Genomic DNA, 288,358 nt, shown 5'->3' with positions numbered 1-288,358 from the left:
CTTTCCATTCCTGGGATACGGCAGGGGACCAGGGGGGTATATACATACATAATGAGTGAGATGTGCACCATCTGGGGGATGGTCATGCTGGAGACTCAGACTTGTGGGGGGAGAGGGAAAAGGGCATTTATTGAAACCTTAAAATCTGTACCCCCATCATATGCCGAAATAAAAAAAAAAAAAAAAAGACCTACCTGAGAGGGATAAAACTCAATGTAGATTTAAGCTAATGACACAATAATTAGCTTTAAGTCACTTTCCAAATTCTATTATGCCTCAGCTGGGGAATTTCCAGTGTGGTAAAATGTCCCCTCCTTCCCCAGGTGTGGCAGTTTCTTCAGATAGGATTAAGCATCGGGCAATAACAAAACAGAGTGCCTGCCCTTCTTCCCAGTTGGAGCAATTACTCAAGGCAGCACCAAAGCAGGGCACCATAGTCTGTAGAGGAGCTGGAGATTCTAGCTATCTATCTAACACATAGTCCCACAAAATGAAAAATCACTTCATGTCCCTTTGCACTTCAAATGTCTCACCAGATATTGATTGAGCTTAAAAATATTGTATAAAATTATCATATATATATGCTTTAAATATAAACAGAAGTATTTTCATAACAATTTTAGCATATAATGATTTCTGCAGGAAAGTGACTACTGTATAAATGGCAGAAAAAAAATTGTACTTTGTATATGTAAAATTTTACAAGTGAATGTACATTATTTTTATCAGCACATGGAACATTCTACAAGATTGATCATATTTAGGCCACAAAGCATGTCTCAACAAATTAAAAACAGGTGTGAATCAAGATGGCGGATGAGAAACACTGCCAGACAGAGTGTCTGCAGAAAAGACAGATTCTAGCAGAAATTAGAAAAAAGAAGAAAGAAGACGAGCATACAGCGGACGAAGGCCGGAAGGAGGGATACCTGAGACCTCGGGAGACTCCACGGGAGGAGGCTGCGGAGAAGAACTGGAAGCTGAGAGTGCTGGGGCAGCCAGGAGACCAGCGGCAAGGGTAGGTGGGTTGGCCATTTCCCCTCCCCTGCATTTGGGACTGGAGGTGGGCTCCCCAGTGGGTGGAAAGACCTGCAGACCCAGCCCAGAGACGGCCGCCACCAGATAGTGGTGAGCCTGTAGCGGACTCGGCACCAGGCTCCCAACTCCCTCCGGGCACCTCCGTGTGCATAGACCTGAGCCGGATGGCAGGCGCCATATTGCCTCCTCTTCCTCTCTGCCGACCCTACCCGCAGCTGCCCAGAGAGACAATATAGCCACCAGCCAGAGGCACCTCCAGGGAAAGGGACCTTCCCATTTGGGACCCTACAGCTGACTCAGGGGAACTCAGACTGTCAGCTCCCTACCTGCCAGCCCTCCCAGGTTCTGTTGGTACGGTGTTCCCAGGAGAATGGTGCAGACTCAGAGGCTGAGAGACATAGACCCAGCTTGGGCTCCCTGTGGGTGAATTGGACTGGAACTCCTCTACCTGGTGGGGATACAGTTTGAACTCTGGGACCCAGAGGTCAGACCTGCAGACCAGATCCCGGGCACCGAGGTCTAGCAATGCCTGGGGCACAGAAGGGATATACGTGAACAGCCTACTGAGGTGTGTGTGCCTTCAGGGGAAGATCAGCGTCCTAGAAGGCAACCCTCCTCCATAAAGGAGGCTGTACACACAGCCCAGGTGGTGTTTCTGCGCAGGGAACCTCCCCGCTGGCATCACAGTCTGGGGAAGCTTGGTGGCATGTGGTCTGGCCTGCTGGCAGAGGCCAAGGAGTAGCTGCAGAGTTGGGAAGGGTGGAAAGAAGCGAGGCCCGCTCCAGACTGCAGGTCTCAGACAGCCCCACCCCCATACACAGACTTTCTGGCTGAGCAGGACCATTCCAGACCCTTGCTGACAGCTTTTCCTAGAAGCAGAGAACAGAACTTTGAGCCCTGCTAACAACAGTGGTGGTGCCTGAGGGCAGGCTTACCCAACCCAGCTCCGCCCAGAACAAGAGCTGATAACAGGACATAAATCAACAGCATACTTGTTCTTCCAAGCAAGCGCAACCTACTCACAGGGAGGGCATCCTGCACAGCCTTTTCATGGCACCCACTGACTCATTATACAGGGAGTGGTCGAAAATCACCCACAGACACCACCTAACTGCTCAGAAACTAAACAAGGTGTGTGAATACGGAAACAAAAACCTATAGGAAAGAAACAACAACTGATCGACATGGGAAGAAATCAGCGAAGGAACTCAAGAAATATGAAGAATCAAACGGAAAACACACCCCCAAAGAGGAGCACCGGCCCCTAGAAATGGACACCAACCAAAATCAGGCAACCAAAATGAAAGAAGAGGAATTTCCTATGTGGATCATAAGAACACTCACCGACCTGCAACAACAACTTAATAACCAACACATAGACACCACAAAAAGAGTCCAGGACCTAGAAGAAAAGTTCACTAAAGAAATGGACACAATGAAGAAAAGTTTAACCGAACTCCTGGAAATGAAGAATCAATACAGGGAACTACAAAACAAGTGGAAAGTCTCAAGAACAGGGTAGATCAAACAGAAGAAAGAATCTCAGAGATTGAAGATAACATCCTAAAACTAAACAAAACCGTCACAGAGATAGAGCAGAGAAACAAGAGAAAAGAGCAAAGCCTACAAGAGATGTGGGATTATGTGAAGAAAGCTAACGTGAGGGTCATAGGGCTTACAGAAGGGGAAGAAGACAACACTCAAGGGTTGGACAAGCTATTTGAAGATATAAGAGAGGAAAATTTCCCAGTCCTTGCTCAAAATCTCGATATACAAGTTCAAGAAGCTCAGAGGACCCCTGGGAGATTCAATGAAAACAGGAAGATGTCACGACATGCAGTCATCAGACTGACCAAAATATCAACTAAAGAGGCCCTTCTAAGAGCTGTAAGATGAAAGAAGCAAGTGACATCCAAGGGAAAGCCAATTCAAATAACATCAGACTTCTCTAATGAGACTTTACAAGTAAGGAGAGACTGGGGCCCCATTCTCACTCTCCTGAAACAAAACAATGGCCAGCCTAGAATCTTATTCCCTGCAAAACTAAGCTTCATATATGAAGGAGAAATAAAGACATTCTCAGACAAGCAAAGGCTCAGAGTATTCAACAAGACAAGACCAGCCCTGAAACTAGTACTCAAAATAGTGTTACGCACGGAACACCATAATAAAAACTCACAAATATAAAAACAACCAAAACCCAAAGACTAAGGCCAGAAGATAAATGGCTCAAGAGACAAATCAAAGCAACAACATCCAACCCAACAGAATGAACAGTAAGTAATCTACCTTACCTATCAGTTCTCTCAATAAATGTGAATGGCTTAAACTCTCCACTCAAGAGACATAGGCTGGCTGAATGGATAAGAAAATACATGCCAAGTATATGCTGTCTTCAGGAAACACATCTAACCTGCAAGGATGCATATAGACTAAAAGTAAAAGGGTGGAGATCAGTATTCCAGGCAAGTGGAAGCCAAAAGAAGGCTGTAGTGGCAGTTCTAATTTCAGACGATTTAGTTTTTAAACCAACAAAAGTAGTGAAAGACAAAGAGGGTCATTATATAATGGTGAAGGGCACACTTCAACAAGAAGAGATAACAATTTTAAATATATATGCACCCAACTTAGGTGCACCCAGTTTCATAAGGCAAACCTTACTGGATCTAAGCAAATGTATTAATAGCAACTCCATAATCACCGGAGATTTCAACAGCCCACTGACAGCACAAGACAGATCCTCCAAACAGAAAATTAATAAAGAAATAATTGACTTAAACAAAACCCTGGAAAAATTGGGTCTGATTGACATCTACAGGACATTCTACCCCAAATCAACTGAATATACGTTCTTCTCATCAGCTCACGGGACATCCTGTAAGATTGACCATATCCTAGGACACAAAGTAAATCTCAAGAAATTTAAAAAAATAAAAATTATATCATGTACCTCTCAGATCACAGTGGAATAAAACTAGAAATCAACCCTAACATAAACTCACATTTCTACATAAAAACGTGGATATTAAACAACCTCCTACTAAATGATTACTTCGTAAATGAAGAAATCAAGATGGAAATAAAAAAATTCAATGAAGAAAATGACAATGGAGAGACAAGTTATCAACACCTCTGGGACACAGCTAAAGCAGTTATGAGAGGAAAGTTTATCTCCATAAATGCCTATAATCAAAAGACGAAAAGATCTCAAATAGACAATCTAACGAAACAACTCAAAGAGCTGGAAAAAGAAGAACAGACCAGCCCCAAAGCCAGCAGAAGAAGGGAAATCAACAAGATCAAATGAGAACTAAATGAAATTGAAAACAGGGAAGCTATTCAGGAGATTAATAAAACAAAAAGTTGGTTCTTTGAAAAAATAAACAAAATTGACACACTATTGGCTAAGCTAACAAAAAGAAGAAAAGAGAAATCTCTAATAAGCTCCATCAGGAATAAAAGAGGAGATATCACAACTGATCCCAAAGAGATACAAGATATAATTTATGAATACTACAAAAATCTTTATGCACACAAACTGGAAAATATGAAGGAAAAGGACAAATTTCTAGAAACACACAGCCTCCCTATGCTCGACCAGGAAGAAATAGATTCCCTGAACAGACCAATCTCAACAGCTGAAATAGAAACATCAATTAAAAATCTCCCTAAAAAGAAAAGTCCTTGTCCAGATGGTTTCACACCCGAATTTTACCACTCTTACAAAGAAGAACTAGTACCTATCTAACAGAAACTATTCCACAACATCGAGAAGAACGGAAACCTCCCCGACACCTTTTATGAAGCGAATATTACTCTGATACCAAAACCAGGAAAGGATCCAACAAAAAAAGAAAACTACAGACCACTATCACTAATGAATATAGATGCAAAAATTTTCAACAAAATCTTAACTAACTGAATCCAGACGCTTATCAAAAAATAATCCATCACGACCAAGTGGGCTTCATCCCAGGGATGCAGGGATGGTTCAACATACGTAAATCTATAAATGCAATTCACCACATAAACAGAAGCAAAAACAAAGACCACAGGATTCTTTCAATTGAAGCAGAAAAAGCTTTTGACAAAATTCAACACCCTTTCATGATACGAACACTTAAGAAAATAGGCATAGAAGGGACATACCTAAAAATATACAAGCCATATATGACAGACCCATAGCCAGCATCATACTGAATGGGGAAAAATTGAAATCATTCCCAGATAGAAGTGGAACCAGACAAGGCTGCCGACTTTCTCCACTTCTGTTCAACATAGTGCTGGAAGTCTTGGCTACAGCAATCCGAGAGGAAAATGGAATCAAAGGTATCTAAATAGGGGCAGAAGAGATCAAACTTTCACTGTTTGCTGATCATATGATATTATATCTAGAAAACCCCAAAGATTCAACCAAGAAACTCCTGGAACTGATCAATGAATTTAGTAAAGTCTCAGGATACAAAATCAATACACAGAAATCAGAGGCATTCATATACACCAACAACAATCTAATTGAGAACCAAATCAAAGACTCAATTCCCTTCACAATAGCAACAAAGAAATTAAAGTATCTAGGAATATACTTAACCAAGGATGTAAAAGACCTCTACAGGGAGAACTATGAAACACTGAGGAAGGAAATAGCAGAGGATGTAAACAGATGGAAATCCATACTATGCTCATGGATCGGCAGACTCAACATCATCAAAATGTCTATACTACCCAAACTGATCTACAGATTCAATGCAATACCTATTAAAATCCCATCAGCATTCTTCACAGATATAGAAAAAATAATCTTACGCTTCGTATGGAACCAAAGAAGACCCCGAATATCAAAAGCAATTCTAGGCAACAAAAACAAAATGGGAGGCATTAATATGCCAAATATCAAACTATACTACAAAGCTGTAGTAATTAAATCAATATGATATTGTCACGAAAATAGGAATATTGACCAGTGGAACAGATGTGAGAATCCTGATATAAAACAATCCTCATGTAGCTATCTAATTTGACAAAGCAGACAAAAACATACGCTGGGGAAAAGAATCCTTTTCAATAAATGGTGCTGGGAAAACTGGATAGCCACCTGTAGAAGGGTAAAACAGGACCCTCTTTCACCTCTCACAAAAATCAACTCACGCTGGATAACAGACTTAAACCTAAGGTATGAAACTATTAGAATTCTAGAGGAAAAAGTTGGAAACACTCTCCTAGACATTGGTCTGGGCAAAGAGTTTATAAAGAAGTCTCCAAAGGCAATCAGAGCTGCAACAAAAATAAATAAATGGGACATGATCAAACTACAAAGCTTCTGCACAGCCAAAGGAACAGTCATGAAAGTAAACAGACAACCTAAGAATGGGAGAGAATTTTTGCATCCTATGCATCTGATAAGGGACTGATATCTAGAATATATTTAGAACTCACGAATATTAGGAAGAAAAAATCAAATAACCCTATTTAAAAGTGGGCAAAGGACTTGAACAGAAACTTTTTCTACAAAAAAGACACTTGCACTCGAATGTTTATAGCAGCACAATTCATAATTGCAAGGCTGTGAAACAGCCCAAGTGTCCATCAATCCAAGAATGGATTAATAAAATGTGGTATATGTATACCATGGAGTACTATTCAGCTCTAAGAAACAATGGTGACATAGCACATCTTATATTTTCCTGGTTAGAGCTGGAACCCATACTATTAATGAAGTTTCCCAAGAATGGAAAAAGAAGCACCACGTATACTCACCAGCAAATTGGTATTAACTGAACAGCAACTAAGTGGTCACATAGGTACTACAGTAATAGGGTATTGGGCAGATGGGAGGGGGATGAGGGGTGGGTATATACATATATAATGAGTGAGATGTGCACCATCTGGGGGATGGTCATGCTGGAGACTCAGACTTGTGTGGGCAGGGGGGGAAATGGGCATTTATTGAAACCTTAAAATCTGTATCCCCATAATATGCTGAAATAAAAAATAATTTTAAAAAAAAGAATGCAATACCATTTACAAGAGCTACAAAACATACGAAATAGCTAGGAACCGATCTAACCAAAGTTATAAAGATCTAGAGTTATAAAGTTCTTTGATATAACTTTAGTTATAAAGTTATAAAGTTATTTAACCAAAGTTATAAAGATCTAGAGTTTATAAAGTTATAAAAATAGGATTGCCATATGATTCAATAATTTCACTACTGCCATAATTTCAGGACTGCCATATGATTCAATAATTTCCAAAAGAAAGGAAATAAATATATTGAAGAGAAAAAAAAAGCAAATTAAAAACAAAATAGAAATCATACCATGTACCTCCTCCGACTACAGTGGAATAAAACTAGAAATTAACTCCAAGAGAAACAATTCTACATGAAGTGAGGGAAATTAAAGAACCTGCTGCTGAACAATTATTGGTCAATAATGAAATTAAGATGTAAATCAAAAGATTGCTCAAACTGAACAACAAAGGGACATAGGCTATCAAATCTATGGGATTCAATAAAAGCAGTACTACAGGGAAAAATCCACAAACTTAAAGTGCCTACATCAAAAAGACAAAAATATCACACATCAACAATCTAATGACATGTCTTCTACAAAAGGAAGAGCAATCCAAACCCAAAGCCAGCAGAAGAAAAGAATTGACTAAGGTCAGAACAGAACTAAGTGAAATGGAAAACAAAGAAAAAAATACAAAATATCAATGAAACAAAAAGGTGGTTCTTTGAAAAGATAAACAAAATTGATTTAACTTTTGCTAAATTAACAAGGAATAGAAAAGACAGGACCCAGATAAGCTCAATCAGAAATGAAAAGGAGATATTATAACTGATACAACAAAAATACAAAATATCATGAGTGAATACTGTGAAAATATCTATGCATATAAACTCAAAAATCTAGAGAAAATGGACAAATTTCTGGAAACACACAACTTCTCAACACTCAATTAGGAAGAAATTGAACTCCTGAACAGACTAATAATGTACAGTGACATTGAAGCAGAAATAGAAAAGCTTCCAACAAAAACAACAAAAAGCCCCAGACCAGATGGATACAGAGCCAAATTTTATCAGACTTACAAGGAAGAGCTGCTACCCACACTGCAGAAATTATTCCATAATACTGAGATGGAGGGAATCCTCCCCAACTCAGTATATAAAGCTAGTATCACCTTGACACCAAAGCCATGAAAGGACACAACAAAAAAGAAAACTGCAGACCAATATCCCTTATGAATATACATGCAAAAATCCTCAAAAAATTACTAGCAATTACAATTCAACAGCACATCAAACAAATAATCCACCAAGACCAAGTGGGCTTCATCTCAGGAATGCAAGGATAGATCAAAATATGTAAACGAGTAAGATGTGCAACATTTGGGGGATGGACACACTTGAAGCTCTTACTCAAGGGGGGAAGGGGGCATGGGCAATATATGTAACCTTAACACTTGTACTCCCATAATACACTAAAATAAAAAATATGTAAATCTACAAATGTGCTTCACCACATAATCAGAAGCAAAAACAAAGATGATATGATTATCTCAATAGATGTAGAAAAAACATTTGACAAAATAAATCACTATTTCATGATAAAAAAAAGAAACCCTCAACAAACTGGGTATAGAAAAAATACATCTCAGAATCATAAAAGCCATATATGACAAACCCACAGCCAACATCATAGTGAATAGGGGAATGTTGAAAGCATTTCCATTAAGAACTGGAACAAGACAAGGTTGCCCACTGTCCCCACTTCTATTCAACATAGTGTTGAAAGTCCTAGCCTGAAAGTCAGGCAAGAGAAAGAAATAAAGGTTATCCAAATAGGGATTGAGTAGGTCAAACTATTTCTCTCACTGACAATATGATCTTATGTCTATAAAACTCCAGAGACTGCACCAAGAGACTCTAGAAACTGATTAATAAATTCAGCAAAGTATCAGGTTACAAGATCAGTGTACACAAATTAGTAGCATTCTTATACACAAATAATAGTCAAGCTGAGAATCAAAGCAAAGACTCAATATCATCATTCACAAAAACCACAAAGAAATAAGAATACACTTAGCCAAGGAATACACTTAGCCAAGGAGGTGAACAATCTCTACAAAGAGACCTATGAAACACTGATGAAAGATATCACAGATGACACAAACAAATGCAAAAACATATTATGCTCATGGATCAGTAGAATTAACCTTATTAAAGTATACAGGGACACTCTTACACTGCTGGTGGGACTGAAAATTAGTGCAACCTCTGTGAAAAGAATTTGGAGATACCTCAAAGAGCTAAAAATAGAAATACCATTCCATCAAGCAATAGCACCATTAGACATCTACCCAAAAGAACAAAAGACATTATATAATAAAGACATCTGCATCTGAGTGTTTATGGCAGCACAATTCACTATTGCAAGGATGTGAAAACAAGTGTCTGTCAATTCATGAGAGGATTATTAAAATTTGGTATATGTATACAATGGAATATTACCCAATTATAGGACACAGGACAGTGATCTAGCACCTCTTATATTTTCCTGGATAGAGCTTGAGTCCATTCTCCGAAATGAAGTATCACACGAACAGAAGAATAGGTTCCACATGTACTCACCATCAAATTGGCACTAACTGAACAACACTATGGTTCTCACACAGTAGTAATATTCTTCAGGGATTAGGGGGTTGGGGGTGGGTAAACTCACAATTAATGGATGCTGTGAGCATTGTAGGAGGGAAAAGGCACACCTCAAATCATGGTTTGAGTGTAGCAAAGTCATAACATGTAACCAAAATGTGTGTACCCCCATAATATCCTGAAATAAATAAATAAGTGTCCATACTATGCAAAGTGATTTACAAATTCAATACAAACATCAAAATACCAATGTCATATTTTACAGATCTAGAAGAAATAATTCTACACGTCATGTAGAACCAGAAAAGAGTCCAAATAGCCAAAGCAGTCTTAAGCAAAAAGAACAAATCTGAAGTTATTACATTACCAGACTTTATACTACAAGACTACAATAACCAACCAGAATGATATTGGTACAAAAATAATGACAAAAGTCAATGGAAGAGAACAGAGAACATTGCTAGAAGGAAATGTTGGAAAAATTCTTCTAGACATGGCCTAGGCCAGAAGTCCTCAAACTTTTTAAACGGGGGACCAGTTCACTGTCCCTCAGACCATTGGAGAGTGCGCACTGTGGGCCTGGGATGAGTCGGCTGCTAAGCAGGACAGGCAGCTGCAGCAAAAATATCCGGAGGGCTGGATAAATGTGCTAGGCGGCCCGGATGTGTCCCACGGACCATAGTTTGAGGATGTCTGGCTAGGCAAACAATTTATGAAGAAGACCCCAGTGGCAATCACAGCAACAACAAAAATAAATGAAAGGGGCTTGACTAAATTTAAAAACTTATGCACAGCAAAGCAAATAATCAACAGAGCAAATACACAACTTACAGAATGGGAGAAAATATTCACAAGCTGTACATTCAATAAAGGGCTAATAACCTCAACCAATCAGCAAGATAAAAATCAAACAACCCGGCCGGGCGTGGTGGCTCATGCCTGTAATCCTAGCTCTCTGGGAGGCTGAGGCGGGCGGATTGCTCGAGGTCAGGAGTTCAAAACCACCCTGAGCAAGAGTGAGACCCCGTCTCGACTATAAATAGAAAGAAATTAATTGACCAACTAATATATATAAAGAAAAAATTAGCTGGGCATGGTGGTGCATGCCTGTAGTCCCAGCTACTAGGGAGGCTGAGGCAAGAGGATTGCTTGAGCCCAGGAGATTAAGGTTGCTGTGAGCTAGGCTGACGCCACGGCACTCACTCTAGTCTGGGTGACTCTGTGTCAAAAAAAAAAAAAAAAAAAAAAAAGAAAAGAAAAAAAAAACCAAAAAACAACCCCATTAAAAAGTGGGCAAAAGATATGAAAAGAAGCTTTTCAGAAGAAGATAGACAAATGGCCAATAAAGACATGAAAAATGCTCAATGTCACTAATAATCAGAAAAATGCAAATTAAAACCACAATGAGATATTACTTTGCCCCTGTTAGAAGAGCTGTTATTAAAAAGTTCAAAAACATTTATTGTTTGGAGATTTTTTGATAAAGGCCATTCTCACTGGGGTTAAGTGATATCTCATTGTGGTTTTGATTTGCATTTCCCTGATGATTAGAGATGTTGAGCATTTCTTCATATGTTTGTTGGCCATTCTCTTATATTTTCCTGGTTAGAGCTGGAACCCATACTACTAAGTGAAGTATCCCAAGAATGGAAAAACAAGCACCAGATATATTCTCCAGCAAACTGGTATTAACTGAGTAGCACCTAAGTAGACACATAGGTGCTACAGTAATAGGGTATTGGGCAGGTGGGAGGGGGGAGGGGGGCGGGTATATACATACATAGTGAGTGAGATGTGCACCATCTGGGGGATGGTCATGATGGAGACTCAGACTTTTGGGGGGAGGGGGGGAATGGGCATTTATTGAAACCTTAAAATCTGTACCCCCATAATATGCCAAAATAAAAAAAAAAATAAAAATAAAAATAAAAAAATAAAAAATAAAAGTCTGAAAGAATGAAAAAAAAAAAAAAAGTTCAAAAACAATAGATGTTGGCATGGATGGAGAGAAAAGGAACACTTATATACACTGTTGTTTGGCCTACAAATTAGTACAGCCTCTACAGAGAACAGTAAGGAGATTCTTCAAAGAATTAAAAGTAGACCTACCATTTGATCCAGCAATCCCACTACTGGGAATTTGCCCAAAGGAAAATAAGTCATTTTAACAAAAAGACACATGTATTCGAATGTTTATTGCAGGAAAATTCACAATTACAAATATGTTGAATCAACCGAAGTGCCCATCAATTCATGAGCAGATTAACAAAATGTGACACACACACACACACACACACACACACACACACACACACACACACTATGGAACAGTACTTATCCATGAAGAAGGATGAATTAATGCCTTTTGCCACAATTTGGATGGAAGTGGAGATCATTATCCTAAGTGAAATACCTAAAGAATGGAAAGACAAACACTACATGTGTTCATTCTTAAATTGGAGTTAATCAGTGAGCACACATGTGCACAGAAGGAAGTAAAATTCAGTTTAAATCAAGCATGGTGGAGGAGGAGGATGGGATGGGCAAAAACCTACTTAATGGGTGCATTGAACACTATCTGGGTGGGGGACACACTTGTAACCTTGACTCAAGCATAACATAAGCGATCCATGTAACCAAAAACATTTATACTTCTGTAATATTTTTGAAATAAAAATAAAAAACGAATCAAGAAAAAAAAGTTTATCAAGACTTGTTAAGTATTTTGGAAAAGTGTATTACTGATGGCAATACAGCTTGTGATGTTTGAGTTGCCAATATAACAAACCTTTAACAGTCTGTGCTTGAGGCTGTCAAATTTATGTCAATTCAATTATGTCAATTCTGACTACTTTATTATGTGCTCTAGTAATGCACAAGCATTTCCTTATGGAAAAAACATTATCTTTGTTGTAAATGATTCTCTATTCTCCTTTATATTATACTTAGGTTATTATAATAATACCCTTTTGTATTATGTGTAGGTTTTACTATCTATGCATTCCATTTCAGGATAGTAAAGGGGGTTATAAAATATTTCTCATTTAAAAAAGCATGAAATATGTTAGGGCTTAGAACCTGTAGCCTAAGCCACTCATGGAAGAACTATTGTCTTTTGCCAGAAATTGATATAGGAGTAGCATATAACTTTATTTATTTATTTATTTAGCTAATAAAATGTAAATGGAAATCTGCTGGAGGAATTTTCTCCCTTTTAAAAGAGAGAGGTATTATACATAAGAAGAGAAATCTTTAAAAAAATATTGTAAAACATACACAAAATAAATTTTTATCATTTGTGAGTGTTCAGTTCAGTAGCATTAAGTACATTCAAATCATTGTGCAACCATCACCACTATCCATCTCCAGAACCTTTTCATCATCCCCAACCAAAACTCTGTACTCATTAAACAAAAAGTCCCCATTCCACCCTCATCCACACCCTGGAAACCAATATCCTACTTTCTGTCTGTACGAATATGAGTACTTGAGGTAACCTCATATAAATTGAATAGTACAATATTTTAATTTTGTACCTGCCTTATTTCACTTAGCATAATGTCTTCAAGGTTCATCCATATTGTGGCATGTATCATAATTTCATTCCTTTTTAAGGCTAAATAATATTTCCTTTGATGTATATAGTATATTGTGTTTATTCATTCATCTATTGATGGACATGTGGTTTGTTGCATTGCTTCCACCTTTTGACTATTGTGAATATTGCTGGTATTTTGAACACTGATATAAAAATACCTGTTCAAGTTCCTGCTTTCAATTCTTTTGGGCATATATGACTAAGCAGAATTGCTGTATTGTATAGTAATTTTATGTTTAATTATTTCAGGAACTGCCATAGTGATTTTCACAGAGGCTATACTACCTTATATTCCCATCAGCAATGTATAAGAGTTCTAATTTTTCCAACAATTGTTATTTTCTGGAATGTTTTGGTTAGTTTTTCTTTGTAGTAATAGCCATCCTAATGGGTGTGAAGCATTAATAGTATCTCTTAGTGGGTTTGATTTGCCTTTCCCTAGTGATAGGTGATGTTGAGCATCTTTGCAGGTGCTTATTGGCCATTTGTATATCTTCTTTAGATAAGTCTATCTAAAGTATTTTTCCCTGTTTGACTTAGGATGTGTATTAGATTATTGTTTACTTTCAGGAGGTCTTACATGTTTTTTCTATTAATTCCTTATCAGATATATGGTTTGCAAATATCTTCTCCTATTCTGTGTTTTTTTCACTCTGTTGATTGTGTCCTTTGATGCACAAAACACTTTAATTTTTATAGCATCTAATTTACCTTTTTTTTCTTTTGTTGCCTGTGCTTTTGGTGTCATATCCAAGAAATAATTGGATTTGGAGCCAATGGTACAAATCTTTTCCCCTATGTTTTCTTTCAAAAGTTTGATAGTTTTAGCTCTTACATTAAGGTCTTTGATTCATTTTGAGCTAATTTTTGTATCTAGTATAAGGTAAGGGTTCAGCTTCATTCTTTTGAAAGTAGACATCATTTTCTTAGCACCACTTATCGAAAAGACTATATTTCTCCATTGAATGGTCTTGGCACCCTTTTCAAAAATCATTTGACCAGAGGGACTTCAAGATGGCTGATTAGAAGCATCTGGCACTCCTTTCCTACACACAAAAAAGAACCAAAATAATGAGTAAATTATCATAGTTTGAATAGATCATCTAGGAAATAACAGCAAAATTCAACAGAAAAATGGTAAGAAACACTGAAGGCAAGGAAGGAGAAGGAAGTACCTGTTTAGCAAGGATTGGCTGAGAGCCCAGAGAGATTCCCCAATGTGGAGAAAGTGTAAATGAGAGAACCCCAACAGTTCACATTCCTATCACAAATTCCTTTAATCCTAGCCATAGGAGAGTATCTCAGGCCTCGTTGTACCAGAGATTAACATAGAGAGCTGCCTGGAGACCACGATTAAGGCATCGCTACAGAGAGGAGGTTCACACTGGGTCCCACATACACCCTGAGTCCTAAGCAGTTACAGCATGACATCATTTTCAACCCAACCAGATTGCATGCTACCTGAGGCCAAACATCCCCTACATCTCCACATACCTGGAGGCCCATTGACATCCCCCATCCCAACCACAACCACAGCAGACTGCTGCCACCAGGACTGAAATACAAACCACTAGCAATGATACCCTTCCCCTACAGCAGCAGAGTCATCACTGCCAATTTTCATGCACCCTGAAGTCAGGCTCCCTCCCACCACAGCTCTTTCTGGTTGCTGTTATCCAGGCCAAAGCACAAATCAATGGCAGTGACCCTTCCCCCCATAGCATTGGGGCTGCCACTGTGCATTTATGAGTGTCCTGAAAAAGGTTTCCCCACCCACAGTCTCCACATGGGGCCAAGTTTTTACTCCCATCTGCCTGCCTATGGCTGCAGCCACTGAAAGCAACCCTTCCCTTCCCACAGAAGGACCACAGCACAGCTTCTGTTGCCTCCATTGAAGCACTCTGCCAGGGGCCTAGAAATCACCTTGCCCCTACACACAACAACCAGTGACCATAAGTACCACCAGGGGGCCTGAAAATAGGCTCACTCAGTCTACCTCTGAAACCCCCCTGGCACCCAAGCATGTTGTTCAGAGGATGGGGAATGGCCCTGCCCCATCCATCACCATTGACTCTTGAACACTCTAGGGGCCTAAGGATGGGCATACCCAGCCTACCACTACCACTAGAGCTGGCACCCACCTGCATGCACCACCTGCAGCCCATCACAGCTACCAACAACACCAGCACAAACCACTTGGGAACCAGAGGGTTGTCTATACCCTGCAAATATCATCATCCACATCGTGCTCAATGCCCATGGGGTGAATGACTCACCCAACTGCCCTGCCTACTGCTTCCACTTCCAGTTACTTATCTGGCTGGAGGCCCAAGAATTGGCCTACCTGGCTGTGATAAAACCAGTGCCAACATACTCTGACCAGGGGCTCAAAGACAGGCATGCTTGGCCTGCCCCTATCTATACTGGGGCCCAAGAACAGGACTATCAGGCATCCCTGTACCCATAAAAACTTCACCACAACCTTCACTAACAACTGCACCCTGAGCCACTGAGGAAATCACAGACACACTGACTCTGTTTAGAGCCAAATAAATTATATAGAGACAATACTACTGCATGCAACCAGAATCAAATCCAAAGTGTCCTACCCAACCAACATTATAGATACATCTTCAGGAAAAATCCTCCCTGTGAAATCAAATCCAAACAATTAGAAGAAGCAGCTGTTATACCAGATGTGCAGATATCAATGTAAGGGCACAAGAAAAATGAAAAAGCAAGAAAATATGACCACTCCAAAGGAACACAATAATTCCTCAGCAACAGATTCTAATAAAAAAAGAAATTTATAGGCCAGACACAGTGGCTTACTCCTGTAATCCTAGCACTCTGGGAGGCTGAGGCAGGAGGATTGCTTGAGGTCAGGAGTTCAAGACCAGCCTGAGGAAGAGAGAGACTCTGTCTCTACTAAAAATAAAAACATTAGCCAGGCATTGTGGTGTGCACCTGTAATCCCAGCTACTTGTGAGGCTAAGGCAGAAGGATTGCTTGAGCCCAAGAGTTTGAGGTTGCTGTGAACTAGGCTGATGCCATGGCACTCTACTCAGGGTAATGGAGTGAAACTGTGTCTTGAAACAAAAGAAATAAACTTATAAACCCCCCTCCCAAAATGAAAATATTTATATTAAAGAAGCTCAATGAGATATAAGAGAACAGAGATTAACAATACAAAGAAATCAGAAAAAAAAACTAAGTGCATGAAAGAAAAATTTATAAACTATATAGATATAATAAACAGAAACAAACAAAAATCCTGAAACTAGAGAATTCAATGAAGGAAATAAAAAATACATTTGGGAATTTCAACAATAGACTACATTAAGCAGACAACAGAATTTCAGAATATGAAGACAAGTCTTTTGAAATAACTCAGTCAGACAAAAATAAAGAAAAAAGAGTTTAAAAGAACAAAGCCTATGTGACATATAGAACACCATGTATATTTGAAAGACATCAATTTTTCAAATAATCAAATTTTGGTGTCCCAGAAGGTGAAGAGAAAACAAAAGGAATAGATGAGCTATTTAATAAAATAATAGCTGGAAACTTCCCAAGTCTAACAAGAGATTTAGACATCCACATACAGGAATCTCAAATATTGCCAAATATATACAATGCAAAAATATCTCCTGCATGGCACATAATAGTCAAATTGTCAAAGTCATGGACAAAAAATTCTAAAAACAACAAGAGAAAGACATCTACTCATTATAAAGGAACCCCCATCAGACTAAAGCTTCTCAGCAGAAACCTTACTGTGCAGGAAATAATGGGATAACACAGTGAAACAACTGAAAGAGAAAAAAAATTCAGCCAAGAACACTATGGTCAGCAAAGTTATCCTTCATAAATGAAATCAATAAGGTCAAAGGTATATCTGTATTCCCATGTTTATTGCAGCACTATTCACAATAGCAAAGATATGGGATCAAACCAAGTGTCCATCAACAGAAAAATAGATAAAAAAGTTTGGTATATAATAGTATAAAATGTGGTATATATAATGGACTACTACTTGGCTGTGAGAAAGAATGAAATCATGTCATTGCAGCAACATGGATGGAACTGGAGGTCAAATAAGCCAGGCACAGAAATACAAATGTTACATGTTCTCATATGTGGGAGCCAAAAAAGTTGATCTCATGGAGGTAGGAAACAGAATTATAGTTACCAAGAGGCTGGGGAGGGTGTACGGAGGCAGTGATGAGGAGTAATTGGTTAATGTGTACAAATACACAGTTAAATAGAAGGAATAATTTCCAATGTTCAATAGCAGAGTAAGTAAGGTGACCTTAGTTAGCAACAATGTATTGTATATTTCAAAATAGCTAGAAGAGAGGACTTGAAATGTTTCTAACACATAGAAATTATAAATACTCGAGGGGATGAATGCCCTAAATACCCTGAATTGATCATTACATATTCTATGCATGTAACAAAACACTACATTTATTCCATAAAAATGTATGAATATTATACATTAATAAAAAATAATAAAGATCTCAAGTTAACAACCTAACTTTACACATCAAGAAACTAGGCAAATAAAAGCAAACTAAACCTCAAATTAGCAGAAGAGGTGAAATAAAGATTAGAGTAGAGATAAATGTTATAGACACAATAGAAAAACAATAGTAAAAAAAATCAACAAAGTTCATTTGATTTTTTAAAAAGATAAACAGCATTGATAGGCCCTTAATGATAATAAGTAAGAAAAAGAAAAGAAGATTCAAATAATATCAGAAATAGAAAGGGGACATTACAACTGATGCTATAGAAATCGAAAAGATTATAAAACTATGAACAATTACATGCCAACAAATCGTATAACCTAGAAGACATGGATAAATTCATAGAAACACACAATGTACCAATACTGAATCATGAAGAAATTAAAAATATGAATAAAATAAGTAAGGAGATAGGATCAGTAATCACAAACCTCCCAAAACAGAAAAGCCCAGAACCAAATGAATTCACTGGAAAATTCTACCAAAAATTTAAAGAAGAAATAAAAGTGATCTTCCTGAAACTCTTCCCAAGAAAACTGAAGAGAAGCAAACACTTCTAAGCTCATTCTATAAAGCTGTGATCAGCTTGATATCAAAGCCTTACAATGACAATATAACAAAAAGAAAATTGAAAACCAATATCTCCTATGAATGTTGTTGCAAAAATTCTCAACAAAATACTAACAAACCAAATTCAACTGAACATTAAAAGGATTATAAAGGATTATATACCACCACTAAGTTAGATTTATTCCTGGAATGCAAGGATAGTTCAATACCTAAAAATTACAAAAATCAATAAATGTAATACAGCACATTAACTAAGTGTGAGACAAAAAACACATGATCATCTCAATGGATACAGAAAAAGCAGTTCACAAGATTTAACACACTGTCATGATAAAAAAAAAAATCCACAAACTAGGAATACAAGGAAGCTACTTCAACTTAATAAAGACCATTTATGAAAAGCCCACAATTAACTTGAAACACAATGGTGAAGGACCAAAAGCATTTCCTCTAAGATCAGAAGCAAAACAAAGATGCCCACTCTCACCACTTTTATTCAACACAGTATTAGAAGCAGAGCATTAGGTAAGAAAAAGAAATAAAAGGCATTTATTATAGAATGAAAAAGAATGAAATACTGAAGGATAAACCTAACCAAGAAGGTGAAAGACTTGTACATCAAAAGCTACAAAACATTGCTGAAAAACAAAAAACTAAAAAAAAAAACACACAAACAAATAAAAAAACTCACATGTTCATGGATTGGAAGACTTAATATTGTAAAGATGTCCATAGTACTTAAAGTAATCTACAGATTCAGTAATATCCCTATAAAAATCCCAACAGCACTTTTTTTTTACAGAAATAGAAAAAAATCATTCTAAAATTCATGCAAAATCTTAAGTCCTCATATAGCCAAAACAATTTTAAAAATGTAGAACAAATTTGGAGGACTCACACTTCTTGATTTCAAAACATATTAAAAAGCTATAGTAACTTAAATAGTGTGGTCCTAGCATAAGAGAGACAAATAGAATAATGAAGTGAAATAGAGAGGCCAGAAATAAACCATTATGTATATAATCAAATGATATTCAAGAAAAATATCGAGATGACTGAATGAGGAAGGTACAGTCTCTTCAACACATACTGTTGGAAAAATTAGATATCCATGTGCAAAATAATGAAGTTAGGTCCTTATCCCTCACCATATGTAAAAATTAACTCAAAATACATTAAAGCCCTAAACATATGACTTAAAACTATAAAAGTTCTATACTAAAACATAGGGGTAAATCTTCATGACATTTAGCATGACAGTGACTTCTTGATATGACACCACATGCACAGACAATAAAAGCCAAAATAAACATGAAACTTAAAAACTTTTGTGCACCAAAGCACACAACCAACTCAGTGTAAAGGCAATCTATGGAATGAGATAAAATATTTGCTTATCATATATCTTATAAGGAATTAACATATAGAATATATAAAGAATTCCTACCACTTTACAAAAAATCACATAACTCAATTAAGAAAATGGACAAAGGACTTGAATAAACATTTCTCCAAAGATGATATACAAATGGACAACAAGCATATAAAAAGATTCTCAATACCACCCATCATCAGAGAAATGGAAATCAAAACCAGTGAGATACAACTTTATACATATTAGGATGGCTACTATATATGAAAAAAAAATAACAAGTTTGGAGAAGATGTAGAGAAATTGGAATCCTTGTGCACTGCTGGTGGAATTGTAAAATGGTGCAACCACTATAGTAATCAGTATGAAGTTTCCTCAAAAAATAAAAAATAGAACTACCATAGGATCCAGCAATCCCACTTCTGGGTATATATCCTAGAGAATTGAAAGCAGGGTCTCGAAGAGATACTTGCAGAATCATTCATAACAGCATTATTAACAATAGTTAAGAGGTGGAAGCAGCCCAAATGTCCATCCAAGGATGAATAGATAAACAAAATGTGGTTATATATACACAATGGAATATTATCCAGCCTTAAAAAGGAAGGAAATCCTGTCACATACTAAAACATGGATGAAACTTGAGATTATTCTAAGTGAAATAAGGCAGTCATAATCATAAGTACTGTATGATTCCACTTATATGAGATATCTCAAGTAGTCAAATTTATAGAAACAAAAAGTAGGATAGTGGTTAACAGAGTCTGGAGAGAGGTGGAAAGAGAGAGTTGTTTACTTTGCACATAGTTTCAGATTAGCAAGATGTAAAAGTTCTAGAGATCTACTTCACAACAATATGAATATACATAATACTGAACTGTACACTTAAAATGTTTAAGATGATAAATTTTATGTTATGTGGTTTTTACCACAATAAAACCATGAAAATAATATCATTGGGAATTCAATAAGATGGTAAAAATTACACTCTTAAAAATTCTTCTTAGCAGGACTACAATTTACCTTAGATTGTGGAGTTAGGGAGGTGATCACCAAGGGAATGCTTGAGAAACAGTTGGTAATTGCTAAACTGCCTTCAGAGGTGATATTTTCAGATAACTGCAGGTCTTTTGTTATTCAGAATAGGGGATTCAAGTTTTAGAATAGAACAGAATTGCTTAGAACAAATGTGAATTTCTTGGAATACATGTGGAGAAGCTGCATTCTGCTACCAATGATCCTTCCATTCTCGTTTTCTGCCCTTCTTCTAGGCAGTTTGCAGCCTTTTGGAAAAAATACTGAAAAGTACTTAAAACAATGTTTCCTAAAAGAATAATCCCCGATGCAATTTATAGCAAAATTTCTGGGAGCATTCTGCAAAAGAATATAGACTTCTGGGCACTCCTCCCTCAGTGCCCACTGTTACTGCTTTAACTCATCATCTCTCATCTGGTCTATTTCAATATTCTCCTCCATATTTCCCCCCTCCAATTTATTCCCCTTAGTGCTTTCAATAATCTATTTAAAATAGAAAAATGTGCTGGGCGCGGTGGCTCACGCCTGGAATCCTAGCACTCAGGGAGGCCAAAGAGGGCGGATCATTTGAGCTCTGGTGGTTCCAGACCACCAAGGAAGACCTTGCTGGTCTTACTCTTACCAGCAAAAGTAAAACCCCCATCTCTACTAAAAACAAACAAAAAAATAGAAAGAAATTAGCGGACAACTAAAAAATATATAGAGAGAATATATTATCCGGGCATGGTGGCGCATGCCTGTAGTCCTAGCTATTCAGGAGGCTGAAGCAGCAGGATTGCTTGAGCTCAGGAATCTGAGGTTGCTGTGAGCTAGGCTGATGCCATGGCACTCTAGCCAGGGCAACAGAGTGAGAGTCTGTCTCAAAAATAAAATAAAATGAATAAAATAAAATGAAATAAAATAAAATAAAATAAATAGAAAAGTGATCGTTCTAGTCCTCATGTTAAAAATTTTTAATGGTATTCCCTGATCCTGAAGATAAATTCTAAATTCCTTAAAGTAGTTTAACAGACACTTCATGATCTGCTCTTGCTTATTTCTCCAAAATCATCCCCCACCAATCTCCGTTTTTCACACTGTAGTCTACCTATTTTAAACCGTTTTCATAACTCAACGTGCCTATTCCATCCTCTATGGGTTTATATATGTTGCTGCCTTATGATTCTCTTCTTCACCATGGCTGCCTATAATACAATCCCATCATTTTGTGTACCTTTTCTCACTCATAGACCCTCCTCTCCACTCCCCAAGCACACAAAAAAATTCAAAATTTATCCTCTTTTAATAACTTTGGCCAAATTCATTTATAGTGAGGTATAAATAACTATAGTGGCTTAACATTTCATTCATGTGGGATTAAATGGCCAATATTGGCTTAAAGTTTCTGCAAATGCTTATGATTTTAAAGAGGTCCAAAGTTTTAATTTAAAAAAAAAAACCCAAGTTTAAGCAGAAGGCTGTTTTCAGAGGGCGCGTGAGTATTGTCAAGTGAATGAACATTCTTTTAGGTGGAGGGCTTTCCCTCCAACTTCAAATTGCAGCCTTAATATGTGGGCATTCTCACCCCAAGGACTCAGTTACAATTTCTCTCTTTCCATGTCAACCAAATTCTTGAGACAGTTCCTGTATTTACTGACTGACAATAATGGAAAATGTGTCCTGGAACTTTCCCATAACTTCATCTGCAATAAAATAAGCCTCAGTTTCATTTACATTTTCTTCTTTATCAGATTGCTATATCTTGTACATCTGTACAATCTTTTAGCTTACTTGAATTTGATTTTTAAAACTTGGTAACAAGTCTAGAGTTCTTTTTTCACTTTTATAGTTTCTTAGAGCAAGATTTCTAAATTCTCTGAGAAACATGATTTTTCTCATTATTGGGGAAAACAAGTAAAAAATAACTTAGTGCAAGAAAATTAATAATTTTTATATATTATTTTTATTCTTTTTAAACAGTTGGAAAGATTCAGTGACACTTCCTCTTAAAAATTTATTTTAATCTTCACACAGTAGCCCTAATGGGCATCATTAACAACACAGGATGCTATTATATGGTTTGGCAGCTAACTAACTGTTACAAATGATTTGGAATATGGCATGGTAACCATATATCATGGATTTTTTGTTTAGTCCCGACTTCAAATATTTTGTCCTATTGTCAGAAATCCCTGATGATTCTTAATTTTAAAAATGGTCATCGTCCATTACATGCCACCATTCTTTCTTAGTAGGAGAGAATTCTAAAATTTATGCCAGGTTTTTCTGGTTAATATTCACTTCAAATTATGCTGTGGATCTTGACATAAGTCTGAATTGAAAGATTCAAATTGTATACCAGATATATGTTTATCAAATTTCATATATGAAATTTCTCAGAGACCATCAATCCCTACCTAGCATACATAAACAGCTTGTTTCCAAGTAGAAAGTTCAATGTCAAGTTTAAAAAAAAACACAAAAAAACAAGCAGGTGTTGCAGACTTGTGCCCATAACTATTAAAATGCCTCTGTAAGATAAATCAATATTATTATAATAATTGCAAAAGAAATAACTATATCTCCAGAACACAAAAAACAACTGTAGTATAAGAATTCAAATTTTAAGTTTCTGTCACTTCATTTCAGATTCTGGTATTACAGATATTTTATGATATAAGTTTCACAATAAAATGCTCATCATCTTGATCCAGGGTTTTCACACTAATCTAAACAGAAAGAAATGACATTCAGCGTTGAATATCCCTCTAGGAATTCATTAAAAAATAATATTTAGCTTGTTGCCTTTTTCCTGGCTTTCATCTGATACTGGCATTTTCCTAAAAGTTTTTGTTTCCTCTTTTAGGTATTTAGCTACAATTTCAAGTTACTGTAGCAGGCACATTTCTTAATCACAGAGGCCCAGCCACCTTCAAAATTTTCTTCCCTATCTGGCTTCACAATAGCTGTAAGATTTACCTTCACTGACAGCTATTCAAGAACAAAATCTCAGATTCAGCCTTATTTCCTAACAATCCTTCATATTTCACATTGATCCGTTGACAAAAACACTATCATTTTTTCCTGTTTATTACATGATTTCTTTCTTCCTTTACACTTCCATAGCCAAATGCTTTATCTAGACTCTTATAATCTCCTGACTAGACTACCATAATCTTCTGTTCACTGGCTTTTTTGAATCTTCCCAAATGCTGTGGCCAAAATTTTAATGCTAAGAAGCCATTTTGAAAACATTACTCACCTTTTAAGCCTCCTGTCACTCTCTTATCACATTTCACAATAGTCTAAATTCTTCATGATTGGATTTCAGAACTTTCATCAATTTTTCATATTCTACTCTTACCCCTTAATACCTTGAATTCTCTGGCTCCCTAAATTCTAGTCAGACATAGCTACACAATTCATCTTCCTTCAACTCTTCTATTAGTTTCTTTTTCTAGTCTCACTTCCCTTCTACCTCCAGTTCAAGCTTAAGCTCTCTGAATTCTCACTAACACTGAGGAAGTAAGTGACTTTTATGTTTCTTGGATTCTAGTCAGCTATTCCAATTCCAGCAAAATAGCCCTTTAGATTTAATTCTCTGAGGCTTCCAAGCTTTTACTCACTTATTACCTTACAGAGGTCTCAGTTCACTCATTTCTCATTTTAAATTTCTCATATTTTCTCAACTTTCCAATTTCTTTGGACACCCAGTTCTCATTCTTAACTACATCAATCAGGGTTTTCTCTTATTTTCTGACTCATTCCTTCTCACAAATCTTAGCATAACTATATATTTTATCTTCCCAGATAATCTCCTGCTTGCAACAAATTTACATTTACTAACAGGCTCTATTTATAATTATAATTCCTATCTCCAGCCTGAAAGCAATTTGCTTAAGTACGCATACAGTGTGGAAAATGTTATTTTCCACAGCAATATCTATCATTGCTCTGTTGAGCTCTGAATATTCACTCAGGATCTTTTCTGTCATCTGTATTCCAAATTACATCTCTCAAATGTTTAGTTCAAATTCTACTTCCAGGAAACCTTCCCCACTGAAATGAAATGTTGAATGAGACCCCAGAACAGCCTTAAGTAATCAACAACTTTTGTCCCTCTATTTAAAAACAAACACCAAAACCCTATAAATATCAAAGGATTAATAACAATGTATAATTTTATCTCTGACTATATACTTTAGAAGACAATTTCTCTCTGTTATTCAGTTTTGTCTTAATTTCACAAAAGACTGCTGTTACTCCAGATGGCTTATGACAAAATAGTCACAAAGCAAAGTATTAATACCTTGTATATTCTCAGACTTTAAAATTCACAATAATCTTGAGGTCTCATAACCTTAGTGGGTTTTGGAAATGCAATTTAAGACATTGAGTAAAATTTAGTGATAGTGTCTCTCTCTCTCTCTCTCTCTCTCTCCCTCTCTCTCTCTCTCTCTCTCTCCTTAATTCGACTTTATTTTTTTTTTTCAGCTTAAACAACAGAAATTTATTGTCTCATAGATCTTGAGATTAGAAATTTAAAAGCAAAGTTTGGTAGGTTGGTTCCTTCTGAGGGCTTTGAGGGAAGGATCTGTCCTATTCTCCTTGCCTTGTTTTGTCTCTTTCCATGTCTATGTCCAAATTTCCTCTTCTTATATGGACATCAGTCATTTTTTTTAAATTTTTTATTTTTTCATATTATGGGGGTACAAATATTATTAGGGTTACATATATTGCCCCTGCCATTCCTCCCCACGCCCCCCCCCTTTACCAAAACATCCAGCATGTCCTACTGTCAGGTGGTGCTCATCGCACCTATTTTGTAAGTGTAAATTCTTCCCCTCCTTCCCCCTCCCATTTGCCCACCACCTGATAAAAGTTTGTGTGGTGAGCATAGTGGGGGGGAGAGGGAATACATCTAAACCGTCCAAGGGAAAGGCTAAGATATACAATGTAACCCAAAGGTCAAAAAAAGGGAAAAAACAAACAAATAAACAAACTTCGACTTTATTTTACAATGAACTTGCACCTGGTGGACCTGTTGATGCAGTTCAGCTGTTCAAGAACACAAGCTTAATGAAGCAAAATCTCAAGGTTTGCTTCCTGAATAAATTTCATTCTTTTCAATAGTTGCATTTTCAATGAGATTTCATTTTCAGTGTGGAAATATCTATTTTAAACTTACTCTACAAGTCAATGAAAGGATGGTAGAAAAAAATGTAATTGATTATTAAAAGTCCCTCTTGACCAGTTAAGGCCATCATACTTTTATATAGAAAAATGATATACATTACTATTAAATACATGACAGCTTTAAAAAAAATAATATCTTAACATGAGCTACTAAAATAGCATGACCTAGAAGATGCAGAGGACACAAGAATAAATAACATGTAAAAGTGATTATAATAATATCTACCTCATAAAAAGCAGTTGACAAATAATAAAACAAACTCCCACTGCGAAGGAGCTAATAATCATAATCTAGCTTCAAAGAAAAAAAAAAAGAAACAGGATGATAATCAAGATACACACAGTGTTAAAAGAGTACTGAAGACTGAATTTATACCTGAATGAGGGATGATAACTACTAAGTGGAATAAACATTTTGGAGGGCCTATAATGTACCATGTATATGCTTAGTGTTTATTTCATTCACTCTTCAAAACAACTCTCTAAACTTCTTTTGATTATCCCCCATTTACAGATTGAAGAAAGTAAAACCCAACTAAGACCCTAACTAAATAGAAGTTGTATACGTGTTTCTCAGATCAAGAAAGAGAACCATATGAGCAAATACATAGATCTAAGAAAGTTCTCTAAATGTTAAGGAAATAGGAGATGGGGAGAGAAAGAGAGAGCAACGATGACAATGGAAGAAGAGACTGAAAGAAAATGAAGCTGAAAAAGTGAGTTGGAAACAAATTATGAAGATCCTTGCAGGTTATATGGCTATATTCAGCATCTTAAGCTTTATTTTGTGAGCAAATAAGAATAATAACATCGGATTGTATTTCAGAAATTCATGGTGGCATTATGTAGCATGGACTGAAGTAGGAAGAGATTATAAGTAGGGAGATCTATTGTGGAGATACTGCATAATCCTAGTTATGAGATAATAAAAGTTTAAATTAGAAAAATATAATCTAAAATGGACAGTTTAAGAAGGATCAAAAAGATGGCTTGGAGGTAGAATGCACAGATCTGTAGACATAATTTAAAGACAGACTCAAACACAACCATTATAAATGTTTAGGGGTTGAACTATACACTTACTCATTTCAACAATGTGTTCACTTGGATATTATGTGTTAACATGCTTAAAAATCATTAGTAGATTTACAAACAGAATGGAGAAAATAGACCAGCCTGAGCAAGAGCAAGATACCATCTCTGCTAAAAATAGAAAGAAATTAGATGGACCACTAAAAATATATAGAAAAAGTTAGCTGAGCATGGTGCCGCATGCCTACAGTCCCAGCTACTCGGGAGGCTGAGGCAGAAGGATAGCTTGAGCCCAAGAATTTGAGGTTGCTGTGAGCTAGGCTGATGCCATGGGCTCTAGCCTGGGCAACAGAGTGAGACTCTGTGTCAAAAAAAAAAAAAAAGGAAAATAAGTGTTGGTAAGGATATGGAAAAATTGGAACACTTATGTATTGCTGATAGGAATGTAAAATGATGCAGCTGCTGTGGAAGATAATTTGGTGGCTCTTCAAGAAGTTAAACACAGAAGTATTACCACATGATCCAGCAATTCCACTTCTAGGTATATATCCCAAATAACTGAAAGCAGGGACTTAGGTACTGGCACACCAATGTTCATAGCAGCACTATTCACAATAGCCAAAGGTAGAAAATGAACCAAATGTCCATCAACAGTTGAATAAACAATTTCAAAAATACACACAATGGAATATTATTCAGCCTTAAAGAAATGAAATTTTGATACATGCTACAACATAAATGAATCTTGAAAGCATTATGTTAAATAAGTCAGATACATCAGACAACGATTAGATTTTCCTATAGGAATTCCACTTATATGAGGTACCTAGAATAGGCAAATTTACAGAGATAGACAGTAGAATAGTAGTTAACAGGTGGTGGAGGTGGAGAGGAATGGGGCATTATTGTTCAGTAGAGTACAGAGCTACTGTTTAGGATGATGAAAAAGTTCTGGAAATTGAGAGTGGTTATGGTTGTATCATATTGTGAATGTACTTAGTGCCATTGAATTGAATACTTAAAATGGTTAAAATGGTAAATTTTATCTTATGTAATTTACCATAATTTTGAAAAAAGATTAATTCTACAAATCAATAAAGTTTGATTAGAGGTGTTCATAGATTATTAAAGGAATTATTTTTCTCCACCTAGAAGTGGAAGTTATAAAACTATAAGCTGCTATATGACTACAATTCATGTCAGGAAAAGTTTTTCTCTTTTGTTGTGATTATTGTTCATTTGAATTTGTTTCAATAAATATTTATGTGGTATCTATTATGGCAGACCAATAAATAGTAGATAACATAGTATATTTGAAAAGATCTGTCATGAATGGATTATAGAATAATAAAGATTGGCTATAGGGCAAAAAAAAATGATAAAAGGAGAAGAGAAAGAGGATCAAAGGTTTTTCTACTACTTCAAACTTTAGATATTAAAAAGTTCCAAACTTCTGATTCTTAAATCTTTTTTTAACCTTTCAATACTTCTCAAAGAAACTTTCTATCCTATTATAATATATATTGTTTCATGTTGTCTAGGTTTACATTTGCAATAATGAAATTGAAATCCCTATATTATTTCAGATGATTCGAGAATAACAAGGCTTTCCCTTGAATTCAGTTTCACACATTTTCTGGTAGATTTTTTTAGAGTGATTCTAGTAAATAAGTAAAGATTACTAGATAGTTTGTATTTACCCTAATAATAGATGCACACAGCAGTTTTTCTGGCTTTGAGATATACACAGCTCACTTTAAAAGAAAATTAGTTTGTTACCATAGCAACATGCTCCCATCTTGAAATGTTACATTGGTTTTTATATAAATGGTCAGTATTCTAAGTGATATTATTAATACTATAAGTGCTTTAAATATGGGAATATGTCTTGAAATTAAAGACAGTTTCAGTGTCTTTTGTTAAACTACATTTAAAGACAGATTCAAGACCGTACACGGTGAATCATGCCTGTAATCCTGGCATGTTGGGAGACCAAGGTGGGAGGATCACTTGAGGCCAAGAGTTCAAGATTAACCTGAACAACAGAGTGAGACTTTGTCTTGACAAAAAATAGAAAAATTAGGCAGGCATGGTGGCATGTGCCTATAGTTCCGCCTACTTGGGGAAGGAAGATCACTTGAGCCCAGAAATTTGAGATTACATTTAGCCATGATGATGCCATGCACTCTAGCCTGGGCAACAAGCAAAACCCTGTCAATAAGTAAATAAATGAATAAATAAATAAATAAAAAGGCAGACTCAAATGTCTTGTGTTAAAAACAAATTGCAGGTTTTAAAAAAACATTATTAACAAAAAATAACATTTTTATCATTTTCTTGGCTATGAAATTAAAATCAGTGAGCATATCCACTCAACAAAGTCTTCATAGAATATTTACCAGGTGATTTACATTAATAATACTGTTGGAGGTATGACTATAATGATGATAGTAAGTTTGATTTTTTTAAGCATTCCAGAATGTATATATCTTACTGAGTGTTATCTTGTACACAATAGTTGTATATTAGTTTATGGTCATTAAATAATCTTATTTCTTTTTTTTGTTGATACATGGTCTCACTCTATTGCTTGGAATAGAATACAGTGGCATCATCATAGCTCGCTGCAACCTCAAACGTCTGGCCTTAAGTGATCATCCCACCTCAACCTCCCAAAGTGCTAGGATTGCAGGTGTGAGCCACCATGCTTGGCCTTAAGTAATTAAAAAAAATGGGGCTATGGAAAAGAGAATTATGGATTAGAATTCTCATCTCCATTTCAGGCATCTTAAATCTACCATTCGATAATAATGGCAATAATAAAACATTGGAGAATGCATTATATCAATGTTCTCTTATGTCAAATTTTAGTAAATAGGAAAATCTGAGTACAATGAAGGTGATATCTGAAAGATTCAACAAATAATCATAGATTATTGCAAAAGAATATACAGAAGTAGTTAGTTATTATTAATAGTATGTCTTGGGGTGGAGCAAGATGGTGGATGAGAAACACTGCCAGAGTGTCTCTGCAGAAAAGACAGATTCTAGCAGAAATTAGAAAAAAGAAGCAAGAAGACGAGCATACAGTGGATGAGGGCCAGAAGGAGGGGTACCTGAGACCCCGGGAGACTCCACGGGAGGAGACAGCGGAGGAGAACTGGAGGTTGAGACCACCAGAGTGGATTTGCTGTTTCCCCTCCCCTGCATTTGGGACTGCTGGTGGGCTCCCCAGCGGGTGGAGAGACCTGTGGACACCAGTCCAGAGACGGCCGCCGCCAGCCAGCGGTGAGCCTGTAGCAGACGTGGCACTAGGTTCCCAACTTCCTCTGGGCACCTCCCTGTGCACAGACCCTAGCCGCGCGGCAGGCGCCATATTACCTCCTCGTACCCTGAACCAACCCTACCCGCGGCTACCCAGAGAGACAATACAGCCACCAGCCGGAAGCACCTCCAAGGAAAGGGACCTTCCCTTTTGGGACCCTACAGCTGACTCAGGGGAACTCAGACTGTGAGCTCCCTACCCACCAGCTCTCCCAGGTGCTGCTGGCACGGTGTTCCCAGGAGAACGGTGCCGACTCAGAGGCTGAGAGACATAGACCCAGCTTGGGCTCCCTGTGGGTGAACTGGGACCGGAACTCCTCTCCCTGGTGGGGATACAGTTTGAACTCTGGGACCCAGAGGTCGGACCTGCAGACCAGATCCCCTGAACCGAAGGCTAGCATTCCCCGGGGCACAGAAGGGTTATATGTGAACAGCCTACTGAGGAGTGTATGCCTCCAGGGGCGGATCAGCCTCCTAGAGGGTAACCCTCCTCCCAGGAGGAGGCCGTGCACCCAACCCAGGTGGCGTTCCTTTGCAGGGAACCTCCCTGCCGGCATCATAGTCCGGGGAGGCCTGGTGGCTTGGGGTCTGGCCTGCTGGCAGAAACCCTGGAGTAGCTGCGGAGTTGGGGAGGGTGGAAAGAAGCGAGGCCCACTCCTGACTGCAGGTCTCAGACAGCCCCACCACCACAAGCAGACTTTCTGACTGAGTGGGACCAATCCAGCCCCGCCCTGACAGCTGTTCCTGCAAGCAGAGAACAGAACTTTGACCCCTACTAACTGCCTGAGGGCAGGCTTACCGAACCCAGCTACACCCAGAACAAGAGCTGATAACAGGACACAAAATCAACAGCATAGCCTGTTCCTCCAAGCAAACGCCACCTACTGACAGGGACGGCATCTTGAACAGCCTTTCCACAGCACCCACTGACTCAATATACAGGGAGTGGTCCAATCTCACCCACAGACACCACCTAACGTCTAAGAAACTAAACAAGGTGTTGTTTAGTTTAGAAGAGGAATTTCGTATGTGGATCATAAGAACACTCACCGAGCTGCACCATCAATTCAATAAGCAACACAAAGAAAACACAAAAAGCCTCCAGGATATGGAAAAAGAAATAGACACAATGAAGAAAATTTTAACTGAATACCTGGAAATGAAGAATCAATTTAAGGAACTACAAAATATAGTGGAAAGTCTCAAGAACAGGGTAGATCAAACAAAAGAAAGAATCTCAGAGCTTGAAGATAACACCCTCCAATTAAATAAATCAGTCACAGAAATAGAGCAGAGAAACAAGAGAAAAGAGCAAAGCCTACAAGAGCTGTGGGATTATGTGAAGAAACCTAATGTGAGGGTCATAGGCTTACCAGAAGGGGAAGAAGACAACACTCAAGGGTTGGACAAGCTATTTGAAGATATAATAGAGGAAAATTTCCCAGGCCTTGCTCAAAATCTTGATATACAAGTTCAAGAAGCTCAGAGGACCCCTGGGAGATTGAATGCAAACAAGAAGATGTCACGACATGCAGTCATCAGACTGACCAAAGTATCAACTAAAGAGGCCCTTCTAAGAGCTGTAAGAAGAAAGAAGCAAGTAACATACATGGGAAAGCCAATTCAAATAACATCAGACTTCTCTAATGAGACTTTACAAGCAAGGAGAGACTGGGGCCCCATTCTCACTCTTTTGAAACAAAACAATGGCCAGCCTAGAATATTATTCCCTACAAAACTAAGCTTCGTATATGAAGGAGAAATAAAAACATTCTCAGACAAGCAAAGGCTCAGAGAATTCACCAAGACAAGACCAGCCCTACAAGAAGTACTTAAAACAGCATTATGCACGGAAAATCATAATAATAACCCACGAATATAGAAACAACCAAAACCCAAAGATATTAAAGGCCAGATATTACAATGGCTCAAGACAGAAATCATAGCAACAACATCCAACCCAACAGAATGAACAGTAATCTACCTAACCTATCAGTTCTCTCAATAAATGTGAATGGATTAACTCTCCAGTCAAGAGACATAGGCTGGCTGAATGGATAAGAAAATACAGGCCAAGTATATGCTGTCTTTGGGAAACACATCTAACCTGCAAGGATGCATATAGACTAAAAGTAAAAGGGTGGAGATCAGTATTCCAGGCAAGTGGAAGCCAAAAGAAGGCTGTAGTGGCAGTTCTAATTTCAGACGATTTAGTTTTTAAACCAACAAAAGTAGTGAAAGACAAAGAGGGTCATTATATAATGGTGAAGGGCACACTTCAACAAGAAGAGATAACAATTTTAAATATATATGCACCCAACATAGGTGCACCCAGTTTCATAAGGCAAACCTTACTGGATCTAAGCAAATGTATTAATAGCAACTCCATAATCACCGGAGATTTCAACAGCCCACTGACAGCACAAGACAGATCCTCCAAACAGAAAATTAATAAAGAAATAATTGACTTAAACAAAACCCTGGAAAAATTGGGTCTGATTGACATCTACAGGACATTCTACCCCAAATCAACTGAATATACGTTCTTCTCATCAACTCACGGGACATTCTCTAAGATTGACCATATCCTAGGACACAAAGTAAATCTCAAGAAATTTAAAAAAATAGAAATCATACCATGTACCTCTCAGATCACAGTGGAATAAAACTAGAAATCAACACTAACATAAACTCACATTTCTACATAAAAACGTGGATATTAAACAAACTCCTACTAAATGATTACTTCGTAAATGAAGAAATAAAGATGGAAATAACAAAATTCAATGAAGAAAACGACAATGGAGAGATAAGTTATCAACACCTCTGGGACACAGCTAAAGCAGTTATGAGAGGAAAGTTTATCTCCATAAATGCCTATAATCAAAAGATGAAAAGATCACAAATAGACAATCTAACGAAACAACTCAAAGAGCTGGAAAAAGAAGAACAGACCAGCCCCAAAGCCAGCAGAAGAAGGGAAATCAACAAGATCAAATCAGAACTAAACGAAATTGAAAACAGGGAAGATATTCAGGAGATTAATAAAACAAAAAGTTGGTTCTTTGAAAAAATAAACAAAATTGACACACCATTGGCTAAGCTAACAAAAAGAAGAAAAGAGAAATCTCTAATAAGCTCCATCAGGAATAAAAAAGGAGATATCACAATTCATACCAAAGAGATACAAGATATAATTTATGAATACTACAAAAATCTTTATGCACACAAACTGGAAAATGTGAAGGAAAAGGACAAATTTCTAGAAACACACAGCCTCCCTAGGCTCGACCAGGAAGAAATAGATTCCCTGAACAGACCAATCTCAACAGCTGAAATAGAAACAGCAATTAAAAATCTCCCTAAAAAGAAAAGTCCCGGTCCAGATGGCTTCACACCTGAATTTTACCATACTTACAAAGAAGAACTAATACCTATCTTGCAAAAACTATTCCACAACATTGGGAAGAACGGAAACCTCCCCGACACCTTTTATGAAGCGAATATTACTCTGATACCAAAACCAGGAAAGGATGCAACAAAAAAAGAAAACTACAGACCAATATCCCTAATGAATATAGATGCAAAAATTTTCAACAAAATCTTAGCTAACCTAATCCAGACACTTATCAAAAAAATAATCCACCACGACCAAGTGGGCTTCATCCCAGTGATGCAGGGATGGTTCAACATATGTAAATCTATATTTCAATTCACCACATAAACAGAAGCAAAAACAAAGACCACATGATTCTTTCAATAGATGCAGAAAAAGCTTTTGACAAAATTCAACACCCTTTCATGATACGAACACTTAAGAAAATAGGCATAGAAGGGACATACCTAAAAATGATACAAGCCATATATGACAGATCCATAGCCAACATCATAATGAATGGGGAAAAATTGAAATCATTCCCACTTAAAACTGGCACCAGACAAGGCTTCCCAGTATCTCCACTTCTGTTCAACATAGTGCTGGAAGTCTTGGTTACAGCAAGCAGGCAGGAAAATGGAATCAAAGGTATCCAAATAGGGGCAGAAGAGATCAAACTTTCACTGTTTGCTGATGATATGATATTGTATCTAGAAAACCCCAAAGATTCAACGAAGAAACTCATGGAACTGATCAATAAATTTAGTAAAGTCTCAGGATACAAAATCAATACACAGAAATCAGAGGCATTCATATACGCCAACAACAATCTAATTGAGAACCAAATCAAAGACTCAATTCCCTTCACAATAGCAACAAAGAAATTAAAGTACCTAGGAATATACTTAACCAAGGACATAAAAGACCTCTACAGGGAGAACTATGAAACACTGAGGAAGGAAATAGCAGAGGATGTAAACAGATGGAAATCCATACCATGCTCATGGATCGGTAGACTCAATATCATCGAAATGTCTATACTACCCAAACTGATCTACAGATTCAATGCAATACCTATTAAAATCCCATCAGCATTCGTCACAGATATAGAAAAAATAATTTTACGCTTCGTATGGAACCAAAGAAGATCCCGAATATCAAGAGCAATTCTAGGCAACAAAAACAAAATGGGAGGCATTAATATGCCAGATATCAAACTATACTACAAGGCTGTAGTAATTAAATCAATATGGTATTGGCACAAAAATAGGAATATTGACCAGTGGAACAGATGCGAGAATCCTGATATAAAACCATCCTCATATAGCCATCTAATCTTTCACAAAGCAGACAAACATATATGCTGGGGAAAAGAATCCCTTTTCAATAAATGGTGCTGGGAAAACTGGATAGCCACCTGTAGAAGGCTAAAACAGGACCCACACCTTTCACCTCTCAGAAAAATCAACTCACGCTGGATAACAGACTTAAACATAAGGTATGAAACTATTAGAACTCTAGAGGAAAAAGTTGGAAACACTCTCCTAGACATCGGCCTGGGCAAAGAGTTTATGAAGAAGTCCCCAAAGGCAATCACAGCAGCAACAAAAATAAATAAATGGGACATGATCAAACTACAAAGCTTCTGCACAGCCAAAGAAATAGTCATGAAAGTAAACAGACAACCTTCAGAATGAGCGGAAATTTTTGCATCCTCTGCATCCAATAAGGGACTGATAACTAGAATATACTTAGAACTCACGAAAATCAGGAAGAAAAAATCAAATAACCCCATTAAAAAGTGGGCAAAGGACTTGAACAGAAACTTTTATAAAGAAGACAGAAAAATGGCCAACAAACATATGAAGAAATGCTCAACATCTCTAATCATCAGGGAAATGCAAATCCAAACCTCAATGAGTTATCACTTAACCCCAGTGAGAATGGCCTTTATCAAAAAGTCTCCAAACAATAAATGCTGGCATGGTTGTGGAGAGAGAGGAACACTCCTACACTGCTGGTGGGACTGCAAACTAGTTCAACCTTTGTGGAAAGCAATATGGAGATATCTTAAAGCGATACAAGTGATTGTGCCATTTGATCCAGCAATCCCATTGCTGGGCATCTACCCAAAAGATCCAATGACACTCTACAAAAAAGACACCTGCACTCGAATGTTTATAGCAGCACAATTCATAATTGCAAGGCTGTGGAAACAGCCCAAGTGTCCATCAATCCAAGAATTGATTAATAAAATGTGGTATATGTATACCATGGAGTACTATTCAGCTCTAAGAAACAATGGTGACATAGCACATCTTATATTTTTCTGGTTAGAGCTGGAACCCATACTATTAAGTGAAGTTTCCCAAGAATGGAAAAACAAGCACCACATATACTCACCAGCAAATTGGTATTAACTGAACAGTAACTAAGTGGTCACATAGGTACTACAGTAATAGGATATTGGGCAGATGGGAGGGGTGAGGGGGGCAGGTATATACATACATAATGGGTGAGATGTGCACCATCTGGGGGATGGTCATGATGGAGACTCAGACTTGTGGTGGGGGAAATGGGCATTTATTGAAACCTTAAAATCTGTACCCCCATAATATGCCGAAATAAAAAAAAATAGTATGTCTTAAGGTGATTAATTAGAATTATTCACAATTGACAAAAGCTGGAGGAAACCCAGTGTCCCTCAACAGATGAATGGACAAACAAAATGTTGTATTTACATGCAATGAAATATTATTCATCCTTAAAAAGGAAGGAAATTCTGACACATGCTACAACATGGATGAAATTTCAGGACATTACACTAAGTGAAGCAAACTAGTCACAAAAAGACAAATACTGTACAATTCGATTTATATGAAGTACCTAAATTAGTCAAATTCATAGAGATGGAAAATAGAATGGTTATTGTCAGGGATTGGAGGAGGGAGAAATGGGGAGTTATGGCTCAATGAGGACAGAATTTCAGTTTTTCAAGATGAAAAATATTCTGGAGATAGATTATTGCACAACAATGTGAATGTACTTAATACCACTGACGTTCACTTAAAAATTATAAACATGGTAAATTTTATATTATTTTTATTTTACCACAATTAAAAACATTTTAAATTGATAAGTTAGAGTTTTCTTCTCATATGTTGGTAATATGGCCATTTTTCTAATTATTTCAATCAGGTGCATTTATATGTGGCTATTAGTGTGTATGTATTTCGTGGGGGAATAGAGTTTAAAAGATGCCAGAATAAGGCATCAAATGTTGACTAAACACCTGTTGGATGGCAGGTTGCATGAGATGCCGTCAGAGACTATGCTGTATTCATAATTATATCACCAGTGCCTAGCACATTGCATGGTACACATATGGCCCTTAAAACGGAGGAAACAATGTATAAATGACTGAATGATCAGAGATGAAGTAAACATAGTCCCTGTCTTAAAGGATATCACAATTTAGTGCAGTGGAGGGATAAATTATTACAATGCAATGTGAAGTCTTATAATAGATATTTGAACAAAACTCTATGGAAAAATAGAGTAAAGAATAATTAAATTGGCTCAGGAGAATCTGAGAAAGTCTTGGAGAGGAGAAATTTGTATGATTTCTGAAGTGTGAATGGGTATTTGCCAATCAGAGAAGTGAGAAAATGGAAGATAGTCCAAAGAAATTAAAAAATGTGCTTGAGCCTGGATTTTCACAAAAAAAAAAAAAAAAAAAAACAGAGCCTGAGACAGAGGCCTATTTTTTGGTTGTTTGGGAAATGATCCCAGGGACTTGGAATGGGGGCCAAAGGGATAAAACAGGGAAAAAGGAAGAGCTAATAAAAGGATATAAGGACCATAACTGTCTGTAACTGAATGCTTGATTCCACAAGACTTCTGAGGAGCCTTATCAAATAAGTCTTTTAGAACTTCCTATCCAATAGACAAAAGGAAGCATCCATCCATTGGTTTCTGTCTCCCATTGGTCAAGAGTGGCCCCATGGTTATTAGCTCTCCCACACTCTGTATTACACATCTATGGGTACCAAGCAGATCCCCATGACCATGTCACACCTGTCAAAAAAGCATTTGGATAGGAAATGAGAATTACATGACATGGGTCAAGGTGCACACTATCAGGATGCACCTACATAAAGCTGGTTGGAACTTGACTGGAATTTATCACTGCATCCGAGGGTAAAGAAGAGATTGAGAGGATTTGAAGGGGCAGACAAGAGGTATCCAAAACAACATATAAATGTGGTAATAAATGTTGAATTTGGAAAATAATGAGTAATTCCTCTTAGGTGGAGATGAGAGTTCCAGGTATTGGCAGGAGATGAAGTTAAAAAGATAGCTAGAATCAAATTATGAAGGACTTTGTGAGATGTGATAAGGTGTTTGAATCTTATTCTGTAGTACAGTTGTCAAGAACCAGATTCCTGTCTTTGCACATTCAGAAACTTGGCTTGATCTTTTGACACAGTTAATTAGAGTCAGGGCATCTGATGCACCCTAGTCAAATCAAAGGAGGCTGCTTCATAGACCAGAATGTTCATTTGCTCATTTATAATGAGAAAATACCTCTGAAGAAGACAAAGGTAATTGAATCTCCTTTTGGAAAAGAGTTCATCAGAAACTACATGACTCTCAAAAGTTTGCTTGGTGTTTACAAAGTCAGAGTGAAGGATGAAGGATGCTAACAGCTAGTGTCATCAAGTTATAATGGCCTGATGAACTCATGTCTATTTCTTTTTTATTTCAAAGTATTCCAGGGGTACAAATATTTTTAGTTACATGGATCACTTTTATAATGTTTGAGTCATAGTTATAGCTGTGTGCATCACCTGTATGGTATTCATTATACCGGTTAAGTGCATTATCACCCATTCCACTCCTCCCTGATTCCCTGCTTGATTTCCATTGAGTTTTACTTCCCTCTATGCACATGTGTGCTCATCGGTTAGCTCCAGTTTCACAGTGAGTGCATGTGGTGTTTGTTTTTCCATTCTTGTAATAATTCACTTAGAAGAATGGTCTCCAGTTACATCCAAATTATTGAAAAAGGCATTGCCTCATCTTGCTTCATGGCTGAGTAGTATTCCATACCACATTTTGTTAATCCACTCACGAATTGATGAGTACTTGGCTTGATTCCACATCTTTGTAATTATGAATTATGATGCAATAAACATTCTGGTGCAGGTGTCTTTCTGATAAAATGATTTATTTTCCTTAGGTAAATGCCCAATAATGGGATTGCTTAATCAAATGGCAAGTCTACCTTTAGTTCTTTGAGGTATCTCCATACCGTTTTCCATAGAGATTGTACTAATTTGAAGTCTCCCCAAAAGTGTATAAGCATTCATTTCTGCATCCATGCCAGCATCTATTATTTTTGCACTTTTAATAAAAGCTATTCTAACTGGGGTAAGCTGATATCTCATTGTGGTTTTAATTTACATTTCCCTGATGATGAGTAACATTGAACATTTTTTATTATGTTTATTAGATATTTGTCTATCTTCTTTTGAAAAGCTTCTGTTCATGTTTTTGGCTCACTTTTTGATGGGATTGTTTGATGTTTTTCTTGCTGATTTGCTTGAACTCTTTGCACATATTGGTTATTAAGCCTTTCTTCGATGTATAGATTGTATTTTCTACCCTTCTTTAGGTTGCCTATTTGCACTGTTGATTATTTTGTTGGCTGTATGGAAGCATTTTTAATTTAATCAAGTCCAATTTATTTATTTTTCTTGATGCTGTTATAAACATTGGGGTCTTCTTCATAATTTATTTGCTTAGGCCGATAACTAGAAGAGTTTTTCTAACATTTTCTTCTAGTATTCTTATTTTTTCATGCATCACATTTAAGTATTTTGTCCATCTTGAATTACTCTCTGTGAATGATGAGAGATATGGATCTTGTTTCATTCTTCTACATGTGGCTATTCAATTTTCCCCACACTATTTAATAGGGATTCTTTTCTTCAGTGTATATTGTTATAGGCTTTGTCAAAGATCAGTTGGCTGAATGTGGATAGTTTTATATCTGAGTTTTCTGTTCTGTTTCTTTGATCTATGTCTGTATTTTGTGCCAATATCATGCTGTTTTGTTTACTATAGCCTTGTATTAATAGTATAGTTGGAAGTTTAGAAATGTGATGCTTCCACATCTGCTCCTTTTGCTTAAGATTTATTTGGTTATTTGGCTTTTTCTGGTTCCAAATGAAATGTAGAATTATTTTTCTAAATCTGTGAAATATGATGTTGGTATTTTGATGCAGATTACATTGAATCTGCAAATCCTTTTCGGTAGCATGGACATTTTAATAAAGTTGATTCTAAAGATCCATAAGCAATATATGTTTTTCCATTCAATTGTATCATCTGCAATTTCTTTCCTCTGTGTTTTGTAGTCCTCTTTGTAGAGATTTTTCACCACCTTTATTGAATATATTCCTATTCATTTTATTTTCTTTGTAGCTATTTTGAATGTTATTGAGTCTTTGATTTGACTCTCAGCTTTACTGTTATTGATATATAGAAATGCTACTGATTTGTGTATATTGATTTTGTACTCTGAGACTTTGCTTACTTTATTTAGCAATTGCAAACATCTCTTGGTGGAATCTTTGGGGTTTTCTAGATATAAGATCATATTGTCAGCAAAAATCAATAGTTAGACCTCCTCTTTCATGATTTGTATACATTTATTTATTTATCTTTCTCTAGCTTGGTTACTCTAGCTAGGACTTCCAGCACTCCGTTAAATAGAGGTGGTGACAATGAGAATCCTTGTCTTCTTCCAGTTCTTAGTGGAAATGCTTCTTCTTTTCCCCATTCAGTATGATGTTATCTGTGGGTTTGTCATGGAATGCTTTTATAATCTTGAGATATTTCCTCTATGCCTAGTTTGTTGATGGTTTTTATCATGAAAGGGTGCTCAATTTTGTCAAATTCTTTTTCTGCATGTATTGAGATAATCATCTGATCTTGGTGTTTGTTTCTGTTTATGTGGTAAATAACATTTATCAATTTACTTATGTTGAACAAGTCTTGCATCCCTGGGATGAAACTCACTTGGTCATGGTGGGTTATTTTTTGATGTGCTTCTGAGTTCTGCTTGCTAGTATTTTATTGAATATTTTTGCATCTATATTCACAAGGGATATTGGTCTGTAGTTTTCTGTTTCTGTGGTGTCCTTTCCTATCTTTGGTATCAAATTGATACTGGCTTCATAGAATGAGTTGGAGAGGATTTCATTCTTCTTGACATTATGGAATAGCTTCTGCAGTATAGATACTGACTCTTCTTTCTTGATCTGATAGGATTCAGCTGTGAATCCAGCTAGTCTGGGGCCTTTTTAGTTGGAAGATTATTTATTGTTGCTTCATTATTATGGCTCATTATTGGTTGGTTCAGGAGTTCTATGTCTTCCTGATTGAGTCCTGGGAGGTTGTGTGATGCCAGGAATTTGTTAATTTCCTCTATGTTTTTGAGTTTATGTTCATAGAGATTTTCATAGAATTTACAGATGATATTTTATATTTCTTTGGTATCAGTTATAATATCTCCTTTTTCATTTCTGATTGAGCTTATTAGAGTCCTTGTTCTTCTGTTCCTAGTTAATCTAGCAAGAGGTCTATATACTTTTTTATCTTTTCAAAGAAACAACTTTTTGTTTCATTGATCTTCTGCATTTTTGTGTGTGTTTGGTTTCATTTAGTTATGCTCTGAGGCTTTGGATTTGGTTTGCTCTTCCTTTTCCAGTTCTTTGAGAGGTGCCAATATTGTTAATTTTTAATCTTTCTTTTTGTTGTAGGCAAAGCTATGAGTTTTCCCACTAGAAGTGCTTTTGCTGAGTGTCACAGATGTTGATAGCTTGTGTCCCCTTTGTCATTCATTTCAAGGAATCTTTTTATTTCCATCTTAATTTCATCATTGATCCAACAATCGTTCAGTAGGATTTTGTTTAATTTCCATGATTTTGTGTAAAATTGGTTGTTTCTCTTGTGTTGACTTCCAGTTTTATTCCACTGTGGTCTGAGAAGACATATGGTATGATTTATCTTTTTTTGAATTTGGTGAGTCATGATTGATTTGTGGCCTAAAATGTGATCAATCTAGGAGAATGTTCCTTATGAGAAGAATGTATAATCAGTAGTATTTGGGTAAAATCTTCTATAAATGTCTGTTAGGCCCATTTTCTGTAGAGTCCCATTCAAATACACTGTCTTTTTGTTTATTTTATGCATGAATGATCTGTCCAAGGTTTTGACATCCCTGGCAATATGATGCTGCTGTTCATCTCTTTGCTTAGATCTAGTAGGGTTTGCATTGTGAATATGAGTGCTCCTGTGTTAGGTGCATACATATTTAGGACTGTTATACCTTGTTTTTAAATTACTTGCTTTACCATTATATAATGACCATCTTTGTCTTTTTTTACTATTGTTGATTTAAAGTCAATTTTATCAGATAAAAAATGGCTATTTCTGCTTTCTTTTGGTTGCCATTTGAATGAAATATATTTTTTCCTTCCCTTTACTTTGAATCAGTAAGTGTCCTTGTGGGTTAGATGTGTTTCCTGGAGACAGCAGATATTTGGCTTCATATTTTTGTCTATTCAACCAGCCTATGTCTCTTGAGTTGGTAATTCAAACCCTTCACATTGATTGAAAGAATTGATATGTCAGATGTTCTTCTGTTCATCCAGTTGGATAGTACCTTGTTGCTTTGTTTTACCTCTTATACTATTGTTTTATATGACCTCTGAGCTTTAGCTTTTGGGTGGTTTTATACTGATGGGTGACCATTGTGCTGATCCATGTACAATGCAGTTCTGGGTACTTTTTGCAGAGCAGGTCTGGTCTTAACAAATCCCTACAGTATTTGCTTCTCTTGAAAAGTCTTCATTTCTCCTTCATTTATCAAATTCAGTTTTGCAGGATATAAAATTCTAGGGTGGCAGTTGTTTTGTTTAAGAAGACTGAAGATGGTGACCCAATTCATTCTGGCTTGTATGGTCTCCGTTGAGAAATCTGCTGTTAGCCTGATGGGTTTTCCTTTGTAAGTTACTTGATGGTTTCTCTTTATGGCTCACAGGAGAGTTCCTCCTTCATGTTGAGTTTGGCCAGTCTGATATCTTGGTGATTGCCTCTTTGCAATGAGTTTCCCAGGAGTTTGTTGAGCTTCTTGTGTCTGGATGTGTAAATTTCTATCAAGATCAGGGAAGTTTTCCTCGATTATTCCCTCAAATAGTTTTTCCAGCCCTCATGTATTTTCTTTTTTTTTTTTTTTTTTTTTTGAGACAGAGTCTCGCTTTCTTGCCTAGGTTAGAGTGAGTGCCATGGCGTCAGCCTAGCTCACAGCAACCTCAAACTCCTGGGCTTAAGCAATCCTACTGCCTCAGCCTCCCGAGTTGCTGGGACTACAGGCACGAGCCACCATGCCCGGCTAATTTTTTATATATATAAGTTGGCCAATTAATTTCTTTCTATTTTTTATAGTAGAGACGAGGTCTCACTCAGGCTGGTTTTGAACTCCTGACCTTGAGCAATCCGCCCGCCTCGGCCTCCCAGAGTGCTAGGATTACAAGCGTGAGCCACCGCGCCCGGCCTATTTTCTTTTTTTCACCCTCATGGATGCCTGTGATTCTTATATTTGGTCATTTTACATAAGTTAATAATTCTAGCAGGCTTTGTTCATTTCTCTTAATTCTCTGTTTAATATTTTTGACTGACTGTGTTAATTCAAAAGAGTTGTCTTCAAGCTCTAATATTCTTTCTTCAGCCTGATCTAGTCTATTCTTATCACTTTCCACTTTGCTTTGTATTTCCTTAAATGAATTTTTCAGTTCCATAAGTTCTATTTGGATTTTCTTTAATATGTTGATCTCTTTAGTGAATATTTCATTCATTTCCTGAACTGTATTTATGGTTTGAGTTGGTTTGCCATTTTCTTTTGAATTTTGTTGAGCTTCCTTACAATACATACTTGGAATTTTTTTATCATTTCAATGTTTCATTTTGGTTGGTATCCATGGCTATAGAGCTGTTGTTCCCTTTAGGGGGTGTCTTTTTGCTCTGATTTTTCATACTTCTGGAGTTCTTCAGTGATTCCCTCTCATCTGGAGCAGCTGTTGCTTCTTATTTTGTGATTTTCTTTTGTTTATATGCCCCTTCCTACTCACTCATATGGTTGTATCTGTAGATATGTTGAGTAAGAGCCTTTGGATTTATTTGTGTGTGCTTTTATGTTTATCTATGTTTTGGATAGATGCATTGGTTTTAAGTATCCTTAGTGTGGTGGTTTTCTCAGTTGCTAGTTGTTTGTAGGCTGTAGCAGTGGTGAGCTATGTGTGTAGTCAGATTCCCTGTCTCACTTTGATGAGAGAGGATGAAGGTCTTTGAAATCTTTTCTCTTTCCACAGCTTTGTGGACTTCTAGCCATGTGAATTGTATTGGCATGCCCAGTTTAATTTCTGAAAATTAGGTGGTGCTTGTGGTTGAGACTCAATCTCATCCTTTGTGATTGAGTCAGTAAATGCTCTGTAAAGGCTATGCAAATTGACCTTCCTGTCAGCAGGTGATGCTTTCCAGAAGGAACAAGCTGCATTGTTTTTGAGACCTGTAACTGGCTTTAGCCCCTCATGTGGAGCACTTGAATGCCCCAGCTGGAGGGTGGGGCCCTGGATCTACCAAGTGAGTCCTTATTCTCTGCAACAGTGGAGGTGGGTGGGACAGTGATGCTTTGCAGGACTGGGCTGATTGGGCTTGCTCTCAGTCTCCACAAGAGCTGGTAAGGTAGGTAGCTGTTTCTGTAGGGTTCAAATGTTTGCTCTCAGCTTATAGCGAGAGCCACTAGGGTAGGTCTGAAGTGCCCCCACCAAACCCAAAAGTCTGCTTGTGAAGACAGAACCACCTGAGACTCACACTCTGGCTGTCTGGCTCTCAAACTTCCACCCAACCTGCATGTCTGACCCACTAGTGTGCATCTCAATGAAACACTGATGGGTAGGGAGTTCACCAATTGAGCACCCCAGGTCCACTATAAGTCTTCAAGGGAAAGAGGCATGGGCCCCACTCTCTGTGGAGGCCTCTGCATGGAGAATGTGACTCCTGGAAAGAGGCACCCATTTAACAAATTTTGGGATCAAACTTTTCTCCCAGATGGAATGGGGGGGAGGGGCTGCAGCTCCTTGTCAGCATGTGTATCACCTGAATATACCACACCTGGTTGCTACGGCTTCTGGGGATGGGCTCTTCATCACTGGACAATGCACTCTAATCCAACAGGGTGGTTTTCCTAAGGGAACGGGGATGGATGCTTTCCCAACTCATCACATCATTGGAACCTTGAAGTATTCTCCCATGATCTCTGTCCCTGTGGGCTCCCTTGCCACCTGAGTCCAGCTCCTGGACCTCCCCCCTGTTTCCACAGTAACCCACTCAAGTCATGGGATCTGGCCTGCTTGTCTGAGCCACTATTATGTGACTCCGTAAAGTACTAGCCAGCAGAGAACTTCCAAATTGGGCAGCCTGGGTCCACAGCAGGCCCCCAAAGGGAAAGGGATGGGACCCACTCTCTGTAGTGGGCTCAATCCACAGCACACACCCACTGGATAGAGGCAGTGTCTCATCATATTTTCAGCTCTAACTTCTTTCCCAGTTGGAATGGGGGGGGCTCCAATTCCTGGTCTGCTTAAGTGCTTGAATGTGCCACACCTCTTTGCTATGGCTCCTTGTGGTGGGTCTTCCTCACTGAAGGATCTACCCTAATCCAACAGGGTGGTTTTCCTGCAGGGGCATGTGTGCTCTCCCAGTCCGCAGTGTCTCAGAATTCCATGATTTTCTCCCATCAGTTCTGTCCATCTAGGCGTCCTTGCCACCTGAGTCCAGTTTGCAGAGATCCCCCCTGTGTCCCCAATAACTCACTCTAGTCTGGTAGTCATGCAGTCTGCTCAAATTTTCTGACCTGCTTGTGTGAAACTCTGGGAAATAATGGCAGGCAGGGAGCTCCTACAATGAGTACCCTGGTTCCACTACAAGCCCCTAAGTAGAAAGGTGTGGGAGCCACTCTCTGTGAGAACTTCAGCCTGCAGCATGTGCCTCCTGGGGAGAAGCATCAGTTCAACAAATTCTCAGCTCACACTGCACTCCCAGTTGTAGTAGTTGGAGGAAGAATAGGGAATGAAGCATCTGAATGGAAGAAAGCCAGCTCCCCAGCCTCTTGTGACACTCTCCTTGGAGGGGAGCCCCACATGGAATGGTCAAGCTCTGGGATCACATAAGTTCTCCCCACTGTTCTGTGTTGCCACCATGCCTGGGCTCATGGGGCTGGAAGAGCCTCCAAGAAACTTATAAGCACACTGGTAACCAAAGGCTCCTGGAAGCCCAGTCTCTCTGAGTTTAATCCTCTTTCCTTCATCTTCATCATTCTCTGCTTCACAATTTTCCTCTGTGAGTTCCCCAGTAAAATCCAGCCAACATCTCTATCTATGATCTACACCTCTTCTCTCCTCTCCTTTATCTGAAATCCAATCTTTCCTCAAGGATAGTCCAGCAAGCAGTGTCTGTACTTGGCCATCCTGCTGACACATCCCTATGTCTATTTTTGACACACTGTGTCAGCTTCTGAGGACACTCTATTTTCTACAAAGATAAACACTTATCTTCTAGATAAAGGCTCCTCTTTCTCTAGAATCTATGCAGACCACCACCTTTCTTTGAAAACATCCTTTTTTAAAACTGTCTGGTAAAAAAAATAATTTCAAAATTACATCACAGTTTTGAGAATGTTTTTGATTGAGCTTGAGTATTTCCCAAGTCTCCACAGAGACACACTTACATATCATCTGTCAGTACTTCTTCAGATGACTCTGTGATATTTTAATTCTATTTTTTTAGGTTATATCTCGGGGGGGCAGCTTTATCTTCCCTTTAACCTAAAATTCTTCTCCTTTACTGAAGTCCCTTTTATACAGACTACAATATATATTAATAATGCATATGTGTGTGTGTGTTGTGTATATAGTAAATAGCATAAATTTATAAAACTACGTACTGCTCTCACTGCCATAGTTATGAAGAACTGATTCAAACTGATGGTGTAAATTACTTTATGACATTCACTTACTGACTAAACTGCTTTCAGATTAAGCAACCAACTATAATTTTTTAATTCTAAGAATAAGAGACCATTTATAATCTTTTATAAAGTCAGGCATCTTAAATCATGAAGATGAATTAACTAATATTGGTCACATTATTCACTGCATATAATCTCCCACTGACTTGATAATGTACTTTCAACAAAGCTTTTTTGTGGTTATCAATTTATATAACAAATCAGTTGCAACACATCCTTTCCTTTTTAACAAATATCCAAGTTATTTTGCAGTGCCAATATTGCTTTCATTCATATAAATACTATGTTGTCACATCCTGACATTATTTTAACACTATTGAAAAATATTTAAAGTTGGTGCAATGTTGGCATAGTATACAGTTATGATACTTGTATTTTACTGTAGCAATTATAAAAGTAATTATAACTTGTGAAGAAGAGCTCAATGCTAATTAAACTGTATAAAAGCTGCTGAGATAAATTGGTTCTTCATAGAATAGGCATATTCAGTCCACAGGAGATTTTAATAGAAGAAACAAAATCAGACTGATAATTATTTTCATTTTAAATTGTAAGAAAAGGAATAAAATTCTGCATGTAATTCAAATGGATAAAACAATCTTCTGAATTTTCTAATTTTAGACTTTTCAACCTAAAATTGGAGGAGAGCAGATGGTACTACATGAGCCTGACTAAAATGTTCTAAACCTGATCAGCTCCAAGCTATGTCTGGATATTGCAAGGCATCTGGGTAGAATCTAAAAAAACTCAAGCATCCAGATATTTGGCTAACCAATATCAGATTTCTAGATGTTTAGGAATATCTAGATTTTTAAATGATTTTTTTCCAGTTTTCATTTCAATTTTGGGTGTTACACAGACTATTAGTCTTTTATGAATACAGAAAGAATTAATATACTTAGAGATAAATTTTAATACAAACTGTAGGCATTATTTCTACACTAAGTGGAAAAAAACTGCTGGAGACTAAGCATGAATAACTGGAAAATTACGTAAGGTGTAACCAATCACAAATTGAACAATTAAACAAGCAAACAAACCCCTAGCCATATCATAACCAAAGCATAAGCAGCTTGGCAAATACCTGTTATAGAAACAACGCAAATTGAGTTGTATTGCTCCACAACATAGTAACTCATTTATATTGATGACATCAGTATTATATGATGGCTAAGAACAGAGATTTTCAAATCAGAAAGACCTGGATTTGAATACTAGCTCTGCCATCTTTATTAGCCTGAATTTCTTCATCAGTAAATAGGGATAAAAATAGATCTTGCCTCATAGACCAATGTAAATATTTAATGAGATAGTTCATTTAAAACTCTTGGTCTAGTGTTTGGCATATGGTAAGCACTTGATATATGGCAGGTTTAAAAGGTGATATAAGCTTCTTTTTGTAAAATCTTGACATAATAGAAAGCTAGTATGACTATTCTTACACATGGATTATTCTATACCGTTATTTGTAATAAACTTATTGTCCTACAAATGAGTTATATACTGTATGTAAATATACTTTTGATAAATTAGAAACATTGTCATTTTTATTTCAAACAAAAACTTTTGCACCATTCTCAATAAAATATAACTAATATAATATAACTATACTAAGACAGTGAGATTTTACTATATCCTAAAATTTTAAAAAATAAGATATTATTTCCAGGCTTGTCCCAGGGGCACTCACTAGTCAGGTGAGGCTGAAAATATGGTGGATTAGGGTGACCTCCTGGCTCTCTGCTCTCAGGCTGAGAAGTGAAGAAAGCAGACAACCACACGAGAGTGAACTGCACTTCCACAGGATCAGCTTTGCAAGCCTGCAGAGAAGCATTGGGAAATGAAAAAAAAAGCAGTGGGGAAAATCAAAGGTGAATCAAATAATCTTCTGCAAAACCCAGAGAGTCAGAAATATACAATAGGGAGGGAGTCTGTCCGCCACGCAGATCAGTCGGCTGGCCAAGCTGAGGAATTGGTTCCATCTTGTGCAGGGAAACGATCCCTTCCCCACCGATCATCACACCCACACAGGCAGGGAAGTGCCTGAAGTTGGTGGGAAGTGATAGCACAGGCAGGGCTGTGTGGAGTAGAGACTGGAGCAGGGAACATTTTGAATGCTCCTGAGTTCTCTGCCCAGTCAGTTTCGGGTGGAGGAGAATCTGAACCTAGCCGACGCTTCCCGTTCTGCAGGAGTGAGTGCAGAGTCTGTCATCTCACTTCAGGATGCTTCTAGGACCAGGACGGAGGGTGTATACCTTAAGGAGGCTCTGCCCTTGGATTTTGCTGAGGTTTTGCCTGGTGCTGGGTAGACAGAGAGCGCAGATCTTTACACCTAAACCATTGTCTCTCAACGAGTTGGGGAAGCAGTGGGCTCAGCGGTGGTTTTCAAGACAGCCCACCAAACACAGCCCAGCTTTCCGCCCTGCAGGCACCTTCTGCACTGGTGCTGGGAGGGTGGGCAGCCATCACTCCATAGCGTGGAAACGCTGTGGAGAGTTGCTCTGGAAGCGGTCTCAGACCTCCACCCTGCCCTAACCTGGCTGAACAGGTTGGGCTTTTGGAAGAGGGAAATAAGGAGAGAAATCCATCTGTTGCTCCAACCCCACCCCAGGTCTTTCCAATCTGGCCGCTTGGGCTCAGACTCTGCGTTTAAAGGGGCAGAAAGGGGAGAGTGGGGATTTGTGTGGCTGTCTCGCCAGATTGAACTTGGACGGTTTTCCACTGCACCTAGCCACCTGTGCTCTGTGCCCAGAGAGCAGAGCCCATCTTGGCAAGGCAAAGTTGAAAAGGAGGCTGCTTTTCCAGATGGGACCTGGGCAGACGTTCCCACCCACACCTTCCTGCGACTTGAGCCTGGGTGCTTCTAGCCAAACTTTCTGACTCCGCCCCAGGTTGGAGTTGAGAAAGAGGCTGTTCAACCCAAAACCAATGTCCCAGGACTGTTACCTCTGCTTCATTTCCACCTTCCCACTGGTGGTTGAAAGGCAGTTCTAGCAGCCTATAAAGATAGCCTTTCAAGCTGATACCTGTCTTCACCCCTTTACTGTGGCCTGATAGCCAGTGCCTCCATCCAAAGGGGAAGTCCCATTCTTGGGATTTGTGGAGGGATAGGGGAATCCACTGTCTGGGCTGAGATCTGCCCGGGTTGAAGACAACCCTGGGCAGTGACCAGGCCACTGGGGTTTCCTGCAGAAGGAATTCACCCCACCCCTGAAGGGGCCAAGTGGCATGGCAGCTCTCTTTCTGGTCTGGGAACTTCAGTGGCTTTGGGCAGGGTTTCTTCAACAGCCCTGAGATTTAGACCACAAACGATCTTGATAAACCCCATCCCTGGAGGGGTAGGGGAATGAGAGTAACCACTTTTTGGTCAGGTAGCCATAGGAAGTGCCCTTTCCTCATGCCGGTGGGTTATCTTCCCCTCTGACAGGGCAGACTCCACCCTTCAGGAGGGGAAAAATGAGAAAAGATGTTTCTCAATCTGGGACTTGCGGCAGTCTCACCCATTGCCTCCACCCGAGCCCAACAAATCATACTCAGCCCTGGAAGGTTGGGAGAAAGGAGAACAGTCACTTTCTCTGTATGACTAGCTTGAATATGTGGGTCCTTGGAATTAAGCCAAAGGGGGCAGAATGATGTCTACATACAGCTGGTTGGTTTTGATCATCTGATAAGTTCAGAACACAAGGGTTTGTCTTGGGCACCCAGATTGTTGCCAACTTACAGGCCTGTGGTTTGGGAAAGAAAATCTTGACCATAGTCCTTAGCATTTGCACCAATTGACTCTGCCCACCAGGAGCTCCTCCAAAAGTATGACAAAAGATCTCTGAATAACATATTAACAGTTACCTTGTAACTACAGATAAAACAACCTCTGAAATATTCTCTCCTAGGCTCACTGATACCTGATGCTCCTCTCACCCCTCCTAAAGTAGTAACAGGATTCTAGGAACCCTGGGGAGTAGCCAGGACATTCCCTAAATACTGAGATACCTGTATATCCTATTTGGAGGCTTAGAGCACAATACAAAAGACTTGGAATACCTTGATAACTGACTCCTTCTCACAAACCACAGGTAACAAAAGAGAGAGTAAACTCAGAGCCTAACATAGTGCCTCCCACTTCAACCTAGTGGTTGATAGCAGACTCGTTCTCACAAGAGTGGTCTATTCACTGGGTGTCTAAGCAAGGGGGCCAAACCCACTAAACTCTGTGGACAGAAGGTCAAGATAATCCAACAGGCTCATACTCCTCTAAGACGATACAGGACCAGAGCACATATCCCCAGCTCTGCCAAAGATCGTTCCTTTGGAATCCCAGAATTTAGCTCATAATCCAGTCCCAGCACTACAGTCCTCGACAAAACATCAAGATGAGAAAGAACCAATAAAACATCATAGCAAACATGAAGGATCAGAGAGAAAAGTCACCTCCAAAAGAAAATACTCGATCTCCACCAACTGACACCAACTTACATGATATGATTAAACTGACAGAGGAAGAATTCCGAATACAGATTCTGAGAAAACTCAATGGAATTGAAGACAAAATAGACTCCCAACATTGAGAAACCACAAGAACAATTCTGGAAATGAACGAAAAAATTCTCCAAAGACATTGGAATAATACAGAAAAAAAAAACCCAGAAATGCTGGCAATGAAGGAAAGATTCAAGGAACTCCATAATGCAGTGGAAACCCTCAAGGACAGGATGGATAATGAAAAGGAAAGAATATCAGAGCTTGAATATTATGCCTATGTGCCAAACAAATCAGAGGAAGAAAGGGAACACAGAAACAAGAGACTACACCAAAGCTTACAAGAAGTGTAGGATTATGTAAAAAAGGTGAATCTCAAATTGATTGGGATCCCAGAAGGGAGGAACATTCACAAGGGCTGGAAAATTTATTTTATGGAATACTGGAGAAAAATATGCTGGGCCTGGCCAGAAATCTTGATATCCAGATACAAGAAGCACATGGAACTCCTATGAGACTGAACATGAAAAGTCAATCACCTCATCACATGGTTATTAGGCTGACCAAAGAAAACGTGAAAGAAGCAATCCTTCATGCACTGAGACAAAAACAACAAATAACCTATAAATGAAAGCCTATCAGATTAACAGCAAACTTCTCATCTGAAACCTTACAAGCCAGGAGGGATTGTGTGCCTATCCTTAATCTCCTAAAACAGAATAAAGCCCAATCTAGAATTCTTTATCTGGAAAAATTAAGTTTCATCTATGAGGGAGAAATAAAGTACTTCTCAGAAAAGCAATTACTGAAGGAATTTGCAAAGACCAGACCAGCCCTACAGGAAGTTCTGAGACCTGCCTTTCACACTGAACAGGGCAATAGACACTCCTCAAAGTAAAATCTTTAAAGAGTTAAAGGATATAACTTGAAATGCATGATGCTTCCAGGGGTAAGACAAAGCAACAGGAATTAACCCAAAAATATGAATGGAAATCTTCCTCGAATTTCAATCTTTTCAATAAATGTAAATGGCTTAAACTGTCTTCTGAAGAGTCATAGACTGAAAGAGTGGATAAAAAAATCCATAAGCCTAGTATCTCCTCTCTATAGGAATCACATCTAACCCACAAAGATGCCTTCTTGCTGAAGGTCAAGGGATGGAAAACTCTCAGCCAGGCAAATGGAAGTCAAAAGAAAGCAGGCTTAGCTATACTATTTGCAGATAACATAAGCTTTAAAATTGCAATATTAAAAAAGGATAAAGATGGTCACGTTATAATGGTGAAAGGGAAGATCCAACAAGAAGATTTAACAATTTTTAATATTAAATAAAGCAATAAATTAAATAAAGCAAACCTTGTCTGATCTAAATAGCATGTTAAATAATAATGCCATAGTAGCAGGGGATTTAAACACTCCACTGAATGAACTGGATAGATCCCCCAAACAGAAAATAAGGAAAGAAATAATGGGCTTAAACAAATCTCTTGAACAAAAAGTTCCAACAGACCTCTACAGAATTTTCCACCCAAATAAATTTTAATTTACATTCTTCTCAGCAGCTGATGGATCCTTCTCCAAAATTGATCATATACTAGGCCTCAAATCAGATCCCAACAAATTCAAAAACATAGAAATTATACCATGTGTCTTCTCTTATCATAGTGGTATAAAGTTAGAGTTCAATTCTTATAGAATCACTCAACACTTCACAAAGTAATGGAAACTAAACAATCTATTATTGAAGAATTATTGGGTCAAGGAGGAAATTCAGAGGGAATCCAAGAGTTTCTTTGAAAAAAATTATAATGGAGACACATGTTACCAAAATCTGTGGGATACAGCAAAAGCATACCTGAGAGGAAAACTAATAGCAATAAATGTTTACATCCAAAAACAGAAAGCTTTGATACTGACAACCTAATGAGTAAACTCAAGGAATTGGAAAAAGAAGAGCAAATCAATTCCAATCCTAGTAAAAGAAAAGAAATAACTAAGATCAAAGCAGAACTAAATGAAATTGAAAACAAAAGAATGATATGGAAGACCAATAAAACCATAAGCTGTTTTTTCAAAAAGATAAACAAAATTGATATCCCTCTTGCTAGATTGACAAGAAATCAAAGGGAAAGGACTCTAATAAACTAAAAAAAAAAAGCAGAGGTCATAATAGATACCACAGAAATATGAAACATTATGTTTGACTACTATAAAAATCTATATGCCAAAAAACTATATAATGAGGAGGAAATGGACAAATTCCTGGAAACATACAACCTCCCTAAGTTCACCCAGGAGGTAACAGGTTTTCTGAACAGACCAATCTCAAGCTCAGAAGTTGGAGCAGTAATTAATAACCTCCCCAAATGGAAAAGTCCAGGACCAGATGGCTACATTTCAGAGTTTTATCAAACTTACAAAGATGAACTCATACTACAGAAATTATTCCACAACATTGAGAAGGATGGTATCCTTCTTAACTCATTCTAGAAGACAATATCACCTTGATACCAAAGCCAGGAAATGATGCAAAAAAAAAGAAAATTACACACTAATATCCCTCATGAATATAGATGCAAAAATCCTCAACAAAATTGTAGCAAATAGAATTCAGCAGCACATCAAAAAAATAATTCACCATGATGAGGTGGGCTTTATTACAGGGATGCAAGGCTGATTCAACATACGCAAGTCTATAAATGAAATTCACCTCATAAATTAAAACAAGAACAATGACCATATGATTCTCTCAATAGATGCAGAAAAAGCATTTGACAAAGTCCAACACAACTTTATGATAAAAACTCATAACAAAATAGGCATAGGGGGGCGGAGCAAGATGGCGGACGAATAACACCACCAGACAGAGTGTTTCTGCAGAAAAGATAGATTCTAGCAGAAATTAGAAGAAAGAAGCAAGAAGACGAGCATACAGCGGACAAGGGCCGGAAGGAGGGGTACCTGAGACCCTGGTAGACTCCACGGGACGAGGCTGCGGAGGAGAACTGGAGGCTGAGATCACCGGAGCAGCCCGGAGACCAGCAGCAAGAGTAGGTGATTTGCTGTTTCCCCTCCCCTGCATTCGGGACTGCTGGTGGGCTCCCCAGTGGGTGGAGAGACCTGCGGACACCAGCCCAGAGAACGCCGCCACCTGCCAACGGTGAGCCTATAGCAGACATGGCACCAGGTTCCCAACTTCCTCCAGGCACCTCCCTGTGCACAGACCCGAGCCGCGCGGCAGGCGCCATATTACCTCCTCCTCCCCTCCGCCCACCCTACCCGTGGCTGCCCAGAGAGACAATACAGCCACCAGGCGGAGGCACCTCCAGGGAATGGGACCTTCCCGTTTGGGACCCTACACCTGACTCAGGGAAACTCAGACTGTGAGCTCCCTACCCGCTCGCCCTCCCAGGTGCTGCTGGCACAGTGTTCCCAGGAGAACGGTGCCGACTCAGAGGCTGAGAGACATAGACCCATGTTGGGCTCCCTGTGGGTGAATTGAGACTGGAACTCCTCTCCCTGGTGGGGATACAGTTTGAACTCTGGGACCCAGAGGTCGGAGCTGCAGACCAGATCCCCTGCACCGATGACTAGCATTGCCCGGGGCACAGAAGGGTTATACGTGAACAGCCTATGGAGGTGTGTGTGGAACCAGGGGCAGATCGGCGTCCTAGAGGGCAACTCTCCTCCCAGGAGGAGGCCGTGCGCCCAACCCAGGTGGTGTTCCTGTGCAGGGAACCTCCCTGCCGGTATCACAGTCCAGGGAGGCCTGGTGGCTTGTGGTCTGGCCTGCTGGCAGAGGCCCAGGAGTAGCTGCGGAGTTGCGGAGGGTGGAAAGAAGCAAGGCCAGCTCCAGACTGCGGGTCTCAGACAGCCCCACCCCCACACCCAGACTTTCTGGCTGAGCGGGACCATTCCAGCCCCACCCTGACAGCTTTACTGGAAGCAGAGAACAGAACTTTGACCTCTGCTAACGGCCTGAGGGCAGGCTTACCCAACGCAGCTCCGCCCAGAACAAGAGCTGTTAACAAGACACAAAATCAACAGTATAGCCTGATCCCCCAAGCAAACGCCACCTACTGACAGGGACGGGATCTTGCACAGCCTTTCCACGGCACCCACTGACTCAATATACAGGGAGTGGTCCAATTTCACCCACAGACACCACCTAATGCCTCAGAAACTAAACAAGGTGTGTGAATACCCAAACAATAACCTAAAGAAAGAAACAACAACTGATCGACATGGGAAGAAATCAGCAAAAGAACTCAGGAAATATGAAGAATCAAACGGAAAACACGCCCCCAAAGAGGAGCACCAGCCCCCTAGAAAAGGACACCGACCAAAATCAGGCAACCAATATGACAGAAGAGGAATTTCGTATGTGGATCATAAGAACACTCACCCAGCTGCAACAACAACTCAATAACCAACACCAAGAAACCACAAAAAGTCTCCAGGATATGGGAAAAGAAATAGACACATTGAAGAAAAGTGTAACCGAACTCCTGGAAATGAAGAATCAATTCAAGGAACTACAAAATACAGTGGAAATTCTCAAGAACAGGGTAGATCAAACAGAAGAAAGAATCTCAGAGCTTGAAGATAACACCCTCCAATTAAATAAGTCAGTCACAGAGATAGAGCAGAGAAACAAGAGAAAAGAGCAAAGCCTACAAGAGCTGTGGGATTATGTGAAGAAACCTAATGTGAGGGTCATAGGGTTACAAGAAGGGGAAGAAGACAACACTCAAGGGTTGGACAAGCTGTTTGAAGATATAATAGAGGAAAATTTCCCAGGCCTTGCTCAAAATCTTGATATACAAGTTCAAGAAGCTCAGAGGACCCCTGGGAGATTGAATGCAAACAGGAAGACGTCACGACATGCAGTCATCAGACTGACCAAAGTATCACCTAAATAGGCCCTTCTAAGAGCTGTAAGACAAAAGAAGCAAGTAACATACAAGGGAAAGCCAATTCAAATAACATCAGACTTCTCTAATGAGACTTTACAAGCAAGGAGAGACTGGGGGCCCATTCTCACCCTTTTGAAACAAAACAATGCCAAGCCTAGAATATTATTCCCTGGAAAACTAAGCTTCGTATATGAAAGAGAAATAAAAACATTCTCAGACAAGAAAAGGCTAAGAGAATTCACCAAGACAAGACCAGCCCTACAAGAAGTACTTAAAACAGCGTTATGCACGGAACATCATAATAATAACACACGAGTATAAAAACTACCAAAATCCAAACATATTAAAGGCCAGATATTACAATGGCTCAAGACAGAAATCATAGCAACAACATCCAACCCAACAGAATGAACAGTAATCTACCTTACCTATCAGTTCTCTCAATAAATGTGAATGGCTTAAACTCTCCACTCAAGAGACATAGGCTGGCTGAATGGATAAGAAAATACAGGCCAAGTATATGCTGTCTTCAGGAAACACATCTAACCTGCAAGGATGCATATAGACTAAAAATAAAAGGGTGGAGATCAATATTCCAAGCAAACGGAAGCCAAAAGAAGGCTTGTGTGGCAGTTCTAATTTCAGACGATTTGGTTTTTAAAACAACAAAAGTAGTTAAAGACAAAGAAGGTCATTATATAATGGTGAAGGGCACAGTCCAACAAGAAGAGATAACAATTTTAAATATATGTGCACCCAACATAGGTGCACCCAGATTCATAAAGCAAACCTTACTGGAGCTAAGCAAATGGATTAATAGCAACTCCATAATCGCCGGAGATTTCAACACCCCACTGACGGCACGAGACAGATCCTCCAAACAGAAAATTAATAAAGAAATAACGGACTTAAACAAAACTCTAGAACAATTGGGTCTGACAGACATCTACAGAACATTCTACCCAAAATCCACTGAATATACGTTCTTCTCATCAGCTCACGGGACATTCTCTAAGATTGACCATATCCTAGGACACAAAGAAAATCTCAAGAAATTTAAAAAAATAGTAATCATACCATGTACCGTCTCAGATCACAGTGGAATAAAACTAGAAATCAACCCTAACAGAAACTCACATTTCTACACAAAAACGTGGAAATTAAACAACCTCCTACTAAATGATTACTTCATAAATGAAGAAATCAAGACGGAAATAAAAAAATTCTATGAAGAAAACGACAATGGAGAGACAAGTTATCAACTCCTCTGGGACACAGCTAAAGCAGTTCTGAGAGGAAAGTTTATCTCCATAAATGCCTATAACCAAAAGACAAGAAGATCACAAATAGACAATCTAATGAAACGACTCAAAGAGCTGGAAAAAGAAGAACAGACCAACCCCAAACCCAGCAGAAGAAGTGAAATCAACAAGATCAAATCAGAACTAAATGAAATTGAAAACAGGGAAGCTATTCAGGAGATTAATAAAACAAAAAGGTGGCTCTGTGAAAAAATAAACAAAATTGACACACCATTGGCTAAGCTAACGAAAAGCAGAAAAGAGAAATCTCTAATAAGCTCCATCAGGAATAAAAAAGGAGATATCACAACTGATCCCAAAGAGATACAAGATACAATTTATGAATACTACAAAAATCTTTATGCACACAAACTAGAAAATGTGGAGGAAAAGGACAAATATCTAGAAACACACAGCCTCCCTAGGCTCAACCAGGAAGAAATAGATTCCCTGAACAGACCAATCTCAACAGCTGAAATAGAAACAGCAATTAAAAATCTCCCTAAAAAGAAAAGTCCGAGCCGGGCGCGGTGGCTCACGCCTGTAATCCTAGCACTCTGGGAGGCTGAGGCGGGCGTATTTCTCGAGGTCAGGAGTTCAAAACCAGCCTGAGCAAGAGCGAGACCCCATCTCTACTATAAATAGAAAGAAATTAATTGGCCAACTAATATATATATATATAATTAGCCGGGCATGGTGGCGCATGCCTGTAGTCCCAGCTACTCAGGAGGCTGAGGCAGGAGGACTGCTTGAGCCCAGGAGTTTGAGGTTGCTGTGAGCTAGGCTGATGCCAAGGCACTCACTCCAGCCTGGGCAACAAGCGAGACTCTGTCTCAAAAAAAAAAAAAAATTAAAAAAAATAAAAAAAAAAAAAGAAAAGTCCCAGTCCAGATGGCTTCACACCTGAATTTTACCATACTTACAAAGAAGAACTAGTACCTATCTTGCAGAAACTAGTCCACAACATCGAGAAGAACGGAAACCTCCCCGACACCTTTTATGAAGCGAATATTACTCTGATACCAAAACCAGGAAAGGATCCAACAAAAAAAGAAAACTACAGACCAATATCCCTAATGAATATAGATGCAAAAATTTTCAACAAAATCTTAGCTAACCGAATCCAAACATTTATCAAAAAAATAATCCAACACGACCAAGTGGGCTTCATCTCAGGGATGCAGGAATGGTTCAACATACGTAAATCTATAAATGCAATTCACCACATAAACAGAAGCAAAAACAAAGACCACATGATTCTCTCAATAGATGCCGAAAAAGCTTTTGACAAAATTCAACACCCTTTCATGATACGAACACTTAAGAAAATAGGCATAGAAGGGACATACCTAAAAATGATACAAGCCATATATGACAGACCCATAGCCAACATCATACTGAATGGGGAAAAATTGAAATCATTCCCACTTAGAACTGGAACCAGACAAGGCTGCCCACTATCTCCACTTCTGTTCAACATAGTGCTGGAAGTCTTGGCTACAGCAATCAGACAGGAAAATGGAATCAAAGGTATCCAAATAGGGGCAGAAGAGATCAAACTTTCACTGTTTGCTGATGATATGATATTATATCTAGAAAACCCGAAGGATTCAACCAAGAAACTCCTGGAACTGATCAATGAATTTAGTAAAGTCTCAGGATACAAAATCAATACACAGAAATCAGAGGCATTCATATACGCCAACAACAATCTAATTGAGAACCAAATCAAAGACTCAATTCCCTTCACAATAGCAATAAAGAAATTAAAGTACCTAGGAATATACTTAACCAAGGATGTGAAAGACCTCTACAGGGAGAACTATGAAACACTGAGGAAGGAAATAGCAGAGAATGTAAACAGATGGAAATCCATACCATGCTCGTGGATCGGTAGACTCAATATCATCAAAATGTCTATACTACCCAAACTGATCTACAGATTCAATGCAATACCTATTAAAATCCCATCAGCATTCTTCACAGATATAGAAAAAATAATTTTACGCTTCGTATGGAACCAAAGAAGATCCCGAATATCAAGAGCAATTCTAGGCAACAAAAACAAAATGGGAGGCATTAATATGCCAGATATCAAACTATACTACAAGGCTGTAGTAATTAAAACAATATGGTATTGGCAAAAATATAGGAATATTGACCAGTGGAACAGATGTGAGAATCCTGATAGAAAACCATCCTCATATAGCCATCTAATCTTTGACAAAGCAGACAAAAACATACGCTGGGGAAAAGAATCCCTCTTCAATAGATGGTGCTGGGAAAACTGGATAGCCACCTGTAGAAGGCTAAAACAGGACCCACACCTTTCACCTCTCACAAAAACCAACTCACGCTGGATAACAGACTTAAACCTAAGGTATGAAACTATTAGAACTCTAGAGGAAAAAGTTGGAAACACTCTCCTAGACATTGGCCTGGGCAAAGAGTTTATGAAGAAGTCCCCAAAGGCAATCACAGCAGCAACAAAAATAAATAAATGGGACATGATCAAACTACAAAGCTTCTTCACAGCCAAAGAAATAGTCATGAAAGTAAACAGACAACCTACAGAACGGGAGAAAATTTTTGCATCCTATGCATCCGATAAGGGACTGATAACTAGAATATACTTAGAACTCACGAAAATTAGGAAGAAAAAATCAAATAACCCCATTAAAAAGTGGGCAAAGGACTTGAACAGAAACTTTTCTAAAGAAGACAGAAGAATGGCCAACAAACATATGAAGAAATGCTCAACATCTCTAATCATCAGGGAAATGCAGATCAAAACCACAATGAGATATCACTTAACCCCAGTGAGAATGGCCTTTATCAAAAAATCTCCAAACAGGCCGGGCGCTGTGGCTCACGCCTGTAATCCTAGCTCTTGGGAGGCGAGGCGGGCGGATTGCTCAAGGTCAGGAGTTCAAAACCAGCCTGAGCAAGAGCGAGACCCCGTCTCTACTATAAATAGAAAGAAATTAATTGGCCAACTGATATATATATAAAAAAAAATTAGCCGGGCATGGTGGCGCATTACTGTAGTCCCAGCTACCCGGGAGGCTGAGGCAGAAGGATCACTCGAGCCCAGGAGTTTGAGGTTGCTGTGAGCCAGGCTGACGCCACGGCACTCACTCTAGCCTGGGCAACAAAGTGAGACTCTGTCTCAAAAAAAAAAAAAAATCTCCAAACAATAAATGCTGGCGTGGTTGTGGAGAGAGAGGAACAGTCCTACACTGCTGGTGGGACTGCAAACTACTTCAACCTCTGTGGAAAGCAATATGGAGATACCTTAAAGTGATACAAGTGAATCTACCATTTGATCCAGCAATCCCATTGCTGGGCATCTACCCAAATGATCCAGTGACACTCTACAAAAAAGACACCTGAACTCGAATGTTTATAGCAGCACAATTCATAATTGCAAGGCTGTGGAAACAGTCCAAGTGCCCATCAATCCAAGAATGGATTAATAAAATGTGGTATATGTATACCATGGAGTACTATTCAGCTCTAAGAAACAATGGTGATATAGCACATCTTATATTTTCCTGGTTAGAGCTGGAACCCATACTACTAAGTGAAGTATCCCAAGAATGGACAAACAAGCACTAGATATATTCTCCAGCAAACTGGTATTAACTGAGTAGCACCTAAGTGGACACATAAGTACTACAGTAATAGGGTATTGGGCAGGTGGGAGGGGGGAGGGGGGCGGGTATATACATACATAATGAGTGAGATGTGCACCATCTAGGGGATGGTCATGATGGAGACTCAGGCTTTTGGGGGGAGGGGGGGAAATGGGCATTTATTGAAACCTTAAAATCTGTACCCCCATAATATGCTGAAATAAAAAAAAAGTAAAAAAAAAATAGGCATAGGAAGCTCATAACTTAAAATTATCAAGTCCATTTATGACAAACCCATGGCCAATATCATACTGAATAGGGAAAAATTGAAACCATTCCCACTTTGAACCAGAACTAGACAAGGATGCCCACTATCTCCTCTTCTATTCAATATAGTGCTCAAAGTCCTAGCTATAGCAATCAGGCAAGAGAGGGGTATTAAGGGTATCCAAGTGGGGGCAGATGAGATCAAAATCTCACTCTTTACCGATCATATGATATTATATTTAGAAAACCACATGAATTCGTCCAAGAGACTCTTAGATTTGATAAATGAATTTGGTAAATTTCAGGTTACAAAATCAATATGCACAAATCAGATGTATTCATATACACCAAGAACCATCAAGCCAAAGTTCAAATAAAAAACGCAATACCTTTTACTATAGCCCCAAATTTAATTTAATATCTAGGAATATATTTAACGAAAGATACAAAAGACTTATACAAGGAGAACTATGAAACGCTAATAGAAGAAATTGTAGAAGATTTAAACAGATTGAAAAATCTACCTTGTTCATGGATTGGTAGAATCAATATCATTAAAATGTCAATATTACCTAAAGTGATCTACAGAATAAATGCAATCCCCATCAAAGTACCACCATTGTTCTTTACAGATCCAGAAAAAAATAATTCTTCACTTTGTATGGAACCAAAATATATCCAAAGCAATCTTAAGTAAAAAGAACAAACTGGGAGGCATCAGTCTTCCTGACTTCAAGCTGTACTATAAAGCAATAATAATTAAATCAGCAAGTTACTGGCACAAGAACAGAAGCATCGATCTTTGGAATAGGACTGAGATTCCAGATATGAAACCATCTGCATATGGTATACTAATCTTTGAAAAGGAGATGAAAAAATACATTGTGGAAAAGAATCTCTCTCAATAAATGGTGCTGGGAAAACTATATAGCTACATGCAGAAGAATGAATCAGGATCCCTACCTCTCACCAATCACAAAAATTCACTCAAGATGGATAACAGACTTAAACCTATTATATGAAACATTAAGACTCCTAGAAGAAGATGTTGGGAAAACCCTTTCAGACATTGGTCTAGGCAAAGAATTCTTGAAGAAGACCCCCAAAGTAATCACTACAGCAACAAATATAAACCGATGGGATATGATCAAATTAAAAAGCTTCTGCACAGCCAAGGAAACTATCACTGGAACAAATAGACGACCTATGGAATGGGAGAAAGTATTTGCTCTCTGGACTTCTGATAACAATCCAATAACAAGAATCTATCTAGGACTCAAAAGAATTAACAAGAAAAAATCAAACAACCCCATCAATAAGTGGGCAATGGAAATGAACAGAAAATTTTCCAAGGAAGACAAAATAATGGCCAGCAAACATATCTAAAAATGCTCAAAATCTCTAATCATTAGATAAATGCAAATCAAAACCACAATGAGATATCACCTAATCCCAGTGAGATTGGCCTGTATCAAAAAATCCCAAAACAACAAATGCTGGCAAGGATGTGGAGAGACAGGAACACTCTTACATTGCTGGTGGGACTGCAAATTAGTGCAACCTTTGTAGAAAAAAAATTTAGAGACACCTCAAAGAGCTAAAAATAGAAATACCATTTGATCCAGTAATAATAGCATTATAAGGGATCTACCCAAAAGAGCATAAGACATTCTATTATAAAGATATCTGCACCCGAATGTTTATGGCAGCACAATTCACTATTGCAAGGTCATGGAAACAACTCAAGTGCCCATCATGTTTACAATGGAATATTACTCAATTCTAAGAAATGACAGCAATCTAGCACTGCTTATATTATCCTTGATTAAGCTTAATTAAGCCCATTATCTAAGGTGGGGTGACACAAGATCAGACAAATGGGCTTCACATGCACTAGCCATCAAATTGGTATTGACTGATTAACACTATGGTACTAAAATGGTGGTGGTGGTCACCAGAGATTCAGAGGTTGAGAGGGTAGACCCACATCTGAGGATTGTGGTGAGCATTGTGGAATGGAAGGGCATACCTCTAACCCTTGCTAGGGAGAGGCAAAGATATAAAATGCAACCAAAATGTTCATATTTATTATTTTCTTGAAATAAAATTTTAAAAAGCAAGGTATCATTTCCCATTTAAAAGATCATTTTGAAAAAAAAAATGTTTTTGAAGGTAGCCTCCCACTCTTGGATAATTACAAAATTTTATATATTAGATCATAACAGCTTGGCTTTGCAATGTCACTAATTAAATGCTTACTATATAGTAGAGAGAATAAAAGGAAAATTACAGTGATAGAATAAGCTCTTGTTTACTCAAATCAAGTAAGTAGCAGGCTCAATTAAAGAGAAAGTGCCCTCACTCCATTTAAGGTACTAGTTACATTTTAAAGAAAGAGAGAGTGAGATAACCAGTAAACAAGGTCATACCAGAGCTATACTTATTTGAAAAAATCTATTTTCTAAGAAATGTCATTTTGGCCAATAGAGTGACACATTCCAAATTTCTTTACTTTGGATGTAATGAGGTCTGGTGTTCATGTGTTTATTTTAAAGCACTACAAGTACTCATTAACTCACCACGAGTTTTCCCTCAACTCCCAATTTTGGTCTTTTAGTTTTAAAAGGGAGGTCTAGTAAAAAGTGGTGCTACTGCATCTTGGCTGCAACTGGAAGTCTCAACATTTAATTTTAATAATCTATCCGGATTATATGGGAATACAAAAATAAAACTTATTCAGCTAATTACTTAAAATATGCTTATTTCCAACCATTCTGTATATACTAGAGTTTACTATGTTGAATTAGTGTTAGTAAAACATTTTCAAATTGCTAGTCTTCTTATTTTAAGATGATAGAATTAAAAAAAAAAAAACTACTATGAGGTGGGGCATGGTAGCTCATGTACATATTCCCAGCACTTTAGGAAGTGGAGACTGGAGGATCACTTGCAGCCAGGAGTTCAAGACCAGCCTGGGAAACATAGCAAGAAAAATAAGAAAAATCAGCCAGATATAGTAGTGTGCACCTATAGTCCCAACTACTAGGGAGGCTGAGGCAGGAGGATCACTTGAGCCCAGGAATTCAAGGTTACAGTGAGCTATAATTGCACCATAGCCAGTGAAACAGAGTAAGATTGTGTCACAAACAAACAAACAAACAAACTACTCTGATAGGCAGGCTGTAAGAAGGCCCTAAATGATTCTTAACTCCTGGTATACATGTCTTTCTGTGTATTGTCCTCCGTTTGAGTGTGGGCTGGACTTACCGACTTGCTCGTAATAAACAGGATACAACAAAAGTGATGGAATGTTACTTAATGAAATTAGGTTACAAACATACTGTGGCTTCCATCTTGTACACCCTCTTTTTTATCTTGTTTACCTGCTCCAAAGAAAGCCAACTGTCATATTGTGAACAGGCCTATGTTGAGGTCCACATGGCAATAAGCTGATATCTCTAGCCAACAGCCAGTGAGAATCTGATGTTTGCCAAGAGCCATGTGAAGGAGATTAGAATCAAATCCTCCCCCCAGTTAAGCCTTAAGATGATGACAGCCCCAGCCAACATTTTGAATGCCACCTTGTGAAAATCTCTAAGCCAGAGGCACCCAGCTAAGCTGTGCTCAGATTGAGACCCACAGAAACTGTAAGACAAATGTTTGTTGTTTAAGCCTCTGAGTTTATAGACGGTAATGTATTACACAGCAATAGATAACTAATACAGCTACTGAAATCAGTAATAAACCAATTTCATAGATCCCATGGGGTCCAGATTTTATTTCATTTGTCCATTCACTTCCATATTTTACATATTTGTTTTTATTAGATACAATAAAAACATTTTAACTGTATTTATATTTTAGGTTTCCAGCACTGATTTCTGATATGGTGGATGCACATTTTAGAATAGCCATGAATAGTATATTTTTCATGGATAACTAAGTCATACATACTTTGTTTTATTGGTCACTATAAAATTTATAAAACATTGAAAATCTCCTTAGGTCTTCAAGGGTGCTGGGGTAGAATGAAGAAAAAGAATAGGTGATTACACAAGATGGCCTTTAACCACTTTGGTATGAACATCAACTATAGTTGATAGCCACAGATGAATGCGCACAGCTGAGCATTGACAACCATGATATGAAGGTACACAGTTGACCGTTGACTTTAGCTGACAGCCTTCATATGATTTTTCTAATTTTTCATTTACAAAATAAAATTTGGAACATTTAAAAACAATGTAATGAAAACATATATATGTATATGCTACCTATTCTGATTTACAAGTAAAGCTGCCTGTAAAGTAAAACAAGCTTTCAGTGCGTTAAAGCTTTCCTCATCACACAAGAGCAAAATGGATTCATCATCAATGCACAGCAGAAACTATCATGCGGACTATGAGTGCCAGCTGTGGGCAAGGTTTCACGGCCGGTGAGCGCCATACTGAAGTGGTTAAGGTCCCTTCCATTGTTGAAATTCTAGATGTCTATGAAAAGCAGAATTTTTTATCATGTTTTTCTGTTCCTTTTCCTCTTCTCTTTCTCTTGGTTTCTGCTTATGAACAATGTATATACTCAATATGAATGAAAATGGAGTTATACTACTCCTTTTTTGAGGTAAAAATCTAGAAGCATCTGTGCTCAGGTAGTCTCCCAAGTGCACAGCTGTCACCTCTCAGTGCCTAATGTGGTAACTGCTAGAGCAACTTGGAAAAGTGCCAACTCCTACTGAGAGGTTGTGTACTTCTGTTGGGAAAAAGCCCAGTTGGAGTGGAGAATCTCATGGAGTATATTATAGAAAAAGAATTTGCCTCCCTTTGGCAGTTATGGTCAGTACATCGTTGCCAGCTTTGCATTTAGGAGGGGGTGATCAGGGAGCAGCCCGGAGACCAGTGGCAAGGGTAGGTGGATTCGCTGCTTCCCCTCCCCTGCATTCGGGACTGCTGGTGGGCTCCCCAGCGGGTGGAGAGACCTGCGGACACCAGCCCAGAGATCGCCGCTGCCTGCCAATGGTGAGCCTGTAGCAGACGTGGCACCAGGTTCCCAACTTCCTCCAGGCACCTCCGTGTGCACGGACCCGAGCCGCGCGGCAGCCGCCATATTGCCTCCTCCTCCCCTCCGCCGACCCTACCCGTGGCTGCCCAGAGAGACAATACATCCACCAGCCAGAGGCACCTCCAGGGAACGGGACCTTCCCGTTTGGGACCCCGCCCGCCCTCCCAGGTGCTGCTGGTACCGTGTTCCCAGGAAAACGGTGCCAACTCAGAGGCTGAGAGACATAGACCCAGCTTGGGCTCCCTGTGGGTGAATTAGGACCGGAAATCCTCTCCCTGGTGGGGATACAGTTTGAACTCTGGGACCCAGAGGTCGGACCTGCAGACCAGATCCCCTGCACCAAGGGCTAGCATTGCCCGGGGCACAGAAGGGTTATATGTGAACAGCCTACTAATGTCTGTGTGCCTCCAGGGGCGGATCGGCGTACTAGAGGGCAACCCTCCTCCCAGGAGGAGGCCGAGCGCCCAACCCAGGTGGCGTTCCTGTGCAGGGAACCTCCCCGCCGGCATCACAGTCTGGGGAGGCCTGGTGGCTTGTGGTCTGGCCTGCTGGCAGAGGCCCAGGAGTAGCTGCGGAGTTGGGGAGGGTGGAAAGAAGCGAGGCCTGCTGCAGACTGCGGGTCTCAGACAGCCCCACCACCACACCCAGACTTTCTGGCTGAGAGGGACCATTCCAGCCCCGCCCTGACAGCTTTCCCTGGAAGCAGAACACAGAACTTTGACCCCTGCTAACGGCCTGAGGGCAGGCTTACCCAACGCAGCTCCGCCCAGAACAAGAGCTGATAACAGGACTCAAAATCAACACCATAGCCTGTTCCTCCAAACAAACGCCACCTACTGACAGGGACGGCATCTTGCACAGCCTTTCCACGGCACCCACTGACTCAATATACAGGGAGTGGTCCAATTTCACACACAGGCACCACCTAACGCCTCAGAAACTAAACAAGGTGTGTGAATACCCAAACAATAACCTAAGGAAAGAAACAACAACTGATCGACATGGGAAGAAATCAGCGAAAGAACTCAGGAAATATGAAGAACCAAAAGGAAAACACACCCCTAAAGAGGAGCACCAGCCCCCTAGAAACGGACACCGACCAAAATCAGGCAACCAATATGACAGAAGAGGAATTTCGTATGTGGAACATAAGAACACTCACCCAGCTGCAACAACAACTCAATAACCAACACCAAGAAACCACAAAAAGTCTCCAGGATATGAGAAAAGAAATAGACACATTGAAAAAAAGTGTAACCGAACTCCTGGAAATGAAGAATCAATTCAAGGAACTACAAAATACAGTGGAAAGTCTCAAGAACAGGGTAGATGAAACAGAAGAAAGAATCTCAGAGCTTGAAGATAACACCCTCCAATTAAATATATCAGTCACAGAAATAGAGCAGAGAAACAAGAGAAAAGAGCAAAGCCTACAAGAGCTGTGGGATTATGTGAAGAAACCTAATGTGAGGGTCATAGGGTTACAAGAAGGGGAAGAAGACAACACTCAAGGGTTGGACAAGCTGTTTGAAGATATAATAGAGGAAAATTTCCCAGGTCTTGCTCAAAATCTTGATATACAAGTTCAAGAAGCTCAGAGGACCCCTGGGAGATTCAACGCAAACAGGAAGACGTCACGACATGCAGTCATCAGACTGACTAAAGTATCAACTGAAGAGGCCCTTCTAAGAGCTGTAAGACAAAAGAAGCAAGTAACATACAAGGGAAAGCCAATTCGAATAACATCAGACTTCTCTAATGAGACTTTACAAGCAAGGAGGGACTGGGGCCCCATTCTCACTCTTTTGAAACAAAACAATGCCCAGCCTAGAATATTATTCCCTGCAACACTAAGCTTCGTATATGAAGGAGAAATAAAAACATTCTCAGACAAGCAAAGGCTCAGAGAATTCACCAAGACAAGACCAGCCCTACAAGAAGTACTTAAAACAGCGTTATGCACTGATCATCATAATAATAACCCACGAATATAAAAACAACCAAAACCCAAAGATATCAAAGGCCAGATATTACAATGGCTCAAGACAGAAATCATAGCAACAACATCCAACCAAACAGAATGATCAGTAATCTATCTTACCTATCAGTTCTCTCAATAAATGTGAATAGCTTAAACTCTCCACTCAAGAGACATAGGCTGGCTGAATGGATAAGAAAATACAGGCCAAGTATATGCTGTCTTCAGGAAACACATCTAACCTGCAAGGATGCATATAGACTAAAAATAAAAGGGTGGAGATCAATATTCCAAGCAAATAGAAGCCAAAAGAAGGCTGGTGTGGCAGTTCAAATTTCAGATGATTTAGTTTTTAAACCAACAAAAGTAGTAAAAGACAAAGAGGGTCATTATATAATGGTGAAGGGCACAGTCCAACAAGCAGAGATAACAATTTTAAATATATATGCACCCAACTTAGGTGCACCCAGATTCATAAAGCAAACCTTACTGGAGCTAAGCAAATGGATTAATAGCAACTCCATAATCGCCGGAGATTTCAACACCCCACTGACGGCACGAGACAGATCCTCCAAACAGAAAATTAATAAAGAAATAACGGACTTAAACAAAACTCTAGAACAATTGGGTCTGACAGACATCTACAGAACATTCTACCCAAAATCCACTGAATATACGTTCTTCTCATCAGCTCACGGGACATTCTCTAAGATTGACCATATCCTAGGACACAAAGAAAATCTCAAGAAATTTAAAAAAATAGAAATCATACCATGTACCGTCTCAGATCACAGTGGAATAAAACTAGAAATCAACCCTAACAGAAACTCACATTTCTACACAAAAACATGGAAATTAAACAACCTCCTACTAAATGATTACTTCGTATATGAAGAAATCAAGACGGAAATAAAAAAGTTCTATGAAGAAAACGACAATGGAGAGACAAGTTATCAACTCCTCTGGGACACAGCTAAAGCAGTTCTGAGAGGAATGTTTATCTCCATAAATGCCTATAAACAAAAGACAAGAAGATCACAAATAGACAATCTAATGAAACGACTCAAAGAGCTGGAAAAAGAAGAACAGACCAACCCCAAACCCAGCAGAAGAAGTGAAATCAACAAGATCAAATCAGAACTAAATGAAATTGAAAACAGGGAAGCTATTCAGGAGATTAATAAAACAAAAAGGTGGCTCTGTGAAAAAATAAACAAAATTGACACACCATTGGCTAAGCTAACAAAAAGAAGAAAAGAGAAATCTCTAATAAGCTCCATCAGGAATAAAAAAGGAGATATCACAACTGATCCCAAAGAGATACAAGATACAATTTATGAATACTACAAAAATCTTTATCACACAAACTTGAAAATGTGGAGGAAATGGACAAATTTCTAGAAACACACAGCCTCCCTAGGCTCAACCAGGAAGAAATAGATTCCCTGAACAGACCAATCTCAACAGCTGAAATAGAAACAGCAATTAAAAATCTCCCTGAAAAGAAAAGTCCCGGTCCAGATGGCTTCACACCTGAATTTTACCATACTTACAAAGAAGAACTAGTACCTATCTTGCAGAAACTATTCGACAACATCGAGAAGAACGGAAACCTCCCCGACACCTTTTATGAAGCGAATATTACTCTGATACCAAAACCAGGAAAGGATGCAACAAAAAAAGAAAACTACCGACCAATATCCCTAATGAATATAGATGCAAAAATGTTCAACAAAATCTTAGCTAACCGAATCCAGACACTTATCAAAAAAATAATCCACCACAACCAAGTGGGCTTCATCTCAGGGATGCAGGGATGGTTCAACATATGTAAATCTATAAATGCAATTCACCACATAAACAGAAGCAAAAACAAAGACCACATGATTCTTTCAATAGATGCAGAAAAAGCTTTTGACAAAATTCAACACCCTTTCATGATACAAACACTTAAGAAAATAGGCATAGAAGGGACATACCTAAAAATGATACAAGCCATATATGACAGACCCATAGCCAACATCATACTGAATGGGGAAAAATTGAAATCATTCCCACTTAGCTAGAACCAGACAAGGGTGCCCACTATCTCAACTTCTGTTCAACATAGTGCTGGAAGTCTTGGCTACAGAAATCAGACAGGAAAATGGAATTAAAGGTATCCAAATAGGGGCAGAGGAGATCAAACTTTCACTGTTTGCTGATGATATGATATTGTATCTAGAAAACCCCAAAGATTCAACCAAGAAACTCCTGGAACTGATCAATGAATTTAGTAATGTCTCAGGATACAAAATCAATACACAGAAATCAGAGGCATTCATATACGCCAACAACAATCTAATTGAGAACCAAATCAAAGACTCAATTCCCTTCACAATAGCAATAAAGAAATTAAAGTACCTAGGAATATACTTAACCAAGGATGTAAAAGACCTCTACAAGGAGAACTATGAAACACTGAGGAAGGAAATAGCAGAGAATGTAAACAGATGGAAATCCATACCATGCTCGTGGATCGGCACACTCAATATCATCAAAATGTCGATACTACCCAAACTGATCTACAGATTCAATGCAATACCTATTAAAATCCCATCAGCATTCTTCACAGATATAGAAAAAATAATTTTACGCTTCGTATGGAACCAAAGAAGACCCCGAATATCAAGAGCAATTCTATGCAACAAAAACAAAATGGGAGGCATTAATATGCCAGATATCAAACTATACTACAAAGCTGTAGTAATTAAAACAATATGGTATTGGCACAAAAATAGGAATATTGACCAGTAGAATAGATGTGAGAATCCTGATATAAAACCATCCTCATATAGCCATGTCATCTTTGACAAAGCAGACAAAAACATACGCTGGGTAAAAGAATCCCTCTTCAATAAATGGTGCTGGGAAAACTGGATAGCCACCTGTAGAAGGCTAAAACAGGACCCACACCTTTCACCTCTCACAAAAACCAACTCACGCTGGATAACAGACTTAAACCTAAGGTATGAAACTATTAGAACTCTAGAGGAAAAAGTTGGAAACACTCTCCTAGACATTGGCCTGGGCAAAGAGTTTATGAAGAAGTCCCCAAAGGCAATCACAGCAGCAACAAAAATAAATAAATGGGACATGATCAAACTACAAAGCTTCTTCACAGCCAAAGAAATAGTCATGAAAGTAAACAGACAACCTACAGAACGGGAGAAAATTTTTGCATCCTATGCATCCGATAAGGGACTGATAACTAGAATATACTTAGAACTCACGAAAATTAGGAAGAAAAAATCAAATAACCCCATTAAAAAGTGGGCAAAGGACTTGAACAGAAATTTTTCTAAAGAAGACAGAAGAATGGCCAACAAACATATGAAGAATTGCTCAACATCTCTAATCATCAGGGAAATGCAAATCAAAACCACAATGAGATATCACTTAACCCCAGTGAGAATGGCTTTTATCAAAAAATCTCCAAACAATAAATGCTGGCGTGGTTGCGGAGAGAGAGGAACAGTCCTACACTTCTGGTGGGACTGCAAACTACTTCAACCTCTGTGGAAAGCAATATGGAGATACCTTAAAGCGATACAAGTGAATCTACTGTTTGATCCAGCAATCCCATTGCTGGGCATCTACTCAAATGATCCAGTGACACTCTACAAAAAAGACACCTGCACTCGAATGTTTATAGCAGCACAATTCATAATTGCAAGGCTGTGGAAACAGCCCAAGTGCCCATCAATCCAAGAATGGATTAATAAAATGTGGTATATGTATACCATGGAGTACTATTCAGCTCTAAGAAACAATGGTGATATAGACATCTTATATTTTCCTGGTTAGAGCTGGAACCCATATTACTAAGTGAAGTATGAAGTATCCCAAGAATGGAAAAACAAGCACCAGATATATTCTCCAGCAAACTGGTATTAACTGAGTAGCACCTAAGTGGACACATAGGTGCTACAGTAATAGGGTATTGGGCAGGCGGGAGGGGGGAGGGGGGCGGGTATATACATACATAATGAGTGAGATGTGCACCATCTGGGGGATGGTCATGATGGAGACTCAGACTTTTGGGGGGAGGGGGGGAAATGGGTATTTATTGAAACCTTAAAATCTGTACCCCCATAATATGCCAAAATAAATAAAAAACTTGAAAAAAAATATGTAAGTCAATGAACAAATATAAAAAAAAAAATGAGGGGGTGATCAGGGTAAATATTTTTCTATAATAAAGATACCTTGCATTTGTTTAGTGTTTTTTGCTTTGTGGTTGGTCAGGAAAAAAAGGTAAAATAAAAAGATCAGATCAATTGCCCTGGATACACAGCTATAGTCTAATTTGTAGACATGAGCCAAGCCTAGAACTTGTCTCTAGATTCCTGGTCCAGTGACCTGTACTTATTGTGAGGCTCTTTATGTTTTACAAATAGTATTATTTCCCTGGAAGGGATAATAAGTCCATGAAACAAATTGCTAATATGAAAACAATCTTGAATTTAACAGCTGGATCAGTTTGCCATAGTCCTTATTTAAAAGAAAATTCAATTCCACTGTATACAAGATGGTAGTCAACTTAAATAGTCATAACTTAAGGATGAAACACCAATTGTTTTGCTAAGTTTAATAAATGATGTACAAGCGTCTGAAAGAAAAATAAGTAAGGCTCTTTTTAAAAGCTATTAGTGATATAATTGACCAAAATCCTTTTCTAATATTCTGAGAATATTAGGATTCTGATATCTTGGTTATCTTCCCAAAGTAATATCATGACACCACAATTTTAAGGATAACCTTTGATTCAATGATATTGTGAAATACTAACTACAAAAATCTACAGTCTGAAATACCTTAGAACATTAAAGTAATAAGGTTTTGAGACCATTTTTTAATGGCCACATGCATTCTCTCACACATATGATTTTAATTCAAGAAACAAAACACAGACTGTAAAAGTTGTAAATATTATCATTAAGTTAGCAACATTTCAGGAATAAAGGAGCCTTAGAAGTATCAAATGTTAACCTTAACCTCATGCCAAATTCACTTCCTGTCATTGCCCATTGATGGAGATGGTTCATCTATCTTTAAAAATAGGTACTATATCATTTACTATTAAATATTAGATTTAAAATTCTCAATACTAGCAATTGATGCAGATAAAAAATAAAATACTCAATGTCAGTTATACTTAAACATTTCCTGGGTGAATGATTATTTTAAAATGGCATCTAAATACCAGATGTTATCTAATAGAACCCATAGATAAAAACTCCAAAGATAGTTCAACTTATCTTACAAGTTGCTACTTAAGTTGAAAAAGTTGAATGTTGAGATACCAAGGATTTGCATCAGTGTCCATTAGGGTTAGAGTGGGAAACAGAGTAACAGTAGGCGATTGGATTTGTAGAAGTAATCAGTTCCTTAAGAAGATTAGAGAACTAGAGAATGGCAGGATATATAAGAATAAAGAGATTAAATGCAATAGTGAATTTTTAAAAATTGAATAAAATCCATGGCCATTTTAAATGCAAAAAAAACTTTTTTGGTTTAAAATAATTCCTATGTATGAATTCAAGTTTTAGTACTTCTGTGAAATAATAGATGCTACAACAAAATATATAATATAGACGTAAAATTTTTGTCTTTAAAATATTCATGACACATCTGTGTGATATGCAGAATGAAAATTTAACTCTATGTGTTTTTGAAAGCTTCATTTTATAAATGATGTACACACCATCTAGTAGATCAACAGGATTCTGAACATCTAACACCAATTAATGGCTGGCTGCCATAGCACAGATATGAGAAATGGGATGAGTACATGGCGTAACAGATGGCATTATTCCATACAGATGGTGTTTTTTGCTATATTAAAAAATTTTAAAACTCAAAAAATATATTTATAATTTATAGTGCCAGTATCCTATAAAATTATGACATAGATAAAATATACACTAATACAAAATTTGGAGACAAAGAGGAGTGTCTCCTTAACTATTTTTTGATAGCTGCTAGGCAAAAAAGCAATTTTTGGTTATGGAGCACCATCTAGTGGAAATGTGAGAAAAGTCCTTAAGCAAGAACAGAAAAATAAAAATCAAATTAAAAACAAGTATTTCTAATTTTAGCTCTTTGAGATATCTCCAAATTCTTTTTCACAAAGGTTACACTAATTTGCAGTCCCACCAACAGTGTAAGAGTGTTCCTGTCTCTCTACATCCTTGCCAGCATTTGTTGTTTGGGGATTTTTTGATACAGGCCAATCTCACTGGGGTTAGGTGATATCTCATTGTGATTTTGATTTGTGTTTCTCTAATGATTAGAGATGTTGAGTATTTTTCATAGCATTATTAGATATCTACCCAAAAGAGCATAAGATATTCTATTATAAAGACATCTGCACCCGAATGTTTATGGCAGCACAATTCACTATTGCAAGCACGTGGAAACAACCCAAGTGCCCATCAATTCATGAGTGGATTATTAAAATTTGGTATATGTTTACAATGCAATATTACTCAATTCTAAGAAACTACAGCAAGCTAGCACTGCTTATATTATCCTGGATTAAGCTTAAGCCCATTATCCAAAGTGAGGTGACACAAGATCAGAAAAATGGGCTCCACATGCACTTGCCGTAAAATTGGTACTGTCTAACACTATGGTGCTCAAATGGTGGTGGTGTTCACCAGGGATTTGGGAGTTGAGGGGGTAGACCCACATCTTAGAGATGTGGTGAGCATTGTGGAGGAAGAACATACTTCTAACCCTTGCTAGTGAGAGGCAAAGATAGAAAATGCAATCAAAATGTTTGTACTTTCATATTATCTTTAAATAAAATAAAAATGAAAAAAAGAAACATGTTTCAGGAATCATTGCCTTTAACTCCTTAAAATAACACCAACACCTGATTAAAGTAAAATAAACCCAAGAAGATAGCTTGAGCCCATTGTGTCACTTCTTTTGTTTTGTTATGATACTTTATTAGTGCTTGCAACCATCACCCAGGCTAAATTTGATACATTCTCGTAGAGGAATGACGAACACGGCCCTTCCACTGGTATGAAATTTAAATGCAGCTTCTTAATAAACAAATGAAGCCATTTATCTGAGCTGCCTTCCCACCTTTAGATTCTGATAAGCCTAATTTTAATAGAACTGCTAGGATATAATTTAGAGGCTCTTTACTTATATTTTAGAGTATATGTTTGGCTGCCACTCTGCAATTAAAGTTTCTTAAAGAGCAGGGTCTCTGTCTTATTCATATGTGAATCCTCTAACTCCAGGCCCAGCTCAATGCTTTCTTAACCTTATAAGTTTGCTGACTAAATAGTGCCTGTGAATAAAAAATAAGAAGGAAGAGAGTATCTACTTCATAGAAGATTAATTTCACTAATGTAAAACAGTTCCAGTTAATTAAATTTCTTAGAAATATTTTAATAAATTATTCCTTGTTAATCTAAAAAAACAAACAAACAAGTAAAAACTACTAAGGGAACCAAAAACTTTAGTATTACATATAATTTTGAAGTTCTGCCATAACCTAAATGCAATTATTTTTTACTTAAAAAGTGAAGTTAATAGTGTCATGTATGATGATTTATTTATGATTTCTATTTCTTTCTGAGGAGTTTCATACAACACAGATCTTTTTAGAATGTCAGAACTGAAAAGGCCCTTAGAAATCAAGTAGACCAGTCCTACCCTTTATAGGTGAGAAACACAAGGACTAGAGTAGAGAAATAATTTTCTCAGGTCTTAGTTACATTGATGATAGAACCAGAACTAAAATCTCTGGAATCTTTCCGATTCCCCAAATAGTAGTTTCCCATTCTAGCAAACTATCATTTAAACTGTAACATGCTAAGGAAACAGACATAACTTTTGACTAGACTAAAGATCAACAAGACTACTGAAACTTCCATAATCCTACTGAAATGTTTACCACAAAGTAACTATATCTTCATCCTTCTAATACATTTTTAAAACACATTTATTTGTATATAATGAAAACCAATCTTTTTTTGCCTTCAGTAACTGATGAGATTTTGGTATGTTATATCATTAAACAACATAAAAAGTGAGATGGTGAGGCATAAAATGGATGAATAATTATTTCTCTGAAGTAAGAATGAGAATTTTTTTATACATCAGCCTCTGCTAGTATTAATAATAAAATTTACCCTATAACTCATTCCTACTGGAGAATTATTGAGATGAAAGAAAGGTCAGTGTGATTAATAGAATGTATACTGTTTTTGTTGTCAAAGACCTAGATTTGAAACCCATTTACACCACAAATTGCATAAATTTTTACAACTAATTAAGTGTCCTAAACCTCAGGTTCTTTATATGCAAATATAATACCAACTTCTCAAGGTTATTATAGGAATTAAAGTGAGATACTACATGCAGAACACAGCACAAGGTTTGGCTGATACATAATAGTTTTTAATTGAAAGAGAAGTAAGGCCAAGAATGAGTAAATTTCACATTAATTTCTAAAATATGAAGAGTTCTTAAGTATAATGTTCCCTTCAGAAAAAGTGACTGTGTCTTCAGTGGGGGATCCTCAGACCTCCATTAAAATGCAAATGTGGGGGTCATATTTTGAATATTGGAGTAGAGGCCATTAGGGTTATTTTTAACATAAAATTTTGTACCATGAATCTCAGAAGAGGGTTACAGTAGCTCTCAATCAGGGTAATTTTCTCCCCAGAGGGCATTTGGTAATGTTTGAAGACATTTTTGGTTATCCCAACTTGGATGGGGTGTTCTATAGCTATTTAGTCAGAAGAGGCCAGGGATGCTGCTAAACATCTTACAGTGCACAGGATAGCCCCTACCCAACATAAACATACATAACAAAGAATTATGTACCCCAAAATATTCATAGTGACAAGGTTGAGAAACCCTGGATTAATGTATGGGAGTTAAAGTTTACCAGAAATTAAGGATGAATATATGTTTAATTGATAAATGTTCAAAGTATTTGCTGTGGTAAGCACTTAAAAAAATAAAAAGGATTCATCTGTGAAGTATTAAAAATCAGAATATATTATGCCCTAGATAAATGTCCCATGTACTAGACAATGTATGCACACCACCTAGGAATATTTGTGAGAACCCTATTGGCCTAAGCCTTTCTACTCTTAATCTTGAAATTTTTAGTTCTAGCTTTTCTAAATTTAAAAAGATTTATAATAAAACGTTAGATCACAGCCACTGAACTCAAGGAACTTATAGTTTACTGAAAAGGTAAAATAAGCATTCAAGAAACTCTATTATATTATAAATTCCATGAGAGGATGAGTCTGATCTACCTTATTCATCTCTGTATCTCTTATGCTCAGCACAGCAGCCAAAAATAGAAAGTAGTCAATAAATGTTTTTAATATGTGAATAAAACATTGAACAAGGTTCAATATTAAAATCAAATCAGAACTAAGTGAAATTGACAATAGGGAAACTATACAGAAGGTTAATAAAACAAAGAGTTGGTTCTTTGACAAAATAAACAAAATTGACACACCGTTGACTACACTAATGAAAAGCAGAAAACAAAAATCTCTAATAAGCTCCATCACGAACAATAAAGGAGAAATTACAACTGATGCCATGGAGATACAAGATATAACTTATGAATACTACAAAAACCTTTATGCACACAAACTGGAAAAGGTGGAGGAAATGGACAAATTCTTAGAAAAAAACAGCCTCCCTAAGCTCAACCGGGAAGAAATAGAATTCCTGAATAGACCAATATAAGTACCGAAATTGAAACAGCAATAAAAAACCTTCCTAAAAAGAAAAGTCCTGGAACAGATGGTTTCACACCCAAAATTTAGCACACATACAAAGAAGATCTGGTGCCTATCCCTCAGAAATTATTCCACAACATCGAGAAGGATACAATCCTCCCTAACACATTTTCTGAACCCACTATAACCCTGATACCAAAACCAAAAAATAACGCAACAACAACAAAAAGAAAACTACAGACCAATATTCCTTATGAATATACATGCAAAAATTCTCAACAAAATTCTAGCTAATCGAATCCAGGTGTTCATCAAGAAAATAATCCATCACAACCTAGTGAGCTTCATCCCAGGGATGCAGGGATGGTTTAATATGCATAAATCTATAAATGTAATTCACCAAATACACAGAAGCAAAAACAAACCATCTGATCCTCTCAATAAATGCAGAAAAAACATTTGACAAAATTCAATACCCTTTTATGATAAGAACGCTTAACAAAATAGGCATAGATGGGGATTACCTAAAATTGATACAAGACATATATGACAAACCCACAGCTAACATTATACTGACTGGGGAAAAATTGAAAGCATTCCCACTTAGAACTGGAACAAGGCAAGGTTGCCCACTATCTCCACTTCTATTCAACACAGTACTAGAAGTCCTTGCTATGACAATCAGACAAGAGAGCAGAATTAAGGGCATCCAAATGGGAGCAGAAGAGACCAAATTCTGACTCTTTGCTGATGATATGATATTATGCCTAGAAAACCCCAAGGATTCAACCAAGAGATTCCCTGAATTGATAAAGGAATTCAGTAAAGTCTCAGGATACAAATCAATACACACAAATCAGAGGCATTCATATATGCCAACAACAGTCAAAGTGAGAACCAAATCAAAGACTCAATTCCCTATTGTTCCCAATAGCAACAAAGAAAATGAAGTACCTAGGAATACATTTAAATAAGGTGGTAAAAGATCTCTATGGTGAGAACTATGAAACACTGAAGAAGGAAATAGCAGAGGATGTAAACAGGTGGAAGACCATACCATGCTTGTGGGTCAGCAGAACATTGTTAAAATGTCTATACCACCCAAAGTGACCTACAGAGTCAATGCAATCCCTATTAAAATGCCATCATCATTTTTCACAGACATAGAAAAAATAATTTTATGCTTCGTATGGAACCAGAGATGACCCCATTTAACAAAAGCAATTCTAGGCAATAAAAACAAAATGGGAGGTATCAATTTACCAGACTTCAAACTATACTGCAAGGCTATAGTCATTAAAACAGCTTGTGACTGGCACAAGAACAGGGACATTGATCAGTGGAAGAGATAACCCAGTTATAAAACCATCCCCATATAGCCATCTAATCTTTGACGAAGCAGACAAAAACATACATTGGGGAAAAGAATCCTTATTCAATAAATGGTGCTGGGAAAACTGGATAGCCACAGGGAGAAGACTGAAACAGGACCCACACCATTCACCTCTCACAAAAACAAACTCATGCTGAATAACAGACTTGAACCTTAGGTGTGAAACTATTAGAATTCTAGAGGAAAACATTTGAAATACTGTTCTAGACATTGGCCTAGGCAAAGAATTTATGAAGTAGACCCCAAAGACAATCACAGCAGCAACAAAAATAAATAAAGGATACCTGATCAATTTAAAAAGCTTCTGCACAGCCAAAGAAACTGTCAAGGGAGCAAACAGACAGCCCACAGAATGGGAGAAAATTTTTCCAAGCTGCACATCTGATAAAGGGCTAATAACTAGAATCTATTGAGAACTCAGGAAAATCATCAATGAAAAATCAAACAACCCTATCAAAAAGTGGGCAAAGGACATGAACAGAAACTTTCCAAAAGAAAACAGAATAATGGCCAACAACCTTATTTAAAAAATGCTCAACATCTCTAATCATCAGGGAAATGCAAATCAAAACCACAATGAGATATCACTTATCTCTAGTGAGAATGGCCTTTATTAACAAGTGCCAAAACAATTAATGTTGGCATGGATGTGGAGAAATAGGAACACTCCTACACTGCTGGTGGGACTGAAAACTAGTTCAACCTCTGTGGAAAGCAATATGGAGATACCTTAAAGCGATACAAGTAGATCTACCATTTGAATGAACAATCTCATTAGTGAGCATCTACCCAAAAGAACAAAAGTCACTGTATGAAAAAGACATCTGCACTTGAATGTTTATAGCAGCACAATTCACAATTGGAAAGATGTGGCAATAACTGAAGTGCCCATCAATACAGGAGTGGATTAATAAAATGTGGTATATGTATACCATGGAATACTATTCAGCTATAAGAAACAATGCTGAAATAGCACCTCTTGTATATTCCTGGATAGAGCTAGAACCCATTCTATTAAGTGAAATATCCCCAAAATGGAAAAATAAGCACCACATGTACTCACTGGCAAATTGGTGTTAACCGATCAACACCTAAGTGCACATATAGGAATAACATTTATCATGTGTCAGGCAGGTGGGTTGAGGGGATGGATATATACATACATAATGAGTGTGATGTGCACCAAATGGAGGATGGACACGCTTGAAGCTTTGACTTGAGGGGGGAAGGAGGCAAGGGCAATATACGTAACCTTAACATTTGTACCCTTGTAATATGTTGAAAAAAACTAAATCAATTAAAAGAATAAAAAAGAGTAATGGCCAAGTGAAATAAATTACTAATCATATGGGATTGGGAGAAAGTGAAAATGAGTATAATTACAGTATTGAAAATAAGTCAGGAAAGTTTCCTTTAAAGAGATATATTTGAAATAAAATACAAAATTGAGTTGCTAGAGAAGATTAGGGCTGATGTTCCAGAGTACAAGCAATATAATCAAAAGGCAAAAGAATAGCAATGATCATTATGGTAGAAAAATGAGAATAAAAACATTTGATTTGTCAATTCCAGGAGTCTCTTGGTTGAATCCTTCGGGTTTTCTGGATATAATATTATATCATCAGCAAAGAGTGAGAGTTTGATCTCTTCTGCCCCCATTTGGATGCCCTTAAATCCCCTCTCTTGTCTAATTGTTCTAGCAAGGACTTCCAGCACCATGTTGAATAGAAGTGGAAATAGTGGGCAACCTTGTCTGGTTCCAGTTCTAGGTGGGAATTCTTTCAATTTTTCCCCATTCAGTATGAAGTTGGCTTCATATGAAGTTGGCTGTGTGTTTGTCTATATGGATTGAATAATTTTTTAGGTTAGCCCCATCTATGCCTATTTTTAAGTGTTCTTATCATAAAAGGGTTTTGAATTTTTTCAAATGCTTTTTATGCATCTATTAAGAGGATCATATGGTCTTTGTTTTTGCTTTTTTTTATGTGGTGAATACACTTATAGATTTGTGTATGCTGAACCATCCCTGCATCTCTGGGATGAAGTTCATTGGGCTGTGATGGATTATTTTTTTGATAAGAACCTGAATTCAGTTTGCTAGGGGTTTTTTTGAGAATTTTTGCACCTATATTCATAAGGGATATTGATCTGTAGTTTTCTTTTATTTTGTTGCATCCTTTCCTGGTTTGTTATCAGGGTTATGTTGGCTTCATAAAATGTATTGGGGAGGATTCCATCCTTCTGGATGTTGTGGAATAGTTTCTGCAGGATAGGCACCAGTTCTTCTTTGTAAGTCTGGTAAAATTCAGATGTGAAACCATCTGGTCCAGGACTTTTCTTTTTAGGAAGGTTTTTTATTGCTATTTTAATTTCAGTACTTGATATTGGTCTTTTCAGAAATTCTGTTTCTTCCTGGTTGAGCTCAGGGAGGCTGTGTATTTCTAAAAATTTGTCCATTTCCTCCAGATTTTCAAGTTTAAATGTATAAAGGTTGATATAGAGGCACAGATAAACAAAAGTTTAAAAGTTGGAAAGAGGAATTCTAACGAATAGAAAGATATTGAAATGCATTTTTTCCTCACTTGCACATAGTGAGTTTGAGTTTGGCAGAACATCAAAGAAGAAATGTCTAAGTAGTAGACAATTTGAAGATCTGATTCCTGCTTGACCTCTCCCCTTAAACTCTATAGTCTGGCTAATTCATCGGGAACTCCATGGTCTGAACTAATTCAAGTTTCCCCCAAAACATCATGTTCTCTATGACACCTAGGCCTTTTCACATATTTTTCCCTTTGCCTGGAACTATTTTTTCAACCTAGTTCTGCCATTCAATCCCCCTTCCCCTGGTTAAGTCCCACTCTTCCTGTCTCTGTTTACATACCACAATCCCTGGGAAATCCTCCCTGATCTCCTCCAACTTTAGGTTAGATATCCTTTTTTGATGTTCCCATAATACCTTCTACTTCAACTTTAGCACTTGTCAAAAGTTATAATAATGTTCTGTTTATTTATCAGTGTTCACGACTAATCTATAAGCTTTTCATGTGCAGGAAATGTGCATTGCTCACCTTTATATTTCAAATATCCACCACATTGTCTGGCACATAGTAGGTGCTCAGTAAGCATGTGTTGGACATAAGAAAGAATAATATAGAATTAAGAGATTAGGAGAGATGATTGGACTATAAACATAGTTTGGAAGTCATTAGATCAGAGATGGTAGCTAAAGCCAAGAGACGATTAGTTATCTAGAAAGAGAAATAAACAAAAAATAGCCAAGGGCTAAATATTTAGACATTGGGAGTAACAGTTAAGAAACATGAGGGGAAATTAGAGTTCATAAAGAAAACAGAAGGAACAGATGGAGATTCAGGAGGATAAATGGAATAGTATAGTATCATAGAAGTCCTAAGTATTAATAGTAGTTTCATAAAATTTCTGCCACAAGCAGCAAAAACACAGAGTGGAGAAATGTGGCTGGATTTCACAATTTTTTCACTAGCAGTAGGAGACTGATTGCAAGGAATTAAGGAGTAAATTAAGCTGAAAATAGAGACTTCTGTATCATTCTAGGACCAATTAGGAGAGAGAGAGACCACACAGTATTTTAAATAGGGAAAGTTAAAGATAAAGAATGTTCTCTATAACAGCATATGGAAATAATGAGGAATTGGCTAATAAGAAGTAAGAATACCTTTAAAAATATAGGGATAGCAGGAATAAAGAGCAGCTATTACCCCTAGGGCTGAGAGAGAACACTCAAGGAAGAGTACCCCCACCCCACCCAGCCCAGGGCTAAGATCCAGATCTTGTTGGAATGGATACTACAGTGAAAGAGAAGACAGTGTGGTGTCATAATTGTAGAATTTGCTGGAAATTTGTACTCCAGGGCTTACCAGAAAATTACCCTCTAGGATGCCTAGGAAAGCTGATCATGCTGATGTGTCTCACTTGGAGGCACTCTGCTAGAATAATGCCTGAGAGTAAAGACGTGTCAACGGATACTGCAGGAGGTGAGCACTAGAGAAGTCAGAGGTGAGCACTAGAGAATCCATCTATGCTTCAGGAGCTAGGCACTTGGGAGGATACATGTACTATAGAAGCCAAATATTGGAGAAGCTACCCATGTTGCAGAAGCTGGGCAATGGGGAAGCCACAGACACTTCAGGAGTCAGCAGGTAAAATCTCCAGTGAGGAAGACTGTAGAGAAACTGGTCTTTTCATGCCAGAGCCAGATTTTGTTGGATTCATAAACAGGTTTTGAGATAAAGCAGAATATGCCTACAAAGAATCAGAGACTCCAAAAAGCACCCTACAAAGAAGAAAATGAGAAAATGTAGGAAAATTGAGAGCAAAGTGGAGTAGGAATCTGTTGAGCATGTATTAGTATCTTGAAGAAGGTAAAAGAAGTAAGAGACTTGCATCTTCTTTGAATGACTAATAAAAATGGAAATAGAGAAAGTAAGGGGATGGAAATAAAAATGATAGTCACAGAATTTTAGAGCTAGAAGTCATACACTCATTGTATAACTAATTTTTTAAAAGACCTAAATAAGTTATATGATATTTTTCAGGGTTAAACAGTTAATGAAGGAGCCAAAATTAGAATAAAATTTTTCTCACCCCCACACTATTATTCTTTTTACTGCACCATGCCGGAAAGAGCTATTTTAAGAGAAGTAAAACTATTAGTGAGCCCATCAAAATTTCAAAGGAAACCCATAAAATGCATTTTGATGTTGTTAGCTCAGGTGGAAGGTATGCTTACCCTAAAATTCACACCAGATACTCTTGTAGGGAGATTTTAGTTTGTGATGCACTTTGAAAAAAGAATAGATATTTTGGGACTAGGTAATAACTTTAGCTATACCATTTAAAAATGTAAAACAGTAAACTGAATTAGCAATATGGACTTTGATGCATTTGGGAAAGAGGAATTATGGCATATATTACCTGATTAATCAGACTTTTCTAAAACTTACTGTAGAAATTTTTTCATACATTTGAAAGTACAGAATGCCAAAATCAACAATATTTCTTTGAAGACTAAAAATCTACTATAGGCCCTTAGGTTTATCACTATATTTAGTGAGATCTCATTCTATAGACTCACACCATGTATAGAGACTGGACTAGATTGACCCTAGGGTATTCCTTAAAATTTAAAACAAAATGCTCCTTTAACTTTTTTTTTTACTAAAGTAGAATGGTATATAAATAATTAACCAAGTCATTATTATCCAGGTTATCAATTAATTGGCTACTAATGTAATATTATCAAGACAGGTTCTGTTTGTATTTATAGACAATATCAGTTAACAGTTAAGTAAGGGAACAATTTTAAAATTTAACCTTAAGGGAGAAATCCTTAAATTGTAACTATTAAATTTTTGAATGGTGCTAAATAATTTGTCCCCTAGGGGGGAAAAAAACTAGTCAAAATTCAAAAAGAAAATCACTACTCCCGAGATGAAAAATAGGCAGTCACAGGCCTGTGGTAGGGCTTTTTGTTTGTTTTGCTTTATTTTGCTTTGCTTTGCTCATGTATTTTAAAACAACTAGAACTAAATGGAAACATTTAAAACTTGAGAAATTTATTATGAAATTCTGGATGTATGGCTTCTCAGAAAAATAGATCTGGCCACACTGGCTCTACATTCCCACTTTACAACAATCAGCATGCACTGAGTTGTGGCTGCTGCCTTTAGATGGACTACGAACTCTAGCTCATCACAGTCCTGATCACATGCTTTAGAGTTAGAAGCCTCCATGTTTTATATAATCATTTCAGTTTAAACCCTTACAACAAACCGATTTTACTTAGCAGTAGAGATGCAAAAATCCTAATTCAAAGTATATTAAAATAATAATGTATCATCTACAAATATGGTTTAATCCAAGAATGGAAGGATTGTTTTATATTAGGAAATTTGTTAATATATCAAATCTATATTATTCATACAGTATCATGCTCTAAAATGATTTTAATGTGGCTTAAAACAGTACATAAAATAGAATTGATAGGGTAAATGAAGAATAAATACAGAAAAAAGAAAAACAAGAAATATAAAATGGTGCTAATAGGTACCAAAAAGGTATTTGATTTTTTTAAAAAAAATGTCATTTCTGGAGGCTGTTGGTACATTACCATCAATCTTGACACCACCAATGCCATCACCCAGAATTTTGCCAGCAGCAATGTTCCTGTTATATGACACAAGATGGTAAGAGGGAGACCAAAGTTATCAAGGAAATAGTTTAAGATCTTGAAGTAAGAGCACCCAGAGTTGGTGGCCCTGGAAGGTTTGGTTGACCTTCCGGAGTGCACAGGAATAGCCTCTAACAACTCCAGTGACTCCTCTAGCTCCTCCAGGTCCAGTTTGTTTGACTCAGATTCAGAGTGTCTGGGTCTGAAGATGATGTGACAGTGCACCACAGGAAGAAGATGAGGACATGTATCATGGTGAGAAATGGAGACATCACCTCCCAAGATGCCTGTCTGAGCAAAGAGCATAGCTCTACCATGTGATCAAGCATGGCTGTTGTCTGTGCAGAAGGACCTGACTGCAGCAAGGGACAGAGCCAGGGAAGGGCAGCCTGTTGGATTCTACAGACAAGAGAAAGGCTGACAAAAGCCAGAGAATGAGGAGGCTCTTGGAATCTGAATCCATTCCCTTAGCATTTGCTCCAGTAGATTTTTTTCTCTGCTACAGATACAAATTAACATGGCTTATTTTATGCATAAATATAAAAGTATGTGAATAATACCAAGAAAACCTTTCACATTATTTAATACAAATTAAATCTATTTAAAAACAAATAAATTTTAAATTTAATTTTTTAAAATACTTAGAAAACTAGGAACAAGTATGCTTTTTTTTCTTCTGACAAAGATCAATGTTAAATCAATAGTCAATATTAAACTGAATACTAAACTATCTCCACTAAAACAATGAATTTTTAAAAGTTATAATATTTGTAAATGTTATAACCATTCTTCTTAAGCATAGTTTGTAAAGTTCTGACCAATGTGATAAGACATGAATTAGAAATAAGCATAAAATTAGAGAGATTAAATTACTATTAATAGATGACTTAACTTTCTACTTACAAAATCTATTAATTGCAAAATTACTAGAATAGTAATAATAATGGATAACACATTTTCAGTGCTTATCATGTGCCAGGTACTGTCCTAAGAATGTTACACCTCATCTCATTTAGTCTTCAAAATAATCCTGTAGGTAGATACCATTATTATCCCCAATGAACGGAGGAAGGAATTGAGGATCAGAGATTAAATAACTTGCTTCTGGATCACATACATGTCTAAGCCTAGATTCAAACAGTTTGATTCAAGATAATTTGACTCTACTGCAAGTTCTCTTCTATGGCCACAGAATTAATAAATAAGTTAGAATTAAAGGAATATTTAGATAGTGCAAACTAGGTGGTCTTCAAATCTGTATGTAGCTTCAACACTGGTGGAAACAGACTAGAGGAATCCCCTCTGTAGCCTCAGAACATTCCAACCTCCTCCCCAGCCGCAGCCTTTGGGATCTCTTCTCTGCTATCTCCTGCTTCTGGAGCAGCTAACACCATTTCTTATGGTCAACTCTGTGTCACTGACCAATACTGACTTCCTAGATCCTCCAAAATTATTCTGTCAAAGTGCTGAGGTCGAAGCTGCAGTTATCTCTCTAGTCAACCTGCATAGGGTTTACTACACTTATCTCCCTATGGGCTTCTATTTTGACTGAAATATGTGACACAGAAGGGCATGGGCCACTTCTTCTGCAAGTTGGTGGAGAAGCATGAGAGCTCTGAGCATCTCTTGAAGATGCAAAACCAGCACTGTGGCCAAATCCTCTTCCAGGACATACAGAAGCCATCCCAAGATGAATGGTGTTGCTAAGGAGGCTGCCATGGCCCTGGAAAAGAACTTGAACCAGCCCCTGCTGAATCTAGGTTCTTGAGCAGCACAGATTCCCATTTCTGTGGGTTTCTTAAACAAAAACAAAACAAAACACTTCCTAGTAGTAGGTGAAACTCATCAAGAAGATGGACAACCACCTAACCAACCTATATAGCTATATATGCAGGCTGGCAGGCCCCAGTCCTGGTAGTTGAGAAGCTCTCAGTGACAACTAGAATCCTCCCAAGCCCAGTGGCCTATGAGGCCTTTCCTTCTCCCCGCAACCCTCCTGAACTCGGGCTTCTGCCAGAGCCCCTTCCTCCGGCACAAAACAGCTTTTAAGCCACTCTAGAGCTTTCGCTCAGTCCATTCACCAAGTGGAAACAATAAAGCTTCTTTTTTACCAAAAATAAATAAATATTGGCAGACAGAAAAGGAACTGGATGAAAGATATATATTTTAAATAGCTTTCCTAATGCCCAACAATAAACAATTAATATAAAGTGGCAGAAGAGGAAGACCTCTTTCACCACAAGAAAATTAAATACTTCATCAAGGGAGCCCTGATAATTATCAGCTTTGTGGCCTTGCACAAGCCATTTAATCTCTTGGACTCTTCATTTCCTTTTCTCTAAAATGGGGATGATAAATGCCTATAATTCAGGGTTATTATGAGGACTACAAACAATACATGCAAGGGTCTAGACCAATGCTTACCATATAATAGGTACAATACAAAATCTGTCTATCTGGATTCCAGAGGAATTAAGATTATGGAGCATATAGTAATTTTAACAAGGAATATGTAGAATCTTTATAAAGAAACTTTACTGAGAGATATGAATGTGTAATTGAGTGAATCAAGAAACATAACATACCTAGCAAAACAATTGCAGTCAATACCCCAATGTAAAATTTGGGAGTGAAGAAGGAAAATGTGAAAAAAAAAATTGAAGTTTCTTTCATAAATAAGGAGATAGTAACTGAACAATGGAAAACAGAAAAAAAAATAATGTGTGTGTAAGCTATTCTCATCAGATATTAAAATGTAATGGAAACAACACCAGTTAATTTAACATGATATTGGCACAGATCAATGGAACAAAACAGTGAAGAAATAGGCCTTAGTATAACACTTTAATAGATGGCAAAGGCAGTATAATGTAACAATTGTGAAAGTCAAGGTATTTAATAAATAATGCTGGAACAATTGGTTAGCTATTTTGTAAACAGTCTTCTCACACCATATAAAATAAATTACTGCTGGAAACAGTTAAATATTTAAATGCAAAAATATCAAATTATAAAAAAATATTAGGAAAGATAAGTTGATTATGCAATAAATCTCATGATAAAGGATTATTTTCTAACTGTAGGAACAAAAGGAAATAAATCATAAAAGAAAAAAATGGATAAGATTGAGTTTTAAACTGTCCACCATTAAAAACAGCATGAATCAAATTTAAAAAGCAAGAACAAAAGTGAGAAAAAATACTTGCAATAAATATGACAGAAAGGTGATCATAGTCTTAATATATAAATAGTTCATACAAATTGCTAAGAAAAATATGAAAGCTCCAGTGGATAAATGGACAAAGAATATAGGCAATTCAGACATTTCACAGAAGATGAAACATAAATATTAATAGCTAGATAAACAAGTAACAGATATCTAATTTTATCAAACCAAAGAATTTAAACTAAAAATAAACAGTAATGATTTCAACTAACTGATTAGCATGCTTTCTCTCTCTCTCTCTCTCTCTCTCTCTCTCTCTATATATATATATATATATATGTATATATATATATATATATATATATGTATACACACACACACACACACATGAAAGTTTGATAATACAGGTACTTTCACACACTGCTGGAAAGAATATTAAAATGAGTCGGTGCCAGGCGTAGTGACGTGCTCCTATAGACCCAGCTACTATGGAGGCTAAGGCAAAAAGATCACTTGAACCCAGGAGTTCAAGGTTGTAGTGTATTATGAGAGCACCTGTGACTAGCTACTACAGTCAAGCCTGGAAAAAATAGTGAGAGCCCCACCTCTTAAAAAAATTAGTGGGAGTATAAATTAGTATATTTCTGAAAAGTAATTTGGCATTATTTGGGGGAAGCATTTAAAAATGTTCATATTCTTTTACCCAGTCATTTCATTTTTATGAATCTATCCTAAGGACCTATTCTAAAATATAGACAAAGATTAATGAACATATATGTTTAATGGTGCTTTAGTCATGATAATAAAGAAGAGGGGAGTAACCAAATATATAATATTAAGTTAAAGTAATTATATGTCTAAACAATGTAATTCTATACAGCTATTAAAATGTTCAATGAATACTTTTTAATGACATGAGAAAACATTTACAGTATAATGTTAAATGAAAAAAAAAAGCAGGCATCAGACACCTGTGAAAACAAATATGGCAAAATGTCAGATTGGAAAGAAATATGACAAGATATGAGGAGTGGTTGATTCTGAGTCATGGAACTTTTCTGTGATCCAAATACTTTTGAAATATTTATTTTCATATTAAAAGAGAAAACATGCTTACTGTCAAAAAATATTTTAAACAGTTCAGAAAATAAAATTGAAAAGGAAAAGTTTCCCTTCCTCCAGCCTTACTACTTCTCAGAGGTTCTTACTATAAGGCTTCCTATATATGCTCCCAAGCATTTTAAATATATTTATAAAATATATTATTTTATAATAATAAAAATTAAAACAAAGGAGTAATTATGCAAATATATGTCCCTAAAATTGAGGATAAAAAAGATCATCACCTCACCATAAATTTATATTGAAAACTATGAAACTTTTATTTATATTTTCAAGGAAACTTGTAACTATAATACTATTTCCATGAAATATTTTGGTATACCTTTGAGCTATTCTAGATTATTAGAATATTATCATTTATAACAGATTAGCATTGGTCATCACTGTTCCAAAGTTTATAATCTATTTCTTATTGCCTCAGGGTACAGTATTTAATTATTTTTAGAGCAAGACCTATAAAACCAGTTATTACTGACAAAAGTGAAGATGTATTGAATTAACTTTGCCTAGACAAGAAACCTGATTTGTCTAGCTTCTGCCAAAATTAATAATTATATCTGTGATTTTTAAGCACTTAAGAATTTTGAACTCATTTTCTTCATCTGTAAAATGTGAGGGGTTTGGATTAGATTATTTCTAATGTGACTTCTAGGTTTACATTTCTTTGATTTTATTAATCAAAAGATAGCAACAATTTATGTGTGTTTTTCATGAACATAGAAACTTAGTGCATTAAAAGAATATAATTTTGTTTAAATTATTCAATTGCACGTACTTAATTTTAATTAATTATTTTAATTATTTGTTGCTTATCTACTCTGTGCTTCCTCTAGCCTTATTCCTTTCTTTAAGTTGGGACCCAAAGCAACAATAGTGAAGAGGGGTCTAAGTGAGAAATTAAAGGTAGAGTGCAGAGGAAATATGTGTCAATGTGAACATGTGTATACTTGACTTGGATGACTATGACTCAAAGTCATAAAATCCAATGTAAATAATTTCTATATTACATTCCATTTTTGTTTTTCTGAATCTTGGATCTTCCCTAGTACTTTTGATTTCTGAGAGATATCTTTCATTGACAACAAAGGGGAATTGATTTTGTCATTTTGTTGATTTTTAAAGTGATTTTAAAGGCTGAGCCTGGCTTAGTGTACAGTAATTAACTTGGAAATGGAGGTCTTCTCTTTAAGACTGATTTACAAAATTGCCCACTTGGTCACAGTAAATTTACTATTACTTCCCAAGTTTAAACTTGCATTTTCATAATCACTATTATTGAAGTCTAAATGAGTGCGATGCGCACCACCTGGAGGATGGACACACTTGAAGCTCTGACATGGCTGGGTGGGGGGGAGGGATGGCAAGGGCAATATATGTGTAACCTTAACAATATTTGTAGCCCCATAATATGATGAAATAAAAAGGAAAAAAAATATCAATCAACTATTTTCAAATCGAACGACAATTTATCTTTTTTTTTTGCAAGCATGAAGTTGAGGTTTATTGAGAATAGAAAGATAGGATTATAGAGCAAGAACCAGATATAGGCTTATAGAGCATGATACATATGCCACAGATGATGATGGAACCCATTGTCACAGCAAAGGGAAAGCAAAAGGAAGGGCATATAAAAGGCTGAATGTCAATTTAATATTACCTTTTATGATCATCTTCCTAATTCTAAAACCTCAATTATATATTCATTCATTTATAAGTTCATTCTCTTATTCTAGAAAATATAGATAATATTACTGTTACCAAAAGTTTGGTACTTGTTCCCAAAGACAAATCAGTGAGAATGAAAAATGAGGACAAATAGTTTGAGGAAAAGAGACATTTAGCTACAAAAAGCAATGTGCTGGTTTTCCCTTTTTATTATGAAATTAATATTCAGTTATATAAAGAGGACTCTGAGAAGAGATGCAAAAATTGAAATGTAGAAATTTGATTTGTAAAAATCATCAGAATTAGACAGACACATCTTCTTCCCATAGAGGTGTCTTCAGTGAGGCCACAGGCAGGGCAAGCCCCTCCTAACATTATCAATTTGCAAGCAGCATCCCTCAGGACTTAAGTCTGGCCTCTCCCAGGCTGTAGGGAGAGTATAATTGCATTGAAACAGGAGAACTCAGCTTTCCAGGGTCAGAGTCACCTCAGGGTGGGCTGGGGTGAGGGTAGATATCAAAGCAGGTTTTTAGGGATGGCAGGGCAGAGATTGGTACACCCTGGGGCAGCTGCAGGTCCTCAATCGAGCAGAGAAATAATAGTTTACCATTTTTTTAAAAGCTATCCACTTACTTAAAACACTTCCATCTAGTTCCCAGGAAAGCACAAAGAGGGCTTATAAATTGCTTCTACTTGATACATGGCATTGTTGATGCTCTCAAGAGTTAAAAGGAATGTAGTCAATATCGTCCCATATCCTGAGGAGATGCATAATAAAAAGGGGAGATGAGGCACAGATAAATGTGATCCACTCTTAAATAATGGACTACTTTAGATGGGTAAAGTAACAAATGAGAAATGTTCAGATGAAGGCAGCATCTTCAGATGGCTGCCTTTGTCATTCCTTATTTTGGTTTTCATTTATTCTTCCCTTTTTGTTTTTTAAAATATTTTGTTTTCCTCTTTGAAATTCTGAAGATATATGGAGCTTCCAGTGAACTGAGGGCTGTAGGTTATTTACAATTTTGTGTGTCCCTTTCTTGCCTCAGCAGTCTTCACTCTACTTGACTGTCATACTTAAGAAATAGCAGCATTTCCAGAACCTAATACATTTTAGTAATATCTGAGGAGCCACTAGATACCAGATACTCTGAGAAGTACATAGAATTTAGTCAAAAAATCCAATCTCTTCATCAGCAAGCTGGCATTCCAGGATATAGTGCTCCTGTAAAAAATATGATGTCCAAAAATAAGCTCTAAATTGTTTACATGCCATTACCTTTTGAAGTAGCAATGGAAGGCAAATAAGAAAGCATGAAGAGTATAGGCCCATATGAAAAATATAATATTGTAAATCCTTCCAACTTCACTATCTTCTAGTGGACGGGTGAAGACAAGTGGTGTGTATAATATTACTTTTATCTATTTATTTAAAAATGTCATGTTTAGAGAAGGTAAATAGGACAGCATACTTCACTGAGTATTCCAGTTTGACACCGATTGGTTTTTATCATTGTAAAGTGATGAAGTTAGACACAGGCTCTTAGTATATCAGTCTTCTGTTGTACAAAAGGAATTAAGTAAAATGTAAATCTGGCAAAATCAAATGAGGAAAAAATCTGAGTGAAATTAACTCCAATTATATATATCACTGAGGGATGATCACTTGGAGGATTAGGTTTAAGAAACTCACTATGCCTTACTTCTGCAGGGAGAGGAAAGGTCCACTTCCTATTTAGATTTGCCCTAGTTGTCTGAGGGGTTCTGATGGAACTGGAATCTCTGTCTCACTCATTGAATAAACAGAGGAATATAAACATGAATAAGATGAGTCCCCTAATCTCAAAAACATAAAGGCTTGAAATAGCCTAAGCAAAGAGAATGAGTTTGTAAGTAAATGACAAAGCATACAGATTTCTCACAGACATTTGCCATGATTGCAGCCTCCAAAAATACCCTGGAGGCTTTGGGTGGAAGCAGAACCACTTAGGGAACATAACCTAGCTATGGATCACCTTCCTACACTGGTGCTACTTTGTGCCCACCAGGCAGTTGAGTGTCTTCAATCTTTTAATTTGTTATGGTGGTGGTAATGCTAATGCCTATAAAGCAGTCGATTGGCTTTAAAGGATTCTGCCTCATTTAATATTAGGTTTTATAATTAGAACTGTAGGTAGTAAGTGCTACAGGGTAACAAAATGCAATGACTCTGGAAAAAGAAGAGGTATACTACAGAAAGTAGTTAAAATGTTATTTTTAAGAATAATTTCAACTTGGAACACTTGCTTATAACTCATTATAGCAATAAAAGACTGAAATAGAATCTTTACTCAGTATGGCCAATTAACAAAGATGCCCCTGAAAGAAACCATTTTCCTTTGGGAAGAGAAGAGTTATAAGGATTATATTGTCTTAGCATTATGTATTCTATGATTAGGAATGTCTGCTCAAATATGTTTGTAGTGTTGGAACAAACTAGAAAATAACTACAAGAAAATGGAAATAACAGGGTAATATTAATCCCTCTTAATTATTAAGCTTAATTTTACCATTATATTAAATAGGGTGTGATTAATTTCCCAAGTTATTGTGTTAAAACTAGTAAACTATTCTTCCCTTCCAAAGATGTTGCCATATCCTGTTTCCCTTATTAACCACTTCCCTCCACATACTGCAGAAAATATGTTCCTTATATAAATATTTTAGACTGGGCATGGTGGCTCACGCCTGTAATCCTAACACTTTGGGAGGCTGAGGACTGAGGATTGCTTGAGGCCAGCAGTTCGAGACCAGCCTGAGCAAGAGCAAGACTCCATTTCTACAAAATATAGAAAAATCAGCCAGGCATTGTGGCATGTGCCTGTAGTTCCAGCTACTTAAGAGGCTGAGGTAGGAGAATGGCTCAAATCCAGGAGTTTGAGATTCTGGTGAGCTATACTGACACCACTGTACTCTAGCCTGGGTGACAGAGTGAGAACCAGTCTCAAAAAACAAACAAACAAATAAATATTTAGCTATTTATTTTTCATTTATATTGAGATATAATTCAATACCATATACTTCACTTATCTGAAATATACAATTCAATGACTTTTAGCGCATTCACAGAGTTATGCAACCATAACCACAAGTTTATTTATTTTTTATATTTTTATTTTTTTTTTATTTCAGCATATTATGGGGGTACAGATTTTAAGGTTTCAATAAATGCCCATTTCCCCCCTCCCCCCACAAGTCTGAGTCTCAACCATGTCCATCCCCCAGATGGTGCACATCTCAATCATTATATATGTATATACCCACCCCTCACCCCTCCCACCTGCCCAATACCCTATTACTGTAGTACCTATGTGAACACTTACGTGCTGTTCAGTTAATACCAATATACTGGTGAGTATATGTGGTGCTTGTTTTTCCATTCTTGGGATACTTCACTTAGTAGTATGGGTTCCAGCTCTAACCAGGAAAATATAAGATGTGCTATGTCACCATTGTTTCTTAGAGCTGAATAGTACTCCATGGTATACATATACCATATTTTATTAATCCATTCTTGGATTGATGGGCACTTGGGCTGTTTCCACAGCCTTGCAATTATGAATTGTGCTGCTATAAACATTCGAGTGCAGGTGTCTTTTTTGTAGAGTGTCATTGGATCATTTGGGTAGATGCCCAGCAATGGGATTGCTGGATCAAATGGTAGATTCACTTGTATCGCTTTAAGGTATCTCCATAGTGCTTTCCACAGAGGTTGAACTAGTTTGCAGTCCCACCAGCAGTGTAGGAGTGTTCCTCTCTCTCCGCATCCACGCCAGCATTTATTGTTCAGAGACTTTTTGATAAAGGCCATTCTCACTGGAGTTAAGTGATATCTCAATGTGGTTTTGATTTCCATTTCCCTGATGATTAGAGATGTTGAGCATTTTTTCATATGTTTCTTGGCCATTTTTCTGTCTTCTTTAGAAAAGTTTCTGTTCAAGTCCTTTGCCCACTTTTTAATAGGGTTATTTGATTTTTTCTTGCTGAGTTTCATGAGTTCTAAGTATATTCTAGTTATCAGTCCCTTATCGGATGCATAGGATGCAAAAATTTTCTCCTATTCTGTAGGTTGTCTGTTTACTTTCATGACTATTTCTTTGGCTGTGCAGAAGCTTTGTAGTTTGATCATGTCCCATTTATTTATTTTTGTTACTGCTGTGATTGCCCCTGGGGACTTCTTCATAAACTCTTTGCCTAGGCCAATGTCTAAGAGAGTGTTTCCAACTTTTTCCTCTAGAATTCTAATCGTTTCATACCTTAGGTTTAAGTCTGTTATCCAGCGTGAGTTGATATTTCTGAGAGGTGAAAGGTGTGGGTCCTGTTTTAGCCTTCTACAGGTGGCTATCCAGTTTGCCCAGCACCATTGATTTAAAAGGGATTCTTTTCCCCAGCGTATGTTTTTGTCTGCTTTGTGAAAGATTAGATGGCTATATGAGGATGGTTTTATATCAGGATTCTCACATCTGTTCCACTGGTCAATATTCCTATTTTTGTGCCAATACCATATTGATTTAATTACGACAGCTTTGTAGTATAGTTTGATATCTGCATTTTAATGCCTCCCATTTTGTTTTTGTTGCCTAAAATTGCTCTTGATATTTGGGGTCTTCTTTGGTTCCATACGAAGCGTAAAAGTATTTTTTCTATATCTGTGAAGAATACTGATGGGATTTTAATAGGTATTGCATTGAATCTGTAGATCAGTTTGGGTAGTATAGACATTTTGATGATATTGAGTCTGCCGATCCACGACCATGGTATGGATTTCCATCTGTTTACATCCTCTGCTATTTCCTTCCTCAGTGTTTCATAGTTCTCCCTGTAGAGGTCTTTTACATCCTTGGTTAAGTATATTCCTAGATACTTTAATTTCTTTGTTGCTACTTTGAAGGGAATTGAGTCTTTGATTTGGTTCTCAATTAGATTGTTGGCGTATATGAATGCCTCTGATTTCTGTGTATTGATTTTGTATCCTGAGACATTACTAAATTCATTGATCAGTTCCAGGAGTTTCTTGGTTGAATCTTTGGGGTTTTCTAGATACAATATCATATCATCAGCAAACAATGAAAGTTTGATCTCCTCTGCCCCTATTTGGATACCTTTAATTCCATTTTCCTGTCTGATTGCTGTAGCCAAGACTTCCAGCACTATGTTGAGCAGAAGTGGAGATAGTGGGCACCCTTGTCTGGTTCTAGTTCTAAGTGGGAATGATTTCAATTTTTCCCCATTCAGTATGATGTTGGCTATGAGTCTGTCATATATGGCTTGTATCATTTTTAGGTATGTCCCTTCTATGCCTATTTTCTTAAGTGTTCGTATCATGAAAGGGTGTTGAATTTTGTCAAAAGCTTTTTCTGCATCTATTGAAAGAATCATGTGGTCTTTGTTTTTGCTTCTGTTTATGTGGTGAATTGCATTTATAGATTTATGTATGTTGAACCATCCCTGCATCCCTGGGATGAAGCCCACTTGGTCGTGATGGATTATTTTTTTGATAAGCGTCTGGATTCGCTTAGCTAAGATTTTGTTGAAAATTTTTGCATCTATATTTATTAGTGATAGTGGTCTGTAGTTTTCTTTTTTTGTTGCATCCTTTCCTGGTTTTGGTATCAGAGTAATATTCGCTTCATAAAAGGTGTCGGGGAGGTTTCTGTTCTACTCGAGGTTGTAGAATAGTTTCTGCAAGATAGGTATTAGTTCGTCTTTGTAAGTGTGGTAAAATTTGGGTGTGAAGCCATCGGGACCGGGACTTTTCTTTTTAGGGAGATTTTTAATTGCTGTTTCTATTTCAGCTGTTGAGATTGGTCTGTTCAGGGTGTCTATTTCTTCCTGGTTGAGCCTAGGAAAGTTGTGTGTTTCTAGAAATTTGTCCATTTCCTCCACATTTTCCAGTTTGTGTGCATAAAGATTTTTGTAGTATTTATAAATTATATCTTGAATCTCTTTGGGATCAGTTGTGATATTTCCTTTTTTGTTCCTGATGGAGCTTATTAGAGATTTCTCTTTTCTGCTTTTCATTAGCTTAGCCAATGGTGTGTCAATTTTGTTTATTTTTTCAAAGAACCAACATTTGTTTTATTAATCTCCTGAATAGCTTCCCTGTTTTCAATTTCGTTTAGTTCTGATTTGATTTTGTTGATTTCACTTCTTCTGCTGGCTTTGGGGTGGTCTGTTCTTCTTTTTCCAGCTCTTTGAGTGTTTTCGTTAAATTGTCTATTTGTGATCTTTTTGTCTTTTGGTTATAGGCATTTATTGAGATAAACTTTCAGAACTGCTTTAGCTGTGTCTCAGAGGTGTTGATAACTTGTCTCTCCATTGTCGTTTTCTTCATAGAATTTTTTTATTTCCATCTTGATTTCTTCATTTATGAAGTAATCCTTTAGTAGGAGGTTGTTTAATTTCCACAGTTTTGTGTAGAAATGTGAGTTTCTGTTAGGGTTGATTTCTAGTTTTATTCCATTGTGATCTGAGAAGGTACATGATATGATTTTTATTTTTTTAAATTTCTTGAGGTTTACTTTTTGTCCTAGGATATGGTCAATCTTAGAGAATGTCCCGTGAGATGATGAGAAGAGCGTATATTCAGTGGATTTGGGTAGAATGTCCCGTAGATGTCAGTCAGACCCAATTGCTCCAGGGTTTTGTTTAAGTCCATTATTTCTTTATTAATTTTCTGTTTGGAAGATCTGTCTTGGGCCATCAGTGGGGTTTTGAAATCTCTGGTGATTATGGAGTTGCTATTAATCCATTTGCTTAGATCCAATAAGGTTTGCTTTATGAAACTGGGTGCACCTAAGTTGGGTGCATATATATTTAAAGTTGTTATCTCTTCTTGTTGAAGTGTCCCCTTCACCATTATATAATGACCCTCTTTGTCTTTCACTACTTTTGTTGGTTCAAAAACTAAATCATCTGAAATTAGAACTGCCGCGGGAGCCTTCTTTTGGCTTCCACTTGCCTGGAATACTGATCTCCACCCTTTTACTTTTAGTCTATATGCCTCCTTGCAGGTTAGATGTGTTTCCTGAAGACAGCATATACTTGGCCTGTATTTTCTTATCCATTCAGCCAGCCTATGTCTCTTGAGTGGAGAGTTTAAGCCATTCACATTTATTGAGAGAACTGATAGGTAAGGTAGATTACTGATCATTCTGTTGGGTTGGAAGTTGTTGCTTTGATTTCTCTCTTGAGCCATTTTATTATCTGGCCTTTAATCTTTGGGTTTTGGTTGCTTTTATATTCGTGAGTTTTTATTATGGTGTTCGGTGGATAACACTGTTTTCAATACTTCTTGTAGGGCTGGTCTTGTCTTGGTGAATTCTCTGAGACTTTGCTTGTCTGAGAATGTCTTTATTTCTCCTTCATATACGAAGCTTAGTTTTGCAGGGAATAAGATTCTAGGCTGGGCATTGTTTTGTTTCAGAAGAGTGAGAATGGGGCTCCAGTCTCTCCTTGCTTGTAAAGTCTCATTAGAGAAGTCTGGTTTTATTAGAATTGGCTTTCCCTTGTATGTTACTTACTTCTTTCATCTTACAGCTCTTAGAAGGGCCTCTTTGGTTGATATTTTGGTCAGTCTGATCACTGCATGTCGTGACGTCTTCCTGTTTGCATTGAATCTCCCAGGGGTCCTCTGAACTTCTTGAACTTGTATATCGAGATTTTGAGCAAGGCCTGGGAAATTTTCCTCTATTATATCTTCAAATAGCTTGTCCAGCCCGTTAGTGTTGTCTTCTTCCCCTCTGGTAACCCTATGACCCTCATGTAAGGTTTCTTCACGTAATCCCACATCTCTTGTAGGCTTTGCTCTTTTCTCTTGTTTCTCTGCTCTATCTCTGTGACAGTTTTATTTAGTTGGAAGATGTTATCTTCAATCTCTGAGATTCTTTCTTCTGTTTGATCTACCCATTTCTTGAGGCTTTCCACTGTATTTTGTAGTTCTCTGAATTGGCTCTTCATTTCCAGGAGTTCGGTTAAACTTTTCTTCATTGTGTCTATTTCTTTAGTGAACTTTTGTTCTAGGTCCTGGAGGCTTTTTGTGGTGTTTTTGTGTTGGTTATTGAGTTTTGGTGCAGTTTGGTGAGTGTTCTTATGATCCACATATGAAATTCCCCTTCTGTCATTTTGGTTGCCTGATTTGGGTTGGTGTCCGTTTCTAGGGGGCTGGTGCTTCTCTTTGGGGTGTGTTTTCGTTTGGTTCTTCATATTTCCTGAGTTCCTTCGCTGATTTCTTCCCATGTCGATCAGTTGTTGTTTCTTTCCTTTAGGTTTTTGTTTGGGTATTCACGCACCTTGTTTAGTTTCTGAGCGGTTAGGTGATGTCTGTGGGTGAGATTCGACCACTCCCTGTATAATGAGTCAGTGGGTGCCGTGGAAAGGCTGTGCAGGATGCTGCCCCTGTCAGTAGGTGTCGCTTGCTTGGAGGAACAGGCTATGCTGTTGATTTTGTGTCCTGTTATCAGCTCTTGTTCTGGGCGGAGCTGGGTTGGGTAAGCCTTCCCTCAGGCACCACCAATGCCTTTAGCAGGGGTCAAAGTTCTTTTCTCTGCTTCCAGGAAAAGCTGTATGGGCGGTGCTGGAATGGTCCCTCTCAGCCAAAAAGTCTGCCTGTGGGGGTGGGGCTGTCTGAGACTGGCAGTCTGGAGCGGGCCTCGCTTCTTTCCACCCTCCCCAACTCCCCAGCTACTCCTTGGCCTCTGCCAGCAGTCCAGACCACATGCCACCAGGCCTCCCCAGACTGTGATGCCGGCGGGGAGGTTCCCTGCGCAGGAACGCCACCTGGGCTGGGCGTACGGCCTCCGTTTGGGAGGAGGGTTGCCCTCTAGGATGCTGATCTGCCCCTGAAGGCACACACACCTCAGTAGGCTGTTTACATATATCCGTTCTGTGCCCCAGGCAATGCTAGACCTTGGTCCAAGGGATCTGGTCTGTAGGTCGGACCTCTGGGTCCCAGAATTCAAACTGTATCCCCACCAGGGAGAGGAGTTCTGGTCCCAATTCACCCACAGGGAGCCCAAGCTGGGTCTATGTCTCTCAGCCTCTGAGTCTGCACGGTTCTCCTGGGAACACCGTGCCAGCAGCACCTGGGAGGGCTGGCGAGTAGGGAGCTCACAGTCTGAGTTCCCCTTAGTCAGCTGTAGAGTCCCCAAAGGGAAGGTCCCGTTCCCTGTAGGTGCCTCTGGCTGGTGGCTATATTGTCTCTCTGGGCAGCGGCGGGTAGGGTCGGCGGAGGGGAGGAGGGGGCAATATGGCGCCTGTCGGGCGGCTTGGGTCTGTGCACACGGAGGTGCCGGGAGTGAGTTGGGAGCTTGGTGCCATGTCTGCTACAGGCTCACCGCTAGCTGGCGGTGTCCGTCTCTGGGCTGGAGTCTGCAGGTCTCTCCACCTGCTTGGGAGCCCACCAGCAGTCTCAAATGCAGGGGAGGGGAAAAAGCAAATACACCTATCCTTGCCGCTGGTCTCTGGGCTGCTCCGGCGGTCTCAGCCTCTAGTTCTCCTCCACAGTCTCCTCCTGTGGAGTCTCCCGGCATCTCAGGTACCCCTCCTCCGTCCCTCGTCCACTGTATGCTTGTCTTCTTGCTTCTTTTTTCTAATTTCTGCTAGAATCAGTCTTTTCTGCAGAGACACTCTGTCTGGCAGTGTTTCTCATCCGCCATCTTGATCCACAATTTTATTTTTAATATATTTTTAAATTGACATATAAAACTGTATGTATTTATAGTGTAAAACATGATGTTTTGAAGTATATATACACTGTAGAATGGTTACATTTAGCTAATTAGAAAATGTATTACCTCATATAGTTATCATTTTTGTGGTGAGAACTCTTAGTCCACTCTCTTTGCATTTTTTAAAAAATATAGTATACGATCATTAACTATAGTTACTACATTGTACAATAGATCTCGTAAACTTATTCCTCCTATATGACTATAATTATGTATCTTTTTATCAGCTTCTTCCCAACTCCTCTCCCTACTAGCCACCCCAGCCATGGGAACTACCTTTCTACTCACTAGTCCCATAAGGAGTATTTCTAGATTGCATATATGAGTGAGATCATGTTGTATTTGTCTTTCTATGCCTGGTGTATTTCACTTAACATAATGTCTTCCATGCTCATTTATGTTTTCACAAATTACAAGACTTTATTCTTTTTATGGCTAAATAATATTCCATTTCCTTGATGATTAGTGATATTGAGCATTTTTTTCACATACCTGTTGGGCATTTTTATGTCTTCTTTTGAGAAATGTCTATTCAGGTCTTTTGTTTATTTTATTATTTTCTTTTCTTACTAGCTTATTAGTTGTTTTTTTTTTTTTTTCTGTAGAGATAGTGTCCCACTGTTTCTTGAGTGGGCCTCAAGTGATCCTCCTTCCTCAGCCTCCCAAAGTGCTAGGATTACAGATGTGAGCCATCACACCTAACCTTTTTTGTTTATTTTTAAATCAGGTTATTTGTTCTCTTGCTATTGAGTTGAGTTGACTTATATATTTTGAATATTAACCCTTCTCAGATATATAGTTTACACATATTTTCTCCCATTTTGTAAGTTGTCTCTTCACTCTGTTGTTTCCTTTGCTGTGCAGAAACCTTTAAGTTTGATGTAATCTCATTTATCTATCTTTGCTTTTGTTGCCTGTGCTTTTGAGGTCCTATAAAAAAATCATTCTCTAGACCTATGTCATGGAGCTTTTCCCCTTTGTTTAATTCTAATTGTTTCATAGTTTTAGGCAGTAATTTTGGGTCTTACATTTAAGTGTTTAATCCATTTTGAGGTATTTTTGTATATGGTGAGAGATAAGGGTCTAATTTCATTCTTTTGCATGTGTATATACAGTTTTCCCATCACCAATTATTAAAGAAAATGTACTTTCTCCAATTTGTGTTCCTGGAACATTTGTCAAAAATCAGTTGGATATAAATGCATGTGTTCATTTCTGTAAAACATGCCATAAATCAGCCTGGTATGGTGGTTCATGACTGTAATCCTAGTGCTTAGGGAGGTCAAGGCAGGAGGATTGTTTGAGGCCATGAGTTTGAGACCAGCCTGAGCAAGAGTAAGACTCCATCTCTACAAAAACTAGAAAAATTAGCTGGGTGTAGTGGGACATGCCTGTAGTCCCAGCTACTCAGGAGGCTGTGGCAGGAGGATTGCTTGAGCCCAGGAGTTTGAGGTTTCAGTGAGCTATGATGACACCATTTCACTCTAGCCCAGATGATAGAGACCCTGTGTCAAAAAACAACAACAAAAACAAAAAAATAAAAACAAAAACAAAAGATTGTGATGAATACTTGATAGAGATTGCATTAAATCTGTAGATCATTTTGGGTAGTATGGAAATTTTAACAATATTAATTCTTCCAATTCATGAACATCGGATATCTTTCTATTTCTATCTTCTTCACTCACTTTCATCCATGCTTTATAGGTTTCAGTGTAGAGATATTTTACTTTCTTTGTTAAATGTATTCCTAAGTATTTTTCTGTGGCTACTATAAATGAGATTGTTTTCTTGATTTCTTTTTCAGGTAGTTCACTGGCTTTTATTTCTTTCTCTTGCTAATTGCTTTGGCTAGGATTTCCGGAACTATGTTTAAATATGTAGACAAAGTGGGTAACCTTGTCTTATTTCAAATCTCAGAAAAAAAACTTTCAACTTTGTTCATTCAGTATGATGCTATCTGTGGATTTTTCATATATGGCCTTTATTTTGTTGAGGTCTATACCTTCCATACCTAATTTGTTGAGAATTTTTATAATGAAGGGTTGTTCAATTTTGTCAAATGTTTTTTCTGCATCTATTGTAATGATCATATAGTTTTTGTCCTTCATTTTGTTAATGTCATGTATCATGCTTATTGATTTGCATATATGAAACCATCCTTCCATCCCTGGGATGAATCACACTTAATCATGGTGAATGATATTTTAATATGTTGTTGACTTTGGTTTGCTAATATTTTGTTGAGAGTTGTTGCATTCATGTTCATCAAGGATATTGGCCTGTAGCTAGCTTGCTTGCTTTCTTTTCTTTCTTTCTTTACTTCCTTCCTTCCTTCCCTTTTTCTTCCTTCCCTTTTTCTCTTTCTTTCTCTTTCTCTTCTCTCTTTCTTTCTTCTTTCTTTCTTTCTTTCTTTCTTTCTTTCTTTCTTTCTTTCTTTCTTTCTTTCTTTCTTTTTCTTTCTCTCTCTCTCTTTCTCTCTCTCTCCTTCCTTCCTTCCTTCCTTCCTTCCTTCCTTCCTTCCTTCCTTCCTTCCTTCCTTCCTTCCTTCCTTCCTTCCTTCCTTCCTTCCTTCCTTCCTTCTTTCCTTCCTTCCTTTCCTCCCTCCTTCTGTTTGTTCATTCGTTCTTTCCTATTTTTTTTTTGTCTCATTTTGGTATTAGGTTAATGCTGGCCTCATAGAATTAGTTTGGAAATATTCTCTACTCTTCAATTTTTTTGGAAGAGTTTGAGAGAAATTGGTATTAGTTCTTTTAATCTTTGGTAGAATTCAGCATTGAAGCCATGGGATCTGGGCCTTTTTTTGATGGCAGACTTTTTAATACTGATTCAATCTCCTTACTCTTAATTAGTCAGTTCAGATTTTCTATTTCTTCATAATTCAATCTTGATAGTGTACATGTCCAGGAACTTATCCATTTCTTCTAGATTATCCAATTTGTTGGTATGTAATTATTCATAATAGTCTCTTATGATCCTTTGTATTTCTGTCGCATCAGCTGTAATGTCTTATTTTTCATCTCTGATTATATTTATTTGAAACTTCTCTTTGTTCTTAATCTTGTTAAAAGTTTGTCTATTTTGTTTATCTTTCCAAAAAAATCAACTTTTCATTTTATTGATCTTTTTGCATTATTTTTCTAGTCTTTATTTTATTTATTTCTGCTGTGATCTTTATTATTTCCCTTTTCTACTAATTTTAATTTTAATTTGGTCTTGTTTATCTAGTTCCTTGTGGTTCAATGTTAGATTTTTTATTTGAGATATTTCTTCTTTTTTGATGTGCTTATTGCTATAAACTTCCTGTTTAGAACTGCTTGCTGTATCTCGTAGGTTTTGATACATTTGTTTCCATTTTCATTTGTCTGAAACATTTTTTTAAATTTCTCTTTTAACTTCTTCATTGACCCATTGGTTATTCAGAAGTATGTTGTTTAATTTACATATATTTGTATATTTTTTGGAAGTTTCTGCTGTTATTGAATCTAGTTTATATCATTGTGGTTAAAAAAAAGATACATGATATAATTTAGTTTTGCTTCAATTTGTTAAGACTTGTTTTGTGGCTTAATATATGATCTATCCTAGAGGATGTTACATGTGCAGGTGTGAAGAATGTGCATTCTACAGTTGTTGGATGGACTGTTCTGTAAATGTCTGTTAGGTCCATTTAGTTTAGGGTGCAGTTTAAATTCAATGTTTCTTTGTTGATTTTGTGTCTAGATGATCTATCCATCAATAAAATTAAGGTGTTGAAGTCCTCTAATATCATTGTATTGCAGTCTATTTCTCTATTCAGATCTATTATTATTTGTATATATATATATTTCAATATTGGGTGCATATATAACTTGCTAGTTATATTCTCTTGCTAAGTTGACCCCTTATCAGTATACAATGATGTTCTTTGTCTCTTTTTACAGCTGTAGTTGGCTGGGAGTGATATGGGCTGGACCTTGAGTCTATCTCACAGGGACTAAGGCTTTTCTTCTGGAGTTAGGGGCCATGGGAGTCTGCCCAGTGCTGAGTATTACTGTGGCAGACCCAATATTGGGTTCATGGCAAAGTCTTACACTTAATTCCCTCTCTTTTCCCCAAAAAGATTATATCTGTCTCCATTTTGTGCGGCCTAGTGTTGCAGAAGGGGGTGTAATGAAGGTAATGTAAAATTGTCTTTACAACTCTCTTAAATAAGTCTTTTTTTATTATGCTATAACCAGGTAATATTATCTTTCACCTGGTTCCCTTAGCTTTTGTGAAGGTATTTTAATGTATGGATACTTGTTCAAATTGATGTTTCTGTGGAGGAAAAATTGCTGGAGAGTCCTATCCTACCATCTTGCTCTATCCTTTTCATATCTTACCGCAATCAATTTTAGAACATTTCATTACTCCCCACCCTAAAAAATACCCCAAATCCATTGGTAGTCACTCCCCATTTACCTCCAATTTTCCCACTCCTAGGCAACCAATTATCTACTGTCTATTAATATTTCAAAAATTGTTCTACTCTGAATACGTAATATGTGGTGTTTTGTGAATAGATTTTTGCACTTATTATAATGTTTTCAAAAAGCTCATCCATGTTTATACCATATATCAGCACTTCTTCCCTTTTAATTGTGGAATAATATTTCATTGTGGGGTATACCACATTTTGTTTATCCATTCATCAGTTGATGAACATTTAGGTTATTTCTATTTTTTGGCTATTATGAATGCTGTTGTGAATATTCATGTTCAATTTTTTGGGTGGACATATGTTTTTAATTCTCTTGAGTGTATATCTAGGAATGGAATTGTTGGGTAACTCTATGTTTAGATTGAGGAACTGACAAATAGTTTTCTAAAGCAGTATATGAGGGTTCCAATTTCTCCACACCCTCACCAACACCCATTATTATCTGTCTATTTGATTAACAGCCATCCTAGTGGATATGAAGTAGTTTTGATTTGCATTTCCCTTTTGGCTAAAGATGTTAAGGATTTTTTCATGCAATGATTCAAAATCCTTTGCCTATTTTCCAACTGGGTTATTTGCCTTTTATTTTTCAGTTCTGAGAGTTATTTATACAGTTAAGTCCTTATATCAGATATATGATTTGACAATATTTTTCCCATTATGTAGGTTTTCTTTCTTTTTTGATAGTGTCTTTTGATGCACAAAAGTTTTTGATTTTAAGTCCAATTTATATATTTTTTCTTTTGTAACTTGAGCTTTTAGTATCATATCTAAGAAACCATTGCCAGATTACAAATCATGAAGATTTATGCCTATACTTTCTTCTAGTGATTTCATAGTTTTGTTTTACATTTATGTCTTTGATCCCATTTGAGTTCATTTTTCATATGGTGTGGAGCTCCAAATTCATACTTTTTTTAATGGATATACAGTTGTCCCAGCATCATCTGTGGAAGAGACTATTCCTTCTTCCATTGCATTCTTTTGGCATCTATGTAAAAATCAATTGATTGGAAATGTGAGGGTATACTTCTACACTCTCAATTATTTTCTATTGATCTATGACTATTAGTATGAAAGTGCCATGATGTCTTAATTACTGTAACTTTGTAATAAGTTTTGAAATTGAGAAATTCGTCCTCCAAATTTGTTCTTTTTCAAGTATGCTGTGGCTATTCTGGTCCCTTTAGTTTCCATATGAATTTTAGTGTCAGTTTGTCATTTGTGGGGGGAAAAGGACAACTGGAGTTTTTATAAAGATTATATTAAATTTGTAGACCAATTTGGAAAATATTTCAATCTTAACAATAGTGAGTCTTCTGATACATAAACATGGGATGCTTTTCCATTTACCTAGGTCATCTTTAATTACTTTCAACAATGTTTTATAGTTTTAGTGTATATATCTTGAATGTCCATGGTTAAATTTATTCCCAACTATTTGATATTATTTGGTGCTATTGTAAATGGAATTTTCTTAATTTTATTTTCAGATTGTGCATTGAAAGTATATAGAAATACAATTGATTTTTGTACATTGATCTTTTATCCTGCAGTTTTACAGAACTCATTTATTAGTTCTAACAGCTTTTTAATGGATCCTTTAGGATTTTCTATACATAAGATCATGCCATCCGTAGAAAGTAAAACCCTTTCTTTTCCAAACAGGGTGACTTTTCTTTCTTTCATTCTTTTTCTTTTTTGCAAAATTGCTGTTGCTATAAACTGCAGTAAAAATGAAAAAAGAAACATCCTTTTGTGTCTGATTTGTATGATCAGTTAAGGCTAAGATAGGCCTTTCCCTCATTATGTTAGCTGTGAGATATTTTATAGATGCCCTTTATCAAGTTGAAGAAGTTTCCTTTTATTTTTAGATTGTTGAATGTTATTTTTTTTAATTATGAAAGAGTGTTGGATTTTGTCAGATGCCTTCTCTGCAACTATTAAGATGGTCATGTGGTTTTGTCTTATATTTTGTTGATACATGCATTACATTCATTGGTTTTCACATGTTAAACTTACCTTGCATTCCTGGCATAAACCCCATTTGGTAATGGTTTATAATCCTTTTTATATGTTTGGGTTTAGATTACTAGTATTTTGTTGAAGATTTTTTGCATCTATATTCATAAAAGATACCATCTATCATTATCTTTTCTTGTGATGTTTTTGTCTTCTCTTGATATCAGGGTAATACTGGCTTCATAAAATGAGTTAGACAATGTTCCCTCCTCTTCCATGTTTTGGAAGAGTTTGTAAACAACTGCCATTAACTTTTCTTTATATGTGTGCTAGAATTCACCAGTGAAGTCATATAGTTCAAGGTTTTATTTTTTAGAAGTATTTTTGATTAACACAACCTCTTTAATTGTTATAAATTTATTCAGAATTTTTATTTTTTCCTTGAGTCGGTTTTGGTAGACTGTATATTTCTAGAATTTTTTCCATTTCATTTAGGTTATCAAATTTGTTGGCATAAAATTGTTCTTTATATTATCTTATAACTCTTTTTGTTTCTGTGAGCTTGGAAGTATGTCTCTTCTTTTATCTCTAATTTTAGTGATTTGAATCTTCTCACTTTTTTTCCTTGGTCACCCTTCATTATCATTCATCTCAAATTATTTTCTAATTTCCCTTTTGATTTTTTCTTTGATTCTGGTTATTTAGGAGTACACTACTTAATTTCTATATATTTGTGAGTTTCTCAATTTGCTTTCTGTTATTGATTTCTAATTTCATTTCATCATGGACCAAGAAAATACTTGTGTTATTTCTTTTTAAAATTATGATTATTATTATTAGTAGTATTTCTTAGAGGCAGGGACTTGCTATGTTGCTCAGGCTGAACTCTAACTCCTGAGCTCAAGTGATCCTTCTGTCTCAGCCTTCCAAGTAGCTGGAACTGCAGTTGCTTGCTACTACATCTGGTTTTTAATTTTTTTGTGTTATTTTTATCCTTCTAAAATTATCAAAGTTTGTTTTATGGCCTATCATATGGTATATCCTAGAGAATGTCCCATGTGTACTTGAGAAGAATGGATACTCTGTTGTTGTTCAGCAGAGTGTCTATTGATGTTGCTCTTCAGGAGATACAGCCTTGAGTAGGCACATAATCACCCTTAAAAGACACTGGCTTTTCACTCTGGGGGGCCGAGGCGGGAGGATCCTTTGAGCTCAGGAGTTTGAGACCAGCCTGAGCAAGAGCGAGATCCTGTCTCTACTAAAAATAAAAAGAAATTAATTGGCCAACTAAAAATATATAGAAAAAGTTAGCCAGGCATGGTGGCACATGCCTGTAGTCCCAGCTACTTGGGAGGCTGAGGCAGAAGGATCGCTTGAGCCCAGGAGTTTGAGGTTGCTGGGAGCTAGGCTGACACCCTGGCACTCTAGCCCTGGCAACAGAGTGAGACTCTGTCTCAAAAAAAAAAAAAAAAAAGACACTGGTTTTTGGCAGGGCTCTCTTTGTCTCTTTCTCTAACCACACCCAGCTCTTATACCCTACTAATTACCTACTGATTGCTCTAATGTTTTCAACAATACCCCAGGGCATAAATTGCTTCACAGATCCAGTCCAATTTGGGCTCCTTAGTAGAAATATTTCCCTAGGTCAGTGTTTGAAATTTGCTCTGACATCTGGGGGCTCTTTGTTGCTCTCGCTTTCCTCTGTTTCTGTTCAGCAAACTGGCTAGCAGGCACTTTACCCTATAATTCCAATACATCTACCAATTTTTTCCTAATTTCTTTTACCACCATCTTCATTGTTTTTTTAGAGTACTCTTAGGCTTGGGTTTTTCAACACTCTGTTGTAGATAAAGTCAGTTCTTTTGGGGAGCGATTCAGAGCTCTCTCTTCTAAGGCCTGCTTTTCTGCTAGGGCAAAATTTCTGTACTACAACTCTAGTACTGGGGGTCAGGACAATGGCACACTTCTCTTTGAATCCCTTCTTGAGGAGATAACTGCTTGGTAGAGTAAGGGGGCAGTGGCCCTACGTCTCTTTGGTTTGCCTCACTTAGAATAGATCTACTGCTCCTGAATCCAGGGTGAGGGTGATTGGGGCCCCAGTATACTCAGTAGCACCACATCCAAGATCTAGCTGTGCCCCATTATTATGTGCTGGGTGGAAGAAAAGAGCCCCTACTTTTTGGCTGTACTGGACCAGAATTTATCCTGAGCAACAGGTAATTGGAGGAAGCATGAAAAATGTTGATGTCCTTCCCCTCCCAGGAAGACAGACCTACTGGGAACTAGTGGGGAGAGGGAGTACTGTATTCTTGGATGTTTCAGTCTTGAGTAGAGTTTCCTGCCCCACTGGGGCTGGGAGTGTGGTTTGGTAGGAAGCATGTCTTGGTTCAAATACCACATACTTTCACTGATCTTACAGTTTTAGTAGATTTTCTTGAATATTTTTTTAATTTGTTTTATTTCATTAGGACTATTTCCAGAGACTTTAGATGGTTGTTTATATGTCATGATTTTTATTAGTTTCACTGGGGAGCAGTCCTATAAAGCTCCCATGCTGTAATGCTAGAAGTGGTATGTATCCATTTACATGTAATGTTATTATTGATGTAGTTGGATTTATGTGTGATATGTTAATTTTGCTTTTGATATGTCTCATGTCTTTTTTGTTCTATTCCTTCTTTCTTGCTTTCTTTTGCATTAAGTAAATATTTTCTAGTGGAACTTTTAATGATTTTTTCACTATAGTTTTTGATAATTTTGAGTTTTCTTAGTGACTACTCTAGGGCTTATCATATACCTATTAGCTTATCAGATTACACTCCAGGTTTACATTAATGTAGTTCTTTGGAACTATACAAATGTTACTCCTTATAGCTCTATTCCCCTTTTCCTCTTTTTTTCCTATTATCGATATGCATATTATACCTATGTATTATGTTAAAATAGCATTTTAACATATTATATATGTTTTAGACCCAAGAATACATTATTTTAATTTTGACTCTATATAATTTTGGTTTTTTAAGAAGCTAAGAGGAACAACTATTCATAGTTTGTTATATTAATTTTATTTATTTACCAACTTCTGTTCTTCCATCCAAGGATTTCCTACTTTTTTCTGTTTTTTTTTTTTTCTTTTCTAGGGAGAATTGTTACCTAACTGTTATCAACATATTCCATTAAATTATGACTTTTAAAGAATAGAATAAAATAAAAGATAATTTTATGGATTGAAGTTTGTTCCCCCCAAAGATACTTTCACATCCTCACTCTAGTAGCTGTGAACATGATATTACTTGGAAATAGAGTCTTTGCAGAGGTAATTAAAGTTCTGAAGATGAGATCATTTTGGATTTGGGGTGGGCCAGAAATCCAATGACAAGTGTCCTTTTAAGAAAAAGGAGAGGAAGATTTGACACAAGAACATAGAAGAAAGAAGGTCATATGAAGGTAGAGGCAGAGATTGGAGTTATGCTGCCCCAAAACAAGGAATGTCAGGAGCCTCAAGAAGCTGGAAGAAGCAAAAAAGGATTGGGTCCTGGCAACACCTTGATTTTTGTCCTTTTAGCCTTCAGAACTGTGACAGAATAGATACCAGTAGTTTTAAGCCACCTGGTTTGTCATAATTTGTTACGGCAACCCTAGGAAATTAATATAGCTACCAAGTAAGCATTCCAGATATTTTTCTACATAAATTCATTTTTGCTTTAGTTTGTAAAATTTTTTCCTCTCTGCTTAATTAAAATTTAACCATGGGGTTAAGACTGGTGATTCTAATTGACACAAAATACTTCAAAGCATTAGTCCTGATTAATTAGCATTGATCTTGAACAACAAATAATTTTATGTGAGCATATACATATCAATAACTTCCCTATTATCTACCTAGCCATTACAGTCAAGAAAACAGCAGGGAAGTTGCACCAGTTCATCAATTTGTTGCCTATTATCTCCAAATTCACCCTTATTGCATGCTCTGTGAAAATACATCTGAGCCATTTAAATATTTTTCCTTTTGTCAGCTAGAACTGAAGCTTTGTCAGGAGAGGGCAGTGGAAGGATGGTGCAGCAAGAAAAGGTTTTGTTCCCTGTTTCTGGCAGGCTCACTGGGCTTGTGCAGCTCCCTTCAGTGCCTGGCTTCTGAGGTGCACAGTTTGTGTAGCACTAGGCGGCTTCCCTTGGCACCATTCCTCTTGTAGTTTTGTAGTAAAGCGCCTCTGGTGAAACATTTCTCCATGAACATCTTTCTCAGGCAGCACAGAAGGCCAGTTCCAGAGGGTGGATTTCTAGCAAGTTCCAGGAGACACAGTTCCAATAAGTCCCAGAGTTTGGAGTTTCAGCAAGTTCTGCCTGCAAGGCACCACAGCATCTTTCCTGTCACTGAGTGAATTTCTACTGGCTGTGTCCTGTCCAGTAAGGTCTGGATCTTAGCTCTGGGCAGAGAGGAGGGGTGGAGAATGCTTAATCTCAATTCTAGGGGGAGTGGCTATTGTATCCACTATTATATATCTGTTATTCCTATATCATTTAGAGCAGCCCAACCTTTTTGGCACTAGGGACCGGTTTCAGGAAAGACAATTTTTTCATGGACTGGGATGCTGGGGAGGAAAGGTTTGGGGATGATTCAAGAACATTACATTAATTGTGCAGTCAAATCTTTCTATTAATGATAATCTGTATTTGCAGCTGCTCCCCAGTGCTAGCATTGTCACCTCAGCTCCACCTCAGATAATAAGGCATTAGATTCTCATAAGGAGTAAGCAACCTAGATCCCTCACAAGTGCATTTTATAGTAGAGTTTGCTCTCCTATGAGAATCTAATGCAGCTGCTGATCTGACAGACGGTGGAGCTTATGCAGTGATGCAAGCAATGGGGAGCAGCTATAAATACAGATGAAGCTTGCTGCTAACCTCCTGGTGTGCTGCCAGGCTTGATTATTCCTTTTTTTTTTTTTTTTTATTGAGACAGGATCTCCATCTATTCCCCGGGCTAGAGTGCAGTGAAGTAATCACAGCTTACTGCAACCTCAAACTCCTGGACTAAAGCGATCCTCCTGCTTCAGCCTCCCGATGCTACTATAGGCACATGCCACCATGCCCGGCTACTTTTTCTATTTTTTGTAGAGATGGGGTCTTGCTCTTATTCAGGTTGATCTCAAACTCTTGGACTCAAGCAGTTCTCCCACTTTAGCCTCTCAAAGTGCTAGGCTGATAGGCATGAGCCATCGCACCTGGCCTAGAGTTCTCTTTACTCATTAGCTAATCCCTCATTACTCCAATATCCTCTTAACATTAATAATTATTTATCTTAAACATTCCCTATTCAAATGACTGTGTGCTTTTTGTCTCCTGATTGTGCCTAGACTGATACAGAAGTAATCATGGAATAACGGCACCACATAAATTTTGAAATAGTACACAAATATATTTTCACATGACTGTCACAACAATGCCTGTGAAGTAGGCATGACAAGTACTATTTATTACTCACATTTTACAGGTAAGGAATAAGGTTCAAAGATTGTCAATAGTCCAGAATCATAGTCATTTTTATCATCTGTAAAATGAGGATAACAATAGAACGAACTTATGTCCTAGGATCACTGTAAAGATAAAATGACATAAAGCACATAAAGTGCTTAGTACATGACACTGGCTTGTTATATACAAGTTGAGCATTCCTAATATGAAAATCGGAAATCCAAAGTGCTCCGAAATCTGTAACTTTTTGAGGGCCAACATGATGATGGTGCAAGTGGAAAATTTCACATCTGCCCTCATGTGAAGGGTAGCAGGCAAAACTTGGTTTGATACACAAAATTTGAAAATATTGACTAAAATTATCTTTAGGCGATGTGTATAAGGTGTATATGAAACATAAAAGAGTTTTGTGTTTAGATTTGGGTCCTATTCCCAAGATATCTCATTAACATAGATGCAAATATTCCAAAACCCACAAACATCCAAAAGTTAAAACATTTTTGTTCCCAAGCACTTCAGATAAGGGATACTTGACCTGTATATCATACTTGAACTGTAAAAATTATTCAGATAGTCTGGTATATATACCAGATAGTTGATGTCTTCTTACTAAACTACTCACAATGAGTTGTCTGGGTCTTATGTATTTTTTCAATATCTATTTTTTGTTTTAATAGTATTTGTTTTGTCAAGCACCACAGCATACCAACCAAAGATAAACCTATCATTTTACACTTTGTGTGGTTATTGCTTTCTGAGGTCAAAAAAATGACCAGAGTAAGGGCTAATCAATGTAGGGTAAGTTTATGTCAGCTTAATGGAATTCTAGGCCTACTGTGGTCAATGGCTAAGCTCTGAGTGAGGAAACCAAAATCCTAAGAATACAGTCCTAAATATATAAGGTGAACCCTCAAACTTAAATATTTCAATGTTAATAATATATGCAACGTAACTAGCATTTATAGTCTTATCAGGTTCAGCTTCTATTAATTCTTTTGGTCAAGGCATGGGGTGGGAACAGGATGTTAAGAGAAGGTAGCCAAGGAAAGGACCCAGTTTACTATATCTGTGTCAGTTATTATACCAACCCTTTGATCACTGAAGATTTCAGTAACTAAATACAGAAAGTTAGTGATGTACTGAGCTGAAGTTATGTATTAAACAAAAGAAATGTAGTCTCAAACCTGTAGAAAATTTCCTTGTATAGACATAAGCAATAATATATAAAAATCCTTGGTTAATGTAAATCACTTTGGCAGTATTGAAAAAAGCAATAGAAAATTATCCTGTAGGAATGGAATGGGACAGATACAGCATGCATTAAATTTCAGGAGGGGGAAAATGCTTCATGGCTGACTGCAAAGTTCTCATGCAGTATTTATCGGAATGAGGAACATTTAAGTGGTCTTCTTCTACAATTATATAAGCCCCTTACTCCGGACTGTTAAGTACAGCATTTTCATTTGGTACAGAAAATCATTTTAAAGAGAAACAAGTAGGAGCTCCCTTTCCTCCCTCAGGCATAAAACCCTTTAACCGGCTAGCTTCCATTCCGTGTGGGAGAGAAAAAACAAAAAACAAAACTCCTTTGGTACCCGGAGGACAACAAAGGAAGTAGCTGAGTCCAGTAAGCACCTCACAAGTTCCTCAAGATCACCCAAGAGGGAAGGGTTCCTGACCGGAAAAAGTCGGATTGCCCTCACAGGAAGGGCAAGCCACTCTGGAGCTTACGGACGCGAACACGACCACAGAGTTCTAAAGCGGTTGCCAGAGCGTCGGCCGTCAGTTAGCTCCTCCCCCTCCTTCCTAGTGGTAGCTAGGCAACCGTTGGCCCTCTGGGAGATCTGAGGCCCAGCCACTGCGTTAGTGCCTCTGGCGGCGAACAGCGAGCGCTGCAGGACCCTCTCATGGTTTTTACCCTCCCCTCTCCCCACCCCCTTTTGCCCCCGCCCACCCCTTCGCCACTTCGGCTCCTCCCTCTTCTTCTCTCTCTCCTCTCTCTGTCTCTCTCTCTCTCTCTCACTCTCTCTCTCTCTCTTCCTCCTCCGCCTCCTCAGCTCTTGGGCTAGAATATCTATGGGTCGAAACGTGATGCGATGAATCCGAGAGAGACCGAAACTGGGACGAGGAGTGCGGCGGAAGCGGCGGGACTCCAGGGCATGGGGGCTTCACCACAATAGAGGCAGCGCCCCCACCCGCCCCCGCCAGCCCCTCTGGAGCGAAACCCCCAAACCCCCTCGGGAAAAGGATGGCGGCGGCACCTACCCAGATCGAAGCCGGTGGGTAGCTGTGTCCGGGGGGCTAAGGGTGTGGGGGATTAGCGTGACTGCTGTCAGTTTCTTTTGAAAAAGCTTCTATTTCTCTTCTTTGCCTCCTTCTCAACCTCTTTTCCCCCCTCTTCCTAGAGCTGTATTACCTGATCGCTAGGTTCTTGCAGTCCGGACCCTGCAACAAATCTGCTCAGGTGAGGGGGAGAAGGAGATCTGGGAGTCGTGGGGGGAATGGTCCCAATGGGGAAATCGAGGCAGTGGGGTGAGCAGTTCCTCTGAGGGTGAGGGAAAGGCCGGCCCTGACTAGTCCTACGGTCAGCGGCTGGGTTTTAAGTGGGGAGGGAGGAATGGGTTGATGGCCCAAGCTGCTCCTCATATTCGTGTTTCCCTTTTGCTCAGGTGCTAGTGCAGGAGCTCGAGGAGCATCAGGTACGGAGCCCCTTCGGGAAGGGGTGGGGAGGGTTGGGGTGAGACTGGAGGAAGGGTAGGGCAAGACAGGGGCGGAGGACAGGGGCCGGGAGGGAGGCTTCGATCTGGGAACCCATAGCTGTTGTCACCGGGGTGAACCGGTTTCTTCCCTCAAAAGGGGCGGACAACGCTGGGGTCTTAACTAGCCCCCTCTTTATGCTTGTGGAAGCGTTTATTCAGGATTTCCTCCTCCTCTGCCGCCCTCCCCGCTCCCGCCCCCCCCCTCCACTAGCTCTGAGGCAATAGCTATCGGGCCAAGAGAAATAAAGACGCCAAAGGGTCGAGAACCGGGATCCAGGCTGGGTTCTGTTGATGGGGAGCTGAGGCTTCACCTTCATCATTTGTCACCCCCCCTTCCCCTTTCTTTTCCTCTGGCCCCCAGCTGATTCCGCGCCGCTTAGATTGGGAGGGGAAAGAGCACCGAAGAAGCTTTGAGGATCTGGTGAGTAAAGTTTTCATTTCAACTTAACCCAACTCTTTCTCCACTCCCTCCCCACCTTGTACCCCCAACCCGCCCCCGACCTCTCAGCCAACTCGGCTCTAGAGCTCAGTGCGGAGCCAAAGAACGACTGCCCCTTCCCCCCTCCCTGCCAGTCGGAGAAAGGGTACCTTCCCTCCCCACGGCCTAGCTTGTTTCCACCGGAAAACTTTGAAGAATGTGAGTTGGTTATCAGAGGTGCTGTGTTGTGGATTATGAATATGTTACAAACATCGGGGAAGGCCCATTGTACAGGGAAAAGGGAGAGAAACCAGGGGGTTATCTTGGGGCACGTACCAAGGACTGACGCTGGCCAATGACAGCGTTGGTAACAGCCCGGAGTTCCGGATTAGTGGAAGAAAACTGGTTTCTGGTTGGTCCTGGCCTGAAATACGGGAACTGAGGCCAGGCTTGGTCTTTTTTTTTTTTTTTTTTTTTTTTTTTGGTGCGGGGTGGGAGGGAGGCGGGTAGAGAAGGGGCTCTGGAGGGGAGTTGACGGACCTGGGTTAGGGAAAAACCACATAATTAAAAATAAGGGCCATCGAGCCAATTCCAGAATTTGCTAGTTTTACATAATGGACTACCAAATAAAAGCATAATCGTTATATATTTCAGATTTTAGAAAATATCTCATCATGTCATCAGTACATCTCATTTGTATATATGCATTATCACTACATAAAAACTATGAATAATGACCTTTTTGAGAGTTGGTGAATCACAATTTTGGATTTACAAGGAGACAACAATGGGCATATTTTAGAATAGAACATACTTTAGTAAAGGACCAAAGGCATTGCGTTGGCTGTGTTGTTTCTCCTACAAATATAATTTACAGTATAAATGCACCTCTGTTCAGCATTGACACACAAAAAAGGTGATCCTTTTTATTTTGAGGGGGACAGATTCCCTTGTGTTAGCCACTGCCATGGTGCACTGGAGGGTAATGAAAGGAGAAAAGGATGTTACTAAAATCAGAATTCAGCTACCTATCCTTCAAATAAGATCCAAGTGGAGGAAAATCAGACAAAGTTAAAATTGGAGTGGTATGGTAGACTCTAAATATAAATAAAATGATTTAAAATTTGCTTGCAATAACACTATATTTAAATTGCTTTAGTGTTCATTTGATATTCTTCTTCTTTTTATTATATTACAGCAACGAAGCCACACTAATTATTACCGAATCTACTGAATAAATTTTTTTTTATATTTTGTAAATCACAGAAGATAGTACATTAATTGTGATAAAGGTAAATTTGACCATTTGTACTATTAATGGTAACAATTTCTCAGGTGGATAAAAATTAGTTTTGAAAAACCGCATATATTAATAGGTTATTTAATTTATAGTCAGGCTTTTTGTTAGACTTAAGTCCTTCCCTCCCCTCCAAAAAGGGCAAAAACAGAGCCTACTAATATATGTTGTAACACTTAATAAATTACTGAAGGGATTTGTACATATAGTTTTGATACTGAGGTGTGTTGAAATGTTTTCTGTTACATTGTTCCTTTCACAGCCTATATACATCTGCAAGAAGGACCATTTGTAAGCAAGTAGCAAAAGGAGACCTAAAGGAAAAAACTTTTCTGAAACTAACTTGACAGTAATAAACAATACATGAATATTATAGTAATTAAAAGAGAGTCTCCTTACCACAAAAACAAATAAACAAAAAAACCAAAAAATCCCCTCAGTTTAATGGACTTTTTACCCCCCTCCTTATTTTGTGAAGGCATATTCTACATAATTGTGATGAGTATCTATTTTGTGCTTTGTATTTTTCTTAACACTTTTACATATACTTACCTGTGTATTTGGTCATCATTTTTTTAATGGTAAGAAAAAATTCTGTTGTATTTAAGATGCTGTGATTGAAAACAACTCCCAGTTTTTCACTAATATCTTTGCATAGTTAGGTTTTCTTTTTCTACTTTCTTACACTCCCCCCTCCTCCCCTATTATTTCCCCAGACTTTATTCCCTAAAGTAGAGTTATCAGGTCAAAGGGGCTCATGAGTTTTATAGCTCTTGTCATATATTGTAAGATTGCTTTCCAGAAGATTGTACTAATTTATAATGTCACTATCTAGGTACTTAGAATGAGTATTTTTATAGGTTTAAATCTTTTGGTATCTTTAATAGGTGAGAATATCTCCTAGTTAAGTAGCTTTTTTATTATTAGTGAGGCTTAACCTTTTAACAATTTTTTTAAATTGTTAATCCATTTATATATCCTTTCATGTACTTGATTTTAACCTTTTATCTTTTCAATTGACTGCTTTCTGTTTTGTATTTTCTTAGACATTCTTTTATGCACAAGGATAATTTCTTCTATTGTGTGAATATTATCTGTAGATAAGTAGTGTAACTTTTTTGTTTTTCGTTTACTTTTTATATTTTTCATACTAGAAAAGGAGACTCCTTTTATTTTCCATACTGGGATCCAGATTTTCTAGGGATAATACTTTTTGATACCATGGTCTTTGAAGTCAAATGTCTGTTTTCTGCCTATGGATTTCTTTGTAAGGGAAGATGGAGGAGGGTTGAGTGAGAATTTGAACAGCCTGTAGTAGCTGAGAACTGAATGTGTAGTGTTAGATTGATTGCTAGACTCATCAGTTGTATTGTTGGTTAAAATTATTTCACATCTGATCTCTGATTTTGAGTGGCTTCATTGTGGAAGAGATGGGGTAGGTACTTTTTAAAGTGCTATTAGAAAAATTGATTTATCTAGTGGTCTTTTGACCTAGGTACATATTTTGAGTTGAAATTTGGTATTAATAAAGTATTAGTAAATTATTAATAAATAGTATAATCTTGATTTATCTGGTTTATTAGATTGTATAGCAATACTTCAAACTTAAGCTATACTGGGGTATGAAAAGGAAAGAATACAAATGTATAACAAAGTACAGGACTATAAATAAGGACATCAATGTACTGAATTGGCTTGCATAGCTACATATATTGCGTATTTGAAACAAAAATTCTGCCTTTCTGTTTGTATGTTTACTTTCATTTGAATTGATTGTCTGTAATGCTTAACTTGATTTATCTAGAAGAATATTAAGGTAAGGATAAATTGGATTTCTTCAATACCTTATTACTGCTGTTACTATTACAGATTCTAGAAATCCCCCTTTTTCTGAAATGGACATCTGATTTAGTGTTTTACTTGTAATTTGAAACACAAGGGAAGGTGCTTGTTTGTTAAAGCCACTGGCAGGCGAGTATTGACATCTCCAAATCTGAAGTGTCTTTAAACAAAATGAGTCTGTACATGAAATTTGTTTGTCAGTTTATGTTGAACTATAAGGTTTTTTAAATATGGCATTCAAAAAAAAACATTATGAATTAATTTTTCAGAATTTTAACTAATGATAGAGGGAGAATTTTGAAGTTGTGGTTGTTTCTGAAGTTTGATCTAGGCATTTTTCTTTATTTTCTGCTTCCTAGTTGACTGTTATTGACAACGTAGTAGAATTAAATGTGCTTCTTGCAATTCATCTTAAGGTAGATAATTTAAATAATTACAGATGTCCTTTCATTTGTGGTGATCCTGTTGAATTGTTGGATATTTTTATTGCTTACTCCTTGAAGCTTTAGTGTGGTCAAGACACACTGCAATGGATGTACGTGTCGGTGTGTTTAAATGAACAGTTTTTGTTAATCTATAAATTTTATATATTGAAATGATGATTTGGAAACTTTTTAAAAGGCACATTATAAGCTTTTTAAATCACTTTAAGGGGACTTTTGTCATAAGACTGAACTAAAACCATAAATATCTTTAGGTGTGGTATATCCTTTTACATTTATTCAACATTTTTCATCCATAGAACTGAAAGCACCAGTTAGTGCTTACATTTGGAATGACATATTCCACTCATTTTATATACAAAATACTTGAAGTAATTTTATGCTATTAAAAAAACCTTCTATGAAGATTATGTTTTTAAAAAGAATACATGCACCTATGATGATCCATGTTATTATAAGAACTTGCATCTGCATATAACACATTTAGGTTTAAAGTGTTTTCACATTATCTCATTTCATCCTCACCAACTACTTTAAAACACTGTATTTGAATGCCTGACATACCTGTATTCTTTTCTTTAACTAGCTGTTGTTCTGTAATTACTAGTAATATCTTAATGCTTTGAGTACTAATAGGATAGTTACTGCATCTCTAAGTGTGGAAGCAGTTGAAGCATGTGTGATTTATTAACTGCCATGTGGCCACACAGCCATATTTAGGAAAAACAGAATGCATCATGGGAAACCAAAAAGCATGTGCTGCTCAACTCCAGTGCAGTGTAGTATGCATGTAATGCTAGCTGATAGGTCTTATGGTAGAGAGCAGTCAGTATCCTGAAGCCAGTATTCTTGACTACTGAACTTGCTTGAGCCACGTGTACACTCTTGCTTTCTGAAACATGTTGGCTTCAGGTATTTGTCTAGATCCTTGGCCTTCCCCCCCACACACACACACACACTTGTGGCTCTAGGAACATACTTTCAATGATTAAGATCCTTTTGGATATTTATCATTAATCTTAGGAAAATTGGTATCTCAGTACAAATGAGATGATGCTATAAATGAAGAGAGCTGCTGTTAGGGAGTTGGATTTGGTGGATTTGCTTTACAAAATTTTGTTCCGAAAGCATCTTTGTCACATTTGAATATTAGTTTTAGTTTGTTTTGTTTTTGTTTTATTACTGATGTTGATTACTTATTGATTAATAAATACTTTCTTTTTGGTTGGGAGCAAAATAGTAATCTAAAGACAATTTAGTGTTTGTGTCATAATTTAGAGATGCCCTTGTTTGACATTTCTTACATGTAATTTGTGGATAATAGAAACGACCCGAGATTTAGTGTGAAAGATAGCCTTTACTAGCTCAGTGACACTAGGCAAGTTACTTAATCTCTCACAGATTCAATTTCTTCATTTATAAAATGAAAATCCCTACCTGTTGTGGTGTGTACCAAACGAATTAAACATTGAAACAATGCCATTTGTTGGTTATAAATGCTGTGCAACTGAATTGTTTACTACATTTAAAAATTAGGACAGAGAGGCTGAATGACTAGCATGGAAATCTAGAGAACCATGACCCTAGCATTTATATTTTCTTAGCTATCTGATTATCACCTCCTAATTTTCCTAACATTTTTATGAGATAAGGGGCATATAAAACAGTCATATTATAAAAGGGTGTTTAAAATGTGTCAGAATTGAAATGAGTGTTTTGAAATGTGTCTGTGTTAACTTACACAAAAAAGGAATGTACACCAAAAATATTTAGTGTCATTCGCATTTTTATGAATGCCAGACAAATAATTCAGTATGATACTGATGTAGTATTCATACTTTTTTAAGAACTGGGAGGTATGGTGTGATTTTTTTTCAGATGTCTTATTGCAGGGATTTTCAACCCTTATGATTTATCTTAAACTGAATTTATTTTCTATGTATTATTGATAATTATTTCCTTGCATTTTAAGTTACCTTGTTTAAGATATTTTCTCATGCCCTTTAATATCTGTCATGGTGCTTTTTAGTTAGGTGCCCCTCAATTATTTGTTCAATTTTCTTAACTTTTGTTAGAAGCATGATACAGATTTATTTAATCTAGATGGTGCTAAATTCTTTTATTGGAACTTTCTCTACTGAGCAACTTCTAGAATGTGGGTGGGTGCTCTGTCCTTGTGTTGATTTCATCTTCCCTCAGGTTTATAATACCTTGTAGTGCTTTCTTAAGGTAGTATAACCCAGAGGATACTTGAACCTAGGAGGGTTGCTCTGACTCTTTCCTGAAGAAATCTTAAACCAAAAACAGAAAAGGAAATGTTCTGCATAATGATTAACATGTTCAAAGGAGAGTGATAGGAAATCTGAACATTTTGTAGGTCACTCTGCTAACCAGTGCTATGACTAGAGAAACACCTGCTTATTCTCTTTCCCTTTCTGCCCTTTTTCCCGTGTCCTCCTTCAAAATTTTCTCCTTTCCTCCTTCAAATTCAGCAGACATTAAACCCAACAATTAAATTATAAAGGTGTAGTATCAGATTATTGTAGAAATTTATATTTTACTGAAAAATATCAAGAAGAAAAACTACTTATAAATATTTGCATTTTCTTCCAGTTTTGTTTTTTTGTACAAGTATTTGTATTTTTTTTTCCTTCAAGATCAGATGATGTTCTGGACAGAGTTTTTCATTTTTTAAAACAGCACTATGGGGGAGCATTTAAACATTGAGGAGCCATTATGTGCTTAGTCACTGTGCAAAGTGTTTCACTGCGTTAGGGTGCCTTTCTTTTTACTTGGAATGCCCTCTGTTCCCCTTTGTCTGTCTTGTGAACTTTTCACTTGTCCTTCAAGTGTGAAATTGGACATGAACCCTTACCTCCAGGCAAAATTAGGAACTGTACTTCTTTGCTTCCTTAGCTGTCTCTAAGAACCTCTGGGCACTTGCAGCTTTGATTTGTTTCTATTTATTAGTTTCCTCCACTGGGACTATAGGTTCCCTTAGGGCAGCAGTTTAATCTTCTTTCCATTGTATCCCTATACTTTAAATGTCTCAATGAATACATGCATGAGTGAATGATTTTGTATTTGTCCTAACCAAATCACATGAAATAGTTATCATTACTCCCTTTTTTACAGATGAGGAAGCTCAGGTTTGGAAAGGCAAAGTAACTTTGTCCAAGGTCACATTAAGCAGGAACTGGGGATTCTGGAAAGGTTCAAATTTAAGTCTTTTCCTGTATCATACTACCAGAAAAGAGTAACAGCTAGTACATTTTAGAGCTTGAATAATCCAGGCTGTCAGACTTCAAAGTACCATGCTTATCTCTATACTACATTTATATTGATATATTGAAAGCATTGCACTATTTTTCAAAATCCATTTTATTTCCTGTCCTTAAGGATCAAAAGATTACGTGACTAACTTTTGTATGTGCCTATTTCATCTTCCTCCTCCAAAAAAAAAAAAAAATTAAAAAATCCCAGGGAAAATGTTTCATTTTACTTCTTGAGCATGTGATCTCAGTTTGATTCTTCATTTTACCTCTGTAGCCATGGTCTTACTTAGAAAACAAACACACAGAATTCTGTTATGTTAGTTTTTTAGAGTTGCTTGTCAGATCCTATTCTCTGTAAAAGCCAGGGTAAAAAGAATATTATTGCCATCTGAAAATTAGTATTTCAAATGTAGCTCTTGGTGCAGGCCTGGCCTCCTGAGATTAGCTACCTTTTACATTTTATTCAGTGCCCAGCTGGATTCCTTTTAACTAATTATGATGAGTAGGATCATCCCAGTGAGCTCTCTCTTCTTCTCAGTTGTCATAATGATTCTGAAGTGTGGTAATTTGGTTGTTAGATTTGCTCTTTAGATTAGCCAATCATCCTATCAAGAAGGTTTATATTCTAGAATTCATTTAATTTCTTTCAGTTTATTCAGATTTATAGTTTTCATTTCTTTGCAGCCTTTGTATTAATTATCTCTATCTTTATCATTTTTCAGCTGCCTTAATAGGACAGTAGTAGAAAGAGCAGTGGGCAGAGAGACCCAGATTCCATTCTGTTCATTGTGACAATTGGACAAGACACTTCACTTGTCTGGATCTGTTTTCCTTTCTGTAAGCTGTAGAGTTAGGTTGATTATACATAAAGAGCTTTTCAATTCAAAGATTCTATAATTTAACTCCTTAGAGCTGTTTTATAGAATAACACAGAAGTTTGTATTATACTCTTAAACTTTGTTTTTAGAGAATGCTTTTCTTCTGCAGATCTTAAAGCACTTAAGCGTTACTAGTTAGCCATTATATTCCAGAGAGAGAAATGTGGTTAAATGACTGAGATTAGAATGTTTGAACTTTAATCAAAAAGAGTGGTTTATTATATTATGTTATGAATTTTGTAGAATATTTTAAAATACATACTTTAAAAATTACATTTTATGAACCATTACATTTACACATAAATTTAATATAGAATTATTAAATGTCTTTATAAAAGTACCCAGGGTAGATAATGAGAGTTATTGTATCTGAAAAGATCACCTTTAATAATTTCCAGCTTTAATCAAAAGCACATGTATTCAAGTAAACATTTAACTATCACTTATAAGACCTAAAGTTTGATTTAGAAGAAACTTTTTTTTAATAAGAACTCTACTAATGTAGACTGGAAGCCTGCTAATGTTTAAAGGAGAAGGTAGCATGTTTAAACTCAAAAGATTGTTTTTGTCATTGTTTTGATAGAATGTATGTATCTCTAGTACTTTGCAATAATCATTTATTGGTTTTAGATAAAAAAATTTTTTTGAAGGGGACTACTTGGAAATTGAGCTATTTTTTCTTGTATAGGGTGAAAATCAAACTTCTGAAATTTATTTACTTATCATACAAATCTTCAAGGGGGAGAAGTTAGGAGTAGATCACTCTTGTTTTAGTTGATGAATATACAGACTCATTTATAACCACTAATGATTCTGTGTTTTTGAATTATTATTAAGGAATTGATAAAAATTTTTATATAATTTGCTGAAAGTAAGACATCATTGTTTCTGTAAAATGATGTAGCCAAGGGGCTTAGGATGTCAGTTTAAAATGTAATTCTCACAGCTTTGCTATAACAGAGTAATTCTAAAAGTTGTAATTAGGGAAACTCCCATTTTCTGGATTATATATGCTAGATATATTGCATTTCTAGGGTAGTTAGTAAGTTTTTATAACAAGTGAATAACTATTGAGTTGGTCAGGGGATGAAGAAAAGAAACTTTCCAGTAAAAATGACTACCAGCCTATGTAAAGCTCCTCGTATAGCATTTACTTGATGAAAAAGTAATGGCTGATATTAGAAAGTCCCATTTATCCAAGATAGTGTTGGGGCAAAAAGTCATAAGCTGTTATAGATGTTAATGTGCAGTACCTTAAAGCTTTTTTTCTTTCAAATACATATTTTTGAGGATAGTAACTAAATTTGCACATAGGCATATTTCAGAAATGCTCTAATGTGGTGGGTATGAATTATAAACTAGGATTTTTGGATATCAGTTTCTATAGATAATAAGAAATGTTTTTTAGATTGAGTTATCAGCCACCTTTAACTTTAGTAGTACCTCTGTTTTACTGAAATATAGTTCTACATAGTTATTTGCTTGGGGAAATAAACTAAAGATGTATAAAATAATTGAAAGAATTTGCCTAATCCTTTGTCCTGATCCAGAAACTAAACCTTTTAGATGCAAATCTGAAATAATTCAGTTGCCATTTTTCCTGAGCATCATGACAGTTGCCCAGACCTAAGTTATTTTGGTAGGTTAAAATTGTTTTTTGAAGTAGCTTACAAAACATAATTGGTGGGAAATAATTTTTTAAAAATAATAATTACAGTAAAATCTCTTATATTCCCACAATTCTAAATACAGGTTGGACTGTAGTTCTTTGACTTGTGTTTCCTAGGAAAATAAAAAAGGTACCCTGATATGAGAATCTGAGATTTTTCCTCTAAGAATTCTTAATAGCATTAATTATAGTTAGACTTTACCTTGATTTTTATTTATTTATTCTACAAATATTTATCTAGTCTTACCTTATTCCAGGAAATTTTTTGGGTGTTAGGAATATAGCAGTGAAGAAAATACACAAAATCTCTTCTTTCATGTTGATGACCAGGGTTGCTTTACAAAATTATTCTTTTGTGTTGTACTGTTGTATTTGACCTGGTGGTAATACTGTTATTAATGTGTTTCCTATTTAATGGTACAGATATACATATATATGTGTATAAAATTGTAGCACTTAGAAATACTAATACTATTGATGTGTGTCTACTTTTGCCTAAGGATTTTCAATATTCTCTTTTTCTCTGTTTACTCTTTTAATAATTAGGTATTTAAAAAATACATCAGGGATTTGAACATTATTTTAGATTAAAAAATAAACACAGTTTTTGTTTTTGTTGTTCTATTGTTTCATTCTTATGTTAGCTCAAGTCCAGAAATTTACTTGTGTGTGTGTGTGTGTGTTTTTTTAAAAGAAAACGGCTTATATTTCAAGGACTTTTGGCTGCAGGACTCAGTTATTTAGTGTTGTATTTATAAGATGGTTAATTTGATACCCTTTTGAAAACAAATTAACTTTTATAGGAAAAACAATTCTGCTTTATTGGGTGAGAATTTGGTGCAGGTAATACTTTTCATTTGTATTCTTACTAGTTGTATAAAATCTAGTCTTCTTATTTTTAATCAGTTCATCATCACTACTGAATAAATCAAACAGTAGAGAGTTTACTCATCACCTGTGTGCTTTTGATTTTGACATGCTTACTTTTGTTACTTTGTAGCACTTATAAGATTTAATACTTAAGCATATGATTTAATCAAGACATGTAAAAGTAAGTTAGAGTGCCATGCCATTTAAATGTTGTTATATCATTTAAATGTGCTTATTTTGTGACTGTTTCTTATATTTTGTTCAATTTATTAAATATTTAAAATTTTATTTTTCTGCTGGGTGTGGTAGCTCACACATATAATCCTAGCACTTTGAGGGGCTAAGGTGGGATGATCTCTTGAAGCCAGGAGTTCAAGATCAGCCTGTACAGAGATCCTGTCTTTACAAAAAATACAAAAATTAGCTGGGTGTGGTGGTACATGCCCTTAGTCCCAGCTACTCAGGAGGCTGAGATGGAAGGATTGCGCTCCAGAGTTTGAGATTGCAGTGAGCTATGATGACACCACTGCACTCTAGCCCAGGGCAACAGAGTGAGATGCCATCTCAAAAAGAAAATTATTTTTCTGATATTTTAAAATTGTATTTTGCACCATGGTGGGGCGGTTTGCAATGGAATAGATTTTTTAAACAAAATAAATAGTTTTTTTCCCCTGTGTTTTATTTATGCTTTTTAGGTGGCAGCAAATGCACACATTCCTCCAGACTACCTCCTTAAAATTTGTGAGCGGATTGGTCCCTTACTTGATAAGGAGATCCCTCAGAGTGTTCCTGGGGTACAGACATTACTAGGTGTTGGTCGGCAGTCTCTGTTACGGGATGCCAAAGGTGAGATTTTCAGATTTTAGAACTGTGATATCAGAGGAAGGAGTAGAGAGCAGCTTATTTTTAGGTTGAGTAAATGTTCCTATGCTTTTCTAAATACTCATTTTTTTCTAGGTTTTTAATCTTACCACTGTTGTTTTTATTTTCTTAGTGTACAAGTAAATTTTTAGAGACTTAAAAAGCAGCCCTTTTTTGATAAAACAGTGACTATCATAGAGTGAAGAATAAAAAAATCCCTTTGTAATTGTGGAATGGAGATCTGAAAGATTACTGTTTTGATTAATACAGTATACATGCTTAAAAGATTCTGTCATTATATTATAATGTTCTTACTCTGTTGGTCTTGATAATATCATCCTAATATTGTACATTTCATAACGAGTAAATGAAAATTATATGTAAACTTTTTATAATTGAAAATATTTAAACAAAAATACCAGTCTGTCAGTGACTATTAAATGACAGTTTACTCAACTAGTTTTCAGTTTTCTTAACAGATTTTTCTCCAATTTTTATATGGAACTCCAATATGTAAAACATATGAAGTCATGTTTTATAAACATAAAAATGTGAAATTAGGCATTAGGGATGCCTCTTGAATTAATAAATGCTTCAGATCTAGCAACCCATTTTTTTTATTAAGATAGTATTTTTAAAAATCCTAATTCACCAAGATAAATAGTTGTATAAATGATGATAACCAGGTTTTAAGCATCTCATTTTATAACTTATAGAAACTTTTCAATTTAGTTAATTTGTAAGCTTTCAATAGGATAGAATATTTTTGTTTCAAAGCCAAATTATTAGTAATGTTTAATATTTGCTTGAATTTTTTGACCTAAACATAAAAGTGAGACTAAAAACAAACTATTTATACTCAGTTATCATCTGATATGCAATGTTGTTACCTCTTATGGTACAACTGGCAAATACTCCACAACATGAGCATACACCAAAGTATAAATGTGCTTGAATTTCTCCTGGCATGTTTGTGCTGTGGTAGTGTCCTTGCTTATACAATTTTATATGAGTAGACATGCATAAGCCTAAAGATCAAGAAGGACTGATTTAAACTTAAAACCATATTAATCTGTGACATACTTACATAAGATTCAAACGTGTACGTAATAAAAGCTTTAGTTCAAGGCCAGTGCAGAAATAAAATATCCCAATGATATGTTAGGATGTTGGTGTTTACCAGTCATAATTTAGTTTATCACATGTTTAAATATATGCATATTATTTTAGTGTGGTTCTAATAGTTAAAAATATATTCCAACAAATGAAATTGAAATCTGATATTTGCCTCTGAGACACAGTTGAATAACGCTACTCTATTCCTTAACTGTTTTGGTCTTTTTATATAGACTGTAAGAGTACACTATGGAATGGGTCTGCTTTTGCAGCTCTACATAGAGGCAGACCTCCAGAACTACCTGTAAATTATGTGAAACCTCCAAATGTGGGTGAGTAAAATTCAGTGCGACTTATAAACATATTCTTGATTCCTTCCTTCCTGAACTCATTAGAAGCCAAAAATAGGTACCAGAATTAAATTTGAAGTATAAACAAACTGTTACATTCTTGAGGAGTTTCATAGTTGGCCCAGATTTTTAAAACATTTTTATTTAATGCAAATATAATCATGGTTTTGTAAAAGTTGACCTTTTTCCTTTTCATTTCATTTCTTTCTCTTTTAGCAGAAGCATTTCTTTTTTTATGTAGTACAGGTGTTTTTTAGCCATATGGTTGTCTATTTACATGTGTATATGCTGAGTTTCTCAAAGATTTTATAGGGAACTATGTAAAGATAGCTTTCACAAGGAAACGAAAGTACATCCTGCTTTATATCTGTTTGCCAAAATTATAATGATGTTATACATTTTTGTATATCTTTTTAAGACAAAAAGTGATGATTCTGGTTCTAGTTTACTGAAAGTCACATGTCCCATTTAGATTATTCTTGGGCCATCTATGGTCAGACTATTATGAAAAAATGCTAATTCCTAAAGAGATCTAGGTACAAAACCATTTATATCAAAGTTAGCTCTCACAAAGTATGTGCAAAACAAAGGTCAAAGATAAGTAATTGCTCCTCTACTCCCCTATTTTCTCAATCTTCTAAAAATTATTGTATATAATGCCTAGTGCTTACAGAATATGCCTTAAAATTTGAAAGAGATGAATGTCAAATAGAAAGATAAGAATACTTTTTAAGCAAGAATACTGTTTTATGCAACAACTTATAGAACTTACCCCCAGCAGTTAAATAAATTGAAGCTAGAAATCATTTTAAAAGATATTTAGACAAAATCACTAATTAAATGTTCATAAAGCTTATTAAGAGAAATTGGATACTCTGGAGTATATTGCTAACTGTTCCATAGCCTGGACGTTACTTGGAAAAGTTGGCTACTGGATTGGGTCTAATTAGGTATGACACTGCTAATACATATATTTTTAACTTTCAGAGGTAGTTTATCAGAATTTAATTAACTTATTGAATTAAATTGAGATAGCTTTTGTTATTCATACATTTGTGTTCAAAGATAAAATATTTTTAGCTATACTGTTAACATTATTTTGTAGTGCTTTATACTTCATTGGTCATATGTGAAATGTTGAAAAGCCGCCTTTAGAGTGTTAGGTGCTCAGGTTTTCTTTATCCTCTCTTCCCTTCTCTTTCTTTTTTTTTCTTTTAACTGAGCATATATTTTCAAACTTCTGCTGGTTTTGTATAGTAAACTCTTTACACTCACATGAATCAGTTTGTTATTATTTTAGAAACTGCTTGGGAATTGTAGTGCTCCTGGCGTTGCTTGCTTGATTGATTAATTGATTTATGCATGCCATAGAATTTTTTTCCAATTCATCTTAAATCTGCTATGTTATTTGGGGAGGAGCTTTTAGAATAGAGGCAATTCAAGCATGATCTATTTTCATGTAGTACATCCTAGTGAAGATACTTAAGTTTAAAATATTTAGAATTCAGAGCCTGATGATAAAAACTTCAGAGTATTTGACTATGAAATATCAAGATGAAAGTAAGTAAGATGAACATGAAATCTTTTCAAGTTGTGATTTGTACCAGTTTTCTCATTGTGGGGTACAGGTCTCCATAACTACTTTAAAAACAATCAGTTTTATAGTTTGCCAATCTAAACAACACTTATCGTGAAGGTAAATTTTCTTGAAAGTTTTATCAGAGAATCTTAGAACTAGCAAGGATTTTAGCAACACTATTTTTCAAAAAAAAAAGAAAGAAAGAAAGAAAGAGTTCTACAGAGTTCTACAAGTAAACATGAGAAATGGTGAATTAAAAAAATAATAATAATAACGAGGAGCCGAGCACAGTGGCTCATGCCTGTAGTCCCCACAACTAGGGAGGCTGAGGCAGAAGGATCACTTGCGTCCAGGAGTTAGAGGCTGCAGTGAGCTAGGATTGCACCACTGCACTCTAGCCTGGGCAACAGAGCAAGATCTCCATGGAGGGGGAAGGTAGAGGAGAGGAGAAAAATTTGAATGGATGTACGACTACTCAGAACCTTTCAAGCTAAATGCATTGTAAATCACCTTATAGGGAACATTTCCCAAATAATTTGACCAAGGAAATCATTTTCCCAGAATACTTATAAAAAGTTTCCTGGGAACAAATTTGGGAAACTGGGTTGTAAACCCCTCTGTTTATGGCAGAGAAATCCAAAGCAGAGATTGGCCAAAATCACACTGCTTATCTCCAGAATACTCTATTACTATATCATGTTTATGGTCAGATATCACGATGTTTCCTTGGTGTAACAGATTTCCACTAACAGAGCTCTGAGGATAGAGGATTAGCCTCATTACTTTTATGTTTAAAGTCAAGCATATTAAAGTATAATTGACATAAAATAAAATTTTCCCTTTTAAAGTGTGCAGTCCCATGATTTTTGACAAATATAACATTTGTATAAGCACCAGCACAATAAAATATCTATATATCTATTTTTAGATATATAGATAGATAAAATAGATATATCTATTTTTATCACCCCCCTTAATACTCCTCCCTCAACCCCTGGATACCACTAACCTTTCTGTGACTGTACTTTTGCCAGAATGTCATCGAAATTAAATCATGCAGTATATAGCCGTTTGTGTCTGACTGATTTTGTTTAGATCAGTGCTTTTGAAATTCATACATGTCATTTCATGTGTCATTAGTTTATTTCTTTTTATTACCAAGTAGTATTTCACTCATTCATCAGTTGGTGGACATTTGAATTGTTTCCACATTTTGGCTATTATGAATAAACCTATTATAAATATTCATGTACATATTTTTACATGAACATCTCTCTTTATTGGTTTGGGGTAAATATTTAGGTAGTGGGATTGTTGGATCATATGGTAAGTACAGATTTAACTTTGTAAGAAACTGCCAAACTGCTTTGAAAGTGGACATCACATTTGTATTCCTACCAGCAATATATGAGATTTCCAGTTGCCCCACAATCTCACCAGCTTCTGGTGCTGTCAGTTAATATATTTTCATGTGCATATTTACCATTTTATATATTTTCTTTAGTGAAGTTTCTATTTATATCTTTTGCCCATTTTTAAAAGTGGGTTGTTTGGTTTTTTTCTTATTGTTGGGTTGTTTTTTTTTTCAAGACAATATGAGAGTACAAACATTTTGGTTGCATTTTATATCTTTGCCTCTCCCTAGCAAGGGTTAGAGGTTGCCCTTCCCCTCCACAGTGCTCACCACATCCCTCAGATGTGGGTCTACCCCCCCCAACCCTTGAATCCCTGGTGAACACCACCACCATTTGAGCACCATAGTGTTAGTCAGTACCAATTTGATGGTGAGTACATGTGGAGCCTATTTTTCTGATTTTGTGTCACCTCACTTTGGATAATGGGCTTAAGCTCAATCCAGGATAATATAAGTGGTGCTAGCTCACTGTCATTTCTTAGAATTGAGTAATATTCCATTGTAAACATATACCAAATTTTAATAATCTACTGATGAATTGACGGGCACTTGGGTTGTTTCCATGTCCTTGCAATAGTGAATTGTGCTGCCATAAACATTTGAGTGCAGATGTCTTTATAATAGAATGTCTTATGCTCTTTTGGGTAGATGCCTAATAATGCTATTGCTGGATCAAATGATATTTCTATTTTTAGCTCTTTGAAGAATCTCCAAATTTTTTTCCACAAAGGTTGCACTAATTTGCAGTCCCACCCGCAGTGTAATAGTGATATCACCTAACCCCAGTGAAATTGGCCTGTATCCAAACACCCCAAAGCAACAAATGCTGGTGAGGATGTGGAGAGACAGGAATACTATTGTTGAGTTTTGAGAGTTCTTTATATAATTTGGATACAAGTCGTTTGTATTTTGCAGATATTTTCTTATATTCTTTGGTTGTCTTTTTATTTTTTAACCATGTCTTTCAAAGAACAGAATTTTTTTTTCTTTACAATATTATTAAGCAAGTATTTCTTTACATTTTATTATCCCAACACTATAGTTTTGGAGTATTTGAATTGTAGTGTTTCCCATAATCTAAATTTTACTGATTATATACATAATGCGGCTCAAAATATTCCTCTGTTATTTGTATTTCCTGTGAAGTCCAATTTATCAGTTTTGTCTTAGAGTTTGAGATTTTGTATCCTAAGAAATTGTTGCCTAACTCAAGGTGAAAAAGAGTTTCTCCTATATTTTCTATTAGACAGTTTATAGTTTTGTTTTATGTTTAAATATTTGATCCATTTTGAGTTAATTTTTATATCAGGTGTGTGGAACTCTCTACTCTGTAAGTTCTCTAACTTTGTTCTAATTTTTTTTCAACATTGTTTTGGCTTTTCTAGTCCTTAGAATTTCCATGTAAACTTTAGAATCAGCTTCTCAGTTTCTACAGAAAAAAATGGTACTGGATTTTTGCTTGGGATTACATTGAATCTATAGATCAGTTTTGGAAGAACTGACATCTTAACAACATTGAGTCTTCTAATCCAGGAACATATTATATCTCTCCATTTATCTAGGTCTTTATTCTCTCATAACAGTGTTTTTTATTTTCTGGTGTACAGGTCTGACACATCTATTGTGAAAATTTTCCCTAAGGATTTCATGGCTTTTGATGTTGTTTCAAATTGTATTTAAAAAAATTTCAATTTCTAGCTGTTTGTTACGGGTAAATAACAAGTTTGTTTGTTGTTGTTTTTTTCCCTATTTACTTACTAGATTTAGTGGCTTTTTTTTTTCTTGAGATTTTTTGGCATTCTCTTTATAGATGATCATGTTGTCTGCAAATAAAGACAGGTTTACCTTTCCCTTCTCAATCTTGTATGCCTTATATATTTTTTTCTTGCCTCGTTGAACTGCTAGTGCCCGTAGTACAATGGTGAGTTGAAGTGGTGAGAGTGTACATCCTTGCCTTGTTCCTGATCTTAGGAGGAAAGCAGGTAATCTTTCAGAATTAAATATGATCATAAATGTCCTTTATCACTTTGAGGATGTTCCCTTCTATTCCTACTTTGCATAGAATTTTTATCATAAATGGACATGTCCCTCTTTATCCTTTATATTTGGAATTACATCAGGAATTTTGGGGGGCATATTTTAAGTGGTATTTTATGTAGGACAGTGCTACCCAATAGAACTTTCTGTAACAAAGGAGATAATGGCTGTTGCAACTGAGGAATTAAATATTTAATCTTATTTTAATTTTAAGTAATTTGACATTCAGCAACCACATGTGACTAATGGCTACTGTATTCAACAGTGCAGATCTAGACTAATGTGGGAACTGGTAAGCTGCTCTCTGAATAGTTGCATAATTTGGTAATAATGCATTGACAAATTACTCATTTTACAAATTTGATTTTAAGTGTCCTGTTTTTATGGTTAGAAACGACCTTTAGCTCTTTGTATTTTGATTTTAGTAACTCACTTTAAAGATCACATTGTGCCAGTTGTTTCCTATGAAAGTTTTATAATGGTCTTTGGCCAAAAATAATAAAATCTGACCTTATTTGGACTGTGTACTATGTTGGATTATTTATTCAAATATTCCCATCCTTTGTGTAATTAATCAACAATGTTATTTAGTAATTTAATGAAATGGAGGTGAGGGAGCATGGGGAAGGAATTTGGGAGTTAATTCCCAGATTCTATTCTCCACACTAACTATTGTAACAGTTTAAATATATGTGTACTTACATTTACGAAGGGTGAATTTCTAAATTTCTCTAGGGAAGAGCAAAGATGCCTATGATATTTACATTATTACGGGTCTAAGCTCCAGTCATGCCATTTCATTAGCTGATGCTCAACTAATCAAATTGGTTTTGCATTGTGCCAAAATTAAATCAGAGGAAGAAAATTGAACTAAATTCAAAATAGTATTAATGCTTAATGCCACTCAAAGAAATTTTGGGTGATATGTAATTAATATTTGTGGTATTGCTTGAGGTCTTGCAGTATCACCAGTAAGTATTGTTATTTCTTTATCCTTTTAAAGATTAATATTCATTTTAGAAACTTTGTAGTTTTATTAGAATTTGAAATTAAAATTTCAAATAAACATAACTCTGCTGCTGAGCTAATTTGGCAGTACAGAAGTAGTTTTAAAAGTGTGTTTTAGGCCGGACGCTGTGGCTCACGCCTGTAATCCTAGCTCTTGGGAGGCCGAGGCGGGCGGATTGCTCAAGGTCAGGAGTTCAAAACCAGCCTGAGCAAGAGCGAGACCCCGTCTCTACTATAAATAGGAAGAAATCAATTGGCCAACTGATATATATATAAAAAATTAGCCGGGCATGGTGGCACATGCCTGTAGTCCCAGCTACCAGGGAGGCTGAGGCAGAAGGATCGCTCGAGCCCAGGAGTTTGAGGTTGCTGTGAGCTAGGCTGACGCCACGGCACTCACTCTAGCCTGGGCAACAAAGCGAGACTCTGTCTCAAAAAAAAAAAAAGTGTGTTTTGTGTCTATTTGAAGAACTAGTATTTGTATTATCCATCATGATGACAATGTCATAAATTTTCATAGTTACCATATCCTAAACACTTTTCAAAAAATATCTGTAGAAATGGCAGAAGGATGGCTTATTCATTTCGTTCAAAACTGACATACTCAAGGAACTAATGTACATGCATGTATTTCTAAACTGAGTCAAGGGCGTGATGCAATAAGACTCTACCTTTAAACCTTTGTTTCCCCTTTTATCTTTAGTACAATTGGCGTATAGTAATGTCCTATAATTGAGGTAGTAGGCCTGTAATTATACTGTATATTGTTTAGAAGGCTTGCATTAATTCTAAAGCCAAATTAATACTTCCATGTTGCCATAAGCTTTCATTTAGCATTGATTGACTTTTATTGACCATTGTATCATTATATATCACACTTAATGCCATAGTTCACTTGGAGGTGGGAAATCTGTCTCTTCTAAATATGTAAATTATATTGAAAGAATGTAGTCTAGTTTAAACTGTTTTTATCTGGCTGAGGTGATTGAGTTTTTGCTAGAAATATTTGGCACTCTCCCTAATTTTACATAGTTCCTATCTCTAGCCCAGGAAATATACTTTTGACAACCCAGGCTTTTTGTTGCTTGCCTCTCTCCACTTAACCACCTTCCTTCTTTTTGTACTTACATAATTGCCCATGAAGCAAGTTGCTTGTAAAATGTATTTGGAAAAGAGCAAGGGATGCTAGTCACACCTGCAAGTAATTACACTGGAATATAAACTCAGAATTTTTTGTATGTGCTACATTGTGAGTGCTCACTAAATATTAAATGGTTGTAAGTGCTATAATTGCTGCCACATGGAAACTGAAGCATCCCTTTTAAATGTGTTTATACGGTTTTATACAAGCTCATATGAGTTTCTAGCCCTGTATATTCATTTCTGGAATCAATATTGTAGTAATGTTAAGATTAATAATTTTAGTATGTTTATTTGAAAGAAAGCATTTTATATGGGGCCTTATTTTCATCATATAAAATATAATGAAATAAATTCTTTTTTATCTTATTATAAACATTTTCCCCCTTTCCTCATTATTCCTTATCATACCTTTAACTTTTTCTTTCAATATACACTAAAGTATTCTACTGGGTTTTTTTGAGATAGAGTCTCACTTTGTTGCCCCGGCTAGAGTGCCATGGCGTCTGCCTACCTCACAGCAACCTCAAACTCCTGGGTTCAAGCAATCCTTCTGCCTCAGCCTCCTGAGTAGCTGGGACTACAGGCATGTGCCACCATGCTGGGCTATTTTTTTCTATTTTTGGTAGAGACGGGTTCTCACTCTTGCTCAGGCTGGTCTCGAACTCCTGAGCTCAAATGATCCACTTGCCTTGGCCTCCCAGAGTGCTAGGATTACAGGCCTGAGCCACTGCTCCCAGCCAACACTAAAGTATTCTAAAACAATCTTTTGGTATTTTTTTTCTGTGTATTTAGCTCAGTACCTTATAGAAATAGAACTTTATACTTTACAAAGGGAAGCTGTAAAACAGTGCCAGGTTTATTTAGTTGGAAGAAAGCCTGTCTAAAAATTCTGTGTATGATAATCAAATCAGGTTAAAAGGGTTAGAAGAGGATGATAATATCCTGTGGGTTTATCATCCCAAATTATATTAAGTAAACTTTGCAGAAAGTCTGAATGGAATTGGAAAGTATTTTTTGCCATATTTCACTTAATGTTATTCTAGCAATAAGGCAGTTAATGGCCATGACTATCAATAGCCTATAGGATTTACTAGTGTTATTTAAATTATACTGTTGATGTATTTTATGGGATGGGATTCACATCAGCCTTGAAGATTCTAAGCTTTTTCTATGGTTGGTTAAAGTTTTAGAGACATAATTTGATTCATACTAGCATCAAATCCAAGAAAGAAATAATTCTGTGATTTTTTTTTACTTATACTAGAGTTTTCACATTTTATTGAAATTCATTTTTGTTACCTTTCCTAGCTTTTTTCAAGACTTTATATTAATTTGTTTAGTTGTTAGAGCTTTTTTGGGAAACCTTCAACTTAGCTTGACAGAAAATGCTACTATACAATACAATACAATACAATACCAATGCTACTGGTTTTGCAAATCTAGAATTGACAATGAATTTTATGAGTCACTTTCCAGTGTATTTGACGAGTATTAGTCTGTTATTGTCCTTACTACTTAAAGGAGCTGATATGCTTCTTGCATTTTAACTGGTCAGAAGTTTGCATGTATACATTCTATTTTCTGATTAAATTTTAAAAAGAATAAAACTAATGTTGACTGACTTTTTTTGTAAAAGAGAAAATAGTAATTCAAGATTATTTTAGCCTTGCTTAAGTTTAGCTTATTTTCTGAAAAACTGTTTGTATTTAAAGAGGAGGATATTGATGATAGTGGGTGTGGTGCAAAAAGCCTGATCTGTGAACAGTAGTTCTTTCTGCCCTGTGTATATAAAGCTTTAAGACTGTGTCTAATCAACAGTTATTGGGTGAGCCTGATACTATTTTTGATTCTGTCTTAAGCTTTTGCTGAAAGCAACCCTCTCTTCTTCATCCCCCACCATATCCCCACATTCCTGACTTGTAATCGAGGTAGGTGTGCAGCAACTGTTTCTTAGAAGTTAAAACTTTGCTCTATTGTTTTGAAGTTGGTTTACAGGATTTTAAAAACATTTCTTCTTGATCCTATAGACAGCCTAATAGAATATTATTTTGGTAGTAATGTCTTTTGTCCTTCATTCCCCTCATAAGGCTAGCCTGGAAAAGTTGGTTTGAGATTATTCTTTATCATAGCTAGATTTGTATTTTCCAAAGCCTTATTGGTAGCACAGTACTTTTAAACTTTCTGGGTTATTTAAAGTTTAAAACACAATACAGTTATTTTTTATCATGTGACACATGATATATAGCTTCTATGTACACAAAATTACTTGACCTATGGCTAAAACAATTAATTTGGTTTGTCATTTAATGCCATTTACAGAAAAATTGGATACATTCCATTTTATATAATTTATATTAATATTAAAAATTAGAAAATTATACAAGGAATTTTTGAGCATTGTATATACTCTATTATTAGATTATAGGTGACAGATAAAATTGCTCAAGAATTATATGACTCATTTATATTAAAAATCAGATAATATCACTAATTCATACACTTCTGGTTTTATCTAGAGCTTATTACCAAGTTGATGATAAACTTTCTTTCCCAGTAGATATGAAGATTACCTGGCTTTGGTTAACTTCTATATCTCCTAGCATTATTAATCATAATATTTCTTATGATACATGCAGAATTCAGTGAGTTAACTTATATTTCTTGGCAGTTAAAGTCTCTTGTGTTCCAGTCACTTCTCATGATAAAAAGAAAAAAAAAATAAAGTCTCTTGTGGTCAGTGATTTTCTGGTTTAAGTTCAGAAGGTTTTGGGGGGGGAGTTTCTAGAGGGGGCTTTTGTCAGTGTTAAACTGCTGAATCGGTAGGACAATTCAAAATAAATTTCCTTGTTAAAGCATAATCAACCAAAGACCAATAAGAATTCACCTGTAGTCTGACAAAATCAGATTTATAGACTTATAGTGAAAAAGTAAACTGCCAAGGAACCATGGAAGGCCTCTGGATAAGAAGAATGAGGGAAGTGTCTTTTGTAAGGTTTGGTTTACATTAAAGAATTCTGAAGAGGGTCTAAAGAAAGCCAGGATCAGTTCTGGATTGGTGGCTGTTTCTGAGGCAAATTGCAAAAAGCAGGGATTAACTAGGGGTTGGGTACTATCATGAAACAAGGGTGGTTTAGGAATTTGGTATCTCCCTCTGGTAATAAATGAAAATAGCAAAGTGTGTCTGGGGGCATCATTGGTAAGAAAGCAGCAATCACTCAAGAGGGGTCGTTATGATATTTTACAAGTGCTGCATGACCTTGGGTAAAGCAATGTTTCCTATTAACTTTGCAGCTGGTTTTATCTGTATCTGTCCTCCCAAGCCTGATTAATTGTAGGGCTGCTTTTTTCTTTTTTCAATCCTAACTGATATTCACCCTTTCATTACCAGATAGGTCTTGATTCTTTCAACATGTAGTCTTATAAATCTTTTTAAAAGCACATGGTCAGCATATAACAATTTGTTATTAATTTTATTTAAGAATTTTTCTTGGCCGGGCGCGGTAGTTCACGCCTGTAATCCTAGCACTCTGGGAGGCCGAGGTGGGCAGATCTCTCAAAGTCATGAGTTCAAAACCAGCCTAAGCAAGAGCGAGACCCTGTCTCTACTAAAAGTAGAAAGAAATTAATCGGCTAACTGAAAATATATATAGAAAAAATAGCCGGGCATGGTGGCGTGTGCCTATAGTCCCAGCTACTCGGGAGGCTGAGGCAACAGGATCACTTGAGCCCAGGAGTTTGAGGTTGCTGTGAGCTAGCTGACGCCAAGGCACTCTAGCCCAGGCAACAAAGTGAGACTCTGTCTCAAAAAAAAAAAAAAAAGAAAAAAGAATTTTTCTTGATGTTATTAGTTTTTTGAGTTGAAAATCCTTTATTTTGTCCTAGAAACATTATTTATTTATTTATTTCAGGATATTATGGGGGTACCAACATTTTGGTTACATGTTATGACTTTGCCACACCCAAACCACGATTTGAGGCATGCCTTTTCCCCCCTACAATGCTCACCACATCCATTAGTTGTGAGTTTACCCACCTCCAACCCCTCAATCCCTGAAAAATATTACTACTGTGTGAGGACCGTAGTGTTGATCAGTTAGTGCCAATTTGATGACAAGTACAAGTGGAGCCTATTCTTCCATTATGGGATACCTCACTTCGAAGGATGGGCTCAAGTTTTATCCAGGAAAATATAATAGGTGCTAGATCACTGTTGTTTCTAATAATTGAGTAATAGTTCATTGTATACACATACCAAGTTTTATTAATCCATCTGCACCCGAATGTTTATGGCAGCACAATTCATTATTGCAAGGATGTGGTAACAATCCAAGTGCCCGTCAATTAATGAGTGGATTAATAGAAATATTTTTTTTAACACCAAAGTTCTCTGCCTGTGTGAAATAGTTTTAATACCGACAGATTTTTTTTTCTAGTGTAAATCGAGACTTTACTAGTGGTCTAAAAACTGATGTGGCCATCTTGTAATACTCTTTGGATCTCGATGAGCTTTTCAGTAGAACCCAAATTAGTAGACAACAGAGTCTCTGCTGATTGTGTTAAGTAACTTGCAGGTAGAGGTATAGTTGAGAGATATAATGTAGAATTTTTTATGTAAACGTTATTTCCTATTTTGGACTCATAGCAGATTGTATTTTCTAAAATTTCATTAAATAGCATTGAAAAATGGGAGGACTATATAATAAGAAGACCTGGATTGAGCCTAGGCCCTGCCATTTATTGTCTCTATGATGTTAGGCAAGACACTTACTTTCTTTGGGCTTTAATTTACTCATTTAGTAAGTGAAGAAATTACTAATCTTCCAATGTCACAGGATTACTGTGAACTCAAATGAGATGTCTGTGGATTACTTTATAAACTTTAAAATGTTATGCAAATGTAATTTGTAATTATGATACTGAATCATACATGCTGATAATAATGTTGGTAATGATAATGACTCAGATTAAAATTTCAGTGTTTGAATTATCCTCATAAAAAGCTTATGTAATTCATATGCAGCTGTAGTGGGTCTCTACTTTAATATGCAAACTTAAATATCAGACCTAAGTCTTTTGACTCCAAATCTAGTGCTCTTCCCATAAAATTAGCTCATCAGTAAATAATATGTATTTCCTAGTTGCCATAATAAAACCTGTTGTCAACTACTTTAGATGTTCTGAGATATCTGTAATACACATATTTGCTGTCACTTTCCCAAGCAGTTTCCTGCCTCTGATTTATGTTTAGAATCATAGCCTTCACTGTGTTGTGTGTTTTTTAAATACAACATAAGAGAATATGGTGGGAATTAGTAAAAGCTATCATTTTATTCAGTATACTTTCAGCTCCAAGTGAATCAAGTACAGCCACTTGAAAAATGAGTAATGGTTTTATTAACAAGAGAGTAGCCTGTTATAATAAGAACCTAGAGTTTGTAGTGGGAGTTGAAACTGGAAGGGGAGGTAGAGGTTCAATTATTCTGTACCCTCCATGCCAGGGCTCTACAAACTTTTCATGTCAAGGGCCAGATAGTAAATGTTTTTGGTCTTCTGGGTCATTTGGTGTCTGGTGCAACTACTCAACTCTTGTTAGTGTGAAACCAGCCATAGATAATATGTAAATGAATGAACATGACTGTTTTCCAATAAAACTGCATTTATATAAGGAAGTGGTGGATCACATTTGGTCCATGGTCCTTAGTTTGCCAACCCCTGCTCTACACAATAAATGAGTTTAGATTTTATCCTATAGGTATGGAAGAACCATTGGATGTTTTTTTATTTTATTTTATTTTAGCGTATTATGGGAGTACAAGTGGTAAGGTTACTTATATTGCCCATGCCCCCCTCCCCCCATTGGATGTTTATGAATAGGAAAATTGTATGATTAGAATTTTATTTTGAAAAGGTAACTCAGGTGGTAGAATATAGGATAAATTGGAGGAGGGAAGTGGAGAAGGCAGGTGGGGAAATCAGGGGAGATATAGATATGGACAGCAAAATGGTGAATATGGGGATGCTAGCGATAGAAGTTGAGATAACTGGATGGATTTAAGAAAGATCTTGGAGGTAGAATTAATAACACAGTTTGGTTGGGTATGGGGCATAAAAAAGAAGAATAAAAATAATCTGTTAGTCACAAAGTTGAGGAAAGGGAAAATTATGGAAAACTTGTGATAGAAGGCAAATGAACTTGATTTGGGAAATCTCCATTTGTGGTACATTCAGGTAGAAAGGGGTGGTTGTCCATTAGGTAGTTGAAGATGTAGGCCTGGAACTAAGGTGAAAGATAAAGGTTAGAAATAAAGATTTGGTAGCAATTAGTTTGTGGTTAGGTAAGGTCATTTAGGGACAGCATGAGGATAGAGAAGAGAGCTTTGGATAAATTTTGAAGGAACTAAGAAGGCAAGATTTAGAGGCAAGGAAAAATCAGAAATGGTATCTAGTAAATTATAAGAAGAGAATTAAAGATTTGATCAGCATTTCCTATGAAACTTACTCTATGGAATTTATGTTTTCAATGGTATTAGAAGATTAAATGATAATCAATATTAATTATCTTTCTAGAAACAGGATTTATTTGATTCAGCAAATACTTGAACACCAAATACATGCAAAGAATTTTCCAAAATGTTCAGAGCAGTTGTTACTGCCAAGGAATTTATTATTCGATTGGGAAGGTAGTGGGTGGCAGAATATGATTGTAGTATAGGATATAGACTAAGTGATTTAAGGGAAATACAAAGTGTAATGGGAATTGCAGGAGGGAGAGATGAAACTGATTAAGAGAAACAAGGAAAGACTTTAAGGAATAAATGACCTTTGAGATTAACTTTGAAGAGTTAATTATAATTTGGGATATGGAACATTCCAGGTAAGAAGATATCTGCATAGGACAGAGAAGGAGGCTTGTCTGATTCAAGTGGAGAATTTGTGCCCTGGAGGAATAGGAATTATAGTTGGATATTTTGGGAGGGGTAGAACTAGATTAATTAAACAAATACCTGAGTGCCTTTTGCTTCCTAGCTACTGAGATAGGTCAGTGTGTGATAGGTTAGACATTAATCCTTACTCTTAAAGTGCTTATAATTCTAGGATTCAGAGATTCCTAAGATCAGAGATACACACAAGTAACTAATACAAGGTATACTATAAGGTCCAGAATTGAAGCCGGAGAGTTCATTTTGGGCTGAAGTGATTGAGAAAGATTTCATGAAAAAGGTGGTGACTTTAGGCTGTGACTCTAAGGATAAATACCAATAGCAGAGGTGGGCATGATGCTAAAGGAATAGCAGACAAAGATGAGGAGTGGTAAACTAGAAGTTTGGTGTAAGTTTAAGACTCAGAAAATTGCTTATGGTCATCTCACATGTCTTCAGTTTTACTTGTACTAATTTTTGTATGCACTTGTGTGTATAATAAGTTCTATACAGCTGTATTACTTGTGTATCTTACCACTCCAGTCAATGTAAAGAGTTAAATGTCCACAAGGATTAGTCATGTTGCCCTTTTATAACCACATCCTCTTCCCTCCTGCTTAACCTCTCTCCTGTAGTCTTGTCAATCACTAATCTATATTCCAATTCTATAGTTATTTTTTTTTCACTTCAAGAATGTTCTATAAATGGAATTATATAGTATATAACTTTTTTTTGCTCAGAATAATTCCTTGGACATTCATCCAAGTTGTTGTGTGTGTCAATATTCATTCTTTTATATTGATGAATAGTATTCCATGATATGGATATACCACAGTTTGTTTGACCATTCAACAGTTGAAGGATATCTGGGGTGATTCCAGGTTTTGGCTATTATAAATAAAGCTGCTAGGAACATTCATATACAGGTTTTTTTTGTGAACATAAGCTTTAATTTTTCTGGGATAAATGCCTAAGAGTACAATTATGTGTCATATGGTAATTGAATGTTTAATGTTTTAAGAAACTTCCAAATTGTTTTCCAGAGTGGTAGTAGCATTTTATGTTCCCACTAGCAATGCAAGAGTGATACAGTTTCTCAAAATCCTTGGCAGCTTTTGGTGTTGTCAAGACTTTTTATTTTAACTTTTCTCATGGATGTACAGTGTAATATCTCATTGTGATTTTAATTTGCATTTCCTTGATGGCTACTGTATTAGTCAAGGTTCTTCAGAGAAACAGAAGCAATATAGACTGATCGATATAAGGAATTGGCTCATGTGATTATAGAGGCTGAAATTCCCATGATCTGCCATCTGTAAGCTGAAGACCTAGGAATGCTTGTGGTGGTGTAAGTTCCAGCCCAAATGCAGGAGAAGACAGATATCTCAGTTTGAAAACAGGTAGATATAGTGACTCCTCTCTTAAACTACCTTTCATTCTATTCAGCCCTCCAAGTGATCGAATGAGGCTCACCTCATTCATTGGGGAGGGCAATCTGCTTTACTCAGTCTACCGATTCATGTATTAGTTTCATCTAGAAACACTCTCACAGACACACCCAGAAAAATGTTTAACCAAATATTGGGACATCCTGTGGGACAGTGTAGTTGACACAAATAACCATCACAAGTTCATCCCTTATCAACGTGACACCTATATGCTTTTCCTTAAGCCATACTTAATCTCCAAATAAAGAAAATAATAAGGTTATAATCCCACCTAACATACAGATATTTTGCTTATAAGTGAAATAAATACATTAACCCCTTTCCCAGAAGAGAAGAGAAAGTCCCTGAGTGGATTGATAGCCTATAACTTAAATATTATAATATAAAATTAGTACCAAATAATATTATCAAAATATTTAATTAACATTAAATGTTATAAGTCAGTACATCTTAATGTTACATGATAAAGGAAAGCAAAGAAATTTACTCTATACACATACACACAAACAACATAACAAAATAAGGAGGAAGAATCATAAGAATTGTAGTCTTTAGTTTTATAAATGGTCATGAGGTTATAGTTGGTATTTAATAACTCCCTTTATTCACTACCAAGAATGGTTAAAGTAAGGTAAAATGACCCAAACCTTCATTCTTGAACTGTGTGGGCCATTAGTAGCACTGACTGGATTGGATTGTTGTAGTTTTCCAGCGACCTTAATCACAGGGCATAGTAATAATAAGAGACCACCCTAAGATAACTCCTGTATTGCAGACATACTCTTTCTTATTTCCATTGTGGAGTAGCAGTCTGATTTCCTCAGGATCAGTCAATATGGTAACTCTTCTTTGTCTATTGATTCAGAGGCATTGGATGCTTAAAGTGGCTGGGTAGCACTCTTAACTTCCAGTTCAGTGGAGTCACTGTTGTGTAGAGCATTCTGCCCTTTGGAACTAAGACTTCTAGGCCAGCAGAGCAGGTTACTAGAACAGGAAGCAAAAATTGTGCTAGTGGGTCACTAGGAGTAATAGTAGGTGATACCACTCCTATTTCTATCCCTTGGTCCTGGACCATGAATCCTGGCTGTGAGAGAAACAGCAATGTATATTGGATGCTGATGGCCCAAATTGACAGGTAAAATTAACCATCACAGCTGCTGATGTTAAATATCTTTTTTTGCATATTTATTTACTGTATATATGTATATGTGTGTGTGCGTATATATCATATATTATATATATATATAATCTCATTTTTTGTGAAATAGCTATTTATATCTATTGCCCATTTTCTAATTTGGATTATTTTTTATTTTATTGTTTAGCTTTATGAGTTCTTCATGTAGTCTAGATACCAATCACTTCTTTGTTGGGTGTATCCTTTGCAAATATTTTCTTCTAGTCTGTAGCTTATTTTTCATCCTTTTCACATGGGCTTTCACATGCTAAAATTGTTACTTTTGATGTCATCCAGTCTCCAATTTTCCCTTTTATGTATGATGCTTTTGTTGTCACGTCTAAGAATCCTTTGCCTAGCCCCAGATTTTAAAGATTTTTCTTCTGTGTCTTTTTTGTAAATGTTTGATAGTTTTATGTTTTACATTTAATTCTATGATTCATTTTGAGTTAATTCTATAAGGAGTTAGGTTTATGTCAAGGTTCATTGTTTCTTACTTATGGATGTCTAATTACTTTAGCAGTATTTATTGAAAAGGCTGTTCTCCCTCCATTTAATTTGATTTGTAGCTTTGTAAAAATCAGTGAAGAAAGTTTTATTTTATTTATTTATTTTTTTACTTCAGCATATTACAGGGGTACAAATGTTTACGTTACATATATTGCCCTTGCCAAAACTGAGTCAGAGCTTCGGGCATGTCCATACCCCAGGTGGTGCACACCACCTCCATTATATGTCTATATACCCATTCCTTTCTCCCCCCTCCCATCTACCCGACACCTGATGAATGTTATTATTATATGTGCACTTAAGTGTTGATCAGTTAAAAACAATTTGATGGTGAGTACATGTGGTGCTTGTTTTTCACTTCTTGGGATACTTCACTTAGTAGAATGTGTTCCAGCTCTATCCAGGATAATACAAGAGGTGCTAGATTACCATTGTTTTTTGTGGCTGAGTAGAACCTATGGTATACATATACCACATTTTATTAATCCAGTCATGTATTGATGGGTGGAAATTGGGTTGTTTCCACATCTTTGCAATTGTGAATTGTGCTGCTATAAACATTTGAGTTTGGATGTCTTTTTTTATAGAATGTCTTTTGTTCGTTTGGGTGGATGCCCAGTAGTGGGATTGCTCGATCAAATGGTAGTTCTATTTGTATCTCTTTGAGGCATCTGCATATTGCCTTTCACAGAGGTTGTACTAGTTTGCAGTCCCACTCATAGTATATGAGTGTTCCTACCTCTCCACATCTACATGAACATTTAATTGTTTGGGGACTTTTTGATAAAAGCCATTCTGACTGGAACTAAGTGATATACCACTGTGGTTTTGATTTGCATTTCTCTGATGATTAGAGATATTGAACATTTTTCCCATTTGTTAGCCATTAGTCTATCTTCTATTGAAAAGTTTCTGTTCATGTCCTTTGCCCAGTTTTTTTTTTTTATTTTAAGATATTATGGGGGTACAAAAATTTTGATTACATGTTATGACTTTGCCACGCCAAAACCATGATTTGAGGTGTTCCATTCCCCCCTACAATGCTTACCATGTCCATTAGTTGTGAGTTTACCCACCCCCAAGCCCCGAACCCTCAAAGAATATTGCTACTGTGTGAGCACCTTAGTGTTGATCAGTCAGGGCCAATTTGATGGCAAGTACATGTGGTGCCTATTCCTCCATTCTTTTTTTTATTTTTTATTTTGTTTATTTCGGCATATTATGGGGGTACAGATTTTAAGGTTTCAATAAATGCCCATTTCCCCCCCTCCCCCCAAAAGTCTGAGTCTCCATCATGACCATCCCCCAGATGGTGTACATCTCACTCATTATGTATGTATATACCTGCCCCCCTCCCCCCTGCCCAATACCCTATTACTGTAGTACCTATGTGTCCACTTAGGTGCTACTCAGTTAATACCAGTTTCCTGGAGAATATATCTGGTGCTTGTTTTTCCATTCTTGGGATACTTCACTTAGTAGTATGGGTTCCAGCTCTAACCAGGAAAATATAAGATGTGCTATATCACCATTGTTTCTTAGAGCTGAATAGTACTCCATGGTATACATATACCACATTTTATTAATCCATTCTTGGATTGATGGCTACTTGGGCTATTTCCACAGCCTTGCAATTATGAATTGTGCTGCTATAAACATTCGAGTGCAGGTGTCTTTTTTTGTAGAGTGTCATTGGATCATTTGGGTAGATGCCCAGCAATGGGATTGCTGGATCAAATGGTAGATTCACTTGTATCGCTTTAAGGTATCTCCATATTGCTTTCCACAGAGGTTGAACTAGTTTGCAGTCCCACCAGCAGTGTAGGACTGTTCCTCTCTCTCCGCAACCACGCCAGCATTAGTTGTTTGGAGATTTTTTGATAAAGGCTATTCTCACTGGGGTTAAGTGATATCTCATTGTGGTTTTGATTTGCATTTCCCTGATGATTAGAGATGTTGAGCATTTTTTCATATGTTTGTTGGCCATTCTTCTGTCTTCTTTAGAAAAGTTTCTGTTCAAGTCCTTTGCCCACTTTTTAATGGGGTTATTTGATTTTTTCTTGCTGATTTTCGTGAGTTCTAAGTATATTCTAGTTATCAGTCCCTTATCGGATGCATAGGATGCAAAAATTTTCTCCCATTCTGTAGGTTGTCTGTGTACTTTCATGACTATTTCTTTGGCTGTGCAGAAGCTTTGTAGTTTCATCATGTCCCATTTATTTATTTTTGTTGCTGCTGTGATTGCCTTTGGGGACTTCTTCATAAACTCTTTGCCCAGGCCGATGTCTAGGAGAGTGTTTCCAACTTTTTTCTCTAGAGTTCTAATAGTTTCCTACCTTAGGTTTAAGTCTGTTATCCAGCGTGAGTTGGTTTTTGTGAGAGGTGAAAGGTGTGGGTCCTGTTTTAGCCTTCTACAGGTGGCTATCCAGTTTTCCCAGCACCATTGATTGAAAAGGGATTCTTTTCCCCAGCGTATGTTTTTGTCTGCTTTGTGAAAGATTAGATGGCTATATGAGGATGGTTTTATATCAGGATTCTAACATCTGTTCCACTGGTCAATATTCCTATTTTTGTGCCAATACCATATTGATATAATTACTACAGCTTTGTAGTATAGTTTGATATCTGGCATATTAATGCCTCCCATTTTGTTTTTGTTGCCTAGAATTGCTCTTGATATTCGGGATCTTCTTTGGTTCCATACGAAGCGTAAAATTATTTTTTCTGTATCTGTGAAGAATGCTGATGAGATTTTAATAGGTATTGCATTGAATCTGTAGATCAGTTTGTGTAGTATAGACATTTTGATGATATTGAGTGTGCCGATCCACGAGCATGGTATGGATTTCCATCTGTTTACATCCTCTGCTATTTCCTTCCTCAGTGTTTCATAGTTCTCCCTGTAGAGGTCTTTTACCTCCTTGGTTAAGTATATTCCTAGGTACTTTAATTTCTTTGTTGCTATTGTGAAGGGAATTGAGTCTTTGATTTGGTTCTCAATTAGATTGTTGTTGGCGTATATGAATGCCTCTGATTTCTGTGTATTGATTTTGTATCCTGAGACATTACTAAATTCATTGATCAGTTCCAGGAGTTTCTTGGTTGAATCTTTGGGGTTTTCTAGATACAATATCATATCATCAGCAAACAGTGAAAGTTTGATCTCCTCTGCCCCTATTTGGATACCTTTAATTCCATTTTCCTGTCTGATTGCTGTAGCCAAGACTTCCAGCACTATGTTGAGCAGAAATGGAGATAGTGGGCACCCTTGTCTGGTTCTAGTTCTAAGTGGGAATGCTTTCAATTTTTCCCCATTCAGTATGATGTTGGCTATGGGTCTGTCATATATGGCTTGTATCATTTTTAGGTATGTCCCGTCTATGCCTATTTTCTTAAGTGTTCGTATCATGAAAGGGTGTTGAATTTTGTCAAAAGCTTTTTCTGCATCTATTGAAAGAATCATGTGGTCTTTGTTTTTGCTTCTGTTTATGTGGTGAATTGTATTTATAGATATATGTATGTTGAACCATCCCTGCATCCCTGGGATGAAGCCCACTTGGTCGTGGTGGATTATTTTTTTGATAAGTGTCTGGATTCGGTTAGCTAAGATTTTGTTGAAAATTTTTGCATCTATATTCATTAGGCATATTGGTCTGTAGTTTTCTTTTTTGTTGCATCCTTTCCTGGTTTTGGTATCAGAGTAATATTCGCTTCATAAAAGGTGTTGGGGAGGTTTCCGTTCTTCTCGATGTTGTGGAATAGTTTCTCCAAGATAGGTACTAGTTCTTCTATGTAAGTGTGGTAAAATTGATGTGTGAAGCCATCGGAACTGGGACTTTTCTTTTTAGGGAGATTTTTAATTGCTGTTTCTATTTCAGCTGTTGAGATTGGTCTGTTCAGGGAATCTATTTCTTCCTGGTTGGACCTAGGGAGGCTGTGTGTTTCTAGAAATTTATCCATTTCCTCCACATTTTCCAGTTTGTGTGCATAAAGATTTTTGTAGTATTCATAAATTGTATTTTGTATCTCTTTGGGATCAGTTGTGATATCTCCTTTTTTGTTCCTGATGGAGCTTATTAGAGATTTCTCTTTTCTGCTTTTCGTTAGCTTAGCCAATGGTGTGTCAATTGTGTTTATTTTTTCAAAGAACCAACTTTTTGGTTTATTAATCTCCTGAATAGCTTCCCTGTTTTCAATTTCGTTTAGTTCTGATTTGATCTTGTTGATTTCACTTCTTCTGCTGGGTTTGGGGTTGGTCTGTTCTTCTTTTTCCAGCTCTTTGAGTCGTTTCATTAGATTGTCTATTTGTGATCTTCTTGTCTTTTGGTTATAGGCATTTATGGAGATAAACTTTCCTGTCAGAACTGCTTTAATTGTGTCCCAGAGGAGTTGATAACTTGTCTCTCCATTGTCGTTTTCTTCATAGAATTTTTTTATTTCTGTCTTGATTTCTTCATTTATGAAGTAATCATTTAGTAGGAGGTTGTTTAATTTCCACGTTTTTGTGTAGAAATGTGAGTTTCTGTTAGGGTTGATTTTTAGTTTTATTCCACTGTGATCTGAGACGGTACATGGTATGATTTCTATTTTTTTAAATTTCTTGAGATTTTCTTTGTGTCCTAGGATATGGTCAATTTTAGAGAATGTCCCATGAGCTGATGAGAAGAACGTATATTCAGTGGGTTTTGGGTAGAATGTTCTGTAGATGTCTGTCAGACCCAATTGTTGTAGAATTTTGTTTAAGTCCATTATTTCTTTATTAATTTTCTGTTTGGAGGATCTGTCTCGTGCCGTCAGTGGGGTGTTGAAATCTCCGGCGATTATGGAGTTGCTATTAATCCATTTGCTTAACTCCAGTAAGGTTTGCTTTACGAATCTGGGTGCACCTAATTTGGGTGCATATGTATTTAAAATTGTTATTTCTTCTTGTTGAACTGTGCCCTTCACCATTATATAATGACCTTCTTTGTCTTTAACTACTTTTGTTGGTTTAAAAACTAAATCATCTGAAATTAGAACTGCAACACCAGCCTTCTTTTGGCTTCTATTTGCTTGGAATATTGATCTCCACCCTTTTATTTTTAGTCTATATGCATCCTTGCAGGTTAGATGTGTTTCCTGAAGACAGCATATACTTGGCCTGTATTTTCTTATCCACTCAGCCAGCCTATGTCTCTTGAGTGGAGAGTTTAAGCCATTCACATTTATTGAGAGAACTGATAGGTAAGGTAGATTACTGATCATTCTGTTGGGTTGGATGTTGATGCTATGATTTCTGTCTTGAGCCATTGTAATATCTGGCCTTTAATATCTTTGGGTTTTGGTTGTTTTTATATTCGTGGGTTATTATTATGATGTTCCATGCGTAATGCTGTTTTAAGTACTTCTTGTAGGGCTGGTCTTGTCTTGGGGAATTCTCTGAGCCTTTGCTTATCTGAGAATGTTTTTATTTCTCCTTCATATACGAAGCTTAGTTTTGCAAGGAATAATATTCTAGGCTAGGCATTGTTTTGTTTCAAAAGAGTGAGAATGGGGCCCCAGTCTCTCCTTGCTTATAAAGTCTCATTAGAGAAGTCTGATGTTATTCTTATTGGCTTTCCCTTGTATGTTACTTGCTTCTTTTGTCTTACAGCTCTTAGATGGGCCTCTTTAGTTGATACTTTGGTCAGTCTGATGACTGCATGTCGTGACGTCTTCCTGTTTGCGTTGAATCTCCCAGGGGTCCTCTGAGCTTCTTGAACTTGTATATCAAGATTTTGAGCAAGGCCTGGGAAATTTTCCTCTATTATATCTTCAAACAGCTTGTCCAACCCTTGAGTGTTGTCTTCTTCCCCTTCTGGTTACCCTATGACCCTCACGTTAGGTTTCTTCACATAATCCTACATCTCTTGTAGGCTTTGCTCTTTTCTCTTGTTTCTCTGCTGTATTTCTGTGACTGATTTATTTAATTGGAGGGTGTTATCTTCAAGCTCTGAGATTCTTTCTTCTGTTTGATATACCCTGTTCTTGAGACTTTCCACTGTATTTTGTAGTTCCTTGAATTGATTCTTCATTTCCAGGAGTTCAGTTACACATTTCTTCAATGTGTCTATTTCTTTTCCCATATCCTGGAGGCTTTTTGTGGTTTCTTTATGTTGGTTATTGAGTTGTTGTTGCAGCTGGGTGAGTGTTCTTATGATCCACATACGAAATTCGTCTTCTGTCATATTGGTTGCCTGATTTTGATTGGTGTCCATTTCTAGGGGGCTGGTGTCTTCTTTGGGGGTGTGTTTTCCGTTTGGTTCTTCATATTTCCTGAGTTCTTTCGCTGATTTCTTGCCATGTCAATCAGTTGTTGTTTCTTTCCTTAAGTTATTGTTTGGGTATTCACACACCTTGTTTAGTTTCTGAGGTGTTAGGTGGTGTCTGTGTGTGAAATTGGACCACTCCCTGTATATTGAGTCAGTGGGTGCTGTGGAAAGGCTGTGTAAGATGCCGTCCCTGTCAGTAGGTGGCGTTTGCTTGGAGGAACAGGCTATGCTGTTGATTTTGTGTCCTGTTATCAGCTCTTGTTCTGGACCGAGCTGGGTTGGGTAAGGCTGCCCTCAGGCAGTTAGCAGGGGTCAAAGTTCCGCTTCCAGGGAACATTGTCAGGGCGGGGCTTGAATGGTACCGCTCAGCCAGAAAGTCTGTGTGTGGGGGTTGGGCTGTCTAAGACCTGCAGTCTGGAGCGGGCCTCGCTTCTTTCCATCCTCCCCAACTCCGCAGCTACTCCTGGGCCTCTGCCAGCATGCCAGACCACAAGCCACCAGGCCTCCCCGGACTGTGATGCCGACGGGGAGGTTCCTTACACAGGAAAGCCACCTAGGTTGGGCGAATAGCCGCCTCCTGGGAGGAGGGTTGCCCTCTAGGACGCCGAGCCACCCCTGGAGGCACAAACACCTCAGTAGTCGGTTCACGTATAACCCTTCTGTGCCCCGGGCAATGCTAGCCCTTGGTGCAGGGGATCTGGTCTGCAGGTCTGACCTCTGGGTCCCAGAGTTCAAACTGTATCCCCCCAGGGAGAGGATTTCTGGTCCCAATTCACCCACAGGGAGCCCAAGCTGGGTCTATGTCTCTCAGCCTCTGAGTCGGCACCATTCTCCTGGGAACACGGTGCCAGCAGCACCTGGGAGGATGGGCGGGTAGGGAGCTCACAGTCTGAGTTCCCCTGAGTCAGCTGTAGGGTCCCAAAAGGGAAGGTCCCGTTCCCTGGAGGTGCCTCTGGCTGGTGGCTGTATTGTGTCTCTGTTCAGCTGCGGGTACGGTCGGCCGAGGGGAGGAGGAGGCAATATGGCGCCTGCCGCCCGGCTCAGGTCTGTGCACACGGAGTTTCCCGGAGGAAGTTGGGAACCTGGTGCCACGTCTGCTACAGGCTCACCGCTGGCTGGCGGCGGCGGTGTCTGGGCTGTTGTCCGCAGGTCTCTCCACCCGCTGGGGAGCCCACCAGCAATCCCAAATGCAGGGGAGGGGAAACAGCAAATCCACCTACCCTTGCCGCTGGTCTCCGGGCTGCTCCGGTGGTCTCAGCCTCCAGTTCTCCTCCGCAGCCTCCTCCCGTGGAGTCTCCCGGGGTTTCAGGTACCCCTCCTTCCGGCCCTCGTCCGCTGTATGCTCGTCTTCTTGTTTCTTTCCTCTAATTTCTGCTAGAATCTGTCTTTTTTGCAGAGACACTCTGTCTGACGGTGTTATTCGTCCGCCCTCTTGCTCCACCCTATTCTTCCCTTCTTGTGATACCTCACTTCAAGGGATGGGCCGAAGCTCTATCCAGGAAAATATGAAAGGTGCTAGATCACTGTCGTTTTTATAATGTAGTAGTATTCCATTGTAGCCATATATCATATTTTAATAATCCACTAATGGATGCTGGACACAGTTTTTTTCACATCCTTGCTATAGTGAATTGTGCTGCCATAAACGTTCCAGTGCAGGTGTCTTTATTATAGAATGACTTTTGTTCCTTTGGGTAGATGTCTAACAGTGCTATGGCTGTATCAAATGGTATTTCTATTTTTAGCTCTTTGAGGTATCTCCAAATTCTTTTCCACAGAGGTAGCACTAATTTGTATTCCTACCAGCAGTGTAAGAGTTTTCCTATCTCTCTAAATCCTCACCAGCATTTTTGCTTGGGGATTTTTTGATAGAGGCCAATTTCACTGTGGTTAGGTGATACCTCATTGTGGTTTCGATTTGCATTTCCCTAATGATAAGACAGGTTGAGCATTTTTTTGTATGTTTGCTGGCTATTCTGTGTTCTTTTGAAAAGTTTCTGTTCATGTCCTTTGCCCATTTATTGATGGGGTTGTTTGATTTTTTTTCTTGTTTTTTTTTTTTCTTTTTTTTTGTGTGTGTGTTCTAGATAGATTCTTGTTTATTGGTCCTTTATCGGATGTGTAGAGAACAAATATTTTCTCCCATTCTGTAGGTTGTCTATTCACTCTAATGATAGTTTCTTTGGCTGTGTAAGAGTTTATTAATTTGATAAGGTCACAGTTATTTATTTTTGTTATTGCTGTGTTTGCCTTTGGGGTTGTATTCATAAATTCTTTGCCTAGGCCAATGTCTATATGAGTTTTTACAACATTTTCTTCTAGACTTCTTGTAGTTTCGCGCCTTTGGTTTAAGTCTGTTATCCCCCATGAGTTGATTTTTGTGAGAGGTAAAAGGTGGAGATCATGTTTCTGTCTTCTACATGTGGCTATCCACCATTTATCCCAGCACTATTTATTGAATAAGGATTCTTTTCCCCAGAGTATGTTTTTGTCTGCTTTCTCAAAGATTAGGTGGCTATATGAGGATGGTTTTCTATCTTAGTTCTCAATTCCATTCCATTGGTCTGTGTCTCTGTTATTATGCCATTCCCATGCTGTCTTAGTTACTATAGCCTTGTAGTATAGCTTGAAGTCTGGTGAATTGATGGCTCCCAATTTGTTCTTTTTTCTTAAGATTGCTTTTGCTAAATGGGGTCTTCTCTGGTTGCATCCGAAGCGTTGAATCATTTTTTTTTTTAGATCTGCAAAAAATGATGTTGGTATTTTAATAGGGAGTGGATTGAATCTCTAGATCACCTTGTCTAGTTTAGACATTTTAACAATGTTGATTCTGCCCATCAATGACCATGGTTTTGTTTTCCACATGTTTACATCATCTGGTGTTTCCTTCCTCAGTGTTTCTTAGTTCTACCTATAGAGGTCTTTTTTTTTTTTTTTTTTTTTTTTTTGCAATCACACAAGAGGAGGTTTATTTTCTGGCTAGCCAGGGTCCAAGCCCCAGAGCACCAACGCAGTGGCCACTCTCACAGGCAAGGACCCCGACCGGAACAATGGTATGCCTTTTATCCCCATGGTGCACAAGCTGCGCACAAACTGATCACGCATGGATCATGAGTTGACCTTTAAAATGATTGGTTGCCCACTGTTGCCTTTTGAAATAATTGGCGGGTTAGTTGCCCTCTATTGCCTGATGGGCCAGTCGCCCGTGCTTCAATGACCTTATCCCATAATCCCCCCTATAGCGGTGTAGCAAGCAAGCAATGACCAGAAGCAAAAGTTTGCGGTTAGCTCATTGCCCCACCCAAGTAAATTCCCGACAATTGGAAAAATTCCTCTGCCCTACAAATTCCTCTGCCCTTCCTCTGTGCTACATTCCCCCCTTTCTCTGGGTAGCAGACGAGCACTCCTGCTCATCCTCAAGGTCTCTTAGGTGCTCTAGTTCTATAGCACTTGACCGTAGCTGCTGATGTTGTTGTTGCAATACTAGTAGCTGGACAGTGTTTATCTGTTCTTTCACAAAAGCTACTAGCCTATTAATTACACAAGGACTAAGATTAGCATAATGAGTGGGCCTAGTAGGGTGGATAGTAGCGTTGTTAACCAGGGGGAACTGTTAAACCAAGACTCAAACCAACCTGCTTGCTGTTCATATTCCCATTTGCGGCGGGCAAGCCCTTCCCTGACCTTAGCCATAGATTCTCTAACAACTCCCATATGGTCTGCATAGAAACAACATTCTTCTCTGATGGCAGCACATAGTCCTCCTTGCTGGAGGAGCACTAGATCTAACCCCCTCCGGTTCTGGAACACTACCTCGGATAGGGAGGTTAGTGACTTTTCTAGGTGTGAGATTGAATCTTTTATCCTTGCAATATCTTCATCAACAGCTGCCCTCAGAGTATTAAACCCTCTTTGCTACATTGCCAGAGAAGAGATGCTAGTTCCTGCTCCTATTGCCCCTAAGCCAAAAAGAGTAGCCAGGGTTATGGCTGTGAAGGGCTCTCTTTTTCTTTCAAAAATTAGGTTGGTGACTCTTTGCCCTACTATGCCCTCATACATTGTCTCCTCAGTGTGATATATTATTTTTGGGAACACTAACACCATTATACAGTCATCTTTAAACCCATGTAAAGTTATGGGGTTGGTGGGGGTTCGGGGTGGTAAGTACAGCTATAGGTCTCCATCCCAAAAACATTAGACCCACAACAACCAACCCCCACCACGACCCGTTCATGTTGTCACCCAGTTCAATCCTTAGATGCCACAACCCCAGTCCAAGTCTGTGTCAGCAGTCCCGGGCTGGGCTGTTGCCACCACGCGGGTCAGTCTGGTCTTCAGAGGATTCTTCGGGTCTGCAGTTGCTTTCCACTGGTCCTGGCACCGCTCCTGGTCTTTTTTATTAGCAGGTCTCACGTGGGAGTGGTGTATCCAGGTCGCTATTCTATCGACCTTAAGAGCAGTGGGGGTAACAAGAATAATTTGATAGGGGCCCTTCCACCTCGGCTCGAGGGTTCTGCTGTTATGCCGTTTCACCCACACCCAGTCCCCTGGCTGGTGTGGGTGAAACAGGTGTCCGGCACCCTCCTTCTCAGGCCGGTAGATAGCACGGAGGGCCGGCCATACTTGACTGTGGACACGTTGCAGAGCCTGCACCGCTTGTAACACTTCTTTGGGATGTCCCGGAAGAGCCTCAGGGCTCATCCTAGGAACTACAGGAAGGGGTGTGCCGTACATGATTCCAAAAGGGGTTAAACCCAAGTGATAAGGGGTGTTCCGGGCTCAGAACAGGGCGAAGGGAAGGAGGGTCACCCAGTCTCCACCAGTCTCCAGGGCCAATTTAGTCAGGGTCTCCTTTATTGTTGTATTCATTCGCTCTACCTGCCCAGAGCTCTGGGGATTATATGCACAATGTAATTTCCAATCTATCCCCATAGCCTGGGCCAGCCCTTGACTAACCTGACAGAGAAACGCAGGTCCATTATCTGATCCTATCCCTTCCAGCGGTCCATACCTGGGGACTATTTTTTCTAATATTTTCTTAGCTACTGTCAAAGCTGTTTCTCCTTTCGTAGGGAAGGCTTCTACCCATCCGGAAAATGTATCTACCATGACAAGTAAATATCGGTACCCGTATTTTCCAGCCTTGACCTCTGTGAAATCCACTTCCCAAAATAGTCCTGGCTGCCTCCTCCTTTCCCTCGTACCTGCATGGGTTCCTCTGGTCCTCCCTGGCTGCATAACCTGACAGGCTCGGCAGCTTCTGACGATGTCATCTGCAACCCGTACTTGTGACTTGAACCTTAGTTGAGCAGTGTTCAGCAGTTGCAGCATCTTTCTCTTTCCGCGATGTGTGGTCTGATGCAGGTGTTCTAACAGGTGGTGTCCTAAGAGTTCTGGCACTATTAGGCAATGCCCTTCGTCCCAAAACCAGCCATCCTCACCTTGTGTCACATGCAACTGTTCTGTAACCCAGGCTTTGTACTGTCCCAAAGGCATAGCGGCTATCAGTGTACACTGTCAGCCTTTTCCCTTGGGCCCGACTAAGAGCCTCTGTTAGTGCTATTAGTTCCACCTTCTGTGCTGATGTCCCTTGAGGAAGGCGTGCTGCCCAGATAAGTTTGCCCTGGTCATCTACTATGGCCGCCCCTGCATACCTGCATCCATCCCGGACGAAACTGCTTCCGTCCGTGAACCAGGTCAGGTCGCTGCTTGGAAGGGGGCGATCTTTTAAGTCTCTCCGGGCCATCTGGGTTTCAGCCAGGATCTCAAGGCAGTCATGCTCAGGCGTGGCTGAATCGGGGCTGGGCAGAAGCGTGGCCGGATTCAAGGCAACAGGTGTTTGGAACTCAATGCGGGGGGCGTCCAACAGAAGCCCCTGGTAGTGTGTCAGCCTCGCATTTGTGATTCACTGTCCAGTGGCTGCTTCAGGACCCCCTCTATGGCGTGCGGGGTGGTGATCTGCAGCCGCTGCCCTAGGGTGAGCTTATCAGTGTCTTTGACCAACAGGGCTGTGGCTGCGATGAATCGCAAGCACACTGGCCACCCCGCTGCCACCAGATCTAGTTTTTTTTGACAAGTACGCCACCGGTCTCTTCCAGGGTCCCAGGGCCTGCGTGAGTACCCCCTTGGCTATTCCCCTCTTCTCGTATATGAACAGGTGAAACTCTTTTGTAGGATCAGGGAGTACTAGGGCTGGGGCTTCCAGCATGGCTGCCCTCAGGGCCTGAAAAGCGTCTTCCATTTGCACAGTCTGCTCCCATGCTCGCCCCGCCTTACACCCTTCATACAGAGGTCGAGCCTTTTCCGCAAACCCTGGAATCCAGAGGTGGCAGTAACCCACCGACCCCAGGAATTCCCTCAGTTCTCAGCTTGAGGCTGGAGTGGGTATCCCCAACACAGTCTGCTTCATTGCCTTGGTTAGCCACCTTTGGCCACCTTTTATTTTATATCCCAAATAGGTGACTTCATCCTTGCAAATTTGAGCCTTCTTTGCACTGACTCAGTACCCCAACTCGCCTAATACTTTGAGTAAGTCTTTGGTGCCCTCTAGGCAGGCCTGGGGGTTAGGTGCAGCTAACAGCAAGTCATCCACATACTGCAGCAGAGTTACCTCTGGGTGATTAGTTTGGTACTCACCCAGATCATCATGGAGGGCCTCGTTGAACAGGGTAGGTGAGTTTTTAAACCCCTGGGGCAGTCTCGTCCACATCAGCTGCCCATGAATTCCTCTCTCGTTGTCCCGCCACTCAAAGGCGAAAATCTCCTGGCTGCGTGTCGCCACCACCAGGCTAAAGAAGGAATCCTTTAGGTCTAGGATGGTATACCAAGACAGCGTGGGAGAGAGAGAGTTCAACAGAGTATAGGGGTTAGGGACTGTGAGGTGGATATCCAGGGCCCTTGCATTGACTTCCCTGAGGTCTTCCACAGGCCTATAGTCCTTACCCCCCGGTTTCTTCACTGGCAACAGGGGGGTGTTCCAGGCCGACTGGCATTGCTGGAGAATCCCACTGTCCAGGAGTCTCTGAATGTGGGGCGTAATTCCCACTCTGGCTTCCTGGGACATGGGGTACTGTCTGACTCGGGCTGGTTCGGCTCCGGGCTTTAACTCAACGTAAAGAGGCGGCCGGTGCTTTGCCCATCCTGTGCCCCCTGTCTCGGCCCACACCATGGGAAATTCACAGAGCCATTGCTCTATGCCTTCCTCTCTGCTTTTTATGGGCTGGTACAGTCTGTATTCATCTGCCTGTGTCAGGGTCAGGATCTGAGTGACCCGGGGGCTGTTGATGAGATTGCCTTTATCATCAGTTATTATTACTCCCTCTTCTTCAAAATGAATTTGAGCCTTAAGCTTGGTAAGGACGTCTCTTCCCAGTAGCGGTGTGGGGCACTCAGGGATGACCATAAAGGCGTGACTCACTTGTCCTGAACCCAAATCCAGTCTCTGCCGTGTGGTCCACCGATATAGTTTGGCTCCTGTTGTCCCCTGCACCCAACTGGTCTTACTGGACAATTTTCCTGTGTCTTCCGTTAGTACCGAATGTTTTGCTCCTATATCTGTGAGGAAGCTGACTGGGTTCCCCTCCACTTGCAAAGTTACCCTAGGTTCAGGGAGGGGGACCAAACCCTGTCTTCCCTATTCGTCTGTCACCTGTCCTGCAACCATGACTTTTTCAGGACCTCCAAGTCTTTTCCCCACTTTCTTTTGGGGGCACTCTCGGGCCCAATCCCATGCTCCTTGCATTTGGCACATTGATCCTTCCTAGCCTCTCCCGCCGGGGCCTTTCCCTATCCTCTGACCCTATCTGCCCCTCTCTTGTGGCGGCTAGCAGGATCTTAGTCATCTCTCTGTTTGCTTTCCGTGCTTCCCTAGCTTGGAATTTCCTATCTTCTATCCTGATCCTCTCTAACCTCTCTTCTGGCGTCTCTCTATTGTTATAGACCTTCTCCGCCACTTCTAACAGGTCCTGCAGATTCTTCTCACCTAATCTATCTGTTCTCTGCACCTTGCGCCTAATGTCAGGGGCTGCCTGATTGACAAACGCCATCATAACAGCTGCCTTGCTCTCTTCCATAGTGGGGTCTATGGGAGTGTACTGCTGGAAGGCCTCCATGATCCTCTCTAAGTATGCTGCCGGGCTCTCTTCCGGCCCCTGATGAATGTCTCCTACCTTGGCCAAATTAGTTGGCTTTCACGCCACCATACGGAGACCAGCCATCAGAGTCTGGCGGTAGACCCGGAGACGCTCCCTACCTTCAGCCTCATTGTAGTCCCAAAGCAGCCGTTCAAAGTTCGGCCGATGGTTCGCGGGTTTGTAGTAGGTCTGCTGTTCTCCCCCGGAACCAGCTTCCGCGCCTCCCCCTGAATCCTTTCTCTTTCCTCCGTTGTGAAGAGAACCTTAAGCAACTGCTGGCAATCATCTCAGGTGGGCTGATGAGTAAAAAGAACAGAGTCTAAAAGATTAATTAGGTTTCTCGGATTCTCGGAGAAGTTCGAGCTTTGAGATTTCCAATTACAGAGGTCACTAGTAGAGAAGGGCCAGTATTGTTATGTCTGTGCTCCGTCCTCTCCCGGGAATCCCACTGCCCTCAGAGGGAGCACCTTTAGGTCTGGGTAGAAATTGGAGTCCGGCAACACTGGCGTCCCAACGGACTGCGGACTCCGTGTCCCCTCCTTTCTGACTACTTTAACTGCCAGAACTTCTGCCTTTCCCCTCGGGGCAGGTAGGAGGTCCTTCAGCCAGGGTGGCAGGTCTAGAACCAAGTCTTGCCAGACCACAATATAGGGGATCTGATCAGTGTGGCCGTGGTGGCCAAATACCACCCCTTTTACCTTTTCGATCAAGGAGGCATCAAACGAGCCCTCCCTGAGCCACCCCACTCCAAACGTGGGCCACTCGGCCTCACAGAGGGTAACAAACTTTCCCTTCTTGACCTCCAGGGACAGGTTGTGAGCCTTTGCCCTGACATCCTTAAAATGGCTCACCAGGATGGACAACGGCGTTGTTAGAGCCTGTCCCATGGCTAGTCGATAATAGGCAGATGTGCAAACCGATATTCCGCAGTTGGGGCACTGGGGACAAGGATCTGAATCCCTAGCCTTTCACACTCCCTACGGAGGTAACGGCCGTGCCCCTCCTGCACTAGCCACTCCTGGCACGGGTGGCAGGAGATACACTGTGTGCTGCCAGCCCATGCAGGGGAATACTCACCTGGAGGTTCTAGTCACCCCTGGGGATCTTTTCGTGGGTCCCCTGATTCCACGGCCCCAGCCCGAAAACCCATGCAACCCTGATGGGTTCTCGGGCTGAAACCACAGAACCCAGAGACTCCAACAAGCCAACGAGAGATGTCACACTCACACACACACAGAAAGCCGGCGACAAACAAAGCAGACAACAGACAAGTGGACAGTGAGGTAAACAGACAACCTAACCTGGTCCAGACCTACTCCCCGGTCTCCTCCTGACCGAGCCCTTGGCTATAAGGTCAGTTCCGGAGTCCCAACGGGGCCAGAGGACGTGACTGAGCCCTTGGCTACAAGGTCAGCTCCAGCTCCTCCTGACCGAGCCCTAGGCTACCAGGTCAGCTCCAGAGTCCCAACGGGGCCAGAGGACGTCTCCGCCTGGCTCCGACCAGCAACCCACCAGCGCGTCCGCCTAGGTCCTGTGCCGGTGTCCTGATCCGGGGTCCTGCAAGTGGTTTCCGTGTCCCTTGCCCAACACCACACCTGGCTAGTCCGGGGCTGGATTTTCACACTCCTCCCTCAGCCCTGAATTCTATCCGGTAGTCTGTGGGGAAGGCAAATCCCAGACGAGCCCCCAAATGTTAGGGACTGACCTTCCACAGCCCCACCGGACAGAAAAGCAGAGACATCAAGGATGCAATCACACAAGAGGAGGTTTATTTTCTGGCTAGCCAGGGTCCAAGCCCCAGAGCACCAACGCAGTGGCCACTCTCGCAGGCAAGGACCCCTATAGAGGTCTTTTACCTCCTTAGTTAGATATATTCTTAGGTATTTTACTTTGTTTGTTTCTGTTGTGAATGGTACTTACCTAAAAATGACACAAGCTATATATGACAATCCCACAGCCAACATCATATTCAATGGGGAAAAATTGAAAGCATTCCTACTTAAAACTGGAATCAGACAAGGTGGCCCTTTATCACTGCTTCTATTCAACCTAATGCTGGAAGTCCTAGCTAGAGCAATCGGACAAGATAAAGCAATCAGGGGCATTCATATGGGGCAGAGGTGGTCAAAGTATCGCTCTTTGCTGACAAAATGACCTTATATCTAGAAAACCCCAAAGATTCTACCATACGACTACTGGAATTGGTAAACAAATCCAGCAAAGGATCAGGTTACAAAATCAATGTATAGAAATCAGTAGCATTCCTATAGACCAACAACAGTCAAACTGAGAACCAAATCAAAGAAAATTTGTGTGGATTTATTTCTTGGCCCTCTGTTCTGTTCCATTGACCTATGTATTTATCTTTTCACCAATAGTATGCTATTTTGATGACTGTACTTGTGTAGTAACCTTTAACATTGGAAAGAATAATCCCTGTCACTTAATTTTTTGTAAAGATTGTTTTCTACATTCTGGGGCCAGTACCTTTCCCTGTACATTTTAGAATAAGCTTCTTATATCTACAAAAGTCTTTTGATAGGAATTATGCTAAACCTATAAATTAATTTGAGATAATTGACATATTTACTATGGCAGGACTTCTAATCTATAAGTATGGTATACCTCTCCATTTATTGAGATCTTTGATGTATATCATCACCATTTTGTAATTTTCAGCATACAATACTGTACATGTTTTGTTAAGGGTTTAGCTAAGTATCTCATTTTCTATGGAGTATTTGTACATGATAGTGTGTTTTTAATTCTGTTTTCTAAATGCTCCTTGTTTGTTTTTTGTAGAGACAGGGTCTTGCCAAGTTGCCCAGGCTGGTCTCGAACTCCTGGGCTTCAAGTGATCCTCCTGCCTTAGCCTCCCAAAGTGGCTGGGATTACAAGTATGAACGACTGCACCGGTTCCTCAGTTACATTTTAAAAGTAAATCCCAATGAAAATTTTATAAGGACGTAGAAAATGAGTAGAGATATTAAATTTCTAATTGTACCTGTTGGCAAATGTTTCTTCATGTGGTTAAGTCAACTGCTTATTTGAACCTATGATTTCTACAAAAATGGGCCTTTCTAATGCACTTGAAATTTGAATCAATCTGCTATTGATAGCTGTGTCCCAATAAGAAATGATGTGATGTGGAATATGAGATTTAATAAAAAATACTCATTTTAATTCTAAGATGCAACTACTTTTGGATAGATTAACAAATCAAAGAAGACTCATGATACTTGAGAAATCCAATTGAAAATTTTCTTTATTAAATATATAAAACATAAAACCTTAAATTTAGTATAAATGGACAAATGTTTTATATTTTATTACTACTTTTCAACTTTCATCAATATTTAAATTGTTTAGTATGTTAAGGATTTTTGGCTTCTTTACGTGTCATATAATTGCTTCAATGTGTTTCAGCATAGGCTTTCCTAAGTTTTTTCAGTCTAAAAAAGTTCTGTCTTTCATGTGTGAAGATAATAGAAGGAAATGGGCTTTAAGGAATTTTTTGCAGAAGTTGTGCATTTGCAGTGATCCTTCTAATTCTTTTTGCTTACTGACCTAAGTGTTTTGATATAATTGGCTGAATGTAGGACAACAGACTGTGATCTTGAACTGCTGTGGGACTAAGCTGATGTACTAACAAAGTATTCTTATTACAACAATCATGTGATAAATCCTTGATTTGGATTTATTCTCATTAAGCACCTTTGTTATTAAAAGTCTTTTTAAAGGTTTCTTTATTATTAATTAATATTTGGGAGTCTAGTACTAAGCTTTTAAGTCATGATGGTAAATTAGTGCATATTGTGCTACACTGGACAAATGTTTTAAAATAGATACACTCTTCTCTAAAACTAGGATTTTAACACATTATTGATAATTTTTTTCACTAAAATAATGATATGGATTGCTAATGGATAAGACAATGAAGAAAGGAGTGAAGTAAGGAAAAAAACCACATTGTTAATATAGATTCAGTATACCACAGAATATAAGAGGGAAAATGTGTTATTGAAGACTATATGAAGAAAGTCTCTGTCTGCTTTGATCTTCATTAATTTCAGTTATAATATTCCATATTATAATAATTTTGAAAGAAAAGGAGTTTGAATATGTGAAATGGCATATTAAATAATATCCATTGTATATTAGATAATCAGACATTTGAAATTATGAGTTTTTTGTGCCTTTTTTTCAAAGACCTTTCCATATTCTTAATTTCTAAAGGTAATTCAGTAGCATTTAAAAATAGTAGTAGAATAAGGATTTTTTTCCCCAGTGTTTGTTTTTGTCTGCTTTATCAAAGATTAGATGGCTATATGAGGCTGGTTTTATATCTGGGTTCTCAGTTCTGTTCCATAGGTCTATGTCTCTGTTCTTGTGCCAGTACAATACTGTTTTAATTACTATACACTTGTAGTAGTATAGTTTGAAGTCTGGTAAACTATACCACACTTCAAATGGGATGCCTCCCATTTTATTCTTTTTGCCTAGGATTGCTTTTGCTATACGGGGTCTTCTCTGGTTACATACGAAGTATAAAATTATTTTTTCTATATCCATGAAAAATGATGTTGGCATTTTAATAGGGATTGCATTTAATCTGTAGATCACTTTGGATAGTATAGACATTTTAACAATGTTGATTCCGCCAACCCACGAGCATGGTATGGTTTTCCACCTGTTTACGTTCTCTGCTATTTCCTTCCTCAGTGTTTCATAGTTCTCCCTAAGTTCATCTCTAAGGAGGTCTTTTACCTCCTTAGTTAAATATATTCCTAGGTACTTTATTTTCTTTGTTACTATTGTGAAGGCTACTGACTCTTTGGTTTGGTTCTCAGTTTGACAGTTATTGGCGTATATGAATGCCTCTGATTTGTGTGTATTGATTTTGTATCCTGAGACTTTACTGAATTCATTTATCAATTCCAGGAGTCTCTTGGTTGAATCCTTGGGTTTTTCTAGGTATTATATCATATCATCAGCAAAGAGTGGGAGTTTGATCTCTTCTGCCCCTATTTAGACGCCCTTAATTCCCCTCTCGTCTAATTTCTCTAGCAAGGACTTCCAGCAATATGTTGAATATAAGTGGAGATAGTGGGAAACCTTGTCTGGTTCCGGTTCTAAGTGGGAATGCTTTCAATTTTTCCCCATTCAGTATGATGTTGGCTGTGGGTTTGTCATATATGGCTTGTATCATTTTTAGGTAAGCCTTGTTTATGCCTATTGTTAAGTGTTCTTATCATAAAACAGTGTCCAATTTTGTCAAATGCTTTTTCTTCATCTATTGAGAGGATCATATGGTATTTGTTTTTGCTTCTATTTATGTGTTGAATTATATTTATAGATTTCCATACGTTGAACCATCCCTGGATCTCTGGGATAAAGCCCACTTGGTCGTGATGTATTATTTTTTTGATAAGCACCTGAATTTGGTTTGTTAAGATTTTGTTGAGAAATTTTGTATTTGTATTCATGAGGGATATTGGTCTGTAGTTTTCTTCTTTTGTTGCATCCTTTCCTGGTGTTGGTATCAGGGTTATGGTGGGTTCATAAAATGTTCTTCGGAGGATTCTATCCTTCTTGATGTTGTGGAATAGTTTCTGCAGGATAGGCACCAGTTCTTCTTTGTAGGTCTGCTAAAATTTGGATGTGAAACCATCTGGTCTAGGACTTTTCTTTTTAGGAAAGTTTTTTATTGGTGTTTCAATTTCAGTATTTGATATTGGTCTGTTCAGGAATTCTGTTTCTTCCTGGTTGAGCCTAGGGATGCTGCATGTTTCTAAAAATTTGTCCATTTCCTCCACATTTTCCAGTTTAAGTGTAAAAAGGTTTTTATAGTATTCATAGATGATATCTTGTATCTCCGTGGCATCAGTTATAATTTCTCCTTTTTCGTTCTTGATGGAGCTTATTAGAGTTCTGTCTTTTCTGCTTTTTGTTAGTCTAGCCAAATGCGTGTCAATTTTGTTTTTTCAAAGAACCAACTTTTTGTTTTATTAATCTTCTGTATAGTGTTTTTATTGTCAATTTCCTTAAGTTGTGATTTGATCTCGGTCATTTCACTTCTTCTGTTGGCTTTGGGGTCAGTCTGTTCATCTTTTTCCAGCTCTTTGAGACAATTCATTAGGTTGTCTATTTGTGATCTTTGGTGCTGGGAAAACTGGATAGCCACATATAGAATACTGAAACAGGATCCACACCTTTCACTTCTCAAAAAAAATCAACTCACAGTAGATAACTTACTTAAACCTAAGGTGTGAAACTATAAGAATTCTAGAGGAAAACATTGGAAATACTCTTCTAGTCATTGGTCTAGGCAAAACATTTATGAAGAAGACCCCAAAGGCAATCGCAGCAACAACAACAAAAACATAAATACATGGAACCTGATCAAATTTAAAAGCTTCTTCACAGCCAAAGAAACTATCATGAGAGCAAACAGACAGCCTACAGAATGTGAGAAAATATCTGCATGGTACACATCCAATAAAGGGCTGATAATTAGAATCTGTTTATAACTGAGGAAAATCAGGAAGAAAAAAATCAAACAACCCTATCAAAAAGTGGGCAAAGGACATGAACAGAAACTTTTCAAAAGAAGACAGAATAATGGCCAAGAAACATGAAAAGATGCTCAACATCTCTAATCATCAGGGTAATACAAATCAAAACCATAATGAGATATCACTTATCTCCAGTGAGAATGGCCTTTATCAAAAAGTCCCAAAACAATAAATGTTGGCGTGTATGCAGAGAGATAGAAACATTCATACACTGCTGGTGGGACCGCAAACTAGTGCAGCCTCTGTGGAAAACAATATGGAGATACCTTAAAGAGATACAAATAGATCTACCATTTGATTCAGCAATCCCATTACTGGGTATCTACCCAAAAGAACAAAATACATTCTATAAAAAAGATATCTGCATTCGAATGTTTATAGCAGCACAATTCACAATTGCAAAGTTGTAGAAACAACCCAAGTGCCCATCAATACATGTGTGAATTAATAAAATGTGGTATATGTTTACCATGGAGTACTATTCAGCTATAAGAAACAATGGTGATATAGCACCTGTTATATTTTCCTCGATAGAGCTGGAACCCATTCTACTAGGTGAAGTATCCCAAGAATGGAACAATAATCAGTGCATGTACTCACCATCAAATTGGTTTCGCTGAGCAACACCTAAGTGCACATGTAGGAATAACATTTATTGGGCGTCGGGCAGATGGGAGGGGGGAGGATGGGATGGAGATATATATATATATATATATATATATATATATATATATATATATATATATATATATAAAATGAATGCATTATGCCCCGTCTGGGGGATGGACACACTTGAAGCTCTGACTTGGAGGGGAGGGGGGCAAGGGCAATATATGTAACCTAAACATTTGTACCCCCATAATATGCTGAAATAAAAAAATTAAAAAATAAAATTAGTAGAGCAAATTGACCAATTTCAGGAGAACCTTTCTATGAATTTTGTTCAGTATAATAATTCTGTAATATGTTGTTTATATAATTGAAGGCTTTTATAGGATAACTATTACCTTTAACTTTCTCCTTTTTACTGTTCATTATTACTTATAATTGGTATTGAGAAAGCATATGAAATTATACCTAAATAAGTCAATTTTGCTGTTTGTTAGGGAAATTGGTAATAATTATCCAGTTTAAAAAATATGATGAAGGATGATAGCAGGTGTAACATAGAAAAATGATCCATAAAGGAGGAAGTCAACAGTAATACACAAGAGAAAACATTAAGGGTTAGGCAGAATATTTATATCTATTAGTTATAATGTAATCAAGCAAACTGTAAACTTTAATATGAAGAGATATATAATCTTGAAGTTGAATTACTGGATAACATGTGGTAACAGTGGCTATACTTCGTCCTAAACAAACAGATCTGATTGGAGGGTGAGGATTAGCAGTGTATGTTAAGTATATTTAGAAATTCATAGAGCAAAATGTGGCTGGACTTTGAAAAACAGTGGTTAGCGTTAAAAGGAGGTGAAAAATCTATGTGAGATTATACTATAGACTAGAAAGTATGGATGATGCTTTCCTAATGGAGAGGTAAAAAAGCAGGTTACCCAGCTCAAACTAATGCTTAACATCCCCCCTTCCCTTCCACACTCCAATTATAGCTATTATGTTGAGCCATTTAAAATAGCTGTTTTTGTAGTAGAAAATGGTTGAATACCAGTATTTTCTTATGGTTTGACCCATATAGCAATACCTAAAAAGACCTTTAAAGTTCTAATTAGCATATTGGGGAGGAACTGATGGATTTATTTATTACATAGTAATGGATGGTATAAGATTTATAGCTAAAATGTAAGAGTTGGAGATAATTGTATTTTGCTTTAGTTTTCTCTGTCAAAGAGAATGATCTGTAAATTATAAAGGCTAGAATAAGGATGATTAAAGAAAAGAAAACCCAAAGCATATGAGTATCTAGCTATTTTAAGAGGCTCAAATGAATTAAAGCTTGAAGTATACTGAAATAGTTTTCACTGGCAGATATTCTTTATGAAATGAAAGTCGACAGAAGAAATGGAAATGACTCAGTGCGCAAGTGTATAAAAGGGAACAAAGGATAGATTCTAGAAACTGTGGATTGGTGAATTAAGCTTTAACCCTAGAGAAAATTATAGAAAGATTTATTTAACAGGGGGTTTGTGTACTTTTAGAAAAGAAAAAGATGATCACTAGGAACTTAGGAACTTGCATATGTTTACTAAGAAATAATCATAACTAACTTTATTTCCTCTTTAATCTGATTACTAGATACCGTGAGGCAGCCATTTTTAGAAACCTAATATAGTCTTTGCAATATTGAGCTACATTCATAGAAGTATAGTTTTCTGATTAAGGGAAATTATCTGCTGTACTCTGTGCTGATTGTACCGCTAGTATATCTTTTTCAGTTCTCGTTATTTTAAGAGGCTCAGACGTTGATGGACTAGAGACTTCCTGGAAGAAAGCAACCACAATAGTACTTATGGTGGAAGGAGTATTTTTCTTAAGAAAATGATAGGAAAGAGAGTTATCTGTAAATTTCATTGTGAGTAATGTAGAGGGGATCTCATATGTTGAGATAAGACTTAAGGTACAAATGATAGCTATCTTTCTTAAAACATTTCTTTTGTTATTATTTTTATTTCAGAATATTATGGAAATGTACATGGTTTGCTTACATGGATTGCTTTTGTACTGCTTTAGCCAAAGTTTGCCCATCACCCAGATAGTATACATTGTACCTGTTAGGTATGATTTCACCTATCCACTTTCCCCTCTTCCTCCTGCATTATTTCCGTGGAGTTTCACTTCCATCTGTGCACATGAGTGCTGATTGATTAGTTCCAATTTAATAGTACATTTGGTGTTTGTTTTTCCATTCTTGTGATGTTTAATTTAGGAGGATGGTCTCCAGTTCCATCCAGATTGTCGCAAAGGTATTAGTTCATTTTTTATGGCTGAGTAGTACTCCATAGCATACATATACCACATTTCATTAATCCACTCATGAATTGATGGACAATTGGGTTGATTCCACATCTTTGTCACTGTGAATTGTGCTGCAATAAACATTCTAGTGCAACTGTCTTTTTGTTAAAATGACTTTTTTTCCTTTGGCTAAATACCCAGTAGTGGGATTGCTGGATCAAATGAGTAGGTCTACTTTTAGTTCTCTGAGGAATCTCCATATTGTTTTCCATAGAGATTGCACTAGTTTGCAGTCCCAGAAACAACGTATAAGTGTTCCTTTCTCTCCGCATCCATGCCAGCATCTATTGTTTTATGACTTTTTGATAAAAGCCATTCTTATTGGAGTTAGGTGATACCTCCTTGTGGTTTTAATTCACATTTCTCTGATGATTAGTGACATTAAACATTTTTTCATGATTATTGACCATTAGTCTATCTTCTTTTGAAAAGCTTCTATTCATGTCTTTTGCCCACTTTTTAATGTTTTTTTTTAAATGTTTTTCTTGCTGACTTTCTTGAGTTCTTTATAGATTCTGATTATTAGCCCTTTATTGTTACATGTAGTGTCTAGTGTCTTAGCTCATAATAGGTGATCAAACGATATTACATTTTAAAGAAAGAAAGCAGTAAGTCCATTGATTGCTGTTTACAGATCTCTATCTTACTGATCTCTAGCACCTCTATCACTTCATCGAGTTGTAAAATACAATAAATCTGTTATCCTGTTCTTACATGAATATTTAAGAATTGTGGGATATCACTGAGTTAGTTCATTTTGTCCTTTGTTAGAGAACAATTTAGAAGCTTATTCTTTAACATTTTTAAATAAAAATATTGAGATGTAATGGATTCTGAATACTTTGTATTTTACAATATTTTATATATATCTATATTTGATTTTATTAGTTGAATTTTTCACCATTGCTAAATACAAAAAATAGTTCCTGTCAAAAGGAAAGTTCTTCATGTATTTTAAGAAAAAGTTGACATGTTTACATCACCATTCAAGAGAAAATGTTCTATGGTTGATGGTTGGAACCTGACCATAATCATCTCAGCTCCCCAAATAGAAAGGAGTCATAACCATAGTGTACTGATTTTCAGAGTTTGCAAATCCTGTACAACAGTGGGTGAAGAACCAGACATTATTTTTTTATGACTACGATTATGTATTATGTTGATTTCTGCCCTGTTTTTTTTAAGGTAAGGTCTCATTCTGTCACCCTAGGATGGAGTGCAGTGGTAAGATCATAGCTTACTGTAGCCTTGAACTCCTGGGCTCAAGAAATCCTCCTACCTCAGCCTCCCAAGTAGCTAGGACTACAGGCGCATGTCACGCCTAGCAATTTTTTTTTTTTTTTTTTTTTTTTACTTCTTGTAGAGATGAGGTCTTACTAAGTTGCCCAAGTTGGTCTCGAACTCCTGGGCTCAAGCAATCCTCCTGCCTCGAACTCCCAAAGTGCTGGGATTACAGGAGTGAGCTACCATGCCTGGCCTCTTGCCTTGTTTTTACCAGAGTTTTTAGAGCTGTATTGCCATTTTACTTCTGTGACACAATGAGGCTAAATTTTGTAGTAAATAGAGCCAGAGACAATGTTACTTAACCTTTATGATGCTTTTGAAATAGTTAATTAATCAAAGTAATTGATTAGACATATACTAAAACTTTGAAGTCTTATCTATTTCAGTGACTTAACAGTAGAAATGTAATTATGTCATTATAGTGAATATATTTGATATAAGAATATTTTTGTTGTTTATTTGTAGTTATTTCTCATATCAATGCTTCATTACACTTTATTATAGTGGAAGTTAAATTACGCATATCTAAACTTCCATTATGCTTATAATAGAATTTAGAAGAAACCATTTACTCAGTGTATTTGATAGAGACATTCAGTTACAATACAGTAGTAGTTTTGTTTGTGGGTGTTTGTGTTCCTTTATTTTTATTGTTACTTTTGAGGAAAGGAAAAACGTCTTGAAGTATTACACTTCTCCAGAGAAACTGTATGATATTAATGCTAAAAGAATGAGACCCACTTCTTCCTAGTAAAATATCCATGGGTTGGTAAAAAGTGAATCCGTTTTAACTGTCATTTGTTAGCCATTAACAGTTTGGGAAAATGTTCCTGATAGAGTGGTCTGTAGCTGTGTAAATAAAGCAAGCATCAGCACTGGAAAAATAATGGCTAAATGGAGAATATACGCAAAAGAGAATGTTGATGGAATTCCTCAATTTATAGAGCCTAAGGCCTGTTTACATTACCAAATGACTGAGAAAAATGTGTAGACATTATCATCTCAGGTGTTAGATGAATAAACTAAAAGTGCTGAGCTAGAAGAAGGAACATTTGATGATATACAACATATCTTATGTCAGATTTTTTTTGAATAGCTATTAAGTGATGACTAGGAAGAACCTAATAGAAAACTTATGTTTAAGATAAAGATTTTTTTTAAGATCAAGTGAAAATTTAAAATTTGCCTATACTTTTAACATAAAGCAATTGGTTTCATTCTTCCTGTTTCTTTGTAGTTTTTATTTATATATGCATATTTTTACATAATTTAAGTTATATGCATATAATATTTTGTTTTATATTTTTTTGCTTTGTAGTTTCTAAATTTTTTAACACTGCTGTTTTCATATTTCAATTATTAATCATACATGATGATCTATAAAATATTCCATAATTTAAGTAACCATTCTCCTGATACTGGAATTTTAAGTTATTTTTAATTCTTTGGTATTATAAATAGCACTCCATTAAACATTTTGTACATATAACTCTTTTCTACTAATCAGTCATGTCCCCAGAATAGTTTTCCAGGGGGTAGGGTATTAGATGTGCATATTTTCATGATTCATGAAATGTATTACCAAATTATTTTCTAATGGATCATGTCTCACTGTGTGGTGTTTCTAGAGATGAAGGTGTACATCAGTTTCAAGTAGTTATTGCTAGCATTAAGTTTTAGAATTTTTTTAAAATGCTGATTTATTAGATGTAAAATTGTGCCTCATTATTTTCATTTGTATTTCTTTCATAAAAGTTGAAACTTTTCTGTGTTCAGTTTATTATTTATAATCCTTTTTTGGATTTTTTTTTATTTCACCATATCACAGGGGTACAAATGTTTAGGTTGCATATATTGCCTTTGCCACACCCAAGTCAGAGCTTTAAGTGTGTCCATCCCCCAGATGGTGTGCACCACACGCATTAGGTGTGAATATACCTATCTCTTTCTCACCCCTCCTGCCTTTTCCACCCCCAGTGAATGTTATTACTATATGTGCACATAAGTGTTGATCAGTTAATACCAATTTGATGATGAGTAGATGTAGTGCTTGTTTTTCCATTCTTGGGATACTTTACTTAGTAGAATGGGTTCCAGCTCTATCTAGGATAATCCAAGATGTGCTAGATGACCATTGTTTTTTGTGGCTAAGTAAAACTCTATGGTATACATGTACCACATTTCATTCATCCACTCATGTACCGATGGACACTTTGGTTATTTCCACATCTTTGCAATCATCAATTACGCTGCAGTAAATATTCGAGTGCAGATATCTTTTATATAGAATGTCTTTTTTTCCTTTGGGTAGATGCACAGTAAGGGGATTGTTAGATCAAATGGAAGTTCTATTTATAGCTCTTTGAGGTATCTCCATATTACTTTCCACAGAGGTTGTAGTTTTGCAGTCCCACAAGCAGTGTATGAGTTTTCCTATCTCTCCATATCCACACCAACATTTATTGTTTGGAGACTTTTTGATAAAAGCCATTCTCACTTGAATTAAGTGATAACTCATTGTGCTTTTGATTTGCATTTCCCTGATGATTAGAGATGTTGAGTATTTTTTCACATGTTTATTGGCCCTTATTCTGTCTTCTTTTGAAAAGTTTCTGTTCGTGCCCTTTGCCTACTTTTTCATGGGGTTGTTTTATTTTTTCTTGTTGATTTTCCTGACAACTCTTTTAGAGTTCTTATAGTTTCATGCCTTAGGTTTAAGTCTTCTATCCACCTCGAGTTGATTTTTGTGAGAAGTGAGAGGTATGGATCCTGTTTCACTCTTCTACATGCGGCTATTCAGTTTTCCCTGCACCATTTATTGAATAAGGATTCTTTTCCTCAGTGTATGTTCTTGTCTGCTTTGTCAAAGATTAGATGGCTATATGAGGATGATTCTATATATGGGTTCTCCTTTCTATTCCATTGGTCTGTGTCTCTGTTCTTGTGCCAATATGATGCTGTTTTAGTTACTATAGCTTTGTAGTATAGCTTTAAGTCTGGTAAATTGATGCCTCCCAATTTGTTCTGTTTGCTTAAGATTGCTTTTGCTATATGGGGTCTTCTCTGGTTCCATACAAAACATAGATTTATTTTTGCTAGAACTGTGAAAAATGATGTTGGTATTTTAATAAGGATTGCATTCAATCTGTAGAACACTTCGTGTAGTATAGACATTTTAGCAATGTTGATTCTGCCAGCCCATGAGTGTGGTATGATTTTCCACCTGTTTACATCCTTTGCTGTTTCCTTCTTCAATGATTCTAGTTCTATATATAGAAGTAGTTCACCTCCTTAACTTAAAAATATTCCTAAGTATTTCATTTTCTTTGTTGCTATTGTGAAAGGTATTGAGTCTTTGATTGGGTTCTAAGTTTGACTGTTGTTGGCATATAGGAATGCTACTGATATCTGTACATTGATTTTGTATCCTGAGACTTTGGTGGATTTGTTTATCAATTCCAGTAGTCTCATGGCAGAATCTTTGGGCTTACTTAGGCATAAGATCATATTGTCGGCACAGAGTGATAGTTTGACCAATTCTGCCCCAATTTGAATGCCCTTGATTTCCTTTTCTTATCTGATTGCTCTGGCTGGGAGTTCCAGCACTATGTTGAATAGAAGTTTTGATAGAGCACAACTTTATCTGGTTCTAGTCTTAGCAGAACTGCTTTCAGTTTTTCCCTGTTCAGTATGATGTTTTCTGTGGGTTTGTCATATATTTTTTTTTTTTATCATTTTTAGGTAAGACTTGTCTATGCCTATTTTGTTAACTGTTCTTATCATAAAAGGGTGCTGAATTTTGTTGAATGCTTTTTTTCTGTCTCTAGAGACGATCATGTGGTATTTCTTTTTACTTCTCTTTATGTGTTTAATTATATTTATAGATTTGCATATGTCGAACCATCCCTGCATGTCAGGGATGAAACTCACTTGGTCATGATAGACTATTTTTTTTTTTTAATAAGCACCTGAATTTGGTTTGCTAGGATTTTGTTGAAAATGTTTGCATCTGTGTTCATAAGGAATATTGGTCTGGAGATTTCTTTGTTTTGTTGTGTCCTTGCGTGGTTTTGGTATCAGGGTGATGTTGGCTTCATAAAAACGTGTTGGGTAGGACTTCTTTGTGTTGTGGAATAATTTCTGCAGGATAGGCACCAGTTCTTCTTTGTAGGTCTGGCAAAATTCAGGTGTGAAGCCATCTGGTCTGGGACATTTCTTTTTAGGAAGGTTTTTATTGTAGCTTCAATTTTGTTACTTGATATTGGTCTGTTCAGGAATTCTGTTTCTTCCTGATTTAGCCTAGGGAGGCTGTGTGTTTCTATGAATTTGTACATTTCCTCCATGTTTTCATGTTTATGTGCATAGAGGTTTTTATAGTGTTCATAGATGATATTTGCATTTAGGTGGTATCAGTTGTCATTTCTCCTTTTTCATTCCTGATGGAGCTTATTAGAGTCCTTTCTTTTCTGCTTATGGTTAATCTAGTAAGAGGTATACCCATTTTGTCTATCTTTTCACAGAACTAAAGTTTTGTTTTATTAATCTTCTATATAGGCTTTTTTATTATTGATACCATTTACTTGTGCTCTAATCTTTGTTATTTCTTTTCTTCTGCTAGGTTTGGGGTTGGATTGCTCATCATTTTCTAGTTCTTTGATATGATTCATTATATTGTTAATTTGTGAGCTTTCTGTCTTTTGAATGTAGGCATTTATGGGTATAAATTTTCATCTCAGGACTGTTCTGTGTCCCACTGATTTTGATACCTTGTGTCTCCCTTATCATTTAGTTCAAGGAATCTTTTGATTTCCATCTTAATTTCCTCCTTAACCCAATAACCGTTCAGCAGAAGGTTGTTTAGTTTCCATGACTTTGTGTAGAGATGAGAGTTTCTATTTCAGTTGATTTCTAATTTTATTTCACTGTGGTCTGAGAAGATGCATAGTATAATTTCTACTTTTTAAAAATTTGTTGAGACATGCTTTGTGGCCTAGGATATGGTCAATTTTAGAGACTGTCCTATCAGCTGATGAGAAAAATGTATGTTCAGTGTTTGGGGGGTAGAATGTTTTGTAAATGTCAGTCAGTACCATTTGTTATAGAGTTCTTTTTAAGTCCATTGTTTCCTTGTTTATGTTCTGTTTGGAATATCTGTCCTCTTATGTAAGATGGGTTTTGAATTGCACAAGTATGCAGTGCTGCTGTTGGTCATTTTGTTTAGATCAAGTAGGTTTTGCTTTATGAATATGAGTGCACTTGAGTTAGGTCCATAACTATTTCGAGTTGTTGTCTTATTGAATTTTACTCTTCACCATTACATAGTGACCATTTTGTCTTTCATTTCTTTTGTTGATTTGAAGACTAAGTTATCTGATATCAGGACCACTATGGCAGCTTTCTTTTGGCTTCCATTTGCATGGAATATTTTTTCCATTCCTTCACCTTGAGTCTGAGTGTATCCTTGTGGGTTAGATGTGTTTCCTGAAGACAGCAGATACTTTGTTTCTGTATATTTATCCATTCCACCAGCCTGTGTCTCTTTAGTGGGCAGTTCAAGGCTTTCACATTTATTGAAAGAATTGATAAGTGAGGCAGATTTCTTTTCATCCTGTTGAGTTGAACTTTGTTACATTGTTTTCTCTCTTGATCCATTGTGTTATCTGGCCTTTGACCTTTAGCTTTCGGATGATTTTAAACTGGTATGTTTTTATTGTGCTGATCCATCTATAATGCTGCTCTGAGGACTTCCTGGAGGGCAGGTTTTGTCTTGATATATTCTCTCAGTCTTTGCTTGTTTGAGGTCTTTATTTCTCATTCATGTAAGAAACTTAGTTTTGCAGGATGCAAGATTCCAGGCTGAGCATTATTCTGCCTTGTAAGGTCTCAGTTTCGAAGTCTGAAGTTAGTCTGATGGGTTTTCCTTTGTAGGTTACCTGCTTCCTTCACCTTACAGCTGATAGGAGGGGCACTTTCATGTTTCTTTTCGTCAGTCTGATGACTATGTTTGTGGTGTCTTCCTGTTTGCAATGAATCTCCCAGGAGTCCTTTGAGCTTCATGTACCCGGATATCGATTTTTAGCAAGACCAGGGAAATTTTCCTCCATTATATCCTCAAATAGTTTATCCAACCCTTGTGTATTTTCTTCTTTACCCTCAAGAGTGCTTATATAATTCTCATGTTTAGTCTCTTCACATAATCCCACATTTCTTGTAGGTTTTGCTCTTTTCTCTTATTTCTCTGCTCTGTCTCTGTGACTGACTTGTTTAATTAAAAGGTGTTTTCTTCAATCCCTGAGTTTATTTATTCTGTGTGATCTACCCTGTTCTTGAGGCTTTCTATTGTTATTTCTAATTCCTTGAATAGATTCTTCATTTCCAGAAGTTCTGTTTGATTTTTTTGTAATATTCCAATTTCTTTAGTTTATTTTTCTTCCATGTCCTGGAGTTTTTTTATGATTTCTTTGTGTTATGTATCCATTTGCTCTTGCATATCATTGAGTTTTCTTATAATCCATGTTTGAAAATCTTCTTCTGCATTTTATTATGAATTTGGTTGAAATTCATTGCTAAAGAGTTGGTGTTTCCCTTTGCATATCATTGAGTTTTCTTATAATCCATGTTCAAAAGTCTTCTTCTGCATTTTAGTGTTCTGAATTTGGTTGAAATCCATTGCTAAAGAGTTGGTATTTTCCTTTGAGGGTGCCCTTTCAATTTGATTCCTCATACTTCCAGAGTTCTTTTTGCTGATTCCTTCTTATCAGGAGCAGCTGTTGTTTCTTACCTTTGGTTTTTCGTTTAGATAATGCCATGTTCAGTTTAATCTCTGAGTCAGTAGGTGGTGCTTGTGGGTGAGATTCAACCACACTCTATGTGATGAGTAAGTACATGTAATAAAAGGTCATGCAAATTGACTTTCATGTCAATAGGTGGTATTTGCTGGGAGGAGGAAGCTGCAATGTTGTTTTTGAGTCCTGTAACCAACTCTCTCTTCATTTGGAGAGGGACTCTAGTGTCTCAGGTGACGGGGGCAGCTGGGGGGAGGGGCTAGACTTCCAGGCGTGCCCTTATTCTCCACTTCAGCGGGGGCAGGTTGGGGAGTGATGCTGGGCAGTGCCGGATTGTGTGACACTGCCCTCAAGCTCCACAATGGTGTTAGCAGGGGCCTAACACATGTTCTCTGCTTCTGTGCAATGCTACCACAGAGGGGCTGAAATGACCCCACTCAGCCAAAAATTCTGTATGTGGAGATAGGGCTGTACAAACTCTACAGTCTGGCAGTCTGGAGCATGCCTGGCTCCTTTCCATGCTACCCTATTCTGGGGTTTCTCTGAGGCCTCTGCCAGTAGGTGTAACCTCAAGCCAGTGGAGCTTCCCTGACTGTAATGCTGGCTGGGAAGTTCCCTGCCTAGGATCACAACCTGAGTTTGGATTGTGGCCCTCCTGTGAGAGGAAGGTTGCCCCTCTATGACGCTGCAGCTAGGAGCCACTATGATCTGCCCCTGAAAGCACACACACACCTCAGTATACTCGTTCACAAATATGTTTTCTGTGACCCTGGGCAGTGTGATTGAGACTTGGGTGTACCGAATCTGAGCTGTAGGCCTGGCCCCCAGACCCCAGATTTTAATCCTTGACCTTGCCTGGAATAAGAATGCTAGTCTCAAGTCACCCACAGGATGCCCAAGCTGAATCAATATCTCTGTCTCAGGGTTTGCCCCACTCTGCTGGAGTCACCAGGTAATCATCATCAGGGTGGGCTGGCAGGCAGGGAGCTCACAGTCTGAGTACCCTTCGGTCAGCTGCAAGGCCCCAATAAGAAAGGTCCCGTTCCCTGTGGATTCCTCTGGGTATTGGGTAAATTGTCTCTTTTGGCAGTCATGTGTAGGGGAAGGCAAGGGGAAAATGAAGCAATTTGATGCCTGCCCATCAGCTAGGGTCTGTGGGGCAGAAGGTATCCCAATTGAGCTGAGAGCCCGGTGTCCTGTCTGTAAGAGGCTTACTCACTGCTCACTGGCAGTAGCCATCTCCGGGCTGGTGTCATCATGTCTCTCTAGCAGCTTGGAAGCCCACCAGCAGTCCAAGATGTAAGGGAGGGGAAATTTAATTGCTTCACCTATCCTTGTCGCTGGTTTTCAAGCCTGTTGGGTTTAGACCCTGCCGATGCCTTTTTCCTTCCAATTCTGCTCCGCAACCTCTTCCCTTGGAGTCTCCTGTAGGTTCAGGCACCGTTTATTCTGACCTTCATCCTATCTATGCTTTTCTGTTTGTTCTTTTCACTTTCATCTAAAATCTCTTCTTACAGAACCCCTCTGGCTGGAGATGTTTCTCGTCCACCATCTTGAACCATATCTTATTATATATAATTCTGTTAATTTTCTTTGCTCACTCATCTGTTGGGGCTAGATGATATTCTTATAGCTGATTAGTTTTATATGTGTTTTAAAATATCAACACTTTGCCATCTTTGTTATGTTTACACTTATTTCTTTTCAGTTATTTTCTTTGTAAAGGAGTTTTTTACAAAGTGAAAGTTGAATTCTGTATACTATAAATTATATAGATGCATTAAGTTTTCAGTAATTGCTCCTGATTTAACAATTTGGGCCTGAGATACTAACAGTTACAGGATTAAGAGTATTTTGTTTATATGCTTAGTTGTGTTCCTTTGGCAGTTGAGCAATTCAGATACTTGTTCGATGAATGTATGGATTTCCTTTCTGTTAGCTGTTTGCCTCTCCTCTCTGGCTCTTTCATTCATTCCTTCATTCATTCATTTATTTTTATTCACACATAATAATTGTGTATATTTATAGGGTACACATGTGATATTTTGATGAACGTATACATTGTAGAAAGATTCAGTCAAACTAATTAGCATAGCTATCATCTTTAGTAGCTACTTTTCTTCTCTGGTTCTATGAGATCAACTTTTTTAGATTATACATTTAAATGAAATCATGTAGCATTTGCCTTTCTGTGCTTGGCTTATTTCACTTAGGATCATGTCCTCTAATTCTATCCGAATTATTGTGAATGACAGAATTACTTTGTTTTTTTAAAGCCAAGTAGTATTCCATCATATGTGTGTGTGTGTGTGTGTGTGCACGCACACACGCATGTCCATATAAATATATATACACACACAATCACAAATCCACACCCACACCACATTTTCTTTATCCATAGATGGCACTTAGGGTGCTTCTATCTCTTGGCTATTGTGAATAATGTTGCAGTGAACATGGTGAAGATGGGAGTGCAAATACCTCTTTGACATACCAATTTCAATTCCTTTGGATGTATACCCAACAGTGGGATTTCTGGGTCATATGATAATTCTAATTTTAATTTTGAGTACGCTCCATGCTATTTTCCAAAAGGCTATACTAATTCACATTCCTGGTAACAGCATACAAAGGTTCCGTTTTCTCTACATCCTCACTAACACTTTTTATCATTTGTCTTTTTGATAAAGGCCATTCTAATGTGTGTGAGGTGATATCTCACTGTGGCTTTAATTTGCATTTCCCTGATGATTAGAGATGTTGAGCATTTTTTAATATATCTATTGACCACTTGTGTGTCTCTGTTTGAGTAATGTCTGTTCAGATTCTTTGTCCATTTTTTAAATTGCATTTGTTTTGTTGTTATCGAGTTGAGTTCCTTATATGTTTTAGATATTAGCCCCTTATCAGATATATGATTCACAAATACTGTTTCCCAGTTTGTGGGTTTTCTCTTCACAATGTTAATTGTTTCGTTTTCTGTGCAGAAACTTATTAGCTTGATGCAGTCCCCTTTGTCTATTTTCACTTTTGTTTGTGTGCCTTTGGAGTTCTAGCCAAGAAATCATTGCCAAGGCCAAAGTTGTGAAGTGTTCCCCCTGTTTTCTCCTGGTAACTATATAATTTCAAGTCTTATGTTTAAGTCTTTTATCCATTTTGAGATGTAAGGTTTTGAAATAAGGTTTCAATTTCATTTTTATGAAGATGGATATTCAGTTTCCCAGCACTACTTATTAAAGAGGCTATTCTTTCTCCATTATGTGTTTTTGGAACCTCTGTCAAAAATCAATTGATTGTTGGCTGGGCATGGTGGTTCAGCTCTGTAATCCTAGCACTTTGGGAGGTCAAGTCAGGAGGATCGTTTGAGCCTAGGAGTTCGAGAAGAATCTGAACAACATAGCAAGACCCTGTCTCTACAAAAAATACAAAAATTAGTGGGGCGTGGTGGCATGCACCTATCTACTCAAGAGACAGGAAGATTGCTTGAGTCCAAGAGTTCGAGGTTTCAAGAGTCCAAGGTTGAGCTATGATGAAACAAATGCACTATAACCTGGGAAACAGAGTAAGACAAAGTCTCAAAAAAAATGAAAAAGGAAATCAATTGACCATAAATGCTTAGGCTAATTTTTCTGGACTTTCTGTCTTCTTCCATTGGTTGTTGTGTCTGTTTTTATACCAGTATCATACTGTTTTGATTACAAAAGCTTTATATATTTTTAAATCAAGGAATATGATGTACCTCTACCTTTGTTCTTTTTGCTCACGTTTGCCTTGGCTATTCTGGGTCATTTCTGGTTCCATAGGAATTTTAGGATTCTGAAAAGAGACATAAAAGTTCATTATATAATGATAAAGGGGTCAATTCATCAAGAAGTTATAACAGTTGTAAATATATATGCACCCAACATTGGAAGACCTAAAGATATAAAGCAAATATTAATAGATTTGAAGGTAGAGAAAGACTGCAATACAATAATAGTAGGAGACTTCTGTACTCTACTTTCAACATTGGGCAGATCATCTAGGAAGAAAATCAATAAGGAAACATTGGACTTGAACCACACTTCAGACTAATTCGACCTAACCGATATTTATAGAACATTTCATATCAAATGTGCATAGACTATTCTCCAGAATAGATTATATAATAGGTCATAAAACAAATCTTAATAAATTTAAGAAGATTCAAATCCTATCATGTATCTTTTCTGATCATAGTGGCAAGAAACTAGAAATCAGTAATGAGGAACCTTGGAGAATTCATAAACATGTGCAAATTAAGTAACATGCTCATGAGTAACCAATGGGTCAAGGAAGAAATTATAAGAAAGTAAAAAATACCTTGGGGTAAATGAAAATGGAAATGCAACACACCAAACTTACGGGATGCGGCAAAAGCAGTCCTGAGAGAGAAATTTATAGCAATAAACATTTTCATCAAAAGGAAGAAAGGTCTCAAATAACCTAACATTATACCTCAAGGAACTGGAAAAAAGATGAACAAAGCTCACCTTTAGCAGAAGGTAGGAAATAACAAAGATTAGAGCAGAAATAAACAAAATAGAGACCTGAAGAATAATGGAAAATATCAATGAATTTAAAAGTTGTTTTTTACTAATAAAATCACCAAAATTTTAGATGGACTAAGAAAAAAGAGAGAAAAGACTGTAAATCATAAGTGAAAGAGGAAACATTATAAGTGGTACCACAGAAATACAAAAAGATAAGAGACTACTATGAACAACTATAGATCAATAAAGTGGGCAACCTACAAGAAATGGATAATTCTTAGAAATATGCAGTCTGAATCAAGAAGGAATAGAAAATCTGGACAGATCAATAATGAATAAAGAGATTTAATCAGTAATGAGTTTTCCATCCAATAAAAGCTAATGGCTTCACTGCTGAATTCTACCAAACATTTGAAGCAGAATTAATACCAATCTTCATCAAACTCTTCCAAAAAATTGAATAGGAGGGATTACTTTCAAAGTATTTTTATGAAGCTGATACCTGATCATCAACCTGATACCAAAGCCAGACAAGGATATTATAAGAAAATAACACTACAGGCCAATATCTCTATTGAAAATAGATGCAAAAATCCTCAATAAAATATTAGCAAACCAAATTTAAAAGCACATTAAAATGATAAAATAAAATAAAATAAAATGATAATAAAAAGATCATTCACTAGGACCAAGTGGGATTTATCCCTGGGATGCAAGGATGACGGCTCAACATACATAACTCAATAAATGTGATACAACATATTAACACAATGAAGTACAAAATCCACACTATCATCTCAATAAATGCAGAAAAAAAAGATTTGACAAAAATTCAACATCTATTTATGATGAAAACTCTCAACAAAATAGTATAGAAGGAATATACCACTGCACAATAAAGGTCATATATGAAAAGCCCACAGCTAACATCATACTCAATGGTGAAAAGTTCAAAGCTGTTCCTCTAAGATTAGGAACAAGACAAGGATGACCACTGTTGCTACTTTTATCCAACATGGTATTGGAAGTCCTAGCCAGAGAACAATTAGGCTGGCTGGCTGGCTCGATGGATGGCTAACTAGCTGAATGAATGAATGAATGAAAAGAAAAGAGAAAGAAAGAAAATGTGCCCATATAGGAAATTAAGAAGTGAAGTTGTCTCTGATGATATGACCTTATAAATGTAAAATCCTAAAACTCCACCAAAAATAAAAATAAAAAATACTGTAAGAACTAATAAATTCAGTCAAGTTGCAGGTTACAAAAACAACATACAAAAATCAGTGATGTTTCTATACAGTAACAATGGACTATCCAAGGAAATCAAGAAAACAATCCTATTTATAATAGCATCAAAAAAGTACTTATGAGTAAATTTAACCAAGGAGAGGTGAAAGATCTGTACAGTTAAGACTATAAAGTATTAAATAAATTGAAGAAGATACAAGTAAATTGAATATATCCCATGTTCATGGATTGGCTCTTTCTCTCTCCTTTGGCTCCCTTCTCAAAGTTGCTTTTCTTTTTTTTGTTTTTTCTTTCCTCCTCCCTGTTGATGATGATGCTTTTTGTTTTTATACTGTAAGCAGTGATTTTCAACTATAGCAGTTTCTGTCCCCCCCACACACACACACTGGGGACATTTGGAAATAGCTGGAGATATTTTTGGTTTGTCACAACTTAGGGCTAGGGGATGCAACTAGCATCTAATGGGTAGAGGCCAGGGATGCTGCTAAACACCCTACAGTGGACAGACAGCTGCCAATAATGAATAATTATCCATTGTAAAGAATCAGTAGTTTATGATTGAGAAATCCTAAACATTTTTTTTTTCCTTTCCATTTACCTATAGCATATGGAGAGAACAAAACCAATCAGAAGTAGTGGTTGATTGTTGCAAGGAGCTCAAAGCAGTAAGAAATGTTTTGGGAAGGAAGATTTACTAAAGTCCAAAGTTAGGGTACTTCCTATTCCTATCATAGAGTTGTGAAATTATCTTTTGGTTGATATGGAAAGCAGTTGCCATAAAGAAATCCTCTTGCCTGGTACTGATGCTAATGCATTTTCTATCATTATTTACTCAGCATCTTGCAGTTTTATATAAATTCTCATATCTCTGTCTAATGTGTTCTTATAAATTACATTTGAAATTTTGTCAATTTTGCTAGTCATTCACCATTTTTTTGGTCATTTTGTGAGTTTAAAATGGCTAGTGAATCTACCTTTTCCTGAAAAGAAAGACTTCATTGCTCTTAAGACTGTGAGATGGAATGATTTCCTATTGTTGATTGTAGCATGGTTGTAATTGTACTAATATAGCTAGCTCTGAGTTCTTGCTGTAAGTTTGCCTTGCTTACCCATAAAGCTATTATCACTTGTACTATATTATTTATGCCATATGGTCAAATGTCACCTTGCCTCAAAGTGACTTTGAAGTTATAGGGATCCCGTGTTTTGATTAAGAAAATTAAGAGCAAAGCAAGTAAATAAGAAATGAAACAGGATCTAAAATTACCTCACAGGATCTGAAGCTTTAAAAGTTCATTGGTAAATAGTAGAGTCTCTATATTCAGAAACCAAAAAGAGGAGAACCCATAGACAAATCTAGATTGTTTGCTGCTTAAAACTGATACAGTATCATAGCTTTCCTTATCTTTTCACTGTATAGGTCTCTTGTATTCCTCTTGAAGTTTTAGGGGAAGTCATATATGGGTAGATAGGTGTGAGGAGAAAGGACAGAAGTTTGTAAAATTCCCTGTATGTTTTAAGTATATATACTTAACTAAACTTTTTATTCTAAAATTCCTTCATGTAATAGAAAGATTCACCTATATATTTAAAGTGACAGTGTCTTTGACTATAGGGTACCAAAAAAGGCAAAATGTGAATGTCTTTGATAAACCACAGTAAGCCAAACAGAATATCAGACCCCTGGGATTTAACAGAAGAGTATTCTTAGTGCTTTCTTGTAGTCAACTAGAGCTCATAAAATCCTGAAATGTGTAAGGGAATTTACACTTCTTATGGGGTAGAATTGCTATGGTGTGTGTACTTTGCTTTGTTTGATCTTAATATTCATGACTTAATTTCATGAAGTAGGTTTTGCTTTTAGATTAAGTAAATCTCTTCTATTTTATTTTTTTCAGTGACTATCACCTCTGCCAGGCAACTAACCGGATGTAGTCGCTTCAGCCATATTTTCCCTTCATCTGCTTACCAGCACATTAAGATGCATAAAAGAATTCTGGGGCATTTGTCATCTGTCTACTGTGTAGCATTTGACAGAAGTGGGAGAAGAATTTTTACAGTGAGTTTAAAATTTATGATATAGTAACATATATATAAATATACAATTGAAGAAGCTAGACTTCATGGCATTGCATTGTGCTTTGTAACTGACATATGAATGCAAAAAAAGATGAGTGGAAATTGAAAGTCGTTTTTCATTTTATGTAAGTAAATGGGCGAACTATAATCTCCATTATCTTTTGGGAAATTTAATTAAAAAATAACAAATGTGAACAAATTCAATTTCATTCCATTTTAACAAATTTTATTACTTTTATTTTATTTATTTTTAGAGACAAGTGTCACTCTGTTGCCCAGGCTGAAGGGCCGTGGCATGACCATAGCTCACTGCAACCTTGAATTCCTGGGCTCAAGCAATCCTCCCATCTCAGCCTCCTAAGTAGCTGGGACTAATAGGCACAGGCTACCATGCCTGGCTAACTTTTGTTTTTTTTTTTTTAGAGACAGGTCTTACTATGTTGCCCAGGCTGTTCTTGAACTCCTGGGCTCAAGCAATCCTCCCTTCTCAGCCTCCCAAAGTGTGATTATATGTGTGAACCAGTGTGCCTAGCAGTAAACATTTATTAAAGTACACTTTCCATGTGTCACTTAGTGTAATTGCTGCCAGTTTTGTTTAATTAATGATTACATCACCCTTATGATTGAATAGTTGAACTATGCAGTTAATAATGAAGATTATAATTATTTTGTATGTCTTTCATTGATTATAGTATTGATTATTTTTAAAATTGGGTTTTTATTAAATCATCCTGTAAGGTTTTGAACACAAAATTGTAGCCCTTCCAATATTTCCAAGAAAGGGCTTAGTCTCATAACTTTAGTACTAAATTAACATAGAAGTGTGAATTGCAGCATTTTTTTTTATATTTGTATGCTACAACAAAGGAAATGAAGTTATGACTCCTTAGAATTCATTACTTACCCTTCCGTTGATGACATTATGACTCTAAATGTGACACCTAAGCATTTGGATGTTAATGATCATGATGAGGATGATGAATGCCATCTTTTAAGAAACAGATAATTATTAAATAACTTATCTACTATATTGAAGTAGAATTGCTTTTTATTATTTTTAAAGCTCTTTTGAAATTCTCATTAGGAAGTTCAACATAATATTTTTGCCAGAGATTATTATTAACAGCCTGCCTCATGTTTACTGAGAAATGTATGTAGACTTTAGGTTAAATTTTGAAGTATTTGTAGAAAAAATATTTAAGTAAGAAAAAGGCTATCAGGCCTAAGAAACGAAGTAATAGTAGAAATAGTTAATCTTACATCACTTAAAAGTCAGTTTAAAATATTTTTATTTATCAGGATTGGTAATAGTTTTGAGGAGTTCTTCAGAAATGCCATTGTCCATTTGGACAATGCCTTGTTAGTGCTATCATTTGCATGTCATTTATACTTGCTACTAGATGTATATTATATAGAAAGAAGAGACTAAAAGTAAAGACTTAGAAGTAATTTAATAAAATCCTCTCTTTGTCCTTTTGGCCTTTTTTTGAAGGAGGCAGTGAATTTCTGCTTCATTATAAATCTTCTGTCCTTTTTTGTTACTATAGGGTTCGGATGACTGTTTGGTAAAAATTTGGGCTACAGATGATGGACGCCTTCTTGCTACACTTCGAGGGCACTCTGCTGAAATTTCTGACATGGCTGTTAACTATGAAAACACTCTTATTGCTGCAGGCAGCTGTGATAAGGTTGTAAGAGTATGGTGTCTTCGAACTTGTGCACCGGTTGCAGTCCTTCAGGGACATTCAGCTTCTATTACTTCCATACAGGTAAGAAAAATTATAAGATAGCTCTAACATATAATAAAAGTGAGAATCATTTTTTGTTACATTGTATGGATGATAGCACAAATAATAGATATAGGAAAAATACTCTGTATTAAAGGCTTTGCTCCTACTTTGCAGGTAGGTATTTTTTTAAGTTTCCTTTTCATATAATTCTGGTCCCTTTAGAAATAAGTAAAAAAGACGATTGTAAAACTTTTTCAAAGCAGGGTAAGACAACTTATTTATCGTACTTGGATTCATAAGATGGGACAATCCTTGTAAATCCCTTAAGAGCACACTAATACTTGTTAGTCAGGATTTATAAACAAGTTCTAACCTGAATATTGGCATACTTTGTGTTAATATTTAACACATGTAAGATGTTCATCAGACAGATTTAGTATGTGTGTCTGTGTGTAGTTTAATGTTAGGGGAATTTTTATTCTTCATTTCAGCGATTTGTTATTTCAATTTGATGTATAAAATAAAATAAATTGGCTTATTTATATACTTGTCCATATAGTGTTTTTATCAGATGTTGGTAGTGAAAGTCCTGGATACCCCAAAAGACTTTTTCTTTAATAAAACTAAGCCAAACTTTTGTCCTCTTCTTTGTGTTGATAGCAAAACAAAGGAATCTTGAAACTTCTACACTTTGGTCATGGAGACTGCTTTTAGAGGAGATAATTACTCCCATTTCTTTGTTCTTTATTTGCTAATAAGTATGCCATTTTGCGTGTGTTGTTTAAATAATATATCATCTATTTATGAGGAGCTAGTAAGAATTGGGTTCAGTATGTATTGGATTTGAAAATTTTCATGTCAAAATTTTAATCAGTTTAAATTATTTCGTGGATTTTGATTTGGAAGATTATCAGTTACTTGTGTTCTCACTATAATATCTGACTGATTATTTCTAGAATTTGTAGATGTTCTCATATAATATGAAAAAATGAATATTTGATTATAGCAGTCCTCCCCTTATCTGCAGTTTCACTTTCCATGGTTTAAATTACCCATGGTCATCCATGGTTTGGAAAATAGATAAGTACAGTATAATAAGGTATTTTGAGAGAGAGACCACATTCACATAACTTTTATTAGAGTAGATTGTTATAATTGTTCTGTTTTATTATTAGTTATTGTTTATTAATCTATTAATGTGCCTAATTTATAAATTAAATTTTATCATAGGCATGTAAGTATAGGAAAAAACTAGTATATATAGGACTCAGTACTATCTGAGGTTTCAGGCATCCACATCTTGGAATGTATTCCCTGTGGATAAAGAGGAACAACTGTATACTGAAAAATGTTTATGATACTGTTTTTTTGTTCCATGGTTTCATTTGCTGTTTTTTTTTTTTTCCATTTCATTTACATGTTGGAGTACCCTACAGATCCATGGAGCTCTTCTCTTTCATATTCTTTCCCTTAGTGATCTCACGATGGCTTTGAATTTCATCTGTAGACTGATGACTCTCAACTTATATCCCCATCTTGGACCTGTTTTTTAGTCCATACTTGTTTATTAAGCTGCATACTTGTCATCATCACATAAATGTCAACTAGGCATCTCACACTGTACATATTCAAAATTTAACTCATTTTCCTTCCTCAGATCTACTCTTCCCCAAACTTTTCCCATCTAAATAAATGGCAATTTCATGCTTTCAGTTGCTTCGGATAGTCATCCTTAACTTTTATCTTTCTCTTATACTCCATATCTAACTTGTCAGCAAATCTTGTTGGCTCTACCCTCAAAACATATTCAGAATCTGACAAATTCTTAGGACTTCCCTGATTACTATCCTGTTTTAAGCAACCATCATCTATGTCCTAAGTTTATTGAAATAGACTTCTAACTGATCTCCCTGCTTCTTTTATTCCCTTTTCCATGCCCCAATTTAGCCTCTGCACAGCAGAATGATTTTTAAATGCAAATTAAATCATGTCATGGTGCTCAGAACCCTCAATAGTTTCCAATCACACAATTAAAGCCAAAGTCTTTTCAGTGACCCACAGGCCATATATTCTCAGCCTCCTTGTTCTCTTTGACCTCATATCTTACTACTTATTTGTTTCCCTTTCTTACTCTGCTTTGGCTGCCGGGCCTCTTTGCTTTTCTTGAACACTCTTCTAGGTATACTCCCACCTTCTCTTGCTGTTTCCTGTCTCTGGAGTGGTCTTTTCTGGATGGTTTGTTTCCTCACTTTCTAAGTGATTTGTGCAGATGTCACCTTCTCTGGGAGACCTTCTCTGACCACCTTACCACTCTGTTTAAAATTGTAACTCCCTCTATTCCATGCAACTATGTATCTTCCCTTCTTTTCTTCATTTTTATCCATAATAATGATCACCATTTGGCATTATGTACACTTTCTTTATTATTTGTGTATTGACTGTCTTTGTTAACATCTGTTGTATTATTCTTCTACTTTTTTTCTTTCTTTTTTAAAACAAAATTGAGAAAAAAAAGGTATGATGTTAATAGTGCTTGCCTCTGGATGGTAGAATTATATTAATACGTTACTTTTTTTTTTTTTAATTTCGGCATATTATGGGGGTACAGATTTTAAGGTTTCAATAAATGCCCTTTCCCCAGATCCAATGACACTCTACAAAAAATACGTTACTTTTATTCTGCATTTTTATATTTTCTAAACTTTCTACAATAGGTGTATATTAATTTGCATGTCAGAAATAAATATTTTTTTAAAAACTATCTTACATGATTTCTCATTTAAAAACAATCGAATTGAGGCATATTAATGGCCAGATCCCTCTTCGTGATTGGTGAATTTAAATGTAATGGGATAAAGATTTCAATGTTTCTTCAAACTTAATAAAATTATGCTCTTTCATATTTAATTATCTCATTCCTTTAGATCAGATATCAGCAAATTTATAGATCAGATAGTAAATATTTAGGCTTTGCAGGTCATATGGTCTCTGTTGCAACTACTCACCTCTGCTCCTACAGTGCAAATGCAGCCGTAGACAAGTGTAATGTGACCATGCTCCAATAAAACTTAATTTGCAGAAACAGGTGCAAGTTGGATTTGGTACATGGGTCATAATTTGTAAACTTTTGCTGTCAATTATGGAGTAAGCTTTCTAATGCCAAGTTCTTTATCTCAGAAATGAAAATACAGTCGGCCCTTTGTATTTATGGGTTCTGCATTGTGGATGCAACCAACCACAGATTGAAAATGTTATGAAGAAAATAAGTCTGTACATGTTCAGTACAGACTTATTGTCTTATCATCATTCCCAAAACACTATAGTATAACAACTATTTACATAGCATTTACATTGTATTAGGTATTATAAGTAACCTAGAGATGATTTAAAGTATACAGGAGGGTGTATGTATGTTATATGCAAATACACCATTTTATATCAGCTACGTAAGCGTCCATGGATTTTGGTATCTACAGGAGGTCATGGAACCAATTTCCCAAGGATACTGAGGGACAACTATATAGGCATGCTTACTTAGTCTTGGTTTCTTTACTATATATCCATTATTAGTGGATAATGTCAATTGGTAATTTTTATCTAAATTAAAGTCTGTAGTCTTTAGAGATTCTGTGCTTCCAAACAAGGAAACTAAGTAAAAGGCTTCTAATATCTATAATGATCATTTACTTTTGATTTGCATTCAAAATGTATTCTAGTTGTATATATCTTGATTCTTAATAGTTATCTCAATGAAAATTGTTCATTATCTTAATTTAGGATTTTCAAAATTCATAGGTATGCTAGAGAATCTTGTTTGATTTTCAACTTTTTCCTATGTCCTAGGCATCAGGAGCCCAATGGCTCTCCCCTTCTCTGTGATTCTCTTCTAAGGGCATGTAAAATACTGAGAGTAAGAGCCTGAGAAGCCTGCATGATAAAGGCCAGGGTCCATCTGGTGTAGTAGTAGTTCTTTAAATTGGCCACTTAAGTATATTGTATACTGTATAATGTATTTTTTCCACAAGATAAGTACAGGTATTTAACCTATTTTACATTATCCATGAAAACAAATAAATTCTTAATTTAAAATGACAAAATTAATATACTTTATTAAAGTTGGACTTTTAAGTAAAATATTAAAACCCAAACTCTTAGATGTTAACTTCATAATTGTTTCTACATTTAATTCCGATGCTCTAGCCATATGAAGTATAAAAATACCATAGTTTTGCTATATAAGCATATATTTAGCACATGTGTAATGCTTTATTCTCCATTGTAACTGATCAAAATTATTAATCTTAAAGTGTGATGTTGAATGATTTAAAAATAATTATTTTTAGGACTAAAATATTTTATCCTAAATTCAAATATTATTTTCTATATTTTTTTATATTTTAAATTTTTATTAGATATTCATTAATCTAGGAAATTTAAATAATCCCTTGAAACTGAAATTTGTAAGTGAATTTTTTAAATTGTATTTATTAAAATAATTATAATTTTAAAACATGCCGTGTTTGAAGTTTAGTTCGAACATGAAAACTTTCTATTTGAATCATATTTTCTTTTTTTTAAGTTTTGTCCATCAACTAAAGGCACAACCAGATACCTCACTTCTACTGGTGCTGATGGAACAATCTGTTTCTGGCAATGGCATGTGAAAACAATGAAGTTTAGGTAAGTTTAGAAGCAGTTTAAAAATTTTGTGAAAAATCAATCATGTTCACTTTTATTTATTGATTCTTAATAGTCCATGTGTTTAAATATATATACTTATATTAGTATATATGTGTGTTTGTACACATATCCATACCTACTTCAATTGGACGTTAGAGATTTTAGAATAAAATTTTTCTGATATCAATGTTGAAGAGGCTATTTAATTTATATAGAAAATTTTGGTAAGGAGTTTTATTTTTATCATTTCTTACATTGGTGAAAAGACTTTGAACTTTTCACAATGGTAGTAGTAAGTAACATGATAATATGTTTGTAAAGCTTTGGTAATAATACTGAAACCATTAAGTATATTTGTAAGGTTAAATACATTTTTAAACCTGAATGATGGCGATAGTACTTATTGACCACTTCCCTTTAGGTTTTTCTGTAATATTGATGCTAAATCAATCAATAACCAGCAGTGTACTAGGATTCTTGCCCATTAGATGAACATGATGAAAAATTAAAAGTTTTTACTTTTTCTCTTTAGAGATCGCCCAGTGAAATTTACTGAGCGATCCAGACCGGGAGTTCAGATATCTTGTTCATCTTTCAGTTCTGGTATGTATAGAAATGGACTGTTTTGAGTACCTTGAATGTTAAATGATTCAGTTTTAGAAATAGAGTTTTTAGTTTTTTCTTTTTTTTTTTTTTTTTGAGACAGAGTTTCGCTTTGTTGCCCAGGCTAGAGTGAGTGCCGTGGCGTCAGCCTAGCTCACAGCAACCTCAAACTCCTGGGCTCAAGCAATCCTCCTGCCTCAGCCTCCCGAGTAGCTGGGACTACAGGCATGCGCCACCATGCCCGGCTAATTTTTTCTATATATATTAGTTGGCCAATTAATTTCTTTCTATTTTATAGTAGAGACGGGGTCTCGCTCTTGCTCAGGCTGGTTTCGAACTCCTGACCTCGAGCAATCCGCCCACCTCGGCCTCCCAGAGAGCTAGGATTACAGGCGTGAGCCACCGCGCCCGGCCGAGTTTTTAGTTTTATGAAGAAAAAAAATGTGTATATTTGAGTCTTAATGGAAGCACACCAAAAGTGTGAACTGTATATTATGATAGGGGAACCTTTTTGGACTCTAATTAACATGTCATAGTGATATTTTTTCCTTCACTATTTAATATATTTTTATAATGCAGATTTTACTTGGTGAAAAACAATTTTTCTACTCCAAATACCCACTAACAAAAAATACCCACTAACAAAAAAGTATAGCATTCCTTCCCTAATCAATTAAAAATTCCTGCCCTGACTTTATAGAAAACATGCTTTATGGCTCCATATTGAAGACACTTTTACAGTACATAAATAGTGCTTTTTCTATTGCTAAGAATCCTATATTAAATAACTTAGTATGTCTTACCACAATCTTAAAAGGTAAGAAAAAAAACATAAAATTTATCATTTCAACCACTTTTAAGTGTACAGCTCTAAGGCCTTAAATACATTCACATTATTCTCCATCTACCACCACCATCCATCTCTATAACCTTTACATAATCTCACTCAACCACTATGGCCACTATAAAGATAACTGTAGATATAAGTTATTTTATACATAGTTTTAGAATATTATGATTTTACATAAAATATAAAGAAACAAATTCCTCAAGGTTGTATCCTTTAATGTTCATGATCCATAGGCCTGCATTTAGTTTATAGCTGGTAGATTTTGTTGGGTGAATGATATAGCTGTCTATATATTTCCCTTGTTTTTCTTGAATTTTACTTTTTCTCTGAAGTGTTCGTATGTCCTTAAGGGTTAGAATGCAATCTTGTGTTTCTTGAAGCCTTTTTACTGATGTAAGGTAGCATACAATTAAGGAAGCAACCAAAAGGTTTTAAAAGTTCCTTGGTACTATGATTGTTTTTTTTTAATCTTCAGGTGGTATGTTCATTACAACAGGTAGCACTGATCATGTGATTAGAATATATTATTTGGGTTCTGAGATCCCTGAGAAAATTGCTGAATTAGAATCACATACGGTAAGAGCAAAATTAGAAATTTAAATATGTTGCTTTATTTTTTATCACCCCTGGAAAACTGGTTTCATTTTTTCTTTTCTGATCTATTACCATACTTTAATACAGATTGGTACTAAAATGTTTATGGCAAGGTGTCTCTTTAGTAATGAAGATAAACATGAAATTCTGGATTTACTATGGTTGTGGTATTTAACATGAGTTCCATTTGACTATATGGAAAAAATGTATCAATATTTTATATATACACACTCATGTGCATGCACACACACACACACTACAGTAATAGTTTGTGACAATCCTTTTTAGCCTGAGGTGTTATTAGTAGTAAGAGCTGCTTGTTACTTAAAATCTATACACTTAATAAAAGACATTAACTATGTCCTAGGAAAAAAATTATTTTTACTGAATTAACTAATTGATCTTAGTATGGTTGTTTTTAGAATGCCACCAAAGACTTGTGGAATCTAATCCCACTTAGTGATCAATAACAGTTACATATAGAGAACAAGTATATGCCTGGTGTAAAAATCATTGGTGGCTGATACTTGTCCTATTGGTCTATTCCTTTTCAAGAAGCTTTGAACTACTGTTGTTTCATTATATCCTTGTGCACCTTTCATGCATCTCTTCCTTCTCTTTCTTTTTTACTTTCCTTTTCGGATAATTGTTTATTGTGGAATGTGAGAGTATTTCTGTTTCAGCTCACTGTACAGCTCATGTGTCTCATTGTCAAAGCTGTATAATCACCAGTTGAGTGCACTCAGCTTGTAGGTCTTAATGTTCATACTACTATTACACCTCATTTGGAATAGTATTAGTGTACATTAATAAAATACACACAATTTCCCTGAAAGATCACTAAAAAAGATGCTTAGTGAGTTGCAGAATGAATTGTGTTCCTGAAATTTGTAGCGAAATAGACACCTGTTAGAAACTTTCTCCTGGAGCTTTTGGAAACAGTGTCTTGCTTTTTGTCCTAACATACAAACATAATTGGACATTCTCCTTATGAGGACTTATGGAACCAAGCTGAGCTCTTAACCTTACTGTTACTTATTTCTACATACTAAAATAATGGAATATGATTTAAATTGTAAAAGAGAAATACTTAGGAAATATTTTAAAATTTCAGTCTGAGACCACTAAGTGGGAGAAATCTATCTGGGCCAGAGAATGCCAAAGAGGCATCCTTACCATACAAATAGGGTATGTGTGTGTGTGTGTGTGTGTGTGTGTGTGTGTGTATTAAAATTTATTGAGAGCTGAGAGAGGAAAAAGGAATAAATCAATGGAAAAGAATCAAGGAGGAAAAAGATGAAGACAATTGATTATTAATAGAGTTTTATTTGCATACACTCAGCTAAGTAAGTAAACACTCCTCGTTGGAATCAGAGGCAGTTGGTAGTCACTAAAATAAGATGTTCCTTTAGAATATCTAAAATCAATTATTGCAACTGGCAGTGGGAATCCAGAATAAAATTTAAAAATCATTAAATATAAAGATATTTAATATCGGCTCTAAAAATTAAGTTGAAATTCAGTTCAATAGCTGAGTGGTTTGTGCAAATGTGTACATTTGAGGGTACATTTTAGCTTTACCATCAAGGAATAAAGTAAAAGCAATTGCAAACTTTGGTTTACACTTTAATCTTGTTATCACTACTATATATACTATATTTGTGAAAGTATGAGTTGATCATTCTAAAAGAAGACTTAATTAGCATCATCTAAAATATAGTACTTACAGATTGTCAAATGAATCCATTGTAAAATAATTAAATCATGTGGGGGAATAGGAAATGATTGCTTTGTTTTCTGAAATTAAAAAAAAATAACTGGAAAATTTAATTCAACTACTATTAAATCAGTTATTTTAAGGTGGTATCTTAGATTAGTATGCTGTCTTATATGGGGAACATAGTAAATTAATTCATATTCAGAACTCTCTCTGTCCGGAGATATGGTTTATAAGCAGATTTGCTTTTGTCTGGTTCATTTCAAATTACTGCCAATAAGTATTCCTCCTTAGTTAATACATTGTTTCAGGCTTCATTAATTTTTTCTTAGGAAATTAGAGGTGTTTTTTTAAAAAAAAAAATATTCCATGATGCTTTTGCATGAGAATTTGAGGGGAAGAGTACTTTATTCGTTTTACAAATAAATTTGTTTTAACCAAAAATCTGTTGTTTTATGTCTTAGGATAAAGTTGTTGCTGTTCAGTTCTGTAACAATGGAGACAGGTAATTATGTAGTACATATTTATGTAAACAGATATTTGACATGTTTTACTATTGTTCCCTCAGAAGCAGCCACCTTTACTATAGATATATTAATTTTGTCCAAACACTTAGGTTCTGTCTTGATGACATCCTTACCCATCCTTTCTGAATTCTCATCCATGTAGTAATCATAGTCCATCAGTTCTTCCTTTCTGAGTGCTTTCTTTTTTGTTAATTCTGTTCTTTCCATTTCTGTTAGCACCCACCTTAGCCAAGGATTCCATTATTTGACCTGCCATCTCTACCAAATCAGTATTGTTCTGTTTATAACTCTTTAGTATTTCCTCCTTTCTGTCTAATAGAATTCAAACATCTTAGCTTGATATTCAGAGCTGTCTACTGCTTGACTTTAGATCTACATTCTTTTCTCATCTGCTATTGTCCATATGAATCTAGCTTAGTTGATGTGCATTGTTCCTGTCACATTGCATGTATATTATCTCATCCATTCCTTTGTTTATGCTTTTCTTCACATCATTCCTATCCAGATAGGCTATTCCCAGCTTCCCTCTAACCTCTGCTTCTTTCCCTCCTACTTTCTACCTCTCCCTTCTCCTCTTCCTTCCTTATCCCTCCCCATCCCTTCTTTTTCTCTTCTTATCTAAGTCTTATCTTCCTTTTAAGGTTCATGCCCTACCTGAAGCCTTTCCTGAATGCTCTAACTTTTAGCTATCTTGACCATTTCTGAACATCTACATCACTTACTATCTATACTATGCATATGATACATATCTCCTATGTCTGTAAACTGAGAAATTATATACAAATATCTGCACATCTTCTAAAATGTCTTTTCCCAAAAAGGTGATGGCCAAAAAGGCCTTGGCCTAAAAGTTGATCTAGAATAATAGATTTAAAATTTTAACCACTTAGCATAAATTTATATACATGTACAGGTTGAGTATCCTTTATGCTTGGGACCAGAACTGTTTTGGATTTTTTCAGATTTTGGAATTTTGCATATACATAATGAAATATCTTGGGTATAGACCCTAAGTCTAAATACAAAATTCATTTATATTTCATGTACACCTTATATACATGTCCTGAAGGTAATTTCATATAATATTTTTAATAATTTTGTGCATGAAACAAAGTTTTTACTGTGTTTTTGACTGTGATTTATCACTTGAATGAGGTCTGCTATGGAATTTTTGACTTGTGGCATCATGTTGGTGTTTAAAATTTTCAGATTTTGGAACATTTCATATCTTGAATTTTTGGATTAGGGATGCTCAACCTGTATGTCTATAAGGACTTTATGTGGGTGATCATGTTTTATTTTTAAAGTTTTTGGATGGTGAGTGATTACAATTATAGATTTGTTCATTTTTGTTAAATGCAGGAGTAAATAATGATGGTCTATATTAGGGATGATAAGACCTTCAAATAAATTGACTTAACTCTGCACTATGCTAAGTTATATATTTGAAGTTTTGTGCAGCTACTATTTCATGTTAGAAGAATCTAAATTTTTAATTCCTTCCCTTTTTCCATTAAGGAGAAATACATTATTTTGTCTTAATTATTTATTTGTCCAATAAACATATCAGAAGATGTCCAATTTTAATAGTAGTCAAATAAATGTTAATTAAAATAACAGTAAGAATTTTTTTCTTTCAGAATGACAAGATAATGAAAATGATAATATCCAATATATCCAAGGGTTTTGGGAAAAATGGACACTTCCTTGCAACTTTTGATGAGATTGTAAATTGTTAAAAAAAAAAACTTTTCAGGGAAACAATTTGGCAGTGTGTATTAAAAGCTTTAAAAATGTGCCTACTCTTTGACTCAGCAAAGACATGTATTAGGTTGTACAAAGATATAGAGAGATGTTCGTCATAGCATTATTTATTATGGTGAAGACTGGAAACAATATAAATATTGATCATTAGGGGTTTAGTTAAATACATTTTGATACATCTATATAGTTGAATACTTAATAAAAGTGATGATAATTTTATACTTGTAAACATAGAAATAGATCTATAAATTATAGTTATGCTAGGGAAAAACATTAGTGCAATTGTATTTCCTGTAGAGGAAAATATATAAGTATATATTTAATAAATTTTGAAAGAATAAAAACTAAAGTATCAATAGTTACAGAATATTATTTTTAATAACATTATTATTGAGATATAATTCATATACCATAAAATTCAATTGGTTTCAGGATATTCCTAGGGTTGTTACCCCGTGAATCACCACAGTCAATTTTAGAACATTTTCATCACCCCAGAAAGAAAGCCCATACTGTTTAGCTGTCAAACTCCAATCATCCTATCTCTTAATCTTTAGCTCTGGACAACCATTAATCTACTTTTTAACTTTATAGATTTGCCTATTCAAGATTCATCCATGCCACAGCATATATCATTATTTCATTCCTTTTTATTGGTGAATAATAATTCATTATATGAATATACCACATTTTATTTATCTATTTACCCATTGATGGACATTTGAGTTGTTTCTACTTTTTGGCTTATGAATAATGCTTGCATGAATATTCATGTATACATTTTTATGTGGACTTACGTTTTCATTTCTCTTGGATATATACCAGGAAATAGAACTGTTTTCCAAAGTGATTGTACCATTTTACATTCCCTGAGTAGTGTATGAGGGTGAACGTATTACTTTTATCATCAGAAAAAGACTGATTTCCAGTTTGAAGACAATTAACAGGCCATTGTAACTTTCTTTCCAGTTTAAGATTTGTTAGTGGAAGTAGAGATGGAACAGCAAGAATTTGGCAATATCAACAACAAGAATGGAAGAGTATAGTGTTAGATATGGCTACTAAAATGACTGGGTAAGAATCTGTGTTAGATATTTCAATAGTTCTCATACAATATATTATCTTTTACATTGAGTTATTATTTAACAATGACCATAAATTTTTTTATATTAATAAATACTTTGAAGATAATTGGTAGATGTGAAGTTTACATCTATATTCAGTCTCTAAGCAGATTGCCTTTTGATGTTGATTGACAGGCCGGATGATAGGAACATTGCTGACTCATTCAAAATTCTGGTCTGTTGTGACCCAAAGATTTCTGTGTTCTACTGATGCCCACAGAGTCATTCTATACCTTAGTTTTATATAGGTCATTTTTGAAAATATCTATTTGTACTACTTTCTACTTTGAGGATTGTCTCTATTAAATGTCATCACATGTGTAACTTTTTCTCTAATTTACTAAAGATACTTTTATAATATTTCTCATTGGCATTGCTACTCAACATTATATGTATACTTAATCAGGATTCTGTTTCATCACCCTCACTGTTGATTGGAAGATACATAATTACCTCTTTGGGACACTACAGTTTCCTTAGAGTGTGGCCCTGAAATTAATTATCTTCCCATTAATAATATATAGAACTGACTTTGTCATCATAGTCAGCTATTGATAATGTTTTATTAAATAAAATCACAAGTTACTGAATTTTCTACTACTTTTTTAAAAGGCCTATTAGATTTTTAAAAAGTTAATATTTATTTATTTATGTATTTTTATTTATTGTTTTTGAGATAGTGTCTCACTCTGTCACCCTAGGTAGAGTGTCATGGCATCATTCTAGCTCACAGCAACCTCAAACTACTGGGCTCAAGCAATTCTCCTGCCTCAGACTCCCGAGAAGCTGGGACTACATGCAGATGCCACCATGCCTGGCTAATTTTTTTTCTATGTATTTTTAGTTGTCCAGATAATTTCTTTATATTTTTAGTAGAGATAGAGTCGCTCTTGCTCAGGCTGGTCTCAAACTCCTGAGATCAGGCAATCCACCGCATGAGCCACCACGTGCAGCAAAAAAATAAATAAATAAAATAAAAAAAATATATATATATGTATATATATGTGTGTGTGTATATATATATATATATATATATATATATATATGTTAACATTTAAAGGAATAAATTGGCCATTATATTTTTTCATATTTTCTGATAACCTATATAACTTTGTATTTTGTTTCTCAAAGTATTTGTAGATTTCTTTGTAGTTTGACTATTTTTATTGTTCTCAAGTAACTATTTAACAAATTTTTGTCATTTTCGGGTCTTTTTTTGTTCTTGAAATAAGCTTATGGGTATTACCCTATAGAGATACTTTTTTTTTTTCACAAATACTTAAAACTATAGTTTAGGATTTTTTAAATCTAAACAGTTGTGTGTCCTGGAGAAATTGTGTCAAAACTTTTGTGTCAAAACCTTTGTTAAAAATGTATAAGGTACAAATACTGCAAATTGTTTTGTTTAGGAATAATTTGCCATCTGGAGAAGACAAGGTCACTAAACTTAAAGTGACTATGGTAGCATGGGATCGCTATGATACCACAGTTATTACGGCAGTGAACAATTTCCTTTTGAAAGTATGGAACTCTATCACAGGGCAGCTTCTTCATACTTTATCTGTAAGTATTTTATTTTTAGAGTAATTAAAATCTAGAATTATTCTAGAAGACAGGAAATGTAAGTTCTAGTTTTCTTTCTATGACTTACTAGCCTTTGAGGAGTAATTATTTGAGGGATCACTGTTGACATTTTTGCAAAATAGAGATGACACATGGTATACTTGAAAGCAGGTGTGAAATCTTTTCAGGATCCTTTCTAATCATCATTTATCTATTATAGTATTCAATCAAGAATGTATAAGTTATTTTGTTTTTAGCAGGGACTGGAATTTTTTATTGTTATTGTTTTAGGGAAAGAGCTTACCTTATTTTGACAAGGATATCATGTATATTCTACCTTCAGTAATTAGAAAATGCAAGAAATAGAGGTAAGAAGTAGGAGATAAAAAGTGGTTTTTCCTCATTCTTTTAAAAATGTATTTGTCATAGTAGAAGGCTGTAGTATTTGTGGGGTGAAAAGTTGATAGGGTTAACAGCAGAAATCACTATTGATTTTTGACGTTTGTCAGTTTATCATAATATTGCTTGACTTCAGATTAAATTCAATTTAAAAGCCTTATTTCTTGTCTGCTTAAAATATCAATTCATAAGCATTTTAAGGAGAGAAGGCCCGGAGATTGCCATATGGTTTACAAAGTAGTAAGTGTTAGGGTTCAGACTAGAAATAAATACTTGTGACTCAACATTCTTTGTAATATACCGTAGCACCATTCTTATTTGACTCCTATGTGAGATAATCTTAGCCTAAGGCTTCTGAGGTTTCTAAAGATTTGTTTGATTTGGGGAGGATTTCCATTTATGTTTCATATACCTCCCAAGTCCTCTTTATTTTAACATGTATTAATATAAAAATTATTAATGAAATATTTTACATTTTTTTTCATAGTAAATCTTTGAAATCTAGTATATATTTTATACTTACTGAATGTCTCAATTCTGTTTAGCCATATTTCAAATACTTAATAGCCACACGTGGCTAGCAGCTACAGTATTAGACAATGCAGTTTTGTATCTCTTAAATTATAATTCAAAAGGCCTTCTTGTAGCTGCTGGTTTTATAGATCCATGTAAAATTCTGTCTTAAAAGGTACCTTAATTTAGAGTCCTGTTTAGTGGCACTATTTCCCTGTTCTGACTCATGGGTCATCTGTTTTCAGTGAATTTTACTGAAGAAATTTTAGAACATACTATAGTTAGTCCTTGTAAGAGTCAAATCTACTTAGTTTTGGTATAGTACTTATATTTTAGTTTTAGCAATTTATATATCAGGGTCTTTGGGTGTAAAGTTCTATTCAGCAAATACCTTTTGAGCATCAACTGTGTGCCAAACCCGAGGTGTTAGGAAAAAATGGTAAATTAAACGGAGCCCTGACCTGCTAGAGTTTACAGCCTATTAAGAGAGAAAAACTTATTCAGATAAGTGCTGAGAAAGAAGAGGGGAAGGTAGAGTGGAAGCTTCTAATAGGGTGACCAGATCTGATCTGGTAGGATCAGAGAAAGCTTCCTAAGAAAGTGAAGTTTGGGTTAAATTTTGAAAGATAAGTAGGAATTACCCAGTTCTCGGCTTAAATGCCACCTGCTCAATTAGCCCTTCCGTCATCAAACAATCCAAGGCAGTCTCGTAGTTTTTGTCTTATTACATTACCTTGATCTATTTTCATCAGTGTTTATTACTACCTGATATTTTATTTTATTTCCCTTCCCTTCCCTTCCCTTCCCTTCCCTTCCCTTCCCTTCCCTTCCCTTCCCTTCCCTTCCCTTCCCTTCCCTTCCCTTCCCTTCCCTTCCCTTCCCTTCCCTTCCCTTCCCTTCCCTTCCCTTCCCTTCCCTTCCCTTCCCTTCCCCTCCCCTTCCCCTCCCCTTCCCCTTCCTCTCCCCTTCCCCTCCCCTTCCCTTTCCCTCCCTTTCCCCTCCCCCTCCCCCTCCCCTCCCTTTCCCCTCCCTCTTCCCCTCCCCTTCCCCTCCCCTTCCCTTTCCCTCCCTTTCCCCTCCCCCTCCCCCTGCCCCTCCCCTTCCCCTTCTTCTTTCTCTTCTTCCTCCTCCTCTTCCTCCTCCTCTTCTCCTCTCTTTTCCTCTACTCTCCTTTCTCCCTTCCCCTACCTTCTTTTTTTTTTGACAGGGTCTCACCGTATTGCCTGGGCTAGAGTGCAGTGGCATTGTCATAGCTCACTGCAACCTCAAACTTATGGGCTCAAGCCATCCTCCTGCCTCAGCCTCCTTAGTAGCTGGGACTATAGGCATGCACCACTACACCCACCTATTAATAATTTTTAAATTTTTTGTAGAGATGGAATCTTGCTATATTGCCCCAGGATAGTGTCAAATTCCTGGCCTCAAGTGATCCTCCTGCCTCAGCCTCCGAAAGTGCTGGGATTGCAGACATGAGCCACCATGCCTGGTGTTTACTTGAAATTTTCTTGTTTGTCTTGTTTGTTTGATGTCTCTACATGGAGAGAGGGTCAACAAATATTTGGTAAACCACATATGTGAGGAGTTTGGGAGGTTCTTCCAGGAAGAGGGAATGGCATATGCAAAGGTCCTGAGGTGGAAGAGAGCTGGGAAAAAAGCTAATTTGGTTACAGCATAGAAAGCAGAAACAATCTCACCAGATGAGACTGGAAAAGTGGAGAGGGACCAGACCATTCAGAATCTTGTAGGAGTTATCCTATGACCAGTAGGAAACCATTAAAGGTTTTAAAGCAGAGGAATGATGTGTGAGTTTTAATTTTGAAAAATACCTTGTAATTATGGTCATAGTAGAGAGAATAGATTGGAGTGAGGTAAGAGTGACTGCAGATAGACTGTAGAGTCTATAATGGTAGCCAGGATGATGATTTAGATTTGTGTGGTGGTAGTAGAAATATAAGTGTGGTTAATAAATGTAATTTATATCAGATGATATATCTTAAAACATTACTGATTTTTTACTAGATAATCATTCCCCATGAACCAGAGACTATACCCTATCTTAAGGCACATGACCAAAAACTGAAAATCTCCAATGCACACTGATGTATTTGTACCATTTGAGTTTAACAAATTTTGTTATTTTCTGGTTAGGAAACTGAGAAAGATACTAGCTATATAAAATTGATTGTTGAGCAAGAAATTTTCTTACAGCTAAAAACTTTTTCAGTATTCACTGGAAAGGGTTTGAGTATCAAACCCAAACTGGAAAGGGTTTCCAGTATTCACTGGAAAGATACTTGTTATATAAAATTGATTGTTGAACAAGAGATTTTGTTACAGCTAGGAACTTTTAAAATAATCACTGGAAAGGGTTTGGGTAAACTTTCAGTTGTGATGGTATTTATTGTAATGCGATTTTACCTACTCATCTTAACTTTACATTTTGAGCCAGTCTCCAGTTATTTTTTAATAAGCTATGTTTTTGTTGATAATGGCAGTGTGGTAGGATACTCTGTTATTCCAATTTATATCATGATTTAGGGTAAAATGCACTTTTGTGATTCACAGTGTATGGCCATTTTTAGAAACTTCTGATGTATAATGTGCCAGTATGTTCCTAAGTGAAATACAGCTTCAGGATGTTCTGTATGTTTTTCTAAGACTTTGAGACTGTTATTAATCATATATAGTCAGGACTTAAGTCTAAAGAAAATCAACAAATGATCTTAAAGCAGGTGTATCTGAAGACTTTTTCTTTAAGAGTCCAGATAGTAAATATTTTTAGACTTTGCACGTACAGTTTTTGTTCCATATTCTTTCTTTTATTTTGTTTTGTGTTTTTTTGCAAGCTTTAAAAAATGTAAAAAATTTTTAGTTCACAAACTATATGTACAAACACATCTGGGAGCCATATTTGGCCCGCAGGCTATAGTTTGATGACTCCTGATGTAACATCTCTATATACTGATATGAAGTGATTTACTGGAAGGGAAACATATAACATAGAGCATTGGTTTTCAAACTTATTTTTTTGTAGAAAATCTATTTCTCACATAAAGATACTAAATGGAACCCTCAAGTATTAGTATAAAGTAGATCTAGGGCAGAGCCAGTATGCTCTGTCCTTTGAATGTATCTTAGGGCCTCCCAGAGTACAATTTGAATACCAGTGATAGAGAGTGCTGAAGAACAATGAAAGTTTGTCTGTTATCGCTGTAGCAGAATTTGGTGTTAATGAAATATTCTGTTTGTTACATTTTCTGTGGCCTTTTTTTTTTTTTATTTCGGCATATTATGGGGGTACAGATTTTGAAGTTTCAATAAATGCCCTTCCCCCCCTCCCCCCAAAAGTCTGAGTCTCCAGCATGACCATCCCTCAGATGGTGCGCCTATCACTCGTTATGTAAGCACAATCCTAAATATCAAATTCTATTTTAGGGGCCTGGTTAATATGCTGTAATTTTTTGGACTCTCTTTATTTTAAAAACATTTCTGGGTCTTCTGTCTACTGAATATTTTATAAAATCAGCAGTTAATACACATAAGGAACTATGACTAAACTATATTATTCATGTAGTGTCTATAATAGTAAATGCCATTAAATTAGTATGCATGAATTCATCTGAACCAGATTGATAGGACTCCCAAGACATTTTGACCAAATAAGCCAGATACATGACATTACTTTTCATTTTTATATTGATTTTATTGTAGGGGCATGATGATGAAGTATTTGTTTTGGAAGCACATCCATTTGATCAAAGGATCATACTTTCAGCGGGTCATGATGGGAACATTTTTATTTGGGACCTTGACCGGGGGACCAAAATTCGGAATTACTTTAACATGGTAAGGGAAATCTGTGTTTAGTCAATATTAAAACTGACTTCTCTTATGTGATAACATGGTAATCACATTTTTACCTAGTACAAAGGAACCTCTTATTATCTGTATTTAAATCAGTAAAATAATTCAGAGAATAACTTATGTGAGAATTAGGCCTTTCAGGGTTGACTCTATTATTTTAGGCGTTAGCATTTTCCAAATTCTGGTCCCCAGCTCTAAGCTTCAAAAGCTCCATTTATTAAGCTTTAGATGTAACACCTAACCAAAAATCACAAAATGATTAATGATTAAACTCTAATACTGATTTATGAATTACAATAGTGACTGTAATCTTAATACTTGCATCTTCCTCTCATAAACATCATATATCTTAGTAATCAGAAAGTTGTTTGGCAAACACGAATTTGGAGATAATGGGTACTCTTAAGATATACTTCATACAAACCATGGAAAAATTTGGTGAGCTATCTGTTCTCAATAGAACACACCCTTCTATGGGGATGGGAATCCTCATATCCTCTATTTTTAGTGTCCCTCTTTTAAGAATAGTTCTGACTAAATATTTCTAAATTGTTAGTTAGCCTTTGAGCTCACTTTTATAGGCATTATACAGATCCAGAGCATTAATAATACTCTATGTCTTTTGTTAGTAAAATTGATTTGTGTGCTTTAATTTCAGGATGGTTATTTTAAGGCTTAATTATATTACAACTTAAAATGTGAAGATAATATGTAGACTTTGCTGAGATAGCACCTTTGTCAATTTGATTGCATTTAGGTCTTTTTTAATCTCAGTCACCCATTTAGTATTTCATGAGATATGACATTTCTAGAAATGATTGATTCCATCTATTACAATTTGACTGTCCCTAATATTTTTCAGAGCTTTACTGTTTCAATAGGGTTCTGGCTACAGAAGCCAGACAGTACATTGGAATATTGATGCATCACAGAATCCAAGGTATTAGCAAGGAGATGTTATCACCTACTTATTATTTGAAAATTACTTTTAAGATGACTTAAAGAGACCCCTCTGAATTTCAGATTGAAGGCCAAGGTCATGGTGCAGTGTTTGATTGTAAATTTTCCCCAGATGGAAACCATTTTGCCTGTACAGATTCTCATGGGCATTTGTTGCTTTTTGGTTTTGGATGCAGTAAATACTATGAAAAGGTTAGTAGATTTAATTGTCATAGGCTGTAATTTGGGATTATATCATTCATAAATTTTGTTTGTAGTCTTCCAGTTAATAAGGATTAATAAGAAAGTCATCTTTCTTGGTAAGTTTTTTATTACTACCAGAGCATCAAGCTTGGCGATGTGTATCACTATTGAGATACAGGGTGATGGAGATACAAACGTTCATTAGGAAATCCTTTTGCTTCTGATTAGAACATATTATCTATTGTCTTTTGGGTGTAATAAGATGGTAACAGATCATGTCTACCACTTAAGCATAAATTAGGAATAAGCAGCTATGATTGAATGTTTATTTTCTTGGTTAGCTATTTTACCTGTTATTGATCCTGTTAAAATATTTTGGAAACTAACTTAATTGGCTCCTTATATTTTATTAGTTGTGAATTTGGGATAGATTATAGAATCTTAGATTTGGGAGAGAACTCAGAAGCATTGAGGTCAGCTCAATATTTGTATCACCTTTGAGTGTCTTTGAGGTGATTGATATTTACCTGTCTCAACAGGTATATTATAATTCATCTATCCTCATTTGAATAAAAGTAAACAAGAAAAATATAGTTATATAGGTTTATATGATTCTTACAACTTAAGTAAAAATACCTAACTTTATCCACCGGGTTGTTGCTTTACTTCTTCCTATCATAATTACAGAAGGGTGACGTAGGACCAAAAAGTAATATAGAGTATAGGATTTTGTGGAGAAAAGATAGAGTAACTATCTAGGTAATTGGCTTCTATCTAGAGGGAACATGTGGCAACAAAGGACAACAAAAGAATGCAAAAAATATCTGATTTGAAAAACGCATGTGCTCCAGGAATGAAAATGCTCATCTGTAAATTCCCTGTGTGTGTTAAATACTAAAAATCTGTCATAAAGATTCCAGATCAGATGTTCTTCCACACGGATTATCGACCTCTTATCCGTGATGCCAATAACTATGTGTTGGATGAACAAACCCAACAAGCTCCTCACCTCATGCCTCCCCCATTTTTGGTGGATGTTGATGGAAATCCTCATCCCACAAAATTCCAGCGCCTAGTTCCAGGACGGGAAAATTGTAAAGATGAACAACTTATACCACAGCTGGGATATGTGGCTAATGGTATGTTATTTCTCCAAAAGTAAATTTAAAACATTTTGCAAAATGTTATACTTGCTGCTGTTCTCTCCGTTATGTATACCCCTTGTTAAACTTTGGAGTAGGTTATATTTTACATACTACTTCTATTAATTTTCAGCTGTATACTACTTTTTACCTTACCAGAGTATATTTTCATTATTTATCTCACCTGGACACAGACAAATGGGTTAGAATAAACACAAGCAGAGAATGTGTTCACATACCTCCTTAGAAGCACTTACATATCTATGGCTCTATAGTATTGCATTCTAGTAATGATTAAATGCACTAACTAATGTATCAAGGTTTTTTAATAAAACTGATAAAATTTCATTGCTCATAGTATTGGCATTTTAGTTTGAGAGTCCATAGTTAATGGAATTTAGAAGAAGAAATTTCAAAAACCATGAACTGGAAAGTAGCTGTTTGCCTATCTTCATGTTTTAAATGCAGAGCTATTGGGTTTTCAGGAGGGAGATGTATTTAAATAACACTAAATATTGGAGGATATCGGAGAAGCAGAGATGAATGTGATGCATGTTGGGAAGCTAGTAGAATAAAACTTCAGAATACATTATTCTCTATTAAAGCAACTTGGTCTCTTCTGGTTAGTGTATTTCCACTATACCAGGGCTGTGTGGAAAGTATCTGCTGAAAATATATTTTTCATACTACATGGCTGGATATTTTCTGGACGGCCATCATATATACTGCCCTCTCCACCCCACCCCCCACATAGAATGCCTTCATATCTTTGTAGGTTTTTTTCAGGTATCAGGTAGAGGGTTACTGATTCGCACATGGCATTTTATATCTTTACTAGCAAATTAAGACTTGAATTGGCCTTCATAGAGTGAGATGCTACACATTCTTTTATGTGCTCAGTCATAAAAGTTTGTAGAGTAATCAAATGGTATTACACATGTGCCAGTAGTTACTCTGATGATGTCATATTTATCAAGCAAGGAGAAAAGGTGTGAATATTAAGTAGGAGATAAAATAGAATACATCCAACTAAAACAATCTGTAATTTATCACACTTCATTTCTTATATATTTCTTGAAAGATGATCACTTTCTTATTCTATCAAATACCATTTAATCTGACTAAAGAATAAGATGAAAAACAGGGCTATATTTATGAAAGAATTAGATTTAAAGTTTTCATTCAGAAGTAACCGTTGAATTTCAGTGTAACATAAAAAATTATTTTCTACTTAATAAAACATCAAGCTCTTAACAAAAGAGAATATTTGAAAGATCATAATTTTGACTTATTTTGGAAAGGAAATTTTCACAAAAGAAAGATGCAAACCATTTTAGGTACCTGTGGTTAAACTTATTTAAACCTTACTCAAATCTCTATTCTTGACTTTTAACTTGAAATATACCATGGAGAAAATTTATTTTCAAATAAATTACTTAACTTTAATAATTACAGTCAGGGTTGCTTAACAATGAGGATACATCTTTATCATTTTACAGAATTAGAGCCATAGTTATTCCTTGAAAATAAAATGGGAATGTTAACTTTTAGAAACATACAAGTGAGTTAAGTTTCCTCAGGGTATTTGAGGAGTGTGTATACATTTCTAAATAGGTTGAAACTTAGGCTTTCTCATAGAAGCACATTTCTTAATGACATGGATATGTTCTCAGAAATGTATTGTTGGTGATTTCATCATCGTGCAAACATCATGAAGTACACTTATACAAACCTGGATGGTATACCCTACTATACACGTAGGCTATATGGTATAACCTATTGCTCCTAGGCTACAAACCTATACAGGATGTTACTGTACTGACTATTATAGGCAATTGTATTAATAACAGTAGTACGTATTTGTATATCTAAACATAGAAAAGGTACAGTAAAAATATGGTATACAAGATAAAAAATGACATACATGTGTAGGCCACTTACCATGAATGGAACTTGCAGGACTGGACGATGCTCTGGGTGAGTCAATAAGTAGTGAGTCGTGTATATTACTGTACACTACTGTAGACTTTATAAATACTGTATACTTAGGCTACACTAAATTTATATTTTTCTTTCTTCAATAATGAATTAATTTTAGCTTACTGTAATTTTTTTACTTTATAAGCATTTTAATTTTTGTTTTACTTTTTGACTCTTTTGTAATAATACTTAGCTTAAAACACAAATACATTGTGCAGCTGAGCAAAAGTATTTTCTTTCTTTATGATACTTATTTTTAAGGTTTTATCTATACATCCATCACCTTGAATATTTATTCTTTTTTAAAAAATAAAAATATAAAATATGAGTACATAAGAGTTATATATGTTGAATCTTTTTAGGGTACATGTGATGTTTTGATACAGGCATACAATGTGAATTAAATCAGAATAATTGGATTATCCAGCACACCAGAAATTTATCCTTTCTTTGTGTTAGGAACATTCCAATTCCATTCTTTTGGTTATTTTTAAAGTATAATCTAACTTATTGTTTATAGTCATTTTGTTGTGCTATCACATATTGTTCATTCTGTCTAATTATTTAACTATATTTTTGTACCCATTACCCATTTCCACTCTATGCCCCCTCTCCTCTACCCTTCCCAGCCTCTGGTAACCGTCATTCTACTACTCTCTGTCTCCATGAGATCAATTGTATTTAATATTTAGCTTCCACATGTCAGTTAGAACATGTGATATTTGTCTTTCTGTGCTTGTCTTATTTCACTTAACATAATGTTTTCCAATTCCATCAATGTTGTTGCAAATGTCAGGATTTCCTTTTTTATGGCTATATAATATTCCATTGTGTATATGTACCATCATTTCTTTATCCATTCATCCATTAATGGACACTTAGGTTTATTCCAAATGTTGGATATTGTGAATAATGCTGCAGTAACCATGGGAGTATAGCTATCTTTTTGATATACTGATATCCCCTCCTTTCAATATGACCCAGCAGTGGGATTTCTGGGTCATATGGTAGTTCTATTTTCAGGTTTTTTTGAGGAATCTCCATACTGTTGTTTACAGTGGTTGCACTGATTTACATTCCCATCAACAGTGTAAGAGGGAGGGTTCCCCTTTCTCCACCTCCCTGCCAACATTCATTATTGCAAGGATAGTTCTATATATAAAAATCTGTCAATGTAATACGCCACATTCATGAATAATGGAAATAAAAACACGCAATCATCTCAATTGATACAGATTTGATGCAGTTGACACAGTTCAACACCCTTTCATGATAAAAACACTCAACAAATTAGGGCTAGAAAGAAACTATCTCAACATAATAAAAGCCGTATGTGAACAACTCATAGCTCAAAAATCATGCTCAAAATGATGAAAGACTGAAAGTTTTCCTCTAAGATATGGAACAAGACAAGGATGCCTGCGTTTGCCACTTCTAAGCAATCAACATAGTTCTAGAATTCATAGAGTAATTAGGCAAGAAAAATAAAATAAAAGGCATCCAAACTGGAAAGGAAGGAGTAAAATTATCTGTGTTCACAGATCACGTCATTTTATATGTAGAAAACCCTAAAGATTTCACACATACAAATCTGTTAGAACTATTAACCAATTCAGGAAGTTACAAAATAACATGAAATAAATCAGTTACATTTCTATACACTAGCAATGAATAATCTAAAAAGGAAATTAAGAAAATAATTCAATTTATAATAGCATCCCCCCAGCCAAAAACAAAAAGAAGAAAAATACTTAAGAATTAATAGAAACAAGGAGATGAAAGATTTATACACTAAAAATTACAAAACGTCACTGAAAAATATTAAAGACGAACAAATAAATGGAAAAATCCTATGTTCATGAATTGGAAGACGTGATCTGTGAACACAGATAATACGTTGAGATAGTTTCTTTCTAGCCCTAATTTGTTGAGTGTTTTTATCATGAAAGGGTGTTGAACTGTGTCAACTGTGTCACATTTGTATCAATTGAGATGATTGTGTGTGTTTATTTCCATTATTAATGTGGCGTATTACATTGACAGATTTTTGTATATTCAACTATCCTTGCATTCCTGGAATAAACCTTACTGGATCATGGTATATAATCCTTTTAATATACTGTTGTTTTGGTTTACTAGTATTTTGTTGAGTATTTTGGCATTAATAGTTATAAAAGTTATCGATTGCTGGGTAGCATTCTTGTGTGATATTGTCTTTGGCTTTGGTATCAGATAATGCTGGCCTTCCAGAATGAGTTATGAAGTGTTCACTCCTCTTTAAATTTTGGAAGAGTTTGAAAAGGATTGCTGTTAATCCTTCTTTGAATGTTTGGTGGAATTCACCAGTGAAGACAACTGGTCCTGAGCTTTTCCTTGTTGGGAGATTTAGGATTACTGATTCAATCTCCTTACTAGTGATATATCTACTCAGATTTTCTATTTCTTTATTATTATTCAGTCTTAGTGGCTTGTGAGTTTCTAAGAATTTGTCAATTTCATTCATGTTATCCAATTCACTCTTATAATCCTTTTAATTTCCGTAAAATCAGTATCAAGGTTTCCTCTTGCATTTCTTATTTTTTTTTTTCCATCTGGGCTGGGGCTTTTTTTGTTGTTGGGAGATTTATTTTTTTTTCAGCATAGTATGAGTATTACAAATGTAAATGTTACATATATTGCCCTTGCCCCCCCCATTCAGAGCTTCAAGCGTGACTATCCCCCAGTTGATGCACCTCACACTTATTATGTATGCATATACCCATCGCCTCCCCCCAACTTGCCCGACACCCGATACATGTTATTTTTATATGTCCACTCCCACTTAGGTGTTGATCAGTTAATACCAATTTGTTGGTAAGTACATGTGGTGCTTATTTTTCCATTCTTGGGATACTTCACTTAATAGAATGGGTTCCAGCTCTATCCAGGAAAATACAATAGGTGCTATATCACCGTTGTTTCTTATAGCTGAATAGTACTCCATGGTAAACATATATCACATTTTATTAATCCACTCATGTATTGACAGGCACTTGGGTTGTTTCCAATCTTTGCAATTGTGAATTGTGCTGCTATGAACATTCGAGTGCAGGTGTTTTTTTCATAGAGTGACTTTTGTTCTTTTGTGTAGATGACCAGTAATGGGATTGCTGGTTCAAATGGTAGATCTACTTATATCGCTTTAAGGTATCTCCATATTGATTTCCACAGAGGTTGAACTACTTTGCAGTCCCACCAGCAATATAGGAGTGTTCCTATCTCTCCATATCCATGCCAACCTTAATTGTTTTGGCACTTGTTAATAAAGGCCATTCTCACTGGAGATAAGTGATATCTCATTGTGGTTTTGATTTGAGATGTTGAGCATTTGTTCATATGTTTCTTAGCCATTATTCTGCCTTGTTTTCAAAAGTTTCTGTTCATGTCCTTTGCCCACTTTTTGATAGGGTTGTTTGATTTTTCTTTGCTGACTTTCCTGAGTTCTAAATAGATTCTAGTTATCAGCCCTTTCTTGGATGTGTAGCTTGCAAAAATTATCTCCCATTCTGTGAGTTGTCTGTTTGTTCTCTTGACATTTTTTTTGGTTGTGCAGTAGCTTTTCAAATTGATCAGGTCCCATTTATTTATTTTTGTTGATACTGTGATTGCCTTTGGAGTCTTCTTTATAAATTCTTTGCCTAGGCCAATATCTAGAAGAGTATTTGCAACATTTTCCTCTAGAATTCTAATAGTGTCATACCTAAGCTTCAAATTTGTTACCCAGCATGAGTTGATTTTTATGAGAGGTGAAAGTTGTGGGTCCTGTTTCAGTCTTGTACATGTGGCTATCCAGTTTTCCCAGCACCATTTATTGAATAAGGATTCTTTTCCCCAGCGTATGTTTTTGTCAGCTTTGTCGAAGATTAGTTGGCTATATGAGGATGGTTTTATATCTGGGTTCTCTGTTCTGTTCTACTGGTCAATGTCCCTGTCCTTGTGCTATTCACAAGCTGTTTTAATTACTATAGCCTTGCAGTATAGTTTGAAGTAAGGTAAATTGATACCTCTCATTTTGTTTTTATTGCCTAGGGTTGCTTTTGCTATACGAGATCTTCTCTCGTTCCATACCACGCATAAAATTATTTTTTCTATATCTGTGAAAAATGATGATGGTATTTTAATAGGGATTGCATTGACTCTGTAGGTCACTTTGGGTAGTATAGACATTTTAACAATGTTGATTCTGCTGACTCACAAGCATGGTATGGTCTTCCACCTTTATACATCCTCTGCTATTTCCTTCTTTAGTGTTTCATAGTTTTCCCTGCAGAGGTCTTTTACCTCCTTAGTTAAACATATTCCTAGGTACTTTATTTTCTTTGTTGCTATTTTGAAGGGACTTGAGTCTTTGATTTGGTTCTCATTTTGACTGTTGTTGGCGCGTATGAATGCCTCTGATTTGTGTGTATTGATTTTTGTATCCTGAGACTTTACTGAATTCATTTATCAATTCAAGGAGTCTCTTGGTTGAATCTCTGGGGTTTTCTAGGCATAATATCATATCATCAGCAAAGAGTGAGAGTTTGATCTCTTCTGCTCCCATTTGGATTCCCTTAATTCCTCTTTCTTGTCTGATTGCTATAGCAAGGACTTCTAGTACTGTGTTGAATAGAAGTGGAGATAGTGGGTAACCTTGCCTTGTTCCAGTTCTAAGTGGGAATGCTTTCAATTTTTCCCCAGTCAGTATAATGTTGGCTGTGGGTATGTCATATATGGCTTGTATCATTTTTAGGTGATCCCCGTCTATGCCTATTTTGTTAAGTGCTCTTATTATAAAAGGATGTTGAATTTTGTCAAATTCTTTTTCTGCATCTATTTAGAGTATCATATGGTCTTTGTTTTTGCTTCTGTTTATATGGTGAATTACATTTATAGATTTGTGTATGTTGAACCATCCCAGCATCCCTGAGATGAAGCCCACTTGGTTATGATGGATTATTTTATTGATGAGCACCAGGATTCAATTAGCTAGAATTTTATTGAGAATTTTTGCATCTATATCCATAAGGGATATTGGTCTGTAGGTTTCTTTTTTTGTTGCATCCTTTCCTGGTTTTGGTATCAGGGTTATGTTGGCTTCAGAAAATTTGTCAGGGAGGATTCTGTCCTTCTCTATGTTGTAGAATAATTTCTACAGTATAGACACCAGTTATTCTTTGTAGGCCTGCTAAAATTTGGGTGTCAAAGCATCTGGTCTGGGACTTTTCTTTTTAGGAAGGTTTTTATTGCTGTTTCAATTTCCGTACTTGGTATTGGTCTGTTCAGGAATTCTGTTTCTTCCTGGTTGAGCCCAGGGATGCTGCATGTTTCTAAATATTTGTCCATTTCCTCCACATTTTCCAGTTTGTGTGCATAAAGGTTTTTGTAGTAGTCATAAATTATATCTTGTGTTTCCATGGGATCATTTGTAATTTCTCCTTTATTGTTTGTGATGGAGCTTATTAGAGATTTTTCTTTTCTGCTTTTCGTTAGTGTAGCCAAAGACGTGTCAATTTTGTTTATTTTTTCAGAGAACCAGCTTTTTGTTTTATTGATCTTCTGTATACTTCAGAACTAAATGAAATTGCCTGTGTTTTTGATAAAAGACTTTTTAATTTTGGTCAGATGATATCTGATTGTAGTGTTGATTTGCGTTTTTCTGATGACTGATGATGTTGAGCATATTTTCATAAGCCTGTTGGCCATTTTGTATGTCTTCTTTTCAGATGTTTGATTCTTCGCCCATTTTTAAATCTGATTGTTTGATTTTTTTCCTATCAACTTGTTAGAGCTCTTTATATCTTCTAGTTATTAATCCCTTATCAGAATGGTAGTTTAGAAATGTTTTCTCCCATTCTGTAGGTTGTGTCTTCCCTTTGTTGATTGCTTCTTTTGCTGTGAAGAAGCTTTTTAGCTTTATGTGATCCCATTTGTCCAATTTTGCTTTGGTTCCCTGTGCTTTGGTATTATTACTCAAAAACATCATTGCCCAGACCAATGTCCTGAAGAATTTCTCCAAAGTTTTCTTTTAGTGGTTTCATAGATCCTTGTCTTAGATTTAAGTCTTTAATCCATTTTGATTTGATTTTTTATGGGGTGAGAGATAAGAGTCTAGTTTCATTCTTCTGCATATGGATATCCAATTTACCCAGGATCATTTATTGAAGAGACTGTGCTTTCCCCATTATATGTTCTTGGCACCTTTGTTGATGATAAATTCACCATAAATGTGTGGATTTATTTTGGGTTCTCTATTCTGCTACAGTGATCTATGTGTGTATTTTAATTTTAGTGCCATTCTGTTTTGGTTACTACAGCTCTATAGTATAATTTGAAGTCAGGTAATGTAATTCCTCTAGTTTTGTTTTTTTTGCTCAGTTTGTCTTTGTAATCTGGGATTTTTTCTAGTTTTATATAAATTTTAGGATTATTTTTTTCTATTTCTGTGAAGAATATCATTGATATTTTGATGCAGATTACATTTAATCTGTCAGTTGCTTTGGATAGTATGGATATTTTAGCAATATTGATTTCTTCCAGTTCCATTTTATTAATAACAATATTGATTCTTCTGGTTTCACTTTTTTGCATCTCCTCTTCAATCTCTTTCATCAAAATTTTATAGTTTTCATTACAGAGATTTTTTTTTTACTTCTTTGGTTAAATTTCTTTCTAGATATTTTATTTGTAGTTAATGTAATCAGGATTACTTTTTTGCTTTATTTTTCAGATTTTCTATTGTTGGCATATAGAAATGCTGCTGATTTTTACATGTTGATTTTGTATTCTGCAATTTTACTGAATTTGTGTATGAGTTTTAATATTATTTTTGTCAAGTCTTTAGGTTTCTCTAGGTATAAGATCATATCCTCCTCAATCAAGGATAATTTGGCTTCTTCCTCTCCAATTGGGATGTTCTTTATTTCTTTCACTTTTCTGGTTGCTCTAGCTAGAACATCTAGTACTGTGTTGAGTAACTGTTGAAAATGGGCATCCTTGTCTTGTTCCAGGTCTTAGCGGAAAAGCTTTCAGTTTTCCCCCATTCAATATGATGCTTGCTGTAGGTCTGTCATATATGACTTTTTATTGTGTTGAGGTAATGTCCTTATATACCCAGTTTTTTCAGAATTTTTATCAGGAAGAGATGTTGAATTTTATCCAATGCTTTTTCAGCATCAATATAGTTTTTGTCCTTTGTTCTGTTGATATGATGTAACACATTGATTTGCATATGTTGAACCATCCTTCTATCCCTGGTATGAATCTCACTTGATCATGATGACTAATCTTTTTAATGTGTAAAACTAAGGCATAAACGCCACAGGCATTAGCCTAGGTCTACACAGGGTCAGGATCATCAGTGTCAATGTCTTATACTTCCACAGTTTGTACCACTAGAAAGTCTTCAGGGGCAGTAACAAGCAAGGAGCTATCATCTCCTATGATAATCATGCCATCTTAAATACCTTCTGAATGACCTGCCTGAGGCTGTTTTATAATTAATGTTTTTAATAAGTAGGAGTATGCTCTAAAATAATGATAAAAAGTGTAGTACAGTAAACACATAAACCAGTAACATAATCATTATCATTATCAAATATTATGTACTGTAAATAATTGTATGTGCAGTACTTTTATGCAACTGGCAGTGTAGTAGTTTTGTTTATACTAGCATCACCACAAACACATGAGTAATGCATTGCACTACAACATTACCATGGCTTTAACATCACTAGGTGATAGGAATTTTTCAGCTTCATTATAATCTTGTGGGACCATTGTCGTACATGGAGTCTGTTGTTGACTAAAACATTTATTAGCATTTAACTGTATTCTTTAAGGTGAGAAGGCCCTCATAATAATGTCTAATTTGAGAATTTTGGTTAAATCAAACATACAAGGTAATATAGTAAAAAGTTTAAAACCTTTAAATAAAATGTTTTATTTGATACATATTTATAATCTTGTTTTTAATTATTTCTCTAGAAAATTATTAAGTTAATTGATACATTTAGAGGATATACTAAAACGTAAGTGATTTTGTGGCTTTCTATCTTTGGTCTCATTAAGGTGATGGTGAGGTGGTAGAACAGGTAATTGGGCAGCAAACCAATGACCAAGATGAAAGCATTCTTGATGGAATAATCAGAGAGCTACAGAGAGAACAAGATCTGAGACTAATTAATGAAGGAGATGTTCCACATTTTCCAATTAATAGATCATACTCTGTTAATGGTGGTAAGTATTTACATATTTGTAAAGAGTATGATGAATGCACTCCAGTTATTTTACTTTTATCAAGTAATTACATGTGAAAAATATTTTTATGTTTATAAATGAACACATTTTTATTGATTTACAATTATGATATTAGATATACCAAAGTGCCATAGTCTCATTATCATCTATGGCTAAAATAACTTAGTGTCTCCTAAGAAATACAGATGGTATATTACAATATGCTGTTTTCTTCTTACTCAATAATTTGCAATGTTTACATTTTTAAGAAGCAAACTTTGAAATAAGTCCAGCCTTTTTGTAGAGGAAATCAACCTATACAGTTTTCAAAATTAAATCCACCTTAAGTTTAGAAATTACTACCCCCCAAAAATTACCACCTGTCCTTTGTTGAGAAGAAAGCAGAATACTACCCTCCTTTCTTGAATTTATAAAAAATACACTGGAAAAAAAGAAGCCCTCTGAAGACAGGAAACCCTCTTCTTAGAGAATATAGATGCAACTTCTGAATTGACTTTCACAACAGTTTGATCTTAATACCAGTAGAAAATATTATATTAATATAATTAATTATTCTATCTTAAAGTGAACATTCTAACTTACTTATATATCTTCTTTCACTTTATATGAAATATGCCTATGAGTTTTATATAAATATTAGCTTGTCTCAATTTTACCTTTATTAAGAGCCTATTAGTTTTATTTTAAAATGTAGTCCTCTTGTGGGAAGTTTGGCAGATTTGTTTCTTTTTATATTTATATAATTGGAGTCATTTATTTGGATAACATGGTACAGAAATGAATAAGGTGATTTAAATTTGCTCAATTCCTTATTTCTATAGTATCCCATAAAATTAAAATAAAAATGGTTTTTCATTTGGGTCACTTGAACACCTAACTCAGATAAGCTTTCCTGAACCTAGGACAAAATGAGAAGTGGGCTGTTAATCCTACATATTCAGGCCCTTTATTCCTAAGACATAAAACTTTCTTAAAACCCTGACTTAGACATCCATTAATGTAACCGATATTCAGTTCTACCTATAATACTAGGTTTTTGTGAATAGATTTGAAATGTCATTGGTCAGAGACTGTACTGACTTATATTTGTTATGTTCATTTGTTTTGAATTCTGATGTTTATTTTAAAAGTTGAATATTTCAGTTTTCATTTGTGTTTTATTTGCAAATATAAGAAAAATAAATTAATAGGAACCTTTCTGGAGGATTAAAATGAAAAGTAAATGTTCTGTTACTTTTTTCCCTTCTTTCATTGCTCATCAATCTTGAACATAAAAATTTGATTAAATTTTTTTATACTTTTATATTTTAATTTTAAAAGTATTATTGAAGCTTTATTCAGAAACATTTTAATGAAGTAAAAAAGGTAGAATTTAGATCAGAAAGCTGCTTTGTGAATTAGAACTAATTAATATTTGTGACTCTACCAAATAATGTTGAATACATTTTTTATATTCAGTGAGCATTCAATAGATGTCAGATGTGAAGGTGCTTTGAAAAAAATTAAAAGACCTGTATGCTTCATATGGAATGAGAGAAGACTCCGTATAGCAAGAGCAACCTTAAGCAAAAAGAACAAATTGGGAGACATCAGTTTACCAGACTTCAAGTTATACTACAAGGCTATAGTAACTAAAACAGCATTACATTGACACAAAAACAGAGACATAGACCAATAGAACAGAACTGAAAACCCAGATAATAGAACCATCCTCATATAGCCATCTAATATTTGACAAAGCAGACAAAAATATACACAGGAGAAAAGAATCCTTATTCAATAAATGGTGCTGGGAAAATTGGATAGTCACATGCAGAACAGTAAAACAGGATCTGCACCTCTCACCTCCCACAAAAATCAACTCATGGTAGATAACAGACTTAAAAACTTGAGGCATGAAACTATAAGAATTCTGGAAGAAAATGTTGGATAGACATTGGCCTAGGTGAAGAATTTATGAAGATGACCCTAAAGGCAATCATAGCAACAAAAATAAATGAGACCTAATCAAATAAAAAAGCTTCTGCACAGTGAAGAAAACTATCATGAGAGGAAACAAACAAACCTATAGAATGGGAGAATATATTTTCATGCTACACATCTGATAAAGGGCTGAGAACTAGAATCTATATATAAGACTCAGGAAAATCAACAAGAAAAAATCAAACAACTCCATTAAAAAGTGGGCAAACAACATGAACAGAAACTTTTAAAAAGACAGACTAAGGCTAACAAACATGAAAAAATGCTCAACATCTCTAATCATCAGGGAAATGCAAATCAAAAGCACAATGAGATATCGTTTAACTCCAGTGAGTATGGCTTTTATCAAAAAGTCCCAAAACAATAAATGTTGGTGTGGATGCGGAGAGATAGGAACTCTCATACACTGCTGGTGTGACTGCAAGCTAGTACACTCTCTATGGAAAGTAATATGGAGATATCTTGAAGAGTTAAAAGTAGAATTACTATTTGATCCAGCAATCCCATTACTGAGTATCTACGCAAAGTAGAAAAAAGACATTCTATAAAAAAAAAAAATCACTAGAATGTTTATAGCAGCACTATTCCCAATTTCAAAGATGTAGAAAGAACCCAAGTGTCCATCAATATATGAGTGGATTAATAAAATGTGGTATATTTATACCATGGAGTTCTCAACCACAAAACAGTGGTGATCTAGCACCTCTTATATTTTCCTGGATAGAGCTGGAGCCCATTCTACTAAATGAAGTATCCCAAGAATGGAAAAACAAGCACCACATGCACTCACCATCAAATTGATATTAACTGATCTACACTTATGTGCACATATAATAGTAACATTGTTGTTTGTCAAGCAGGGGGGAGGAGGAGACGGGTATATTCACACCTAATGGGTGTGGTGTACACTGTGTGGGTGATGGACATGCTTGAAGCTCTGACTTGAGCAGGCAAAGGCAAGGTATGTAACCTAAACATTTGTACCCCTGTAATATTATGAAATAATAACAAAAAGCCAGTCTGTAGAAACTTTAGCCATTTATTGAATGCCTGCTTTATTCATAAGTATAAAAAACATAAAGGGTACATAAAATGTAGAACAAAGGGATAGAAACTCTTGTAGCAGTATTCTTTCAATTGCCTATTTTATTTAAAGCTCTGATCTGGAAAACTTTGGTACCTTTGCTCAGAAAGTGGTATTTTTCCTTGTTTCTGTTTTAGCTCTGAGAAGTCCAAATGTGGACATATTGTCTTCCCCAAACATTGGTCTCCGACGTAATGGTCAAATTGAAGGTGTCCGACAAATGCATAATAATGCTCCTCGGAGCCAGATGGCCACAGAAAGAGATCTCATGGCATGGAGCAGAAGAGTGGTGGTCAATGAACTAAATAATGGGGTTAGTAGGTGAGTCAATGAGATAACATTTATTAAAAAAATTTAAAGCCTTATTTTTTAGGACATAAGTTAAAGTATATTATGCTAATCTGGTAACTGAGATATTTTTTAATCTAGTTGAGTCATCCATTAGTTTTTCCAGATTATCCCCAACTAGTTCACTCCAGAAGAAAGATTTAGCCATTGTCTTCCATTTGTTCAACTTTGTGATGAATATTTTGGGGAATACTGAAAATGCAAAATATGATCTCTGTTCTATGAGGTTATAGATTACTTTAGGAGATAAGAATCCAAATAGTATTAAGGAGGAACTCATATGAGATAATATGTGATTAAATATGTGAGTGACGAATGTTTATAGCAGCACAATTCATAATTGCAAGGCTGTAGAAACAGCCCAAGTGCCCATCAATCCAAGAATGGATTAATAAAATGTGGTATATGTATACCATGGAGTACTTACTATTCAGCTCTAAGAAACAGTGGTGATATAGCACATCTTATATTTTCCTGGTTAGAGCTGGAACCCATACTACTAAGTGAAGTATCCCAAGAATGGAAAAACAAGCACCAGATATATTCTCCAGCAAACTGGTATTAACTGAGTAGCACCTAAGTGGACACATAGGTACTACAGTAATAGGGTATTGGGCAGGTTGGAGGGGGGAGGGGGGCGGGTATATACATACATAATGAGTGAGATGTGCACCATCTGGGGGATGGTCATGATGGAGACTCAGACTTTTGGGGGGAGGGGGGGAAATGGGCATTTATTGAAACCTTAAAATCTGTACCCCCATAATATGCCGAAATAAAAAAAAAATATGTGAGTGATATATGGACTCTAACTTCTACAGTGGTTCTCAGGAGAAGGCCATTAGCTAGATATTGAAGCAGTTTGGAAGTGAAATTATGTACTAGACCCTAGTGCTTACAGTATGTTTAGAAATGTCATTTAAGTAGATTTCATTCGGTGAAAGGATTTCATTAGTATGAATTTCAAACTTGGATTCCCCATACTTGTTTGTAAACCCTAATATTTATTATAATAACAAATTCATATAATCCATAGCATCTTGGAATAGATTTATAAAAGAGAAAGGACATTGAAGGAGAACATGTAAAATTCATTTTAATCAAGTATCTCCCTAACCAATCTTTGTACTAGATAAACCAACAAGTAGCAAAATTAACTTGTTTTCTCCTTTTCTTTTTCTTTCTGCTATAAGTAGGAAACAGTAATAAGAAAAAAAAGGAAAAATAGCTAATTTACGAACTGAATGTTAATCCCTGGTAGTAGAGCAATTTGAAATACTTCTTTACTTGAAACTTTAAGGTAGAATTGAAAGAAGGGACTCAAATAGATATTTGTGCACCATTATTTATTGCAGCATTATTCACAGTAACTAAATTTAAAAAATGTGGTATACCCATATGATGGAATATTAATCAGCTATAAAAAAGAATGAAGTTCTGATACTTGCTACAACATGGATAAACATTGAAACATTATGCTGAGTTTAAGAAACCAGACACAAAGGGACAAATATTATATGATTCCATTTATATAAAATATCTAAACTAGGTAAATTCAGAGAGACATAAAATAGATTAGAGGTTAACAGGGGTGAGGGAAAGGAGAAAATAGGGATTTATTCCTTAATTATTTCGGAGTTTGTCTTTGGAGTGATGAAAAAGTTTTGGAAATAGTGGTAATGGTTACATAACATTGTGAATATAATTAATGCTACTGAAGTATATACCTAAAAATGGTTAAAATGACATATGTTACATTTAAAAGTATTAATATTTTGTTATCTGATTCTTAAACTACTGGCTTCCTTTGTGATGATTTTCTCTTACTTTGATCTTTGACTTGTTATTAGGGTACAGGAAGAATGTCGAATTGCAAAAGGCGATGTGGAAATCAGTCTTTATACAGTTGAAAAGAAGAAAAAGCCATCTTATAATACCCAAAGGGTAAGTTTAGTTTTACAGTACTTTGGGGATGAATATTTGCAAATATTTACAAATACCAGGTTTTTGAAAGACAGTAGTTATGTATTAAGGGACTATTTTAGTAGGTGTCTGCATGCAGGGAATGTATTTTTAAGGCACAGATTGAAATAAATGGTTATTATTAGTGAGAATAAAGCTGCATAAAGCCAAGACTGTCCCCCCAAAATCTAGTACATGTGGTCGTTGTAGGTATAAGATATTTGTATTAAAATACATTTTCATATGCTTAAAGTAGAACCTTAAAAATTTTATCAAACCACTGATCACAGTATAAAACAAATGTTTAGATACCCTAGGCTAGAGGCTGGCAAACTATAACCCATGGGCCAAATCAGGTCTGCCGCCTATTTCTTTAAGTTCTATTAGAACACAGCCACATTTATTCATTTATATCTTGTCTGTAGCTGCTTTCATGCTGTAAAGACAGTTGAGTAGTTGCAGCAGAGGTTGTATGACCTCCAAAGCTAAAAATATTTACATTCTGGACCTTTACAGAAAAAGTGTGCTACCCCTGCCCTAGGCCTGTTCCCAGCCTACCTAATCATTTAGGAGCAAAATCTGATCTATGCATTGTCAAGTACTATATTCAGTTTGCCAGTAGAAACTGTTAAGCAAGGAGTAGGATACCTGAACTACATTAGGCACATGGTAAGCTCCTTATTAGTACTCTCAGGTTCACCAAACTAGGGATATAAGAATGTATAGTTTTGTTCCTAGATTTAAGCATAATTCTTGCAGATTGTGGCAACTTGAAGAATCTAGAATAATTTTGATTTTGTTAAAGAAATCTAGGCAATAGACCCTGAATTTTAAATGTTCTTTTTAGAGCTGATAAAGGCAAATATAGCTGATTATTATATAAACATCTCCAAATATTCTTAGATCACTTTGATGTCTGCTTTCTTAATTTATGTTGTGGTTTTGCTAGTTTATTTTGTATTGTCTGGTAAGCTTATTTTGTTTAGAAATTTTAAAAGACTCAGATATATGATTTTTATTTTTTACTGCTAAGCTGATTTGTCAAAAATCAGACTTACCTGAACCTAAGAGGCAAAGTACTTAGGTCTGTAGACATTTTGTTTATATTGAAAATGAGACACATTTACATATAAGATAAAATGGCCCTTGACGCTGATTTATAAGACTTTTAAACTTGTTTATTCCTAATGGTGTATTAGGATTGCAGCTTAGCCATATCAGTAATAATGCTAAATTTGTAAAGGTTAGAATTAAAATCGTTTTCACTTTAAATTTAATTTTTAAAAATTAAATCCTTATTTTGATCTGTTCACAAAATGAGTACACTGTGCACTCTTGTTGTAACCACAAGTGAATTATCCATAATAACTGAATTTATTTTCTCCTACATTGTCCAAAAATAGTAGGAGTAACCTTCAATGGGATATAAGGGATTAAGCATGCCATGAATTTTTGTGTCTGTGTGCCTTGCTGTGTTCCAAAAATGGAGTTGTATTTTACTTTTTATATGTAGATTACTTTGAGTCCTTTCCCTTCAGTTATTATAAATAATCTAAAATTTATTTTATTACTTCATTATAATTTTTAACTGTACTCTCCTTGACCTAGTTTCATATTTCCATGGTAGAGAGTGGACCAAATTATTCTAAAGATCTTTTTCAACTCTTAAGAATCTTAAGAATGCTAATCTAGAATGAACAAAAATATAGATGACTAAATATAATTGTCTTTTAATGCTTTAACAAGTTCTCCTAGATTTTTTTTACAGAACTAAAGTACATATTAAGAATTATACATACGTAAATATGATACAGATGTATTGCTTTATCCTATAATAATTGTGAATACTATCATATATAAATTATGTATGGGCATATTCTTGTAACCCAGATTTTCAGCATTATCTTTAATTTGATCACGTTTTCAAAATATGACAGTGATCAATATTAATGGAAGGTGGATTAAATAATTGAAATATAGTTACATATTCATTTTCTTTTTGGCAATTTATCCTCATCCCTTACTTTGTCCCCCGACCTCTACCCATACCTAATTGATTTGCTTTATATACATTCCTTGTGTGTTCACTGAGCTTTTTATTTTTTTAAATCTATTTCCCTTCTCTTTTACAGAATGATTATCAGCCTAGTTGTGGGCGGTCTTTACGAAGGACACAGCGCAAGCGTCAGCATACCTATCAAACTCGGTCCAACATAGAGCAGAAGAATTCGCAAGCATCATGTCAAAATTCAGGTGTACAGGAAGACTCAGAAAGCTCCTCAGAGGTTAGAGATCTGCTGTTATTTATTAATGTGATTTTTTGTTTCTCAGTTTGTATCATCCATTTGGGCTCATTTTTAAGAGTCACTTCTTTAATAGAAAATTATTTAATGATTTTCATATAAGGGGTTTATTAATAAGACATTTAATAGGCAAATCTGGCCGGGCGCGGTGCCTCACGCCTGTAATCCTAGCTCTCTGGGAGGCCGAGGCGGGCGGATTGCTCGAGGTCAGGAGTTCGAAACCAGCCTGAGCAAGAGCGAGACCCCGTCTCTACTATAAATAGAAAGAAACTAATTGGCCAACTAATATACATAGAAAAAATTAGCCGGGCATGGTGGCGCATGCCTGTAGTCCCAGCTACTTGGGAGGCTGAGACAGAAGGATCGTTTGAGCCCAGGAGTTTGAGGTTGCTGTGAGCGAGGCTGACGCCACGGCACTCACTCTAGCCTGGGCAACAAAGCGAGACTCTGTCTCAAAAACAAAAAAAAAAATAGGCAAATCTGAACATAATAGTGAATTCCTTTAGATGTCTTCTCTGATTTCTATCTCAGATGTTATCTTGATGAGGGTATCAAAAATGTCAGCAAATGTTTGGCTTTGAGACAGTGAGAGAAGAGAGTAAGGGGAAATCTACCTGGAAATAGAAAGAAATGGAATATAAACAGTGATAATAAGTTATACAGACCTAGAACTGGTGGCCTATGTATATAGCATACACATTTTCTTTTATTATTGAGTTCACCCCTTATGGAAATCATTGAGTGTTGATTTTCTCAGACCTGCCTTTTTCATGGTAATAACTTTTATAACAATTATTTTCTTCTGTTCCTCTGTTCTCTAGTGCTTTCCTTTTGTTTTCTTAACAACTTATGTTAAGTGCATAATGGGGGTTTAATCATACATTGACAATATATGGTATTCCTATTCTTTTCCTGCCAGTCACAATTCTTAAACTAACTCTTATCAAAGATGCCTCCCCTTCTTCCCTACCCATGAAAATTTTGATATTAAAAGAATGATCAACATTCAGGGATTGATGCTACCTTTTTAATGTAATGTAACAATATCATTGTGGTTGTGCTTTAAAAAGAATACTAATCTTCATAAATATTTATGGTGAAATGATTTTTTGGTCAGGATTTGCTTCAAAATAATCTCTAGGGTATAAGGTGGTGGGTGAGGATATAGATAAAATCAGATAGGCAGTGAGTTACTGTCTAAAGTGGAGATAGTGTACACAAGGGTTATCTAGTCTCTCTACTTTGGTATGTTTGAATTTTAAATAATAAAAATACTTTAAATTATAACAGTATATAGAGAGTAATTGTATTAACTTGGTAGAGACATATAGGTATTTTTAAAACAATGTTTTTAGCATTTAAGAAGGTTATATTTGGGCTTAAGGAACTTATTCAATCTTTGAAGTAATAAAAAGATATTTGATATCAATAAGATAATATATACCAGAAATGTTTAAATACCTGGTAGCCTTTAGTTGTGAGTTATAGATATATGTACAAAAATAATTATGTACATTTTCACTAGAATGTTTTATTGGGGGGTATAAAAATATTATAAAACAGGTAGTAGTTTGCTAATTAGTAATATGCTGGCAGTATAACTCCAAATTTCAGTTGCTGGTTCTTTGTTGCAGGAAGATGAAACTGTTGGCACAAGTGATGCATCTGTAGAGGATCCTGTTATTGAATGGCAAAGTGAAAGTTCTTCCAGGTAGTTTTAATGGCTTTGATTTGGTCTAAATTATTTAACAGTTTTAATATGAAATTATGGTCTTGTAGGAATTTGTTAAAACCAGAGTTAAAATAGTATTTTTTCATAGAAAGAATACTGGGCTAGAAGCCTAGAGAATTGTTTTATCCTAGCCCTCCCAATATTTTTTTGGTTACTTCATCTGTAAGATAAGCTTTTTAAATCCAAGAGTCTACACATTGGCAATTACAGTCATGCTTTGCATAACGACGTTTCAGTCAAGGACAGACCTCGTATACAACTGTAATCTCATATGATGATAATAGAACTGAAAAATTCTTATCACCTAGTGACATCGGCCATTGTAACATTAATCACGTGTGCTGATGCTGTTGTTAACCTAATATGCTGCCAGTTGTATAAAAGTATAGCATATATTGATAGGACATAATACTAGATAATAAATGACTATGTTACTAGTTTAGGTATTTACTGTACCATACTTAGAGTGTCCTCCTTCTACTTATAAAAAAGAAGATAACTGTAAAACAACCGCAGGCAGGTCATTCAGAAGATATTGCAGAAGATGGCATTGTTATCATAGGAGATGACAACTTCATGCCTGTTATTGCTCCAGAAGCCCTTCTAATGGTACAAGATATGGAGGTACAAGATGTGGAGGTATAAGACGTGGAGGTGCAAGACAGTGATATTGATGCCTCTGACCCTGTGTAGGCCTGGGCTAATGTGTGTGTTTGTGTTTTAGTTTTTAACAAAAAAGTTTAAAAAGTAAAAATAAATTAAATTTTTTAGAAATACAAGAAAACTTATAGAATAAGGATGTAAATAAAAAATATTTTTGTTTAGCTGTACAATGTGTTTGTGTTTTAAGCTAAGTGTTATTACAGAAGAATCAAAAAGTTAAAAAAAAAAGTCTATAAAGTAAAAATGTTAGAATAAGCCATGAGCCAAGGTGGATGATGGGCAGGATGGAGGAGACCTTCGAGCAGCCCTTGGAGGACACAATGAAGAATCTGTCCATTGTTTGAGTCCTATGTACAGATTCACAAGGACTTTATCTGGGCTGCTGTGGGACCCTGTTGGATGAACGTGCTAGAGAGCTATCTGTTCTAGCCCAGAAAGCAGCTAAGCTAACCTCTGACTCCATTGATTTTCCTGTGGTGTGCCTAGAGTCAGATAATGGGAACATTATGATACAGAAACATGATGCCATCACACTGGTAGTTCACAAAATGGCCTCTTGACATTTCATATGAGTCATCTAGCAGCCTTTCATAAGGACTCTATCATACCTAAGTTAATTATATTATAGCACTACTAAAGTTCCAGCAGTTAGGCTATTCATTTAATGGACATTGGGCACTTTCCTGTTTATTTTAGAGTAAGTTGCTTCTTAACACTCTATGGACTGACCTATCAAGAAAGAAAGGATCATGCTTTGAAGCAGCACTTCCAGGTCACTTTGTATATAAAATTTTGTTATGTTCAATAAATCTGTTTGGAAGGAAAAAAAAGTTACACTAAACTAACGTAAATTTATTATTGAAGAAAGAAAAATATTTATTACAAATTTAGTGTAGCCCTTAGTACTTAGGCTTTAGAAAATCTACAGTAGTGCACAGTAATGTTCCTAGACCTTCACATGCACTTCCTGATAACTCATTGACTCACCTACAGCAACTTACAATCTTGTGAGCTTTGTTCATGGTAAGTGCCCTATATAGGTATATCATTTTTTTCTCTTCTATACCATATTTTATACTGTACCTATTCTGTTTAGATATGTTTATTTTTTAAATTTTTTTTTATTTCAGCATATTACAGGGGTAAAAATGTTTAGGTTACGTATATTGCCCTTGCCCCACCCGAGTAACAGCTTCAAGCGTGTCCATCCCCCAGACGGTGCACACCGCACCCATTAGGTGTGTATATACCCATCCCCTCCTCCCCCTCCCATCTGCCCGACACCCAGTGAATGTTATTACTATATGTACACTTAAGTGTTGATCAGTTAATACCAATTTGATGGTGAGTACATGTGGTGCTTGTTTTTCCATTCTTGTAACACTTCACTTACTAGCATGGGTTCCAACTCTATCCAGGATAATACAAGAGGTGCTATATCCCCATATTTTTGTGGCTGAATAGAACTCCATGGTGTATATATATATATATATATATATATATATATATATATATACACATTTTATTAGTTCACTCATGCATTGATGGGCATTTGAGTTGTTTCCACATCATTTAATTGTGAATTGTGCTGCTATAAACATTCTAGTGCCAATGTCTTTGTATAAAATATCTTTTCTTATTTTGAGTAGATGCCCAGTAATGGGATTGCTGGATCAAATGGTAGTTCTACTTGTATATCTTTGAGGTATCTCCATATTACTTTCCACAGAGGTTGTACTAGCTGGCAGTACAACCAGCAGTGTATGAGTGTTCCCATCTCTCTGTATCCATGCCAACATGTATTGTTTTGGGACTTTTTGATAAAGGCCATTCTCACTGGAGTTAGGTGATATCCTATTGTGGTTTTGATTTCCATTTCCCTGATTATTAGAGATGTTGAGCATTTTTTCATATGTTTGTTCCCCATAAGTCTATCTTCTTTTAAAAAGTTTCTGTTCATGTCCTTTGCCCACTTTTTGATAGGGTTGTTTGATTTTTTTCTTGCTGATTTTCCTGAGTTCTATATAGATTCCAGTTATCAGCCCTTTATCAGATGTGTAACATATGAATATTTTCTCCCATTCTGTAAGTTGTCTGTTTTTGTGATAGTTTCCTTGGCTGTGCAGAAGCTTTTAAATTTGATCAGGTCCCATTTGTTTATTTTTGTTGTTGTTGCTGTGATTGCCTTTGGGGTCTTCTTCATATATTCTTTGCCTAGGCCAGTGTCTGTAAGAGTTGTTCCAACATTTTCTTCTAGAATTCTTATAGTTTCATGCCTTAAGTTTTTAAGTCTGTTATCCAACATGAGTTGATTTTTGTGAGAGGTGAAAGGCGCAGATCCTATTTCAGTCTTCTACATGTAGCTATCCACCATTTATCCCATCACCACTTATTGATTTTTTTCCCCAGTGCATGTTTTTGTCTGCTTTGTCAAAGATTAGATGCTATATGAGGATGGTTTTATATCTGGGTTCTCAGTTCTGTTCCATTGGTCTGTCTCTGTTCTTGTGCTAGGACCATGCTTATTTAGTTACTATATCCTTGTAGTATAGCTTGAAGTCTGGTAAATTGATGTCTCCAATTTGTTCTTTTTGCTTAAGATTGCTTTTGCTATACGGGGTCTTCTCTGTTTCCATTGGAAGCATAGAATTATTTTTTCTTTATGAAAAATGATGTTGGTATTTTAATAGGGATTGCATTGAGTCTGCTTATCACTTTGGGTAGTATAGACATTTTAACATTGTTGATTCTGTCAACTCATGAGCGTGGCATGGTCTTCCATCTATTTACATCCACTGCTATTTCCTCCCTCAGTGTTTTGTAGTTCTCCCTGTAGAGGTCTTTTACCTACTTAGCTAAATATATTCCTAAGTACTTTATTTTCTTTGATGCTGTTTTGAAGGGTATTGATTCTTTGATTTGGTTCTCAGTTTGACTGTTGTTGGTGAATAGGAATGCTACTGATTTCTGTATGTTGACTTTGTAACGTGAGACTTTGCTGAATTTGTTTATCAATCCCAGTAGTCTTATGGCAGAATCTTTGGAGTTTTCTAGATATGTGATCATATTGTCAGCAAAGAGAGTTTGACCTCTTCTGCCCCCATACAGATGCCCTTGATTTGCTTCTCTTGTGTGATTGCTCTGCCTAGGACTTCCAGCACTATGTTGAATAGAAGAGGTAATAGAGGGCAATGGTTAAGTATGTTTAGATACACGAATATCATTGTGTTACAATTGCTTACAGTATTCAGTACAGTAACATGCTGTACAGGTTTGTAGCCTATCAGTCTATACTATGTAGCCTAGGTATATAGTACTAGGCTGTGCCATGTAGGTTTGTGTGAGTACACTCTATGATGTTTTCATGACAACAAAATCACCTAACAGTGTATTTCTAAGAATGGTTCGCCTTTGTTAGTGACACATGACTGTATATATATTTTTATTTCAGTTTAAATAACCCCATCTTAGCATTTCCAGGAATAAGATGAATCTTTATTTTAAAGAAGTTTATGTGATTTTGGACAGGGGTTTTAAGTCCTGTTATAGGAAACTAAACATTATACTTTATCCAATAAACATTTCATTAAAATCATTCATATAACAATCAAAATTCTACAGTAATAGTTTTTCTATTAGGTTAGAACAAAATCAAGCTTGTCATTTATAATGTTTGATTATAAAATGATCATATTTCAATTGTGAGTTAAAACTACTCTTTTTCCATACTTAGGTATTCATAATTTTAATTTATTTACAGTGATTCTTCAAGTGAATATTCTGATTGGACAGCAGATGCTGGAATAAATTTGCAACCACCAAAAAGACAAACAAGACAGGCAACACGGAAAATATGCAGTAGCTCTGAGGAGGAGAATTTGAAGTCACTAGAAGAAAGGCAGAAGAAACCCAAGCAGACTAGAAAGAAGGTTTGTAATTCTATAGTTTGTTTTGTTTTTGTTGCTTTTTAAATTTTTGTTTTTGCTTTTGATACTTGAATATTTAAAAGTATCATTTGACTTTTATCTAAAGATAACATTCTATGTGAGCAGCTAAGTAAATAAATTTAGGTGATTTTTAAACTAAGCAGCTTAAATTCACTTCAAAATGTAAAGTATTTTTGAAATTTTTCTGTTATTAAAGTTAGAGGCTGAAATGTTTTTATCATCATAATTTGTTATTAAAACATTGATAATTATTTATTAAAATATAGCAATGTTCTAAAATAATAAGCTACTATAGTATAAAATTATTATTCTTGTCATGTTACCAGTCATAAATTCTATACATTTTTCATTTGTAACAAGGAAGAGTATTATGTAGGACTCTCATCCCATTCTTTCATGTTTTTATTTCATCTCAGTAACTGTTTCTCTTCCCCACTGTAAATTCATTTAGATTATATAAAGACTTAATCCACGTAACTCTTTGAATTTTAATTAAAAATTATTATATGTATATTCTATAGTCTGTTGCTTTAGTAGACATACTTGTCTTCTTGATTATCACTATTTTATTAGCAAAATGTTGTATTACTTGTATTTGAATTCATGTGGTATTCAAGGGACATGAAGAGTAAGAGTTATGTTTTTTAGATAGTATCTAGTGTCAACTTACTGTGTTATTGTCTGTTACTCAAAGTTGAGCAACTTGATTTTTTATTCGTACAAAAGTTGTATATGATTAATTGTTAAAGGAAAACTATTCAAATTTATATATTTTAGGTTATATTTATAACCTGATATTTTTAATGTTCTCTACCTGCTGTAGTAATACTATTATTCATGTGTTTCTGTATTTGTAAACTATGTTTTATACATATACTGTTCATGTATTTATGTTTTAGAAAGGAGGACTGGTTTCTATGGCAGGTGAGCCCAATGAAGAGTGGTTTGCCCCTCAGTGGATCTTGGATACCATACCTCGACGTTCCCCATTTGTCCCACAAATGGGAGATGAGGTAATTGCTACCTGTTATAACCTTTTTCTTTTGAAGCCTCAAGAGCACTAACTTTAATCAGTCTTAGAACATTTATATTCATAATTCCATTATATATACACTATCTTAGCTGTTCTGCTCATTTCTGTATTTCTTGTGGAAGGTGACTGAACCTTATTAATCTTTGCATCCTTTGTGGGGTCTGGCACAGTGTCTTCAATATATTAGATACTCAATGACCATTGCAATAAATTGATTTGGTTGTGAAGTCGTGAAAGTGATTGGCTTTATATTCATCCGAATGGTCACTTAGTAGAATTGAATGGTAATTTGAGTCCTCATTCATGTTCTAATTTAGTTTTAAAAAATTACAGTGTGATAGAAAATATACCAGAGGATAATTACCCCTTTCAATGTCATTTCACAAACAGGGCCTTCTTACTAAGCCTGTGATTACATAACATACTCATATTTATGATTGGTTAGTCAATAATTAATTAAGATTCTACCTGGTGAAAAAATGTTCATTTTCTTGTGAAAATTATGGTAACATTGGCATGTTTGAGATCTACTTGGCTTGTATAATCTCTTGTATATTGACTAATCATTAATTTTTGAATGATTAAATGTTTACACATAGCTTTTAATTCAAGACCAATAGTAGAAATATAGTATTATCATCACAATAAAAAAGGAACAAAACCTTGCAGATAGGTTATAACAATTTGGGGACAAATAAAAATTCTACTAAATTTTTCTGTAATTGCCTGTTTTGGAGGTCTTAGGGATAGATATCAAATAGCCTCATGAATAAGCAGTTACTGGCTGATTATCTTTGGATATTATTTAAAATGTTTATTTTTACAAGTATGTCTTTTTATAGGTATTGGACTTTTTTTTTTTTTTTTTTTTTTTTTTTGAGACAGAGTCTCACTTTGTTGCCCAGGCTAGAGTGAGTGCCGTGGCGTCAGCCTAGCTCACAGCAACCTCAAACTCCTGGGCTCCAGTGATCCTTCTGCCTCAGCCTCCCGGGTAGCTGGGACTACAGGCATGCGCCACCATGCCCGGCTAATTTTTTATATATATATCAGTTGGCCAATTAATTTCTTTGTATTTATAGTAGAGACGGGGTCTCACTCTTGCTCAGGCTGGTTTTGAACTCCTGACCTTGAGCAATCCGCCCGCCTCGGCCTCCCAAGAGCTAGGATTACAGGCGTGAGCCACAGCGCCCGGCCAGGTATTGGACTTTTTAGCAATGCTTGTTTGCATTGTTACTATCAATAAACATGTTCTGATGAATACTATATTAAAAATTTAGAGAAGTTTTAACTTTCTTTCATATCCAAAGTTACTATTTCTTATTTTTATTGCCTTTCTTATGGAGGCATAAGAGGGGTAATGTTGAATTAATCTTAGAAGACTTTATAGAACAAAATAAGAAATCTGTGTACTCTAAGATCTGATGAGATTCCTCTATTCTATAGGACCATTTTTCTCAGTTTGTACTTTGGTGGGATCACTTTCTATCTATTTTGTTAGTTACTACATCCTTATATGCTTCAAGACTAATGTGTATTAGGTGAAGAAAGTTCTTCAGGTAATAAGGAAGGTGCATAAGTGAATAGTCAATATGTCAGTTAGAGAATCTTAAGGAACCCATAAGGGCAAAAATGTGCTATTTATATAATTGATTTCTTAATGACAGCATTACTTTTTACTTCACCTTAATATTAAGCCTTCATTATTTTCCATAGAATGCCCGTACTCATGATCATTGCATCTCAAAATGCTCATTTTCAAGGTCTAACTCAAATGCCAACTTCTTCTACATGTCCGCCCTGTTTTTATTTACCTGTCTCTCCTTTCTCATGAGTTTTTCTACCTAACTTATTTCTATCTTCTCATATAAGTGTTATAGTTATATTTCTACATGTGTGTCTATATCTTTGAGGGAAATGGTTTTACTTTTATGCCTTATCACACAGTACTCAGTACCTTGTACATAAATGTCCAATGATCAATGTTTCTTGAGTACAGGAAATGAATATATAATAAAGGATATCTTAATAATATGCTTATTATTAGTCTTTTAACTCCTACAATTATTTTATTAATATTTACTAATATTTAAACCTTTTTCATTTTCTAGTCCTATTTTTAGCCATTTGAAATTCTGATGTAGACAATGTTGATTATTAAAGTATCTCAGCGTATTTTTAAAATCTCATAATATGGTATTTTTATGTTATTTTTCTTTATTTACTTATCTCTACCACCACTTTTAAACTATTGAGGGAAAGAAACTAAGAAACCTTTTTCAATAAATTTAGAATATGATAGTAAATGCTGTCTTAAAGAGCCAAAGAATCTTACTTGAATTCATTTTCCTTCCATACTATGCCAGTTCTAACATGAATTCTTACATGTCTTACTTTTGTTCTGAAATTACTTAATTTAGTAGCCTGTGATTTGTACTATTTATATAAAATGTGTAGGCTGAGTATTAAAATGTTGATATTTAGAATGTCAGTTACAATTTAAAATATAGTACAGTCGTTCTTCACTCTCCATGAAGGATTAGTTCCAGGAAACCCCTCAGATACTAAAGTGCACAGATACTAAAGACCCTTATATAAAATGATGTAGTATTTGCATCTATGCACATCCTCATGTCTACTTTAAATGATTTCTAGATTACTTATAATTTCTAATATAATATAAATGCTATGCAAATAGTTCTTTTATTATATTGTTTTATATTTCTATCATTTTTATTGTTGTTTTTGAGACACAGTTTTGCTCTGTTGCTTGGGCTAGAGTGAGTGCCGTGGCATCAGCCTAGCTCACAGCAACCTAAAACTGCTTGGCTCACATGATCTTTCTGCCTCAGCCTCCCAAGTAGCTGAGACTACAGGCATGAGCCACCACACCCGGCTAAATTTTTGTTTCATTTTTAGTTGACTGGCTAATTTTTTTTCTATTTTTAGTAGAGGTGGAGTCTCGCTTTTGCTCAAGCTTGTCTCAAACTCCTGAGCTCAAGCAATCCTCCCGCCTTGGCCTCCCAGAGTGCTAGGATTACAGGCATGAGCCACCATGCCTGGCCCCCCCCAAATAATTTTGAGCCAAGGTCAGTTGAATACACGGATATGGAACCATGGATGTAGATTGTCCACTGTACTTTAAAATATCACCAGCTTTGTGTACATTTGTCAGGAGTCTGTTTCTTCAAAAGATTTATGTAGCTGTTTGGGAAAAAGGACTGCGTTTGCAGTGTTCATGTAATGTGCTAGTTAGCACAGAGCTACGTAGGCACAAGCACTGAATGAATATCATTGGATAGGGGAAAGTACCTTTATTTTATAAAGTTTTTCAAGTATCTGAAGAATGGAAAAACAAACATCACATGTACTCACTATTAAATTGTAACTAACCAAAGAGCATACATGTACACAGAGGGAGTAAAACTCAGTGGAAATCAACCTGGAAGGAGGGGGGAAGAGGGAGGAGTAGAGAGGGCAAAAACCTACCTAATTGGTACACTGAACACTATTTGGGTGATAGCTGGGACTCAAGCATTACGAAAGTTATCCCTGTAACTTAAAACATTTATATCCCCTTAATATTTTGAAATTTAAAGAACCCAATAATTATAATTATTTGTTTTCTGCAAACAGAAGAGAATGTTTTTAAGGGTGTATATTAGGAATATAAAGTTGTTAAATAGGTTGTTTAATACCTTATATGTTCTGTTTTAGCTTATCTATTTTAGGCAAGGACATGAAGCTTATGTGCGGGCTGTAAGGAAATCAAAAATATACAGTGTTAATATACAAAAACAGCCGTGGAACAAAATGGATCTCAGGGTAAGTTTACCAAATTCATAAGTTATGTAATTGAGGCAGCTTTGGAATTAGGTTAGTTTTCCAGAGGCTTTTCCTCAGTTTCATGCATATTTCACTGTTGATGTGTGTCCAAGATAACATGATGTACGAAACTCTTGTAGAGCTGAGTGTTATGGGTCACATTTTATGTTTCCCCAAATTTGTATGCCATCTATTGTCTTGATTATTTCACTTAATTTCCTTCAAGTTTCATATCCTCTACTCTACCATTCCATAATTAGTGTGAAGCAGGAGTTCCCCTTTATGGATATTTCTTTGTCAGCAACTCTGTACATTCTGGAGGCTCTATAAACTGAGTTTGTGAACTACAAACACTCTCAAGGTTCTGGCAGCTTTGGTATATATTAAATGTCATAAATTGGAAGAAACTTAGAAACCTGTGGTGCTTCATGGAATAGTTCTTTTGATATAGTATCCACATAGCTGCCTGACTGAGTAAAACAGATATGTATATTTTATGGAGAAGGATTTTATGTCAATAAAAATATATAATTTTATTCATTCATTCATTCATACATGTATATATACAGACAAACATGGATATACGTACCATCATTTCTACTTAGGTTTATATGTGTTTTGTTTTTCTGAACAAGAGACTAAAAGGCAATTTTATGATGGTTTTCCAGGTATGAAGGGTTGTTGGGTGATGATGTTTAGCAGGAAGTATTTAAGAGATAATCTGTACTTTTACTGAAATAAAGATTTAGTTTAGACATTTGTGAAAATTTTTATTAATGTTATAGTGTGCTAAAATATCTTATCAAGTGAGATTTACATAATCTTCTCCTGCGATAGGGATGGCTACCATCTATTCTGAATCAGGTAATACTTGAGTTCTTTTTTAGAATCAGAGGAATGAATAAAATATATAATTTCTTATTTTTAATCCTAACCCTGTGGTTCTTAGAAATTGTAGGAAATAGCATGTGTGTGGTGAAAGAGTCTAGGCTTTTGAATAAGACCTAGATTTCAGTCCCAGCTCTGCTATAGGCTAGTTTATAACTTTAAGCAAGTCACTGTACCCATTAAGATCAGTTTTATCATCTGTTAAATATGACTCATAATCATCATGTAAGGTTTTTGTAAGATAGTATGATAGGCATTCTAAAATGTAAGTCCTCTCTCCAAACGTATACACATACATATATAAATGTGAAAAAATATAATACTTATTTTATTTTTGCTACAGGAGTGATTTTTAACCAGACAGAGCATTGTAACACCCTGGAGAGTTTTTTCAGAATATGTGTGGCTGGCCTATACTTTACAGACTTACAAAATTTGATTCTATAGGAGGAGGGTTTAGGAACATAAATTTGGAACCACAGGGCATTCTGTTGTCTCTCCTTGCTTTAGAGCCCTGTACTAAATTACAACCTGCTATTAAGTGTCAAGAGCCACGTCTTATTACTTTTAACACTCAGTGTAATGTCTAGTATTTGGTAGGTATTCAAATAATTCTTAAATTGTTCAAGTAATAATGAAATAGTATGGGAATATTAAGTAGTTATTGATATTGAAAGTAACAATTTATTGGTATTCTCATGAATAGGAACAAGAGTTTGTTAAGATTGTAGGAATCAAATATGAGGTTGGACCCCCTACACTGTGCTGCTTGAAGCTTGCATTTCTGGACCCTATTTCAGGCAAAATGACTGGAGAATCTTTTTCCATTAAGTGAGTAGCTATCTCTGTGTGTGTGTATGTGTGTCTGCTTATTTTAATACCTATTGTATATGGTATTTTCTGCAGAGTACAGGGCTCAATGGGAGAGGAAACACTGTAGGACTACTACTACAGGATTTACAGTTACAAAGACCAGTGTTTAATTCTTTGTTTGTTTCTCCATTTAATTGCTATATATGCAATACAGATGGATAGATAGATAGATCCATGAGCAAGTTATTTAACCTCTCTGAATTCATATCCCCATTTGCAAAATGGAAATACTATTATCTTCCTTGGGATTGTTGGGAGGAATCAAAGAAAACCTTTATGAGTGACTAATGGTATACCTGAAACATGCTATTTGTTTTTATTTCTGTTAATAATAAGAATAATAAGCCAGTGGGTTGTTTCTTAAAGTTGAGTTTAAAGAGATTAAGGAACATCACTTCATAGTCTTCTTAAAATGTTCTTGATATAAAATACCTCATATTAAGCTTTAAAAACTTTTATTGGCATCTTTTTTATTTTTAAAGTAATACAGTAGTATGCAGGGTACTCCCAAATAGATCAGAGCAGGTAATGTTTAAATAAAGACATTTCTGGGATCTGACTGTGAAGTTTCTGAAATTTTGCTTAATGACTCCACATTAAACATACATCCTTGGATATTTAGTAATATAATACTGTTTTATCTTTATATTGATTCACATGTGCTTTATTTTCTGTACAGGTATCATGACATGCCAGATGTCATTGACTTCCTTGTGCTACATCAGTTTTATAATGAAGCCAAAGAAAGGAACTGGCAGATTGGTAAGTGTAGAATTGTCATTTAATGACTATTAAGCTTGAAGTAGAGTAGGTAACTTTTTAACTATGATTTAACAGAAAGAAATTAGTTTAACACTGAAAAAGCCTATCAGCCAAACTAGAAAAATCACATTAAAATTTCCTTTTCAGTTAGGTTTAGGTAGCTCTATGCATATTATGTGTGACGTATAATCTCTAAACCTTCTGTAAATACCTACTATATTAGTATACAAATCTGAATTAAAATAAAATTCTCAAATGTCAATTGCCCTAATATAGAACACTTTACATTTGTGCTCTTAAACAGATTATTACTTATGATTTGTTTCCTTCCTGCCTTCCTGCATCTCTCCCTTTCTTTCTCCCTCCTTCCCTCCATCATTTACTCCCTCTCTCCCTTTTTCCCTTTCTCCCTTCCTCTTTCAGTCTCTCTTTTTCCCTTCCTTCTTTTCCCTTCCTTTTCCCTTTCTTTGATTATAAAAAACAGTATAATAATAATGGGAAGAAGAAATTTTTAATGGTAAAGAAATTTGCTTATAGCTCTATCGTTATAATACAGAACATAAGGATTTTAAAACTATTGGTTTTTTTTTGCACATTTACTTGTATACACTTGAATTTTTAAAAGGTATTTGTAACTATAATAAATACATAATTTTGGAAGGATGGGGCCTCTCAGCCTGACTTGGAATCTTGGCCCTGGAACTTACTAGCTATGTGATCTTGGACAAATTTTTAGCCTCTCTGTACTTTACTTCCATTATCTTTAAAATGGTTATCATATCAGTAAACCCTTGTAAGGCCTATGTGAACAATAAATGAGATAATATAAAGAAAACACTTATAATGATACCTGGTACATAGTCAACACTATGTACATATTTGCTATCAGTATATTTAAATTCACCTTTGTTATGCATAAGAAATATTTTTGTTCATAATGGTTTGGTTCTGTCATCTTAGCTATTTAAAGGCAGAAAACTAGTATGGAGACTTTTTAAAATTTATTTATTAAAAAAATCTTTTTAAGTTTAGAGAGACCTATAATATGTTGCTTAGGCTGGCCTCAAACTCCTCTGAATTTAAGCAGTCCTACCTCAGCCTCCCAAGCAGCTGGTACTTCTAATGTGTACCACTGTGCCTACCTGAAGAGATTTTTAAAGTCACAAAAGAAGAAAGAAACAACTGTATTAATATACATATACATTAAAATAAGGAATATGCCTGAAGATGATGCCAAAAAAAAAGTTAAAGTATGTTTGTTAGCATTTATTTAAGAAGACATGGATATATGTGATTTGTTTTGAAAAGATTTCTACAACTTGAAAATCAAAATACTTGAAGAGGGTAAAATATGAAATTCACTTATCTGGAAAATTCAGATCGAAACTTCTGACAATGCTACATACAATGATAGTTCTGTATTCAATAAAAAGTAGCAATTTCGAGTAGGAACAGTATTAATATTCTCAAGAGCACCCTTTTAAGAATTTTTTCAAACATTATAGGTGATAGATTCCGCAGTATAATAGATGACGCCTGGTGGTTTGGGACTGTGGAAAGTCAGCAGCCTTTTCAACCAGAGTATCCTGATAGTTCTTTCCAGTGTTACAGTGTACAGTAAGTATGGTTAGGGTCTTTTATGCCTGATATAATGTTACAGTAGTATATTGATTGACTTTCAATAGACTCTACCAGGAATAATACCTTTTTATCTGACTTAGCTAGTCTCACAATACCTATACCTGTAAGGAAGAAATTTTATGGTATAACCTTTTGGCTAAAATGAAGAACAAAAGACTAATTTCTACCTCCCTTATTGTCTACATTTCCCTTCAGAATTTCTATTTTATACAAGAATTGTAACTATTTTTTCATGGAGAATACTCAAATTCATTTAATGATGAAAGTAATTGTTAAAACAGGAATAAAGCAATGAATATTTGTACCTAGTCTTTTATTTAATGGTATGAATTCTAGACAAAGATGATTGTATGATGTTTGGAGGTACTATTTGTCTAAAATATTTACTTTAATTTTTGGCATTCCATATTTAAGATTCCTAATGAATGAAGCCCTCAAGAATGATAGAAGAAATATTTATTCTGTGAGGATTGATTTTTTTTTTAAGTCTCCATATTAACTAAGAGTAGGCTTACTGTCCTCTAAGTTTCATAGTGATGGGCCATGTTTTCTCTATTTTCTCTATTAAGGGTTTATTATCTTTATGTAAGCAGAGTTATACTTTAGAGGAAACTGTGTTGCTCTTTTCCAAATTTCACCCCCAAAAGTCATGCAAATTATGCTAGTATATGAAAGTAAGTACCATGTAAATTTGATTTGTGTCTTATTATTTTTTAATAGCTGGGACAATAATGAGAGAGAGAAAATGAGCCCCTGGGATATGGAGCCAATTCCAGAAGGAAGTAAATATGCTTTTAAAAATTAATTATAATTTTTTTAAAAGTAAAATGACAATAGCATGATATTAGAAATTAATTATTTCTGATTTTTTTAATTTTATACCTAGCTGCCTTTCCAGATGAAGTTGGTGCTGGTGTTCCTGTGTCCCAGGAGGAACTGACTGCTTTGCTATACAAACCCCAGGAAGGAGAGTGGGGGGCTCATTCCAGAGATGAGGAATGTGAACGAGTTATTCAGGGCATCAACCACCTTCTTTCCCTGGGTACGATAATGTGAAAAAATATTACAAGCATGGAAGGAAGCTGGGGAACCCAGTAGAATTTTAAGTTCTACAAAAGAAAATACAGTTTTTCCCTGTACACTTCACTTTTAACTCAAGAAGCATAGTGATTCTAGTTTTAATATTAATATTTTTATATGCTTGGCCAAAGTATTATAATAACTGATAAACTTTTTCAACACTCTGGGGGATAAGAGCTAAGGCAGGCATGTAAGTGTCTTTTTCTTTCTTGAGCCATTTTGGCTCTCTAGCTATTCCCTGAGCCGGGCTTTGGATGGGTTCCTTGGTAAGGACAGTGGGTGAGTAATGTATTTTACCCACACAAATAGTTATATTTCCTAAAATATATCTCTTGAGAAGTTTGGCAATTTTCCAGGAAAAACATGGGCATCTGAAGTTAAACACAGTGTTCTGTTAATTTTGTTTTGTTTTACCTGATTTGAACTAGTTTATCATGCATGATTCATAGATATTATGTCTAAATAAAAAGAACATAATGTTTGTATAATTGAATCATCATTGTTTTAGAAATGTAGTATATTGCCTTCCCTTCTTGTTTATATGTTAATTATTGTTTATTAACATGAAATGTTAATATCCTTTATAGCTACCTTTTTTGATTTGGGTAATTCTTTAGATTTTGCCAGCCCTTTTGCTGTTCCAGTGGATCTCAGTGCCTACCCCTTGTATTGTACTGTAGTTGCTTATCCGACTGACCTCAACACCATCAGGCGACGGCTTGAAAATCGCTTTTACAGGTCAATTTAATTTTATCATTTATTAATAAAATTCATAGTTTTATGGCTTTTGCTTTCCTTTCTGAATCTGTGTTTTCATAGTATAAAATTAGCATCCAAAAGACCTATACCAAAATTTCTTCTAAAATTTGGAGTGCTAATGTCCCTTTATTCAGAAGATTCTCACTCTTCCAAGGTAAAAAAAGGAGGTAGGGAAGAAAGGCAGAGAGGAAAATAAGGGTAGCACAAATCCTTTGTAAAACAAAAACTATAGTTGACTTTAGTTTATTAAGGACATATTAAGTGGTTTATGGATTCATCATGATTAAGGTGTGACAGATTTGGAACATATTTAAATCTTCTGTTGGGAATTAGGCAGCAGTTAATTGGATTTAATTGCCAGCTCTGAAATATACATAGGAAAAGAGCTAAGTTATTTTTTCCTTGGTTGGGAGGGGGATGGTTATTGGAGGACTGTGGAGGGCACCTCTTGGTCTCTCTCATCTGAGTCTACTACTAAACATGGTATTCCATGAACTGGTTAATCTGCCCCTTGTGATTGAGAATTGGATGCATTTTTATAATATTATATATTATTTGATTAAATAGTATATATAAAAAATAACTAGATAAAAATCTGTCATTTTCTACAATCTTGTCTTTTTTTCTTGTTCTTCTTGGCTCTTCCCTTGAAAGCTAAATTATACATTCTTTTGATTTTATCAAAATACTTTTTATTTATTTTTTTGTTTCTTTTTTTGTCATCATTTTACCCATAATGCCCTAAGTCTGTTCTATTCCAAGTTTAATGTACAATCCAGTGGTTCAGAATTCCTGCCTGTGCTTCTGATACTATATCATCCTTTTTTAGTGCACATCAGTCACACATATATATTGAGTTATGTACATATATATGAACAACTTTGACATACTATAATTAGGTGCCTAGTAGTTCTATATTGTATAGTCCTAGAATATACTTTAAATATATCAGCCAAGGCTAATGTAGGGCATTTTTTCTTTCATAGGAGAATATCAGCATTAATGTGGGAGGTACGCTATATTGAACATAATGCCAGGACTTTTAATGAGCCAGACAGCCCTATTGTTAAAGCAGCAAAAATTGTAACTGATGTATTACTTCGATTTATTGGGTAAGAAGCAGTTTTAACTTCCACAGAGGCTAACTTCTGGTTTTTTAAAAATTATTTTTAAACATTATTGAACATTATTACTGAAATTATTAAAATGACATATTTTGTTTCTTAGGGATCAGAGCTGTACTGATATACTAGATACTTATAATAAAATTAAAGCAGAAGAACTAAACAGTACTGATGCAGAGGAGGTAAGAATCACAGCATGATTAATAGGAATAAATTCCTTTTCTGTTATTTGAAGTACCGTGTTATGTGTGAATGTTTTAATTGGCTATAAGTAGCAAAACAGGTTTTTGAAAGCTGGCTGAATACTTGCATCTGTTTATATTAAACTCTTTAACTCGTCCTTTTTTTTTTTTTTTTTTTTTTTGAGACAGAGTCTCGCTTTGTTGCCCAGGCTAGAGTGAGTGCCATGGCATCAACCTAGCTTACAGCAACCTCAAACTCCTGGGCTCAAGCGATCCTCCTGCTTCAGCCTCCCTAGTAGCTGGGACTACAGGCATGAGCCACTATGCCCGGCTGATTTTTTCTTATATATTAGTTGGCCAATTAATCTCTTTCTATTTTCAGTAGAGACGGGGTCTCGCTCTTGCTCAGGCTGGTTTTGAACTCCTGACCTTGAGCAATCCGCCCGCCTCAGCCTCCCAGAGTGATAGGATTACAGGCATGAGCCACCGCCCCCAGCCTAACTTGTCCTTAGATTGTATATAGCAACAATATAGTAGTATTACAAGGTTTAGTCAGAGACAGGTGGCCAGTCATAACTATTTTACTTAGTGGGTTTAAGTAATGAGAAATCAATACTTTTATTTTCTAGCCCTTAAAAATAAGACAAAGCACTCAATATTTTAATAGAATGTACAATGTGGGTTGCTTCAGTGATACATGCGTGGAGGGCCCCAATTTCACCACAGTGCAATATATCAATATAACAGAATTGCACTGGTACCCCATAAATATACATAATACAGATAAAACATAAATGGGGGAAAAAACAGACAAAAAAATTAAAAGAATGGTTAGTTGATGGAAATTTCATTAAGTATTTTACTTTCTATACATTATATGTAAAATATTAAAGAATTTTAAAATTACAGATTTGAAAGTTAAATTTTTAGTTTTCATGGAATCGCTATTTGATTTCCTTTATGGAATTTACAAACATAAACCAATCTTTTCTGAATGAAAATGGAATTAGTACTCTCAGCAGACTCTCACATATCTGATTTCCCCACCCATCTATGTTTCTAATCTACATAAAACCATATTGCACTGGAGGTTATAATAGAAACAAATACCAAGATAAGAGTATGGAATAATAGTAGAAAGTGATAATTCAAAAATCTTTACTGAAAAAGAATTCATCTCAGGGATAATTGAATCAAATGTGCTAGATTCTTTTGCAGTAGCATAAGATATTTTATATATTCATATTATTTATACTGATAATCTCCAAAATGGTAAGCCTTCAGTGTTATTTTTATTCTTTCATGAAAATGTATCTGACTATTCAATGTTATAAGTATTATATATTACTGGAGTTAAATGTTATTTATATAATAATAATACAGTACACCAACTAGATATTTACCTCTTGAAACCTAAGAAAAATGTATAATTAATATTCCTTATATTTTATTATATATTCCTTATATTTTCTCTGACCTTTCACATAAATGTATTTTTTTTTTTTTTTTTGAGACAAAGTCTCGCTTTGTTGTCCAGGCTAGAGTGAGTGCCGTGGCGTCCTAGCTCACAGCAACCTCAAACTCCTGGGCTCCAGTGATCCTTCTGCCTCAGCCTCCCGGGTAGCTGGGACTACAGGCATGTGCCACCATGCCCGGCTAATTTTTTATATATATATCAGTTGGCCAATTAATTTCTTTCTATTTATAGTAGAGACGGGGTCTCGCTCTTGCTCAGGCTGGTTTTGAACTCCTGACCTTGAGCAATCCGCCCGCCTCGGCCTCCCAAGAGCTAGGATTACAGGCGTGAGCCACAGCGCCCGGCCCACATAAATGTATTTTAACTTAGGATTTGATGAAGCAAGAATTTCTCCTCAGAGTAGGATTATTTGGGTTAAACTAGAAAAATTAAGTAAAAATGTAGTTTCACAGCTTTATTTTATTAGAAAGGAGTACCAATAGCTCATGAGCTACTTTTCTTTCCTCCTAGGCATTATCTAGGTGCTTCATCATCATCGGTGGTACCTGGGCCTTGATTATTTGAATTAAAAAACTGTCCCTCAGAAAGAGATTTAATTGTATCTTAGGTTATAATACACATGTATATTTTCCTTTTAGAAAAGAGATCCATTTTTGAAATAGCAATGGTTTAATGATGAATAATTAATAATTATAGTATATTAAATAAGCATGTCATATAGAATAAGGTTTTTTAAAAATACTAATACTTAGGCAAACTTAGCAGATGACAATTACTGCACTTTTCCTTCGTTTCCTGTTCTGATTTAAAGAGAAACTTTGTTTAACTTTTCTTCTTTCAGTATATTTTCCAGCTTGTGCACAGCATATTGGGAAAGTTTGGAGTGAGTCTCTCTGTAGCCTTTGTTCTGCTGCCTGCTCCAATGAGGGAAAGTTCATTGTGATTATATTTGCCATTTATTTGTAAATGTCTATCTAACTTGAAAGACTTTGAATGTCACTTAACGTCTTCTCCTACTCTTCCCTTTTAATTTAGGATATAGAAATGGTTGATTTAGATTCAGATGGCCCTGGTACTTCATCTGGAAGAAGGGTGAGTAAACAAATGAATTCTTGAGAAGAAACATTTTTAGGTTTCCTGTGTTGGGGGATCCCTAAGACCAACTTCATGTTTGGAAAGTTGCTAGAAGGACTCTTGGAACTAAGTATATAGTTATACTCATGGCTAAGATTTATTACAGCAACACAGTAAGGGTACATAGCTGGATCATAGGGGAAAAAACACAGGCAGAGTCTAGAGGACTCTGCATATAGGCTTCTTTATGCTCCCTCTTTCTCTTGTGAGGGGTCACATATCACCCTCTTACCCCAGCAATGAAAATGTAGCAAACGTGTGTGTAGAGACTCAATTCCCAAGGATTTTATTGGGGTTTGGTTTTATTTATTTATTTTATTTTAGTTTATTTTATTTATTTATTTATTTTTTAATTGGGGTTGGGTTATATAGGTACCTTCTGACTGATGCATGCCAAGATTCCAGGCTCTCAGAAGGAAAGCAGGCATTCAGCACAAATTACATATTTATACCATCTAAGTACAAGTCTACTGTGTTTTCCCCAAAATAAGACAGGGTCTTGTATTTATTTTTCCTCAAGAAGACATCCTAGGGCTTATTTTCAGGGTATGTGTTATTTTTTTTAGGTATGGTACAACAATCTACATTTATTCAAATATAGTTTAGTCGTCTACTTCTGGAACATCATCATAACTCTCCAAACACCAAATTCCATTCTGAATTTCTTGTGACTCTATTTCCTTTAGAACCATTGGCCCCAAACTCTCATGTCAAGCAATAGAGCTCTCATGGAGCAGATGAAAAGGGCTGCTCATCTTCTTTCCCGCTCCTCGACGAAATGCATGGGTTGTGCAGATATGCTGCGTAGCCACGCCTATCACTAGGTCTTATTTTCAGGGTAGGGCTTATATTGCGCAAATGCTTAGAAATCCTGCCAGGGCTTATTTTATGGGTAGGTCTTATTTCGGGGAAACACGGTAGGTACAGTAAACTCTCTTTATAATTTAGGTAACCTTACAAGTTCAAAGTTTCCAAATGTCAGCCGAGGGCCAGCCTTGTAAGAAAACCCTGATAATGATAGGACTCAGGCCTGTTATGTTAACTCTTTTCTGCAGACTTTTCCTCTATTATAATTAGATATATAGTTGATTTATATAAGGAACAATATCTTTTAAAATACTGAAAGAGACCCTAACAAAAGACACCAAATGGTGAAGAACAGAACGTATCATGACCACAAAGGATTTCATATATATTAAAAAAAAAATGTTCAACTGTTGTTTTGAGAAAATTATAGTGCCATTGTCAAGTATACTTAACTCCCAGCAAATATTAAGGCAATATAAATATTAACCTGGTAGAAGAAAAAAGCACTTTAAATGCTTTTAAGATAGCTTATAAGATAGCAGCTTATATGCTTATAAGATAGCAGCTGCTCTATCTTATACATTTTATTAACATTAGGGATACATGAGAAAATAAAGAGTTTCAGAAAAGAGCTTTTTGGTATAATTCTATTAAAATCTATAGGTCAAATGCCGAGGCAGAAGACAGTCTTTAAAGTGTAATCCTGATGCTTGGAAAAAACAATGCAAAGAACTGTTGAGCCTCATTTATGAACGTGAAGACTCAGAGCCATTTCGACAGCCAGCTGATCCTCTTTCTTACCCAGTAAGCATACAGTTGTTGAAATAATTGCTAGTATGATAATTTCCCATAAGTGTCCATACTAACGTTTAGTTAAGAGCAATTTTTCCTCTCCCTCTCTTTCTCCCTCCTTCTCTCCCAATCTTTGAATTGTAAAAGTGAGTGGCATAATTAGTTATGACCTTTTAAAATGCTTGGCATGTACTTAGTGTATAAATTATTCAGTTGGAAACCAAATTCTAATCAAAATTTCTTTGCTATTCCTTCTTGATTTTACTTCATGCATTTCTTTAATACATTTTACTAACTTCTAATGTACTTTTATACATTTTATACACTTGATGACATATGTTAGTCCTATTTAATTTATACTAAATGTGTTATCAATATGGTCACACAAACTAACCAACATACCAGTATTACTTTTCAACAAAGATAAATGAACGAGAACTTAGATTATAGGATTCCTTTTCTAGGAATATATCTATTTATATGTTTAATTACCCTTTAGTATAGATAGCAAGTCTATTTTAACTTTTTCAGAGTAAAGGTACAGCAGTATTTCAGAAATACATCAGACCATCATCTGAGCTTAATATAAATCAGTATTCTTCTCTGTATACACAGGTCTCAGTTGGGAAAAAATATTAAAATAAGGAAAAAGATTATGTTCAACAGAGCTTGTTTTGTTTGTTTGTAGGGAGTTGGAGTCGAAAAAATTAGTCCTGTGTTTTTCGTAGCAGAGGAGAATGGTGAATGTAGAATTATTTCACCTTAAAGTACAGCAAATAAAATAATAATTCCTATTTATGGACCTTTGAGCCTTAACTCATAATTGTATTACAAGTCTTGATATTTTGTCGTGGTGCTCTAGAAACACAATATATGCTTTTTACCTGCATAGGGCTTTCAAGAGCAAGATGGGGAATCCTCAGAGTCAGTTGTTGCAGAAAGACAAGATCCATCTCTTTCTGAGGTAGGCCTGGTTAGTAGTCTCTCTTTTTTTAATTTCTGAATATTACAGGGGTACAAACACTTTGGTTACATAAATTGCCTTTACACTGCCAGAGTCACAGCTACAAGTGTGCCCATCCACCAGACAGTGTGCACCACACCTGTTAAGTATGAGTTTACCGATCCCCACTTCCTCCCCATCTGCCTAATACCCAATGAATGTTACCTCTGTATGTGCATATATGTTGATCAATTAGTACCAATTTAATGGTGAGTATATGTGGTGTTTGTTTTTCCATTCTTATGATACTTAGAAGAGTGGGCTCCAGCTCCATGCAGGATAACACAAGAGGTAGTTCACCATTCTTTTTTAATGGAAAAGACATACTGGTTTTTGTGTTTTTAAAAATCTCCATACTGTACATCAACCTTTCATAATTTGTTAAAACTGCCTTCTAACTCTACTCACTTTCTTTTTCCTTTTTCCTTTCCTTCTTTTTCTTTTACCTTTATTTCATTTTTCTTGGTCATTTAGTTTTTAATCAACATGTGTTCTCAGGTTTGTTCTTTGTGGCATCCTCCTAAATGTTCATTTGTTCATATAGATCTAAAGCTGCTGCAGACTAGAAAATATCAGTGACATAATATAATCATGTCTCTGTTGCAGCGTATGATTCCTACTGGGACTTTATTCAGTAGACAGGCTGAGTCTTTTGAGTTTTGGACATCATATTATACAGATTCCAACATTTTTCCTTTATGAAAATCTTAATGTTTCATAAGCTATACTGTGTTGGAATACACTTTTGGTTTTCTGTGATTTAAGAAAATAAGATGTATTTGGAGCAATAGTGATTTCTCTTATTTTCAAAAATATTTTTTCTCTCTTTGTAATGCCTTTTCTCTGCTCCTTCTCCTGTTTTGTATTGTTTTTTTTTTTTTGGTTTAGTCTTTGAAGGATATGTAGAGATTTTACTTTTTAATGACTCTAAATAAGATAAGGGATCTAATACTGAATATACTTTTCACTCTGAAACTTATTTATTGAAGGTTATAGCATATATAGTTATAAATTTCATATAAAATTCCATATGATAACCCTAGGAAAATATTAACTAGACTTGAAAGATTTAGGTTAAAACGAAATCTTCTCTTTTTCCTAATTAAAATCTAATTCTGGACCTATGAGATGGAAGACCTTACACAAAGCAAAAGTATCACATTGATTAAAACACAAAAGTGAGAGAAGCACAAACATAACCAATTTGACTTTGACCTAAAATGACATTTTAAGTAGAATGTTCTCGTAGCTGGAAATCTTGGAAATATGTAGCTAATTTATGTAATGAAGCTATTTAATTATATGTGAATAATTCAATTTTCTACTCTCATTAAGTGGTTTGCCAGGGTTTTGGAGGTTATATCAGCCTTTTAGCAAGAAATGAAATTCCATATTATGGGCTCTGTAGAGATGAAGCCAGTGGCTATGGATTTTTTCTTCTGTCTCTTCAGAATTCTTTATGGTTAGTGATGGATGTGTGAGGGCTAAGGCTCTCCCACAGACCTTCGCTGTAGTTATGAGACACCAAAAGATGGTTTGGGGTTGGGGGGAAGGTAGTTGGCAGATTGAAAAGCAATGTATATATTTTATGGTGGATTGTATCAGGAGGTGATGCAAATCTCAGTCCCATTACATTGTTTAGTATTGTTATGCAGTTTGGGTAGTTAATAACACATTATTCTTTGTAGGATTATCAAGATGTTATAGACACTCCTATGGACTTCAGCACTGTGAAAGAAAATTTGGAAGCAGAAAACTATGGTAGTCCTCTGGAATTTTATAAGGATGTTCGCCAAATATTCAGCAACTCCAAAGCTTATACATCTAATAAAAAGTCAAGGGTATGAAACAAATATTAGATGGTTTAATTATCTAAGCATTTAATTATATATCAGGTAGTTTTATTTCACCAGTTTTAAAATTGCTAAACAAATATATACTATAATTCTGACATTGTTACTGAAGTTTGATTCTCAGTATCTTCTCTGAAATATGGATCATTTCAGGCATGAAATATTATTAGGTATGCATAAAAACACATTTAACATAGTCATTCTGAAACTAAGCACATTTTCCTATCTCTTAATTGCCTCTTTTTTACTTTTTTGTTATACTTACTTACATCTGCCAGAAAGAAGAAAACAACAGGAGAGGTAGTAATTTGAGTGCCCTTTACTATGTCTAATAAATGACTTGATAACTATATAAAGGTAGTTGACGATATTAGTGTATATGCAATATTTCAGTTAGCTCTGAATATTTATGTTCCCTTTTTTGTAACAAACAGTGAACCACATTGGGAAGTTATAACTGTTTATTCATACTCACATTTAATATTTTCCCTATGTTTTCTCAGAACTTAAAATATCTTGAGAACAAAAAAATGCTAAACATTTTTGTCTTTTGGAATCACTGGTATCTGATTAACTTTTGAATCAGTTGCATAGTAGGTATATATTTGCCCATGTCCATCTCATATAATATATAATGCATTTTCAGTAGTTTCTGCAGGCATAATTTTTCATATATGCTTTTCTCCACCTGATCCTGATTGTAAGGGTAACATTTATTCTCTGTAAAAAGTTTGGGAAATACAGAGAGCTATAACAAAAAAAAGAAAAATCATCCACAAAGCCTATCATCCATATTTATCTACAGCTAATATTTGATATATCTGTTTCCAGCATTTCCTACATTAACATATATATACTTGCATCTGTTTATATATTATTTAAAACAATAGATTTCATATTTTGAGGCACTTTGGTTACATACTGAAAAGGTTTTTGCTACATACTTTCAAATTATCCTTTAGAATATTGTTCAAATTTAAATTCCTCTGGCGATGTATGTGATTCTTTTTTCCTTCCCTTCATAACACTGGGTGTTATTTTTTAATAATATTTATTAATTTTAGGAAAAAATTATGTCTTGTTTCAATTATTTGAGAAGAATTTGTTCAAGTGAATAAATAGTATATATATTTAGTCTGGAATGATGATGCTGATAACAGTCCAGGCATGTTTATACCTTATTTTTCATATAATTAAAGTAGTTGGTAAAACAACTAAAATTTCCACCTTTTCAGATCTATAGCATGACACTGCGATTGTCTGCCTTATTTGAAAGTCATATTAAAAATATCATCTCTGAATATAAATCAGCAATCCAGAGTCAGAAGAGGAGAAGACCACGGTACAGAAAACGTCTAAGAAGCAGTAGCAGTTCATTATCTAGTAGCCGAGCTCCTAGGTATGTTACATTGATGTAGCATTTTATGTTTTGAAAGCATTTTGTGTGTATTACCCAATTTATGAAAGTTTATGAATAAGTTGAGGAGATTCCAAGAGATTTTTTTTTTAATTCCAGAACTCTTATGCCTGTGTAAAGATGGAATTAGTGATCAAGAGCATTGTTTATGTGGATTTTACTATAGGAGAAACTTCTTTTTTTAACAATTGAAGTTTACCTTTGTCAAATTACCAATTTGAAGCATTTTACTTGGATTTTAGGGCATTTCGTATTTGGTCAGCTTAAGCATTTTGTATCATACTGTCTATCATAATATGTTACTAAAAGAAAAAAAAATGTTCATTGTTATATATTTTTACTTCTAGTCCAAAAGGGAAACAAAAACAAATGAAGTTGCAGACTAAAAATGACCAGAATACCTCAGTGTCTTATGCTAGGACTAGCTCTCCTTTCTCGTCTCCTGGTAAATATGAATTTTGTTTTTGGTGTTCTGTGTCTCAGCTGAATACTGATATTAAGGCTATAGAAGAGGTAGCATGGTTTATAGTGCAAAGAACAACAAATTTGGATTTAGAAATGTTGTTGTATTCCCAATTCTTCTTGCTAGCTGTGTGGCCCTGGGTAGGGCATTTAGCCATATGTTTCAGTTTCTTCCTTGGACTAGATACATTTTAAAGTATCTTAGTTTTAAAATTTTGTGACTGAATGATTTTCAATGTCTGTATCTCAGAGTACTCATCTACAATATGTTTGCCAACATAAGATTTGAGGATTCCTTCTGTGTGGAGGTGGGCTCTTTGAACATATTTTTCTGACATTTTGTGCTTGAAAGTTTAATGATGCTAAATCATTTATTTGGAAAATACTATATTTATTTCTTAGAGCAACTTGTAATATTGGATGTTGAAGTACATTAACTCAGACAGTTTGAAAAGCAGCCAGTTTAACTTTCCTAAAAACTTGATAATTATGTTAATATTACAATCTTTTAAAATACAAGTTTCAGATGCTGCTGAAGGGCTACCACTGTATCTTCTCGATGATGAACTGGATGGGCCATTTTCTTCATCAGGCTTCAGTGGATATAGCCGAAGTGGAAATAGCCATGACCCAGGGAAAGCCAAATCATTTCGCAATAGACTTTTGCCAGTTAAACAAGGTAGGAAATAAACATGGGATAGGGCATTTATTCTTTATTTCTTTATGATGGAAGATGAATCATTTAAAAGCTAATGAATTGGTATAGTAAAAACTAGGATATCCTTATAGTTAATGGCAATTTTAATTTTAATGTCAAATTAAATTGAGTTAGAGTTGTCAAATTTGAGTTAGAGTTTCACATCCACCACTAAAAGCAGGTCATTAGCAAATTTCCAATAACTTTTCAAATATATGTTAGTCTTAAAATAAAATTTAAAATGAATAGGGAAGCAAAACTAAATGAAAAGTTATTTCCCCAAACACATAAAAACTAGAATGTTAGACACATTTAAGATTTTTCTTATATATATATATATTTTTTTTTCAAAGTATAACAGGGTACAAATAGTTTTGTTTACAAGGATCACTTTTGTAATGTTTGTTTGCGTCAGAGTTGTAACTGTGCTTGTCACCCAGATGGTGTTCATTGAGCTTCTTGTATCTTGATATCTAAATCTCTAGGAAGACCAGGGAAGTTTTCCTCAGTTATTCACTCAAATAGGTTTTCCAGTGTATGTGTTTTCTTCTTCATCCTCAGGAATGTTTATGATTCTTATATTTGGCCTTTTTGTACAATCCCATATTTCTTGTAGGCTTTGTTCATTCCTCTTAATTCTCTGTTCTTCATTTTTCACTGACTGAATTAATTAGAAAGAGTTGTCTTCAAGCTCTGATATTCTTTATTCTGCCTGGTCTAGTCTATTCCTAAAACTTTCCACTGTGTTTTATATTTCCTTAAAGGAATTTTTCATTTTGAGCCGTTCCATTTTTTTTAAATTTTTCCATCTCTTTAGTGAATTTTTCATTCATTTCCTGTATTGTTCTTCTGATTTCTTTCAGTTGGTTTTCCATTTTCTCTTGGATTTCATTGAGCTTCCTTACAATCCATATTTGGAATTCTTTATCTGTCATTTCAATATTTTTATTTTGGTTGGTATCCATTGCTATAGAGTTGGTATTCCCTTTTTTGGGTGTCTTTTTGCTCTGCTTTTTCATACTTCCAGAGTTCTTCTGCTGATTCCTTCTCATTTGGAGCAGCTGTTCCTTCTTATTTTTGGATTTTATTTTTTGTAGATGAGGCTTTTTCTCCCCTCTCACTTCTATGGCATATGTTTGGTAAGAAACTTTAACTTTGTTTCTGGGTGTTTGATGGTGCTCTAGTTTCTGGATGGATGTCTTGGTCATAGATACCCTTAGTGTGGTTGTTTTCTCAGTTGTTAGTTGTTTGTAGGCTGTAGCTATGGTGAGCTATGTGACTGGGAAAATTCCCTGTCTCTGTCTCTCTTTGATGAGGGAGGATGGAGGTCTTTGAAATCCTTTCTCTTTCCTCAACCTTGTGGTCTCCTTAACAGGTTGAATTGAATTGGCATGCCAAGTTTAATCTCTGAGACAATAGGTGATGCTTATGGGTGAGAATTAACCATACCATGTACCATGGATTCAGTAGGTGCTGTAAAGAATTGTGCAGATTGATCTCCCTGTCAATAGGTGGTGCTTGCTTGAAGGCACAATATATGGTGTAGTTTTGGGGACTTGTGACCAGCTCTATTCCCTCAGGATAAGCACTCAAATGCCCTAGGTTGGGTGGAGCCCTGGCACGTCCAGTTGAGAACCTATTCTCTGCCATAGCAGAGACAGGTTATGAAGTGAGGCTAGGCAGGACTAGGTTGGGTGAACTAGCCCTCAGGCTCCACAAAAGCCAGAAATGTAGCTGTTTCAGCAGGGGTCAAAGGTCCGCTCCCAGCTTCTGGGGAAAGCCACCATGGAGGGGCTGCCCCACTCAACCAGAAAGCCGGCTTGTAGAGATGATGCCATCTGAGATTTACAGTCTGGCTGTCAGGAGTGGGTTTCACTCTTCTCCCCGTTTCCCTGCTCCGTGATCTCCCTCCACCATCTGCCTTTAGGCAGGAGCGCGAACTATCTAAACTCCCCCATGATTGTTTTGGGGTACTCCCCCCTCCCAGAATCCTGGCCTGTACTAAGATCACAGCCTTCCTGTGGGACGAAGTACACTCCATGAGTATGCCACAGCTAGGACTCACACCACACTCTCTTCTCAGTTGTGCCCACACAGCCTTCCTCACCTCCTGAAATTTGTTCACAAATCTTCCCTCCAAGCCCCCGAGCAACATAGTTGAGTCCTGTGGGTATAGGATCTGGCCTGCAGGCCTGTGCCCAGATCTCCAAAGATCAATCTCTAACCATACCAGGGAGAAGTGCCCTGATCCCGAGTTGCCCATGGGGTGCTCCAGCAGATTTGATGTCCCTCCACTTCATAGTATGCCCTGCTATGATACAGCCGCCAGGCACGAAGCATCTAGGAGGGTCAGTGAGCAGGGAGTTCACAGTCCGAGCACCCATTAATCTGCTATAGGACTTTAAAAGGAAACAGTTTGAGCCCCACTGTCTGTAGAAGCTTCAATGGTCACTCAGTTGTCTCTGTCAGCAGTTATGAGTCGGAGAGAGGAGGAGGAGGAGTAAACGAGTCTGTATGGAAGAAAGCTAGCACCCTGGTCATTTCCATCCCCCTCTTTCCAAGGCAGCCCTCCTGGAATGCCATGGCTCTGGGGTCACGTGGATCTCCCGGGACTCACTGGACCCCTGTGGCTCCCTCTGTCTGGGCTAGAGTTGGAAAATATTTACATGGGAACGAGCAAGCTGAAAACTGAGAGGCTGAAGCCTCCTGGGAAGGACAAAGGCACGTCATGGGCTATGGAACAATATGGCACCTGCTACCGCTCGGTGGTTATGGGAAGCACTCCAGGGGAGCTGGGAGCCTGGTAGTTTTTCCACAGGAAGCTTCCAGTTCTCTGGCTGCAGTAGTTTTGGGGCTCATGGGGGTAGAAGCAGCTCAGAAAGCTCTCTGACTGTCAGAAATGTGAGGGTGGGAGAAACAAACTGCTCCATCTACCCTTTTTACTAGACTCCAAGCCTCTAAGGGGTTGATCTCCACCAATATCTCACTCCTCCTTGTTCTGCTCTGCAACTTCTTCCCGTGGAGTCCTCCACAGGTTCTGGCACCTGGGAGAGGTGCCTCTGGCACCTCTGGGAGAGGAAGAGTAGGAGGAGTAAACAAGTCTATGGAAGAAAGTTAGCACTCTGGTCATTTCCATCACCCTCTCTGTAAGGCAGCCCTCCTGGAATGCCCTGGCTCTGGGGTCATGTGGATCTATATGCCCTGGCTCTGGAGTCATGTGGATCAGTTATAGTCAGAATTATAACTGATCTATGTTTATCTGTTTGTTTTTTTCTCTTTCATCTAAAAACTTTCCTTCCTACTGAGGTGCTCTGGCAGTTGATGTCTCTAGTCAGCCATCTTCCCACTCCCTATTGATTTTTCATATATTAAACCATATTAATAAGAAAAAATGTACAAAGTCATCTTTAAATAGATTTCATATTTTTATGGGTTACTCCAATAAAGAAAATGGGTCTCAATTGAGAAAGGAGCCTTCTTTTAGTCACATCTCACTTCTACCACCTTCCTAAGTTTTTCAGTTAGTATAATTCATTCTTTATTTAGGAGCCTACTATATCACTAAGTCAGTGGTTTTCAGACTGTGCCCTGCCCTTTCTGGGGGATCCACAGGAGTATTTCAGAAATTCTGAGTAGAGCCTTCTGCATTCAACCAGACATCTTTGTTTTTCATTTCGTATTTTCTATATAACTTTTTATTTTGAGAAAAATTTTCACTGCTTAAAAAGAAATCACTGACCTAATTCATTATCATGAGCATCCATCTTGGACCATATCAGGGATATCAGATATCATAAATATTTTAAGGTTATTGTTATTCAGACTTTCTTCTTACACTTAGTCCTATGTTATAGACCCTGAGTATATTCATAGAATGTTTTAACATGTTTAGCTATTTGAAGTTTCTGAAGACTAATTAGTATGCTTTTACAAATATTTTTATTAGAATATAGATTTTATTTTATGTGCATCTTTAGTGAAAGATTAAGTAGATTATCCTTTGTTATTTTAACATCAAATAACTTAAAATAGACTTCCACAGATATATTTTATATTGGTTATGTGAGAAATATTAAAACATATTTGATTGCTTTAAAATAATTAGTGCCTTTATTTTTTCCCAATTTATACCTTTACTTTTGCCTCTGATCATGCTGTACATTGCATACTCATGCACTGCCTTCTCTCATTTTTCCCTTCCTTTAATTGCCAAGTTTTCAGAAAAAATAACTTTCTGCCTCTATTTTCTTTCCATCCACACTTTCCTGTATCCTTTATAGTCTGGCTTCTGTCCCAACCACTCTTCAAAAGCTGTTCTCCCCAGAATCACCAGTACTCTTCAGTGGGCAACCAGTGTCCTTTTCTTAGTCCTTATCTTCTTGATCTCTGTATCATTGCATACTGTTGGCTACCTTCTCTATGAACTCTACTTCCAGGCTTCTATACTCTTCTGATTATTCTATATCTCTGTTTCTTTTCTTTGGCCCTACTTACTCTCTATTTGCAGAGTTTCCTGATGCCTTTTGTTTTTTGTTTTTCATTTTTGTCTTCTACATGTAAAGGAATCTTATGACTACATCAGTGATGATTCTCAAAATGTAGATACATAGCTCAAATATCTCTTTATTTTACTGGTTTCACTTCCAAGTGCTTCTTAATAAAAACAAAAATCTTTGGATACTTATCATCTTTGCATCTGAAGCTTGCTTCTTTTTCTTGGCTTACTATTTTAGTGGACACCACCATCTTCTTAACCACCCAGCTTAAAATCTCACAGTGTTCTTTGACTCTCCATTTATCCCTCATGTGCAGTTAGTTGCCAAGTTTTATGAATTCTACAATTCTTTAATAGCACTTAAATCTCTTGTCTACAGTTTCTATTGCCATCACCTTAGTCTTTAGCCTAAGTAAGCTTGGACTGCCATAATAAATTATGATAGACTGGATGGCTTAAACAACAGACATTTATTTTCTCACGGTTCTAGAAGCTTAAAGTTCAAAATCAAGGTGCCATGTGAGTTGGTGTCTGAGAGCTTTGTTCCCTGGTTTGTAGATGGACCCTTTTTTGTAGTGTTCTCACATGGCCTTTTCACTCTGCACAGAGATAGCAAGAGAAAAAGAGAGATAGAGATCTGGTATTTCTTCCTATAAGGATACCAGTCCTATTGGATTATGACCCTATCCTTATGACCTCATTATCCCTAATTATCTCCTTAAAGGTCCTAGTCTCCAAATGTAGTCACATGTGGGTTACAACTTCAACATATGAATTTAGACAGTACACAGTTCAGTCCATAACACATAGACTATTAGATTAATCTTGTTATTGTAGTAACCCACAACCTTAGTCTTTCCTCCTTCTAATCCTTCTAGTTCACTCCTGTTTTCTTCCTACTTCACTGATTGGTCCTTATTAATTATCTTTGCTGATTTTTCTTTATGTTTAAATTTTGGAACATCTCAGGTCTCAGTCCTCAGCTATCTTTTCTCTCTTTACTTACTCTCTCAGTGAGCTCTCCCAGTTCTTATGACCTTAAATATCATCTATTTATTGACAATTTTCAAAATTATATTTCCAGCTTAATCCTCTCCTCTGAGCTCCAGTCTGGTGTATCCACCTGCTTTTTAATGTTTTTTTCTTTTTTAAAAATGTCTTTCCTTGGATATCTATTAGCATCTAAAACTAAAATCTTGATTATTCCAGCATCCTGCTCAAACTTACTCCTCTTTCAGTATTCTCTAATGTAGCAAAATATCTCTACCATTCAACAAGTTTCTTAGGCCATAAAACCGAGAAGTCAACCTTCAACAATATTAGCTGTGCTTTTCACTTGACATCTCATCTGTAATCAGGTCCCATCAATTCAACCTTCAAAATTAAAAGATAATTCTTACAGCTCCTTTAGAAGGAAATATTCCGTATCTAATTACTTCTCATCACCTCTGTTGGTACATCCCTCAACATATCTTACCCAGACTACTGTAGTAGACTCCCAACTACTCTCTGCCTCCAGTCTTTCCTCCTATATAATCTATTTTCTCTTTTTTGTCATGAAATCCTGCCATTGGATATAATCTGTTTTCTATATAGTAACCATAGTGCTCTTCTAAAAATGTAAATCCCCATTTTACTCCAGCATAAAACTCTACACTGGCAGTCATCTCCTACCACTACCTGTTTTTCTGTTCCACTCTGGTTATGCTGACTTTCTTCTTATTTCTTCTGATGGATATTAACTTTCCTCAGATCTCATTTAATTCAGTTCTTTCTTCAAATACTACCTCTGCAGAGAAATCATCCTTATCTAAAATATTCCTTCTATTCACACATTCACACTCTTTTTTACCCTCTTTTCTTTTTCTTTATAGCATGTCTCACTATGTGAAATTTTATTATTTATTTATTCACTTCATTATCTGTTAAGCTATCCCTTCTAAAATATAAATCCCAAGAGCAAGGACTTTGTCTTGTTCATCACCATATTTCAAACTCCTAGCAATACCTGGCCCACAGTAGTTAATCAGTTAATATTATTGAATGAATGAGTGAAACTGTTTAGATTCATGTTCCCAGATAATTCTTCCTAAAGTTCAGCCCTTAAAATTTCTTTCCAGCTACCTCATCACCCATTATTCTACCCCTACAATCCACACCCCCATATAAAAAGAAGTCAGACAAAAAATGTTAGTATCTTCTATTTCAAACAAATTTAATTTCTTATTCCAGCACCTCCATGATTTTATCCCATCTGTTTTGGGTAACTATAGACTGTTTTTGAGCATAAATAATTGTCTTATCAATGTGAAAGCTTAACTTTTAAAAATCATTCATTTTTCTTTAGATCACTCTCTTGATGGACCTCTTACAAATGGTGATGGCAGAGAGCCCCGGACAGGAATCAAGAGAAAATTACTTAGTGCTTCAGAAGAAGATGAAAGCATGGGAGGAGAAGAGAAAGAGAAAAAAGAAACAAAAGAGAAATCACATTTATCCTCCTCAGAGAGTGGAGAGTTAGGATCCAGTTTAAGTTCTGAAAGTACCTGTGGATCTGATTCTGACTCTGAATCAACTTCCAGAACAGATCAAGACTACGTAGATGGAGACCATGACTATAGTAAATTCATACAAACCAGACCTAAAAGAAAACTCAGAAAGCAACATGCCAATGGAAAAAGAAACTGGAAGACAAGAGGCACAGGAGGAAGAGGCAGATGGGGAAGATGGGGTAGATGGAGTAGAGGAGGCAGAGGAAGAGGAAGCAGGGGACGAGGGGGTCGAGGAAGAGGTGGAAGTGGCACTAGGGGGCGAGGGAGAGGGAGAGGTGGAAGAGGTGCTTCTAGAGGAGCCACCAGAGCCAAACGAGCACGTATTGCAGAAGATGAATTTGACACCATGTTTTCGGGACGATTCAGTAGACTGCCTCGAATTAAAACAAGAAACCAAGGCAGGAGGACTGTTTTATATAACGATGATTCTGATAATGACAATTTTGTGTCCACTGAGGATCCTCTGAATCTTGGTACATCCAGATCAGGCAGAGTGCGTAAAATGACAGAAAAAGCCAGGGTTAGCCATCTCATGGGATGGAATTATTAACAGTTAATAAATTTAGAATAATTTAAAAAATTCAAAGGCCTTCTACTGCAGGGAATTTACCAGGAAATCTACAAAGCAAATTGTGTGGGGACTTCTGCTTCCTTTCACATTGGTGCTTTTCCATTTATGCCAGTATACATTTGTTTCAAGACTTTTGATCTCCACACTTCATTTGTTCTAACAAGCCTTACTCATTAGGCCTTAAATTAAAAAAAATTCTGCCCCCCCACACACACATGTGTGTGTATGTGTCCACATGCATGCATGCGTGCGTGTACACACACACACACACTACAGATTTACTACATTAAAGGAGCATTCAGCTTCTTAAGAGTTGCATGACATTTTTATCTCAGTAGAATATCCCTCTTTTGCTTTTATATCACAGAAGTTTAGCACCTTGTAGAGTTTTATATAGTTTGTTTTTGCCATTTTGATTCCTATACCCAGTAATAATAATTTTTGCACAATACACCAATCCTAAAGGCAGCTATTAAATGTTTACAGTTTCTATATTGTAAGAACGATCTGGATTATTTTACTTTTCCCAGGCCAAACTTTCATGAATTGTACTGAACTGAAGTATATATTTATACTACAGTTTTTTGGGGGGTGGGGGGATCTTGATATGCTTTTCATTGATTTGCTTAATTCACGTTAAAGGTGAGAAAGGGTTGGTGCCTTGTAAATATGTAGCAAATCTTTGTGGTATGTCCTGATGTGTGCATTAACTTTATTAAAAAAGAATACTTGAGGTATCAATCTAGACAAGGTGCCAAATGCAAAAGCTTCTTGCATCCATTTTCTTTTTCCTTTTATATTTTCTTGCATTAATAGAAATTGTGTAGCTTAAAGAATAACTTAAACATTTGAAAAATCCTCATCCACAAAGAATAACTTCTTTAAACAGTAGCTCAGCTACCTCTTAACTACAATTACTAGAAACGTTAAAGAAAATAGATGCTGTTATTCATTACTGACTAAGGAGAAATAGAACAATCTTAGTAAGAATGAATACTCATAAACTGAGAGGTTAAAATCATATTGGCTCTCAATAGTTGTAATTAACAAATTTTCATAAGTATAGTATGCTCTACCTTAGGCTTTCTTAGAACATATTTGTCTAAGTAGACTTTGGCTACTGCCTATATTTCTGCCACCACTTACTATTCAACATCTGTGAGTTACTGGTTTCATTTGAATCTTAAAATTTAACAAAGCACTTAGTTTAAGTTGGAATGTTTCGGCTAGCTAGTATTTTGAGTCAAACTTAATAAGTTCTTCTCATATCATTCCAAAGGGTTCTTCTATTTTAGTCTTTCAGAAAAGAACCTCACTGTACTGCACTGCACACTGATATTTTGAATCATTATTTTATAGATGGAAAAAAATCTTCAAAAACTCTTACGGTCTTGTTTACAGCAGTATAGTGCACATGGTTCCATAAGTGAGCTTGAGTTCCAAGATCAATTTTACTCCTCAAACCTGAGATTGAAGATTTGCTAATTTGTTACATACTTAGATTTTTGATGTGAGAGGAATAATATTGATCTCTGTTTTTGTAATAGCAAATTTGTTACACTTAGAGCAGACATGTGGCATAAAACAGACTTCTTAATGTATACCTTGTTTTATCCCAGGATATTTCTTAAGCTAATGTGTTTTGTTTCATGCTTTCAGTCATTTCATGCATCTGAAAATCCTTAAGTGCAGAGGAAGGAGTACACACATAACTTTGCTTTTTTGGAAGTGTCGGGGTGGATGTTAGACTGACATCTTTAAGCAATTTTCACTTGCAGTAGAAATGATGTTCAGGCTTTAAGAAAGTATTGTGAATCGTTAATGGCACTAACTTCTGTTACTGGACAGTAGACCAAGCTGATATTTTTTTTGTTGTTATAGTCTTTTTTTCACTAAACCAAAACTACTGGTTGTAACTCAGCTGCCACTTTTAACCATAGTATAGATTCAGAATGTTCCTAGTTGAAACTACATTTGATTTTTACTAAAATATTCTATTTCATTTATTCATCTCTTGGGCATTTAGACTAAATTGTGCCTGTGTTTTCCTGGAATCAAAGGATTAGGCCTACCCTAATCAAAGTAATCTAGTCACTTAAATTCCTGGATATACCCAAATGTGGATCACGTGTATCATTTTAGTGTGTATTTTTTTGTTGATATTCTTCTATGAAGAGCTGACCTCTTGAAATGTAGAAGAATTGCCGTTTGTGTGATTTTAGCTTTCTGGAGCTTTATTTATAATTTATTTTGAAAAATAAAGATGCCACATTTATTCCCCAAATGTCAAGATTTTCTAGGTTTAGATAATTAGAATAATAAGGCTGAAAACATTTTTAAGCATATTTTATATGTAGTGAAAACTGTGAAAATACTAGTGAACAGCATTTTGCTGTATTGTTGATTTCAGTTATTAAGATTTAAAGAGTTAGTCACCACAGTATGTTAGATGAGCTTAGTTATCATTTATTACAAAACAAACAGATAATTTTGTTTGCATGCAAATTATTTTAATAAGCGTGAAAATAGAAGTTTGGATGATAGTATTTTTACTTTTATATCTGGACTTTTTTTCCCCTCAAATTTATACTTTGCTTTTTTGTAACACCACCTCCTGTGAATGTGTTGTAATTTGTGTCACTTTGAATACTTTATTATTTTAATTTTTTCAAGCCCTTTAAACCTAAATAATATCTGAGTTCAGCCATAGCAAAGCAAGTAGGAAATGAGCTAAGAATTTTTAAGAAAAGTCTAAAAAAGTTGCTAAGAAAAACCACTGTTATATTTAGGTCCATGAGAGCATACACATGTATAAGCCTAATCCTATGCTAGATATGAATAGTGAGCTGTTATATTTCTCATAAATGCTAATAATGTTTAAATTACCAGCTTTAAGATCTTAGCATGTGTATATATTTATAAAACCTGAATTGTATATTTCTTCTGTGGCTTGCTGTGTATATCTCTTCCAGCAATAGGATGCTCTCCAAAACATTCACTACCGTCTTAGCCTAATGACTAAATTTGTTTTTGTATGTGTATGTGTGTGCATTTGTGTGTATGTAGTTTTTTTTTCCCCAACTTGACACACCTTATCTCAAACATAAAAGGATATTTTATATGGAGGACACTATCTACCAATTCTTTGCCTCTCTCTGGCCCTTAGCCTGTATATTTACTGCATGACCATCCATTTCATTATACCTTCTAGATAATCAATGTAAGTTTTTCATGTACCTATTTTACTCTATTCTTTTAATTTGTGTTTTTCTTTATTTTTCTGTTTCCCTCACCAGAGATCAGGCTTATGCTACAATTCTTTCCTACAACATTTTGTTTCAACCAGAGGCAAAGAAACTGAGTAAAATTATAAATTTTGTTCTGCAGAACTGTGTGTTCAGATATCAAACTCAGCCTTCCAATGCTTTGAGGTACATTTGAGTGATTTATCTTTTTTGTTGTTTTAATCCTGTAGATTGTCATAAGACAATAATAGAATGAAAGAGAAAAATGTGAATGCCACTTCTAACTTTTTGATAAAACTTTTTTGAGCATTTTTCAAAATTTTTGTATGTTTCTGGTAATGATAAATTAAACACCTTATTACTCACTTATCTTGGGAATTATTTTATACACATTTACCAACTGGTACTTATCTTCAAAGTTGGAATTTTCAAATCCATGGAAAGGAGACGTGCTTTATGTATAATTGTCAGTATACTTTAATTTCCAGCCTTTTAAACAATTATGATAACATTTTGAGTTGTGAAACGAATAGTTTAGTGTTCTGGGGGAAGAGATGGAACTTTTGACATTTAAATCAACATTTTCATGGTATATAAGGCTTTATGAAAGTTTTATTGAAAAATAAAATATTCTAAGGTCATTTTTAAGGCTTGTTTTAAAAATTAGCGTGAACATATTTCCATGCTAATGAAAAATGAAAAATTTCTTAGTAAATTGTCTTTACCAAGTTTTAATTATCAAATTTATCGAATTTTGATTAAATTCCCATATAAAGTTAATTTTTTTCATGGTGCTGTATTTTTTGGAATATGGGTAACACTCAGGTTTCTTGATATTTTATTTTTATATAGCCTTATTATTTCCTTTTTCATCTTTCCCGCTTGCTTTTATCATGACTTATCTTTCTGCAATGAAGACTGTACCTAATTTGGCACACTTCAACAATACTGGAAATTTCTGAACCATTGATGGGAGAAGTATAGTAGAAAAGCCCTGCAGTTTAGAGTTAAGGTGTGTTTCCTGATTTATATGTATGCCCATTTCTTATTCTTATGCCTATCTTGATTAAATATAGAATATGAGACTTTGACATATAAAAGCATGATAAGTATTTTCTAAAAAAATAAAACTATTGATACATATTGAAACTGCCATTGGTAATTGACTTATAAAATCACATATAAAATTATTTAGAAATCCAGTTGGGAAATGTGTTTTTACACATGTTACCAAGTACACATTAGGCAGTACTACAAATGTTAATTCTTTAAACAATACTGTGGTGATGGCAATCAGTAATTTATTTCTTTGTCCTGTAACTTATCATCCTTGTCTTTTGTAATCCCTTACACAGTATTAACAAACATGTACCTTGTGTTCTTAGTATCCGTACATTTTAAGATGGAAAATCATTCAGTTAATAGTTGATGTGATGTTGTATATGGGCAAAATGTCCATTAAACTAAAACTCAGTAAAGAAAGGTAAGCTAAACTGGCTTGGTTTATAAAAGATGTTTTGTTTGGCAGTTGTCATTCATTATAAGCAATTATCTTCAAAGACAAAAAAACTGGATTAATTTGTTGCCATTCTTTATGGGATGTTTACAATAAAATTCCAAGTTGTTTGGAATCAGTTGCACTCTTGCTGCTTTATGCCTTAACTCATGTAGCAGAGATAAATTAACAAGAAGAAAGAAATATGAAGTTACCTTTCTATTATCAGCTTTAGAGATTTTAACACATAACTCTTGGGTCATTCTTTTCTTTCTTGTTTCTTTGTCATAGAATATTTTATTACTATTAATTTTTAATATGAGAAACTATGGTGCTTCTTCCTTTCAAAGAAAATGTTTTTTTTTGTCTTAGTCATTGCAAGTATTCTTTAGATATAGAGATAATAAATATATTAGATGTGATATTAATATTTTAAATATGAGCTGGTTAGTGCATTAAATAATAGCCTGCAAAGCATTAGTCAACACTTTGATTTGTATAGCTTTTCAAAATTAATAGATATCTAATATTTCTTGTAAGTTTTAACAACTGGGCTATGAATCCCTGGCATTTTTATTTAATATATAGTCAAATTGCCTACAAAGCTTAAATATACTGAAAATAGTGCTTAAAATCAGTGTAGGAGGGGGAGGAGTGAGGTGAGAGATGACTTTTGAGCAAGGATCTGAATACCCTAACAGGAACATTCATTCATCCTAGGTCTGAACCTATACAGTTAACCAGAATTTGTCTCCCAATGGCAGGAATTCTACTAGATTCAAGATAAGAAAGCTGGCCAAATACTAGACTGTATCTTCTATACATATATTGTCTATTTTTTGTATTTAGAATCAAGAAATAAGATATTTAGAAAAATACCTCCTTTATCTTCTGGCATATCCAATGGCTGTGAAAGTAGCCTGATTTTTCATAATATTCGGAGACTGAGATAGAGATAAGGTGTTTGGTGTTTTTGTTTAGTTGCTTGATTGGTTAAAGATAGACCACTTTAAAGATGTAAAAGTGTTAGCACTAAAAATTCTCTGTTAGTGTACTTTGATTTTTTTTACCTGACCTGATAAATATTTTAATAGACAAATTAAAGATTTTTTTATGATAAAACATTATAGCAGTATTCAGAAAAAGATCCATTTTTCCCTAGTTGAGAAGGTCTAGAGCAAAAGTGTTCTCTATCCTGTTTTTCAATTATATGCCCCTGAGGATTTGAAGCTACTTTTCAAAAATGCACAAAATAAATTGAATCCAATATATTGAGGCTGGGAGTTGATTTTTTAAATGGGATTTTTGGTAGGATATTTAAGCCCATACACTTATAGTTGTTTTCTCGTCTTTTATATAAATACTTAAGAGATTTTTTATGCTACATAATACTGGTAGACCAAATAAGACATTAAATAAAATTAAGTTTTTATAGTGCCAATTTTTCTCCAAAGTTTTTGGGAAACATTGTTTTTCTTTGTTTTCTATATATACCTTTAGTAGGTTTTACATTGCCAGCTGTGACAATTGCCTTAATAAAGCTACTTATCACCGGAAGATTACAATATCTAATAGAAAATTTTAACAGTTATTAAAAAAATAATAGTTAATTTGATATTAAAGACTTTTAAAAATCTTTCTGATGCTAGTATTCTTTCATTAATTTGTAAAGGTTGAATTGCAACTTGCCTGCTCAGCATCTTTATGGTTCTCTTCAACTTTACAAGTTTTATAAACATATGAAGAAATAAAAATATTTAAAATTGCTTAATTTAACTTACTAATATTAATTGGTGGGGTTTATTCACTTTTAGGGATGCTTTTGTGGTTGATTTTTGTCTTGTTGCAATTCTAATTAGAATTTGTATAGTAACATGTTAATTTATACTAGCAATTTTGTGTAGTCCATCAAGTAATTTAAGGCAGTAAAACTGCCTTTAAGTTGTTTTCCCCCTTTGTCTTTTAAACAACTGAGATTTGCAATATGTTGAAATGAGATTTGCATCCTACATTGTATGTATAATAGATTATTTTTAGAGAAATATTTTGTTACTGTTGGGTATTATTCATCTAATATGTTAACAATGAAGTGTTGTTCTGAATTATTTCTATATGTTAAATTTTAATTTATAAATTAGAGCCAATCTTGTATATAAAAACATAAGTGTTAATGTCTAACCTGACCCTATAGAGCAGAAAATAGGCCCATGTCACTAAATTACCAAGTAATACTTTCACTTTTGGAGGTTGGTGATCATTTTTATTCTAAATGTGGTTAATCATTTTCATGATAAAAGTAGTTATTAATACAAGATAATAGTGCCAAGTTTGTGGTATATACATTTTTGCTTTCTGGTTGCCTCAACAGTTTAAGACTGGTGAGTACAATGACAAGTTTTTCACATGAAAATACCTTTTATCAATTTTCTTATAATTATTCAAGCAGAAATTATCAGAGAATTATCTGAGATAATGAGTCACATTCTGTTCTAAATATGTATAGGGATCTCCTTCATAGAAGATATTTACCAGCAGGAATTTGTAGCCCGTTCTCTTTATATCATTGATAAGAAATGGCTAAAGGAAGATTAGACTATTTCTTCCCAGGCTTTTTTATTTATTGATTCATTCATCAACATTTACTGAGTACCTTCTATGTTCCAAGCATGGTAATTTTATAAAGAGATTTACAGTTGACGAAGTCCATCTCTCTAACAGTTTCAATCATCAGAATGATACTATCAGTAAATTAAGATAAGTTTTAGTAAAATAAATAAATTGCATAAGCCCACATGGCTGGTAAATAGTAAAGCCTTGATTCATCCAGGATATCTGCTTCCAGGTCTCTAGTCTTAGTTTTCATATCTTGTTAATGGGATGATGTTTTGTTCTATTTTCCTCCTTCCCAATCTCAATGAAATGGAGATTCTTAAATCATGCATGTGTATCTTGAAGATTGTGTTTCCTTTTTCTTCTGGTTTAGATCATTTAATAGAGGACTTTGAGGTGTGGCTTTTTGAGCCACATAGTACTTTTGGGATGTGGTAGTTAGGGGCTAAATTTTTAAGGTTACCAGGTTTTAAAAGTAGAAAAATGAATGAACTCTTATTAAAGTGCATATCTTACACAAATTTGCAAAAGTGTAAATGCCCAAGAAAAGTATAGTGAATTTCCTCCTATCTTATTTTAAAGATTAATTATGCTAATTATGTATACAAATATGGTTTTACTTAATACAAAATTTATCAGTTACTACAACCTTCCAACCTATATGTCCCCTTGCCAGTATAAAACCTAGAACATTTTTCCCTTCTGAGTTCAAATGGGGTTTCAGGTACACTTCCCAGAGAATGCAGCAGAGCTCCTGATTTAATCCCTAGGTTTAGTTTAGGGTTTTTGTTTGGGGATTTTTTTCCCCCTACATTCTTTGAACTATGAGTTTTACTCATGTAACGTGTCACTCCTCCTTTATGCCAATCCATATACCAATCATTTGGAATCATTTTAATGTTTTTTTTTTTTTCTCCAAATTAAGACTTTGGGGCAGGGGTGGTAGTTGGTAAGCGTCCAAGTAACCCTATAAATACAGTGAAGTGAATTTGAACCCCCGCTGGTTTGAATTTTATAGCAATTCTGTCACAGTATGTGTGGTTATTAGGAAAAAAATGTTTAAAGTAATTTAACTCAATACTTGTGTTTGCTCTCTTTATTCTCAAGAAATAGAGTTTTGCAATGGGTTTTAAAAAGCCATTAAGCTTGCTCAAGTTGCATTTGGTTCATGGCATTTACATTGGTCTCATTCATATTTCACAATGCCACCTTTTCTCCTCTTCTAAACACTTTCCACTAGTTCTGATCCTCATCCAAGGAACAGAAGTATTGGTTTCCAGCACATAAACTATTGAGTTCTTCTGTCAACAAAGATTGCTGTAAAAATCAATCAGGGAATAGAAAATAGAGCATATTAATTTTCTCTGGGCTCACTTCCTAATTTCTAGTAAGTTCTGGTTTATTTTGGGCCTCAAAATAGGAGGATTTATTTTTCTAGTTGGATAATGTATAGTTTGGCTCCCTGATTATACCTATATTAATCTTTGCTTGTATTAGGAGGATATAATGTGGAAATCTAGGTCAGAGCTTTGTTCTGTAGTTAGGCACTATTCTGCAACCTGGCCTGTATTCTTGATAATGTGTGTTTAAATGGAAGTAGCCTGACCTGAATTCAGATACTATGATTATGGTGAAAAAGAGGAGAAAGGAAAGATATGAGAAAACTTTGAGATTTTTCTAAGATCCATCTTAACTAGAGGAGAGTAGGAGACTGGGGGTTAGAGGGTTAATGAGAAACGAAATTCCCTAATGTTCAGAGTGTCCATGTCACTTAAACACAGCAGCCTCAGATCACAGCAAACTGGTTTGGGGAAGTCCCACCTGAGTTTTTTTTGGTGGTTAGGGGGAAGGGGCAGATGCATGAAGCAGGGAGTTTACAGAGGGATTGTTGATGGTGATTTAAATGTCAGAATTATTGTATTAATAAGAATGGGCATATTTCTCAAGGACTCAACCCTATTAGGAAAGTATTATTGTTAGCTCCAATTTGCAGATGAGGAAACTGAGGTGTAGAAACAAAAGATCACACTGCTAATAAATGGCAGGATTTACACTCAGATACATGTTTCCAAAGCCTGTGTACTTAACTATTATACATGCCACTTCCCATCAGGCTCATTTTAGGCCTAGCTCTGTTGGAGATTTGCTGAATGGCTTTGATCAACTCCCTTGTTTTCCTTGGTTTCAGTTGTCCTTAGCTATAGAAAACTGAAGTTGATCACAAAATGATTTCCAAGGTCTGTTCTTTCATATTTATTTCTTATCCTTTTTAAATGCATCTTCCTAATCTGCAAAGCATACTTTTATTAGAGGTTTGATATTCTTAGAATCTTGGTAAACCCTGTATCTTACTGGTTAAAGTTATTTATTTGGAAGCAAAATCCTATGCTTTAGGAGGTTTGCTTTTCATAAGGAAAGTCTTACCAAATTCAATTTAGGAAGTGTAAAAAAGTAATCGGAAAGATTGACTTCTGGCATGACAGTGTGTGGAGTCCAATAACTTACTAGTCAGTGAAACTGGTGGAAACTGTATTTTAAAAAACACTTATAAGCCTCTGGAAATGTTCTTCAGGGCAAACAACAAATAGAACAAACATTTATTGAAGAAAATTAATGAAAATTCAAAAAGAAAGGTGAGAATCTATATTTGAAGCAAGACCACTCCTCATCCAATTTCAGACTCCACTCTATACTGTTGCAGCCAAGAACCCAGGGTTCCCTGTTTCCCCATCTTCTAGGCCAAGAAATTTCTTCTTGGTAAGAACAAGACATCAGTATTCCTTGTCCATCCCCCCAGCTAGTGTTGCTGAAGCTAAGTCCCAATGATTGCGGTTGACAGGTGGGGGGTCCCTTCTTCTGCCTAGCCCCCACTCATGGAATGGAGGTGCCTTGGTGCTACAAGCTAAGATGACAGGTCCTAATCACTCTTGCCCCAGCTCTTGAGATTGTTGTTCCTTGCCAGAAAAAGTCCTCAGGCTGCTCCCCTGCCCCCACTAAATGTTCACCTTCTAGATGGAGGTGTGTCACTCAGAATATTGCCATTATCTCAGTCATCAGTTCCAGGGCCCTGGCTCAAGATATTCTTGCCTGGAGGGAGAAGCAGGCCATAAAACAGATAGCTAGCCTCTTCCCAAAGGAAGTAACTTTATTTGCAACAGGCCTAAGAGTACTATTAAGACTAGTGGAGATTGTGGGAAAAGACAAGTGAGGAGACTCAAGATATAAGCTAAACTGTAGATAGGTTAGTTTGCCAGAGAGAATTGGTAAGAGTTGGGAGGAGTCCTCCTAGGGTCAGAATAAATATCACTCACCTCAAAAACTATTCCTTCAAAAGAATCAGAAATTAATTGGATTCATTTATAGTGTAATTTATGCTAAAGGACATTATTGAAAACAACTGAGTAATCATCCTGTAATTAGTGCATTCTAATTCTAACAGCTGAGTGTGTGCAGAGAGAAAGAGACCCCTTCATAAACCAGTGGTATTCCAGGGTGACTGTGGGCATACTAGAAGCTGAGCCTGCATAAGGAGCCACATTAGACTCTTAACACCTGGGAGGGAAAATAGAATTCAGTAAAATAATCCAGCCAGTGAGTAAACACATAAACAAGCAAATAAAAATACCAACCATGGAAGGCAGAAAGTTTCAGTACCCAGAGTTGTTACAATATATTATCTAAAAGTCCAGTTTCAAAAAAAATAGTCATGAAATACAGAAAATGAAAAGCAAAAATGGCAGAAGTAAATCCAACCATATAAATAATAACATTAAATATGAATGGATTAAACAATCTAATCAAAAGACACGTTTAACAAAATCTTTTATAAAAACACAAAGTTATATGTTATGTACAGGAGACATTTTAGATTTAGAGATACAAATAGGTGAAATATAAAACGATGGCAAAAATATTCAATATAAGAAGCAATCATAAGAAAAGCAGAGAAGCTGTAGTTATATATAAGCAACAGACTTTAAAAATTGTTATTAGAAATAAAAGAGTTCTGTTTTTGTCTAGAGAGGGGGGCAGAGCAAGATGGCCAAATGACAACCTTCAGGGAACGCCCCTCCGTGCAAACACCAAATTCAACAACTATCCATTCAAGGAAGCACCTTCAAAAGAACTAAAAATCAGATTAGTGATCATAGTACCTAATTGTCATACTATGTCAAGGAAAGAGGCACTGAAAAGGGCAGAAAAGATAGTCTTGCATTGCTTACATCGCCCCTTCCCCATCCCCAACTGAGCTGCACCAGCATCCCTAGTGGAGAGAGAATCTCTGTGCCTGGTGGAGGGAAAGTGCAGTGATTATGGGAATTTGCATTGGAACTCAGGGCTGCCCTGTCACAGGTGAACACAGCACAGAGCAGAATTCTTCCAGGGCCCATGGAGGTAGCATTTACACCAGCCCAGCCAGAGGGAAATCCTCTGCCCTGAAAACTGAGTTCTGGATAGCCTCACCACAGGCTTACAAAAAGTGGCCTGGGGCCTGGAATAAATTAATAAGGCAATCAGGCCACAAAGGCTGAAGTCCTTGGGCAATTCCTACAGATGTGCAGGTTTGGAGCCAGTGCACTTGGGCTACATGTGACCCAACGAGACACAAATGGTGGCATCCAAGCCAGTGCCTGCGTCACTCCTCCCCAAATTCCAGGAAGTACAGCTCACAGAGAGTCTTCCTCCACTTGAGAAAAGGAAAGGGAAGAGTTCAGAGGATTTTGTTTTGTAACTCGGATACCATCTCAGTCACAGTAAAATAAAATGCCAAACAGAACCCTGAAGCCCCTGATTCCAGGCCTTAGTTATTGGATGGTATTTCTAGATGTTAGGGTGGAGAACTAGTGCGTGTGGGTTTTGCGAAAGATTTCTCCAAAGTTTAGGATAGGAAGAAGAAGTTTATCTACTTTTTCCTATGTGGAAATTGGGCCAGAAAAGGGGAAAAAGAGAGAGGGGAGTTGCATGGTGAGGCACTCACAAGAGAAGGGAGACACTTGCACAGACAGGGGCCAGAGGCTGGTCGGTTGTTATGGGAACAGAGAGAAAGGAAAAAAGATAGTGATTATTGTGAGAAACTGCTGCATCTGCTCCTTTCTTTCTTCTCAGCAGCAAGATGTTAGCAGAAGCAGCAACAGAATGTCAAGTCCAAGAGTTGGTTCTCATGCCTTTCCTTGGAAAAGGGCTTATCACAGGAGATGTGACTCTTCCCTGGAAATATGGCTGAGACCTGAAACTCACACCCTGCTGTTCACTCAGGAACTCTGTAAAACAGATCCTGAAAAGCAATTATAAAAGAGAAAAATGTACATCTCCTTTCTATTTGTTCAGCTCTTTTCAGGAGTTGTGCAAAACAGAACTCCTACACGGTGCCTGTTAGTGAGAGAATTCAAAGGATTGATCTTTAACTGTTACTAGGAAATTGTAGGATTAGATATTTTTCTGTTAATTTTGTAAGGCTGACCCTTTCACTAGATCCACCATGGGCCAGAAAGAAACACACTGCCCTAAAGGGAATGACCCAGTCATGGCAGGATTCACTATCTGCTGACTAAAGAGCCATTGGGCTATGAATAAACATCAGAGGTAGCCAGGCAATAGTCACCACTGGCTTTGGGGACACTGGGCTGACTTCAGGTATGACTTGGAACAATCCTAGCTGTGGTGGTCATGAGAGAGAGCCCACATCACTCCTCCTCCAACTCCAGTAGTTTAACACAGAAAGTGAGGGAAAATAGTGAGAGACTGCCTCATATCTAGGGGGATTCATGCATATCTTACACAAGTCCACCAAGGTGGTACCACTAGGAGTCTAAAAAAAGATACAGCATTACTGGGCATGGGTCACCCCCAGTGCTGACATAGTTGTAGTGATGAAAGACTTAGATGACAACACTCAATTCCCTTTGAATATCTGAAAAGCCTTCTTAAAGAAAGGTGGATTCAAACAATCCCAGACTGTGAAGATTAGAATAAATACCTAAATTTTCAATGCCTAGATATCAATGAATATCTGCAAGTGTCAAGAACGTCCAGGAAAACATAACCTCACCAAATGTACTAAATAAAGTACCAGTGACCAATCCAAGAGTGATGGAAATATGTGACTTTCAGACAAAGAATTTAAAATAGCTGTCCCAAAGAAACTCAATGACCTTCAAGACAATGCAGGGAAGGAACTCAGAAGCCTGTCAGGGAAATTTAATAAAGATATTGAAATAATAAAAAAGCAGGAATTTTGGAGCTGAAACATTCAACTGATACTCTTAGAAATGCATCAATGTCTCTCAACAGTAGAATTGACCAAGCAGAAAAAAGAATTAGTGAGCTTGAAGACAGTCTATTTGAAATACACAGTCAGAAGAAAAAGAGAAAAAAGAATATAATAAAATTAAGCATATCTACAAAATCTAGAAAATAGCTTCACAAAGGGAAATCTAAGAGTTATTGACCTCAAGGTGGAGGTAGGAAGAGACTGTGGTATTAATAGAAAGTTTATTCAAAGAAATAATAAGAGGAAACTTTTCAAACCTAGAGAAAGATATCAATATTCAGGTGCAAGAAAACCACAGAACACCAAGCTGATTTAACCCAAACAAGACTACCTCAAGGCATTTAATAATCAAGCTCCCAAAGGTCATGACTAAAGGAAAGATCCTAAGAGAAGCAAGAAAAACAGAAAAGAAGTAATATGCAAAGGAGCTCCAATACATCTGGCAACAGACTTCTCAGTGGAAACATTATAGGCCAGGAAAGAGTGGCATGACATATTCAAAGTGCTGAAGGAAAAAAATAACCCTAAAATATTATATCCTGTGAAAATATCCTTCAAACATGAAGGAGAAATAAAGACCTTCCCAGACAAACAAAAAATGAATGATGGATTTCATCAACACCAGACCTGTCCTACAAAAAATACTAAAAGGAGCTCCTCTGTATGAAAGAAAAGGACATTAAAGAATAATAAGTCATCATCTGAAGGTATATACCTCACTGGTAAAAGTAAGTACACAAATACAAAATAACATATTGCCATGTATGAGCCACTTATATCTTGAGTAGGAAGACTATAGTACAAACCTATCAAAAATAACTACAACAACTATTTGAGAGCTATATAGTATAAAAAGATATATAGATGGAAACAACAAAAAGTTAAAAAGCTGAAGGGAGGATGGAATAAAGTGTAGAATTTCATTTAGATTTCCCTTTGCTTATTTCTTTTTTTTGTAAGCAGAGTGGTCATATGTTTAAAATAGTTATAGAATGATTTTTACAAGCCTGATGGTAGCCTCAAATTTAAAAAGCCTGCAACAGATACACAACAATAAAAAGCAAGAAATTGAAACATACTACCAGAGAAAATCACTTTTAACAAAGGAAGACAGGAAAGTAGGAAGAAAGAGAGGACCACAAAGCAACTATAAATCAAGTAACAACATGGCAGTAGTAAGTCTTTGCCTATCAATAATGATATTGTATGGGAATGGACTATACTCTCCAATCAGATGACATAGAATGGCTGAATGGAAAAAAAAAAAAAAAACACCCAAATATATGTTGTCTACAAGAAACCCACTTCACTTACAAAGACACACATAGACTGAAAATAGAGAGATAGAACAAGATATTCCACATAAATGAAAACCAAAAAAGAACAGGACTAGCTATCCCTCTATTAGATAAAATAGATTTCAAGACAAAAATTGTAAAAGGAAACAAAGAATGTCATTATATAATTATAAAAGTGTCAATTCATCAAGAGGATATAACAATTCTAAACATAAATGCACTCAACAATGGAACTCCCAGATATATAAAGCAAATGTTATCATAGCTAAAGAGAGAGAGATAGACTCCAACAAAAATCACTGGAGACCTCAACACTCTACTTTCAGCATTGGAGAAATCATCCAGACAGAAAAATCAACAAAGAAACATTGGCCTTCATCTGCAATATAAGACAATTGACCTAATAGATATTGACAGAAGGTTTTATTCAACAGCTAAAGAATACATATATTTCTCCTCAGCTGATGGATCATTCTCAAGGATAGATCATATGTTAGGCCACAAAACAAGTCTTTAAAAATTCAAAAAATTAAAGTCATATCAAGTATTTTCTCTGACCACAATTGAATAAAACTAGAAAGTAATAGCACTGGAAACTATTCAAACTCATGGAAATTAAACAATATGCTCCTGAATTATGAGTGGATTAAGGAATAGATGAAGAAGGAAATTAAAAATATTCTCAAAAGATATGAAAACAAAAATACAATATATCAAAACCTGTGAGATACAGCAATAGCAGTAATAAGAACAAAGATTATCATAAGTATCTACATAAAAATGTAGAAAAGCTTCAAATAAACAAACTAACATCCTACAGAATAAGAAAAACAATAGCAAACCAAACACCAAATTAGTAAAAGAAAATAAATAATGAAGATCATAGCATAAATGAATGAAATTGAAAAAAACATACAAAAGATAAAAAACCAAAATGTTAGCCTTTGAAAAGATAAGCAAAATTGACAAATATTTAGCCAGACTATCTAAGAAAAAAAGAAAGAAGACTCAACTAAATAAAATCACAGAGGAAAATGGAGATATCACAAGTGATAATGCAGAAATTCAAAGGATATTTAGAGACTACTATGAGGAACTGTTTCAAATCAATAAATTTGAAACCCTATAAGAAATGGATAAATTCCTAGACACATACAACCTACCAAGATTGAACCAGAAAAAAAATCCAAAACTTGAATAAACAAATAATAAGCAAAGAAAGAGAAGCAATAATATTCAGTCTATCATCAAAGAAAAGCTCAGGACCAAGGAGCTTCACAGCTGAATTCTACCAATCATTCAAAGAATAATCAATACCAATCTTACTTAAACATTCCCGAAAACTGAGGAGGAGTGATACTGTCAAACTCATTCCATAAGGCCTGTATCACCCTGATACTGAAACCAGACAGAGAAACAAATAAACAAAAAAACAAAATTATAGGCCAATAGCTCTGATGAACCTAAATGCAAAAATCCTCAACAAAACCATAGAAACTGAATTCAACAACACATTAAAACCATTATTCGCCATGATCAAGTGGGATTCATCCCAGGGATGGAAGGATGGTTCAATATATGCAAATCAATCGATGTGATACATCATATCAACAAAACAAAGGACAAAACAATATAATCATGTAAATTGATGCTAAAAAAGCATCTGATAAAATTCAGCATCCCTTTATGATAAAAACTTTAAAAAGAGCTAGGTGTAGAATGAACTTAACTAAACACAACAAAATCCCTATATGACGGACTCACAGAGAGTATCATACGAAATGGGTGAAAATTGAAAGCCTTTCCTGTAAGATCTGGAACAAGACAAGGATGCCCATTTTCACCACCATTACTCAACATGGTACTGAAAGTTCTAGCTAGGTAAATCAGACAAGAGAAAGAAATACAGGGCATACAAATTGGAAAAGAAGAAGTCAAATTATCCTTGTTTGTAGACAATATGATCTTATATCTACAGAAACCTAAAAGAAACACAAGAAAATCCTCTAGAACTGGTAAAAAAAAAAATTCAGTAAAGTTTCAGGATACAAAATCAACCTACAAAAGTTGATCACATTTCTAACAGCAAATAATCTGGAAAAAGAAACCAAGAAAGTAATTCCATTTACAATAGCTACAAATATAATAAAATACCTATGAATAAACTTAACCAAAAATGTGAAAGATCTCTATCCTGAAAACTATAAAACATTGAAGAAAAAAATTAAAGGATACATGCATAAAAAGAAAACAATATTTCATGCTCATGGATTGGAAGAATCAATATTGTTAAAACATCCATACTCCCCAAAGCAATCTACAAATTCAATGTAATCCCCCTCAAAACACTAATGCCATTCTTCATAGAAATAGAAAAAAAATAATTCTAATATTTATATGGAACCAAAAAGACCAAGAATAGTCAAAGCCATCCTGAACAAAAAGAATAACACTGTAGGCATCACATCACCTGACTTCAAATTATAATACAGACCTATAGTAATTCAAACAGCATGGTATTGACATAAAAACAAACACAGAGACCAATGGAATAGAATGGAGATCCCAGAAATAAATCTATACATCTACAGCAAACATATCATCAACAAACGTGCCAAGAACATACATTGGGGAAATGATAGTCTCTTCAATAAATGGTGCTGGGAAAGCTCAATATACATATGCAGAAGAATGAAACTAACCCTTATGTGTCACCATATATGAAAGCCAAATCAAAACATAAAGACTTAAATCTAAGAACTGGATCTATGAAAGTACTAAAATCATTGGGGAAAGGCTTCGGGACATTGGTCTGAGCAATGATTTTTTTTGAGTAATGCCCCCAAAACATAGGCAACAAAAGCAAAATTGGATGAACAGGATCACATCAAACTAAAAACTTTCAGCACTGCAAAGGAAATAATCAACAAAAGAAAGAGAGAACCCACAAAATGACAAAAAACATTTGTGACTATAATCAACAATAAGTTAGAGTATGCTTTAAAATATCTAAAACAGTGGAATTGGAATGTTCCTAACACAAAGAAATCACAAATGCCTGATGTGATGGATACATCAATTATTCTGACTTGATTAATGTACATTGTATGTCTGCATCAAAACATCATATATACCCTATAAATATATATAACTTTTATGTACCCATAACAATTAAATATAATTTTTAAAAAAGAAATAAAAGTTTCATTTTATAATAATAAAAGAGTTAATCCAGCATGAAAATAAAATAATTATGAATATATATGCACTTAACAGTAGAGTTCCCAATACATGAAGGAAAAAGTGAAAAAATTGAAGGGAGTTCAGCAATAATATTTGTGGACTCAACACCTCACTTTTAATAATGAATATAATAACTGGTAAGAAAATCATGAAAGATATAAAGGGCTTGAACAACTCTATAATCCAACTAGACCTAATGAACATGTAGAACACTCCACCCAATAACAGAATACACATTCTTTAATGTGCATATGATATATTTTGGGGTACTGTATGCAAGATCATAAAACAAGCTTTGATAAATTTTAAAAGGATTGAAATCATGCAAAGTATGTCTACCACCAAAGTGGAATGGAATTAGACACCAACAACAGGAGGAAATTGGAAAATTTACAAGTATGTGGAAGTTAAACAACACATTCCTATGTAACCAATAAATCAATGAAGAGATTATAAGGTAAATTAGAACATACAGTAGTCCCCTTTATCTTCAGTTTTGTTTTTCTCAGTTTCACTTATCCAGGGTCAACTGTGGTCTAAAAATATCAAGTGGAAAATTACAGAAATAAACAATTCATAAGTTTTAAATTGCATGCCATTATTAGTAGTGTGATTATTTTTTTGCATGTTCCACTCTGTCCTTCCCAGGACATAATCATCCCTTTGTCCATGGTATTTACACTGTATATGATATGATACCTGCCCATTAGTCACTTAGGAGCTATCTCAGTTATCAGATCAAGAAAGCATAGTATATATAGGGTTTGGTACTGTCTGTGATTTCAGGGATCTGCCATATGTCCTGGGGCATATCCCCATGAATATAAGGGAGGAGTACTGTACATTGAGATGTATAAGAGTAAAAGCATACCAAGATTTTGTTGAAACAGCAAGAATCTTAAAAGAAATATTACTAGATCTCAAGAAAGAGATAGATGGCAATGTAATAATAATATGGGACCTTAATATCCCAGTTACAGCACTAGACAGATCATCAAGATAGGAAATCAATAAAGAAACATTCAATATAAATTGGGCTTTAGGACAAATGAACTTAACAGACATTTATAGAACATTCCACACAACAACTATAGAATATGCATTATTTTCATAAGTCCATGAAACATTCTTCCAGATAGACCTCATATTAGGGCAAAAAACTAGTCTTAAAAAAATTTTAAAAATCAAATCATACCATGTGTCTTCTCAGCCCACAGTGGAATATAGGTAGAAATTAATACAAAGAGAAACTTCAGAAACTATACAAACACATGGAAATTAAACAACATGCTCCTGAATGATCACAGAGTCAATAAAAAAATAAAGACTGAGCTTAAAAAATGTTTTGAAACAAATGAAAATGAGATATCCATGTAACAAAAACATTTGTAACTCCTTAATATTTTCAAATTTAAAAAATGAAAGAAATGAAAATGAAAACACAACATTCCAAAATCTGTAGGATACAGAAAAACAGTGCTAAGAGGGGAGTTAATAGCATTAAATGCCAATACCAGAAAAGTAGAAATATCACAAATTAACAATTTAATGATATTGTGCTCGAATGAACTAGAAAAGCAAGAACAAACCAAAGCCAAACCCACAGTTAGTGGAAGAAGGGAAATAACAAAAATCAGAGCAGAACTAAATGAAATAAAGAACATAACAATATTGCAAAGGATCAATGAAATGAAAAGTTGCTTCTTTGAAAAGGATTAAAAAATTGATAAACCATTAGCTAGATTAAACAAGGAAGAGAGAAGATCTAATAAACACAATCAGAAATGAAAAAGAAGACATTACAACTGATATCACAGAAATACAAAAGATCATCACAGACTATTATAAACAACTGTGTGCTCATAAACTAGAAAAATGTAGAGGAAATGGATGAATTCCTGAAAACATAAAACTTCCCGAGATTGAACCAGGAAGAATTAGAACTCTGAATAGACTAATAACATGTAGCAAGTTGGAATCAACAATTAAAGAACTCCCCAAAACAACAACAACAAAATCTCAGGACCAGATGGATTTGTAGCTGAATTCTACCAGATGTACAAAGAACTTGTGCCAATCCTACTGAAACTTTTCTAAAAGATCGAGAAGAAGGGAATTCTCCCTAATTCATTTTACAAAGCCAGTATCACCCTGATATCAAAGCCAGGAAAGGATGCAAACCAAACAAAACAAACAGACAAAAATAAAACAGAACAAAACACAAAGCAAACTACAGAGAAATGTCTCTAATGAACATAGATGAAAAAATCCTCAATAAAATACTAGCAAACCAAATCCAAGAGCACATCAAAAAATAATTCACCAAGATCAAGTGGGTTTTATTACAGGGATGCAAGAATGGTTCAACATACAAAAGTCAATAAATGTGATTCATCACACAAACAGGATCAAAAACAACCATGTCATCTTAATAGATACAGAAAAAAGCATTCAATAAAACCCAGCATCCCTTCATGATAAAACTTTAAAAAAACTCAGTGTAGAAGGAAAATGTCTCAAAATAATAAAAATCATATCTGATAAACCCACAGCCAACATCATAGTGAATGGAAAAAAATTGAGTGCATTGCCCCCTGAGAACTAAAAGACAAGAATGCCCCTTTTCACCACTTCTATTCAACATGGTACTTGAAGTCCTAGCCAAAGCATTCATGCAAAAGAAAGAAAGGACATCCAAATTAGAAAAGAGGGAGTCAAATTGTCTCTGCTGATTATATACTCTTATACATAGAAAATTCTAAAGATTTTTTTCCAAAAGATTCCTGATAAATGAATTCAGCAGTTTCAGGTTTAAAATCAATAGCATTTCTATAAACCAACAACAATCAAGGTGAGAACCAAACCAAGAATGCACTCCCATTTACAATAGCTTCAAAAATAAATAAATAAAATGTCTATGAATAAATTTAACCAGAGAGGTGAAAGATCTCTACATGGAGAACTACGTGAAAGAAATCATAGATAACAAAATTTAACTCAAAACGGATTAAAAACTTAAATGTAAGACCTAAAACAATAAAATTCCCAGAAGAAAACCCAGTAAAAACTCTTCTGGACATTCATCTGAGCAAAAAAATTATGACTAAGACCCGAAAAGCAAATGCAATGAAATAAAAAATTGGCAAATGAGACTTAATGAAGCTAAAAAGCTTCAACACACCAAAAGAAATAATCAGCAGAGTAAATAGACAATTTACAGCATGGGAGAAAATATTTGGAAACTATATATCTGGCAAAAGATTAATGTCCATAATCTACAAAGAACTCAAACAACTCATCAAGAAAAAAACAAACAACCCCCATAAAAAGTGGGAAATGACATGAACAGACATTTTTCAAAATAAGATATATAGATGACCAATAAACATATAAAAAAATACTCAACATTACTAATCATCAGGGACATGGAAATTAAAACCACAATGAGATACCACTTATCCCTGTCAGAATGGCCATTATTTTAAAATCAACAAAAACAATAAAATTTCACACCGAGGTAGTGAAAAGGGAAAACTTACACACTGTTGTTTGGGATGTAAGTTAGTACAACCCATATGGAGATCAATGTTGAGATTTCTCAAATAACTAAAAGCAGATCTACCATTCAATCCTGCAGTCTAACAGTTGGACATCTACCCAGAGAAAAAGAAATCACTATATTAAGAAGATACCTATACTGGAATGTTTATCACAGCCCAATTCACAATTGCAAAGATATGGAATCAACATAAGTACCCACCAACTAATAAGTGGATAAAGAAAATATTATACACATACACACACACACACACACACACACACACACACACACCAAGGAGTACTACTCAACCATAGAAAGGAATGCAACAATGTCTTTTGAAGCAACTTGGATGGAACTAGAGGCCATTACCCTAAGTGAAGTAGTGAAGTGACCCAGGAACAGAAATATAAATGTTACATGTTCTCACTTATAAGTGGTGGCTAAACTATGGCTACACAGGGACACACAGAGTGGTATAATGGATATGAGAGACTCAAATGGGGAAGATTGGGAGGGAGTGATGGATTAAAAATTATCTATGAGGTATAATAGACAGTACCTGGGTGATGGGAACACTGAAAGCCCAGACTTCAACACTATAAATTATGTATATAACAGAATTCAACTTGTACCTCCGAAACCTATTAAAATAAAAAAAATTAAAAAGGAAGACCATGTGGTACTGAGATAAAGATAAACACACAAATCAATGGAATAGAATTAATAATCCAGAAATTAGCCCATACATTTGCAATCAATTGATTTTTGACAATAGTGCCAAGACAATTCAAGGCAAAAGCATAGTTATTTCAACAAATATTGATGGGACAACTGAATATCCACATGCAAAAGAATGCAGTTGGACCACTACATTACACCACATTCAAAAATTAACTCAAAGAAGATCAAAGATATTAAGAGCTAAAACTATCGAACTCTAAAAGAAAACCTACATATAAATATTTGTGAACCTTAGAATAGGCAATGGTTTATTAGATATAACACCCAAAACACAAGTACCCAAAGGAAAGAAAAACAACAGATAATCTGGATTTCATCAAAATTAGCCACTTTTGTACATCAAGGAACACTATCCAGAAAGTGAAAATATAACCCCCAGAATGACATAAAATATTTACAAACCATATATCTGATAAGAGTCTAATTTCCAGAAAATATATAAGGAACACTTACATCTCAGCAACAAAAAAGTAAACAACCCAAACAAGAAATCTGCAAACAATTTCAATAAACATTTTTCCAAAGAACATAATCACATGAAAAGTTGCTTAACATTGGAAAAATGCAAATCAAACCACAATGAGATACCACATTTTATCTAGTAGGGTGACTATTACCAAAAAGATTCTTCAAACTAAATGATAATGGAAACACAAGTTATCAAAATCTGTGGGATACATCAAAAGCACTCCTGAGAGGAAAACTAATAGCATTAAATGCTCACATCTAAAGACAGCAAGCTCAAAAATTAACAAACTAATAAGCCATCTCAAGGAATGGGAAAAGGAAGAACAAATTAATTCTAAACCTAGCAGAAGAAAAGAAATAATGAAGATAAGAGCAAAACTAAATGAAATTGAGAACAAAAGAACTATACAAAAGATCAATGAAACTAAAAGTTGGTTTTTTGAAAAGATAAACAAAATTGATAAACCACTTGCTATATTGACAATAAGTAGAAAGGAAGGGACTCTAATAAACTCAATTACAAATGAAAAAGAAGAGGTCACTACAGACATCACAGAAATACAAAACATTACATGTGAATACTATACAAGTCTATATGCTCAAAAACTACAAAATATGGAGGAAATAGAGAAATTCTTGGAAACATACAACCTCCCTAAGCTCAAACAAGAGGAAATAGAATTCCTGAACAGACCAATATTAAGCACAGAAACTGGAGCAACAATTAAAAACCTTCCACCCAACAAGAAAAAGTCCTAGATCAGATGGGTTCACACCCAAATTTTACCAAACATACAAAGAAGAGCTCACACCTATATTGCAGAAATTTTTCCACAACATTGAGAAAAATGGTATTCTCCTCACCTCATTCTACAAAGCCAATATCACCTTGATACCAAAGCCATTAAATGACACAACAAAAAAAAGGAAACTACAGGCCAGGCGTGGTGGTTCACGCTTGTAACCCTAGCACTCTGGGAGGCCTAGGCAGGCAGATTGTTTGATCTCAGGAGTTTGAGACCAGCCTGAGCAAGACTGAGACCCTGTCTCAACTAAAAATAGAAAGAAGTTAGCTGGACAACTAAAAATATATAGAAAACATTAGCTGGGCATGATGGCAAATGCCTGTAGTCCCAGCTATCCTGGAGGCTGAGGCAGAAGGATTGCTTGATCCCAGGAGTTTGAGGTTGCTGTGAGCTAGCCTGATGCCATGACACTCTAGCCTGGGCAACAAAGTGAGACTCTGTCTCAATAAAACAAACAAACAAAAACCACCAACAACAAAAAAGGAAACTACAGATCAATATCCCTCATGAATATAGACTCAAAAATCCTCAACAAAATCTTACCAAATTGAATCCAACAGCACATCAAAAAAAATAATAATTTATCATACCAGGTGGGCTATATAAAAGAGTTGCAAGGCTGGTTCAATATATGCAAATCTATAAATGCAATCCACCACATAAACAAAAGCAAGAAAAAAGACCATATGATTCTTTCAATAGATGCAGAAAAAACATTTGACAAAATCCAGCACACCTTTATGATAAAAACTCTTAACAAAATAGGCATAGATAGGAATATCTGAAAATTATTAAGGCCATATATCATAAACCCACACCTAATATCATACTGAATGGGGAAAAATTGAAAGCATTCCCACTTAAAACTGGAACCAGACAAGGTTACACACTATCTCCACTTCTATTTAACATGTGCTGGAAGTCCTTGGCAGAGCAATCAGACAAGAAAGGGGAATTCAGGGTGTCTGAAAGGAGGCAGAAGAGATCAAACTCTCACTCTTTGCTGACAATAGGATACTATAGCTTGAAAATCCCAAAGATTCAACCAAGAGACTCCTGAAATTGATAAATGAATTCAGTAAAGTCTCAGGATACAAAATTAATGCACACGAATCAGTGGCATTCTTATATGCCAATAACAGTCAAGCTGAACAACAAATCAAAGATGCATCACCTTTCACAATCAAAGAAAATTAAAGATTTAGGAATATATTTAACAAAGGAGGTAAGAGACATATATAGGGAGGACCATGAAACACTGGAAAGGAAACTGTAGAAGATGTAAACATACTGAAATCCCTACCATGCTCATGGATTGGCAGAATCAATATTGTTAAAATGTCCATACTACCTAAAATTATCTACAGAATGAATGCATTCCCTATCAAAATACCAATATTATTCTTTACAGATCTGTAAAAAATAATTCTACACTTCTATGGAAGCAGAAAGACCTTGTATAGACAAAGCAATCTTAAGCAAAAAGAACAAATTGGGAGGCATCAGTCTACCAGAGCTCAATCTTTACAGCAAGGCTATAGTAACTGAAACAGCATAGCATTGGCACAAGAACAGAGATATAGACCTTTGGAATAGGACAAAGATCCAAGATATAAAACCATCCTCTTATTGTCATGGTTGACAAAGCAGACAAAATATAGAGTGACAAAAAGAGTCTCTATTCAATAAACGGTGTGGGAAAACTGCATAGTGACATGCAGAAGATTGAAACTGAATCCCCACCTCTCACCTCTCACAAAAATCAACTCACTATGAATAAAAGACTTAAATCTAAGGTGTGAAACTTTAAGAATTCTAGAATAAATGTTGGAAAAACTCTTATAGACATTGGTCTAGGCAAAGGATTTATGAAGAAGACCCCCAAAGCAATCACAGCAGCAATACAAATAAATAAATGGGACCTTATCAAATTAAAAAGCTTCTGCACAGCCAAGGAAACTATCATTAGAGTGACTAGACAACCTACAGAATGGGAGAAAATATTTGAATGCTACACATCTGATAAAGGGCTCATAACAATAATCTATATAGAACTTAAGAAAATTAACAAGAAAAAATAAAATAACTCCATTAATAAATGGGCAAAGAACATGAACAGAAACTGTTCAAATGAAGACAGAATAATGGCCAGCAAATATATAAAAAGGTGATCAACATCTCTAATTATTAGTGAAATAAAAGTCAAACCCACAATGAGATATCACCTAACTTCAGTGAGAATGGCCTTTATTAAAAAGTCCCAATACAGCAAATGCTGTCATGGATGTGGAGAGATAGGAAAACTCTTAACACTGCTGGTGGAACTGCAAATT

General features: G+C 36.0%; 1 protein-coding gene and 1 pseudogene across 2 annotated transcripts; both read left to right on the top strand.

Moving 5' to 3' along the window:
- The first annotated feature begins 115,502 nt into the window (after window positions 1-115,502).
- Window positions 115,503-277,202, top strand: BRWD3 (bromodomain and WD repeat domain containing 3). 2 transcript variants are annotated; one of them, XM_012790329.3, is made up of 41 exons: window positions 115,503-115,779; window positions 115,906-115,964; window positions 116,170-116,199; window positions 116,621-116,680; window positions 127,647-127,797; window positions 129,162-129,260; window positions 186,211-186,371; window positions 187,939-188,160; window positions 192,701-192,801; window positions 193,334-193,404; window positions 194,730-194,830; window positions 197,030-197,070; window positions 199,826-199,930; window positions 201,390-201,543; window positions 206,167-206,301; window positions 207,343-207,471; window positions 208,376-208,601; window positions 218,673-218,840; window positions 222,066-222,249; window positions 224,127-224,220; window positions 226,371-226,523; window positions 228,176-228,252; window positions 232,697-232,865; window positions 233,783-233,896; window positions 237,631-237,738; window positions 239,333-239,457; window positions 240,179-240,261; window positions 241,767-241,878; window positions 242,623-242,684; window positions 242,789-242,944; window positions 243,600-243,720; window positions 244,728-244,853; window positions 244,969-245,047; window positions 247,560-247,616; window positions 249,129-249,269; window positions 250,150-250,221; window positions 251,949-252,101; window positions 253,349-253,512; window positions 253,878-253,975; window positions 254,513-254,671; window positions 261,532-277,202. In XM_012790329.3, the coding sequence occupies exons 1-41, from the start codon at window positions 115,749-115,751 to the stop codon at window positions 262,284-262,286; spliced, it is 5,406 nt and encodes a 1,801-aa protein (XP_012645783.2). In that variant the 5' UTR covers window positions 115,503-115,748; the 3' UTR covers window positions 262,287-277,202. The 2 variants fall into 2 exon arrangements, with proteins under 2 accessions (XP_012645783.2, XP_075855428.1); XM_075999313.1 differs by lacking the exons at window positions 115,503-115,779; window positions 115,906-115,964; window positions 116,170-116,199; ... (1 more) ...; window positions 127,647-127,797; window positions 129,162-129,260 and adding an exon at window positions 154,082-163,873.
- On the top strand, window positions 228,259-232,689 carry LOC142865855 (ragulator complex protein LAMTOR5 pseudogene; annotated as a pseudogene).
- Window positions 277,203-288,358: the final 11,156 nt, after the last annotated feature.

The sequence above is a fragment of the Microcebus murinus genome, chromosome X (assembly GCF_040939455.1).
Source record: "Microcebus murinus isolate Inina chromosome X, M.murinus_Inina_mat1.0, whole genome shotgun sequence".
Classification (NCBI taxonomy): domain Eukaryota; kingdom Metazoa; phylum Chordata; class Mammalia; order Primates; family Cheirogaleidae; genus Microcebus; species Microcebus murinus.
This window is presented reverse-complemented; position numbering and strand designations above follow the sequence as displayed.

Coding starts and splice junctions, on each gene's coding strand:
- BRWD3 (XM_012790329.3), top strand. CDS start 115,749: ATGGCGGCGGCACCTACCCAGATCGAAGCCG. Junction 199,931..201,389: donor ATGGCTACTAAAATGACTGG/GTAAGAATCTGT, acceptor TGTTTTGTTTAG/GAATAATTTGCCATCTGGAG. Junction 242,685..242,788: donor GGAGCCAATTCCAGAAGGAA/GTAAATATGCTT, acceptor TTTTATACCTAG/CTGCCTTTCCAGATGAAGTT.